The sequence below is a fragment of the Anomaloglossus baeobatrachus genome, chromosome 9, assembly GCF_048569485.1.
Source record: "Anomaloglossus baeobatrachus isolate aAnoBae1 chromosome 9, aAnoBae1.hap1, whole genome shotgun sequence".
NCBI lineage: Eukaryota > Metazoa > Chordata > Amphibia > Anura > Aromobatidae > Anomaloglossus > Anomaloglossus baeobatrachus.
The window spans coordinates 196986861-197275218 of record NC_134361.1 but is presented as its reverse complement, the minus strand read 5'-3'; the positions used below and the strand labels follow the sequence as shown (position 1 = coordinate 197275218).

Sequence of the window (288358 nt, the reverse complement as noted above, 5' to 3'; positions counted from 1 at the left end):
AGGAACAATGGGTCATCCTCAAACAGTGCTCCAATTCATATGAGCCGGTATAAGCCTTCTGCTCTATATAGTCCTCACTTTTTTTTTTGCTAGTAGAAAACAGCTGCTGCCTTACATTTGGAGTCAGCAGAAACACAGTGAAAGGTTGTAAAATATATGGCCATACCACACTATGAACTGTGCCACATGGTTGGTGTGTACTTAAAATGTGATCATCAGTGTGGAAAGTAAAATTTGCCTTTATGTTATTACATATTTGTTAATGATAAACAGAGAATTTGAGAAAATATATGACATTGTTTATGCATTTTTACAGCATTTAAGAAAAATCCCCAGCCATGCAAAAAGCATCTGCCTTCTTAAACGGAGGCCAAATTCCGAGTATCATTGTCTAAGTACGGTCAGGATGCATGGATTGGACATGGATCTTCTGACTTGAACAAGACAGTCTTATATATTTTTGTCAGAAGACACGCGGACAATTTGGGTATGGTCCGTTCTACCCTTATTTCTCTGAAAAAAAAAAAGACACACACACACAAACACACACACACACACACACACACACACTGCGCATACATACCTGCCTGTCTCTTCTTCAGCTTTATACTCCTGCAATTAAGACACCTTTGGTGACAACATAGTCACATGATCTTGGTGTCACTAAGGTCCTTAAAAGGGTGGTTCACCCATATTCTTTATTTTCTAGATCGATATTATATTGAGAAACAATGTTTCTCTCAAATACCTTATGTTGGCAATAGTGCCTGTGAGAGGGGCTATTGCAGACCGCTGTTCCCCATGCCTGACCCCCGGGCTCAGTGACTTCAGGGATCCGGTGACGTCACGTCAAGTTCCTGACACCACGGCCAGCGAGTGATGGGCGTCACAGCCCATCTGCTCCCTCCTCCCTCACAGCAGAGCGCTGCAAGCAGGAGACACACTGAGCTGTGGGCGGTGTTTCAACGCTTGTCACAGCTCAGTGAGTCAGGAAGACTGGGGCCGGCCGCAATGATGAGACATGATCAAGAACTTGACGTGACGTCACCGGATACCCGAGGTCTTGGAGCCAGGGGGTCACGGAGCAGGGAACAGCGGTCTGCAATGGTGCTTCTCGAGGCACTATTGCCAACATAAGGTATTTGAGAGAAACATTGTTTCTCAATATAATATCGATCTAGAAAATAAAAAATATGAGTGAACCACCCCTTTAAGCAGTCTTATATTAGGATAGAATAGAAACGCTAGGGGCCCCAGGAGATTGCCCAATTTGCTCTTCCTTTCCCCTTTTTCCAGTCTTGCATACCAGCCTGTCTCCTATTCAGTTCCTTAAGATTCCTGGAATAAAATGACATTTGGTAACATCATGGTCACATGACTGTGAAGTCACCAAAGGTCCTTAAACAATCTTAACCTCAAAATACAAATGCTGGGGTCCCAAAGAGAGTCAGGGCCCTGAGAAACTGTGCAGTTTGACTCCTGCTAAAGCCCTCCTAAATAATCTTAACCTCGAACTACAAAATCTGGGGTCCCGAAGAGAGTGGGGGCCCTGACGAATTGCACAGGTTGACTCCCCCTAACGCCCTCCGTGACTGTAACTAGGGCTTATTTTTGGAACAGGGGTTATATTTCAAGCATACTCCAAAAATTCTGTAACTGCATGCTAGGGCTGATTTTCAGGGAAACATGGTAGGACCATGATACATGGAAGCTGAATTTGGTGTTAAAGGATAATGGCACACGGTGTCTTTTCCAGGCAGATTCCACCTTAGAATTTTTCACAGATCCATGGACTTGCAATGGCGAGTTAGATTTTATGTCAAAATCAAACATGTCTCAATTTTTAGTATGACAGGCGTTCCACTAAAGAAAAATTAATGTGTGAACAGCCGCTAAAGGGTACTTTACACGCTGCGATATCGGTACCGATATCGCTAGCGAGCGTACCCGCCCCCGTCGGTTGTGCGACACGGGCAAATCACTGCCTGTGGCGCACAACATCGTTAACACCCGTCAAACGGACTTACTTTCCCTGCGAGTGACGTCGCTGTGGCCGGCGAACCGCTTCCTTTTTAAGGGTGCGGTTCGTGCGGCGTCACAACGATGTCACACGGCAGCCATCCAATAGCAGAGGAGGGGCGGAGATGAGCGGCTGGAACATGCCGCCCACTTCCTTCCTTCCTCATTGCCGGTGGACGCAGGTAAGGAGATGTTTGTCGTTCCTGCGGTGTCACACATAGCGATGTGTGCTGCTGCAGGAACGACGAACAACATCGTACCTGCAGCAGCAACGATATTAAGGAAATGAACGACGTGTCAACGAGCAACGATTTTCACATTTTTGCGCTCCTTGATTGTCGCTCATTGGTGTCACACGCTGCGATGTCGCTAACGGCGCCGGATGTGCGTCACTAACGTCGTGACCCCGACGATATATCGTTAGCGATGTCGCAGTGTGTAAAGCACCCTATAGACTTTAATGAGTATGTGATCTGTGAAAACAAGGATAGAACACATTGGCAATAAATGCCAGACGCCGGAATGATACCTTAGGCCGCTTTCACACATCTAATTTTTTTTCTGGCTTGTGTTCTACTTTTGTTTTCATGAATGAAAACAAGTTCTCACTATAGTCTATGAGGTTCTTTGCAGGTTTTTATTTTTGCAGGCAAAAATATCAGCAAACACAATGGTGGAATGTTTGTTTTTGATCTGTGCTGCTGACGCACCCAGAGCTTGTGGGGGACTCGGGCCCGGGCCTTGAATCACGGGGACGTGTCACGGGTCGCCGGTGCTCAGTTCCGTGACCCTGGGGGTCGCTTAAAAAAAAGGGGAAAAAGAAAAGAAAAATAAAATGTTTTTCGTGATGCCACATGCGGTATGCGGCTATGTGGGGAAAGCCGCCACTGCAAAATCTCTCACTGCTGGGGCTGGTGGTATTGAGCAGTTTGGATGTTATGGCCCTTCGCAAGTAGAGCTAAGCCCCAGGGGAGAATGATTGTGGTTGTAGTATCGTGAAAGTTCATGATGCAGAGGTGCAGTAAGAGTTCAGACAACACAGGGGCTGCGGTTTAACTTGTTCTGTGGCGCCCCTGACCCGGTCAGGCACCACTGAGTACTGCACCCATGCTGGGACAGTACTTCCAGGTACTTCCTACTTCCAGGACAGTACTTCCTAAGGGCCAGAATGAGGTGTGTACGCACAGACACATTGCAACCAGATCTCCCACACCTTTAGAGGGGACCCTTGGGCAGTCTCCAGAGGGGTCTGGCCTTCAGTTCTTGTCAAGGGGTGTAGTGGAGGGGCTGGGAACTAAAGTGCAGAGGTTGTCAGGCAAAGAGTGGAGCGAGCCAGTCTGGTAGTGGTGAGCGGCGGTCGCTAGGGAATACGCGCGTGGCCACTAGTCACACACTGCACGGTGTAGTGACAGTTGGCGGGGGAGAACGGTCACCGAGTCAGTCAGTCAGTTAGTGAGTGAGAGTGAAGTGTCCGGGGTGACTAGGCACATACGCGGACAGGTCCCTAGAGCAGACTCCAGTTTAACTATCTGCTAAACCTGCCGGTGAGGGCAACTTCAAGTACCTCACCAACCACACAGAGTCTGAGCCTCAGCAGCAACGCAGGGACCCATAAGGAGACAGAGCTTGAAGCCATCTCACTTGGTGCACGCTGCCGGCAAACGGTCCAAAAAGGGGAGAAAAGGCAGTAGCGACTCCCTGGATAGACCCCACGGTACTTCAAGTCAGGGGTTATCCGAACACAGGAGTGCTAGGAAGGCAAGCTAACCTGTTACCCTCAGACTGGTCCGAAGGAGCCCTGGTTTTTACCTGGTTTATCACAGCATCGCCCGGGTCAGCTCACCATAACAACAAAGTGAGTAAAAAGCAGTTGAAAGACTTTTAGACTCTGCCTGAGTTATTCTGGGACCCGTGATTCAGCACACCTGAGCCCCTGGGGCCTGCCTCACTCACGGAAGGCCACACCATCTGACTGGAGACTCCATCAGCCACAGACGCTCATAAAATTTGCAGTGGCGGTCATCCATATCCCTAACCGCAAGCCGTGAGTGGCGTCACGACATATACAAAACTAACAGTACCTGTTGCCATATTGAAGAAACCCTGTGGCGTCCCTGAAGAGGCTCAGCATCCCTGGGGCGACACAGTTCTTTACTCACTGGTTCTGTGAAGCTGCAACCCGGCTGGTGCTGGTCTCTACCAATCTGGGCCTCAGGTAATCCAGTATTCCCTTGATCCCAGTGCCGATGTAGTGACCTGGTGAGCTTTACTTCCATGCACCCATCTACAGTTGGTGGGTCCCTGTGGCCTGAAGCGTTCTGGGGTCCCCTCCTGTCGTCACAGTCCTGGCCCATATGGCAGGCAGCTTGAACCTCTCTTGGGTTGGACCTCTGTCCCAGTTCCTGGTTTCCCTCTTTGCTACTGTGCCCCGGACACTAACATTGGTAAGGAACCCTGATGATTCCCCCACCGGGCAGATTTATCAGGTGAGCTTGAAGCATCTTCCTGAACTAGGGCTCTGCACCCTGCCGGTGCCTGGTCCTGTGAGTACTCACACCGTACTCTCCCTGGCGACCGTACTCCTTTAGCCCAACAAGTCACTTCCCACTCTTTGTCTGAACGCCAACTTCTGACTGACTTCAGACTGACCGTCTGTCTGTCAAGATGTCTGTCTCCCGTCAACTGAACTGACTAGCCCCTCCTCCACCCGGGTTTCTGACTAGCGGATTGGATAAGTCCCGACTAATAGGTAGCCATCTATCAGATCCGTCTCTAGCCTTTTATCCAATCTGGGAAAAGGGCATGGATGTGTGTGTTTGAATGGTATTTACCGACACTGGTCTTCCAGGAACCCGGGGTTAGCACCGCACCTGTTACTGGATGCAGTACCCTGTGGCACCTGACGCCTCAGGGGCGCCACACTATACATCATTTCATCAAGTATGGGAACCTTGTAAATTTTATTTTCTTTTTAACTTTTGTTCATGAGAGAAAAGCGGATACCAAACTCTTGGTAAAAACGGACACATGCAACAGATGAAAAATACTGATGAAAATCAATCCACTGCAAAATAAAAAAAAACAGACGTGGGAAACAAGGTCCAGTAAAAAAAAGTAAAAAGTAGAAACTGTGAGCAGCATAGATTTAAGTCAGTTGATTAAAATTGATATGTTAGTGCGCAGCAGAATTTCTAGCAGTAATTTGACCCCTTCATCACTGCATGTTGACACAGAATATATAGCGGAGAGCAAATGCAAGCATGTCAGAAATCTCATGTATGTAGTAAATAGAAGAGGCACCACACAAGCCACATCTCATTAAAATAGCGACATGTGAATGGGCTCTTACATAACATAGTGCGTAGCACCAAACCAGGGTACTGTTACATGCAACTTTATGAGTCCAACACAGGAGATGAAGGAGTTAATATCATTATATTCATAGGGATTATCAGATTAGAAGGTTCTCACAACAATAGGATAGTCATAGGTTATGGTCAAGGCGGTACGTGGTGGTAATTGCTCAATTTCCTACAGCAAGAACAAAGAACTGAGGAGTTACACAGTTCCCATTAAAATCAATAGGCTCTACATTAAACCATAGGCATCCTGGATCCTAGGGCATGTGATATAGCATGTAATCTGTGCACTCTTGCTCACACTATCTGTAATATGTGAAATGGGAGACAGATCTCTGGTAGATCTAATGTAGCGCCCCTGAAGCCATCAGGGTGCTACAAGGTTCTGAATCCCCACAAGGATGAAGGCCAACCCCCTATGTCCCCGGGAGACCAGTGCCAGTAACACCATAAAACCCAGGTAATCCCAGTTTTTCCCCAACAATCCCCCATACAATGGTACTTAGCTAGGGTCGGACCAATGGATGGCCGCCTAGAAGTGGAGCCAATCCAGTCCACTAGTTGACCGGGTGGGAGGGGCAGACTGAGGAGAATAGTCAGTGAGTTGACAGCAGTAGAGGAGTGAAGGTGGAAGTGAAGCAACGTCCTGAACGGTAACCTGGTACCCAGGAGAGTAGTTGCCGGTGGAGTACAGTAGAGTACTCCCAGAACTACACACCGACGGGGTACATGACCCTAGGACAGGAAAGAGCTTCAAGCCGACCTGTTAACACCTGCACAAGGAGGGGACCATCAAGGACCTCGCTAAGCCTAAGAATCCGAAGACTCAGTAGCAAAGGAAGAACTGGGGACAGGACCAGAGACTCCAACCCCACAGGGTTCACGCTACCGTCAGGCGGATAGAAGTGGACAAACCACCGGACGGGGACCCCCAGTTGCTTTACACCATGGTGACCCATTTACCAGAGACAGGTGCAGGGGAAGAAGGTACCAGATTACTGAACTGGCACTGGAACAAAGGGGACCCGAAGGTGAAACCACCCGGCCTCGAGTAACCTGTTACCACCTACCAGCAGTGAGTAAACAACAGTTGCACTATACCTCTGTGTGGACTACCTTCTTCCGACACCCGTCACAACACCCATCCTCTGGGGCCCGGCCCTGCTTGCGGAGGGCCTACCATCCAAGCTGCAATTACCAACAGCCCCAGTAGTGACATTCTGCAGCGGCGGCTCCATATATATATAGCTGCAACACCGCAAGTGGCGTCACGTATGAACACTAATCTAAATCCCCTGTAAATACACCTCATTACAAAAAGGGCCCAGGGCACGGAACCGGGCAATGGCCACCACCATGATATTCCCAAGAGAAACACTGCCCGGGACCGAGTACCCCATATCCCTGGGCACGACAACCCTTTTTTCTGGCGTCACGAACAGGATTGAACTGGACTCGGTCAAATTGGGTGACGTGTGCCTTAAAAACTGTGCTTTATTGACTGAACTTTATTTTTTGAAAAACTGCCGCCATTATGCTGTGAAAAATAACTGCTCCATAGCAGACCAAAAATGCGCAAAAAGAAAGACCTGCCCCCTGGGAGTATCCGGAATGTAAAACGAAACCGGAAGCAGGGAGTCCGGAGGCCCTGTACCCGAATGTCCCCAGGGCTATATCCAGCAACATGTCTGTTCCAGGGGATCGTGCCAGTGCACCAGGTCAACCAGGGACCTGGATCGCAGAGAGGCTATAGGCGGGGGTCCAGCGGCTATGCTGGACTCTGTGAACGGAACACCTGCAACGAGTCGAGGAGTGGAAGGTGGAGATGATGGAAGTGGTGGCAGCCATGTGGGCTCAAGAAAGTGGAGCGTCGCTTGACCAGGCTGCACCCACCCAGCTACCGGGATCCGTCCTCGACCAGGCCACATCACCGCCAGAGCCAGCGAGACCAAAAGCGGTCACATCCCCTTCTCCGCTGGAGAAGGGCAAAGTGGCACCAGCTTCTCCTGCCAGACCAGAAGTGGTCGCATCACCTTCTCCACTGGAGAAGGAAAAAGCACCCTCTAATCCAGTGACGGCAGCCCAGGCGATGATGCGCGGAGGAGGCCGTCGCCAGAGCTGACAACTGTCCCCAGGTACTGTACCCAGCCGCTGTAGGGAACCCGGCAGCGAGCTACCCTGAACCAGGTAGCGGGAAATCAGCGATCATCACCTAGGAGCGGGCCTGTATTTAGGAGTCTCTAAGTGCTGATCCTAGGAGGCCAAGTGAACCAGATGGCCCCTATCCAGCACCCTGGTAGCCGTTACCTGCTATGCTACCAATTTGTTTGTTTTGTTGTTTGAACTGTTCCTGATCTGAAAGTTTAAAATGTTGATTTAAACTGCTTAAAAAATGGACAGTTGCTGAAAAATTGAAAAAAATTACCAGTTATGATTTGATATATAAAAATGGTCCCCATGCTGCAAAACTGGCAGCAGCCAAAAACTCTTAACCTGTACAAAGTTGCACCAGTTGTGCATCATCAGAGTACCACCAGTGGACGCTGTTAAGCACTGCCACCAAAAAGAGGCCGGGTGCAGGAAAGGTCCGGGACAGAGATGGTCCAGACCTGGTCACTAACGGAACCGGTGACCTGCCTCCTTAGAAGGTTCTGGGACCAGGATCTTTGGGTGGTGGGTGCATCAAGGGGTACTCCAGTTATTGAAACATTAAGTGATGAACCTCCCCTGCGTGGGAAGACCTGTTATATTTATCTGTTGAAAATAAATGTGTAACCAGTTTCACTTGCAGCCCGAGGATGCGCTGGAATTAACCAAGAGGGAATGTAGCGCTCCTGAAGCCATCAGGGTGCTACAAGGTTCTGCATCCCCACAAGGATGCAGGGCCTACCCACTAGGTCCCCAGGAGACCAGTGCCAGTAACACCAAAAACCCAGGTAATCCCAGTTTTTCCCCAACAATCCCCCATACAATGGTACTTAGCTAGGGTCGGACAAATGGATGGCCGCCTAGATGTGGAGTCAATCCAGTTCACTAGTTGACCAGGTGGGAGGGGCAGACTGAGGAGAGTAGTCAGTGAGTTGACAGCAGTAGAGGAGTGAAGGTGGAAGTGAAGCAACGTCCTGAATGGTAATCTGGTATCCAGGAGAGTAGTTGCCGGTGGAGTACAGTGGAGTACTCCCGGAACTACGCACCAACGGGGTACAGGACCCTAGGACAGGAAAGAGCTTCAAGCCGACCTGTTAACACCTGCACAAGGAGGGGACCATCAAGGACCTCGCTGACCCTAAGAATCCAAAGACTAAAGACCAGTTGCACTATACCTCTGTGTGGACTACCTTCTTCCGACGCACGTCACAAAACCCATCCTCTGGGGCCCGGCCCTGCTTGCGTAGGGCCTACCATCCAGGCTGCAATTACCACCAGAATGAATGGTGTCATTCAAAAGTACAAATCGACCTGCAAACAACAAGCCCTGATATGGCTATATTGATGGAAAAAATAAAAAAGTTATGGGTCTTGGAAACAAGGGAGGAAAAAGCTAAAATCAAAAACCGCCAAGTGGTTAATCTTACCCTTTGCAGTTATTTCAGTCCCTGCATGATTTTTTTTGGGGGGTGTACATGTGTGTGGGGGGCTTGTGGGTGCAATTTCTGTTTTTATATCCCCTAGACAAAGACTAAAGTGGTGGCATGCATCCGTGGCCGGCCGCTTTCTCAGGATCAGTGGGGGTCCAGGAGTTCAGTCTCCAAGTAATCAGTGAATTATCACTTATCCTGTAGACAGGTGATAACTCGCAAATTGGGAACCCTTTAATATATGATGCTCTGAAAAAAAGGTTTCTTAATTATGAAACTTCTTGGACGCTTGTACATGCCACCTCCCAAATTTAAAGCCATGCAATGCTGAAATGGTAGGACCCCTCACCGATATAACTTTTTCATGTAAAGTTTTGGCAGGAGTCCCAGTTTTTCTTTTGTTCTAAACTGGAGAACTCCTCTCACACATTTTACATTGTGAATAAATCTAACTTTTTATATAACTCTTTTTATTTGCTTAGTTTCAACTGTTTAAGGTTTCTAGGTAGATTGTATTAATAATGTTCATGCTGTAACCAACACTGAGTCTTATAATAATGGCCGATAAAGTGGAACATCGTCGTTAGGGCTCGGTTCCACTTGCGTTTTGCACAGACGAGTGCAATCCGATAAAACATCGGATTACACTCACACCAGTACAAAACTAGGGGGCAGTGTCCATCTGTGATTGATTTCTCAAGCCATATCGGCATGAGAAATCAATCGCAGCACGCTACGTTTGGCAGCGAGTCTCGGCTCACACACACCCATACAAGTCTATGGGTGCGTGTGAAACATCACACTGCACTTGCAATGTCACCCGACCGCAGTGCGATATATGCAGAGACAGGCCGCAGAGGAGATGGGGAGAAAGTGCTCCCTCCCTATTTTCTGCAGCTGTGCTCCGATGCAAGATCGGAGAGCACAATGCCACGTCACGGCGAACCTCTGAGTGGGTCCCTAATCTATGCCTATACAGTGCAGCACCGCGCGCCAACCACCACAGCAGTGACAATGCACCAGCAGGGCAGGCGACCTGGTGCCTCACAACACACTATCGGATCACAGTCGCATGACCCTCGGCTGACGCACACAGCAGAGGGTCATTAGAATATCGCTCTGATGCTATTCCATCGGAAGCTATACGCAAGTGGAACCGAGGCCTTAATTAACTAACTCGCCCTTTATGCAGCCCATGATAGGGCCAAGTCAAGATTTGTATGGCCCCTTGTGTGACAGAGACAAAGTCGGAACTTATCTGCCCTATTTCCCTCAACCCAATCATTGACTCACCTCCTCTATGCTCTATTCTTGACTGTCATCAATAAATTAAACTTTGACTTGTACATTCTTATGTAATGGTCCGTCAGAATCCCATTTTTCAGGGATTCAAATAGAACACCTGGTGTAGGGATCAAAAACACTAAATAAATGACCACTTGAGGTGAAGCCTGTGAGACCCCAACACATTGGGTCAAAAAATTCCCCTGCAACAGATAGAAGATGTAAAGGTGTCGATGGATTTAGCTTCCAAAGACCTGCTTGCCTATATATGCGGTTTGAGAAGGTTGATCCTACTGACTGAACGCCTCCCACTCCGGGTCCTACTTGCTGAGAGTGCAGATCAATGCCCCATTTTCCCAAAAATGATATATACTATTACTTTATGTTCTGTGTAAATCAAACGCAATTAATCATGATGTGATAATATTTTTGGTCACATTTTTGGATTTACTGTGATAAGAGACTATAGTGGACAAGGCTACGAAATAAAAGAATGTAAAAAAAGTATAATGCCAGCTTCGGGCTTGTCTCATAGCACACTTGTGCCTTAACCATGTGGTCGCTCCACTTTTGGAAGACAAGTCGCTTGATGAATGTTCACTTCTAGCAGCTAGAGTATCCCTGACTCAGAAGTTAATTTGTCAAACCGTGTGACACATGGGTAATGAGTAAAACATGAGTTGCTTTCCATTAACCCGTGAGCCCCAGCTGTGAAATAGTTAAATCTCAAGGTCCGTAACTCAATTTAGTGAAGAAGAAGAAGAAAAAAAATGTCTTGGAGTCGGTAATGAACTTAGATCTGTCACTGAGATACTTACACGATATTAAATATCTCCTGATTATGAGGTACTAATCCTCAATTTGGAATCGAGAAGAAGCCTCCAAGTGAAGACATTAAATAACCACTTAATTATCTTGAGGGGGGTCTATTCCTGTAAATAATACGTTCTGGCAAGCCATACTGTTGTAAACATGAGCCGGAGTAAGATTTTTTTTTTACATTTATTTATAAGTGTTCGTAAATCACGTATAAATATTAATTGATGGGTTCAATTACTTTCAAAGGGGATTGAGCTGAAAACAAAGTGTATACATTTTTTTGGAATCGTGATGATATTTATTACACGATCTATTACAACCTACTTTTTTACCCTCTACGTATAGTTAGTTAAATATAGTAGAAATGATTCAAATTGATCATTTTAAGGCTTTATTCACAATGCAAAAGTAGAATTTGTCCATAAAGGAGAAATGACAGCTACACCAGATCCGCTTTCAGACAGAGTTTGACGCATCCCGATGGACCCTATCGACTTATAATAGGGTGTTTCAGGTTTCCATTGGAGTAACAGTATTTTTACCAGCAAGAATATCAGTTACAGTCCAAAATACCAGAACCTCTGAGAGAACATAAAAATGTCAGACTGGAGTCTATTTCATTTTAAGAACACAAAAAAAATTGTGAACCCAACATAGTTGGGAACTTGAATCTTGTCTAGAAAAATGTAAAGAAGTGGCTTTATTGGGATAAGACTCAATGAGTATTCTTTTATATATTTAACTAGCTGTAGCACCCGGCGTTGCCCGGGATAGTAACTGTCTCTCTGTTTCTCTCCCAGTCTCTCTCTGTCTCCCCCTCTGTCTGTGTCTGTCTGTCCATCTCTCTATCTCTTTGTCTGTCTCTTTCCCTGTGTCTGTCTCTCTCTGTCTCTTTCCCTGTGTCTGTCTCTCTCTGTCTCTTGTCTCTGTCTTTTTCCTTGTGTCTGTCTCTTTCCCTGTCTATCTGTCTCTTTTCCTGTCTGTTTATTTCCCTGTCTCTTTGTCTGTCTGGTTCTGTCTGTCTCTTTGTCTGTCTGTGTCTGTCTCTGCCTGTCTCTTTGTCTGTCTTTGTCTGTCTCTTTCCCTGGCTGCATTGTGACATGCCAACATTCCATTTAAGGGCATTGCTACACATTATTCTGAAGTTATGGCTGCATTGTGGCTCCTAATTCCATTGACTTTAACGGAGGCAGGTTTTTTGGTGAATAACTGTAAAGCGCAAGGTTAAAATTTCCCCTCAAAACATAGTCTATTACATTCCCCGAGTCAAATGGAGCATCTGTGCAAGATTTCATGATTGTATATGTGACTGTGCAAATTCCTTTAGCGGACTTACACACATACACACATACACTCAGCTTTATATACTAGAGTAGTCTTTTCCAATGTCTGCTGTGAAGCTCTCCGGCTGTCAGAAAAGAACAGCATATTCTACCCAAATGGTGCTGCTACGGCCAATCATCCAGGGCACCTACTCATTGTTCCCGACCCCATATACACTGGAGATCAAAATTAGAGAACAATGTATGATCACTTGCTTTTTTTTTCCAGAAAGAATGTAATCTACATTGATCAACAGTTGAAGGTTTTTTTTGTAAGGGGTACACCATGCCTCTAGAACATTATTTTACAAAAGATCCAAAGTTTATCAAGATAAAACCTTTGTTTTGCCCAAAACATGATGATCATAATTAAAGAACAGCAATGACTGTAGCACAGAGAAAGATTATAACTAAATGTTCTGAAGGTAACAACAGTCACCAATCAGTAGGAATTGTACAGGACTTTGTTTTAGAACATCTGCAGCCACAGGACATCACTAGTCTCTTACACTGCTCTGGTGTGATTTTGGTCCACTCTTCTTCCAGTCTCTTCCACAGTTCTTTGACTGTTGTGGGTTTCATGGCCATAACTTTGTCACCAAGGATATTCCAGAGGTTTTGTATTGGGTTTAGATCAGGACTCTGGGTTGGCCATTTCATTGTTTCAATGTTTTCTGTTTCAAGGAACTGCTTTACCCATTTTGCTGTCCTGCATGAAAATTGCTGGCTAATTGAATAATGAATGCAAGGAAGGAACCACGTGTTGTTGAAGAAGGTTCTGATACACACTTGCATTCACTCCTGCTGCAGAAAATATTTGCCAAACTATGACACTTCCTCCACCACCTTTCACTGACTTCTTAACACACTTTGGGTTCAGTCTTTCCCCAGTTTGTCGACGAACATAATGTTTTCCATCAGACCCAAATAAATTTAACTTGCTTTCATCACTAATAGGAACTGTGAAGCACTTCTCCTCTGTCCACACAACATGTTCCTCACCGAAGGTGAGTCTAGCCTTTTGATTCTGTTAATGAGAGGTTTTGTCCATGCAGAGTTGGCTTTCAGTTCAAATGCCCTTACACGTTGTGACACTGTATGATGAGACAGATCCTTCCCCTGTTTCAGTGCTGAACAAATCCAGCTGCAGTGTTGAAACGATTACCCATGAAGTTTCACCGCATTATCCTTCTCCTCTCTTGCATTTGTCTTTGGAGGGTGACCATCCTTCTTGGGGGACTTGAAAGAGTTTGTGATGTTGTAAAGATGCAATATTCTCTGATATATAGACTTGGATTGACCAACTTCTATTGCTATGGCTGATAGGGTCACCCCTTTAGCCTTCATCTGGACAATGTGCTGCTGCTTTGGAACAGTACACCATTTTTGCAAAGTCAGTGCAAACTAGAAAGTCAGGCTGCCAGTTAAATAGGGTTTGGCAGATAATGAACGAAATTAGCACCAGATGCCAGATTAACACCAATAACTTGCAGGTATCTAATAGTGTTCTCTAATTTTCATCAGTGTTCCTTTTCATTTATCTCATTTACATTTTTATTATGTGATTTAGAATAAATTCAATTTATGAAATAAGTGGAAAATACGGCTAGTTTACTTATGTTAGGATATAAGCACATAAGACTACACAATGACCTTAACATTTAGGAAATTGTGTGTTGTTCTCTCATTTTGATCTATAGTGCAGCCAGTCATTAGTGCTCTTAAAGATGTTGTCCACTACTTTTACATTGATGGCATATCCTTAGATCATCAATGTCTGATTGGCCGGCCACTATCAAAAGACAGAGTAGCTCTGGAACTGAGCATTTCTGGCCACCTACTGCCGGCAGCGGCACCGAGAACAGCTGATCGGCGGGGTGCGGGGTCTCCGACCCTGATTGATCTGATATTGATGACTTATCCGAAGACGAGGCCATGAAAGTATAAGTAGAATTAAGTAAAATTAAATCACTTAGCGACTCAATGTATAGACCTTTACATGGTGCCAGTTAAAAACAGTAGGCATCTACACTATGCACTTAATAGATGACAGAGATTTCTGGAGTGTGCTAATGTAGTTGTTATTAATCCCTAACAGATATCACTGATATACACTTTTAACATTAACAGGAACCTGTCAGGTACAATATGCACCCAGAACCATGAGCAGTTCTGGGGTCATATCACTAATCCCTACCTAATCGTCCCTGTATAAACTAGCATAGATAAAGGGATCTTTAGAAAAAGTATTTGTAAAGATCTTTTGTTATGCTAATGAGCGCGGGGACTAGTCCCAAGGACGTTATATCCCCCGACTAGTCCGTCCTCTTAACATGTTAGCACGTCCACAGGGGTGTACTAACATGCTATTCAATTCAGCATAACCAGCGGTGACGCGCATACCTGTGTTCGCGGTGACCGCGCTTCTGAATGCTGGGCACTTCCAGTCATGCGCAGTATGAAGCCGGGTGTACTATGTGTCCCGGCTTTAGAGAGGTCCACTGTGCATTTGTTCCCAGAGAAGGGTTGTCAGGAGCTGCCACCACATATGACTGCACGATAAGGTGAAAGCCAGGGGCTAGGTTTCCCAAGTGCAGTCTATATAATCTGTCCGATCCTGAGAGATAAGCTCTCAAGGAATACAAACATAGAGAGTTTGACTAATGGTCACATAAGGCCATTTTTGTCCCGTGTGGCTGCTGGTTTCTTCTTTGTCAAAAGGGAGGATGGTGGACTGCATCTGTGCCTGGATTTACGTGAGCTTAACCATATTACGGTTCGGTACCGGTATCCTATGTTACTCATTCCGCACCTATTCACTGTGATTAACGGTGCAAAATGGTTCTCCAAACTCAATCTCAAGGGGGCCAATAATTTGATTCTGGTCCGGCAGGAGTGGAAGATGGCATTCAACACGATAGAGGGTCACTTAGAAAATCTGGTGATGCTGTGAGGCTTGACCAATGCACCTGTGGTTTTTCAACCCTTTGTCAATGATGTATTTGATCACCTGTTGGGGAAATTTCTTATCATTTACTTGGATGACATTCGTATGTATTTACAGGATTTTGGGTCACAATTGAAACATATGAAAAAGGTTTTACAAATTTTCAGAGTGAACAAGTTGTATGCTAAATTAGAAAAGTGTGTATTCGCCATTCTGGATCTTCCGTTCTTGGGTTATATAATTTCCGCCTCAGGTTTTAGGATGGATCCCTATAAGTTACAGGCTGTAATAAAATGGGACTGTCCTGAGAACCTTAAAGCGCTGCAATGTTTTTTGTATTTTCCAAAAATGAAATAAAGGACACACTTTTCTAAATGGTCTCAGCGTGCATTATACGTGTTTAATTGGCTAAATAAAAAATTATTTGCGTCATCACCTGTATTAATACAACCTGATGTGTCTTTACCCTTCATGGTGGAAGTTGATGTATCAGAGGTGGTGGTTGGAGCTGTATCACCTCAAGGTTTGTCTGTTGGTAAACTGCATCCATGGGCCTTCTTTTCCAAGAAGTTATTTCTGTCCAAATACAATTATGACACTGGTAATATGGAACTAATCGTTATCAAATTAGTATTTGAGTAGTAGCGACACTTTTTGGAGGGAGCTATTCATCCTGTTACTGTTATTACTGAACATAAAAATCTGTACCTTGAGTCGGCTAAACATCTTACACTGAGACAAGCTCGGTGGTCATTATTTTTCAATAGGTTTAACTTTTTTGTAATGATTTGTCCAGGGTCTAAAAAGCCTAAGGTTCATGCATTGTCCAAAAATTTTTCAGGTGGTAGAACCTTGTTAGGAACCTGTGATCATTCTGCAGAAGGGAGTGATGGTGTCAGCACTCAGTACTGAGGTTGAAACTGAGATTGCAGAGGCCCAGGATGAGGCACTGTCTGGGGGTCTTAGCTAGCAAGTTTTTTTTCCCTGTATCTTTGCCTTAGGGTTCTAGGGGAACATCGTGATTCCAGCCTGGCTGATCATCCTGGAGTGAACGGACTTTGGATCTCGAAGGCTAGTTTCACACATCCAGCATTTTGCCAGATTGCTGGATCTGGCACACTCCAGTACAGTGTAATACAGGACAATGGCATCGCGGCAACCTCCGGTCACATGCTGTCATATGACCGGAGCTTTTGACCGGAGCTTGCCACGATGCCATTGTACAGTAGTAACACTGTACTTGAGTGTGTCGGATCCAGCAATCCGGCGAAATGCCGGATGTGTGAAACTAGCCTAATTGTGTCGTTTCTGGGGGCTAAAATCCAGAGGGATGTAGTGTTCTATGTGTCTGGATGTGCCAGCCGTGCACACTCAAAACCATTACAGTCTTCTCTGTCAGCTTTTCTGCAGCAATTGAGGGTCCCTAGCAAACCTTGGACAGACATTTTTGTGGACATTATTACAGATCTACCTCCCTCTGCTGGTAATACAGTCAGTTTTGTGGTGGATAGGTTTTTCAAAATGACACATTTTATTGCATTAGCATCATCACCCAATGCTAAAACCTTAGCTTAGGTATTTATACGTGAAATCGTCAGACTCTATGGAGTTCCATCTGATATTGTTTCTGACAGAGATAATCAATTTATTGACAATTTTTGGAGGGCTTTATGCTCTCGCTTATGGATTAAACTGTCTCACTCTTCGGCATTCCATCCTCAGTCTAATGGACAAATCGAGAGCATGAATCAGAACTTGGAGCAGTATTTGTACTGATTTGTCTCAGATAATCAGGAGGAGTATTCCTTGTTCCTTCTTCTTGCAGAGTTTGCTATTTGTAATCACCCCCAAAAATCCTCTGGTGTATCCCCTTTCTTTTGTGTCTATGATTATCATCCCCAGTTCTGTACTTTTTTTAAGGGGCACTCTTTCACGGTACCTCAGGAGGACCAATTGAGCTCAGTAATATCGTCTACATGGGAAAAGGTTCAGCAGCAATTGCATAACATGGGCTCTAAGTATAAGCGTGTGGCTGACTGTAGATGTGTGCCTGGTATGGACCTGTGTGTGGGTGATATGGTGTGGTTGTCCACTAAAAACATGAAGCTTAAAGTACCATCACTAAAGTTAGGATTAGGTTCATCGGTCCATTCAAAATTACTGCCGTCATCATTCCGTTGGCTTTCCATTTGGCCTTACAAGCTTCATACAAAATCTATAATGTGTTCCACAAATCTCTATTAAAGAAGTTTGTTGGTTCAGGAGCTCCTCTTCCCACCGCTCTACCTTCAGTCTTAGTTGACAGATCACTGGAGTTCCAGGTATCAAGAATTATAGATTCTCAGGTCGTTCATCATTCTTTACAGTACCTGTTTCACTAGCAGTGTTATGGTCCTGGGAAGAGTATTTGGGTAGCAGCCTATGATATCCATGTGCAGCATCTGGTTAGGGCACTTCATTCATTCAGAGAGACCTGGTCCTGAGAGTCCAGAGGCCCCTTGAAGAGGCTGGAGTACCGTCACACAGTGTTTAACTCTAAACTTGCTGCATGTCATGGCGACATCAGACGCTGTTCAGACTACAGACTTTGACGCTCCTCACTATGCCTTCTCTGGTGCTTCTGAGTTGCACAGGCAATCTCGGGCATCAATCAACTGTGTGCTTATTAATAATTGGACTAGCAATAGTTAATTTTTGCTAGCCTGCTGGTTACCTTTTGGATTAGATATTGCAGGAGACCAATCAGTTGCTCCCCGTATTTTTATGATGGAGGAATTTGTCTTTCAATGCCGACTATCTCTTATTGCTAAACCAGTCCATGTGCTGTTGTAATCCAGTAACTGGTGATTTACTATGTGTTTCTTGGTGTGCTGTGGAATTTCTCCTATGTCTGGTTATTTCCTCCCTGCTCTTTGTTTTCCTCCAATTTATTAGATCAGGGCTGGTCAGGAGCAGGGTCATGCAGGTGGCTCAGACATCCTCACCATCAGAGATAAGTGAGATATGGAATAGCCAGGGCCCCCTTATTTTGAGGGCTAGTTTAGGAGCCCCGGTTCCCACAATCCCCGTGACACAGTTTAAAAGAAACATAACATACAAATATTTGCAAAATATAAAAGAAAGTTACCGTGTATTATTTATGCAACTTAAGAAAAGTAATATAATTCATTTTACAATTTAAAGTTAAGTTTGCTTCAATGTGTATGACTACTTTAGTTTTAATATAGGAAAAGGAAAGAATAAATGCAGTAAGAAAGTGTGAGACATTCCTATACATAAAGTAGAGGATGTTCTTTCTGATTCAAATCGGTAGGAATCAGACATTTTACTAAATAATAATGCACATAAAATTAGTTCTCATTTGTATCTCGATATCTGAGTAGTTATATAATATGTTACTGGGTTGTGCGATTTCAGATAGTTATCTACTTTGGAGAAGCAGGTGTAGAGTATCCAGACATCCTACTGCATTATGTTGGTTATTTTTACTTCTGATGCACTGACAATTTGGGCTTGCTAAACACTTAAGGAAATCTGAAGACACTTCCTTCTTGAAGAGAGCTGAGTAGGCATGTGGGATGCCCTATAAAAGCAGGCGATGGTCCTCTGTTGGCCACATTTGTGTTGGTGGTGAGTACTCTGCCTGGTAACTTTTTTAATAAGATGCGAAGTTTGAGAGTTAAATAATCCAGTTAATGAAAATAATAGCATTGGAGGTGAAAAAAATTAAAATTGGGTAACAATAATAGCCCAATATGGTACATTCCTAAATTCTAGGAATGTACCATAGATACAGGATCATTTATCAGATCATCTCCAATCCATACCTAGTTCTTTAATATAAATTATTTGCCTGTTGCTTTTTTTTTAATTAGTGATTTATTGCCAATATTTTTCTTCCTTCCTGCAGAGGGGGATCACCAGATTTTTTCCACCCTCTTCGACAACAAAAGGTGAGTCTTTATCTTTTCCTGTTGTAAAGCATTTCTATATCATTAGACCAATGTATGTTCAATTTCTACGTGAATCTAAAGCTCTGTTCACATGTGAGTTGCAGGCTCTGACAGGAGCATCAGTCACAGATTTCCTCACATTAAGGCCGCTTTACACGCAACAACGTATCTAACGATATGTCGTCGGGGTCACGGAATTCGTGGCGCACATCCGGCATCGTTAGCGATGTTGTTGCGTGTGACACCTACGAACGAGTGCTAATGATCAGAAATACTCACCTAATCGTTGACACGTCATTCATTTTCAAAAGATCGTTGCTCGTTCTGGACACAGGTTGTTCGTCGTTCCTGAGGCAGCACACATCGCTACATGTGACACCCCGGGAACGACGAACAACACCGTACCTGTGTCCTCCGGCAACGAGGTGGGCGTGACGTTAATGCGGCTGCTCTCCGCCCCTCCGCTTCTATTTGTGGACCGCTGTGTGACATCGCTGTGACGCTGCACGAACCTCCCTCTTAAAAAAGAGGTTGTTCGCCGGCCATAGCGACGTCGGTAGGAAGGTAAGAACGTGTGATGCTTCCTAGCAATATTGTTCGCCATGGGCAGCAATTTGCCCGTGACACACAAACAATGGGGGCGAGTGCGATCGCTAACGACATCGCTAGAGATGTCGCTGCGTGTAAAGCAGCCTTTAGATACCTATGCAGAATACAATCAGTAAATGGTGTCCATCAGGTGTCATTGGTATTGTGAGAAGTCAACGCAGATGTAAACAGAGCCATCGTCTTTCATGAGTCTACAATATAGCTATCTATTTGTTGCACCCTGAGTTGGCGCTTTTACCGAGACCATTTTGGTGTAGATAGGATGTTTTGATCGCCTCTTATTTCATTTTATTGTAGTGTTGCTTCATCCCTCAAAAATGTAATTCTGGCATTTCTATTTTTTCTCATTATGCCGTTTACGGATCAGATTTATTTACTTTATATTTTGATAGATCAGACTTTTACAAATGCAACAATACCCAATATGTGTTGTTGTTTTTTATTTATAGTAGGAGAAAAGGGGTGATTTGAACTTTTTTTATATAGTTTTTAAAATACATACTTTTTAATTTTCTACTATTTTTACTAGTCCTAGGGGACTTGAAAATGTGATCATCTGATCGCTAATACTATACAAAGCAATACCACGGTATTACTGTGAATATAAAAAATTACGGTCTCCTATGAACGCCAGCTAAAGACTGGTTTTCACAAGAGTACTGGCATGACTAGTATAGGGATCTTCATAGCAATCCATTGGTGCCTCAGCATCGTGTCACAGGCGTGCTGATAGGCATATATAATGTCACAGATTGAGAGCAGCATTGAACAGATTAACAACTGCACGTAGCTGTTCGAGGCAAATGATAGCTGAATAACACAGCCATCATCTGCCAACAAGGATACAGGCTTGGCTTGTGTGCCTGCATCAAAGTCAGGGAGCCGGCATATCAAGTACACGTAGGTCCTATGTTGGTAAAGGGTTAAAGTCCATTTTTCCCTTTAGTATAGGCAAATATGTAATATTTTGCCTATCAAATACTGTAAAGTAGTCATACTTAAGCCACATTTTTCACGTATTGTCTATGCTCTTCTAAAAGAGAAACAAAGGGTTTTTTTTAACATTATTTTCCTTTAGACATATCAATACAGAGTGTAGATTTATATTCACACTCTCTAATATATCTGCCAGTATAAATGCAGTAAAATGCAAGCACTCCAGCTTCATCCAAGTGTTTTATTCCTCAGGAATGCAACATCGATCAATCTTCGATAGAGATCTTTGCGGCTGAAAATTTTACATGCCTAATGATTAATACACTTCAGATGAAACTGGAGTGTTGCGATATTTTATTCCACTTGATTTTCAGTGTCTCTGGACTGGGATACTTTGCTGCCTATCAAAAAAATGCACAATTCCAACTGGTTTGGAAGTGGAAATGGGCTCCCTAACCTTTGGGGTCCCTGTGCAACTGCACAGGTTGCATCAATGACATGTTCACTCCACTATGTGTAAAGAAAAAAAAAGAAAAATTAGATTTATCTTTAAGTATGGTGTAAGTACGTAGTTTGACTTGAATCATATAAACTATCTCTTACAGAAACCAGCCATCATGGGTGACGGTGAGATGGCCTGCTTTGGCGATGCCGCCCAGTTTCTCCGTAAGTCAGATAAGGAGAGACTGGAGGCTCAAAACAAGCCTTTTGATGCCAAGAACACCTGCTTTGTAGACGATCAAAAGGAACTCTATGTGAAAGGTTTGATCACTGCTCGGGAAGAAGGAAAAATCACTGTGAAGACTGACGATGGGAGGGTAAATATTATAATATCACTAATAAATTAACAGCTGTATCCTGCACATTCTAGAACATCACTAAACATATTGTCCTTTTTCCAGACTGTAACTGTAAAAGATGCTCAAGTTTACCCTCAGAATCCTCCAAAGTATGACAAAATTGAAGACATGGCCATGATGACTCATCTGAATGAGGCTTCTGTGCTTTATAACCTCAAAGAGCGTTATGCAGCCTGGATGATCTACGTAAGTCTGAAAGATCTGATTTGTCAAACCTAGGAAACCATCAGAAAATGATTACTCTTGAAGTTACAATATATTTTCTAAAACATAATATTTGTTAAGATAGTGAAAATCTTTCATCTGTGCAGCATAACTCCCAGGAGAGTCTGGTCTCTTTCTATCGATAAGGCCAATTGGGATAAGCTCTAAGCAATCATTATTTGTTGGCTTTAAATGGCCTATCTTTCCCCAAGATGACCAATTTCCAAATATATATATATATATATATATATATATATATATATATCTTATCATCCCTAACTGGGTGCTAAAATAACTGTATTTTGGGTCCTTTATCTGTAGACTTTAACAAGACATCTTCTATATGACAGATGTTCAGTCCTAGTTTATATAATTGGTACATAAGGTGTAAAATGTTTTTCCCAAAGTGCTTGAGTGCTTACATTTATTACAGACCTACTCTGGGCTTTTCTGCGTCACTGTCAATCCCTACAAGTGGCTGCCAGTGTACGACCCTAAGGTGGTAGCCGGCTACAGAGGCAAGAAGCGTATGGAAGCCCCACCACACATCTTCTCCATCTCTGATAACGCCTATCAGTTCATGTTAACAGGTGCAGAACATTTACATATTAAAAAATAGTTCCATATTTAATTTGAAAATATATGTGACCTGTTACGTTCATTTTCACAGATCGTGAAAACCAGTCTGTCCTGATTACGTAAGTAAAGTCAACTACACAATTTTCACATATGCAATGTTACTGACTTCTAAATATTCATGATGTATTTGATCTCCTCTTTATCACCAGTGGAGAATCTGGTGCCGGAAAGACTGTAAACACCAAGCGTGTCATCCAGTACTTTGCAACAATTGCAGCTATTGGAGACTCTGGAAAGAAGAAGGAACCCGCCAACCAAATGAAGGTAAATACTAAATTAAAAGAATCTTAGCTCACACTACAAAAAGAAAGGTATTAAAGTTCAGGGTCTATACTTAACACTGCGTGTCCAGGGTTATGTTTTTTTGTTAAAAACGTCTGTGTTCGAGTTTGGGTGCTGCTCATATGCTAACCACTCGATTAAACATCGGTGCTCGGCCCAATGAGAGCCACTTGCAGTTTCTGAATGGCTCTCATTGGGGGTAAAAACAACATTTTCAGATACGGTGTATAAAATAAAAAAACAACCATCCCATCGCCGAAAATGCTCTTTTTATGGCTACCTGTATGTAGGCGGAGAGCTTCCATTATACCCATTACTCGAGCTGAGCCCATTTGTTTGGGTCACCATAGATTTATATGGGGTTCAGGATCTGGGAAAAAGTTCAGGTCAAGTCTGGTTCCCGAACCAAATAAAGGTAAATGCTAAATTGAAGGAATCTTAACTCACACTAGAAAAAAAAGATAGTTTTGATTTATAACAAAACAAGTAATGTAACACTCAGAAAATTGCAGTTTCTACATTATCTACTAAATGATTTATATTAGATGAACAGTTGAACACAAATATATCCTAATCTAAAATGTGTAGTTACCTGTACATTGAGATGAAGACACTAAGTCATTGTATTATGTTTTCTAGGGAACTTTGGAGGATCAAATTATCCAGGCTAACCCTCTGCTGGAAGCCTTCGGTAATGCCAAGACCGTGAGAAATGATAACTCCTCTCGTTTTGTAAGTATTATAAGTCCATGTTCACACACACAAAACTTGTCCTTTCTAAAAAAAATTCATAATCTGTAAACTCTGACCTATGTCTCGTTTAGGGTAAATTTATCAGAATCCATTTCGGAACCACAGGAAAACTGTCTTCTGCTGATATTGAAACATGTAAGAATTACATTGTATATGTTTCTCTTACTTATTGTCAATTATGACATATATTTAAATTAACCTTTTTTTATATAAAATTACAGATCTGCTGGAAAAGTCCAGAGTAACATTCCAGCTTTCTGCTGAAAGAAGCTACCACATCTTCTACCAGATCTTGACAAACTTTAAACCAGAAATCGTTGGTAAGTTTAGAGTCTGGAAGAGACTTGAAATCGGATGTACTTTAAATATATGACTGTGCAAAGAGTAGATCTCAGATGTATTCGATGCACACAACACTAACAATATAAATTGAAAATGGTGGTATTCCCAAATTCAAAATAATAAAAAAAAAGTTGTGCCTTGATTGAGCCATATGATTACAGCAATGTTTCAATTACTCTTGGAACCTCTTTCAAGTAATGTATATACATATATTGCACCTTGGTCACAAATTGGATTATTTTTTTCTGTTTAGAAGCGCTTCTAGTCACCACCAACCCATACGACTACCCTTGGATCAGCCAGGGTGAAATAACTGTGAAGAGTATTAATGATGAAGAGGAATTGATAGCCACAGATGTAAGTGTGTGGTTTATTTATTTATATATTATAATTGTCAAATCTGATGTATGTCAGTGACTGACGTTTATGTACTATGATTATCTGACAGACTGCTATTGACATCCTGGGATTCACACCAGAAGAGAAGATTGGCATCTACAAAATGACTGGTGCAGTCATGCACAATGGTAACATGAAATTCAAGCAAAAGCAGAGAGAGGAACAGGCTGAGCCAGACGGCACAGAAGGTTAACACTTGTATTAATTATGTACTATGATAACTGAATTGTTCCATTATCATCCACGTACAATAACATGGTGCTATACCTTCTAATGCAGTTGCTGACAAAGTCGGTTATTTGATGGGCTTGAACTCTGCTGACTTGCTTAAGGCTTTGTGCTACCCAAGAGTAAAAGTCGGTAATGAATTTGTCACCAAGGGACAGACTGTGCAACAGGTACATTAAAATTAACATTGTAATAAATAATTGTACCAGTTTAATAAACCACTTCAGGTAAACACTGATGTACTTCCCACTTTAGGTGTACAATGCCGTTGGTGCCCTCAGCAAGTCAGTCTTTGAGAAACTCTTCTTGTGGATGGTCACTCGTATCAACCAACAGTTGGACACAAAGCAGCCCAGACAATTCTTCATTGGTGTGCTGGATATTGCTGGATTTGAAATATTTGATGTAAGTTATCAACCTGTTCAAGTCTGACAAGTCTCCTGACCCAGCTGTATTGTATTTTCTCACGTCTATTTAATAACTTACAGTTCAACACCTTGGAACAGCTTTGCATCAACTTCACCAATGAGAAGCTGCAGCAGTTCTTCAACCACCACATGTTCGTCCTGGAACAGGAGGAATACAAGAAGGAAGGTATCGACTGGGAGTTCATTGATTTCGGTATGGACTTGGCAGCCTGTATTGAGCTTATTGAGAAGGTAAACTCACATAAATGAGCTCTATAAGTCTATAGTTAATATCTATATATTACTCAAAAACTCAATAACATTTACTGTGTGATTTCAGCCCATGGGTATCTTCTCCATCCTTGAAGAGGAGTGCATGTTCCCCAAGGCTACTGACACATCCTTCAAGAACAAGCTGTATGAACAGCATCTTGGCAAGTGCAAGAACTTTGAGAAGCCCAAGCCAGGCAAAGGCAAGGCTGAAGCTCACTTCTCTCTGGTGCATTATGCTGGTACTGTGGATTACAACATCTCTGGCTGGCTCGATAAGAATAAGGATCCACTGAACGAGTCTGTTATCCAGCTCTACCAGAAGTCTTCTGTCAAACTGTTGTCCTTCTTGTATTCTAGCATGGCTAATCCTGAGGGTAAGTGATTCATTCCTGCCGATTATTGTGATTATAAAATTAAAAAATGTTATGATGCATCTAAAAATGATTATTCATATTTTGCTGTTCTTTTACATAGCTGAATCTGGTGGCAAAGGTGGAAAGAAGAAGAAGGGATCTTCCTTCCAGACTGTGTCTGCTCTTTTCAGAGTCAGTATAACTTATTACACATACAATAATAAATATAAACTATACATAATTTCATTTGTTGATTTACTTTAATATAGGATGTTCATCAGCCTTCTCAATTAATTGAAATATATTATTTGGTATTTGCTTTAGGAAAACTTGAACAAACTGATGACCAACTTGAAAAGCACTCATCCTCACTTTGTGCGTTGTTTGATTCCCAATGAGACAAAGACTCCAGGTATTGATTTATATATTTCTACTCAATTGTTTTAACAGAGAACATTAAAACTGAACAAACACCATTATTTATCACTGACACAATCAAATTACTTTTATACTTACAGGTATCATGGATAACCACTTGATCATCCACCAATTGAGATGTAACGGTGTATTGGAAGGTATCAGAATTTGCAGAAAGGGATTCCCAAGCAGAATCCTCTATGCTGACTTCAAGCAACGGTAACTTTATTTTCTTAGGTCAAAACAGCTTTGTACAAATCTGTTCTAATTAATTCTACTATTTAGGTTACCTTACATTGTAGCTCTGTCATAGAAAATGAAAATAATAAAAAAAAGAAACATTTAGAATAGTGTCAATTAAAACTACTGAGACTGTTAAGACTGACCTGTTTTTTCCATTACTCTTGTTTGCTAGTTACAAGGTGCTGAACGCCAGTGCAATTCCCGACGGGCAGTTTATTGACAGCAAAAAGGCAGCTGAGAAACTCTTGGGCTCAATTGATGTTGATCACACTCAGTACAAATTTGGGCACACTAAGGTATATTGATTGTAGATATCAGATATCTTGGCTAACATGGACTGTTCATATCCTTGAACTTATGCTTTAACTTTTTATTAATACCTGAAGGTGTTCTTCAAAGCTGGTCTCTTGGGTACCCTTGAAGAGATGAGAGATGAAAAGTTGGCACAACTGATTACTCGTACTCAGGCTCTTTGCAGAGCCTTCTTGATGAGAGTTGAGTTTAAGAAGATGATGGAGAGAAGGTATTTTTATTTAACTATATTAGAATATTACTGAATGATAAAAGTGATGTAATTTGCTTGAAAAACCTAACACTAAATTAATTTCTTAAAACAGGGAGGCTATATTTGTCATCCAGTACAATATTAGATCCTTCATGAATGTCAAACATTGGCCATGGATGAAGCTCTACTTCAAGATCAAGCCTCTTCTGCAGAGCGCTGAGACAGAAAAAGAGATGGCAAACATGAAGGATGAGTTTGAAAAGACAAAAGATGCTTTGGCCAAGTCAGAAGCTAAGAGGAAGGAGCTAGAAGAAAAATTGGTTGTCATTGTCCAAGAAAAGAATGACCTTCTTCTCCAAGTCCAATCAGTAAATACACTTGCATATATTAATATATCGTTATATTAGGTAACTGAATATTACATACTAAGCTAATATGCATTTTAATTTCTTTAGGAAGGTGAGACTCTGGCTGATTCTGAGGAAAGATGTGAAGGCCTCATCAAGAATAAGATCCAGTTGGAGTCCAAGCTGAAGGAACTGAATGAAAGACTTGAAGATGAAGAAGAATCCAATGCTGAGCTGACCGCTAAGAAACGGAAATTAGAGGATGAATGCTCTGAGCTGAAGAAAGATATTGATGACTTGGAACTTACCCTGGCTAAAGTTGAAAAAGAAAAGCATGCCACAGAAAACAAGGTACAGTCAACAATGAGAACATACTTGTTTTCCAATGAACTCCTCAGTATGTTTTCAAGCTCATGAGTGTTCTTCAATTATAGGTTAAAAATCTTACTGAAGAATTGGCAACTCTTGATGAAAATATCTCCAAAGTCTCCAAGGAAAAGAAGGCTCTCCAGGAAGCTCATCAACAAACACTTGATGACCTCCAGGCTGAGGAAGACAAAGTCAGTTCTTTGACGAAAGCCAAGACAAAGCTGGAACAGCAAGTCGACGATGTACGTGTTTGTAAAATATTTAATTTGTATCATTTCAAAGTTTGGATGAATCCCATTTAATAAAAGAAATCTTACATTTTATTTATGTAGCTGGAAGGTTCCCTTGAACAAGAGAAGAAACTCCGTCTTGACCTGGAGAGAGCTAAGAGGAAGCTTGAAGGTGACCTCAAACTGTCTCAGGAAACAGTTATGGATCTTGAAAATGATAAACAACAAACCGAGGAGAAACTTAAGAAGTGGGTATTCACTAATCTGTTTTACACAAAAATCTTGATCCAAAACTGGTAGTCACACGGGACAATTATTTCTACTTCATAGGAAAGAGTTTGAAATTACCCAGCTGCAAAGCAAGATAGAAGATGAACAGTCCCTGGGATTACAACTGCAGAAGAAGATCAAAGAACTGCAGGTAAAGCCCTGGAAGACAAGATTATGTAATAGATCAAAGTTTTTATTACATATAATAACCAAATACTGATTTCTAGGCCCGTATTGAAGAACTTGAAGAAGAAATTGAAGCTGAACGCGCAGCTCGTGCCAAGATTGAGAAGCAGAGAGCTGATCTTTCTAGAGAACTTGAAGAGATCAGTGAAAGACTTGAAGAAGCTGGAGGTGCAACATCTGCCCAGATTGAGTTGAACAAGAAGCGTGAAGCAGAGTTCCAGAAACTGAGACGTGACCTGGAAGAAGCAACTCTTCAGCATGAAGCAACAGCTTCAGCCCTGCGCAAAAAGCATGCTGACAGTGTCGCTGAGCTTGGTGAACAGATTGATAACCTGCAACGTGTCAAGCAGAAGCTGGAGAAAGAAAAGAGTGAACTGAAGATGGAAGTTGATGATCTTGCCAGCAATCTGGAAAGCATCTCTAAAGCTAAGGTAATTACAGGACCCAAATTTTTTTTATAAGTCTTCTTAAGTTGTTAATAAAAACCTTACTAAGATTTATTTTTGTAGTCCAATCTTGAAAAGATCAACCGTGTAGTTGAGGACCAACTCAGTGAAGTGAAGTCTAAGGATGATGAACATCAACGTGTGATCAATGACCTTTCAGCTCAAAGAGCTCGTTCCCAGACAGAGAATGGTAAATGAACACACTAGAATTAACATAATCTATTTTTCAGAAACAGCAGTCTGTGAATATATTATTTTCATAGCCACCAGTGTATGATATCTGAAAACTAAAAAGAATGAAGACATAGTAATACCAAGTATAAACTATAAAAAATCTTCACTATTTCCCCTCCAGAATTGCACTATTATCTATGTAAGGTAAATATTTTAAAAGTGGAACATCGACTGTTTTCTTAATTATAGGTGAGCTGTCTCGTCAAGTTGAGGAGAAGGAAGCTCTGATTTCTCAGCTCTCCAGAGGAAAGCAGGGATTCACCCAGCAGGTGGAGGAACTCAAGAGACAACTAGAGGAAGAATCAAAGGTAAACAGTTAGAGCTGATTGCTTAACCTTTGCTAGTAAAATGTTTAGATTATTATTTAAATGTTTAACAAGCAAAATGTATGTGTATATTGTAGGCTAAGAACGCCCTGGCCCATGCTCTTCAATCTTCCCGCCACGATAACGACTTGCTTCGTGAGCAATATGAAGAGGAACAAGAAGCCAAGGCTGAACTCCAGCGCTCTTTGTCCAAAGCTAACGGTGAAGTTGCCCAGTGGAGGACCAAATATGAAACTGACGCTATTCAGCGCACAGAGGAACTGGAAGATGCCAAGTAGGTTTAAAGACCAAGCAATTATTACTCACATTACCTGTACCATTCAAACAAGAAAAGAATTTTTATTATATATCTTTTCAATGTAATTTCAGGAAGAAGCTGGCTCAACGCTTGCAGGATGCTGAGGAGCAGGTAGAGGCTGTGAACTCCAAGTGTGCCTCATTGGAAAAGACCAAGCAGAGGCTGCAATCTGAAGTAGAAGACCTTATGGTTGATGTAGAGAGAGCAAACGGTGCAGCAGCTGCTCTTGACAAGAAGCAGAGGAACTTTGACAAGGTACATTTCCAACATAGTACTGGGTTACTATAATTCTGATTATGCATATTCAATATAATTTAATGGTTTACTGTATTTTAATGTAATTTTTATTCATTTGTAAAGGTCCTGGTTGAATGGAAACAGAAGTATGAAGAGGGACAGGCTGAGCTAGAGGCTGCTCAAAAAGAAGCCCGCAGCTTAAGCACTGAAATCTTCAAGATGAAGAATGCTTATGAAGAGGCCCTGGAACAAGTTGAGACCTTGAAACGCGAAAACAAGAACTTACAACGTATGTTTATTAGATAACAATTTACCCTGTACTCGTTATACTTAATAGTTTATAAGTCAGGGTTAGTGTTGCCAGGATGTTCCAAAAAGATTTGGCTATAGTTTATTAAACCTTCACATACTTATATTGTATATTAATCCAAATATTATATTTTCTAATTTTCAATTTTTTTAACTTCCTTATTTTAGAGGAGATCTCAGATCTGACTGAACAGATTGGTGACACTGGAAAATCTATCAATGAGTTAGAAAAGGCCAAGAAGCAAACTGAGCAAGAAAAGGGTGACCTGCAGGCTGCTCTGGAGGAAGCTGAAGTATGTTTCTATAACTTTTACGTATTCTTAAAACTAATTATTCTACCTGCTTAAATTAATCTTCAAAGCTAATTGTATAACCTAAGTGTGAATGCCCAGTTCTGACTACTTTTTTTTTATAAAGATCCTTGAAACACTTATCACCAATTCCAATCTCCTGGCATATGACAGTATCGCTTGAAAAATATCATATGTTCGCCTGTAAAAGCTTTGACACAGATGAGAAATATTTGCTGGTGAAATATATAGTTTGGAAGATCTATGGTTACTAGAGTGGTACATCATTATAAAAAATGATGAAAACTCTTTTTTTAGATTATGTCGCTTTTAAATGTGTAATTTTTAGGGCATATTATTTTTGCTTTGATAAGTTGTTAGAAGGACTGGTTGACTTTGGAAATACATTTGTATATTATATACAATTAAAATCTATTTACATCTAAATATTTCATCATTTACCTCTACAGGGATCATTGGAACATGAAGAAGCCAAGATCCTGCGTGTTCAGCTTGAGCTCAACCAAATTAAATCAGAGGTAGACAGGAAGATTGCTGAGAAGGATGAGGAAATTGAGCAGCTGAAGAGAAACAGCCAAAGAGCTATTGACACCATGCAGAGCACACTGGACTCTGAAATTAGAAGCAGAAATGATGCTCTCAGACTGAAGAAGAAGATGGAAGGAGACTTGAATGAACTTGAGATCCAACTCAGCCATGCCAACCGCCAGGCTGCAGAGGCACAGAAACAACTCAGAAATGTGCAAGGACAACTGAAGGTACACTTAATAATAATAATAATAATAATAATAATCTTTATTTCTATAGCGCCAACATATTCCGCACACTTAACAAACATCTATATCATTATTTATAACCTCTCTACCATATAACCTCTATATTTTCCTAATTTGTTATATGATCAAATGAAAGAGTGACACAATAGGTACACATTTCATAGATATTTTTTCACTTTTCCAACAGGATGCTCAATTGCACCTGGATGATGCCATCAGAGGACAGGAGGATCTGAAGGAACAGGTTGCCGTCATTGAACGTAGAAACAATTTGCAACAGGCAGAAATTGAGGAGTCTAGGGCTGCTCTGGAACAGACTGAGAGATCTCGCAAGATTGCAGAACAGGAACTTTTGGATTCTAGCGAACGTCTTCAGCTCCTGCACTCTCAGGTAAGGTCTTCTGCTGAGATGAAATAACACATAAAATCTAAAAATAAATCAGGTACAATATTTAAATGATATTTTCTCAATTAGAACACCAGCCTGATTAACAGCAAGAAGAAGCTTGAAGCCGAAATCAGTCAGCTCCAGAATGAAGTAGAGGAGACTGTTCAGGAAGCAAGAAACGCTGAAGAGAAAGCTAAGAAAGCCATCACTGATGTAAGTCTACTTCTTAATGCTATGATTGTATATTTGTGTTTGCTGGACTCTAGATTCATTGCTGCGTTATTGTTCTTAAGGCTGCTCTTATGGCAGAGGAGCTGAAGAAGGAACAGGACACTAGCGCTCACTTGGAAAGAATGAAGAAGAACCTGGAACAGACAGTGAAGGATCTGCAGCACCGTCTGGATGAAGCTGAACAACTGGCACTTAAGGGTGGCAAGAAGCAGCTCCAGAAACTGGAATCCAGAGTAAGCACATTGTTTTTTAAAGCATTAAGAATAATTCTAAGTGAACTGCAAAATTGATTTGTTTTGTATCATTATCATCCATAGGTCCGTGAGCTGGAAAATGAGGTGGAAAATGAACAAAAACGCGGAGTTGAAGCCATCAAAGGTGTCCGCAAATATGAGAGAAGAGTGAAGGAACTGACCTACCAGGTAAAAAAAGAAACAAAACACAATGATATGAAAAACCCAGTACCCCATGTAACAAATTTATGACTGATAGTTTTACTAAATAAACCTAAATCATAGTTACAATTGTAATAATTAACATCCTTTTTGCAGACTGAGGAAGACCGTAAGAACCTCCTGAGACTCCAGGATCTGGTTGATAAACTGCAACTGAAGGTCAAGGCCTACAAGAGACAGTCTGAGGAATCTGTAAGTAAAATGTAGCAGATATGACATTTTTTTAATGTTATTTTCTGACAAATAAAAACAGAATTCGATCACTGATTATTACGCGCTGCCGTTTCCAGGAGGAACAAGCCAATGCCCACCTGAGCCGCTTCAGGAAGGTCCAGCATGAGCTTGAAGAGGCTGAGGAGAGAGCTGACATTGCTGAGTCCCAAGTGAACAAGATGAGGGCCAAGAGCCGTGACATTGGTGGAAAGGTAATATATTAACATATTTTGATTAATGTGATTTTTTTTTTTTAAAAAGCTATTTTGATTTTAATATTTTGTTCTCTTATTTTACTTGCAGAAGGAAAGCGAAGAGTAAAGAGTGCAATGACTGAAGATTGAGAAAATCTCCAAATCGGAACTTCTCAGTCTCTGATTTTGTCTTTTATTTGTCTCGTCAATAAATTTCATATGTGAGCCTTTTAAAATTGTGTTACATTGCATTTGTACAGCCAACGATTCACACGTTTAACCCCATGACAAACTGAAGTTTTGTATCCCTAAAACTGGTTGAATAATTAATTCAACATTCTTCAAATATATATTATCGGGCCACGTTCACCGAGCCACAGTTGTGACAAGAAAGAGAATTCTTATCTATTAAATAAGTACAAAGCTGTATGTTATTTGTACCAATTGATAGTTCTATCACTGAGAGGGAGCTTATAAAGGGGTTGTCCACCTTTGTTTTTTTTTTACTTCAATGCATATATTTAGGGCTATGAATCATTTTTGGATTCCAATCAATTAATTTAATCATGCAACCATTGTCATTAGTGAAAAATATTTAATTGAAACTATTTCTGATCCAACTTCGCAGAGCTTCTCATTAAGGAATACACTGTCCAGCTATATCATACATACAATAGTGTGTTTACATTGGGATGGTACCAGTCATAATAAAGTTAAACCCGTGATAACATTTTAAAGTAACAAAATCTAGTTGAAATTACATATCTTTTTGTCCTTGAATTTTTTGCACAAGTTCGAGCTCAAGATTTGCTATTCCAAAGTAACTTAAACTGTCGGTTTTCATCACAATATTACTTAGTGTTTAAATCAGGTATAAGTGTAAAATGTATTATTTATTAAATGTTGGCAATATATATATATATATATATATATATATATTTCATACCACGCTCTTTATTGAAGAGAAACGGCCCCAGAAATCTTGCAATTTTAACACTGGTCTTTTGAGCTTTTTAGGCTCATACTTGCTGTCCGTAAAGAAAAGTTTTAAGTAAGCTACAATATCATTAATGGCAGGATTACAATGACTGATAAGTAGATATGAGCGGACCCGAGGAAGTTCGGGTTCTGCAGGTTCAGCCGGACTTTAGCTAAAGTTCTGTTCTGGACCTGAACTTGACCTCAACTTCATTGGAAGTCACTGGTTGGGCAGTTCAGGTCAGTGCCCACATTAAGCCAGCCATGAACAGATCACTTTCGGAAGAGGGAGGTGGGGTTTGTTTTATTTTTTTTTCCAGCGCACACTAGATCCACTAACACTGATTTTACCCCCAGTGCGAGCCATTTAAAAACTGCAAGCGGCTCGCACTGGGCCAAGCACCGAGTGTACCCAAGCAAAGCGAGGTAGTTTGCATACGTAAAGTGCCCAAACTCAGATTTTTTTTGTAAAGTCTGTGTTAGGTACAAACATTGCACTTTAAAGTTCGGGGTTTGCTCATCTCTACTGATAACACTTTTAAATATGGCTGATAACACAGGACAACTATTACAAAAAACAATGTAACAGCTCCCCTTTTACACAATGACCTTCACACACATTCATTAGACAGTCCAATTAGACAGTCTGTGACCATATGTTTTGTATTGGACCAATACAAAACATATGGTCACAGGGTCTGAAAATCATAGCTAATGTACATCTGTTGTTTCCTGAAACAGGAGGACGTTGTAGTGTAATAAAGCCCCAGTGACCAGTGTGAAAATTGCAAGTTTTGTATTTTTTTAAAAAGAAAATGCAGATTCTGATATTGAAAAATAAAATATTGCAAAAAGTATTTTAAAAATTACATTTGAGTAAAAAAACTGATTTGATCAATAGGTAAATTTCTGATGATAGCTTCCCTTTAAGCCTACCATACACATTACATAGCTGTCAATTGTGTGCTCTAGTGATCTTTATGAGAGAGCAGCTGCCAGACTTCTCTGGCGGTGGCTTATCTCACTGAGAACAGGAGGATAGCCAGTCCTAAATCATATATAGGAGGCACTCATACACATTAAACTGTCGGCCAAGCCCATCAATGTTGGCAGGTTCAGCCAACATCAGTCTAATGTGTATGGGGGCTTTAAGGACAGTCAGGTATGAAAATCTCATGACCTTCTCTCAATCTATCCAAAAATAAATCCATCTGATCTCCATTTCTAGGCTGTTTCCTCTACTTAACCCTTGCTTATCTCCATATCAGATCACATGTAACATGAAATCATATCATGCAAAATCTGGCAACATTTAAAAAATGCAGTAACATTTATTAACCGTTCAGTATATAAATATATATATATACACTTGTTATCATCCTCACCTATTGTACCATCACCCATTCCCTGTAGACTGTGAGCCCTCGCGGGCAGGGTCCTCTCTCCTCCTATACCAGTCTGTCTTGTACTGTTAATGATTGTTGTACGTATACCCTCTTTCACTTGTAAAGCGCCATGGAATAAATGGCGCTATAATAATAAATAATAATAATAATAATAATCCTCATGATTGCTCTGGTAGGTTGGGAGCCATATAAAACGTAGCCGGAATGACATAAAATCCCAACTTTTTCTAGGTATTGGAGTATTAAAAATGAAATATTCCTCTGTATGTGCTAAAAATATACACTACATATAGTATTAGTTGGAGGCTATTGCACCAACCTCCCATCTTCCATTGCATGAACTATATAATATGATGTGTATTTCCAACAAAGCAATCATTAGTCCTAATGGTAAATTTGTGCCTGATGGTCTTGTACCTACTATTAGATTTGGCCCTGTTCCATTTATATCCTTTAAAGGAAGGGAAACTTTCTGGAAACCGGACACCTAAAGTAAACTTTTAAAACTCTTAACACAGCTGATTGGATAGCAACACCATGCCATAGAATTAAACCTAACCAGAAGGTAGTTTGCATGGAGTTTACATATTCTCCTTATGTATTACAATGTTCAAATACTTAGATTAATTTTTCTTTTCATTTGACATAAATTATGGACATGAAGTTTTGAGCCAACTGGAGAAAGTAAACCCTTGCACACCCAGACACCTTAACATTCATGCAGTCTGCTAGGAATCAGATTTCAGTTTTTGACTCCTCTTAACTTGTCATGTACTTTCCTCATTTCCTCATAGCCTCCCTGGCTTTAGGGAAAAAGGGGAGATTCCAGCTCACCACATGGAGATATGAGGTAGACGGTGCGCGGAGGTAGGCAAATCCACTTCAGCATAGAGGAAAAAATCCAGCATCCATGTCAGTATGGAGTAAAACTTCGTCTTTATTGCAAAACTTCTTCAAAATTCCATAAAATCAATGCTCAAGAAAGACGCGTTTCGAGCGCAGGAGCGGTCTTAATCATCTGCTAACATCATATACATCGGGAGTTTAAAATGAGGAACTGACGGATATACAGCATGACAAGACACATCCGAACAAGATAATTAGCATAATGACATTTGAATACATGGCATGCAAAGGGTTAATGAGGGGTTAAGAAATGCCAAAGGGAACCAAAAAAAACAAAAACAAAACAAAACTTTACCTAATAGATATTATTTAGCTCTAGTATTCAATAAGAAAATCCATTTTGCTTCCTTCATACGAAGGTCTAATACGATCACCCCCTCTTTTGGAGGCAAAAACCTCCTCAATTGCACTGACCCTAAAGGAGTCAGTGCAACCATTATGGACTTATATGAAATGTTGGGATGCGCCAGACGGACTCCTGGTGCAAATACCGCCAATGTCATAGATGTGCTCAGAGATCCTCCGTCTTAGGCTGCTTTCACACTACGTTTTTTTAACATCCGTCATGAACTTTTTGTTAACGCAAAAGCGGATCCAGTGCAAATGCGTTTTCATTTCAATGCATTTGCAATGGACTCGCGTCAACATGCGTTCACCTGCGTTTGTGTGCGTTATAGTGAGGATCCAGCGAGTTGCAGTTTTTTAACATTTTTCAAAAACGCTACTTGTAGCGTTTTTCAGCTGCATCCAAATACTGAAAATTGCTGGATCCTGACTATACTTGTCACGCTCCCCGGGTCCCCTGCCTTGCTTCCCGGCTCCCCTGCCTCGCTCCCCGGCTCACCTGCCACGCTCCCGGCTTCCCTGCCTCGCTCCCCGGCTCCTCTGTCAGGCGTCCCCCGCTCCACAGCCTCCAGCCCCCATCACCTGCGGTCCCCAGGCGGCTCGGTCCCCGCTCCCGGCGCCCGTCGGCAGCTCTGCTCCAGGCCGGCTCCCCTGCCTCCTGTTCACCGCTCCCTGCCCTGGCATCTGGCACCCGGGCCTCGCGCATGCGCATTAGGGCGCGCGCGCGGTCATTGACCCTTTCTTAAAGGGCCAGTGTCCTCCAACAGGATATTGAAGGATCAGGTACTGGGTATATAGGGGGATCCTTTCCAAGTGGGCGGGACCTGTTCTTCGTGTTTTCTAAGCTAGGAGTCAGGTCTCCTTGTGTCTGTGATATACTCACCTATCTCTCTCGTAGAGCCGCTCCTGCCTCGCCAACCGGTCCTGACGATACCCGAACCCCGAACGGTGACGGCCTGCCATCCCGTCAGTTCCTGCCATCTCCGATCCCTGTGGTGACCCGTCTTCTCGCTCCATTGGTTCCGGACTCTGCCTGACGACATCTCGGCCTCCGAACCTGAGCTCCGTCACCCGGACTACCATCAGAGACCCCGTGGTCCCAGGGACTTCTTTACTCCACTCCTCTAAACGGACTATCCTGCTAGTGCTCCGGCTACTGGGCACCTTGCCCTCGGTGAGGTGTTCAGTCCAGTGGATCCACCTCCTGGGTCTGCCCGTCCACCTGGCTCTAACAGTAAGAACAGGCCATGGATCCCGCCGAAGCACTAGCGGCCTTGCAGCAGGAACTCACACGCCAGCACGAGACCCAGACCCGCATGCTGAACTTCATGTCTTCTGTGGATACCCGCCTGAACACGCTACAAGCGACGGCCACATCCTTGGCATCTCAGGTTTCCACTGTACAATCCACGGCCACAGCTCCCGTGGCAGCCTCCTCGGATGCTTCCAGACTTCGTTTGGCCTCACCACCCCGGTACACCGGAGATCCCAAGACCTGCAGGGGATTCCTAAACCAGTGCTCCCTTCATTTCAAGCTGCTTCCGCACTTGTTTGCCTCCGACCAAGCCAAGGTGGCGTTTGTGATGTCCCATCTAGAGGGTGAGGCACTGGCCTGGATGAACCCCTTGTGGGAAAAGGAGGACCCTGTGACTACCAACATCCAGGACTTCCTGCAGGCATTCAGAAACACCTTTGACGAACCTGGACGTGCCGCTGCATCCGCCTCATCACTCCTCAGTAGAGATGAGCGAACCGGTCGCGGTTCGGCTCGAGGTTGGTTCGCCGAACGGACCTCCCGTTCGAGTTCGGTTCGTCGAACGTTGGACGAACCGAACTCGAACTGCATAGGAAACAATGGCAGGCAATCACAAACACAGAAAAACACCTAGAAAACACCCTCAAAGGTGTCCTAAAGGTGACAAACAACTCAAACACATTGGAAAGTGACAAGGACATATACTCATGCGAAAACAAAACAGCTGGACAAGGAAAAAGAGGAGGACACACAGATATAGGCATGGCACGCCCTTCTAAAATCATGTAAAACACCGCAAGGTGACTCCAAGCGGAGTCTCCATTTTTTCCAAAAATTGGGCCACACACACACCCACCCCTTCAGTGGCAGCAGTTGTGCCCCAGTTGTACACTTCACAGCTACATTTGCATCAAGCACATTCAAAAATACGCCATTCTTATCCGTCCCCAGGATGACACCGGGGTAGGTAGCAAAGTCTTTGCTGATCCCAGCTCTGTTCATCTTGGCTTCTTTTAAAAACACATCAAGCAAGGGTTACTCCAAGCGGAGTCTCCCTTTTTTTCCAAAAATTGGGCCACACAGACACCCACCCCATCAGTGGCAGCACTTGGGCCCTAGTTGCAAACAGGATGTTTTGATTTGCATCAAGCACATTCAAAAATACGCCATTCTTATCCGTCCCCAGGATGACACCGGGGTAGGTAGCAAAGTATTTCCTGATCCCAGCTCTGTTCATCTTGGCTTCTTTTAAAAACACATCAAGCAAGGGTTACTCCAAGCGGAGTCTCCCTTTTTTCCAAAAATTGGGCCACACAGACACCCACCCCATCAGTGGCAGCACTTGGGCACTAGTTGCAAACAGGATGTTTTGATTTGCATCAAGCACATTCAAAAATACGCCATTCTTATCCGTCCCCAGGATGACACCGGGGTAGGTAGCAAAGTCTTTGCTGATCCCAGCTCTGTTCATCTTGGCTTCTTTTAAAAACACATCAAGCAAGGGTTACTCCAAGCGGAGTCTCCCTTTTTTTCCAAAAATTGGGCCACACAGACACCCACCCCATCAGTGGCAGCACTTGGGCCCTAGTTGCAAACAGGATGTTTTGATTTGCATCAAGCACATTCAAAAATACGCCATTCTTATCCGTCCCCAGGATGACACCGGGGTAGGTAGCAAAGTCTTTGCTGATCCCAGCTCTGTTCATCTTGGCTTCTTTTAAAAACACATCAAGCAAGGGTTACTCCAAGCGGAGTCTCCCTTTTTTTCCAAAAATTGGGCCACACAGACACCCACCCCATCAGTGGCAGCACTTGGGCCCTAGTTGCAAACAGGATGTTTTGATTTGCATCAAGCACATTCAAAAATACGCCATTCTTATCCGTCCCCAGGATGACACCGGGGTAGGTAGCAAAGTATTTCCTGATCCCAGCTCTGTTCATCTTGGCTTCTTTTAAAAACACATCAAGCAAGGGTTACTCCAAGCGGAGTCTCCCTTTTTTCCAAAAATTGGGCCACACAGACACCCACCCCATCAGTGGCAGCACTTGGGCCCTAGTTGCAAACAGGATGTTTTGATTTGCATCAAGCACATTCAAAAATACGCCATTCTTATCCGTCCCCAGGATGACACCGGGGTAGGTAGCAAAGTCTTTGCTGATCCCAGCTCTGTTCATCTTGGCTTCTTTTAAAAACACATCAAGCAAGGGTTACTCCAAGCGGAGTCTCCCTTTTTTTCCAAAAATTGGGCCACACAGACACCCACCCCATCAGTGGCAGCACTTGGGCCCTAGTTGCAAACAGGATGTTTTGATTTGCATCAAGCACATTCAAAAATACGCCATTCTTATCCGTCCCCAGGATGACACCGGGGTAGGTAGCAAAGTCTTTGCTGATCCCAGCTCTGTTCATCTTGGCTTCTTTTAAAAACACATCAAGCAAGGGTTACTCCAAGCGGAGTCTCCCTTTTTTTCCAAAAATTGGGCCACACAGACACCCACCCCATCAGTGGCAGCACTTGGGCCCTAGTTGCAAACAGGATGTTTTGATTTGCATCAAGCACATTCAAAAATACGCCATTCTTATCCGTCCCCAGGATGACACCGGGGTAGGTAGCAAAGTATTTCCTGATCCCAGCTCTGTTCATCTTGGCTTCTTTTAAAAACACATCAAGCAAGGGTTACTCCAAGCGGAGTCTCCCTTTTTTCCAAAAATTGGGCCACACAGACACCCACCCCATCAGTGGCAGCACTTGGGCCCTAGTTGCAAACAGGATGTTTTGATTTGCATCAAGCACATTCAAAAATACGCCATTCTTATCCGTCCCCAGGATGACACCGGGGTAGGTAGCAAAGTCTTTGCTGATCCCAGCTCTGTTCATCTTGGCTTCTTTTAAAAACACATCAAGCAAGGGTTACTCCAAGCGGAGTCTCCCTTTTTTTCCAAAAATTGGGCCACACAGACACCCACCCCATCAGTGGCAGCACTTGGGCCCTAGTTGCAAACAGGATGTTTTGATTTGCATCAAGCACATTCAAAAATACGCCATTCTTATCCGTCCCCAGGATGACACCGGGGTAGGTAGCAAAGTCTTTGCTGATCCCAGCTCTGTTCATCTTGGCTTCTTTTAAAAACACATCAAGCAAGGGTTACTCCAAGCGGAGTCTCCCTTTTTTTCCAAAAATTGGGCCACACAGACACCCACCCCATCAGTGGCAGCACTTGGGCCCTAGTTGCAAACAGGATGTTTTGATTTGCATCAAGCACATTCAAAAATACGCCATTCTTATCCGTCCCCAGGATGACACCGGGGTAGGTAGCAAAGTATTTCCTGATCCCAGCTCTGTTCATCTTGGCTTCTTTTAAAAACACATCAAGCAAGGGTTACTCCAAGCGGAGTCTCCCTTTTTTCCAAAAATTGGGCCACACAGACACCCACCCCATCAGTGGCAGCACTTGGGCCCTAGTTGCAAACAGGATGTTTTGATTTGCATCAAGCACATTCAAAAATACGCCATTCTTATCCGTCCCCAGGATGACACCGGGGTAGGTAGCAAAGTCTTTGCTGATCCCAGCTCTGTTCATCTTGGCTTCTTTTAAAAACACATCAAGCAAGGGTTACTCCAAGCGGAGTCTCCCTTTTTTTCCAAAAATTGGGCCACACAGACACCCACCCCATCAGTGGCAGCACTTGGGCCCTAGTTGCAAACAGGATGTTTTGATTTGCATCAAGCACATTCAAAAATACGCCATTCTTATCCGTCCCCAGGATGACACCGGGGTAGGTAGCAAAGTATTTCCTGATCCCAGCTCTGTTCATCTTGGCTTCTTTTAAAAACACATCAAGCAAGGGTTACTCCAAGCGGAGTCTCCCTTTTTTCCAAAAATTGGGCCACACAGACACCCACCCCATCAGTGGCAGCACTTGGGCCCTAGTTGCAAACAGGATGTTTTGATTTGCATCAAGCACATTCAAAAATACGCCATTCTTATCCGTCCCCAGGATGACACCGGGGTAGGTAGCAAAGTATTTCCTGATCACAGCTCTGTTCATCTTGGCTTCTTTTAAAAACACATCAAGCAAGGGTTACTCCAAGCGGAGTCTCCCTTTTTTCCAAAAATTGGGCCACACAGACACCCACCCCATCAGTGGCAGCACTTGGGCCCTAGTTGCAAACAGGATGTTTTGATTTGCATCAAGCACATTCAAAAATACGCCATTCTTATCCGTCCCCAGGATGACACCGGGGTAGGTAGCAAAGTCTTTCCTGATCCCAGCTCTGTTCATCTTGGCTTCTTTTAAAAACACATCAAGCAAGGGTTACTCCAAGCGGAGTCTCCCTTTTTTTCCAAAAATTGGGCAACACAGACACCCACCCCATCAGTGGCAGCACTTGGGCCCTAGTTGCAAACAGGATGTTTTGATTTGCATCAAGCACATTCAAAAATACGCCATTCTTATCCGTCCCCAGGATGACACCGGGGTAGGTAGCAAAGTATTTCCTGATCCCAGCTCTGTTCATCTTGGCTTCTTTTAAAAACACATCAAGCAAGGGTTACTCCAAGCGGAGTCTCCCTTTTTTTCCAAAAATTGGGCCACACAGACACCCACCCCATCAGTGGCAGCACTTGGGCCCTAGTTGCAAACAGGATGTTTTGATTTGCATCAAGCACATTCAAAAATACGCCATTCTTATCCGTCCCCAGGATGACACCGGGGTAGGTAGCAAAGTCTTTGCTGATCCCAGCTCTGTTCATCTTGGCTTCTTTTAAAAACACATCAAGCAAGGGTTACTCCAAGCGGAGTCTCCCTTTTTTTCCAAAAATTGGGCCACACAGACACCCACCCCATCAGTGGCAGCACTTGGGCCCTAGTTGCAAACAGGATGTTTTGATTTGCATCAAGCACATTCAAAAATACGCCATTCTTATCCGTCCCCAGGATGACACCGGGGTAGGTAGCAAAGTCTTTGCTGATCCCAGCTCTGTTCATCTTGGCTTCTTTTAAAAACACATCAAGCAAGGGTTACTCCAAGCGGAGTCTCCCTTTTTTTCCAAAAATTGGGCCACACAGACACCCACCCCATCAGTGGCAGCACTTGGGCCCTAGTTGCAAACAGGATGTTTTGATTTGCATCAAGCACATTCAAAAATACGCCATTCTTATCCGTCCCCAGGATGACACCGGGGTAGGTAGCAAAGTATTTCCTGATCCCAGCTCTGTTCATCTTGGCTTCTTTTAAAAACACATCAAGCAAGGGTTACTCCAAGCGGAGTCTCCCTTTTTTCCAAAAATTGGGCCACACAGACACCCACCCCATCAGTGGCAGCACTTGGGCCCTAGTTGCAAACAGGATGTTTTGATTTGCATCAAGCACATTCAAAAATACGCCATTCTTATCCGTCCCCAGGATGACACCGGGGTAGGTAGCAAAGTCTTTGCTGATCCCAGCTCTGTTCATCTTGGCTTCTTTTAAAAACACATCAAGCAAGGGTTACTCCAAGCGGAGTCTCCCTTTTTTTCCAAAAATTGGGCCACACAGACACCCACCCCATCAGTGGCAGCACTTGGGCCCTAGTTGCAAACAGGATGTTTTGATTTGCATCAAGCACATTCAAAAATACGCCATTCTTATCCGTCCCCAGGATGACACCGGGGTAGGTAGCAAAGTATTTCCTGATCCCAGCTCTGTTCATCTTGGCTTCTTTTAAAAACACATCAAGCAAGGGTTACTCCAAGCGGAGTCTCCCTTTTTTCCAAAAATTGGGCCACACAGACACCCACCCCATCAGTGGCAGCACTTGGGCCCTAGTTGCAAACAGGATGTTTTGATTTGCATCAAGCACATTCAAAAATACGCCATTCTTATCCGTCCCCAGGATGACACCGGGGTAGGTAGCAAAGTCTTTGCTGATCCCAGCTCTGTTCATCTTGGCTTCTTTTAAAAACACATCAAGCAAGGGTTACTCCAAGCGGAGTCTCCCTTTTTTTCCAAAAATTGGGCCACACAGACACCCACCCCATCAGTGGCAGCACTTGGGCCCTAGTTGCAAACAGGATGTTTTGATTTGCATCAAGCACATTCAAAAATACGCCATTCTTATCCGTCCCCAGGATGACACCGGGGTAGGTAGCAAAGTCTTTCCTGATCCCAGCTCTGTTCATCTTGGCTTCTTTTAAAAACACATCAAGCAAGGGTTACTCCAAGCGGAGTCTCCCTTTTTTTCCAAAAATTGGGCCACACAGACACCCACCCCATCAGTGGCAGCACTTGGGCCCTAGTTGTACACTTCACAGCTACATTTGCATCAATCACATTCAAAAATACCCCATAATTAACCGTCCCCAGGATGACACCGGGGTAGGTAGCAAAGTCTTTGCTGACCCATGACTTGTTCATCTTGGCTTCTTTTAAAAACAATGTAAGCAAGGGTTACTCCAAGCGGAGTCTCCCTTTTTTCCAAAAATTGGGCCACACAGACACCCACCCCATCAGTGGCAGCACTTGGGCCCTAGTTGCAACAGGATGTTTTGATTTGCATCAAGCACATTCCAAATCCACAAGCATTTACTCTCCCCAGGATGACACAGGGGTTGTAAATTCCTTCTGGATCCATGACTTGTTCATTTTGATGAACGTCAGTCTGTCCACATTGTCACTGGACAGACGCGTGCGCTTATCTGTCAGCACACACCCAGCAGCACTGAATACACGTTCAGAGACAACGCTGGCAGCTGGACACGACAAAATCTCCAAGGCGTAACTGGAGAGCTCTGGCCATTTTTCTATGTTTGAAGCCCAAAAGGAGCAAGGCTCCAGTTGCACAGTCATGGCATCGATGTTCATTTGGAGATACTCCTGTATCATCCTCTCCAGCCGTTGAGTATGTGTCAGACTTGTTGTCTCTGGTGGCCTTGCAAAAGAGGGTCTAAAAAAATTATGAAAAGATTCCATAAAATTGCTGTTACCGGCACCAGATACGGTCCTACTGGTACGGGTAGACTGGTGAAGATGACGAGACCGTCCCATGTTTGTCAAGTTACAACTGGGAGATTCCCTCCCTGCACCTGCACGGTTGTTTGGTGGAAAAGCCGAGCTAAGATCGAGTAACAGCTTCTGCTGATACTCCTGCATACGTGCGTCCCTTTCTATGGCTGGAATTATGTCACAAAATTTGGACTTGTACCGGGGATCTAATAGTGTGGCAATCCAGTAGTCATCATCACTTCTAATTTTGACAATACGACTGTCATGTTGGAGGTAGTGCAACAAAAAGGCACTCATGTGTCTTGCGCAGCCATGCGGACCAAGTCCACGCTGTGTTTGTGGCATAGAGGTGCTACCCGTTCTTTCTTCCTCTGACATCTCCCCCCAACCTCTTTCAACTGAAATTTGACCAAGGTCTCCCTCATCCGCTGAGTCTTCCATGTCCATGGACAGTTCGTCCTCCATTTCTTCATGTTCTCCTGCACCTTGCTCAACATTTCGCCTGCTACTATGCGCCCTTGTCGATCCCTGTTCCCCATGGTCCCATGCCTGCTGCGTTGGTGATGATGAACGTCTGGACCTTGGTGATGTTGTTGTCCCTTGCACATATGAATCCTCCTGTAGTTCCTCCCCTTCATGTTGTCCCACCCCCTGACTCCGAATAGTGTTTAGCGTGTGCTCCAGCATGTAAATGACTGGAATCGTCATGCTGATAATGGCATTGTCAGAGCTAAACATATTCGTCGCCATGTCGAAACTGTGCAGAAGGGTGCATAGGTCCTTGATCTGAGACCACTCCATCAGGGTGATCTGCCCCACCTCTGCATCTCGTTGGCCCAGGCTATACGTCATGACGTATTGCACCAGGGCTCTGCGGTGCTGCCACAGTCGCTGTAACATGTGGAGAGTTGAATTCCAGCGTGTCGCCACATCGCATTTCAGGCGATGAACCGGCAGGCCGAAAGACTTCTGTAGCGATGCAAGTCGCTCAGCTGCGGCGCTTGAACGCCGGAAGTGAGCAGACAGTTTTCGTGCCCTGTTCAGAAGGCCATCTAGGCCGGGATAGTGTGTTAAAAATTGCTGCACGACAAGGTTCAACACGTGAGCCATACAAGGTACATGTGTCACCTTGCCCAGGCGAAGGGCCGCACCCAGGTTTGCAGCATTGTCGCACACGGCCTTACCAGGCTGCAGGTTGAGTGGAGACAACCATTTATTAAACTCGGACCGCAGAGCTGACCACAACTCCTCAGCTGTGTGACTCTTATTACCAAGACATGTCAAGCTAAAGACCGCCTGATGCCGTTGCGCTCGGCTGCCAGCATAGTAATGAGGCGTGCGTGATTCCTTCTGCGCAGTGAGAACGCTGGTGGCCTGACCAGGCAGGCTTGGGGCGGAGGTGGAGGACCCAGATGAGGTGGAGGATGCAGAAGCTGTGGCGGAACTTGGACAGACAGAGGATTGACACACAAGTCGTGGGGACGGCAAGACTTGTGCAGCAGACCCTTCACCATCTATCACCATAGTTACCCAGTGCCCAGTCAGCGACATGTAACGTCCCTGTCCATGCTTACTGGTCCAAGTATCGGTGGTGAAATGCACCCGTTCACACACAGAGTTTCTCAAGGAAGCGGTGATGTTGTGTGCGACATGCTGGTGTAGCGCGGGCACACCTTTCTTAGAGAAGTAGTGGCGACTAGGCATCTGGTACTGGGGCACAGCGACAGACATAAGGTCTCTAAAATCCTGTGTGTCCACTAGGCGGAAAGGCAGCATTTCGGTAGCCAACAGCTTACAGAGGGATAGAGTCAACCTCTTAGCTTTGTCATGGGTCGGAGGAAGTGGCCTTTTATTTGACCACATCTGAGGGACAGAGATCTGGCTGCTGTGTGTAGACGGTGTTGAGTAGGGTGTCCCTGGAAAAATGCAGGTTTGTGAGGAAAGTGCAGGCGGAGACATGATGTTGCCTTCATCCAACGTTGGTGCTATCGATGTCTGAGAGAGCTGTACACACTCACTTGTTTCCCCTTCCAAACCAACTGACGACCTTACAAGCAAACTGCCTGTTGCGGTTACAGTGGTGGAAGTTTTGCGTGGAAAAACAGGTGTGACAGCTGTCCCCACAGTCCTAGAAGATGAAGAGCGCGCGGATGCACTGGAAGGGGCGGGCGGTGGATGGTTCGCTCCGCTAGCCGGCATTGCAGCACGGTGAGCTTCCCACCGGGACTTATGATATTTATTCATGTGACGATTCATGGAAGAAGTTGTCAAACTGCTGAGGTTTTGACCTCTACTAACAGAATCATGACAAATGTTACATATCACATGAGTTGGGCGATCTTTTTCGATGTGAAAAAAGGCCCAGGCTAGGCAAGGCTTAGAGGCCATGCGACCTGTTGATCCACCCCGAATAATGCTCATAGGCAGAGTGGTGGCTGAGGATGCAGTTGTAGACGTGCTACCAGTGCTCCGACTCTGTCCAGGAAGGCGCAAGGTAACTTCGTCGTCGGTTGCATCCTCCTCCACCGCCTCTGTTGACCTCCTCGAGTGCCTGACTGGGGGTTGACAGTAGGTGGGATCTAGAACGTCATCATCAATTGTTGTGTTCGCACTCCCCTCCCCCTCAGACCGAGCCTCTTCTTGCCCTGACCGAATATTTAAGTTGTCATCCCAATCGGGTATCTGCGTCTCATCTTCATCAGTATGTTCCTCATTGTCTATAACCACAGGTGTTACAGTTTGTGACAAAGGGTCAACATTATGCTCAGAAACTTGGTCCTCACGGCCTGAATCTGAGTCACAAAGGTTCTGGGCATCACTGCAGACCATTTCCTGTTCTGTACTCACTGTAGCTTGGGAGCAGACCTCTGATTCCCAGGCTATAGTGTGACTGAACAGCTCTGCAGACTCAGCCATCTCAGTTCCACCATACTGTGAAGGGCTGATGGAGACTTCAGAGCTGGGAGAAATCAAGTGTGATTGGGATGACAACTCAGAGGAATGGTGTTTTTTGGATGCGGTACTTGAAGTGGCTGAGAGGGCACTTGTTGGACCACTTGAGATCCATTCAAGCATTTTCCTTTTTTGCCCATCATCTACCTTTGTTCCTCTTGTTCGTGTCCGTAAAAAAGGGAGCACATCGGATTGTCCACAATAAGTAGTAGACATCTTACTTTTGCTAGTAGATGGTCTATCTTCAGCAGATGATAATGGAGCTTTGGCACCTTCCCCACTGACAAAACCTTTTTTGCCTTTTCCACCACGCCTCTTCCCCTTTCCACCAGCATCTGTCATTTTGCCACTCATGTTGATTGCGACAAGATTGTGGACTGAAAATGTGGTAGTAAAAATTGAGAGGTGGTGAAGATTGCAGTGGTGGTCTAGCTTTATTAACAGCAGAATAATAAAGAATAAATATCCCTGACAATGTAACTTAGTTATAATTAGTTGGAGTGTGCAACGCAGGCAGACGTGCTGCAAATGTCTTGGCACTAGTGGGACTATAGCAAAGTCCAATAGCCACGTATAGGATGCCACTAGGTACACTGAGTGTGTGCTAGTATAATGGCTTAGTTATAATTAGTTGGAGTGTGCAACGCAGGCAGACGTGCTGCAAATGTCTTGGCACTAGTGGGACTATAGCAAAGTCCAATAGCCACGTATAGGATGCCACTAGGTACACTGAGTGTGTGCTAGTATAATGGCTTAGTTATAATTAGTTGGAGTGTGCAACGCAGGCAGACGTGCTGCAAATGTCTTGGCACTAGTGGGACTATAGCAAAGTCCAATAGCCACGTATAGGATGCCACTAGGTACACTGAGTGTGTGCTAGTATAATGGCTTAGTTATAATTAGTTGGAGTGTGCAACGCAGGCAGACGTGCTGCAAATGTCTTGGCACTAGTGGGACTATAGCAAAGTCCAATAGCCACGTATAGGATGCCACTAGGTACACTGAGTGTGTGCTAGTATAATGGCTTAGTTATAATTAGTTGGAGTGTGCAACGCAGGCAGACGTGCTGCAAATGTCTTGGCACTAGTGGGACTATAGCAAAGTCCAATAGCCACGTATAGGATGCCACTAGGTACACTGAGTGTGTGCTAGTATAATGGCTTAGTTATAATTAGTTGGAGTGTGCAACGCAGGCAGACGTGCTGCAAATGTCTTGGCACTAGTGGGACTATAGCAAAGTCCAATAGCCACGTATAGGATGCCACTAGGTACACTGAGTGTGTGCTAGTATAATGGCTTAGTTATAATTAGTTGGAGTGTGCAACGCAGGCAGACGTGCTGCAAATGTCTTGGCACTAGTGGGACTATAGCAAAGTCCAATAGCCACGTATAGGATGCCACTAGGTACACTGAGTGTGTGCTAGTATAATGGCTTAGTTATAATTAGTTGGAGTGTGCAACGCAGGCAGACGTGCTGCAAATGTCTTGGCACTAGTGGGACTATAGCAAAGTCCAATAGCCACGTATAGGATGCCACTAGGTACACTGAGTGTGTGCTAGTATAATGGCTTAGTTATAATTAGTTGGAGTGTGCAACGCAGGCAGACGTGCTGCAAATGTCTTGGCACTAAAGGGACTATAGCAAAGTCCAATAGCCACGTATAGGATGCCACTAGGTACACTGAGTGTGTGCTAGTATAATGGCTTAGTTATAATTAGTTGGAGTGTGCAACGCAGGCAGACGTGCTGCAAATGTCTTGGCACTAGTGGGACTATAGCAAAGTCCAATAGCCACGTATAGGATGCCACTAGGTACACTGAGTGTGTGCTAGTATAATGGCTTAGTTATAATTAGTTGGAGTGTGCAACGCAGGCAGACGTGCTGCAAATGTCTTGGCACTAGTGGGACTATAGCAAAGTCCAATAGCCACGTATAGGATGCCACTAGGTACACTGAGTGTGTGCTAGTATAATGGCTTAGTTATAATTAGTTGGAGTGTGCAACGCAGGCAGACGTGCTGCAAATGTCTTGGCACTAGTGGGACTATAGCAAAGTCCAATAGCCACGTATAGGATGCCACTAGGTACACTGAGTGTGTGCTAGTATAATGGCTTAGTTATAATTAGTTGGAGTGTGCAACGCAGGCAGACGTGCTGCAAATGTCTTGGCACTAGTGGGACTATAGCAAAGTCCAATAGCCACGTATAGGATGCCACTAGGTACACTGAGTGTGTGCTAGTATAATGGCTTAGTTATAATTAGTTGGAGTGTGCAACGCAGGCAGACGTGCTGCAAATGTCTTGGCACTAGTGGGACTATAGCAAAGTCCAATAGCCACGTATAGGATGCCACTAGGTACACTGAGTGTGTGCTAGTATAATGGCTTAGTTATAATTAGTTGGAGTGTGCAACGCAGGCAGACGTGCTGCAAATGTCTTGGCACTAGTGGGACTATAGCAAAGTCCAATAGCCACGTATAGGATGCCACTAGGTACACTGAGTGTGTGCTAGTATAATGGCTTAGTTATAATTAGTTGGAGTGTGCAACGCAGGCAGACGTGCTGCAAATGTCTTGGCACTAGTGGGACTATAGCAAAGTCCAATAGCCACGTATAGGATGCCACTAGGTACACTGAGTGTGTGCTAGTATAATGGCTTAGTTATAATTAGTTGGAGTGTGCAACGCAGGCAGACGTGCTGCAAATGTCTTGGCACTAGTGGGACTATAGCAAAGTCCAATAGCCACGTATAGGATGCCACTAGGTACACTGAGTGTGTGCTAGTATAATGGCTTAGTTATAATTAGTTGGAGTGTGCAACGCAGGCAGACGTGCTGCAAATGTCTTGGCACTAGTGGGACTATAGCAAAGTCCAATAGCCACGTATAGGATGCCACTAGGTACACTGAGTGTGTGCTAGTATAATGGCTTAGTTATAATTAGTTGGAGTGTGCAACGCAGGCAGACGTGCTGCAAATGTCTTGGCACTAGTGGGACTATAGCAAAGTCCAATAGCCACGTATAGGATGCCACTAGGTACACTGAGTGTGTGCTAGTATAATGGCTTAGTTATAATTAGTTGGAGTGTGCAACGCAGGCAGACGTGCTGCAAATGTCTTGGCACTAGTGGGACTATAGCAAAGTCCAATAGCCACGTATAGGATGCCACTAGGTACACTGAGTGTGTGCTAGTATAATGGCTTAGTTATAATTAGTTGGAGTGTGCAACGCAGGCAGACGTGCTGCAAATGTCTTGGCACTAGTGGGACTATAGCAAAGTCCAATAGCCACGTATAGGATGCCACTAGGTACACTGAGTGTGTGCTAGTATAATGGCTTAGTTATAATTAGTTGGAGTGTGCAACGCAGGCAGACGTGCTGCAAATGTCTTGGCACTAGTGGGACTATAGCAAAGTCCAATAGCCACGTATAGGATGCCACTAGGTACACTGAGTGTGTGCTAGTATAATGGCTTAGTTATAATTAGTTGGAGTGTGCAACGCAGGCAGACGTGCTGCAAATGTCTTGGCACTAGTGGGACTATAGCAAAGTCCAATAGCCATGTATAGGATGCCACTAGGTACACTGAGTGTGTGCTATTATAATGGCTTAGTTATAATTAGTTGGAGTGTGCAACGCAGGCAGACGTGCTGCAAATGTCTTGGCACTAGTGGGACTATAGCAAAGTCCAATAGCCACGTATAGGATGCCACTAGGTACACTGAGTGTGTGCTAGTATAATGGCTTAGTTATAATTAGTTGGAGTGTGCAACGCAGGCAGACGTGCTGCAAATGTCTTGGCACTAGTGGGACTATAGCAAAGTCCAATAGCCACGTATAGGATGCCACTAGGTACACTGAGTGTGTGCTAGTATAATGGCTTAGTTATAATTAGTTGGAGTGTGCAACGCAGGCAGACGTGCTGCAAATGTCTTGGCACTAGTGGGACTATAGCAAAGTCCAATAGCCACGTATAGGATGCCACTAGGTACACTGAGTGTGTGCTAGTATAATGGCTTAGTTATAATTAGTTGGAGTGTGCAACGCAGGCAGACGTGCTGCAAATGTCTTGGCACTAGTGGGACTATAGCAAAGTCCAATAGCCACGTATAGGATGCCACTAGGTACACTGAGTGTGTGCTAGTATAATGGCTTAGTTATAATTAGTTGGAGTGTGCAACGCAGGCAGACGTGCTGCAAATGTCTTGGCACTAGTGGGACTATAGCAAAGTCCAATAGCCACGTATAGGATGCCACTAGGTACACTGAGTGTGTGCTAGTATAATGGCTTAGTTATAATTAGTTGGAGTGTGCAACGCAGGCAGACGTGCTGCAAATGTCTTGGCACTAGTGGGACTATAGCAAAGTCCAATAGCCACGTATAGGATGCCACTAGGTACACTGAGTGTGTGCTAGTATAATGGCTTAGTTATAATTAGTTGGAGTGTGCAACGCAGGCAGACGTGCTGCAAATGTCTTGGCACTAGTGGGACTATAGCAAAGTCCAATAGCCACGTATAGGATGCCACTAGGTACACTGAGTGTGTGCTATTATAATGGCTTAGTTATAATTAGTTGGAGTGTGCAACGCAGGCAGACGTGCTGCAAATGTCTTGGCACTAGTGGGACTATAGCAAAGTCCAATAGCCACGTATAGGATGCCACTAGGTACACTGAGTGTGTGCTAGTATAATGGCTTAGTTATAATTAGTTGGAGTGTGCAACGCAGGCAGACGTGCTGCAAATGTCTTGGCACTAGTGGGACTATAGCAAAGTCCAATAGCCACGTATAGGATGCCACTAGGTACACTGAGTGTGTGCTAGTATAATGGCTTAGTTATAATTAGTTGGAGTGTGCAACGCAGGCAGACGTGCTGCAAATGTCTTGGCACTAGTGGGACTATAGCAAAGTCCAATAGCCACGTATAGGATGCCACTAGGTACACTGAGTGTGTGCTAGTATAATGGCTTAGTTATAATTAGTTGGAGTGTGCAACGCAGGCAGACGTGCTGCAAATGTCTTGGCACTAGTGGGACTATAGCAAAGTCCAATAGCCACGTATAGGATGCCACTAGGTACACTGAGTGTGTGCTAGTATAATGGCTTAGTTATAATTAGTTGGAGTGTGCAACGCAGGCAGACGTGCTGCAAATGTCTTGGCACTAGTGGGACTATAGCAAAGTCCAATAGCCACGTATAGGATGCCACTAGGTACACTGAGTGTGTGCTAGTATAATGGCTTAGTTATAATTAGTTGGAGTGTGCAACGCAGGCAGACGTGCTGCAAATGTCTTGGCACTAGTGGGACTATAGCAAAGTCCAATAGCCACGTATAGGATGCCACTAGGTACACTGAGTGTGTGCTAGTATAATGGCTTAGTTATAATTAGTTGGAGTGTGCAACGCAGGCAGACGTGCTGCAAATGTCTTGGCACTAGTGGGACTATAGCAAAGTCCAATAGCCACGTATAGGATGCCACTAGGTACACTGAGTGTGTGCTAGTATAATGGCTTAGTTATAATTAGTTGGAGTGTGCAACGCAGGCAGACGTGCTGCAAATGTCTTGGCACTAGTGGGACTATAGCAAAGTCCAATAGCCACGTATAGGATGCCACTAGGTACACTGAGTGTGTGCTAGTATAATGGCTTAGTTATAATTAGTTGGAGTGTGCAACGCAGGCAGACGTGCTGCAAATGTCTTGGCACTAGTGGGACTATAGCAAAGTCCAATAGCCACGTATAGGATGCCACTAGGTACACTGAGTGTGTGCTAGTATAATGGCTTAGTTATAATTAGTTGGAGTGTGCAACGCAGGCAGACGTGCTGCAAATGTCTTGGCACTAGTGGGACTATAGCAAAGTCCAATAGCCACGTATAGGATGCCACTAGGTACACTGAGTGTGTGCTAGTATAATGGCTTAGTTATAATTAGTTGGAGTGTGCAACGCAGGCAGACGTGCTGCAAATGTCTTGGCACTAGTGGGACTATAGCAAAGTCCAATAGCCACGTATAGGATGCCACTAGGTACACTGAGTGTGTGCTAGTATAATGGCTTAGTTATAATTAGTTGGAGTGTGCAACGCAGGCAGACGTGCTGCAAATGTCTTGGCACTAGTGGGACTATAGCAAAGTCCAATAGCCACGTATAGGATGCCACTAGGTACACTGAGTGTGTGCTAGTATAATGGCTTAGTTATAATTAGTTGGAGTGTGCAACGCAGGCAGATGCGCTCTGCAAATGTCTTGGCACTAGTGGGACTATAGCAAAGTCCAATAGCCACGTATAGGATGCCACTAGGTACACTGAGTGTTTGCTAGTAAAATTGCTTAGTTTAAAAAACTTGGAGTGTGCAATGCAGGCAGATGTGCTCTGCTAATGTCTTTGCACTAGTGGGACTATAGCAAAGTCCAATAGCCACGTATAGGATGCCACTAGGTACACTGAGTGTGTGCTAGTATAATGGCTTAGTTATAATTCGTTGGAGTGTGCAACGCAGGCAGATGCGCTCTGCAAATGTCTTGGCACTAGTGGGACTATAGCAAAGTCCAATAGCCACGTATAGGATGCCACTAGGTACACTGAGTGTTTGCTAGTAAAATTGCTTAGTTTAAAAAAGTTGTAGTGTGCAATGCAGGCAGACGTGCTCTGCAAATGTCTTTGCACTAGTGGGACTATAGCAAAGTCCAATAGCCACGTATAGGATGCCACTAGGTACACTGAATGTTTGCTAGTATAATGGCTTACTTAGAATGAGTTGGAGTGTGCAGAGGACAAGAGGGTACAGTGCCAGGATTGTGGTGCTCTGGGTAGAGGAATGGAAGCCTGCCTTTCTATTCCCTCCTAATGGTGAAATGCAGGGAGGAAATCCCTGACCTGGGCTACACAGACGCTGTTGCTGTTTGCAGGACCTGTCACCTATGGCTCTCTGACCCTGCCGCTTTGAGCCCTTAAAAGGACTGCTATAAAGTGCTCTCCCTAAGCTGTCTAACGCTGTGTATGCAGCGCATACAGCTGTATCGGCTATAGGACTCAGGAAGACGGAGCTGCGACACTGATGTCTGACACCAAAGACGCAGAAGGCAGATAATGGCGTTCGTGAAGAAAATGTCCGGTTTTATAATGCAGGGACATGTGACATGCAGATCCTATCACACATGCCGTCAGGGCCGGATTAAGGTTGGTGGGGGCCCCTGGGCAGAAAATCTGGTGGGGGCCCCATAACGTTAACATTTTTAGCCATAACAGTAGAGCGCGAACCGTAGCATTTAGAAATAAATCCACTGAGCATGGATTTTATCCTGTTCTGCCACATTCACATTTACACTTATAAATAGAAAGTTACTCACATTTTTTTTTATTGATCCCAATGTTAAGACAGCCAAGTAATAGTAAAAATACAGAAAGGGAAAGTTCTCACTGGCAGCCATGGTTGCTAAAAATACTAATGTGCTCTCTATTGTATTATCTCTAGAGTAGTACATAGCAGCTGAGGTCTGTACACGGTATGCCATACACAGTATCAGAGGTGGATCTAGGTTTTCCTGTCCATGGAGTAGGAGGTCAGTTTGGCGCCCCCTTCTATACACGGCTTATGCGGTTTGAGTAGTTGTCAGGTGACCGCTCATACACTATTTTCACACTTGCAACGTGCCGATGAGCTGCTCTTCCTAATTCTCTCAATGTTCAGTGAAATACTACAGCCCATAAAGAGAAGCAGGAAGAGAAGCTAATTGTGACTCAAAGTATTAAAATGACCTGCAAGTGGTCATGTGACCACTTCTGGAATTAGCAAGCAGAGCTAAATCCTTACATTGAGTATATTACAGGTTGTTGGATTGGGCATGCTACGGGGCTTACTTTTATTATTAAAGGGGTTGTCCAGGTCGACAAGGAAAATTTGTTGTTATCCTATATGACTGCAGACTTCTGAATTCTCACAGCTTGCGGACTGCACACTGTCATGATTTTCCCGTGCCATGAGCAAGTAGTCATGGGACTGCAAGTATGCGATTTGCTTACTTCCGGCCACATTCAAATTAGACGTCTGCAGCCTCACTCAATAGTTACATGCCCTCAAGCTCTCACTGCTGGCATCGGAGAGTCCTGATAGTGTGCAGTGTGCACACTGAGGATTCAGAAGTCTGCAGTCACATAGAAACTTTCATCACAAACCTGGACAACCCCTTTAATGCTACTAACATAATGTAGAAACCCTTGCGGTCATGTAATTTTACAAATTATGGCTTGCTACATGTGTACAGGATCAGAATCAGTAAAATGTACATAAATACACTGTGTGTAGAATTATTAGACAAATGAGTATTTTGATCACATGATACTATTTATACATGTCGTCCTACTCCAAGCTGTATAGGCTGAGAGCCAACTACCAATTAAGTAAATCCGGTGATGTGCATTTCTGTAATGAGGAGGGGTGCGGTGTAATGACATCAACACCCTGTATAAGGTGTGCTTAATTATTAGGCAACTTCCTTTCCTTTGGCAGAATGGGTCAGAAGAGAGATGTGACGGGATCTGAAAAGTTCATATTGTGAGCTGTCTTGCAGAGGGATGCAGCAGTCTTGAAATTGTCAAACTTTTGAAGCGTGATCACCGAACAATCAAGCATTTCATGGCAAATAGCCAACAGGGTCGCAAGAAGCGTTTTGGGCAAAAAAGGCGCAAAATAACTGCCCATGAATTGAGGAAAATCAAGCGTGAAGCTGCCAAGATGCCATTTGCCACCAGTTTGGCCATATTTCAGAGCTGCAACGTTACTGGAGTATCAAAAAGCACAAGGTGTGCCATACTCAGGGACAGGCCAAGGTAAGGAAGGCTGAAAAACCACCACCTCTGAACAAGAAACATAAGATAAAACCTCAAGACTGGGCCAAGAAATATCTTAAGACTGATTTTTCAAAGGTTTTATGGACTGATGAAATGAGAGTGACTCTTGATGGGCCAGATGGATGGGCCAGAGGCTGGATCAGTAAAGGGCAGAGAGCTCCACTCCGACTCAGACGCCAGCAAGGTGGAGGTGGGGTACTGGTATGGGCTGGGATCATCAAAGATCAACTTGTGGGACCTTTTCGCGTTGAGGATGGAGTGAAGCTCAACTCCCAGACCTACTGCCAGTTTCTGGAAGACAACTTCTTCAAGCAGTGATACAGGAAGAAATCGGTATCGTTCAAGAAAAACATGATTTTCATGCAGGACAATGTTCCATCACATGCATCCAACTACTCCACAGCGTGGCTGGCCAGTAAAGGTCTAAAAGATGAAAAAATAATGACATGGCCCCCTTGTTCACCTGATCTGAACCCCATAGAGAACCTGTGGTCCCTCATAAAATGTGAGATCTACAGGGAGGGAAAACAGTCCACCTCTGGGAACAGTGTCTGGGAGGCTGTGGTGGCTGCTGCACGCAATGTTGATCGTAAACAGATCAAGCAATGACAGAATCTATGGATGGTCGGCTGCTGAGTGTCATCAGAAAGAAAGGGGGCGATATTGGTCACTAATTTTTTTGGGTTTTGTTTTTGCATGTCAGAAATGTTTATTTCTAAATGTTGTGCAGTTATATTGGATTACCTGGTGAAAATAAACAAGTGAGATGGGAATAGATTTGCTTTTTATTAAGTTGCCTAATAATTCTGCACAGTAATAGTTACCTGCACAAACAGATCCTCCTAAGATAGCCAAATCTAAAAAACCCCACTCCAACTGCCAAAAATATTAAGATTTGATATTTATGAGTCTTTTGGGCTAATTGAGAACATTGCTGTTGATCAATAATAAAAAAAAAATTCTCTAAAATACAACTTGCCTAATAATTCTGCACACAGTGTACAGCACCAGAACCAAAAGCAATACCAAAATACATCACTAGCACCCTCATCACTAAACGAATATATCACCAGAACCACCAATACATGACTACAGTACCAAATTTACTACAACAATATATTGTAATGTCACATCCCCATATACATTGGTATCACATGAATTAACAACTCCCAGTATGTCCTTAACAATTGTAAGAAAATGCTGGGAGTTGTTATCAGTATTTATCAGAATTTGGACCATAGAGGAACCACAGTCCTGATGAGAAGCATTGAGTATCAGGCCCCTTTCACACGTCAGTGATTCTGGTACGTTTGTGCTTTTTTTTAAACGTACCAGAATCACTGACATACGCAGACCCATTATAATGAATGGGTCTGCTCACGCGTCTGTGGTTTTTCACTGCACGTGTCTCCGTGCGGCGTACCCGCGTGTGCGTGATTGCTGCACGGAGACATGTCCATTTTTTTCTGGCATCACTGATGTCCCACGGATTACGCAGTGGTGTGGTCCGTGAAACACATGCCAGAAAAAAACGTGCATTTAAAATAAAAAACATTTTTACTCACCCGGCGTCCAGCGATGTCCTCTGCAGCCCGTCCTCCCTGCTGCTTCTGAGCCGGCTGATTACTGTCACGCATATTCATTATGCGCGACACAGCCGACCCGGAAGCAGCTGCTGCGGGGGTCACCGCCGGCCGGATGCTGCACCGCGGTAGGATTCAGCACCACGGAGAGCGGGAGCGGGCGCAGGTGAGTTGATTTCTAAGTGCAATCACGGGCCACGGAGAACGGAGCCCGGATTGCACTTATACAACCCCCGTGTGCCATGAATCACAGCACACGCAGGGACATGTGCGTGTTTTACACGCCAGTGAAAAACGTCAGTGTTTTTCACTGACGTGTGAAACGGGCCTCACACACATACAGTTACATCTGGGTACCTTGTAGGTGACATCTTCCCTGATCGGAGTCATCTTATTCTTTCTTCTCCATCTTGTCCAGACGTCATGATGACTTTTCACATCTACAGCTCCCCTCTGCAGACCTCCCGGGTCTTCTGCAGCACATCTCGACATTATGCCCTTAAAATAAATAGCAGAATGATTATAATGCTCCTAAATATAAATATATGACCTACACTGTGTGTCTGAATAAATAATTGCCCTTCACTGTGCTCCCTGCACAAAATGACCCACACAATGTCATTCTTATGGTACATGGCCTATTCGTTCAGTTCTGGGCCCCCTCTTCACACAGGCCTCTACATTGTGTACCCACTATACCTCCAAATGTCTATACTGTGCCCCCTCCTCACACTCCTCCTCCTGAGCTGTGCCCTCACAATGTCCCCCATGCAAGCCCCTCTCTATACTGCCCTCACCCTCAGTACCAAAATCACTATACTGCACCTCAGTCTCACATTCCCCCTCCTCAGCATACTGTGCCCTCACACTGGCCACCATACTACCCCTTCTCTATAATGTCTACCTCCTTCACTATACAGTCAATATACCGCACCTCAGTCTCACATTCCCCCTCCTCAGCATACTGTGCCCTCACACTGGCCACCATGCTGCCCCTTCTCTATACTGCCTACCTCCTTCACTATACAGTCACTATACTGTACCACCAGCTCACATTCCCCCTCCTCAGGATACTGTGCCCTCCATACTGTGCCCTCACACTGGCCACCATGCCGCCCCTTCTCTATACTGCCTACCTCCTTCACTATACAGTCACTATACTGTACCACCAGCTCACATTCCCCCTCCTCAGGATACTGTGCCCTCCATACTGTGCCCTCACACTGGCCACCATGCTGCCCCTTCTCTATACTGCCTACCTCCTTCACTATACAGTCACTATACCGCACCTCAGTCTCACATTCCCCCTCCTCAGCATACTGTGCCCTCCATACTGTGCCCTCACACTGGCCACCATGCTGCCCCTTCTCTATACTGCCTACCTCCTTCACTATACAGTCACTATACTGTACCACCAGCTCACATTCCCCCTCCTCAGGATACTGTGCCCTCCATACTGTGCCCTCACACTGGCCACCATGCTGCCCCTTCTCTATACTGCCTACCTCCTTCACTATACAGTCACTATACTGTACCACCAGCTCACATTCCCCCTCCTCAGGATACTGTGCCCTCCATACTGTGCCCTCACACTGGCCACCATGCCGCCCCTTCTCTATACTGCCTACCTCCTTCACTATACAGTCACTATACTGTACCACCAGCTCACATTCCCCCTCCTCAGGATACTGTGCCCTCCATACTGTGCCCTCACACTGGCCACCATGCTGCCCCTTCTCTATACTGCCTACCTCCTTCACTATACAGTCACTATACTGTACCACCAGCTCACATTCCCCCTCCTCAGGATACTGTGCCCTCCATACTGTGTCCTCACACTGGCCACCATACTGCCCCTTCTCTATACTGCCTACCTCCTTCACTATACAGTCACTATACTGTACCACCAGCTCACATTCCCCCTCCTCAGCATACTGTGCCTCCATACTGTGCCCTCACACTGGCCACCATGCTGCCCCTTCTCTATACTGCCTACCTCCTTCACTATACAGTCACTATACTGTACCACCAGCTCACATTCCCCCTCCTCAGGATACTGTGCCCTCCATACTGTGCCCTCACACTGGCCACCATGCCGCCCCTTCTCTATACTGCCTACCTCCTTCACTATACAGTCACTATACTGTACCACCAGCTCACATTCCCCCTCCTCAGGATACTGTGCCCTCCATACTGTGCCCTCACACTGGCCACCATGCTGCCCCTTCTCTATACTGCCTACCTCCTTCACTATACAGTCACTATACCGCACCTCAGTCTGACATTCCCCCTCCTCAGCATACTGTGCCCTCCATACTGTGCCCTCACACTGGCCACCATGCTGCCCCTTCTCTATACTGCCTACCTCCTTCACTATACAGTCACTATACTGTACCACCAGCTCACATTCCCCCTCCTCAGGATACTGTGCCCTCCATACTGTGCCCTCACACTGGCCACCATGCTGCCCCTTCTCTATACTGCCTACCTCCTTCACTATACAGTCACTATACTGTACCACCAGCTCACATTCCCCCTCCTCAGGATACTGTGCCCTCCATACTGTGCCCTCACACTGGCCACCATGCCGCCCCTTCTCTATACTGCCTACCTCCTTCACTATACAGTCACTATACTGTACCACCAGCTCACATTCCCCCTCCTCAGGATACTGTGCCCTCCATACTGTGCCCTCACACTGGCCACCATGCTGCCCCTTCTCTATACTGCCTACCTCCTTCACTATACAGTCACTATACTGTACCACCAGCTCACATTCCCCCTCCTCAGGATACTGTGCCCTCCATACTGTGCCCTCACACTGGCCACCATGCTGCCCCTTCTCTATACTGCCTACCTCCTTCACTATACAGTCACTATACTGTACCACCAGCTCACATTCCCCCTCCTCAGCATACTGTGCCCTCCATACTGTGACCTCACACTGCCCACCATGCTGCCCCTTCTCTATACTGTCTACCTCCTTCACTATACAGTCACTATACTGTACCACCAGCTCACATTCCCCCTCCTCAGGATACTGTGCCCTCCATACTGTGTCCTCACACTGGCCACCATACTGCCCCTTCTCTATACTGCCTACCTCCTTCACTATGCAGTCACTATACTGTACCACCAGCTCACATTCCCCCTCCTCAGCATAATGTGCCCTCACACTGGCCACCATGCTGCCCCTTCACTATACTTCTTATCCCCACCCCCCCCCCCACTACCCAGTCTCTATACTATGTCCCTCACACTTTTTTCCACCAATACTCTCCACTTACAATTTTCTCCCACCATACTGCTGCCTCACACTTTTTAATGGTGCCCCCCTGATTGCTGTGCAGGGGAACATATGCCGCATGCCCCCCAAAGGTACGCCCCTGTACGGTGTACAGGAGAATACATGACTGTTACACAATATACTGTGATACAGACATCAGAGGTTATACAATATACACATTATTATATACCATCTGATGTGTATCACACTACTCTCTCTGTACGCTGGATGTAGTATACCATGTGCACAGATATACAATCCCCTGCACTGATCACACCTGGGCCTACAGGATGTAACATATTCTATATGTAATATGGGCCATATAGTGTAATGTGTGCTGCAGGCTCAGATGTGATCAGTGCAGGATTCTGTGTAGTGATGTCTGTGCTGGAGATCAGTGAGTTATTGCAGGGGAGGGATGAGGCCGATCACCCGGCACTGACAGCCCGACCTGATCTGCAGCAGGTCACACTCCGGCGACCGGCAATAACTCACACTGATCCCGAGCAGAGTGGCCGCTGACACTATGGAATCCCGTCGGAGTTATCAGCGGCGTCCTGCTCCCTCCTCACTGCAGCCTCCTGCCCGGCCGGCACCATGATTAATGACCTCATACTTACCGGGATCCACTGAGACCTCCGGTCCTCCCACAAGCTCCTCTACGGCAGGAAGAAACAGCAGCGCGGTGACGTCATCCTGGCAGACGCAGCCCACACAGCGTGCAGTGGGCGTGTCTGCAGTACAGTGATGGCCGGGATTGAAATACCTTAAAGGTACAGTGCAGTCTTGAACCACTGCAACATTAATAAAATGGCGGACACACAGATGGTGGTGGGGGCCCCCTCAGAGGCTCTTGTGGTGGGGGCCCCTGGGCTGAAGCCCCGTCTGCCCCGCCTATAATCCGGCCCTGCATGCCGTTGCTTCTCTGGCTCAAAGTCCACTTAGGTGTGTGTGTGTCTGTGATTGGCTGACATGCTGGCCCGCCCCACAAGACGCGCGCGCTTAGGGAAGGAAGACAAGAAAAAAAAAAAAAAAATGGCGATCGCCATTATAGAAACAGCAGTGATCTGAAGGCGCTGTTCACGCACACTATACACTGAAATGTGATAATAGTTTGATTCACAGAGTGACTTACACTATTACAGCAGAAACCAAGCTAGGATTTAGCTGTTTTTTGGCTGCTAGAACCGTTCTCGAACGTTTGTAGAACTATCGAGCTTTTGCAAAAAGCTCGAGTTCTAGTTCGATCTAGAACATGCCCCAAAATCACTCGAGCCGCGAACTGGAGAACCACGAACCACGAACCGCGCTCAACTCTACTCCTCAGGCTACGTCAGGGGACTACGACGGTAGGGCAGTATGCCATCCGCTTCCGCACTTTGGCCTCAGAATTGGGGTGGAACAATGAAGCCCTCACCGCCGCCTTCTGGGAACGACTCTCCAGCCGTATTAAGGACGAGCTGGCAGGCCGCGATGTTCCTTCCACCCTGGATGCCCTGATCGCACTAGCCACCCGCGTGGACCTCAGATTCCAGGAACGATCCAAAGAGGTGTCCCGTGAGAGACGTCCGATACGGCATTCCTCTCCTCCGCAGAAGCCCACCGTACTTCAGTCAGCGTCGTCTGGTGTCTCTGTCCACGAGCCCATGCAGATTGACCGTTTGCGGCAGTCCGAACAACGCCGAGCAGAACGGCTCGCCAAGGGCCTCTGCTTCTACTGCGGAGAGGGCACACACCTTCTACGCTCCTGTCCAGAGAGGCTGGGAAACTCCAAAGCCTAGGGCTGGTAGGAGAGGCCACCCTAGGTGCTGGGACTCTCTCAGACCCGGTTACATGGACTGTTCAAGTGACAACGGGAGAGACGCGGTTCACGGCCGAGGCGTACCTCGATTCCGGGGCAGCAGGCAATTTCATCCAGCAGGCCACGGTGGACAAGTACCAGGTGCCTGTTACTCCACTCGACAAACCCCTCGTAATTGCCTCTGTAGATGGGAGACCCCTCTCTGACACCATCTCGTGGATCACCAAGCCGGTGGAACTACATATCGGTGCCCTGCACACCGAGAACATCGCTCTCTACGTCATCCCACACATGTCCCATCAAATCCTGCTAGGACTCCCCTGGTTACGGACACATGAACCGTCAGTCAGCTGGGGAACTGGTGAAATCACCCGATGGGGCTCCTCTTGCCACGAGAATTGTCTGAAGACTATAAAGCCCATCCGACGACCTCCGGTTCCGGAGTCCCTACCGGGACTGCCCTCGGCCTATTGGTCCTTCGCGGACGTCTTTGATAAAAAGGAATCAGAGGTACTTCCGCCACATCGTCCTTATGACTGTGCCATCGACCTACTCCCGGGAACTACACCACCTCGAGGACGGATATATCCGCTGTCTCCTGCTGAAACAAGGGCCATGTCTGCCTACATCACGGAGAACCTGGCAAGGGGATTCATTCGGAGGTCCTCCTCTCCTGTGGGAGCAGGCTTCTTCTTCGTTAAGAAGAAAGAGGGCGATCTACGCCCATGCATTGACTACCGGGGATTGAACCAAATCACCGTGAAAAATAAATACCCCCTGCCGCTCATCCCCGAATTGTTTGATCGGCTTAGAGGAGCTCGTGTGTTTACCAAGTTGGATCTTCGGGGTGCCTACAACCTGGTCCGCATCCGCTCTGGGGACGAATGGAAGACCGCATTCAATACTCGCGATGGGCACTATGAATACTGTGTGATGCCCTTCGGCCTCTGTAACGCACCAGCAGTGTTTCAGGAATTGGTGAACGACGTGTTCCGGGACCTTCTCTACGTCTGTGTGGTGGTGTATCTTGACGATATCCTGGTCTTCTCTCCGGACCTCCAGACCCACAGAGAGAACGTGCAGCTGGTACTACAAAGACTGAGAGAGAATCGCCTGTACGCCAAGTACGAGAAGTGTGTATTCGAGCAGTCTTCTCTTCCCTTCTTGGGTTACGTAATCTCCGATACCGGTCTGCAGATGGACCCGGAGAAGGTCTCTTCCATTCTCAACTGGCCCCCTCCTTCTGGACTGAAGGCAATCCAACGCTTTCTGGGATTCGCAAACTATTATCGTCAGTTCATCCCTCACTTCTCTGCTCTGACTGCACCTCTCTCCGCCTTGACCAAGAAGGGGGCTAATCCAAAGGACTGGTCACCTGCGGCCGACGCCGCGTTTGGCTCCCTGAAACAGGCATTTGCTTCTTCCCCTGTGCTCCACCGTCCTGAGTTAAACCGACAGTTTACCTTGGAGGTGGATGCCTCCTCCTCGGGAGCCGGAGCAGTGCTCATGCAGAAGTCCTCCTCTGGGAAGATGGTTACTTGCGGTTTCTTCTCCAAGAGCTTCTCAGCGCCTGAACGCAACGACACCATCGGTGACCGAGAGCTATTGGCAGTCAAACTGGCTCTGGAGGAATGGCGCTACCTTCTGGAGGGAGCAGTGTACCCCGTGATCATTTACACGGACCACAAGAACCTGGAATACCTGCGGTCTGCTCAGCGACTGAACCCACGGCAGGCCAGGTGGTCCTTGTTCTTTGCCAGGTTCGATTTTCAGCTCCATTTTCGACCCGCGGACAAGAATGTACGAGCAGATGCTTTGTCCAGGTCATTCATGCCCATGGAGCAGGAGGAGGAGACATCCCAGCCCATCATCTGTCCTAGTAAGATCATTCCGGTGGCTCCTGTCACCCTGGCCCAGATACCGCCTGGGAAGACCTATGTCTCTGAGACTGACAGGCAAAAAGTGTTGCACTGGGGCCATGCCTCGAAAATAGCCGGCCATGCTGGTCAGAAGAAAACATGGAGTACAATTGTACGTCACTACTGGTGGCCATCCCTTCGCACGGACGTCGCTTCTTTTGTCTCAGCATGCTCCTCTTGTGCCAGGAACAAGACGCCCAAACACCTGCCATATGGTCGTCTTCTGCCTCTGCTTATACCCTCCGTTCCGTGGCAACACATTGCGATGGACTTTATTACGGACTTGCCCCTGTCCTCCGGACACACAGTCATATGGGTCGTGGTGGATTGGTTCTCCAAAATGGCTTATTTTGTCCCTAAGGCTGGACTGCCCTCTGCCCAGGAACTCGCTGACGCTTACATACAGCACATCTTCCGGTTGCATGGCTTTCCATCACACATTGTGTCCGACAGAGGAACTCAGTTTACCTCCCGCTTCTGGAGGGCTCTCTGCAAACATCTGGGAGTGACTCTGGACTTTTCTTCAGCCTACCATCCTCAGTCGAACGGCCAAGTGGAACGAGTCAATCAGATCTTGACCTCCTTCTTACGTCACTACGTTAACGCCCATCACGACGACTGGTCCACGCTTCTTCCTTGGGCTGAATTCTCCCATAACCACCACGTCAGTGAGTCCTCCTCCAGCTCTCCCTTCCATGTCATTTACGGTCTTCAGCCTTCCGTCCCATTACCTGTATCCTCTTCCTCGGATGTCCCTGCTGCTGATGCTGTAGTCCGTGACTTTTCTACAATTTGGGACTCCGTCAAGACGTCCCTTGGACGTGCTTCCCTGCGGATGAAGAGACACGCAGACAAGAGGCGTCTGGATCCCCCGTGTTTTTCTCCAGGAGATCTGGTCTGGCTTGCTTCCAAGTACGTCCGATTGAAGCTACCATCATACAAGCTGGGTCCTCGCTACATTGGGCCGTTTAAAGTCCTCAGCAAAATAAATGAGGTCTCCTACAAGCTGCAGCTCCCGGCCACGATGAGGATACCAAACTCCTTCCACGTCTCCCTGCTCAAGCCGGTTGTCCTTGGTCCCTTCTCCGCTGCTGCCAGTTCTGCTCCTCCTCCTATTGCTGATGATGACATCTATGCGGTAAGGGATATCGTGGCCATGAAAACCGTACGAGGCCGACAGTTCTTCCTGGTGGACTGGGCAGGGTATGGTCCTGAGGATAGGTCCTGGGAACCCCGGAAGAATGTGGGTACTCCTCTGATACGTGCCTTCCTGTCCCGGTTGCGGGGAGGGGGGCGTGGGGGGGATACTGTCACACTCCCCGGGTCCCCTGCCTTGCTTCCCGGCTCCCCTGCCTCGCTCCCCGGCTCACCTGCCACGCTCCCCAGCTTCCCTGCCTCGCTCCCCGGCTCCTCTGTCAGGCGTCCCCCGCTCCACAGCCTCCAGCCCCCATCACCTGCGGTCCCCAGGCGGCTCGGTCCCCGCTCCCGGCGCCCGTCGGCAGCTCTGCTCCAGGCCGGCTCCCCTGCCTCCTGTTCACCGCTCCCTGCCCTGGCATCTGGCACCCGGGCCTCGCGCATGCGCATTATGGCGCGCGCGCGGTCATTGACCCTTTCTTAAAGGGCCAGTGTCCTCCAACAGGATATTGAAGGATCAGGTACTGGGTATATAGGGGGATCCTTTCCAAGTGGGCGGGGCCTGTTCTTCGTGTTTTCTAAGCTAGGAGTCAGGTCTCCTTGTGTCTGTGATATACTCACCTATCTCTCTCGTAGAGCCGCTCCTGCCTCGCCAACCGGTCCTGACGATACCCGAACCCCGAACGGTGACGGCCTGCCATCCCGTCAGTTCCTGCCATCTCCGATCCCTGTGGTGACCCGTCTTCTCGCTCCATTGGTTCCGGACTCTGCCTGACGACATCTCGGCCTCCGAACCTGAGCTCCGTCACCCGGACTACCATCAGAGACCCCGTGGTCCCAGGGACTTCTTTACTCCACTCCTCTAAACGGACTGTCCTGCTAGTGCTCCGGCTACCGGGCACCTTGCCCTCGGTGAGGTGTTCAGCCCAGTGGATCCACCTCCTGGGTCTGCCCGTCCACCTGGCCCTAACAATACTGCACGCAAACGCATGTGAACGCTGGCATGCTGATAGACAGGATCCTGCTTGCTCTACTGAGCATGCACAGAAACCAGCCTGGCGTGATCAGTCCCTCTCTCCCCCTCCCTCTTTGTCTCTCTCCACCTCCCTCTCTCCCCTCCCTCTCCTCTCTCTCCCCCGCCTGATAGCTGCAGACACTCGTAACCAAGATAAATATCGGGTAACCAAGGAAAGCGCTTCTCTTAGTTACCCGATGTTTACGTTGGTTACGTGTGCAGGGAGCCCGGCTCCTAGCATCTGCAGACGCTCGTAACAAAGATAAATATCGGGTATCCAAGCAAGTTACCCGATGTTTACCTTGGTTACGAGCCGGCTCTCAATCTATCACGGTCAGTTCCACTGACTCCCGATCACATGACTTCAATGCCCGCCCATAAACTTAAAGTGACAGGATCCTGCAAAATAACACATGCGTTTGCATGCGTTTTTTTGCTGTAAAAGCAGGATCCGCTTTTGCAGCAAAAAAACGTTCATGACGCATGTTAAAAAAACTTAGTGTGAAAGCAGCCTTAGAGGGCGAATCGTAGAACCCACATACTGCACCTGGCTCCCTGGCTTTAGTAGTCTCTCTATCTAGTTTCTATAGAAGACATCTTTGAGTAGGTCAAACTCTATCGACTACTTCAGACTTGAAGAAGCTTCCAATAAGACTTCCCTGGATACTTTGCAACAATCATTATCTAAGCTTATATTTTTTTCTTTATTTTATACATGAGCCTTATATTACAAAACTCTCATTAAAATCAATAAAAATGTTTTACATATGAAACATTACTCTATGTTTTTAATAAATAGGGAAATCGAAGGATAACAAATACAGGTTTATCATCCATTTTCCTACACTCTTGAATGCCTATTTGGTCTATTAGCACAGCAATAAAAAAAAGTTAAATATCAAGGCAAAGAAAATGCACATCAAGCCTTATCTACCATAATTCAGCTTCACTATGTATGGAACTGTAGTAATGCTCCAATTATAGTGAGTGTGATTTTTACTTGGCCTTTATTTGCATGGGATTTTTTGTTGTCCTCTTTGTAAAAAAAAAAACTGGTTGAAAGAGGGAATTATAAATACAGTATATTAAAAAAAATTGCATAAACCTACTATCAAAATTCTGCCCATCAAAAACTTGACAGCACGAATTTCTTTCTAGGTGTTGTAAATGATGGCACTTTGTAATCAGATTCTGAGGTTCAGTAGTCTAAATTTGACTCAGTGAGTTTCAGACAAGGTTAATATAAGTACATTGACCCAAACTGATTAAAAAAAAAATCTGAAGGTCATATTTTACAATTCTGTCTTAAATTTAGACAGTGAAAACTAAAGCTGCATTTACGCTGGAAGATCGTGAACAAGCATTTTTGAGAAGGCTCATTTCACGATAATCCTTCAGTGTAAACAGCATGCTAGTCAACCGTGAAAAAGTAGAAATAGAGATAGTCCAGCTCACCACATACTTTGGCACTTAATCCTCTAACGCCATGGAAGCGCGAGATCCCGCTGCTGTTGTCAGCATGTATATCAGTAAGTGAAGGAAAGAACGAGCTTCCAGGAAATTTTCAATAAAATCCGCTTCTTTATCGGATTCTTTAAAATCGTACAAAATAGTGGATTTCACAAGAAAAAGACAGGAGTCACAAGACGCGCTTCACCAAGTCTAAGATCAATTCTTGATTGAAATGTGTCTGGTGTCCAGTGCTGGTTGTGACTTCTGTCTTTTTCTTGTGAGATCCACTATTTTGTATGATTTTAAAGGGGTGGTTCACCCGTATTTTTTATTGTCTAGATCGATATTATATTGAGAAACAATGTTTCTCTCAAATACCTTGTGTTGTCAATAGTGCCTGTGAGAGGCGCTATTGCAGACCGCTGCTCCCCGTCCAGTGACGTACCCGTCCAATGCTGCCTCGTCACATCCGTGCAGCCGGCTGCATTCTGAGCCCATCTGCTCCCTGCTCCTCCTCCCTCCTCCCTCACAGCACGTCTCTTGCTTGCAGCGTTCTGCGAGGAGGGAGGAGGGAGGGGGAGCAGGAGATGCGCCGTGCTAGGAGGGAGGAGGAGGGGGGAGCAAATGGGCTGTGACAGCAGTGAAACACCGCTCACAGCTCAGAGTCTGGAAGACTGTAGCCGGCTGCACGGATGTGACGAGGCAGCATTGGACGGGTACATCACTGGACGGGGAGCAGCGGTCTGCAATAGCGCCTCTCACAGGCACTATTGACAACACAAGGTATTTGAGAGAAACATTGTTTCTCAATATAATATCGATCTAGACAATAAAAATATGGGTGAACCACCCCTTTAAAGCAACCAATAAAGAAGCGGATTTTATTAAAATATTCCTGGAAGTTGGTTACTTTCCTTCACTTGCTCAACCGTGAATAAGCCAAATGCTCAGTCATCAAGTGAACAGTGCAAAAGATCATCAATCTCGGCGGCGCATCGTCTTGTGTAACCAAGACTGTCACAGCCAAAAACAGATGCCGTAATGTACAACAGATTGGCTGTTTTGCATCATTGTTCTGCAGTCTACCTATGTGACCAGGCTACTAAACAACCGCCGTTTGTTAAGTGTTTACTGATCAGTGGTTGTTTAGTGCCACCGAACAGTCCTTGTAGTCCTTAGACTACACTGTCTTAAAATACACCAAATTTATCATATTGTGCCATGCTATATGATACATCTAGAGAATATTTAGATTGTTAGGTCTAAATTAAAGTTTCATAAAGGTTGGCTTACTTTCTGCCAGAAATGTTACCCATATGTTCTCTACAATTTTTGGCAAACGGTGTTGTGTTAAGTCACAACTCCTTTCAGATAAACCACCCATTTTCTTCCTTTTTGGACGAGTCACAGAAAATGTCTAAAACACATGATAAAAATAATATCCATGAATTAGTTGATTCTTGTGCACTTGATCATTAAAGGGAAACTGTCACCAGATTTGGCGACTATAAGCTGCGAAAAACACTAGTGGGCTCTTGTATACAGCATTCTAACATGCTGTATATAAGAGCCCATGCTGCCGTGTAGAACGTAAAAATCACTTTACAATACTCACCTAGGGGGGCGGTGCCAGTATTGAGGTCATGTGTAGGCGCACTTTGATCTGCCCTGAGCAGAGCAGATCAAAGTATTGTAGTACGCATGCGCGGGACCTCAATGCCGGCTAGTGTGGATGACATCGGACGCGTCATGCACCCAGGCTTCAGAAGAAGCAGGACAAAGATGACCGAAAGAGGATGCACCTGTACCGGAGACACCCATCCGACCAGTGTGCACCTCATCGTCCCCTAGGTGAGTATTATACAGTGATTTTTACATTTTACATAGCGGCCTGGGCTCTTATATACAGCATGTTAGAATGCTGTATATAGGAGCCCACTGGTGGTTGCCGCAGCATATAATCGTCAAATCTGGTGACAGGTTCCCTTTAAGGCCACTTTGAGTACTTGGTGAGTTTTTTTTTATCTCAGAATTCATAAGCCAAAACTAGAGGTGGAACAATTAGAGGAAAAGTGTAATAGAAACATGTAAAGGAAAACATGGATTTTTCACAGTTAAATTTACTCAATAAAACAAAACAGCAGATGTCTACATATTGTCTACTCTGATATAAGCCACAATAAAGGATCTGAGGGAACCAGAGATCTTTGAAACAAGTATGGACGAGACACCAGAAAATATAATTAAGAGTAGAGTTGAGTGATGTTCGAGGCTTGAGGTTCGCCAATTTCATGTTTGAGTGATTTTGGGGAGTGTTCGAGATCGAGCTCGAACTCGAGCTTTTTACTAAAAACTCGACAGTTCGAGTTAAGTTCAAGAACGGTTCGATTAACCAACATGTGGCTTTTCACAGTAAGGCTATGTGCACACGTTGCTATCTGCATGCGTCCTGCATCCCCAGCACAATCCCTCTCTCTTTCCTACTCACCGATCACGGGCGTCTCGCTGCACGGCTGTCAGAAATCTGCAGCGTCTTTTCCTCTTTAGAAAATGGCTGCCACTTCATTATTCAATCAGGTATTCCGTGCTTTCCCCGCCCACCGGCGCCCGTGATTGGTTGCAGTCAGACACGCCCCCACAATGAGTGACAGCTGTCTCACTGCAACCAATCACAGCCGCCGGCGGGCGGGACTATATCGTGCAGTAAAATAAATAAATAATAATAATAATAAAAAAAAAAATGCGGTTGCCCCCATATTTAATGCTAGCCAGGATAAAGCCACACAGCTGGAGGCTGGTATTGTCAGGATGGGGAGTGCCATGGTATGGGAAGTCCTCCAGCCTAACAATATCACCCAGCAGCCGCCCAGAATTGCTGCATCCATTAGATGCGACAGTCCTGAGACTCCACCCAGCTCATCCCGAATTGCCCTGGTGCGGTGGCAATAGGGGTAAGAATGAGTTTAATCATGCCAGGCGTCTCCCCGAGATACCTTCCATGATTAAACTGAAAGTGAAAGTAAAGAAACACACAGCGAAAAATCCTTTATTCGGAATAAAAGACAAAAAAACACCCTGTTTCACCATTTTATTACAATCTCCAAATACCCCTCCAGGTCCGACGTAAACCACACGACTGTCAGCTCTGCTACAGAACACGAGTGCTCTGTATCAGCTCACGTAGCAATGAAGTGAATCACATGGTCGGCAGAGACTTCAGCAATGCAGACTTCAAGATTACTAAATCTGCCTATCTTTATCAATAAAGGCAGTAGCTCAGTGGATAGAGCGCTCGCCTAAGAAGCATAACTTTAAGAGTTCTAGTCCCGGTCAAGAACTTCATTTTTTTTATTTTTAATTTTAAATTATAATATTATATATTTATAATTATAATTTAATTTAATTATGCACTGAGGGGAGGAGCCGGACATCAGCTGTGAGCCGCGGGACACACCTCTAAAATCGGAGCAGTTCACAGAATGAGGCTGCATTGCTCTCTCTCCTCTCTCTCCCTCTCTCTTTCTCTCTCTCTCTTTCTGTCTCTCTTTTTCTCTCTCTCTCTCTCATTCTCTCTCTTTTTCTCTGTCTCTTTTTCTCAGTCTTTCTTTTTCTCTTTTTCCTCTCTCTCCCCTCTCTCTCTTCTCTCCTCTCTCTCTCTCCCTCGCTCTCTCTCTTTTTCTCTCTCTCTCTTTCTCTGTCTCTCTCGCTCTCTCTTTTTCTCTCTCTCTTTCTTTCTCTCTTCCTGTCTCTCTCTTTTTCTCTCTCTCTCTTTCTCTCAGTCTCTCTTTTTCCCTCTCTCCTCTCTCTCTTCTCTCTCTTCTCTCTCTCTCGCTCTCTCTCTTTCTCTCTCTCTTTGTCTCTCTCGCTCTCTCTTTTTCTCTCTCTCTTTCTTTCTCTCTTCCTGTCTCTCTCTTTTTCTCTCAGTCTCTCTTTTTCCCTCTCTCTCCTCTCTCTCTTCTCTCCTCTTCTCTCTCCTCTCTCTTTTTCTCTCCTCTCTCTTCTATCTTTCTCTCTCCCATTCTCTTCTCTCTCCTCTCTTTCTTCTGTCTCTCTCCTCTCTCTCTTGTCTCTATCTTTTCTCTATCTTCTCTCTCTCACTCTTTCTCAGACCTGGCGATGATCAGCTGATGCGGTCACCTGACGGAATCAGCTGACACTATAAGTCAAGCGGTGTGGCCAGCTTTTTACCGCCCGGCCGGCTAAACTATTAGCTGATGCTATCAGACAGGAGTCTGCACTGAAGTGTGTAGTTTTTTTTTTTTGCACTGATGCATCAGCTGATTGTATAAAAGCCGTTTATTCAATCAGCTGCTGTGTCATGTGATTCAGGCCCTTGAACCTGACACATCATCTGATCGCTTTGCCTTCCAGCAAACCGATCAGATGATATTGGATCCAGATTAGACGTCGTGGGACCCTTGACCCAGGATTACTGTGGAGGGGGGTTCTTTATTTCAATAAAGATGGAGTCACTAATTGTGTTGTGTTTTATTTCTAATAAAAATATTTTTCTGTGTGTTGTGTTTTTTTTTATCTGTACTAGAAATTCATGGTGGCCATGTCTAATATTGGTGTGACACCATGAATTTCGGGCTTAGGGCCAGTTGATAATATACAGCTAGCCCTAACCCCATTATTACCCAGTGAGCCACCCGTCACGAGGACAGCTGGAAGAGTTGGATACAGCGCCAGAAGATGGCGCTTCTATGAAAGCGCCATTTTCTGGGGCGGCTGCGGACTGCAATTCGCAGCATGGGTGCCCAGAAAGCTTGGGCACCCTGAGGTGCGGATTCCAATCCCCAGCTGCCTAGTTGTACCTGGCTGGACACAAAAATTGGGCGAAACCCATGTCATTTTTTTTAAAAAATATTTCATGAAATTCATGAAATAATTTAAAAAAAAGGGCAGTCCTATATTTTTGGTTCCCAGCCGGGTACAAATAGGCAGCTGGGGGTTGGGGGCAGCCCGTAGCTGCCTGCTGTACCTGGCTAGCATACAAAAACATGGCAAAGCCCACATAATTTTTTGGGGTGGCAAAAAACTCCTGCATACAGTCTTGGATGGAGTATGCTGAACCTTGTAGTTCTGTAGCTGCTGTCTGTCTGTATGGAGGAGAGCAGACAGCAGCTGCAGAACGACAAGGCTCAGCATGATCCATTCATTAGTGTATGCAGGAGAGCAGACAGCAGCTGCAGAACTACAAGGCTCAGCATACTCCATCCAGGACTGTATGCAGGAGTTTTTCACCCACCAAAAAAATGATGTGGGCTTCGCCATATTTTTGTATGCTAGCCAGGTACAGCAGGCAGGTACGGCTGCCCCCAACCCCCAGCTGCCTATTTGTACCCGGCTGGGAACTAAGAAAATAGAGAAGCCCTTTTTTAATTATTTCATGAATTTCATGAAATAATTAAAAAAAAAAATCGACATGAGCTTTGCTCCATTTTTGTGTCCAGCCAGGTACAACTAGGCAGCTGGGGATTGGAATCCTCAGCACAGGTTGGCCTGAGCTTTCTGGGCCCCTATGCTGCGAATTGCAGTCCGCAGCTGCCTCAGAAAATGGCGCTTTCATAGAAGCGCCATCATCTGGCGCTGTATCCAACTCTTCCAGCTGCCCTGAAGCTGGGTGGCTCGCTGGGTAATAATGAGTTAATACTAGCTTTGTTTTACTAGCTAGTATTACGTCAGAGATTCTTAATGTCAGGCAAGTTTGACCCGGCCATTAAGAATCTCCAATAAAGGGTTAAAAAAAAAGACACCACACAGAGAAAAAATACTTTAATTGAAATAAATACAGACACACTTAGAGACTCCATGTTTATTACTCCCTCACATCCCTCCACGATCCATGGTCTTCTGTCTTCTTTCTCCTTCAACCCATGCAGCTCTGCTACATCAGCCAGCACTGCTTGGGAGGAAGAACGCTGCTGCTTCCCGTGCAGTCTATATCACTCAGTGAGTGATCAGCAGCTGCGTGCTGTAAGCGGTGACGTCACCGCTGACAGGCACGTTGCTATAGCAACGATGATCTTCGTTATTAACCGGCTGTGGCAGCCGGTGAATAACGGAACGGGGAAGCAGAACGGGGAGCCGACCATGTGCAAGAGCATATCGCCGGTACACGGGGATGCACAAACGAGCACCGCGTACCGGAGAGATGTACTGACAGGACCTAGCAATGACGTCTAGCCATGTGACCAGTCTGTAGCCAGTGAGATAATAGACACGTGACTGGTCACATGGCTATTTTGACGTCACAATAGGTCCTATATGCTGGTGCTGATTACCGGGAGGACGCAGCGATTATCGGAAGGAAAAGCGCTGGGAGACAGAGTGCAGGACGAGTCGCGGGGACCTGTACGTGTTATGTTTATTAACTGAATGTGTACATTTATAATGTGTTTTTATGTGTTTGTGTTTGCCTCCCATTGGTTTCAATGGGGTTCGCGAGGAACGGTTCGTCGAGCCGAACTCGAACGCCGCCTCCGTTCGACGAACCGAACCGAACTCGAGCCTTTAGAGGATGGCTCATCTCTAATTAAGAGTTTGTTATTTTTAACACTTAAGAGATAACGGATGTTGAGAGTGATTTTTCCTAAATTCTGAAAACCTGTTTTTGCTTCTTTTATCTATTTTGTATATTTATATCTTTGTTTAATTCACAGCAATGAACGAGGAATATGCAGTTTATAAATAATAATAAATAATAATACTCTTCAGCCCCATGTACATAGAGTGGTAGCATACTCCACAAAATTATTAAAATGCCTTGCACGAAATTAGTCAACTTGTTTTTCAGCAGCTGAACTCAAGCATTGCATGTCAGCCAAAGAGATTTGTAGCCACAGCAGGGGCCTTTGACTGGTAGGGAACTCTAGAACAGTTTAGCCCAGTGTCAGTCTCTACTTCCTTTGTTTTGGGTTGCACACAGTGTAATGATAACAAGTTTCAAAATCTCAAGTGGAAAAAAAATCAAGGAATGTGACATTAATAAGATACTGTATTTTTCGGACAATAAGACGCACCGGACAATAAGACGCACCGGACCATAGGACGCACCCTGGTTTTAGAGGAGGAAAATAAAATTTTAAGCAAAAAGTGTGGTCATGACACATTGTTATGGGGCGAGGATTTGCTGCTGACACTGTTATGGGGGTAATGTTCCCAAATTCTCTAACTAAGGTACCCCATCCTGGTAATGATCCTCCTGCCTTGTATATGATCCCCATCATTGTATATATGTACCCCATCCTGATATAGCCCCCATCCTGGTAAATCCCCCCATCCTGATAAATACCCTCATCCTGCTATATACCCCCATCCTGCAATATACCCCCATTCATCCTGATAAATACCCTCATCCTGATAAATATCCCCATCCTGCTATATAGCCCCATCCTGCTATATACCCACATCCATCCTGATATATACCCCCATCCTGATAAATACCCCCATCTTGTTATATACCCCCATCTTGCTATATAGCTCCATCCTGCTATATACCCCCACCCATCCTGATATATAACCCCATCCTGATAAATACCTCCATCCTGCTATATAGCCCCATCCTGCTATATAGCCCTATCCTGGTATACGGCCCGCGTCCTGTGGTACACAAAAAAATAAACGTTTATACTCACCTTTCCTCACTCCAGCAGCATTGCTCGTCTTCCTGTCAGTGCCAGCAGCAGCGCTGCTGACCTGTGTGGAGCTGTCACCGTTCCCTGCAGCATCGCTCGTCCTCATGTCTGCCTGTCAGCTGACCTGTGTGGAGAGCGGTGCGCACAGGGATAACATCATTGCTGTGCTCACCGCTCTCTACACAGATCATCGGCTGGCAGACAGGAGGACATCACAATGCTGCAAGGAACGGTGAGTATACCGTACTTATTCACTGCCCCCATGCTAATGATAATGCGCAGGGGGCAGTGAATATAGCCACACATGATCACTCCAGGCTGTAGTTGCCAGGGTCGATCACGCGGGTCGGCTGTTTAGTATGCACGCACCCCCCGCCCATTATCCCATCCACCTGTCAGCACCGGCTTCAGCGCTGAGAGATGATGGGTGGGAGGATACATGCATATGAAATGAGCGGGCCCACGTGATCACGGCAGGTGCTGCTACAGCCTGCGTGTGCCCGATGACCCACTCCACCGCAGCACCCTCATTCCCCGCAGCCCTACATTCAGACTATAAGATGCACCCCCCACTTTTCCCCAACATTTGGGGGAAAAAAGTGCGTCTTATAGTCCAATAAATACGGTATTTATTCAGACTCTAATCTTTGGAGTGTTCTTTTGCTCTTTATAAAAGTGTGAAAAAAAGAGAACCTTCAGTTTTAGACAGACTCCCTTCAAACATCAAAAAATGGCACATGCTTTGTACTCCTTGTTTAGTGTCATTTGCAACATTATGGGAATCTGTATGTTTAGTAACTATAGCTGAACGGATACTAACAGTAAAGTTTGGTTCTAATAATAATAATAATCTTTATTTTTATAACATATTTCACAGCACTTTACAGAGTGAATATTGCTGTCCCCATTGGGGCTCACAATCTAAATTCCCTATCAGTTTGTCTTTGGAGTGTGGGAGGAAACCGTAAAAGCTGGAGGAAACTCACACAAATACGGTGGGTGAGAACATACAAGCTCCTTGCAGATGTTATCTTTGGTGGGATTTGAGCCCAGGACCCCAGCGGCTGCAAGACTGCAGTGCTAACCACTGAGCCACCGTGCAGTTCAGATGTCCTTTTCAGATAGACATTTCTATCTATTTTTTAAGGCTATCTCTAGTACAAACTTCTGTCTTTTTCTTGGGAATGGAAAGTATAATTTGCAATTTTAACAAAACATAACTTCAGTACTAGGGGGAATGTTTCACCAGAAAATGATTGATGGTTATGACCATGATTAAGGCCAAGGCCAAAACGAGTCAGTTTCTGTCCCCCCTTATGTTTTGATGTCCTTATTTCTGACCAACTAGCAATTTTAATGAAGTAAATCAATGTGAAGTTTTACAATATACATCTATTTGGCCCGGTCCTTCTAGCGCTGGATTTTGTTTGTTCTTTATGTATGCTTACCACTCATACGAGCATCGATGTGCTTAAGTATGCTCAGTGATCGGCCCAGTGTGAGCCGCTTGAAGTGTTTGAACGACTCACACAGGGAGTAACAACATGGTGATCGCATGTAGTGTGCAACCCAAAAAAAAAATAAAAAGTCTTGTCCACTTTGCCCCCAGAAGTGTTTTGCTTATGGCTGGCTGTATGTGGTTGGAGACCCGAATGGACAATCAATGACTTCCATTGGGGTTCGGGTTAAGTCCAAACCCGTGGAGGTTTGGTTTAGCTGCACTCGCCGAACAGAACTTCCATGAGTTCACTCATCTCTAGTCACCAGAAACTTAGCTCCTTCAAGTAGCTGTCAATTCTCAAGGGCTAATTTTATAGCTAAAAGCTCATGGTCACCGATAGAATTAATCTGTTGTGCTAGAAAAAAAAACTTATTGAAGTATAAGCAGGGATGATTTTTGGCTCTAGGGGAAATTTGGGAGAGAACTGCTCCTACAACAAAAGCAAAGACATCCAGTTCAGGGAAAAATGGTCTGTTGACATCACGATGGTTTAAGACGGGAGCAGTAGAAAAACAAGCTTTAAGTTCTTGGAAGGCCTGAATAGCAAAATGTGATGAGTTCTGGAAATTACCACCTTTCTGAGTCGGGATTATAAACGGAGTAACTACTTTAGAGTAGTTTTTAATGAAAGTGCGGTAAAAATTTGCAAAGCCGAGGATGCTTTGAAGGGCCTTGAGACCAATGGTTTGTAACTACTCTCAAATAATGGAAACCTTTTCTGTATCCACACGTAGACCTCCACATTAAATAATTTATCCCAGATATGGCAATTCATGATGCTCAAAGAAATATTTCTTCAACTTGGCATAAAGGTTGCTTGTGTTACAGTCTCTTCAGAATGAAATGGACAAGAAGACGATGAGAATCTAAATCTCAGGAGAAGTTTAGGATGTCATCCATATTGACTAGGATTTCCCAGTACAAAACTAGACTACAAAAAATAACGGAGGATCCCTCTCCTTCTGCCAACCAACTAGACTTTTCACTTCCAATAGTCGCTGAAAGAGCATTACATGACAGCTATTTAGATGAATGACTCTTAATGTAAGAAATAGACAACTATTCTCCACCAGAACAGGACCCATTCTTACATTTGGGCTTAAATTAGTGAGTTCCTAGTAGGAGACCCCCTTGCATATTTATCCTATTAGAGCAAAGAGACAGATCATTTTTTCTTTGACTCAATTACTTTCAAATGCAGAATATCTCTAATTCTTTCAAGAAATTGCTATTTTTCTAACAACTTTTTCCAATTATTTATAGAATACCTACATAATGTGTAGTACCAATATACTCAAATGGCACACCTAAAAATATAGAAAGCACAACTTATATAACACAAAATGTCTGACCAAATACAATTTAATTCAATGTTAGTTAAACTAAGTGATTATAAATATATTCGTACCAATGTTGTGTTGTTGTATCAGTCAAGTTTGGGATTACAGCATTCTGTATTTTGCTTGAAACTATATGTGAAACATATAATGTATATGCTGGAGAAGGGAACAGTTGCACGGCATCCAGACCTCCTGTTACATTATGTGGGTTATTTTTACTTATGATGGACTGACTATTTGGGCTTGTTGCACAGTTAAGGAAATCTGAAGACACTTCCTTTTCTGCAGAAAGCTGAGTAGGCAGTGGGCTGGTCTATATAAGCAGGCTAGAAGGACCTCCGTTGGTCACATCAGAGTTGGTGGTAAGTGCTGTGCCCTATGTCTGTTGTATTTGTGTTGGGATGTTTTGGATATGTGAAATGGGAAAAAATCATCTAACTGTCTCTGTAAAAGCCAATTATGAAAAATATAGAATTAAGGGATTTTTATAATTTAGGCAATCACTTTCATATTCAACAAGATCCTCATAGAAATAATGCTAGATTACAGAAAATTATCTACATTTACTTTAACTGTGAAATACTAATATACTTTTATTATTAACATTATATTTTTGTATGCTTTAATATTTTTCCATAGTATGATATTTATATTAAATCTTTGCTTTTTTTCCCTTTATAGGGGGGGTTCACCAAAGTTTCTCCATCGTGTGTCAATAAAAGGTGAGTCCTTGCGCTATATATAAATATGTCAGTCATTGTTCGTCAGACTATGTTCACATGTCAAGTAGTTATTTCCATTTATTAATCTCTTCTGGGATGACAAAAATGGGGAAAAAAAACAAAGTACTGGATCCATTCATTTGAATGGGAGAAGAAATTTTCTACAATATCTTCTTTTTGATAGGAATACAGCTGCGCTCCATTTTTCAACTGGATCAAAAAATGTAGTCTGTCCAGTCAAAAAATTGGATAGCAGCTGGATCCATTTTTAAAACAATGATGTCTATGGAAAAAGGATTGTAATGAATGGTTATCAGTAGGGATGATCGAATACCAAAATATTCGCCTTCGCAAATATCCGACGACTAGGTCGCCGCTATGCGAATATTCGTTGCGTAACGTAAGTCTATGGGAAACCCAAATAATTGTTATTTGGGTTTCCCATAGACTTAAATTGAGTATCGAATATTCGCAAATAGTCGAATAGCGGCGACCTATTCGGCGAATATTCGCGAAGTCGGATATTTGTGGTATTCAATCATCCCTAGTTATCAGTCATGATATTTGTAAACTGATCTATTTTTTAACACACTGCACATGCCCATAATATTAGAGGGGATCTAAGACACATCTAGTAAAAATGAACTCGTAGCAAAAGGAACAAAAACGGATGTAAAACAGAAGCCAAAATGTGCATGTTTTTGCTCCTTTTGTACTTGATCCAATCTTTTCTTTAATACTGGATCAGTTTCAAACAAATGACAACTGGACATGTGAACAGAGCCTAAGTCAATAGACAAATGTGTACCTCCAGTCATCCAGAAAAAAAGAAATATAGTGCAGGAGCTTCCAGAATAATTACTTTTCTTACCCATTTTGCTTTTAATTGCACCATAGTTCAAGTTGTCTCTATGGTTTCTGTCTCACTGTACAGTCACATTACATTCTACAACAATAAAGACGGAAACTTAAAATACTGCATGGCCCTCGGTGGGTCTATAGTGCTTAAAAGCAAAATCACAAGTAAAAGTGACATCTAAAAATTAAAATTGTGTGGGCTCCAGCATTATAATTTTTTTTCTGTAAACTATAGGTATATAAGTTTCTCCATAAAAGTTTTGTTCATTCAACTACTTGTGAATCAAGTAGTGTCAAAGTCGTAAGTGAAATTCACAACTAATTTAGTGAGAACCTAAAAAACAGCACTAAAAAATATGTGAAGTACGTAGATACAACCATATAATATCTAGTAATACGATTTAATCTCTAGGGAACTTAGAGTACCACCCCAACATTTTGTTGTTTTATTTTTTTATCACCGCTGGAGTGATATTTTTAATCTAAGGTCCCAGCGTCTTCTCTTCTATTCACCTTCCATCGACTTCACTTTTTTCGGCACAGCTCTGGTCCTGTGGCACCATCTTGTGACAGTAACTTGTGACTGGCCCAAAAGTCACAGGTTACATCACAAGTGCCTAATGCAAGTCTATGAGAGCCAGAACAAGGCTCTCATAGACTTTCTATTGATTTGTGACTTCCAGCCACTCCAGGAAACACTGGAGCTGCCGGTAGGTCACAAAGACTGATGCAAGTATCAGCGATAGAAGGTGAAGATGCTGGGGAAAACTTAGATTAGATGCACCACTTCATGCTTACAATAAAAGAAAACGCTGAAGTGGTGCTTTAAAGCACACACAGTGATTAATCCTAAAATTATAACTTTTTAACAATGACTAAAACCGCATCTAGTTATAGCAGAATTGGCCCAATCTGTGATTTGGATTTTACACTGCATATCCGAAGCAATATACAGTAGAAGACAAGTGGCTGGGATTTTGCAAAATATCATCCACGCATAGCAGCAAAAATTAGCAGAAAATATTATAAGCATGATATGTAAATCTACTGCATGCTCATATTTCTGTTCTGAATTTTTTCCGTAAAAAGTCCAAATAAAATACATATGTGATTTCCTGTGGATTTCTTTTAGATTTGTCACAGGTTGTCCACTATCTCTGGAACCAGTGTTTAATTCTTCTATTAATTTAAAGACCTATTAAGAATGACTTAATAATCTTTGACTATATTCATAATATCTTCAAAAAATCCTTACTTTAAACTACTAAAAAACCTGATTAAAATAAAAATTATCAATAATTATACAATTAGCATTTTTGTGCAAATCATTTATTTGAAAAGCAGAGAAGGAACTTTTTTAATATTATTTTTACGACAAAAGTGACTTAATTAACCTGATACATGCTATTGACAGTAGATCCAACCAAAATCATAGGCATCAGTAGACAATCAAAGGCATATAAGCACCAGGAGGAAACATGTAGAATTTCCTTGTTATGAAGGAAAATAAGTTAATGCCAGATATGTATTTCTGATAAGAGCATATGTTTATGAGAAGACCAAGAGAATACGAAGCTGACAGCTGTCATATGTGTGCTCCGTTTAGCAAAGCAGCTGAGAAAATTCAGTTAACAAACACTTCTTTTTGTTTTTGTAAAATCACTGTACCTGAAAATCTAAACTATATTATAGTTTGCCAAAATGGCACATCAAATTGCTGATCTAAGCACAATGCCCCGCCCCACACTGATAAAATCCAACAAGACAGTATAGATACCTCCCTCAGGTAAAAACGTTGTGACCACAAAAATCCATTTCATACTCTAAATGCTCCTAAATGAGTTAAAAGTTCACTAACAGACAAAAGTACAATGTTTTGTCATTTACTTTTATCAAATAGTGTAGTTTGCAAACATTCATGGTAGTGGGATACAAATAAATAGCGTTAATTAATCACTGCTTTGTAATTTTGGATTATATTTTAAATATAAGTGAATTTATAATATAGAAAAAAAAATTAAAAAAGTATTTTCTTGCAGAAACCAGCAACCATGGGTGACGGTGAGATGGCCTGCTTTGGCGATGCCGCCCAGTTTCTCCGTAAGTCAGATAAGGAGAGACTGGAGGCTCAAAACAAACCTTTTGATGCCAAGAACACCTGCTTTGTAGACGATCAAAAGGAACTCTATGTGAAAGGTTTGGTCACTGCTCGGGAAGAAGGAAAAATCACCGTGAAGACTGACGATGGAAGGGTAATTATTATAATATATATCCCTAATAAACTAAATGCCGTATGCTGCACATGCTAGAACATCACTAAACCTATTGTCTTCTTTCCAGAATGTAACTGTAAAAGAAGCTCAAGTTTACCCTCAGAATCCTCCAAAGTATGACAAAATTGAAGACATGGCCATGATGACTCATCTGAATGAGGCTTCTGTGCTTTATAACCTCAAAGAGCGTTATGCAGCCTGGATGATCTACGTAAGTCTGAAAGATTTGATTTGTCAAACCTAGGAAACCATCAGAAAACGATTACTCTTGAAGTTACAATATATTTTCTAAAACATAATATTTAATATCAAAATGTTAAGATAGTGAAAATCTTTCATCTCTATATCATAACTCCCAGGAGAGCGTGTAGATTCTGGGTTCTTACTATCGATAAGGCCAATTGGGATAAACACTAAGCAATCATTATTTGTTGGCTTTAAATGGCCTATCTTTACTTAAAATTACGCAAATCCTTTTAGTTAATATATATAACTTATATTACTAATCTGGGTGTTAATAATTGTATTTTGGGCCTTTTATGTATAAACTTTAAACAGGACGTCTTTTATATGATAGATATTTAGTCCTAGTTAATACACTTGGTACATATGGTGTAAAATATTGTTGTGCTTAAGTGCTTACATTTATTACAGACCTACTCTGGGCTTTTCTGCGTCACTGTCAATCCCTACAAGTGGCTGCCAGTGTACGACCCTAAGGTGGTAGCCGGCTACAGAGGCAAGAAGCGTATGGAAGCCCCACCACACATCTTCTCCATCTCTGATAATGCCTATCAGTACATGTTAACAGGTGAAGAGCATTTACACATTACAGAATAGTTCCAAGTTTCATTTGATATATATATATATATGACCTGTTACCTTCATTTTGACAGATCGTGAAAATCAGTCTGTCCTGATTACGTAAGTAATGTCAAATACGAATTTTTCATATATGCAATGTAACTGACGTCTACATATTCATGATGTATTTGATTTCCTCTTTATCACCAGTGGAGAATCTGGTGCTGGAAAGACTGTAAACACCAAGCGTGTCATCCAGTACTTTGCAACAATTGCAGCTATTGGAGATTCTGGAAAGAAGAAGGAACCCGCCAACCAAATGAAGGTAAATACTAAATTAAAAGAATCTTAGCTCACAATACAAAAAGAAAGGTATTTTTAGTTTATGAATAGGGATGAGCGAAACCAAACTGTAAAGTTCAGGGTCTGTACCAAACACTGGGTGTGCAAAGTTTGTTAAAAAAAAAGGTCTGTGTTCGAGTTTGGGTGCTGTTCATATGCTAACCACTCGATTGAACATCGGTGCTCGGCCCAATGAGAGCCACTTGCAGTTTCTGGATGGTTCTCATTGGGGTAAAACCAACATTTTCACATACTGTGTATAAAAGAAAAAAAACAACCATCCCTTCCCAAAAAAATGCTCTTTTTATGGCTACCTGTATGTAAGCGGAGAGCTTCAATTATACTTGTTTCTTGAGCCGAGCCCATTTGTTTTGATCACCATTGATTTACATGGGGTTCACGGTCTGGGAACAAGTTCAGGTCAAGTCTGGGTCCCGAAATGAACTTTTAACTAAAGTCTGGCTGAACCCGAACATCCACGGGTATGCTCATCTCTATTTATAAAAAGAACAATAATGTAACACTTGGAAAAATTCAGTTTCTACATTGAGCACTACTAAATTATTTATTTTAGATGAACACAAATATATCCTAATCTAAAATGTGTTCTTACCTCTATATTGAGATGAAGAAACTAAGTCATTGTATTATGCCTTTTAGGGAACTTTGGAGGATCAAATTATCCAGGCTAACCCTCTGCTGGAAGCCTTTGGTAATGCCAAGACCGTGAGAAATGATAACTCCTCTCGTTTTGTAAGTATTATAAGTCCAAGTTCACAAACATAAAACTTGTACTTTCTCAAAATTTTTCATAATCTGTAAACTCTGATCTATGTCTTATTTAGGGTAAATTTATCAGAATCCATTTCGGAACCACAGGAAAACTGTCTTCTGCTGATATTGAAACATGTAAGTATTACATTGCGTTTCTCTTATTGTCATTTATGACATATATTTAAATGAACCTTTTTTATATAAAATTACAGATCTGCTGGAAAAGTCCAGAGTAACATTCCAGCTTTCTGCTGAAAGAAGCTACCACATCTTCTACCAGATCTTGACAAACTTTAAACCAGAAATCGTTGGTAAGTTTAGAGTCTGGAAGAGACTTGAAATCGGATGTACTTTAAATATATGACTGTGCAATGAGTAGATCTCAGATGTATTCCATGCACACAACACTAACAATATAAATTGAAAATGGTGGTATTCCCAAATTCAAAATAATAAAAAAAAGTTGTGCCTTGATTGAGCCATATGATTACAGCAATGTTTCAATTACTCTTGGAACCTCTTTCAAGTAATGTATATACATATATTGCACCTTGGTCACAAATTGGATTATTTTTTTCTGTTTAGAAGCGCTTCTGGTCACCACCAACCCATACGACTACCCTTGGATCAGCCAGGGTGAAATAACTGTGAAGAGTATTAATGATGAAGAGGAATTGATAGCCACAGATGTAAGTGTGTGGTTTATTTATTTATATATTATAATTGTCAAATCTGATGTATGTCAGTGACTGACGTTTATGTACTATGATTATCTGACAGACTGCTATTGATATCCTGGGATTCACACCAGAAGAGAAGATTGGTATCTACAAAATGACTGGTGCAGTCATGCACAATGGTAACATGAAATTCAAGCAAAAGCAGAGAGAGGAACAGGCTGAGCCAGACGGCACAGAAGGTTAACACTTGTATTAATTATGTACTATGATAACTGAATTGTTCCATTATCATCCACGTACAATAACATGGTGCTATACCTTCTAATGCAGTTGCTGACAAAGTCGGTTATTTGATGGGCTTGAACTCTGCTGACTTGCTTAAGGCTTTGTGCTACCCAAGAGTAAAAGTCGGCAATGAATTTGTCACCAAGGGACAGACTGTGCAACAGGTACATTACAATTAACATTGTAATAAATAATTGTACCAGTTTAATAAACCACTTCAGGTAAACACTGATGTACTTCCCACTTTAGGTGTACAATGCCGTTGGTGCCCTCAGCAAGTCAGTCTTTGAGAAACTCTTCTTGTGGATGGTCACTCGTATCAACCAACAGTTGGACACAAAGCAGCCCAGACAATTCTTCATTGGTGTGCTGGATATTGCTGGATTTGAAATATTTGATGTAAGTTATCAACCTGTTCAAGTCTGACAAGTCTCCTGACCCAGCTGTATTGTATTTTCTAACGTCTATTTAACAACTTACAGTTCAACACCTTGGAACAGCTTTGCATCAACTTCACCAATGAGAAGCTGCAGCAGTTCTTCAACCACCACATGTTCGTCCTGGAACAGGAGGAATACAAGAAGGAAGGTATCGACTGGGAGTTCATTGATTTCGGTATGGACTTGGCAGCCTGTATTGAGCTTATTGAGAAGGTAAACTCACATAAATGGGCTATATAAGTCTATAGTTAATATCTATATATTACTCAAAAACTCAATAACATTTACTGTGTGATTTCAGCCCATGGGTATCTTCTCCATCCTTGAAGAGGAGTGCATGTTCCCCAAGGCTACTGACACATCCTTCAAGAACAAGCTGTATGAACAGCATCTTGGCAAGTGCAAGAACTTTGAGAAGCCCAAGCCAGGCAAAGGCAAGGCTGAAGCTCACTTCTCTCTGGTGCATTATGCTGGTACTGTGGATTACAACATCTCTGGCTGGCTCGATAAGAATAAGGATCCACTGAACGAGTCTGTTATCCAGCTCTACCAGAAGTCTTCTGTCAAACTGTTGGCCTTCTTGTATTCTAGCATGGCTAATCCTGAGGGTAAGTGATTCATTCCTGCCGATTATTGTGATTATACATTTAAAAAAATTTCATGATGCATCTAAAAATTATTATTAATATTTTGCTGTTCTTTTACATAGCTGAATCTGGTGGCAAAGGTGGAAAGAAGAAGAAGGGATCTTCCTTCCAGACTGTGTCTGCTCTTTTCAGAGTCAGTATAACTTATTGTATATACAATAATAAATATAAACTATATATAATTTCATGTGTAGATTTACTTTAATATAGGATGTTCATCAGCCTTCTCAATTCATTGAAATATATTATTTGGTATTTGCTTTAGGAAAACTTGAACAAACTGATGACCAACTTGAAAAGCACTCATCCTCACTTTGTGCGTTGTTTGATTCCTAATGAGACTAAAACTCCAGGTATTGATTTATATATTTGTACTCAATTGTTTTAACAGAGCACATTAAAACTGAACAAACACCATTATTTATCACTGACACAATCAAATTACTGTTATAATTTCAGGTATCATGGATAACCACTTGATCATCCACCAGTTGAGATGTAACGGTGTATTGGAAGGTATCAGAATTTGCAGAAAGGGATTCCCAAGCAGAATCCTCTATGCTGACTTCAAGCAACGGTAACTTTATTTCCATACATCAAAATAGCTTTGTACAAATCTGTTCTAACTACTTCTACCATTTAGTTTACCTTACCTTAGCTCTGTCATAGAAAATTGTGATAACACATCACACTTATAAGTTAAAAAAATATTGCTAATTAAAACTACTGAAACTGTTAAGATTGACCTGTTTTATTTTTCATTACTCTTGTTTGCTAGTTACAAGGTGCTGAACGCCAGTGCAATTCCCGACGGGCAATTTATTGACAGCAAAAAGGCAGCTGAGAAACTCTTGGGCTCAATTGATGTTGATCACACTCAATACAAATTTGGGCACACTAAGGTACATTGATTGTAGATATCAGATATCTTGGGTAAAATGAACTGTTTATATCCTTGAAATTATGTCTTTAACTTTTTATTAATACCTGAAGGTGTTCTTCAAAGCTGGTCTGCTGGGTACCCTTGAAGAGATGAGAGATGAAAAGTTGGCACAACTGATTACTCGTACTCAGGCTCTTTGCAGAGGTTTCTTGATGAGAGTTGAGTTTAAGAAGATGATGGAGAGAAGGTATTTTTATTTAAATATAGTTGGAATATTACTCAATGATAAATGCAATGTAATTTGTTTGAAAAACCTAACACTAAATCAATTTCGTAAAACAGGGAGGCTATATTTGTTATCCAGTACAATATTAGATCCTTCATGAATGTCAAACATTGGCCATGGATGAAACTCTACTTCAAGATCAAGCCTCTTCTGCAGAGCGCTGAGACAGAAAAAGAGATGGCAAACATGAAGGATGAGTTTGAAAAGACAAAAGATGCTTTGGCCAAGTCAGAAGCTAAGAGGAAGGAGCTAGAAGAAAAATTGGTTGTCATTGTCCAAGAAAAGAATGACCTTCTTCTCCAAGTCCAATCAGTAAATACACTTGCATATATTAATATATCGTTATATTAGGTAACTGAATATTACATACTAAGCTAATATGCATTTTAATTTCTGTAGGAAGGTGAGACTCTGGCTGATTCTGAGGAAAGATGTGAAGGCCTCATCAAGAATAAGATCCAGTTGGAGTCCAAGCTGAAGGAACTGAATGAAAGACTTGAAGATGAAGAAGAATCCAATGCTGAGTTGACCGCTAAGAAACGGAAATTAGAGGATGAATGCTCTGAGCTGAAGAAAGACATTGATGACTTGGAACTTACCCTGGCTAAAGTTGAAAAAGAAAAGCATGCCACAGAAAACAAGGTACAGTCAAGAACGAGAACATACTTGTTTTCCAATTAACTCAATATGTTTTTAAACTCATGAGTATTCTTCAATTATAGGTTAAAAATCTTACAGAAGAATTGGCAACTCTTGATGAAAATATCTCCAAAGTCTCCAAGGAAAAGAAGGCTCTCCAGGAAGCTCACCAGCAAACACTTGATGACCTCCAGGCTGAGGAAGACAAAGTCAGTTCTTTGACGAAAGCCAAGACAAAGCTGGAACAGCAAGTTGACGATGTAAGTATTTGAATAACATTTCATTTGTATAATTTCACAGTTTGGATGAATCGCATTTTATAAAAAAAATCTTACATTTTATTTATGTAGCTGGAAGGTTCCCTTGAACAAGAGAAGAAACTCCGTCTTGACCTGGAGAGAGCTAAGAGGAAGCTTGAAGGTGACCTCAAACTGTCTCAGGAAACAGTTATGGATCTTGAAAATGATAAACAACAAACTGAGGAGAAACTTAAGAAGTGGGTATTTACTAATCTGTTTTACATAAAAATCTTGATCCAAAACTGGTAGTCACTCGGGACATTATTTCTACTTCATAGGAAAGAGTTTGAAATTACCCAGCTGCAAAGCAAGATAGAGGATGAACAGTCCCTGGGATTACAACTGCAGAAGAAGATCAAAGAACTTCAGGTAAAATCCTGGAAGACAAGATTATGTGATACATCAAAGTTTTTATTGCCTATAATAACCAAATACTGATCTCTAGGCCCGTATTGAAGAACTTGAAGAAGAAATTGAAGCTGAGCGCGCAGCTCGTGCCAAGATTGAGAAGCAGAGAGCTGATCTTTCTAGAGAACTTGAAGAGATCAGTGAAAGACTTGAAGAAGCTGGAGGTGCAACATCCGCCCAGATTGAGTTGAACAAGAAGCGTGAAGCTGAGTTCCAGAAACTGAGACGTGATCTTGAAGAAGCCACTCTTCAGCATGAAGCAACAGCTTCTGCCCTGCGCAAAAAGCATGCTGACAGTGTTGCTGAACTTGGTGAACAAATTGATAACCTGCAACGAGTGAAGCAGAAACTAGAGAAAGAAAAGAGTGAACTGAAGATGGAAGTTGATGATCTTGCCAGCAATATGGAGAGTATCTCTAAAGCTAAGGTGATTTAATGAGCCACATATTTTCTATAATTCTATTTAAGTTGTGAATATAAGCCTTACCAAGATTTATTTTTGTAGGCCAATCTTGAAAAGATCAACCGTGTAGTTGAGGACCAACTCAGTGAAGTAAAGTCTAAGGATGATGAGCATCAACGTGTGATCAATGACCTTTCAGCTCAAAGAGCTCGTTCCCAGACAGAGAATGGTAAATTAACACACTAGCATCAACATAATCTATTTTTCAGAAACAGCAGTCTGTGAATATATTATTTTCATAGCCACCAGTGTATGATATCTGAAAACTAAAAAGAATGAAGAAATAGTAAAACCAAGTATAAACTATAACAAATCTTCACTATTTCCCCTCCAGAATTGCACTTTTATCTAGAGTTCATCCCTATGTAAGGTAAATATTTTAAAAGTGGAACATCTGCTATTTTCTTAATTATAGGTGAGCTGTCTCGTCAAGTTGAGGAGAAAGAAGCTCTGATTTCTCAGCTCTCCAGAGGAAAGCAGGGATTCACCCAGCAGGTGGAGGAACTCAAGAGACAACTAGAGGAAGAATCAAAGGTATACAGTTAGAGCCCTATACATAATATTTGCAACTAAAACGTTGAGATGGTTATTTTGATGCTTTAACTAGCAAAATGTATTTGTATATTGTAGGCTAAGAACGCCTTGGCCCATGCTCTTCAATCTTCCCGTCACGATAATGATTTGCTTCGTGAGCAATATGAAGAGGAACAAGAAGCCAAGGCTGAACTTCAGCGCTCTTTGTCCAAAGCTAACGGTGAAGTTGCCCAGTGGAGGACCAAATATGAAACTGACGCCATTCAGCGCACAGAGGAACTGGAAGATGCCAAGTAGGTTTAAAGACCAAGCAATTATTACTCACATTACCTGTACCATTCAAACAAGAAAACAATTTTTATTATATATCTTTTCAATGTAATTTCAGGAAGAAGCTGGCCCAGCGCTTGCAGGATGCTGAGGAGCAGGTAGAGGCTGTGAACTCCAAGTGTGCCTCATTGGAAAAGACCAAGCAGAGGCTACAATCTGAAGTAGAAGACCTTATGGTTGATGTGGAAAGAGCAAACGGTGCAGCAGCTGCTCTTGACAAGAAGCAGAGGAACTTTGATAAGGTACATTTCCCCCCTTAGCACAGAGGTATTACAATTCTGCTGGTTAATATTCTGCATAATAACTGGAATATTCTATGTTAATGACATCTCTTTTTATTTCTAAAGGTCCTGGTTGAATGGAAACAGAAGTATGAAGAGGGACAGGCTGAGCTAGAGGCTGCTCAAAAAGAAGCTCGCAGCTTAAGCACTGAAATCTTTAAGATGAAGAATGCTTATGAAGAGGCCCTGGAACAAGTTGAGACCTTGAAACGCGAAAACAAGAACTTACAACGTATGTTTATTAGATAACAATTTACCCTGTACTCGTTATACTTAATAGTTTATAAGTCAGGGTTAGTGTTGCCAGGATGTTCCAAAAAGATTTGGCTATAGTTTATTAAATCTTCACATACTTATATTGTATATTAATACAAATATTATATTTTTTAATTTTCAATTTTTTTTAACTTCCTTATTTTAGAGGAGATCTCAGATCTGACTGAACAGATTGGTGACACTGGAAAATCTATCAATGAGTTAGAAAAGGCCAAGAAGCAAACTGAGCAAGAAAAGGGTGACCTGCAGGCTGCTCTGGAGGAAGCTGAAGTATGTTGCTATAACATATACATATTCTTAAAATAAATGATTCTAGCTGTTTGAATTAGTTAATCATGTAATATAATTATATAATGAAAGTGTGCACTTTCAGTGCTATTTATTTTGTAAGAATCATGGTAACACTCATCCCTGATTCCAATATCCTGGCATACAACAATTACTTTTCACAGATTACATATGTTTTCATGGGTAAGTTTTGGGGAATATTATTTTATCTTTCATCAGTTGTCAGAAGAACCAGTTAACTTTGGAAATTAATTTGTATAGTAAATAGAATTAAAACGCATTTACATCTAAATATTTTTTCATTTACCTCTACAGGGATCATTGGAACATGAAGAAGCCAAGATCCTGCGTGTTCAGCTTGAGCTCAACCAAATTAAATCAGAGGTAGACAGGAAGATTGCTGAGAAGGATGAGGAAATTGAGCAGCTGAAGAGAAACAGCCAAAGAGCTATTGACACCATGCAGAGTACACTGGACTCTGAAATTAGAAGCAGAAATGATGCTCTCAGACTGAAGAAGAAGATGGAAGGAGACTTGAATGAACTTGAGATCCAACTCAGCCATGCCAACCGACAGGCTGCAGAGGCACAGAAACAACTCAGAAATGTGCAAGGACAACTGAAGGTACATCAATATGTAAAGAGAAAAAGACCGGGGCACCACTCCGCACCATACGCAAATGTCAAGTCCATACGGCCATATGAATCAGAACAGCTCTGGAGTGCACATGAAAAAAGACGATGCAAAATCCAATTGTAAAGAGAATGGCACTCACCAGATTTTTGCTGTATAAAATCGTGTTTATTCGGGTTTGGAGGTTACATGTGCAGGGCAGGTGGGTGGGGAGGGAGAGCTATACACGTCCGACGACGGCCGTTTCGCACTTGCAAAGTGCCAGCTGAAGCACTTTGCAAGTGCGAAACGGCCGTCGTCGGACGTGTATAGCTCTCCTTCCCCACCCACCTGCCCTGCACATGTAACCTCCAAACCCGAATAAACACGATTTTATACAGCAAAAATCTGGTGAGTGCCATTCTCTTTACAATTGGACAACTGAAGGTACAGTTAACAAACATCTATATCATTATTTATAACCCTAATACCATATAACTTCTTTATATTTTTCCTAATTTGTTATACACTCTACAAAATGAAAGAGTGATATAATAGTTAAACATTTCATTCATATTTTTGCACTTTTTCAACAGGATGCTCAATTGCACCTGGATGATGCTATCAGAGGACAGGAGGATCTGAAGGAACAGGTTGCAGTCATTGAACGTAGAAACAATTTGCAACAGGCAGAAATTGAAGAGTCTAGGGCTGCTCTGGAACAGACTGAGAGATCTCGCAAGATTGCAGAACAGGAACTTCTGGATTCTAGTGAACGTCTTCAACTCCTGCACTCTCAGGTAAGGTCTTCAGCTGAGCTGTAAGAGGATATAAAACCTTCAAACACACCATGTGCAATATTAAAATATTAAAATTATATTCTCTCTATCAGAATACCAGCCTGATCAACAGCAAAAAGAAGCTTGAAGCAGACATTGGTCATCTCCAGAATGAAGTAGAGGAGACTGTTCAGGAAGCAAGAAACGCTGAAGAGAAAGCTAAGAAAGCCATCACTGATGTAAGTCTTCTTCAAAATGCCTCCAATAAATTTCTGTTTTCTTAGATTCCTATATTTATTAATGCTTTATCGTTCTCAAGGCTGCTTTGATGGCAGAAGAGTTGAAGAAGGAACAGGACACTAGCGCTCACTTGGAAAGAATGAAGAAGAACCTGGAACAGACAGTGAAGGATCTGCAGCACCGTCTGGATGAAGCTGAACAACTGGCACTGAAGGGAGGCAAGAAGCAGCTCCAGAAACTGGAATCAAGAGTATGCATCATTTTACATAATAATGTCAATACAATTAAGAAAAAAATGATTATAAGTTTATGATAATGATTTTCACAGGTGCGTGAACTGGAAAATGAGCTGGAAAATGAGCAGAAACGTGGAGTTGAAGCCATCAAAGGAGTTCGTAAATACGAGAGGAAAGTGAAGGAACTGACCTACCAGGTAAATAATAAAAATGAAGCATAAATAGATTCTAAATTATTTCTGATAAATCATTTTACTTTAGAAATCTGAATTCTAAAATGTAAATAATTTCATTGTTTTTGAAGACTGAAGAAGACAGAAAGAACAGCCTCAGACTTCAGGATCTGGTCGATAAACTGCAACTGAAGGTTAAGGCATACAAGAGACAAGCTGAGGAATCTGTAAGTAAAACATTTTTTTCCTTTACCAGAGTTAAAATTTATATTCTATATAATAAACTTTTCTCTTACCACTGTGTTCTTCTACTAAAGGAGGAACAATCCAATGCTCACCTGAGCCGCTTCAGGAAGGTCCAACATGAGCTTGAAGAGGCTGAGGAGAGAGCTGACATTGCTGAGTCCCAAGTGAACAAGCTGAGGGCCAAGAGCCGTGACGTTGGTGGAAAGGTACATTCTCTTTTCTATTAACTCACATAAAAAAGGTGTACTTTCATGAACTGCGTAAAATTAACATAATGTTATTTTCTTTTTACTTGCAGAAGGAAAGCGAAGAGTAAAAAGCGTGAATGATTGAGGACTGATGAAATCTCAAAATGGGAACTTCTCAGTTTTGATCAACCTCCCTCCCTGCCCACTTTATTTATCCCCTAAATAAATTTCATATTTGAGCTTTCGAAAATTGTGTCATGTTGTGTATCAAGACATTTGTGTTTTTCTTCTTAAATTTAAGGAATAAATTGTTAATATATTGTTCAATGATAATAGGCATCTTGGATGCATACTGAACAAATGATCAACTAACTCTGAAAAAAGAAAAGAAAAAGATAACCAACGATATAAAATATATTCATAAATAAGAAATTGCAGCACAGTCTAAGGTGTCTATGGGGTCTAAGGTACGCTGTCAAGAAATAGTGAAAATTATGGGTAATTTGAGAATCATAATTCATGGACACTTCTTTAAAAAAAAAAAATACCCCCAAATGAACATGTTATGCTTCATGCAGGATGTACTACATATCTCAGACTGTCAAAAAGCAGTAAAACATCAAATCAAGTAGATTTTCTTTTCATTCTCACAAACTTTACAGTAAAACATTTAACATTTGTTTTTTTCCTCCCTTTCTTCCCAGAGCCATAACTATTTTCTTTCTGTCCATATATACATATGAGAGCCCTTTTGTCATATGTACATTTTGTCATAAAAATGACCTCACAATATGATTCACCTAGTCAGTACAATTACAATGACACCAACCATGTTCAGTTTTTTTAAATTATTTTAGTGATGAAAAAAAAATCAAACATTTGCAAAAAATAATTCTGTGGGTTGTGTCATCATTTTCCAAGACCCAAAATGATTTCATTTTTCAGTCGATGGAGCCATGTGATGGCTTATTTTTGTGGGGCGCTTTTATTGATACCATTTTGGTATAGATATGACATTTTTATCCTTTGTTACAGCATTTTTTATGGTATTGTAGAGACCAAAAGTAATTAAATTTGGTGTTCTTAAATTATTTTTGTTTACCGATTATGTTAACTTTTTTTATATTTTGATAGATAGGACTTTTCTGAATGCGGCGATACCACATGTGTACTTCTTTTAATTATCATTATTTTTAATTGGTCAAAAAAGGGATGATTTGAACTTATGGGTTTTTTGTTATTGTTTTTAAATTTTTCTTATTAGTCCCCTTACTGGACTTGAAGCAGAAATATAGTAAAAACAAATACAATACTAACTACCTGTCAATCCTCTACTCAAATACATTATACAGTCATGGCCAAAAGTGCTGGCACCCTTGAAATTGTTTAAAAAAAATGAAGTATTTTTCCAAGAAAATTATTGCAATTACACGTTTAGTTCCTTTGTGTGTATTGGAACAACAACAACAAAAAAAAAGCCAGAGGAAAAAATAGGCAAATTGGACAAAATTTAACACAAACCCTCCCAATGTGGGCCGGACAAAATTGTTGACACCATTCCAAAATTGCGGGTAAACAACTTTAAACTCACCTGCGGAAATTAGGTGTGGGCAATATGAAAATCACATCTGAAACCAGATAAAAAGAGAAGCTGACTTAATGTTTGCATTATGTGCCTCTGTGTGCCACACTAGGCATGGCGAAAAGAAAGAGAACTGTCTGAGGACTTGAGAGTTAAAATTGTTGAAAAATATCAACAATCTCAAGGTTACACGTTCATCCCCAGAGATTTTGATGTTCCTTTGTCCACAGTGCACGAAGACGTTTAAACCCATGGTATTATAGCTCCCTGGACATGGATGACAGAAAAATTTAGGAAGGATTGCAACATAGGATAGTCTGAATGATGGATAAACAGCTTCAATCAAGCTCCAAAGAAATTCAAACTGTCCAGCAGTTTCAGGGTGCATCAGTGTCAACGTGATCTGTCGACATTTGAGTGAAATTAAACGCTATGCCAGGAGACTCAGAAAGACCCAACTGCTGACACAGTTTACAAATATGTGTGGAACTAAGACAAAATCCTTCTGGGAATTCTGGGAAAGAGTCTTGAGGACAGATGAAACCAACATAGAAGAATGATGTGCATTACCAAAAAGCTCTGTTTACCAAAAACAAAATGAGGCCTACAAAATAAAGAACACAGTACCTACAGTATCATGGAGGTTCAAAGATGTTTTGGGGTTGTTTTGTTGCCTCTGCCATTGGGTGCCTTGATTGTGTGCAAAGAGTAGATGAAGATCAACTGCCCGTAGGTCTTCATAAACAAAAAATAAACCAGAGATGTACAAAAAACTTTGACACTCTTGTGAACAAAAGAAAAAGTCTTGATGCAATTAAATTTTATTGAAGTATAGACGCAAAATAAGATTCCAACATTTTGGCTTTTGGACAAGCCTTTATCAAGGAATTGGAGTCTAATGAGAGAAAAATGCAACAAGGTTTATATATGCCTATATGTGATGATATGAGAGTACATGAAACTTTGTCAAGGTCAAACATGAGGATCAGCATTTTTTCAGAAGTATTGTATGGGAACAACCGTCACTGATGAGGCTAAATGAAATGTAGGTTGTGTCCCTGTTTGTCATATACTGGCACTGTTTTAGACAGCCTAGTGAAATATGAAATCAGTTAAGTGCCCTGGCAATGTGCCAAATGTCAGGAGGGAAATGCTAAAGACAGAGCCTAAGGCAGGATACACAGGGTGGGCAGCGGGGTGACGGGAAATAAAACCGCCTAATCACTTATACCGCATGGTGTACGGCGTAAAAAAAGAAGCCAATTCTTCAACTGCTATTGAATTGTTCATTGTGCCTTTCAATGATTGCAGTACGGCGTGGTTCACATTTATCCTGCGCTCTTTGCTGAGTGCTTACACCTGGGATTATGTGTAAATCTCAGAAAAATATTACTCAAAGTTCCCAGTGGAAAATTCATAATGAGGATGAGGGAGTCACTTTGAACTCTCGTTTGACCTGTGGTCTTGCAGTGTCCATCTTTTTACACACCTTTTTAGGCATGCTTAAAAGTGCAGTCATCAATAGTTATGTTCAACTTTGAAAAAGAAAGACATCGCTAAATAGAGGCCAAATGAAGTCCAGAGTAACTTTGCTGCCTCATTACAGTGAATAGATCCATAAAGGGTTTCATCTAAGTCATGTCTGATGCCCCAGGGCAGTGGGATACTTGGTCCCAGGCATGTGGTGAACAGGGGAATCGTGGTCGCGGCCGATGCCCGATTCCGTGACCCCGGGAGTCGATCCGAAAAAGGGTGAAAAAGTGGAAAAATAAAAGTAAAACAAATAAGAGTTTTTGACTACGCCACTTGCAGATTGCGACTATTTTGTAGGAGCCGCCATTGAGTGATCTTCCTGGGGCGGGTAGTATAATGCAGCTCAGGTATTCTGGCCCTCCACAAGTTGGGCTAGCCCCCTGAAGAGGATGATGGTGGTAGTAGTGTGCAGTGTGAGCTGATGATGCACCAATGTAGAAAGGATTCAAGCCACACAGGAATTGCAGTTTAAACTGGTTTTTACTCACTGTTCTGGTACTGCCACCCGGGTGGTGCTGGTTTTCAGGTGTCCCCTCACCCTTTGTTCCCAGTGCCAGTTAGTGACCTGGTGACCTTGTCCTCCGTGCACACTTTGGCTTTTGGTGGGTCCCCATGGCCTAAAGCTTCCTGGGATCCACTCCGTTTCACAGTCTTTACCCTCATAGCAGGCAGCCTGGACAATTTAATGGGCTGCACTCCTGTCCCTGTTCCCAGGTCCCCTCCTTGATGCTTTGCTCCAAACACTCAGGTTCGTGAGGGACCCTGATGATCCCCTCACCTGGCAGATTTAACAGGTAGCTTGAAGCATACTCCAATTCAAGGGTTTTGCACCCCGCCTGTGCTGGATGCTGTGAGTCCTGGTCCCGCACTCCTCTGGCAACCCTGGCTTCCTTAATCACTGGTTCCTTACTCCACAGCAACTCTCCTCTATTTTAGCACCAGTTCTTTCTTCAGGTTTTACTCCTTTCCCTTCACTTTCCCGTCGTCCTGCCTCCTAACTGACGTCCTCCTCGCTCCTAACTGACTTCAATTCCCGCTCTCTGTTTAATTCCAGCTTCTCCCCATCCCGGGTTTCTAGCTTACCAATTGGATGAGCCCCCTTCCAATAGACGGCTTCCATAAGGCACGTCTCTAAGCTGTCTCCAGGCAGGTAAAAGGGGTTGTGTGTTGTGTTGTCACTGGCACTGGTATTCCACGGTTTGGGTTGTCCACAGGTTACATATTTTGTGGCACCTGATACCTCAGGGGTGCTACACACATATTTCGGAGATGTAGATGGAAACTCTAATGTAAGTGCTCAGCCTTGAGCACAAGCTAAATGTGAACTGATCCAAAATGTTTTCTACCTAAATTACTACCAAATAGCATTCAACTCAACCCACAAACCCCGACTCAGGTCCGTCATTTGTTAATGGAAATATTGGGGCCTTCCACGTTACTGGCAGCACAAAGGTTTTGTAAAAGAGCTATGGCTCCTCCCTCAAAAAAGAAGTCCAGCAAAATCCCACAGAGTCCCACAGTATGCCTAAACCACAGTTAACTTGCACATGTTTGGTATTGTTGTAGTGAGTAGAGCTCGCTTAATTTAAGAGGAGAGTGTCTCCATAAGCATAAGCTGGGCACAATGTATGGGCACTACAATGTGCTGGCCATTACATGGGCTTATTTGCAATTTTTACTTCTGCAACATTTATTGCGTTTGAGTCTATAGATGTTTTCCAGAGACAAAATTGTCCCTACACTTGTAAATGAACTCCCAGCAGGTATCTGCTGTTCTGGCACTGAGTGGCTCTGTAAATGGAGTCCGCAATCTATTCTAGTTAAATCTGTGCTCCACAAATTAAATGGTGCTCCTTTCCCGAGCCCTGCCATGTGGCCAAACAGTACTGTTACATGTTTGCTCTTGCCCCGTTTAGGAGAAATTAAGTAACACATTATGAGGCCTTTTTTTACCTATTCCCCTTGTGAAAATAGAAAATCTGGGGTTAAAACAACATTTTAGAGGTAGAAATCTAATTATTTTTTATTCATCGCCTAATAGTATAACATTTTGTGACACACCTGTAGTGTCAATATTCTCACTACACCCCTTGATGAATTCTTTGAGTGCAGTTTGTAAAATAGGGTCACTTGTGGAAGACATCTGCTGTTTTGGCACCTCAAGGGCTCTGCCAATGTGACATGGCACCCCCAAACCATTCCAACTAAATCTGAACTGAAATATGGCGTTCTATCCTTTCTTCAATTTGTACTGTGCCTCAAAATAAGTTTTCGACCACATATGGGGTATTGGCCTACTTAGATGAAATTGCACAACAAATTGTACAGTCCATTATCTCCCAGTACTGTAGGGAAAATGAAAAATGTAGGGTTAAAGCAACATTTTTGTGGTTACATTTTTTTAAAATTCTCTCGGCTCAACATTATAAAATTCTGTGAAGCACCTGGGGATTCAATGTGCTCACTGCAACCCTAGATGGGTTTAGTTTCCAAAATGGAGTCACTTGTGTGGGGGGGGGTTTCCAATAGGCACATTTGGAGCTCTCCGCTAACGATTCCAGCCAATCTTCCCATTCAAAAATTCAAATTGAGCTCCTCCCCTTCCCACCGTTCGCTCGCACAGTAGTTTTCCATCACTTATGGGGTATCAGTGTACTCAGAATAAATTGCACAACAATTTGTAAGGTCCATTTTTTCCTGTTACCCTTGTGAAAATGAAAGATTTGGGGTTAAAGCAACATTTTTGTGTTAAAAATGTATTTTTCAAGAGGTGTAGTTTCCAAATTTGGGTCACTTTGAGGGGGCTTTCAACTGTTTAGGCACATCAGTGGCTCTCCAAACGCAGCATGACTTGTGCTAACAATTCCAGCAAATTTTAAATTTAAAAAGTCAAATGGCGCTCCTTCCCTTCCGAGCCCTGTCGTGCGCCCAAAGAGTATTTCTCCACCCCATATGGAGTATTGGCGTACTCAGGAGCAATTGCACAACTTGTATGGTGCATTTTGTCCTGTTACCCTTGTAAAAATGCAAAATTTTGGACTAAAGTAACATTTTTGTGGGAAAAAAAGTTTTCATTTTTTTCCTTCCACATTGTTTTAGTTTCTGTGAAGCACTGCAAGAGTTAATAAACTTCTTGGATTTTGATTTAATCAGTTTGAGGGGTGCAGTTTATAGAATGGTTTCACGTTTGGGTATTTTATGTCACCTAGGCCTCTCAAAGTCACTTCAAATGTAATATGGTCCCTAAAAAATGGTTTGGTAAATTTTGTTGGAAAAATGACAAACTGCTGATAAACTTTGAACCCTTCTAACTTCCTAACAAAAAAAATTATGTTTCAACATTTGTGCTGATGTAAAGTAGACATTTGGGAAATGTTATTTATTAACTATTTTGTGTGACATAACTTCTTATTTAACATTCGTCAGGCTAAATAATTTAACAACGTTAACAGCGACCCCTTGTCTCGGAACGGGGTGGAGATATTTTATTGAAATTTGGCCAATATATTCTGGACCAAAACTGCAGAGACGTCACGAAATTTCAGCCCTCTATGGCTTTTGGAAAAAAAAATGTATTGCAATTTTAAAACGGAATAGTTACAATTGTACCTATTCAGCCGGACAAAGGTTAAGGGCATGAAAGTATGAAAATTGCAAAACTTTCCACATTTTTGCCAAATTTCCGATATTTTCACAAATAAGCGCAAAACATATTGTCCTAAATTTACCGCTATTGTGAAGTACAATGTCATGAAAATCAGTCTCAGAGTCACTAGGAGTTATTACACCATAAAGTGACAGTGGTCAGAATTGAAAAAATTGACCTAGTCATGAAGGTGAAAACAGGCTCGGACGTAAAGATGTTAAAGCTAAACACATTACAGTTAAACCCCTATTAATTGATAGTCGCTCTTTAAGAAGCCACAAATAAAGGGAATTTTGTTTACTTACCGTAAATTCCTTTTCTTCTAGCTCCTATTGGGAGACCCAGACAATTGGGGTGTATAGCTTCTGCCTCTGGAGGCCACACAAAGTATTACACTTTAAAAAGTGTAACCCCTTCCCTCTGCCTATACACCCTCCCGTGGATCACGGGCTCCTCAGTTTTGGTGCAAAAGCAGGAAGGAGAAAACTTATAAATTGGTCTAGGGTAAATTCAATCCGAAGGATGTTCGGAGAACTGAAGACCATGAACCAAAAGAACAATTCAACATGAACAACATGTGTACACAAAAGAACAACAGCCCGAAGGGCACAGGGGCGGGTGCTGGGTCTCCCAATAGGAGCTAGAAGAAAAGGAATTTACGGTAAGTAAACAAAATTCCCTTTTTCTTTAACGCTCCATTGGGAGACCCAGACAATTGGGACGTCCAAGAGCAGTCCCTGGGTGGGTAAAAGAATACCTCGATAAAAAGAGCCGAAAACGGCCCCCTCTTACAGGTGGGCAACCGCCGCCTGAAGGACTCGCCTACCTAGACTGGCGTCTGCCGAAGCATAGGTATGCACTTGATAGTGTTTCGTGAAAGTGTGCAGACTAGACCACGTAGCTGCCTGACACACCTGCTGAGCCGTAGCCCGGTGCCGCAATGCCCAGGACGCACCCACGGCTCTGGTAGAATGGGCTTTCAACCCTGAAGGGAGCGGAAGCCCAGAAGAACGGTAGGCCTCGAGAATCGGTTCCTTGATCCACCGAGCCAAGGTTGACTTGGAAGCCTGAGAGCCCTTACGCTGGCCAGCGACAAGGACAAAGAGCGCATCTGAACGGCGCAGGGGCGCCGTGCGAGACACGTAGAACCGGAGTGCTCTCACTAGATCCAAAGAGTGCAAATCCTTTTCACACTGGTGAATTGGATTAGGGCAAAAGGAAGGCAAGGAGATATCCTGATTTAGATGAAAAGGGGATACCACCTTAGGGAGAAATTCCGGGACAGGACGCAGAACCACCTTATCCTGGTGAAAAACCAGGAAGGGGGCTTTGCATGACAGCGCTGCGAGCTCAGACACTCTCCGAAGTGATGTGACTGCCACTAGGAAGGCCACCTTCTGCGAAAGACGTGAGAGAGAGACATCCCGCAGCGGCTCGAAAGGTGGTTTTTGAAGAGCCGTCAGAACCCTGTTAAGATCCCAGGGTTCCAGCGGACGTTTGTAAGGTGGGACCATGTGGCAAACCCCCTGCAGGAACGTGCGGACCTGCGGAAGCCTGGCTAGACGTTTTTGAAAAAACACGGAGAGCGCCGATACTTGGCCCTTGAGAGAGCCGAGGGGCAAACCCTTGTCCATTCCAGATTGAAGGAATGAAAGAAAAGTGGGTAAGGCAAACGGCCATGGAGGAAAACCGTTATTAGCGCACCAGGATAGGAAGATTTGCCAAGACCTGTAATAGATCTTGGCGGACGTTGGCTTCCTGGCCTGTCTCATGGTGGCAATGACATCCTGAGATAACCCTGAAGACGCTAGGAGCCAGGACTCAATGGCCACACAGTCAGGTTGAGGGCCACAGAATTCAGATGGAAAAACGGGCCTTGTGACAGCAAGTCTGGGCGGTCTGGAAGCGCCCACGGTTGACCCACCGTGAGGTGCCACAGATCCGGATACCACGACCGCCTCGGCCAGTCTGGAGCGACGAGAATGGCGCGACGGCAGTCGGACCTGATCTTGCGTAGTACTCTGGGCAGCATCGCCAGAGGGGGAAACACATAAGGCAGTCGAAACTGCGACCAATCCTGGACTAACGCGTCCGCCGCCAGAGCTCTGTGATCCTGAGACCGTGCCATGAAGGCACCTTGTTGTTGTGCCGTGACGCCATGAGATCAACGTCCGGCGTTCCCCAGCGGCGACAGATCTCTCGAAACACGTCTGGGTGCAGAGACCATTCCCCCGCGTCCATGCCCTGACGACTGAGAAAATCTGCTTCCCAGTTTTCTACGCCCGGGATGTGAACTGCGGAGATGGTGGAGCCTGTGGCTTCCACCCACTGCAGAATCCGTCGGACTTCCTGGAAGGCTTGACGACTGCGAGTGCCGCCTTGGTGGTTGATGTAGGCGACGGCAGTGGCGTTGTCCGACTGGATACGGATCTGCCTGCCCTCCAGCCACCGTTGGAAAGCCAATAGGGCTAGATATACTGCCCTTATCTCCAGGATATTGATCTGAAGGGATGATTCTATTGGAGTCCAGGTTCCCTGAGCCCTGTGGTGGAGAAAAACCGCTCCCCAACCTGACAGGCTCGCGTCTGTGGTGACCACAGCCCAGGTTGGGGGTAGGAAGGATTTTCCCCGCGACAGAGAAGTGGGTAGGAGCCACCACTGAAGTGATGTTTTGGTTGCAAGGGAAAGAGAGACGTTCTTGTCGAGGGAAGCCGCACTCTTGTCCCATTTGCGGAGAATGTCCCATTGGAGTGGCCGAAGATGGAATTGCGCGAACGGGACTGCCTCTATAGCTGCCACCATCTTCCCCAGGAAGTGCATGAGGCGCCTTAAGGGGTGTGACTGACTCCGAAGAAGTGATTGCACCCCTGCCTGCAGAGAAAGCTGTTTGTCGCTCGGTAGCTTGACTAACGCTTGCTGGGTATGAAACTCCATCCCAAGGTAAGTCAGTGATTGGGTCGGTGTCAACTTGGATTTCGGGAAGTTGATGATCCACCCGAACTGCTGGAGAGTCGCCAGAGCGACGGTTAGACTTTGTTGACACGCCACCCAAGAAGGGGCCCTGACTAGGAGATCGTCCAAGTAGGGGATCACCGAGTGGCCTTGAGAGTGCAGGACCGCCACGACGGATGCCATGACTTTGGTGAAAACCCATGGGGCTGTCGCCAGGCCGAAAGGCAATGCCACGAACTGAAGGTGTTCGTCCCCGATGACGAAACGCAGGAAACGTTGATGTTCGGGTGCGATCGGTACATGGAGATAAGCATCCTTGATGTCGATCGATGCTAGGAAGTCTCCTTGTGACATCGAGGCGATGACCGAGCGGAGAGATTCCATCCGAAACCGTCTGGTTCTCACATGTCTGTTGAGTAGCTTGAGGTCCAGAACGGGACGGAATGACCCGTCCTTTTTTGGCACCACGAACAAGTTGGAGTAAAATCCGCGACCACGTTCCTGAAGGGGAACGGGAATCACAACTCCTTCCATCTTCAGAGCGTCCACTGCCTGAAAAAGTGCGTCGGCCTGAGCGGGGGGCGGAGAGGTTCTGAAGAAATGAGCCGCAGGACGAGAGCTGAACTCTATCCTGTAACCATGAGACAGAATGTCTCTCACCCATCGGTCTTGAACATGTGGCCACCAGGCGTCGCCAAAGCGGGAGAGCCTGCCACCGACCGAGGATGCGGCTAGGGGAGGCCGAGAGTCATGAGGAGGCCGTCTTGGAGGCAGTGCCTCCTGCGGCCTTTTGGGGGCGTGACTTGGACCACCACGCATAGGAGTTCCTCTGGCCTTTCTCCGGCCTGTTGGACGAAGAAGAATGGGGCTTGGCGGAGGGACGAAAGGACCGAAACCTCGATTGGATTTTTCTCTGCTGAGGTCTCTTAGGTTTGGACTGGGGCAAGGAGGAGTCCTTTCCCTTGGATTCCTTAATAATCAATGTGACGACATGGACTCTCATGGGTTAAAGTTTCTTAAAATCCAGCCAGACAGCACGATAGATTGTCTATAGACGGGGGAGAAGTCCCTCATTGTTTTTACAAGACTCTTGTTGACTCAATGTAATTGTGTTGGCCACTGAAAGCCAGACGTATTGTTCTCCAGACATTTCCAGTAACCATTGTATTGTAGTTGTGTATTGATAATGTAATTACCTTAGTAGCTATTGTCTAGTCGGTTACTTGCCGACTCCATGTAGATATACTGAGTCTTTCTATGCACATCATTTAAATGAACATTATCCATGCAGCTTGAAATTCATCCAATGGGAGAAGCAATCTTGTCCAACCAATCGATGAGGACGCAGTGTATCCTAAGGGAAGGTTATGGCTATAAAAGGGACTTCTTTAAGCCACCAGGGTTGTTGAAGGTTGATGGATGCTAATGGATCCAGTCTAAGCTCTTTGGAGCTGACTAGAGGATCAGGATATCTTATGGCTTCAATCTAGGGGCTTCCGGTTCCGGCTGGAGACCATATCCACAGCCTAGGGATTTCGACCCCGGCTGCCAGGATTGTAACATTATACCAGGACTACCTAAGGAGGACACTCAGGTTGGGACAGTTCAGTCACCTGTTACAGACTTTGCAGACCTCACACAGCTTCCTAAATCTGGCGTTATTCCAGTCCCGGTGGGTGCCCGCCAAAAGCGGGGTGCTGCTGGATTGGAGTGAGTAGCCCTGGAACCTATGAGGCATGGACATTCTAAATCCCTGGTGAGCCAGCAGAAGGGTGAGACTCTGTTGCCTGTTACATTTGTGTGTTTTGCTGGTTATGTGTTATGTGCCGTTAATTGTTTGGGGATCCAATAAAGTCTAATTATTGTGCTTCCCTCACCCTGTGTTGTCTGAGTAGTGTTACGCCCACGGTTAAGGAGGCCGGCATTCAGTTGGGATGAGCCCTGAGCCACGCTGTCTTTCTAAAGGCGGCGGGTTTTAGTGGACGAGAGCACCCACTGAGCCCCGTGTCTCCACAATTGGTGGCAGCAGTGGGATACTACTCAGCCTGGTTTACCCAGGGGAGCTGCAGCGGACTGGTGTTCGTGGACACCGTCCAGGGCTCAACAACCAGGGAGGCACATAAGCATACCCAGCAGGCCATAGGGGAGGCATTCAGGTTTCGGACGCTGTCATGTCCAACCCCACCAGCTCAGCCATGGGACAAGGACAAGAGAGGAGTTACGACCGCTGCAGTAAATGGATGCTACAGGATCTGTGCCAGAGGCGAAAGATTATCTACTGGAACGCTGAGACTCGGTCGGACTTGATCCGGAAATTAGTCCGTTGGGATGCCCAGAATGATGCAGAGGACGATGAGGATCCCGCCGATATTGACCCAGAGGATTTACACTATGTGCCACATCATGGATCTAGTGACAATCGGGAATCAACTTTGTCCAAAATGGCCCAAGCCACAGCGTTGTTGGATGCACTGGGGCCTAGATCCTCAAGAGAAGAGAGGGCTTATGTTCTGGAATATGTTTATGGGATTCCAGCTGCAGTACTGCTAACACCAGCCGGTCGAGAAGGATGGTCCCGCTACCCAGCAGAAGCTGCGCCAAAACAAAGGACTACAAACAGGGCCTGTGACTCGCCCAATCTATGGCGCTGTTATACATGTGGGCGCAATGGACATATAGATAAAGATTGTCTCCAAAACCGAGGCCGAATGCTTGGAGCCCATCTGCCACTCCAACCAGTCAACATATGCCGAGATGAACCAACGAGACCTGAGGAATGCTACTCCCAAGAAACACCAATAGCTGAGGAAGTGGTTTATCCAGTCCACACCCTACAGCAGGCCGGACACCGTAAACCAGCCAACCTCCATCCCCACATCCAGACGGTCAAGGTCGGTGATATACAGGCTCAGGGACTTCGAGATATTGGCTCTTCCATCACTCTGGTAAGCCCAGTTATTGTTTCCCCAGAAGACCCTTTACCAGATTCCCAATTATCCATCTCCATGGCTGAGGGCCAGCACTCAGACGTCCCTCTGGCATGTGTGCAGTTGGACCTAAGGACCGACCAGGGAGAGGTCGAGGTGGAGCTTGAGGACAGCCTCCCCACACCTGGTATTTTGGGGACCAACCAGGAAGTGATCGATGTGGGGATTGTGAACAGCCTCCCCATACCTGTCATTGTGGAGACTGACCAGAGCAAGGCTGATGTGGAGCTTATGGACACCGTCCCCACACCAGTTATTTCGGGAAAGGACCAGGGAGAGGTTGATATGAGACTTGTGAACAGCCTCCCCACACCTGTCATTGTGGAGACTGACCAGAGCAAGGCTAATGTGGAGCTTATGGACACCGTCCCCACACCAGTTATTTCGGGAAAGGACCAGGGAGAGGTTGATGTGAGACTTGTGAACAGCCTCCCCACACCTGTCATTGTGGAGACTAATCAGAGCAAGGCTGATGTGGAGCTTATGGACACCGTCCCCACACCAGTTACTTTGGGGTCTGACCAGGAAGAGGTCCATATCGAGTTTATGGACAGCCTCCCCACACCTGTTGTTTCGGGGTCTAGCCAGGAGGAAGTTGAAGTGGGGTTCACAGATGGCCCCACCAAGCCTGTTGTTTCGGATACCACTCAAAGGGCAGTGAAAGTGGGGCTTGTGAATTCCATGCTCACACCAGTCATTTTGGAGAATGACCTAGGACAAGGACTATGCAGTCAGTTTGAAGCAGCCATCACCCACCTCCAAGCCAAGCAGGACCTTGATGTGGATCTTTCTAACATCTTTTCCAGGGATGGTTTGCATTCCCGGTCTCCATCATCCACTTCTGAGCCAAGAACCGTGAGTAAGCCTAACCACACTGTGGCTATTGACTGGGGGAGGATTGATAGTGGGAGATTTGTGCAGGCCCAACTCATGGACCCCACCTTAGTGCTTGTCCACAATATGGCTGCTCAACTTGGGGGAGGTAATCAGGGGGAGGTGTATAGATGCAAGCCAAAGTTGCTGACCTCACCATTAAAAAGGACAATGCCGTCAAGAGGAGAAGGATGATCGGAAGCCTATCATGTCTGGCTAATATTAAGAAGGGGGAGGAATGTGACGACATGGACTCTCATGGGTTAAAGTTTCTTAAAATCCAGCCAGACAGCACGATAGATTGTCTATAGACGGGGGAGAAGTCCCTCATTGTTTTTACAAGACTCTTGTTGACTCAATGTAATTGTGTTGGCCACTGAAAGCCAGACGTATTGTTCTCCAGACATTTCCAGTAACCATTGTATTGTAGTTGTGTATTGATAATGTAATTACCTTAGTAGCTATTGTCTAGTCGGTTACTTGCCGACTCCATGTAGATATACTGAGTCTTTCTATGCACATCATTTAAATGAACATTATCCATGCAGCTTGAAATTCATCCAATGGGAGAAGCAATCTTGTCCAACCAATCGATGAGGACGCAGTGTATCCTAAGGGAAGGTTATGGCTATAAAAGGGACTTCTTTAAGCCACCAGGGTTGTTGAAGGTTGATGGATGCTAATGGATCCAGTCTAAGCTCTTTGGAGCTGACTAGAGGATCAGGATATCTTATGGCTTCAATCTAGGGGCTTCCGGTTCCGGCTGGAGACCATATCCACAGCCTAGGGATTTCGACCCCGGCTGCCAGGATTGTAACATCATACCAGGACTACCTAAGGAGGACACTCAGGTTGGGACAGTTCAGTCACCTGTTACAGACTTTGCAGACCTCACACAGCTTCCTAAATCTGGCATTATTCCAGTCCCGGTGGGTGCCCACCAAAAGCGGGGTGCTGCTGGATTGGAGTGAGTAGCCCTGGAACCTATGAGGCATGGACATTCTAAATCCCTGGTGAGCCAGCGGAAGGGTGAGACTCTGTTGCCTGTTACATTTGTGTGTTTTGCTGGTTATGTGTTATGTGCCGTTAATTGTTTGGGGATCCAATAAAGTCTAATTATTGTGGTTCCCTCACCCTGTGTTGTCTGAGTAGTGTTACGCCCACGGTTAAGGAGGCCGGCGTTCAGTTGGGATGAGCCCTGAGCCACGCTGTCTTTCTAAAGGCGGCGGGTTTTAGTGGACGAGAGCACCCACTGAGCCCCGTGTCTCCACAATCTCATCCAATCGTTCGCCAAACAAACGGTCGCCAGAAAAGGGCAAACCGGTTAAGAACCTCTTGGAAGCCGAGTCTGCTTTCCATTCGCGCAGCCACATGGCCCTGCGGACTGCCACGGAGTTAGCAGAGGCTACCGCCGTACGGCTAGTGGAGTCCAGGACGGCGTTCATGGCGTAGGACGAAAAGGCTGACGCCTGAGAGGTCAAAGACGAAACATGCGGAGCAGAATTCCGTGTGACAGCATTAATCTCAGTCAGACAAGCCGAGATTGCTTGGAGAGCCCACACGGCTGCAAAGGCCGGGGCGAAAGACGCGCCCGTGGCCTCATAGATGGACTTCACCAGGAGCTCTATCTGTCTGTCAGTGGCATCCTTCAGGGATGAGCCATCTGCAACAGACACAACGGACCTAGCAGCCAATCTGGAGAATGGAGGATCCACCTTGGGACAGCGAGCCCAACCCTTAACGACTTCAGATGGAAAGGGGTAACGCGTGTCAGTGTGACGTTTAGCAAAGCACTTGTCCGGGACCGCTCTGGGCTTCTGGACAGCATCCCTGAAGTTAGAGTGATCAAAAAACGTATTGCGCGTACGTTTGGGGAACCGAAACTGGTGTTTCTCCTGCTGAGACGCCGACTCCTCTACAGGAGGAGGCGGGGGTGAGAGATCCAACACCTGGTTGATGGACGAGATAAGATCATTTACTAAGGTGTCCCCCTCAGGTGTATCAAGGTTAAGGGCGAAGTCAGGGTCAGAGCCCTGAGCTCCCACGTCCGCCTCGTCTTCCAGAGAGTCCTCAAGCTGGGATCCCGAGCAGCGTGAGGAAGTCGGGGAAGAGTCCCAGCGAGACCGCTTAGCCGGTCTGGGACTCCGGTCCGGGCAGGAGTCCTCCGCCTGAGACCTAGGGGCTAACCTGGGAGCGCGCTGCGGCGCGGACCGAGAGGGGCCTGGAGGAGACGAGCTAACAGGGGCCGGGGCCTGTGGAAGGTCCGGTCTGGACTGCAATGCCTCAAGGAGTTTAGAAGACCATTTGTCCATAGACAGTGCAATGGATTGAGAAAGTGAATGAGAGAGTTTCTCAGCAAAAGAGGCCAACACCGGTGACTCTGTCCCTGCAGCCTGCTCAGGGGGAGCAGGGGGGTCTACATGAGCCGAGGGGCCCACCAGTGCCCGAGGCTCCGGCTGAGCAAGCGAGGCAGGAGTCGAGCATTGCTCACAGTGAGGGTAGGTGGAACCCGCAGGTAACATAGCCCCACAAGAGGTACAGGCCGCGAAAAAAAACCTGTGCCTTAGTAGCTTTGCTCCTTGTGGACGACATGCTGTTGTCTCCTAGGAGAGTGACCACTGAGGGTATATGGGAAAAGGGTATACAGCCTGACCGAACAGATATATATATCTATTATATATATATGTATCTATTCCGGCACCCTAGGGGGACCAGCACCGGGTGACCGGTGTGGCTTACCGACCGCTAACGAGCGGAGTGTGTCCTCCAGATTCCCTGCCGTGGATCCCCCGGAGCTGCAGAGCTGTTCACTGAGAAGCATCCACCGGCAGAATGCCAGAAAATGGCCGCCGGAGCTCTCAGTGGAGGAGTGGGGCCGAGGGCGGCGCCAGCAAAGAGCGGGAATCTGGGGTCCCCACAGTGGTCAGTGAGGGGGGAGGAAGACATGCAGGATGTTCCAGCCCTCACATCCGACGTCATGTCGGTAATCCCGCCCTTACCCCTGACAGGCAGGACTGGGGGCGGGATTTTCGCGACTAGGCCGCGGTGAAGCCGGGGACTAAATTTGAGGCCGCGCCCGACAAGCAGGCACGGTCGGCGCGAAAGTCCACCGGCCTCCTCAATTTCACAACTACCGCGGCTTCCGGGAAGAAGGTGCCCTCCCTGCACAGTCCCCTATGGGGACACAGAGTACCTTTAAGTTGCAGGGCCCGGTCCCTGAGGTTGAAGAGGCTCCGGTCCGGCAGGTTCCACCAGGGGCTGCGGATGGAGCACGGTCCCAGCAAATGGATGACCGCTCAGGATCCCACTTCTCCCAGAGCCGCATAAGGGATGGTGAAGGAGACAGCATGTGGCTCCAGCCTCTGTACCCGCAATGGGTACCTCAACCTTAACAACACCGCCGACATAGTGGGGTGAGAAGGGAACATGCCGGGGGCCCCGTGGGGGTCCTCTTTTCTTCCAACCGACATAACTAAGTATGAGAATGCATGAGTGGATGTGTGCCTCCTTCCACACAAAGCATAAAACTGAGGAGCCCGTGATCCACGGGAGGGTGTATAGGCAGAGGGGAGGGGTTACACTTTTTAAAGTGTAATACTTTGTGTGGCCTCCAGAGGCAGAAGCTATACACCCCAATTGTCTGGGTCTCCCAATAGAGCGCCAAAGAAAGCATTATTTTGTCTTCTATTCCATGAATCAGCTTTAGAATAAGAATCTATTTTTTTTTATATATATATATATATATATATATATATATATATATATATATATTAGCTGTAGTACCCGGGCGTTGTCCGGGATAGTATAACTGTCTCTCTGTCTCGCTTCAAGTTTCTGTCTGTCTCTATCAGTTCAGTCTCTCTATCTGTCTCTCTCTATCTCTTTTTGTCTGTCTGTCTCTCTCTGTCTGTCTCGTTCCGGGTCTGTCTCTTTCCCCATATGTATCTTTCCCCATCTGTCTCTTTCTCCGTCTGTCTCGTCCCAGGTCTGTCTCTTTCCCCATCTGTCTCTTTCTCCGTCTGTCTCGTCCCAGGTCTGTCTCTTTCCCCATCTGTCTCTTTCCATGTCTGTCTCGTTTCAGGTCTGTCTCGTTCCAGGTCTGCCTCTTTTTCCCATCTGTCTCGTTCCCTGTCGGTCTCATTCCAGGTCTGTCTATTTTCCCGTCTGTCTCTTTCCAGGTCTATCTCTTTCCAAGTCTGACTCTTTCCCCATTTGTCTCTTTCCCCGTCTGTCTCTGTCTCTTTACTTGTTTCTGTCTCTTTCCCTGTCAGTCTCTTTCCTTGTCTGACTGTCTCTTTCCCTGTCTGCCTGTATCTTTCCCTGTTGGTCTGCCTCTGTCTCTTTGACTGTGTCTGTCTCTCTCTATCTCTTTAAGTCTCTATCCGTCTCCCCACCGACATTTTATTACCTCACACATAAGCTTCTTATACTAACAATGTCCTTTGTTCCTATAACAACCACTCACAGCTCCTATTAACAACCTAATGGCTTGCAGCTCCATTGACTTTAATGGAGGCAGGATTTTTGGAGAGTAACTGTAAAGCATGAGGTTAAATGTTTCCGTCCAAACTTAAGGGTGCTTTACATGCTGCGACATCGCTACCGATATATCGTCGGGGTCACGTCGTTAGTGACGCACATCCGGTTCCGGTAGCGACATCGCAGAGTGGGACACCAATGAGCGACGATCAACGATTGACACGTCGCTCATTTCCTTAATAGCGCTGCTGCCACACGTAAGATGTTGTTCATCGCTCCTGTGCCACCACACATCGCTATGTGTGGCACCGCAGGAACGACAAACATCTCCTTACCTGCGTCCACCGGCATTGCGAAAAGGAGGTGGGCGGGATGTTACGTCCCGCTCATCTTCGCCCCTCCACTTCTAGTGTGCGGCTGCTTAGTGACGCCGCAGTGACGTCGCTATGACGCTGAACGCACCTCCCCCTTGAGGGAGGGATTGTTCAGTAGTCACAGGGACATCACTGAACAGGTATATGCGTGTGACGCTACCGTAGCGATGTTCGCTACAGCAGCGATCAACACATGTCGCACTTACGACTGGGGCGGGTGCTATCGCGCACATCGCTAGCAATTGCTAGCGATGTCGCAGCGTGTAAAGCACCCTATAGTCTATGATGTTCCCTGAGTCACATGGAGTGTCTGTGCAAAATTTCGTGATTGTGAATGCGACGGTGCGGATACCTTTAGCGGACATACATACATACACACATACATATATATACACACATACAGTCAGCTTTATATATTATACTAGCTGTACTACCCGGCTTTGCCCGGGTTAATAACTGTTGTTAACAAAATAGAATGTATTAACAAAAATGTATTCTGCAAACAAAAACCAAAAAACAAATAGATAGAAATGTAATTATTAAAAGGCATAAACTAAGGTAATAGAAGCATTTCACAACATATATTTCAACACCACAGATATTCCACACAGATTTAACTAAAATGGCCAAGTATTGTGCTCCGTCTGTCTCTTTCCAGGTCTGTCTCTTTCCCCGTCTGCCTGTCTCTGTCTGTCTCTATCTCTGTTTCTTTCCCCGTCTGTGTCTTTCTAGGTCTGTCTCTTTCCCCGTCTGTCTCCCTGTCTCTTTGTCTGTGTCTTTTCCTGTCTGTCTCTTTCCCTGTCTGCCTGTCTCTGTCTGTCTCTATTTCTCTTTCTCTGTCCCCGTCTGTCTCTATCAAGGTCTGTGTCTTTCACCATCTATCTTTGTCTGTCTCTCTGGCTGTCTCCTCCTTCCCTGTCTGCCTTTCTGTCCCTGTCTGCATGTCTGTCTGTCTCTTTCCCCATCTGTCTCTTTCCAGGTCAGTCTCTTTCCATGTGAGTTTCTTTCCAGGTCAGTCTCTTTCCAGGTCTGTCTCTTTCCAGGTCTGTCTCTTTCCAAGTCTGTCTCTGTCTGTCTCTTTCACCGTTTGTCTGTCTGTCTCTATCTCTCTGTCTCTTTCCCTGTCTGTCTCTATCTGTCTGTCTCTCTCTATCTGTATCCCCACCGACATCTTATTACCTCACATATAAGCTTCATATACTATGAATGTCTTTTGTTCCTATAGCAACCAATCACAACTCCTACTAATAACCTGTAGTTCCAGGCTCCATTTACTTTAATGGAGGCATGTTTTTTGGAGAGTAACTGTAAAGCGCGGGGTTAAATTTTCCTGTCAAAACATAGTCTATGACGTTCCCTGGGTCACATGAGGCGTCTGTGCAAAATTTTGTGATTGTAAATGCGATGGTTCGGATACACTTTTCGTTTCACTTTTTCCCCATTATGTAGATAGGGGCAAAATTGATTGGTAAATTGGAACGCGTGGGGTTAAAATTTCACCTCACAACATAGCTTATGACGCTCTCGGGGTCCAGATGTGTGAGTGTGCAAAATTTTGCGGATGTAGCTGCGACGGTGCAGATGCCAATCCCGGACATACACACATACATACATACATACACACATTCAGCTTTTTATATATATATATATATATATATATATATATATATATATATATATATACATAGTTAATTCTTCCATATAGAGAAAAAATGCAACACATCAGAAAAAATGGCTGCACAGTAGTACAGTAGTCTATCTGGTTTTCCAGTTTCAGCAATATAGTTCTCTGACTTCGCTCTTTTTCTGAGCTTACTGGGCTGAGCTCTTTATTTTCATCAAGCAGGTGATAGTAATAAGCAACAAGCCTATTACTCAACTCTCAGGAATCCTGCTAACTCAATTCTGGTGCTTTAGCACTCTATGTCTTGTCACAAATGTCAGCCTGAAGTAATTTTAATTTCTCTTTTGACATTTTAATGTGTGTTAAATTTGGTAGAGGTTACTGCAAAGACAATCATGAGCAGCGTTTTCCGTCCTGGAACCAAAGTTTTAAATGGGCACTGGGCCCATGTATGGTGAATTAAGTGTAGAAGATGCACCCAATAAGGATAGTAAGCTGTGCTCAGCCTCATCAAAGATATTTACAGTTTACAAAACAGTCCATAAATCTCATAAAGAACATACAGTTGACCCATATCAAAAGTGTTTGAAATAGCAGTAGGTGATTAGCAGAGCAAATTTTTGAAAGCTTAGCTAGAGGATGGATAATCATAAACCAAGCTATTAACCCCTTCAGCCCCCGGGCACTTTCCGTTTTTGCGTTTTTGTTTTTTGCTCCCCTTCTTCCGAGAGGCGTAACTTTTTTATTTTTCCATCAACCTTGCCATATGAGGGCTTGTTTTTTGCGGGACGACTTGTACTTTTAAATGAAACCATAAGTTTTACCATATAGTGTACTGGAAAACGGCAAAAAAATTCCAAGTGCGGAAAAATTGCAAAAAAAGTGGGATTGTACAATAGTTTTTGGGATATTTTATTCACCGTGTTCACTATATGGTAAAACTGATGTGTGGGTGTGATGCCTCAGGTCGGTGCGAGTTTATAGACACCAAACATGTATAGGTTTACTTGTATCTAAGGGGTTAAAAAAAATTCACAAGCTTGTCCGAAAAACGTGGCGCACGTTTTGCGCCATTTTCCAAAACCCGTAGCGTTCTCATTTTTCAGGATCTGAGGCTCAGTGATGGCTTATTTTTTGCGTCTCGACCTGACGTTCTTAACGGTACCATTTTTGCGCAGATGCTACGTTTTGATCGCCTGTTATTGCATTTTGCGCAAAATTTGCGGCGACCAAAAAACGTAATTTTGGCGTTTGGAATTTTTTTGCCGCTACGCCGTTTACTGATCAGATTCATTGATTTTATATTTTGATAGATCGGGCATTTCTGAACGTGGCAATACCAAATATGTGTGTATTTTTTATTTTTTTAACCCTTTAATTTTCAATGGGGTGAAAGAGGGGTGATTTGAACTTTTAGGTTTTTTTATTTTTTTTTTATTTTTTAAAACTTTTTTTTTTACTTTTTTTTTTTATTTTACTAGTCCCCCTAGGGGGCTATTGCGATCAGCAATCCGATCGCTCTGCACTATCTGCAGATCTCAGCTACAGAGCTGAGAACTGCAGATTTGCTGCTTCACTTTCAATGCCGGCTGTATTCCGGCATTGAGAGGAAGTGACTCATGTTAGCCACAGGCGTCATCACATGACCCTGTGCTACCATGGCAACCGCCGAAAGTCACGTGATCATGTCACGTGACTTCCGGCGGGGGCGGGGTAAGTCACTGTCATGGCGGCGCCCATATACATATGCCATATGCCAAAGTCTTGGCAGCGAAATGTAAGGGGTTAATGGCCGCGGGTGGAAGCGATTCCACCCGCGGCTAGCAGGCACACATATCAGCTGTTGATAACAGCTGATATGTGCGCGTCTCGCCGCCGCCGACCGGCGGCAGGGGGCGGGGCTTACCGGCACACGATCCATGACGTATCTAGTACGTCATGGGTCGTTAAGGGGTTAATAACCACTAGATTGTCATTGTACGATACCACCATATAGTAATTTAATACCATACCAGAGCTTGAGTAAAAAATGCCCCATACCATGACTGAATAATAATTAGTATTAGATCACTGAGAGGATGAATACCAACATCCCCTATAGTGGGATGAAGATTTTACTAAAATTCTGCCTGGTAGCCTAGGTTAGTGAAGGTGTTATAACCAGCTTTTGTAGTGGTATAGGATTTACATGACGCTAAAGCTAATTTACTTGGTAGTGAAGGAGCTATTCCCATATAGTATATATGCAAGGGAAGAAGTAAATACTCACCTCCTTGGTGGTCTACGGTAGTAATAAGGCTAATGCCATTTCTCTTGTTGGTAAAGTGGAAGCGGTAATGTCTACTTCTCTGGTGGTAGTTAGGGCGTAAATGCCACCTTTTTGGTGGGCATTGGCAGTGTAGGAGTCAAAAGTTCTCCAATCTTAGACACTTCAGGTTTAGAAATCAGAAATGTACGACCACTCCACCACTGAGATCTGCACGTCTCCTGAATGGTCATTTTGGTGGGACAGGAATCCTAATTTAAAGAAATGGAAGTATGTGTGAAGCTCTTTTCAATCACTTTTCTGGGAGTTCCCAAATCAGCTAAGTACCTCGATTCTAGTTCATCATTAGCTATAAACGTCTACGGTGGGAGTATACCTTTAATTGTCACTTCTCTGGTGGCCTGGCATTAATATCCAATTCAAAGGTGATTTAAGGTAGAGGAAGATATAATATTACTTTCCCTGTTGTTCCAACATAGAAAGGTGTTATTGCCAGCTTTCACGGTCATTTCTGGTAGTGGAAGATTTCATGCTAGCTATCTGAGTGCTAACTACGGTGGTGGACAGGTTTATATATTAATAGTTTCTCCTCTGGGGCTCCATCATGGTCTTATATGTCCTATGACATTTGATGGTGTATGGATTTGTTGAACATGCACGACTTTGCATTGGTGCTGTTAGATAAAAAGCTGTGGATAAAAAGGGCAACAGAGTCTTACCCAAATAACATATAAGAGGTAATAAGAGCTAAGTGCTCACCTTGTTGGGTTGTGTGACACACAACCAGTTTTAAAAATGTAATCCAGCTGCTGCAGAGTCCACAAACTCAAAGGCAACAGAATAATCAGGAACCAAAATTAAATTTGGAATACATGTGTTGCTGTAAAATAACAAAGGTCCAAAGTACTGAGTGATAAAATATAAGTGATCTTTATTTCAATGTGTTTTGAAGAGTATCTTCACTAGATGAGAAAACCCGTGGAAGTTCGGTTCAGCGGGTGCAGCCGAACCATACCTCCATGGGTTCAGGCTTGGCCCGAATCCAAATGGTAATCACGATTGGCAGCTCGTATCTTTTCCCACATACAGCCAGCCATAAACAGAACACTTCCGGGGGAGAGTGGACGGGGGTTTTTGCATTTTTTTTTCTTTGTACATTACATCTGATCATGCTATTGTTATCCCCAACGCGAGCCAATCAAACACTGCAAGCAGCTCGTACTGGGCTGAGCACTGAGCGTACCTGAGCACAGCAATGCTCGCATGAGTGGTCAGCATAAGTAAAGCATCCGAACTCGAAAGCTGTTTTTTTTTTTTTTTTTAAATAACTGATCATCGGGTTCGCTCATCTCTAATCCTCACTTCTTCTTCAGGAAATTCACAGAGCATAATGCCACACAATTCTCTCCTAAATGGTATTATCAGCTAGAAAATATATATCATATCCACAAGAAAAGTCATAAATGTTTGATAGATATGCTTACCTTTTGGGAAAATAAAATCATTTAACAAGATTATCCAGTGGATAATTTTCAAAAACACCCACCAATTGAATACCCCTTTTAGTGCTATTGTTACATGAAATCTGCTTCTGCAGCTGTATATACAGTGTTTGAAAACACACATAATGAGAGGTCACATAATAGAATTATTTCAGAAAAAAAATAAAAGTACCTGAGTGGCAAATGTAAAGCAATCAATAGCTACCCTAACTTTTCTGTCTTTGATTTGCAGAAGAGCTGGTGTAATGTATCAGTACCAAGGTTACTAGTAACACTACTCAATAGAACTCCCAACACATAATTAGATTGCATTAAGTTCTTTTTTTAAATTTGAGTTTTCTTTCATTAAGGTCTTCCTATTCCTTGACTCAGTGAAAAACAATCTCCACTTTAGTGATAGATTGTAGATTGCAAATGTTATCTTCAACATCCAAGCAGTCCAAGTCTTCCAAATTAGATGGGTTATTTTTACATTTGATGAAGAGACAATATTGGGTCCTGGTGCATGATTAAGGCAATATCAAGGTCTACCACATTAGTAGGTAGTGCAGAGTTTGCAAAAGATGCTATATATAAGCTTACTCAATCAACTTTATCCATCTCTTTTTCTCTCTGGTCTTGGTAAGCATTGTTTGCTCATGTTGCATGTGAAGTAGTATGAATGCTCAATTATCTTTTTATTTCAAATGTCTGTAACAAGAATTTTACAAAGGCTTATAATGCAAGAAAGTAGACAGAAAACAGTGAGAATTAATTGTCTGGAGTTACCTCCGGAAGCATATATTACTGCATTCAGAACCTTCCTAAAGACTACAAAGGGGGAATTGATATATAGTTTACTTAACCTAGAAAAAAAAATGTTTTCAATGGAATACCTTTTATGCAATATAATTATCTTTCAACTCAATACATTTAATGCATTGGTCAAACATTAATTCTAATCTTTTAGAAAAAAAACATAGTGTTCTGTAAATTACAACTCCACAGAATCAATTACTATCTGGTTTGACGTAAATTTTTGACCTTCCAATGATTTTTTTTTATTTTTGGAAACAGATAATTATCAGATGGAGACAAATCAGTAGAATATGGTAGATGATCGACAATTTCACAGCTAATGTCATTCAGTTTTTGCAGAGAAGTACGAGATTTGTGGGTGGGAGCAAAAAAAAAAATAAAAAACCTTTCCAATCTTCCCCTGACATGATTAAAATTTCTGAATCATAATTTCAAAATGACATAAACCTTTCCGCTAAGATGTGGCACCATCACTTGTCAAAGTTAATACTTGTTTGCTTACCAATAGGATTCATTTTTGATTACTAAAAATATTCAAGGCAAACAATTTATCAATTCAGAGGACGAAATACGTGGGGCACTCACTGGTATGAAACACTTCTTTATTTTTATCATACCATACTAAAAGCTGCAGTAGCCGTGTGTGGGGAGTACGGGAAATGCGGGCCCCTGGATGGCCATTTCGCGCCTCACAACACTTTGACGGGTCCTGGTGTTAACACTGGTCCAGCACTTGGCTTGTTCCAGCTCGGCGCCCGTTGAATTGGTCTGATGAGAGCAGCTTTAGATTCCTTGGTGCCATTTCACACTACTTACTATTATTTTTTTGCAACAATTGATCAATACCTCCTAGTAGTTATTATGCCCCTAGGGGTTTGCAAGTTCCATATATATATACATACATATATATATATATATATATATATATATATATACACACACACACACACATACACTCTGTATGTTATATACACTCACATATTTCTATGTAATTACTAGTCCAGATCAGCCATATTTGTAACTCCATTGGATGGTAATAGATTTCATCTTCGAGCAGATTTACTTCTACTAGCCAGGATTGGACAATTTCAGAATAGTGAGGCAAACTTTCCAATTCTCCCGATATGTTGGCATCCTATCCTAGCTGATATTTTACGTCTATGGCTTGGATGTCCCTTTAGAGATACTGATCTGCTATTTCCTTTCCTTTTTAGATAACTCCCTTCCAAGGCTGTGCTAAAAGGTAAGTGGTAACGTGAAAATCATTGACAGAAAGTTTACGAGAATATTGGAATATTTATTAATCCACTTGTGCTATCATTCAATAATTACATATAAAAGTGATACAAAACATAATGGGTTAACTAAAAAAATCAACGTATTAAAATATGTAGACTCAAAATATATATATTATACAGTTGGATCTTTCTTTTTAGGAAATTCTATAAGTTTACATGTGTAATACATTTTATAAGTTCTAAGTTTTATAAGAAATAACTTTTATAAGTTCTATAAGTTTACATGTGAAATAATCCCTTTTCTGTACTGGGGTTAGAGTAGGCAGTAACATACCAAACAATATGTTTTGAAGACTGGTAAAAAGACTATATGTACTATATAAATACGTTTTAGGTAATGTTGCTACCATTTTTTTTACATCATAAATGAATTTACCTACACTATATTTTTTCAGAATTCAGCAAACATGGGTGACAGTGAAATGGCAGTCTTTGGCGATGCCGCCCAGTTTCTCCGCAAGAGTGACAAGGAGAGATTGGAAGCCCAAACCAGGCCTTTTGATGCCAAGAACACCTGCTTCATAGATGACCAGAAAGAACTCTATGTGAAAGCCTTAGTCACCGCTAGGACAGATGGAAAAGTCACTGTCAAAACCACAGATGATAAGGTAATGAGGACCATAAATTGAATTAATGAGAGGATAAGTAAAAGAAAAAAATTTAAGTAGTTCTTTTTTTTCTTCTATTCAAGACTTTAACTGTAAACGAAGATCAGGTTTATCCTCAAAATCCACCAAAGTTTGATAAAATTGAAGACATGGCCATGATGACTCACCTGAATGAGGCATCTGTGCTGTATAACCTCAAAGAGCGTTATTCAGCTTGGATGATCTACGTAAGTCTGCACACTTAACATAAATGTGACAATGATTAATTTGTAATCAAATGAAAAATTTTGTTGCCTCCATTTTTCTAATGCAATTTTTTGCATATACTACAGACCTACTCTGGGCTTTTCTGTGTCACTGTCAACCCCTACAAGTGGCTGCCGGTATACGACCCAAAGGTGGTTGCCGGCTACAGGGGCAAAAAGCGTGTGGAAGCCCCACCACACATCTTCTCCATCTCTGATAATGCCTATCAGTTCATGTTAACAGGTAGTAATGTCTTCTTTTAAGAAAAATCTTGATCGCCATTGATTGTGAGCTATGTAACATTGATTTGCTGTAAATGTTTATTTTTACAGATCGTGAAAATCAGTCAGTCCTGATTACGTAAGTTAAACACCTTGTTCTGATTTAATAGTTATATATTTTAATATTTCCTACTTTTACAGTACTATAATAATACCCCCTGATTAAAGTGTAAGCAAAATCTATATACTTTATAGCCATTGAATATCCATTGAAGTTTCTACTGGGGTGGAAAAGTACAAAGGTATTATTGTTCTTAGTCTTTTTGCTTAGTTCAGTGATAATTCGGCTTTAAGTAATTACACAATTTAATTTTAATTTACCATTTATTTTACAGTTACACTTCATGCAAAGATATTTGTATTGATACACTGAGGCAGGTTTTTTCATTAATGTTGAAGATGACTTCAGTGTCAAAATACATTAATTCAGATGACCGTTCCGACTGTCCTGGTCAGTTCCTGTTTTTTTGAGGACCTACTGCCAGGAAAATCTTTTAAATGTCTTTTGTGTAGGATCAGAAGGCACATAGAAGAACTTCCGTGTGCATCTGATCCTACAAAAAACACATTGGATGCCGTATGTCCGTTCCTTTATATGGAACATGTCCTATTCTGTTCCGTAATAACGGACCATGACTCAATACAAGTCAATAGGTCCGCAAAATCCCTGGGACCCACACGGAAGCACTTCCGTGTGACTTCCGTCGGGTGCCCCTGCAGTCTGTGTCCCACTCCCGCACCGCAGCTGCCCGCACTGCAGTGTCAGCAGCTGCCTGCACTACAGTGTATCAGCATCTGCTCGCACTGTAGTGTCAGCATCTGCCCGCATGATGAGCGTTGCCGTCAGGAGGTTAGTAAAGTTCATTACCTGCAGTGATGAATTCCTGTACTTGTGACGTCAGCGCTTGTCACTGACTTCTATGCCTGCCGCGTTCTCAGATCACTTCTCGCAGGCGACCCAGACTGTGACTAGCAGTGACATCACGGGTCGCTCGCGAGAGGTGATCTGTTACGTCCGGGTCGTGGAAACACTGGACCGTACACCGGATTCCCTTGGTGAGGCAGCCAGGCCGGTCACCCCGCCAGAGGGTCTTGATGCACGGCAGCCGAAGCACTACTGGTAGCAAGACAGTCCGTAGGAAGCGGGAAAGTAGCTGTCGCTGAGAACGCGGAGTTCCAGAAGGCAGTCCGGGTGACGAGGCTCAGGGTCCGAGGCTGGGTTGAAGGGTCAGACGGAATCCGGAACCTGCTGAGCGAGGGGACGGGTCACCAAACGGAGCCAGGGACTGGAGACTGGCGGAGCTGCAGAGGTGGTGGAAGTTCCGCCGAAGTCACCGTCAGTAGGACTGGAACAGACGTGGTCAGGACCGGCTGGCGTGGCAGGACAGGCTCTGCGAGACAGACAGGGGTTAATACTGGACACAGCAATACGGGGACCTGAACTCCTAGCTTACTAAACACGTAGAACAGGCCCCGCCCACCAGGAAAGAGAATCCTAATATACTCTGTACCTGTCTATGCAATTTCCTGTTTCTAGGTGCTGGCCCTTTAAGAGAGGGTCAATGACCGCGCGCCCTAATGCGCATGCGCGAGGCCCGTGTGCCAGAAGCCAGTCCAGGGAGCGGTGCAGAGGAAGCAGGAGTGCCCGGGTGAGTGTCCCATGTCGCAGAGGGGCGCCGGGAGCGGGAAGCAGGACACATGGGGGGCGCAGATGAGGAAGAAGAGGCCGGGACCGGGGTGGTGAGCAGGGAACGCCGCCGGGAACCGGGAGGCGGACCACGGGGACCGGAGAGCGGGGCACGGGGACCGGGAAGCGTGACCGTATCCCCTCCCCCACGCCCCCTCCCCGCAACCGGGACAGAAAGGCACGAATCAGAGGGGTGCCAACATTCTCCCGGGGCTCCCAGGACCTATCCTCGGGACCATAATCCGCCCAGTCCACCAGGAAGTATTGCCGACCTCGCACGGTCTTCATGGCCACAATATCCCTTACCGCATAGATGTCATCGTCAGCGATGGGAGGAGGAGCAGTACCGGCACCAGCGGAGAAGGGACCAAGGACAACAGGCTTGAGCAAGGAGACATGGAAGGAGTTGGGTATCCGCATCGTGGCCGGAAGCTGCAGCTTGTAGGAGACAGCATTAATCTTGCTGATGACTTTAAACGGCCCGATGTAACGAGGACCCAACTTGTACGATGGCAACTTCAATCGGACATATCTGGATGCAAGCCAGACCAGATCACCTGGGGAGAAACACGGGGGATCCAGGCGCCTTTTGTCCGCATGTCTCTTCATCCGCAAAGAAGCACGCTCTAGGGAAGTCTTGACAGAGCTCCATATAGCTGAGAAGTCCCGAACCAGAGCATCTGCCGCGGGGACATCGGAAGCCGAGGACACGGGCAACGGGAAAGAAGGCTGAAGTCCGTAAACGACCTGGAAGGGAGAGTTGGAGGTGGACTCGCTGATGTGTTGGTTGTGGGAGACTTCAGCCCAAGGAAGAAGCGTGGACCAATCGTCGTGATGGATGTTGACGTAATGTTGCAGGAAGGAAGTCAGGATCTGATTGACCCATTCCACTTGGCCATTCGACTGAGGGTGGTAGGCCGAAGAAAAGTCCAAGGATACTCCCAGATGTTTGCAGAGAGCCCTCCAGAAGCGCGAGGTAAACTGAGTTCCTCTGTCGGACACAATGTGTGCAGGAAAGCCATGCAATCGGAATATGTGTTGTATGAAGGAGTCAGCTAGCTCCTGGGCAGAGGGCAGCCCGGCCATGGGAACGAAGTGAGCCATCTTTGAGAAACGGTCCACCACAACCCATATGACCGTGTGTCCAGAGGACAAGGGTAAGTCTGTAATGAAGTCCATTGCAATATGTTGCCACGGAACGGAAGGAATGGGCAGGGGCAGAAGACGTCCATATGGTAGGTGCTTGGGTGTCTTGTTCCGGGCACAGGATGGACAGGCTGAGATGAAGGTTGCGACGTCTTTACGGAGGGACGGCCACCAATAGTGACGGACAATCATGCTCCAAGTCTTCTTCTGACCAGCATGGCCGGCGATCTTCGAGGCATGACCCCGGTGCAGGACTCTCTGTCTCTCAGTATCTGAGACATAGGTTTTCCCTGGGGGTATCTGAGTCAGAGCGACAGGAGCCACCGGAATAATTTTACTGGGGCTGATGATGGGCTGGAACGTCTCCTCCTCCAGCTCCACGGGCACGAAGGACCTAGACAAGGCGTCTGCCCGCACGTTCTTATCCGCGGGCCGAAAATGGAGTTGGAAATCAAATCGAGCAAAAAACAAGGACTGGCGGGCTTGTCGCGGGTTCAGTCTTTGGGCTGAACGTAGGTACTCCAGATTCTTGTGGTCTGTGTAGATGATCACGGGGTATACTGCTCCCTCCAAGAGGTAGCGCCATTCCTCCAAGGCCAGCTTGACGGCCAGTAACTCCCGATCACCGATGGTGTAGTTGCGTTCGGGTGCCGAGAAGCTCTTGGAGAAGAATCCGCACATGACCATCTTCCCGGTGGAGGATCTCTGCATCAACACTGCCCCGGCCCCTGAGGAGGAGGCATCCACCTCCAAGGTGAACTGTCGGTTCAATTCAGGGCGATGGAGAACCGGGGAAGAAGCAAACGCCTGTTTCAAAGAGCAGAACGCGGCATCGGCCGCCGGTGGCCAGTCCTTAGGATTAGCTCCCTTCTTAGTCAAGGCAGAGAGAGGCGCAGTCAGGGCAGAGAAGTGCGGGATGAATTGACGATAATAGTTTGCAAAGCCGAGAAAGCGTTGGATGGCCTTCAGTCCGGAAGGAGGAGGCCAGTTGAGGATGGAAGACACTTTTTCTGGGTCCATCTGCAGGCCAGTGTCCGAGATTACATAACCCAGGAAGGGAAGAGACGACTTTTCAAAGACGCACTTCTCGTACTTGGCGTACAGACGGTTCTCTCTAAGCCTTTGGAGTACTAGCTGCACGTTCTCTCTGTGGGTCTGTAGGTCTGGAGAGAAGACCAGGATGTCGTCCAGATACACCACGACACAGACATAGAGGAGGTCTCTGAACACGTCGTTCACCAATTCTTGGAAGACTGCCGGAGCATTACACAGACCAAAGGGCATGACACAATACTCGTAGTGCCCATCCCGAGTGTTGAATGCAGTCTTCCATTCGTCTCCAGAGCGAATGCGAACCAGGTTATAGGCCCCACGGAGGTCCAACTTGGTGAATACACGAGCTCCTCGGAGCCGATCGAAGAGTTCGGGGATGAGTGGCAGAGGGTATTTGTTTTTTACAGTGATCTGGTTTAATCCTCGGTAGTCAATGCAAGGGCGCAGATCACCTTCCTTCTTCTTGACAAAAAAAACCCCTGCTCCGGCAGGGGACGAGGACCTCCGAATGAACCCCTTTGCCAGGATCTCGGTGATATAGGCAGACATGTCCCGTGTTTCAGCAGGGGACAAGGGGTATATCCTACCTCTAGGAGGCGTAGTTCCCGGCAGTAAGTCGATGGCACAGTCGTAGGGACGATGAGGGGGTAGTACCTCTGACTCCTTTTTATCAAACACGTCCGTGAAGGACCAGTAAGCAGAAGGCAGTCCTGGTAGAGACTCTGGAACCGGAGGTCGTCGGATGGGCTGTATGGATTTCAGGCATCTCTCGTGACACGAGGAGCCCCATCGGGTAATTTCACCTGTACTCCAGCTGACCGACGGTTCGTGTGCCCGTAACCATGGGAGTCCAAGAAGGATCTGATGAGACATGCGTGGGAGGACGTAGAAGGTAATATTTTCAGTGTGCAGGGCACCGATCCGTAATTCCACAGGCTTGGTGATCATCGAGACGGTGTCAGAGAGGGGTCTCCCATCTACAGAGGCGATCACCAGCGGTTTCTCTAGTGGGAGGACAGGCACCTGGTACTTATCCACCGTGGCCTGCTGGATGAAGTTGCCTGCTGCTCCGGAATCGAGATATGCCTCTGCCGTGAACCGGGTCTCTTCTGTTGTCACTTGAACAGTCCATGTGACGGAGTCTGAGAGAGTCCCAGCACCTAGGGTGGCCTCTCCTACCAAGCCTAGGCTTTGGAGTTTCCCGGCTTCTCGGGACATTAACGTAGCAGGTGTGTGCCATCTCCGCAGTAGAAGCAGAGACCCTTTGCTAGTCGTTCTGCTCTGCGTTGCTCAGACTGCCTCAGGCGGTCAATCTGCATGGGCTTGTAGGTAGAAGCGCCAGGTGACGCCGACTGGGGAGCGATGGGCTTCAGTGGTGGGGAGGAGTGCCGTATCGGACGCCTCTCGCGGGACACCTCTTTGGATCGTTCCTGGAAGCGAAGATCCACTCGGGTCGCTAGAGCGATCAAGGCATCCAGGGTGGAAGGCACGTCACGACCAGCCAGCTCATCTTTAATACGGCCCGAGAGTCCCTCCCAGAAGGCGGCGGTTAGGGCCTCATTGTTCCACCCCAATTCTGAGGCCAAGGTGCGGAAGCGGATAGCATATTGGCCCACCGTCAAAGTCCCCTGACGTAGCCTGAGGAGCGATGAGGCGGAAGCGGAGGCGCGTCCGGGCTCGTCAAAGGTAATACGAAAAGCCTGCAGGAATTCCTGGATGTTGGTGGTTACCGGATCCTCCTTCTCCCATAAAGGGTTTATCCAGGCCAGTGCTTCTCCCTCCAGATGGGACATCACAAACGCCACCTTGGCTTGGTCGGAGGCAAACAGGTGCGGAAGCAGCTTAAAGTCGAGGGAGCACTGATTCAAGAATCCTCTGCAGGTCTTAGGATCTCCGGCATATCGGGGTGGAGAGGCCAAGCGGAGTTTAGAAGATTCCGAGGAAGCCGCCACGGGAACAGCGGCCGTGGACTGTGCTGTAGAAGCCTGAGATGCCAGGGACGTGGCTGTTGCTTGCAGCGTGTTCAGGCGGGTATCCACCGAGGACATGAAGGCCAGCATGCGGGACTGGGTCTCGCGCTGTCGTCCGAGTTCCTGCTGCAAGTTGCCCAGCTGGGCCGCTAGTGCTTCGGCGGGATCCATGGCCTGTTCTAGCTGTTACATCCGGGTGGTGGAAACACTGGACCGTACACCGGGTTCCCTTGGTGAGGCAGCCAGGCCGGTCACCCCGCCAGAGGGTCTTGATGCACGGTAGCCGAAGCACTACTGGTAGCAAGACAGTCCGTAGGAAGCGGGAAAGTAGCTGTCGCTGAGAACACGGAGTTCCAGAAGGCAGTCCGGGTGACGAGGCTCAGGGTCCGAGGCTGGGTTGAAGGGTCAGACGGAATCCGGAACCTGCTGAGCGAGGGGACGGGTCACCAAACGGAGCCAGGGACTGGAGACTGACGGAGCTGCAGAGGTGGTGGAAGTTCCGCCGAAGTCATTGTCAGTAGGACTGGAACAGACGTGGTCAGGACCGGCTGGCGTGGCAGGACAGGCTCTGCGAGACAGACAGGGGTTAATACTGGACACAGCAATACGGGGACCTGAACTCCTAGCTTACTAAACACGTAGAACAGGCCCCGCCCACCAGGAAAGAGAATCCTAATATACCCTGTACCTGTCTATGCAATTTCCTGTTTCTAGGTGCTGGCCCTTTAAGAGAGGGTCAATGACCGCGTGCGCGCCCTAATGCGCATGCGCGAGGCCCGTGTGCCAGAAGCCAGTCCAGGGAGCGGTGCAGAGGAAGCAGGAGTGCCCGGGTGAGTGTCCCATGTCGCAGAGGGGCGCCGGGAGCGGGAAGCAGGACACATGGGGGGCGCAGATGAGGAAGAAGAGGCCGGGACTGGGGTGGTGAGCAGTAGAGATAAGCGAACCGGTCGCGGTTCAGCTCGAGGTCGGTTCGCCGAACGGGGGTCCCGTTCGAGTTCGGCTCGTCGAACGTTCGACGAACCAAACTCGAACCTATAGGCTATAATGGGAGGCAATCACAAACACATAAAAATGCATGATAAATGTACACAAACAGTTAATAAACATTGCCATAACACTTACCGGTCCCCGCGATCCCTCCTGCACTCTGTCTCCTGCCGCTATTCCATCCGATGATCGCTGAATCCTCCCGGTGACCGGCACTGCAAGCAGTGATGCAGGACCTATCGTGACGTCAAAATAGCCATGTGACCAGTCACGCGGCTATTATCTCATTGGCTACAGACTGGTCACATGACTATGACGCGTCATGTAGGACCTGTGAGTGCATCTCTCCGGTACACGGTGCACATTTGTGTATCGCCGTGTACCGGCGACATGCTCTAGCACACGGTCGACTCCCCGTTCCGTTAGGGACCGGCTGACACAGCCGGTCATTAACGGAGATCACTGTTGCCATAGCAACGCAGTTAGCGGTGACGTCACCGCTAACCGCGGCTCCGAGAGCACCGTTGCTATGGTAACGCGTCTGTCAGCGTTACCGCTGACAGCCAGCAGCACTGATCACTCACGGAGTGAAGGCTGCACGCTGCTTCTCGTACAGCTTTCACGGAGTGAAGGCTCCACGGGAAGCAGCGTCTTCCCCCATGCAGCAGTGATGTAGCAGAGCTGCATTTGTTGAACGAGAAAGACAGAAGAGCAGGATCGTGGAGGGCTGACAGGGGGTAATAAAGATGGAGTCTCTAATGTGTCTGTGTATTTATTTCTATTAAAGTATTTTTTCTCTGTGTGGTGTCTTTTTTTTAACCCTTTATTGGAGATTCTTAATGGCCGGGTCAAACGTGCCTGACATTAAGAATCTCTGGCTTAATACTGGCTAGTAAAACAAAGCCAGTATTAACTCATGATTACCCAACAAGCCTCCCGGCTCCAGGGCTGTTGGAAGAGTTGGATACAGCGCCAGATGATGGCGCTTCTATGAGAGCGCCATTTTCTGGGACGGCTGCGGACTGAAATTCACAGCAGAGGCGCCCAGAAACCTCGGGCTAACCTGTGCTGCGGATTCCAATCCCCAGCTGCCTAGTTGTACCCGGCTGGACACAAAAATGGGGCGAAGCCCACGTCATTTGTTTTTTAATTATTTCATGAAATAAGTGAAATAATTAAAAAAAAAAAGGGCTTCCCTATATTTTTGGTTCCCAGCCGGGTACAAATAGGCAACTGGGGGTTGGAGGCAGCCCGTGGCTGCCTGCTGTAACTGGCTAGCATACAAAAATATGGCGAAGCCCACGTCATTTTTTTGGTGGGCAAAAAACTTCTGCATACAGTCCTGGATGGAGTATGCTGAGCCTTGTAGTTCTGCAGCTGCTGTCTGCTCTTCTCCATACAGACACACAGCAGCTGCAGAACTACAAGGCTCAGCATACTCAGCATACTCCATCCAGGACTGTATGCAGAAGTTTTTTGCTGAAAAAATTATGTGGGCTTCGCCATATTTTTGTATGCTAGCCAGGTACAGCAGGCAGGTACGGCTGCCCCCAACCCCCAGTTGCCTATTTGTACCCGGCTGGGAACCAAAAATAAAGGGAAACCCTTTTTTTATTATTTCATGAATTTCATGAAATAATTAGAAAACAAATGACGTAGGCTTCGCTCCATTTTTGTGTCCAGCCAGGTACATCTAGGCAGCTGGGGATTGGAATACGCAGCACAGGTTGGCCTGAGCTTTCTGGGCCCCACTGCTGCGAATTGCAGTCTGCAGCCGCCTCAGAAAATGGCACTTTCATAGAAGCGCCATCTTCTGGCGCTGTATCCAACTCTTCCAGCACCTGCCTGCTATACCTGGCTAGCATACAAAAATATGGCGAAGCTCACGTCCTTTTTTTGTAGTTTTTTGGCCAAAAAATTAAAAAATGCTTCCCTGGATTTTCCATTGCCAGTGAAGGTAACACCAAGCAGTGGGGGTTAGCAGCCAGTAGCTGCTTGGATTACCCTTAGCTAGCAATACAAAAAATGCAGCGGGAGCCCATATATATATTTTTTAATTATTTATTTAAATAACTAAAAACAAAATGGGCTTCCCTGTATTTTGATTGCTGGACATCACAGTGCTGTAAAAATAAATCTTTAAAAAAAATGACATAGCGCTCCGCGGTATTTTTGATTCTCAGCGCAGATAAAGCAGACAGCTATGGGTTGCCACCCCCATCTGCCTGTCGTTACCTTGGTTGGCAATCAAAATACAGGGAAGCCCATTAATTTTTTCTATTTAAAAAAGTTAAAAAAAAATGACGTTGGGTCCCCCCATTTTTGATAGCCAGCTAGGGTAAAGCAGACGTCTGTAGCCTGAAAACCACAGCTGGCAGCTTTATCGTGGTTGGGGATCCAATGTGGAGGTCCCCCCAGGCTCTTTTTTTATAATTATTTTATAAATATTAATAATTACACAAAAAAAGTAGGGTCTCCTCCAAATTGGATCACCAGCCAAGGTAAAGCGGACAGCTGTGGTCAGGTATTCTCAGGGTGGGAAGGTCCATAGTTATTGGGCCTTCACAGCCTAAAAATAGCAGGCCGCAGGCACCCCAGACGTGGCGCATCCACTAGATGCGCCAATCCTGGTGCTTCACCCCAGCTCATCCCGTGCCCTGGTGCAGTGGCAAACGGGGTAATAAATCGGGTTGATACTAGCTGTAAAGTCACCTGAGATCAAGCCCAGCAGTTTGTGATGTCATGGCGTCTATTAGATACCCAACATCATAAACTGTCAGTACTAACAAAAACAAAAAATCGACAAAAGAAATTTATTTGAAAAAACAGTCCCCAAAACATTTCCTCTTTCACCAATTTATTGTAAGAAAAAAAATAAAGGGGTCCCACGACGACTCTGGACCGTCTAGAATATGGGGGGGGGACACTCAGGGAACGTATCCCCCATTTTCTAGGAGTGCGGACCCTTCATGTGAGGAGTGTGGGTGCAATGAATCTGCACTCACTCTCCCTGGGTCCACAGCAGCAGAGTCCATGTCGTAATGGTTGCTACCAAAGCTGCAATGCCCTGCTCATGAGGTAAGGGCATGCCTAATCAGGAGAACTACTGTAGAGGAAGCTCTGCTCACTGGTATATAGGTGCTCAGAGGTAATAATAGATAAAATTAGTGAGTAACCTCGGCACTCTAAATCTCCCAGACTAAGTCAGTAAGCCACAACAGATAGTAATGCAAAATCACTCTTTATTGGTCCGTATTAAGAAAAAAATGTTTTTCATAAGCATATATGTTTTTGTCCAAAACAAGTTACAAATGACGTTTCGGCCTGAGCCTTCGTCAGATTGGACTTATCTGCATGTAATCATGAAAAATGACAATAATCAGTATCACATAAGAGTGAGAGAACAATAACATAAACTCGAACAATGTAGAGGTACAATTGGGATGCAGCAAAAAAATTGCAACACAGCAAGAAATGAAACACATGATACAAATGTCATAATACAGTACAAGGACAATATAGTAATGACAAATATGGGGTCAGAGTAGGCTTAGACAGCTCTGGTACGAAAGAGATGTCAATCATAAAGTAACATGTGCAGTAGGTGTAGAGCTACACTATGCATGGCAGAGCTAATGGGTAGACCGACCATAGAAAAAGAACGGAGAAAAAGTGTAGAAAAAGTGTAGAAAAAGTGTAGAAAAAGTGTAGAAAAAGTGTAGAAAAAGTGTAGAAAAAGTGTAGAAAAAATGTAGAAAAAATGTAGAAAAAGTGGAGAAAAAGTGGAGAAAAAGTGGAGAAAAAATGGAGAAAAAGTGGAGAAAAAAATGGAGAAAAAGTGGAGAAAAAGTAGAGAAAAAATGGAGAAAAAGTGGAGAAGTGGAGAAAAAGTGGAGAAGAAGTGGAGAAGTGTTTGTTCATGCCAGATGGGAGATAAATAATTTTTTACCGGAGCTGTCATTTACTGTAACGTGATCATCGGTGTACGGTGTATACCTGTGATCATGTGAGCGGGGACCGGAAAAACCGTCCTGAATCATGATCTCCAGGGTCTCAGCTAGCCCTGAAACCCCGGAGATTTTCTGACGCTGGGGGGCGTTATTCACTTATTTCTGCCTGCTGTTTATAAGCGGCAGATCAGAATAAGGCTACATTAACACGACCGATCCATTTTTGTGGTCTGCAAAAAACAGTCCGTTTTTTTTCACGGGTGCATCCGTGAGGCATCCGTTTCCGTTCCGTAGACGGTCCGTATGTCATCTGTTTGTCATCCGTGTGCCTTCCGTTTTTTTTGTGTACTGCAAAAAAACTGAATGAGGGTAAATGCATAAATTTACCCAGGATCCATAGCTTCATCCTACATGAGGCGGTCACATGTTCACTCCAGTGCCATTTTCTACTGCTTTTCACAGCGTAGAGCGCTCTGGTGATTTTCTTGTGCTTGTGCACTTCATATCAGTCTTTTCTGTCATTATAATGGCAGAAAGACACATAATGTCCCACTCTCCTGCATTTTGTAATTTTGCACCCTTTGGTGCCTTTCATGTGGCACTAAGGGGTGCTTAGCTTTGTATTTAGCCAAAAAAAATTAAAAAAAAAATGTCGTAGGGTTCCCCCTAGTTTTGTAGCCAGCTAGGGTAAAGCAGACGGCTGCAGCCTGCAGACCACACCTGGCAACCTCACCTTGGCTGGTAATCCAAAACTGAGGGCACCCCACGCTATTTTAAATTAAATAATTTTTAAAAAAAACCACGTAGGGGTCCCCCCAAAATTGGATCACCAGCCAAGGTAAAGCAGACAGCTGGGGTCTGATATTCTCAGACTAGGGAGGTCCATGGTTATTGGACTCTCCCCAGCCTAAAAATAGCAGGCCGCAGCCGCCCCAGAAGTGGCGCATCCATTAGATGTGCCAATCCTGGTGCTTCGCCCCAGCTCATCCCGCGCCCTGGTGCGGTGGCAAACGGGGTAATATATGGGGTTAATACCAGATGTGTAATGTCACCTGGCATCAAGCCCTGGGGTTGGTGAGGTCAGGCGTCTATCAGATACCCGACATCACCAACCCAGTCAGTAATAAAAAAAAAATAGACGACAAACACATTTTTATTTGAAAAAACACTCCCCAATACATTCCCTCTTTAACCAATTTATTAGAAAGAAAAACAAATCCAGGTCTGGTGTAATCCAAGGGGTTGCCATGACGATCCACACTGTCCCAGTCAATGAAGAGCAGGATGTTCCCCATTGGCTGGGAGAGCAGTGCAGTGACCTGAGCTAACATCAATGGGTCAGCCCAGGTCACTGCAGGGCATGACAAGTGCTGCTGTCAGCGAGGTACATTACCTGCGCTGATCTCCAGCACACTGACAGCACCTGTCACTGAGTTCAATGACCGGCGCCTTCACACCAAGTATCGCGAGAGGCCCGTGACGTCACCGCTAGTCAGTCTCGGGTTGGAAGCGAGAGAAGGTGATGTGACAAGCGGCGGCCATGGAGGACAGTGACAGCGCTGAGGTCGGGATGGCGGGACTTCATCACCGCAGGTAAGCCGAGCGGGACCATGTGTGTGTGTGTTTGTGTGTGTACGTGTGTACATGCCGTGGGCAGGAGGGGGCGGAGTGAGCTGAGCGGGGAAGTGTCGGCTTCCTGCACGTAACTAGGATAAACATCGGGTTACTAACCAAAGCGCTTTGGTTGGATACCCGATGTTTATCTTGGTTACCAGCTTGTGGCAGGCTGCCAGCGATGGCTCCTGCACACTGTAGCTGTAAAAAGTCCTGCTTTATCTTTATATACCTGCTTTGTCCGTATATTGGATAAAATCTGGGGGGAAAAAATCATTGTAAAATAATGGTAACTAAACCACCACTGCAGTGTTTTGGTTTTTTTCCCCAGTGCTGTACTGGTGCTTTAATTCTAAGCTCCCTGTCCCATTATATACTCACTCTCTTGCATTTTCCCCCTTTTTCGACAGCGCTCCAGTTGCACGGTTCTGACTTTCGGTCAGTAACTTCTGACTGACCGGAAGTCAGAAGTTACGTCACAGGCTCCCAATCCAACTCTTTGAGAGACAGAACGAGTCTCTCATAGACATGTATTGCGTTGTGACCTCCTCTCACTCCATGAAACGCTGGAGCTCCAGGGAGGTCACAAATTGCCAGAAACCGACTGGAGTGGCAGTGATAGAAGCTAAAGCCACCAGAAAATGAGTATAAGTCAGGGGGAACTTAGATTCAAAGCACAGCTCCAGCGGTGCATTAAAACAAAAAAAAAATGCTGGAGTGGTGCTTAACTTTAACAAGCTTGTCTAATTACAGAAAGCAGAATTATCACTGAAATGAGGGTAAAAAGGCTGGTAATAATATTACCTTTCTGCACTTCCACTCTGTTAGGATAAAAGAAGCATAAAATATGTATTCCAGTACAATGTATTCCAAGAATATGTTCTTTTCATCTGGTCCAATATTGAAAAATACTAAGATAAGGTTCATATTCATACATAAAGACTGGTAACCGAAAACTATATACCAGCAAAATTTTGCTCCAGAAGCTCTTTATCTTCCTAGCCCTGTCTTGTGCTCAAGGAAAGGTCCACCACTCTATAAAGGGTAATGCATATCTTAGACAAAGTGGGTAATGAATCACAGGGGTTCATTTTTCCTTATTGACCAGAGTCCACAGGTCCTGCTAGCTAGAGTGTGCAGTCTAAATAAGCAATGACGGTATATTACACTACATAGAATGGTGGAGTCATTAAATTGAAATTAGAAGGTCTAAATTGTAACTATTCAGACAATGGTCAGGTAAAATGCCTGATCTAAAATAATTTTTCCCTCCCAATATGTATGAGAAAACATGTATTCCTATTGTCCAAAAATTAGGAGACACACATCTAGATTTTTTGCCATTTATTTACAGACTAACGCCGGTTTATTGTATCGTTTTCAGTGTATTATACTTTAGCTTTTTATTTCTAATTTGTTTTATCTCTATTTTTAACCCCAGTGGAGAATCTGGTGCTGGAAAGACTGTGAACACCAAGCGAGTCATCCAATATTTTGCAACAATTGCAGCTATTGGTGATTCTGGAAAGAAAAAGGAACTTGCCAACAGCATGCAGGTAATTTTATTCTTCTCTAATCATTCTTTTGTAAAAGAACTTGTGTGCTTTGAGTCATTTTCTTACAGTAGGATGCATTTTCTCTTGAGATTTAGCTCATGAACAGATGTCCTGACATTTTACTTTAGAATTTACTGGTATAATCAAGAATTCATTTTTACATCACTGATGGCAACTGTCCTAGCCCAGATGCCGCAAAAAAAACCAAAAACCACAAACCATATTTCTATCACTATGTTTTACAAATGGTAAAAGGTTTAAATGTAGTAATAGAATTAGTGATTAACAAGCATGCGTGGCACTGCTCGTTACTCAAGTGAGCATCGGGGTGCTCGCGCAGCTCGGCCAAGTATCGCGGGTGCTCGGTTGTGTCATCCGTGAAACAATTACGACAATGCACAGACGTGCTTCACTGTATGATGTGGGCAGTTTCTGAATGGCTCTCACTGAGGTTAAAGCAACATTGTTGGATGCAGTGTGTCAACAACAAAAAAAATCCGCCCTCCCTTCCCCCTCGAAATGCTGTTTATGGTTTGCTCTATGTGAGTGGAGAGACAAACTGCCCAATCATTGACTTTCTATAATGCACGTTATTCGAGTTGAGCACTTTTAGAGCGTCTGAGCTGCTCAACTCAAAGAACAAGCATCTGAGCATTTTAGTGTTTGCCCATCTCTAAATTGAATGTTTTTCGTTCTCGAAACATGATACTTGTCATTTAAAGGGCACCTATCAGCAGCAGCACCTGTATGCCCTTATATACACAATTATAAAATGGAGTATAATTGTCCCCAAGATGATTTGCATAACATAAAACAGACCTTTTATTATACTTACCTATGGGGCGGTCTAGTCCTATGGGCGTCCCTGTTCTTGATCCGGCGCCTCCTTTGTTCTTGCTTGGTATGGATGACGCGTCCTATGTCATCCACATAGTGTCTTTCATTGCACTCTTGTGCACTTTTCTCTACCTTGCCGAGGGAAGAGCAAAGTATTGTAGTGCACATGAGTGGGGAAAGGCGAAAAAGCGCCAGCGTATACACATTACAATACTTTGCTCTGCCCTTAGCAGGGCAGAGAAAAGTGCACAGGAATGAGATAAAGGACACTGTGTGGATGACGTAGGATGTGACATCCACACAAAGCAGTGAAAAAGAATGGCGCCAGATCAAGACCTGCGACACCTATCAGACCGAACTGGTTGAATAGGTTAGTATAATAAAAGTTTTTTTTTATGTAATGCATATACACCTTGGGAAATATAAACAGCATTCTAGAATTCTGTATATAAGGCTATACAAGTGGTGGCCATACTTTACATTAAGAAATCCTAATGACAGGTGCCCTTTAAACTAAAAAATGTAATTTCCATCTCAGTCATCCACAAACATCGTTCCAGTAGCCTTTTGTCTTGCACAAGTGATCTTTAGCAAAATGCAGATGTGCAGCAATGTTATTTTTGGAGAGTAGCGACTTTCTCCTTGTAATCCTACCATGTACACCATTGTTGTTCAGTGTCTTGCTGATTGTGGTCTCATGAATATTAACAGTAGCTAATGTGAAAGAAGCCTTTAGTTACTTAAGAGGTTTTCTTGGGTTCCTTTGTGACCTCGCAGACTACTATATGCGTTGCTCATGCAGTGATCTTTGTTGGTCATCAACTACTCCTGGGTAGGGTCATAACGGTCTTGAATTTCTTCATACAAAATGTGTCTGACTGAATGTATTGCAAATATAAAAATGGCTATTTTTTGAGTCTATACATTATGTTAAACTATAACATATTGATTAATCAGACAGACAAAGTGTACATGGTTACAAAATCTTGTATATACTTAAGGGTTTCTGTGTGTTTGTCTTGAATATACAGACAGACAATATACCATTGTAACAGAAACCTTATGATTTACTTACATCAAATATCTGATGGTTTTGTGTGTTTGCTATCCATTGAAATAGAAACTCTGATTTATTTAGTTCAACAATCTGATGTTTTATGTGTTTGCTATATACACAGACAGACAATATATCCATTTACCTAGCTCAAATACCCGATGTGTATTCTTGGGAGATTTGAATGTCTGTGGGTTTATTACCCCATTGTCTGATGTGTGGTGTATCTCTGATTCATCTATGCCCAATGACTGGCCATGAAAGGGAATGGATCAATAAGACTACAACACATTAACTTTAAGGCTTGTAATATTATTCAAGCCTCTATAAGATCAGATGAAATATAGCACAGACAGAAGCTTGTGTTTGCTGCACCGTGAGACGTCCGGGCAGTGATGTCCAGGAGTCCTTTGTCTATGTCATGCTTCTCTGACTGTAGCTCCAGACAGATGATGTCCAAAACTCCTTGGTGATTGTAAGTATTTAACTGAACTTAACCTTTGTATGTTGATTATACAAAAGTGTACGCAATATCATACTTTTCCTTTAAGTTTGTATTTCATATTAACCCTTATAATAAAATTACTTATTTGCCTTCTTTAAAGCTGTATCTGAACCTTAGTGCTAAAAATATTAGCAAAACACTGAGGAATGTTAGGAGTTTAAACTCTTTAGAGATGCTTTTGCAATCTTTTCCAGCCTGATAAGCATCAGCAATTCTTCTTCTGATAGCCTCAGAAATCTCCAATGTTTGTTCCATGATACACTTCCACAAACGTGTTGAGAAGATCAGACTTCAATAGATCCCTGTTCTTTAAATAAAACACCCTGACCACTCATACCTGATTGTCAGTCCATTGATTGAAAACACCAGATTCTAATTTCAGCTTCTAATATCTGATAACTCGAAAAATTTTACATGTTTTTGCCAGTCATAGACATGCAATATTGGCTAATTTTCCTAATTTAAAAAATTACAAAATCTAGTATTTTATACTCATATGTTTCATTTGATTCTCATTTATTTGTGCTTAGGATTTGTGTGAAAATCTGATATAGTTTTATGCCAAATTTATACAGGGATACTGAAAATTTGAAATAATTCACAAACTGTAAAGTACGACTGCATGATCTGTTTAAATGTTAGTTACTATACTGCATACTAACCTTTCAGACTCTGTGAGGTTGAGGATATGTAACTGAGGTTGTAGCATTTACTTATAAAGAAAATGCCTTCTTTGCATTCTCTGAGACCATGCTCCAGAAGCTTATGACAATTAAGACAGCTATGTAACTAAGAAGGTACATTGAGTGCCGATGTCAAGCTTAAGATTCCAGGATGTGGATTTATGAGGCTCATGTTAAGAACAGATCTTGACACTATGCTATACAAACTATTCCTGCTTCTGAAACCAGAGTAGAAAAAACAATAAAAAGGAAACACGAGTAAATAGGTAAATGAGAACAGAATCAGTCTTGAAGAAGTTGCCCTATTCTTATACTATGCTTTCTACTCGCTTCTATTAACATTTTTCTGCTGTATTTTGACTAAAAAAAATGTAGATAATAACAAGATTATTTGTAGCTTACAACAAGCAGTATATATACACTTACAAACACTAGGAACGATTATCGACCTGGCTATGCAGGCTGTCAATCATCGGATGTACATGTAAACTGTAACTGTTCACATATTGGTAAAGCGATTTTTAAGTTGGCTTGAAAATCCAAATTCCTGGCAGCACATTGTACTATGTAACCCGAATATTTGCTGCTGAGAACAATGATATTTTATTAAAATGAGCAATCGTATAAATGAACATTCTGTGTACATAGAAATAAAGTCTGCCTGTTTAAACAGACTATTTAACAACCACTAACTTTTAAGTAGGCAATCAACAATCTTCTAACTGTCGATCCTGGCAAGTGTAAACGCAGACTAAAACAATTTACCATATCAGACAAAACTTTTATTCTCCGAAGTATGATGATGGCAAATACGGTAACTTCACCTCATCCTACCTTGGCTGGGTCCTTACAGCTAAGAACAAAGGTCCAGATAAGATCAATTACACTGGTCAACAAAAAAAATTATTTTTTTCTGTATCCGGTTTGAAAATGGGTGGTTTTAACTAATTTTGGGGTGCTGATTTCAGTGGAAAACTTAGATTCTTTCTATCACGTTACAATAAATACACAGCAGCTTAAGAAAGACTATAACAAACTATTAGGCCTACTTAAAAACTACACTATCAATGTCATAAAGTCGTAATGATGACTCAACGTCATAATAATAGCAATAGCACTTAAATTATACACTTTCAGCTTAATTGCTATCAAAATCCAAATTCTAATGTCATGTTGTTTGGGCAAAAAGGGCTTTCCTTTTGTATGTAGTCTCATCTGTCTCCCTACACAACATCCAGCAGTAGTCGCCCAACATTGCAGGATTCCAGCGTTCTTGGTAGCAATTCTCCATGGTAAGAATGTCCTGGTGAATACGCTCACCTTGTTCGTCACTAATAGAACCCAAGTTTTCTGGAAAAAAGTCAAGGTGCGAATTTAAAAAATGAATTTTCAATGACATTCTACAACCCATTTCTTTGTAGTTTTTTAAAAAATCATTGACAATGGAAATATAGTCATCATCGTTAATGTTACCCAAAAAGCCATCATCAATTGCTTTGAAGGAGGACCGAGCAGATGACTCATGCTTCTTGAGTTTTGACGCGAACGTTTCATCTTTTAGCAATTTCCTGATTTGAGGTCCAATGAATATACCTTCCTTTAACTTAGCTGCGCTCAATTTTGGAAACATAGCAACCAAATGATTGAAAGCCTGGCCCTCTTTATCAAGAGCATTTACAAAGTTCTTGATCAACCCCAGCTCTATATGTAGAAACCAGTGGGATATACTTGACATTTTCTTTTCTAGGAATGTACAATTTCCTCACAGGCCATTCCTTGACTGTGTAGTGGTTTTTGGTGTCTTTTGGTGTCTCGGCTGTCCCACAGACACAAAAAGCAGCAGAATTTAGTAAAACCATCATGTAAACCTAAAAGCAGAGCAATAACTTTTAAATCACAGCAAATCTGCCATTCATGATCTTTATATTTCACAATTTTGTTTTTTGTAAACTTTCCACACACAAAGCACAAGTTATCAGGATGTTTTACGCAACAATAACATTGAGCACTTGCCATTTTGCTATTTCGCTGTAATTAAATAAGACAAATATTTTAAGAGGGTATCACCAATGCTAAGAAATACAACAGAACTCTATGATTGCACATTTATATACCGTTCAGACATTTCACTCATTCCCAAGCTTTACATATCATTGCGCAATACTATTTCATTGAGCAATACCATGGAAGCCCGTTAAATCACATTATGCAATATCAATCATATAGGACGCCTGCCCTCTGGTGACTGTTTATAGCTTTTTACACTGGATATTACAGCAAAATGAATACTATCACATCCTTAGTCGGTGATTCAATTATTTCAAACAAAAAAACAATAGAGGGATTGCGGTGACAAAGCAAGTACACAAAATACATTTCAAAAATCTGCAATATCCACAATATCCAAAATAGAATCTTACGTGATATACCATTTTTGATGATATATTTGGAATCTGGAGGCAAAAATCCATATGACTTGGTATATTACAAACCAAATGCAATTTTATTGTTGACCAGTGTTACTTGCTTACACTCAGAAATGTTGCTAGAAGCTGGTGTCTGTCTCTGTATATTTGCAGCAGGTCATAACAGCCAAAGGTGCACTACTAAGTATTAAAGATGCTTGTCATGCAATGAATGAATAATTGTGAGATAGCAATAGTCATTAAAAGTGCCATTTTAGGTAGAATTTAGGTAAACTATGTGTTGTATTAGTTGTGCTAAGCTACTTAAATTATTCTTGTTTGGTTTATGGCAAACAACAGAAAAAAAATTGTACATTTTGCTAATAAACCTAATTTGCAATGGGGGTTGAATCATTTTGATTACAACTGTATGTGTAATCAATTGATTACAACCTAATGTCGAGAACGTGTAAAAAGGTTTCAAAGAACAGAAAAGAAAGAACACCCTTGTTATTTGCTACCTCTAATAATGCGGCCTATGAGTTTACTAGTTTTGTCTTAAGTGTTTATTAACCAAATACTCCTATTTTAGGGTACTCTGGAGGATCAAATCATTCAGGCTAACCCTTTGCTGGAAGCCTTCGGCAATGCCAAGACGCTGAGAAATGATAATTCATCTCGTTTTGTAAGTATTGGGATCCGACAAGAATAATTTTATATTTTCACTTGTAAAGAGATATAGCCACGTTTTACTTTTTTTACCTTTTGTTTTTAGGGTAAATTCATCAGAATTCACTTTGGTAGCAGTGGAAGACTTTCTTCTGCTGATATTGAAACATGTAAGAATAATCGTGAAAAAAATACAATACTTTAGACAGTTACATGTGCTTAGAGTCAGCAGTTTTACATATATGTTATATTTTCCCACATGCTGGAAAAAAATGTACACATAAAAGTATTTTCCATCATAAACCTTTTTCACTCAAATAGGCATGTTGAACACGGATATAAGCTTGAGGCACAAAATCCCATGGTTACTTTGTAATCAATGTGTTTATTTCTGCCAATGCCTTGTCCATAATGACGGAATACCCTTCTGTGTTTGTTTGGTCTTACTTTAGAGTTTTCCTTAGTCTTGATTAGAGAAGATCGAATCTGATGTACCAAACACAGAGTTAACAAAAATTCAGAGTTCGGATTCGAAGCTTGGGTGCTTTATGTATGAATACCACTCGTGCGAGCATTGCTGTCCTTGGGTATGCTCGGTGCTCAACCCAGTGTGAGCCACTTGCAGTGTTTAAATGGCGCACACTGGGGGTAACAAAAACATGATCAGATGTAGTGTGCACCAATAAAAAAAATGTAAAAACCCGGCTTGCCCTGGAAGTGATCTGATTATGGCTGGCTGCATGTAGGCGTAGACCCAAACTGCCGAATTAGTAACTTCCATTGGGGTTCAGGTCAAGTCCGGGTCCCAAACCGAACTTTATATAAAGTCCGACTAAACCCGCCGAATCGAACTTCCATGGGTCTGCTCATCTCTAGCCTTGAGGGGTGTTTTCTGAACATTTAATTGACTGTGATCTCGAATGAACGTTCTGCATCCTCCTCTGCCACAAATTCTTGGCACTGATTTACTGCACATTCTTGACTATTTATTGACTTGATATGTTTGGGAGCTGATGTGCAGTAATAAGCATTGAGACACTTAGTGACTACAGCCAAGATAAACATTAGTAGCATGTGCAATTTGCAGTAGAGAGCAATTGAAGAAAGAAAAGTGAAGCGTACACTCAGCCACCTAGGACCAGAAGCAGAACAGAATACTGGATATTCGAGAACTTCCAGAAGAGTAGACTTAGGCTCCTCCTATGCTTCAAGTATCGATTAAATTAAATGTTTTTAAATGAAGAAATTCACATTGTAGTTGTGTTTATTTATTCAAAAGCACATTTTGGTTATAGGAAAACTCCATGCAACTCTTTGTGTTTCTCATACTTTTTCTATATGTAACTACAGATCTGCTAGAAAAGTCCAGAGTAACATTCCAGCTTCCAGCTGAAAGAAGCTACCATATCTTTTACCAGATCCTGACAAACAAGAAACCAGAAATTGTTGGTAATTTACCCATTGATATTATAAAACATAAATGCACTGTAGAGCACCCAACTCCCCATGCTACCATATAGTGCCTCCATGAGGAACTTTATTTGGGACATATAGATAGGAATAAATTCATTAATTCTGCTTCCCTCTTCACCGTGCCAGAAAGGTGTTCTGCAGATTACAGAACTATAATTTATTGCATCCTTTCTTTACCAGTTCCAAAACAATATTGTTGTTTGTATTTGTTTCGCCTTGAGCATGTTTTCATTCTTGATTTTGTTGTTTTAGAGATCCTTCTTCTCACAACCAACCCCTATGACTACCCTTGGATCAGCCAGGGCGAAATAGTTGTGAAGAGTATTAATGATGATGACGAGCTTATAGCTACTGATGTAAGTAACAGCTTTATTGTGATACACAAATGCCTAAATAACAAAGATGTTGGTTACTTATATTGTTTATTTCTTTATAGACTGCGATTGATATTCTTGGGTTCAACTCAGATGAGAAGATTGGTATCTACAAGATGACTGGTGCTGTAATGCACCATGGTAATATGAAGTTCAAGCAGAAGCAGCGGGAAGAGCAGGCTGAGCCAGACGGCAATGAGGGTTGGTGTTTCTGATCCTTGAGTTAGATAAACATGAACACTTTTCGTAGCAGCAAAGAATAATATTTTGCTTCTGTTCTACATCTAGTTGCTGACAAAATAGGTTATTTAATTGGTCTCAACTCTGCCGACTTGCTGAAAGCCTTGTGCTACCCAAGAGTAAAAGTGGGTAATGAGTTTGTCACCAAGGGACAAACAGTGCCACAGGTATCTAAGCTGAACAGCAAAACACACCCGATAAGTTACTATAGATTACTTAAATTGATGTTTTCCACTTCAGGTCTACAACTCGGTGGGTGCCCTCAGCAAGTCTGTGTTTGAAAAACTCTTCTTATGGATGGTCACTCGTATCAACCAACAGCTGGACACCAAGCAGCCCAGACAATTCTTCATTGGTGTGCTGGATATAGCTGGATTTGAAATCTTTGATGTAAGCAGTTAATCTGTTTTGTTTTTACAAGTCGCCTTGGTCAACCACCTGGTATTTTCTCATCTACTTTCTATCAATTTCAGTTCAACAGCTTGGAACAGCTCTGTATTAACTTCACTAATGAGAAGCTGCAGCAGTTCTTCAACCATCACATGTTCGTCTTGGAACAGGAAGAATACAAGAAAGAAGGTATCGACTGGGAGTTCATTGACTTCGGTATGGACTTGGCTGCCTGTATTGAGCTCATTGAGAAGGTAAGTTTGCATCAATAGACTATCCGTCTATAGACAATATCTACAGGTTTCTCGGGAACTTAAAAACATTTTCTTACCTATTTTTAAGCCAATGGGTATTTTCTCCATCCTTGAAGAGGAGTGCATGTTCCCCAAGGCCACCGACACATCCTTCAAGAACAAGTTATATGAGCAGCATCTAGGAAAGTGCAAGAACTTTGAGAAGCCCAAACCCACCAAAGGAAAGGCTGAAGCTCACTTCTCTCTGGTGCATTATGCTGGTACTGTGGATTACAACATCTCTGGTTGGCTCGATAAGAATAAGGATCCACTGAATGAATCTGTTATCCAGCTCTACCAGAAGTCTTCTGTCAAACTGCTGTCCTTCTTGTATTCCAACTACAATAGTACTGAAGGTATGTGGTCTGTCTTTGTCCTTGACATTTTACAAGTTTACATGGTTGAAGTAGTGTTGTAACCTGCCATCTTTATCATAGCTGATGCTGGCGGTAGTGGCAAAGGAGGAAAGAAGAAGAAGGGATCCTCTTTCCAGACTGTGTCTGCTCTTTTCAGGGTTAGTATTCATACGCACTAATAACACTATGTAACATGATTTTTGTTTCCAGGGAATAAATGTCATTTCTCAATTGGTTATATCAAAAAACATGGAAAAAATGTATTAGCCTGCAAAAACTTTGATTTTGCAGTCAGGACAGAGAAAAGTTGAAATTGGAATACTGTCTTAACCCCTTAACGAACCATGACGTACTGGGTACGTCATGGATCGTGTGCCGGTAAGCCCCGCCCCCTGCCGCCGGCAGGCGGCGGCGATCGGCGCACATATCAGCTGTTATCAACAGCTGACATGTGTGCCTGCTAGCCGCGGGTGGAATCGCTTCCACCCGCGGCCATTAACCCCTTACATTTCGCTGCCAAAATCTTGGCAGCGATATGTATATGGGCGCCGCCATGACAGTGACTTACCCCGCCCCCACCGGAAGTCACGTGACATGATCACGTGACTTTCGGCGGTTGCCATGGTAGCACAGGGTCATGTGATGACGCCTGTAGCTAACATGACTCCCTTCCTCTCAATGCCGGAATACAGCCGGCATTGAAAGTGAAGCAGCAAATCTGCAGTTCTCAGCTCTGTAGCTGAGATCTGCAGATAGTGCAGAGCGATCGGATTGCTGATCGCAATAGCCCCCTAGGGGGACTAGTAAAATAAAAAAAAAAAAAGTAAAAAAAAAAGTTTTAAAAAATTTAAAAAAAATAAAAAAACCTAAAAGTTCAAATCACCCCCCTTTCACCCCATTGAAAATTAAAGGGTTAAAATACACACATATTTGGTATCGCCACGTTCAGAAATGCCTGATCTATCAAAATATAAAATCAATAAATCTGATCAGTAAACGGCGTAGCGGCAAAAAAATTCCAAATGCCAAAATTACGTTTTTTGGTCGTCGTAAATTTTGCGCAAAATGCAATAACAGGCGATCAAAACGTAGCATCTGCGCAAAAATGGTACCGTTAAAAACGTCAGATCGAGACGCAAAAAATAAGCCATCACTGAGCCTCAGATCCTGAAAAATGAGAACACTACGGGTTTTGGAACATGGCGCAAAACGTGCGCCACGTTTTTGGACAAGCTTGTGAATTTTTTTAACCCCTTAGATACAAGTAAACCTATACATGTTTGGTGTCTACAAACTCGCACCGACCTGAGGCATCACATAGATACCTCAGTTTTACTATATAGTGAACACAGTGAATAAAATATCCCAAAAACTATTGTACGATCACACTTTTTTTGCAATTTTTACGCACTTGGAATTTTTTTGCCGTTTTCCAGTACATTATATGGTAAATCTTATGGTTTCATTTAAAAGTACAACTCGTAAAACTCGTAAAAGTACAACTCGTCCCGCAAAAAACAAGCCCTCATATGGCAAGATTGATGGAAAAATAAAAAAGTTACGGCTCTCGGAAGAAGGGGAGCAAAAAACAAAAACGCAAAAACGGAAAGTGCCCGGGGGCTGAAGGGGTTAAAGGAAAATTACAAATGTTTGGGTTTAAGTTCATAATAAAAACAAAATACAATATATTTCAAACCATTAGCATATTCTAATCAAAATCTCACAAGTTCATGAAAAGGAACTTAGAAATGTTTACTTTTGCAAGATTTGCAAGGGTATGTCAGATCACTTTCACGCATTAATCCCCAAATGAAGTCCCCCATCATGTTTTCATTGTAGTTTCAGAAAAGTCAACTAACTGAATTTGCTCACTTTTTTTCGGGGACCTTATAAACTTGTAGAAATCTTGTGTGTTCACACCTGGACATAGTGCTGGACTCAAAATGTCTGTACTCCTTGACGACAGATTAAAGGATATTTATTCTTTTTAATTTGCAAATACAATGGAGATCAAAATTAAAGAACAATGTATGATCACTTGCTTTTTTTCAGAAATAAAGTCATCTAAATTTAACATTGACAGTTTTTTGTAAGGGGTGCAATATGCCACTAGAACAGTGTTTTACAAAAGGACCAAAGTTTATCAACAAAGAACCAAGACTCTGGGCTAGCCATTTCATTGTTTCAATGTTTTCTAATTCAAGGAACTGCTTTACCTGTTTTGCTGGGGACGTGGTGCTGCATGAAAATTGCTGGCTGATTGAGTGATGAACGCAAGTAAGGAACCACGTGTTGTTGAACAAGGTTCTGATACACACTTGCATTCACTCTGCCATGAAGCTGTAGGAGAGGTCCAATTCCTGCTGCAGAAAACATTCCCCAAACCATGACATGTCCTCCACCACCTTTCACTGACTTCTTAACACTCTTTGGGTTCAGTCTTTCCCCGGTTTGTCGACGAACATAATGTTCCCCATCAGACCCAAATAAATTAACCTTGCTTTCATCAGTAACATGAACTGTGGAACTCTTCTCCTCTGTCCACACAACATACTCTTCACCAAAAGTGAGTGTAGCCTTTTTATTCTTTCTGCTAATTAGAGGTTTGATCATTGCAGAGTGGGATCTCAGTACAAATGCTCTTAAACATATTGACACTGTATAATGAGACAGATCCTTACCCTGTCCAGTGCCGAACTGGCGAGCAATTCCAGCTGCAGTGTTGAAACGATTACCCATAGTGAGTCTCCTCATTATCCTGTCTTCTCCTGCATATGTCTTTCGAGGGCAACCAGCCTTCTTGGGGGACTTGAAAGAATTTGTGATGTTGTAAAGATGCAATATTCTCGAAATCACAGACTTGAAACGACCAACTTCTCTTGCTATGGCTGATTGGGACATCCCTTTGGCCTTCGTCTGGACAAATTGCTGCCAGAGGGTTTCAGTCACTTTGGAACAGCCCACCATTTTTGCAAAGTCAGTGCAAAATGGACAGTTAGGATGCCAGTTACATAGGGTTTGTCAGATAATTAATTAAATTAGCACCAGGTGCCAGATTAACATCAATAACTTACAGGAATCTGAAAGTGTTCTCTAATTTTGATCAGTGTTCTTTTTCATTTATCTCATTTACATTTTTATTATGTGCTTTTGAAAAGATTCAATTTATAAAATAAGCTTAAAATACTGCCAGTTTACTTATGTTATAATCACATAGGACGACACAATGACCTTAAGATTTAGGAAATTATGCGTTGTGCTCTAATTTTGATCTCCATTGTATATATTTTTTGGTTGCTAAAGGAAAACCTGAGCAAGCTCATGACCAATCTGAGAAGCACACATCCTCACTTTGTACGATGTCTAATTCCCAATGAGACCAAGACTCCAGGTAAATTTGTATTTCCTTAGCATTGAAGATTGAATATATGTATATTCTCTGTTAAAGCTATGTCTTTCTAACTAGGTATCATGGACAATCACTTGATAATCCACCAGCTGAGATGTAACGGTGTCCTGGAAGGTATTAGAATTTGCAGGAAAGGATTTCCGAACAGAATACTCTATGCTGACTTTAAGCAGCGGTAATTACATATTAAAAAACATTTAAGTTCAATATTAAGTAACAAGTCATATTTCCAGAAGACAGTTTGGTCAGAGAACTACCAAGCTTGACATAGTGGCAGTCATACGGTGACGATTATAATGGCAGTGTTGGGTTGGGCAAAACACACAGTAGAGAAATTGGTGTTAATAAACTTTGATGTTAAAAAAAAGTTTGCAAAATTATTTTCAGCACCTAGCTTTAATTGTATAAGTTTGTTATTGAAGTACAGTGGAACCTTGGATTACGAGCATAATTGGTTCCAGGAGTGTGCTCTTAAACCAAGTTACTCTTATATCAAAGCGAATTTTCCCATAGGAAATAATTGAAACGCAGATAATTCGTTCCACAACCAAAAATTTGTTACTGTATTTATACAAACATATTACAGTAATACAATATAATGTACTGTATTCATATAAAATTATTACAGTACACTAATACAAAATACTATGCAGTACAGTAAAAGCATATAATACAGAGTAAACTGTACTTTAGCTTACAATAGAATTGTTGTTGTGCGGGAGGTACAATACAATCAATGTGCTGTACTGGTTATCAATAAGAAAGTACAATACTGTATCTACAAATGCAAATTGATAGATATGCTATATAGTATATACTGTACTGTATTTTTTATTATTATTATTATTTATAGAGCACCATTGATTCCATGGTGCTGTACTGTACAATGGTATATTGTGTACAGTATACAGTACATATGCACAGAAATTTACCTTCAGAGCTGGTCAAAGCATAGTGAAAGGACAGAACCGAAAGTGTGCATGGTGAGTACTTGCTCTTATTGCAAAGCATTGCTCTTAAACCAAGTTACAGATTTTTAGAAAGCTTTGTTTGTCTTGCAAAACGCTCTCAAACCAAGTTACTCTTAATCCAAGGTTCCACTGCATCTCTCAATTAAGATGCTTAAAGATTTTTGTGGAAGGCTTGGAATTTTTCTAAGTGTCTTCAGGAGGAACAGATGAAAGATGAATTAGGGACTAGCTTTTCTAGGTCTAAAAACTTACGATACAGCCTGTTTAGAGAGGCTTGCAATAAAATGACATAAAGATAAATAACAAGCAATATTCTTTACATTTAGTAAATTATGATCTGACATAATGGAAATTATTCTCAGAGGATAAATTAACTAAGAAAATGAAAAAATAAATTCATGGCTCCTTTTTTGTGAGGTAGAACACTACAGGCTCTCAAAAGGGAAAGGGAAATACTGAGCTATGAAAAAAATAAAAATGGGATATCCTGTGTATAGGTTGTGTCTGAAACGAGACTATCGTTTAAAGGGGTTATCCAGCTTATTTTGACTTTTTTTTTATTATTTCCCTATTGGGCTACATTAGGGCAGGTAAGCAGATAGTGAGCACTTACCTGCCCTGATGTCAGCCCCTCTCCCCCGACTCAGAGTGGTCATGTGACCGCTCCTGCCACGGTTTTGCTGCTTCTGGTCATTTCATGTCAACATGGGCAGGACCATGTTGACATGCAAATCTGGAACAGCATGTTGCCACCCTGCTGGGCGGCTACAGTGCGTGAGTCCCCGCCCCCTTCCCTGCACCCTCCCACACATTCCCCCGCACTCTCCCCGCCCACGGTGTCACCGCCAGCACCGCGGGCCCCCTGCTCAGGATAGCAGGAGTGCCCTGCAGTCTGTGTCCCGCTCCAGCCCCGCGGCTGCCTTCATTGCAGTGTGTGTCTGCCCGCATGCAGATTCTCACCCTGCAGTGCTGGCAGCCGCGGGGATGACGAGCGCTGCTGCCAGGAGGCAGATGAGATCATTACCTGCTGTGACGATCTCCTCTTCACTCCTGTCAGCGCGGTCACTGCCTTCTATGCCCGCTGCGTTCTCACGTCACTAGCGGTGACTTCACGGGCTATACTGCTGAGAACGCGGCGAGCATAGAAGACAGTGACAGCGCTGACAGGAGTGAAGAGGAGATCGTCACAGCAGGTAATGATCTCATATAACCTCCTGGCAGCAGCGCTCGTCATCCCCTGCAGTGACCTGGGCTATTGATGTTAGCTCAGGTCACTGCATTGCTCTCCCAGCCAATGGGGAACATTCTGTTCTTCATTGACTGGGACATTGACTATGGTATGGATAGTCATGTGTCCCCCTTATTGGATTACGCCGGACCTGGATTTGATTGTTCTTTTCAATAAATTGGTGAAAGAGCGAATGTTTTGGGGAGTGTTTTTTCAAATAAAACGTTTTTTGTTGTCTATTTATTTTTATTACTGACTGGGTTGGTGATGTCGGGTATCTGATAGACGCCATGACATCACTAACCTCAGGGCTTGATGCCAGGTGACATTACACATCTGGCATCAACCCCATATATTACCCCGTTTGCCACCGTACCAGGGCAATGGGATGAGTTGGGGAAAAGCGCCAGGATTGGCACATCTAATGGATGCGCCACTTCTGGGGCGGCTGCGGCCTGCTATTTTTAGGCTGGGGAGTGTCCAATAAAAATGGACCTCCCTAGTCTGAGAATACCAGACCACAGCTGTCCGCTTTACCTCGGCTGTTGATCCAATTTGGGGGGGACCCCACGTTTTTTGGTTTAAATTATTTATTTAATTTAAAATAACAGCGTGGGGTTCCCTCTGTTTTGGTTTATCAGCAAAGGTGAAGCTGCCAGCTGTGGTCTGCAGGCTGCAGCCGTCTGCTTTACCCTAGCTGGCTACAAAAGATAGGGGGACCCCACGTCGTTTGTTTTTTTTTAATTATTTATTTATTTTTTTGGCTAAATACAAGACTAAGCACCTTTTAGTGCCACATGAAAGTCACTAAAGGGTGCCAGCTTAGAATATGCCGGGGGGTAGGACATTATATAGGTCTTTCTCATCTATCTATTCATCTATCCATTATCTATCTGTCTGTCTGTCTATCTATCCCTCTATTTATTCATTCATTCATCCCTCTATCTCTGTCTCTATATCTATCTATTCATTTCTATATCTACTCATCTATTTATCTTTCTTGCTGCTTCTGTTTTTTACAGTCCGCAAAAAAAACGGAAGGCACACGGATGACACACGGATGCATCCGTGAAAAAATTGACCTTTTTTGCGGACCGCAAAAACGGAACGGTCATGTGAATGTAGCCCACATGTGTTCCCTATGGGGTTAGGGGTCGGTACAGAACGATGGTGAGGGGGAGGCGGTACAGAGCGCTGTGTGTGTGTGTGTGTGGGTGGAGGGTTGCAGAGCCTGATGTGGTGTGGGGCGTGGAGCTCGATGTGTGTGTGTGTGTGTGTGGGTGGAGGGTTGCAGAGCCTGATGTGGTGTGGGGCGCAGAGCCCTGTGCGTGTGTGTGTGGTGTGTGTGGGTGGAGGGTTGCAGAGCCTGATGTGCTGTGGGGCGCAGAGCCCGATGTGTGTGTGCGTGTTTGTGGGTGGAGGGTTGCAGAGCCTGATGTGGTGTGGGGCGCAGAGCCCTGTGTGTGTGTGTGTATGTGCAGAGCCCGATGTGGGGCTGTTTTTTCCATTGCTAGAGTGATAACAGGTCAGGTGCTGGGGCAGAATACTGACAGGGAATGTGTGGGGCAGAGGGCGGGCAGGGGGCAGCAGAGGGCGGGGCTGGACACTGAGGTCGGGCAGGGGGCAGGGCTGGACACTGAGGTCGGGCAGGGGGCGGAGCTGGACACTGAGGCTGGGCGGTGCCAGCTCTGACTGGGAGGTTTAGCTCAGGAAGTTATCATGTTTGCTTGTGCTGAATGTAAACAAAGAGCTGCAGAGAATAAAAGGGATAATTCAAGAGGAACAAAAGTTAGAAAAGAAAAAATAACAATGTAGGGGTGTTTTATATGACAATACAGCACAGATTAACTCAAAAATTTTTGGTAAGCTAATGTCGGACAACTCCTTTAAGGAAAAATAAAAACGGAGCAAGTTTACATTTGGAAGCACTTCAGAATTTAATCACATTTCTTTCTTCTCTTAGTTACAAAGTGCTAAATGCAAGTGCAATTCCTGAAGGGCAGTTTATCGACAGTAAGAAGGCGGCTGAGAAACTCTTGGGTTCAATTGATATTGATCACACACAATACAAATTTGGACACACTAAGGTATATAAAGAGTACCTATTTGTCTTCCTGTTTTATTCAAGAATCTTCTCTGGCCTTAAAAATTCATCTTTTGTGTCTTTAGGTGTTTTTTAAAGCTGGTCTCCTGGGTGTACTGGAAGAGATGAGAGATGAAAAGTTGTCACAACTGATCACTCATACTCAAGCTCTTTGTAGGGGTTTCTTAATGAGAGATGAGTATAAGAAATTGATTGATAGAAGGTAACATTCATTTTACTGAATACATTTATGCACAGAAATTAACTTTACCCTTTTTAAAAATACATTAAATTTCTCCTGAAGGGAATCCGTGTTTGTAATCCAGTACAATCTCCGATCCTTCATGAATGTCAAACACTGGCCATGGATGAAACTGTATTTCAAGATTAAGCCACTTCTTAGAAGTGCTGCGTCGGAAAAAGAAATGGCAACTATGAAGGAAGATTTTGAGAAGGCAAAAGAATCTCTGGCTAAGTCAGAAATTAAGAGGAAAGAATTAGAAGAGAAATTGGTTGCCCTCGTGTCAGAAAAAAATGATTTGCTTCTCCAAGTGCAGACGGTAGGAGCTTTAGTAAATATCTTTACTCCTTTGTGATCAGTAACGAAAATGGCTAACCATTATACCTGAAAATCTGCAGGAATCTGAGACCTTAGCTGATGCTGAGGAAAGATGTGACGGGCTCATCAAAAGCAAGATCCAACTGGAATCTAAAATTAAGGAGCTTAGTGAGAGACTTGAAGATGAAGAAGAAAGTAATGCCGAGTTGACAGCCAAAAAGAGAAAGTTGGAAGATGAATGCTCTGAACTGAAGAAAGATATTGATGACTTAGAACTTACTCTGGCTAAAGTAGAAAAGGAAAAACATGCCACAGAAAACAAGGTAGAGTGAACACCTTTTAGCTGCATGACAGACTATTACGTTATGGACCGGGTTTGGATATATGGAGAGGTGCTCAGGATTAGAAGGCTGTTCCAAGGAACTAGTCTGATTGCTGTATGTGGAGTCTAAAGGATTTTATCCCCTAATATCAAATTATTAGCATCTTCTCCATGAATATTTTTTCTTCCTTTGGATGAACGTTAGGCTACAATTTGAAATGGATGGACTTAAATATACCCTCAACCTCAAAGACAATAAAACTATGAGCTGAAGCAGCTAGCACCTGCTTTCTATCAGCAATTCAGAGTTGGCTTTGATTGCTACTGTCAATCTCTGACATTCCAACACCCATTTCCCTTGCATGATAAGATTGCGGGACACCTTGTCATGGCCTTCAACACCACACTCTTCCAACTCCAGTGAAAACTTACAACAGTCTTGGCTTCATAGGAGATCGTGATTTTTTTTAATACACTGCAACACTGAAATATTTCAGTATATAGTTCAATTAATCTAAGGTTTAAGTCCCGTAGGCAAACCGAAAATTAAAGTGAAATGTATTAAAAATAAGTTCCAAAAAATGTATTAAAAATATAAATAAATAAATTATGGAAACACTCCTCTTTTCCCTTATCTAAAAATAAGAAGATTAATAAAAATATTCAATATTATTGCGTATTAAATATTGGGCAAAAAATTATTAAAATACTCAGCAATGTAACCAGAAATGTCAACGCTTTAAAACAAAAACAATAAAACAATAAAACAATAAAAGTGCTGTTTTTGTATTACCATATATCCTCACAAAAATGCAATAAAACCTGATCAAAACATCAATGTGTATGCCAAAATGGTAGCAATAAAAACTACAGTCTAGAATGTAAAAAAGCAAACAAGCGCTTATACAGCTACGTCAATGAAAATATAGAGAATTTGATCTTGGAATTTGGAGACACAATCCAATGTGTGTCTGTTTTTTTCTAATTCAATGTTTTATTGATTTTAGACAAAAAAATGCGATAACAATAAAAGGCGTGACTATCTGTTACAAAAGAAAGATCATATTTAAGGGTATGAACAGGCAGGTAACAACACAACCGAGTGACCAAAAGAAAAGAGGAAAGGGAAAAAAAGGCAGAAACGAGAAAATAACTTGAGTAGACTAGATATATCAGGGTGGCAAGGAATAAGAAAGGACCACAACGAGCTAAGCAGTACCAAAAGCAGATATTAAGAAGACAGGTAGAATGTTTCCTCTTCGGGGGAAGACCTACTCTAGGGTTTAACCCTAGAACGCATACCTGAGGCCTCGCCTGCTAGGTTACTTGTTTTCTATGGTAGATTTCTATGGTTGCGCGTTCTAGGGTTAATGCATGGCAAGAAACTTTGTCCTGACACAAAGACCTCCCAGTGAAACCATTTGTTGTTTGATTTTTTTACATTCACAATTTTTAAGTCACTAAAATAATAAAAACTATGGCTTCATCAATGGAAAAATAAAGTATTTGGTCTTGGAAATTGGTGACACAATCCAATGTGTTATTTGTTTACATTCACAAGTTTTAAGTCACTAAAATATTAAAAACTATAGAAGTTTGGTTTTGCTTTAATACTATTGACCTGGAGAATAATTTTGTGATCAACGGCTTTAAAATATTGCCCCCCAAATGGATGGATTGTGTTTTTTTTCCCTATTTTACTTAATTAGAATTTTTTCTACATTTTTCAGTATATTATGGGGCAAAATGAATGGTGTCATTCAAAACTACAACTAGTCCTTTAAACAAGTAATCATAATATGGTTTTGTTTGCGGAAGTATAAAAAGTTATGGCTCTAGACTAAAAATGGCTCAGAATCTTATAAATGAAAAAACGTTACCTTACCAATCCTCCACTGCGCTATTTCTGACACTTTTTGGTCCCACGCTGGACTACCTGATCATGTTTCGTCAAGCCACCTAACTGTTGCAACCAATTACCGGTTGGCTGAAGAAGTCAATGTGCTGGCTGGATGGTTGTAAATCCCTGCAATGAGTGATTGTTTGCAGAATTTAGGTAGCTAGATGGCACATGATCAGTTAGAAAAAAAATGTATAGAGAACAGCATAAAAATGGGAAAATAGAACCTTTATCAACGAGGATTGGTAAGGAGAGTATGATTTTTCTTTTAGAATTATTCTCATTTGTTTTAAGATTTTTATTTTTATGGTTGGAGAATACTTTTAAGATAATCTTTCTTCATAGGTTAAAAACCTCACTGAAGAATTGGCCACTGTAGATGAAAATGTATCGAAAATCACTAAGGAAAAGAAGGCTCTTCAAGAAGCTCATCAACAAACTCTTGATGACCTGCAGGCTGAGGAAGACAAAGTCAGTACTTTGACAAAAGCTAAGACAAAATTAGAGCAGCAAGTAGATGATGTACGTATGTATAAAATAATAGTATGTTCGGATTATTTTACTTACGTTAAGAATCTACCTATAAAGTAATTACATTTAATTTTTTAATCTTCCAGTTAGAAGGTTCACTGGAGCAAGAGAAGAAACTTCGTCTTGATCTAGAAAGGACCAAGAGAAAGCTTGAGGGTGATCTTAAACTTTCTCAAGAAACAGTCATGGATTTTGAAAATGATAAGCAACAAATCGAGGAGAAGTTGAAAAAGTTTGTATTTTCTTTTTTTTTCTTTGCACAAATTTTTTTTAATTGTTTATATAAAAAATATAACTTTTCCTACACAGAAAAGACTTTGAAACTTCCCAACTCCAAGGAAAGATTGAGGATGAGCAGTCCCTGGGCTTACAACTGCAAAAGAAAATTAAGGAACTGCAGGTAGATCTCCATCAAACTATAAGGCTCTGTGCCCACGTGTGCGTATTGCATGCAGTTACGCTGCGTTCTGCACCACAGCGTAACTGCAGGCGTCCTGCGTCCCCAGCACAATCTATGAAGATTGTGCATAATCCATGCGCATGTTGCGTTTTAGAAAGCAGCGTTTTGCATGCTGCCAAATCGCTGTGTTCTAAAAAGCAACATGTCACTTATTCCGTGTGCTTTGGATGCAGGTCCTGCTCTGTCTATGGTGGGGGCCGCATCCAGAGCGCATGAAATCGGCTTTTCATTACGCAGTGTTTCTGCAGTGATTTGAAGTGCACATGTGCTGTTCAAATCGCTGCAGAAATTTCTGCAGGGACACAACGCAACGTGGGCACATAGCCTAATAGTCTTTAAAATCACTTTTCTCTTTTGACTGATAATTAGAGATGACAGAATTGGACTTGTAGAACCCCAGTAGCCAGGTCGGCACCTGTGGTCATCGGATGGGCCCCCTGCAAACGGTCTCTTATCTGTTACAAATGAATGACATCATGTCAGGCCTACTAATCAGAATAAGCATTGAGGATCCAAGATGGTAGAAGGTTTGCAGGGCTCCCATCTAGAGATAAAGGAGTAGTGGCTAGGGACCTGGTGTTCATTCACTAATCTCTAATAACTAACCACTGTTGTGTAGGCTCGCATTGAAGAACTTGAAGAAGAAATTGAGTCTGAAAGAGCAGCTCGAGCTAAAGTTGAAAAGCAAAGAGCTGAGCTCTCTAGAGAACTGGAGGAAATCAGTGAAAGACTTGAAGAGGCTGGAGGTGCAACATCTGCCCAGGTTGAGTTGAATAAGAAGCGTGAAGTTGAGTTCCAGAAGCTGAGACATGATCTGGAAGAAGCCACCCTTCAACATGAAGCTACAGCTGCGAATTTACGTAAAAAACATGCTGATAGCGTAACTGAACTTGGGGAACAACTTGATAACCTACAGCGTGTGAAACAAAAACTAGAGAAAGAAAAGAGTGAACTGAAAATGGAAGTTGATGATCTTTCCAGCAACCTGGAGAGCGTCTCTAAAAATAAGGTAATTCAATTCTGTGTGTTTCTTCAATTATGATACTACTAGCCACCGCTGCATTCATTTTTTTTTTTTTTTCAAAGGCCAACCTTGAAAAAATTAACCGTGTAGTAGAAGATCAGCTCAGTGAAATGAAGTCCAAGGGAGAAGAGCACATGCGCTCGATTAATGACCTCTCTGTGCTAAGATCTCGTTTTCAGTCTGAGAACGGTAAACTAATAGAATATAGTAATTTTCTTTAATCTTGACTCAATAAATTTCAAGATTCTGTCGCTGGTGCCAGTAGTTCCACTTTGAGTTTGGGTTAGACACAGGAGAGTTTCCTGTTTGATTATGTGATCAATGATGTGTGTTAAAGCATCACTCCCAACAAAACTTTTATTCCATAAATTATATGTGTAGTGAAGATGCATTAAAATATTTACCGATCAACCGTGCTCCCTGGTTTCCAGCGCAACTCCAGTTTTCTTCTGACTCATGTGACTTCAAATTGGACTTAAAATAAGGGTATATGTGTGAACCAGAAGTCACACATAAGTCTATAGCGCTCAGAACAAATCTGATGCTTAAAGGGAATCTGTCACCAATTTGTTAGTTATTAAAGGTGAAATTAGCTATACCTGTATGCTTCGGGGATGAGGGGTTGTTTGGCAAAAATCATCTTTTATATCTTCTATCTTCCAGGCTATAGGACGTGTTGTTCGGAAGATAAGCCTGACTCTGGTCTTCATTATACAGGATCCTTCCTCCCCCTTTCTTCAGAGTCCCTCTGACATCAGTAGCGCGGCTGGAAATCCTGCGCCTGCGCATTCTGCCTGCTGTCTCTTGCCTGCGAAACAGCAGTGACTTCTCAGTTCCTGCGCACATCAAAATTGAAGCCTGTGCCCACAGAAGGGTTGAACAGTGCAGGGAGGGACATGCATAATATGCAGGCGCAAGATTTTCGGACGCGCACCAGACATCACAGGGACACCAGGGAAGAGAAGGGGAGGAGGAATCCTATATAATGAAGACTGGAGGCAGGCTTATCTTCCAGACAGCACACACCCCATAGCCCAGAAGGTAAAAGATATAAAAGATTTTTACCAAAGACCCCTCATCCAGGAGGCATACAGGTATGGCTAATTTCACCTTTATGCCACCTGTATGCAGATATTAATAACTAAAAAATGCAAAAGGGTGACAGATTCCCTTTAATAGGCTTAAATGATAAAAGTGAGTTCTGGTCCACATATAAACGCATGTGTGATCTGTTGAAATGGAAATATTTAAATGCTCCTACATTACACTACACATACTCAGAAAGATTTATGGAATAAAAGTATTTTTGGGAGTGGTTCTCGAAGTTGGCTGCGTCTTCATGTCTGCGGATTGATTGTGGCTGAGAAACGTTCCCCTATGTCAAGCCCAAACTGGAAGTGGCGCTGGTATCTTGAGATCTAGGCTCATTTGTTAATATAAGCAGTAAAGTTGTACATCTTTATATTTTTTAAACAAAAACTTTTATTGGTTTCAATTCAACATGTAGAAACAATGTGAGAAGTGCACTTCTTGTCATGTAAAAAATCACTTACAATTCTTCGTACATCTTTATATTTTAAAACTATCTAAAGGTTTTTTTAAGTGGACAACTCTGAAAAATCTTGTCATTTCTATTTGAGCATAGTGTAAAATTTAAGTCTTGAAAAATTCTAGTTGTCTCTCCAGTAAAGGAGACAAACTCTAGCACAGCGCCACCTATTGGAAGTAGCGATCCTAAAAGTCACAAGTGGATTTTCGACAATCCTTTGCAATATGACTCAGGATATATAAGCCAGATCAGAATCCCAATTTGCAGACACGGTGTTTCGGGGTGCTTGCCCCTCGTCAGTGCAAAGTATGGGGGTGTCTGATCTGGCTCATGAGAAAGCTATGTGGGGACCACGGGGGAACACTATTCTCCTTAAGGAGACTTTGCAAGCCAGTCTGGCTGCCAGGTAAGGGGACTTATAGCTGCAATGCCCCTCTGGGAAATATTCAAATTGTCTCTCCAGTAAAGGAGACAAACTCTAGCACAGCGCCACCTATTGGAAGTAGCGATCCTAAAAGTCACAAGTGGATTTTCGACAATCCTTTGCAATATGACTCAGGATATATAAGCCAGATCAGAATCCCAATTTGCAGACACGGTGTTTTGGGGTGCTTGCCCCTCGTCAGTGCAAAGTATGGGGGTGTCTGATCTGGCTCATGAGAAAGCTATGTGGGGACCACGGGGGAACACTATTCTCCTTAAGGAGACTTTGCAAGCCAGTCTGGCTGCCAGGTAAGGGGACTTATAGCTGCAATGCCCCTCTGGGAAATATTCAAATTGTCTCTCCAGTAAAGGAGACAAACTCTAGCACAGCGCCACCTATTGGAAGTAGCGATCCTAAAAGTCACAAGTGGATTTTCGACAATCCTTTGCAATATGACTCAGGATATATAAGCCAGATCAGAATCCCAATTTGCAGACACGGTGTTTCGGGGTGCTTGCCCCTCGTCAGTGCAAAGTATGGGGGTGTCTGATCTGGCTCATGAGAAAGCTATGTGGGGACCACGGGGGAACACTATTCTCCTTAAGGAGACTTTGCAAGCCAGTCTGGCTGCCAGGTAAGGGGACTTATAGCTGCAATGCCCCTCTGGGAAATATTCAAATTGTCTCTCCAGTAAAGGAGACAAACTCTAGCACAGCGCCACCTATTGGAAGTAGCGATCCTAAAAGTCACAAGTGGATTTTCGACAATCCTTTGCAATATGACTCAGGATATATAAGCCAGATCAGAATCCCAATTTGCAGACACGGTGTTTCGGGGTGCTTGCCCCTCGTCAGTGCAAAGTATGGGGGTGTCTGATCTGGCTCATGAGAAAGCTATGTGGGGACCACGGGGGAACACTATTCTCCTTAAGGAGACTTTGCAAGCCAGTCTGGCTGCCAGGTAAGGGGACTTATAGCTGCAATGCCCCTCTGGGAAATATTCAAATTGTCTCTCCAGTAAAGGAGACAAACTCTAGCACAGCGCCACCTATTGGAAGTAGCGATCCTAAAAGTCACAAGTGGATTTTCGACAATCCTTTGCAATATGACTCAGGATATATAAGCCAGATCAGAATCCCAATTTGCAGACACGGTGTTTCGGGGTGCTTGCCCCTCGTCAGTGCAAAGTATGGGGGTGTCTGATCTGGCTCATGAGAAAGCTATGTGGGGACCACGGGGGAACACTATTCTCCTTAAGGAGACTTTGCAAGCCAGTCTGGCTGCCAGGTAAGGGGACTTATAGCTGCAATGCCCCTCTGGGAAATATTCAAATTGTCTCTCCAGTAAAGGAGACAAACTCTAGCACAGCGCCACCTATTGGAAGTAGCGATCCTAAAAGTCACAAGTGGATTTTCGACAATCCTTTGCAATATGACTCAGGATATATAAGCCAGATCAGAATCCCAATTTGCAGACACGGTGTTTCGGGGTGCTTGCCCCTCGTCAGTGCAAAGTATGGGGGTGTCTGATCTGGCTCATGAGAAAGCTATGTGGGGACCACGGGGGAACACTATTCTCCTTAAGGAGACTTTGCAAGCCAGTCTGGCTGCCAGGTAAGGGGACTTATAGCTGCAATGCCCCTCTGGGAAATATTCAAATTGTCTCTCCAGTAAAGGAGACAAACTCTAGCACAGCGCCACCTATTGGAAGTAGCGATCCTAAAAGTCACAAGTGGATTTTCGACAATCCTTTGCAATATGACTCAGGATATATAAGCCAGATCAGAATCCCAATTTGCAGACACGGTGTTTCGGGGTGCTTGCCCCTCGTCAGTGCAAAGTATAGGGGTGTCTGATCTGGCTCATGAGAAAGCTATGTGGGGACCACGGGGGAACACTATTCTCCTTAAGGAGACTTTGCAAGCCAGTCTGGCTGCCAGGTAAGGGGACTTATAGCTGCAATGCCCCTCTGGGAAATATTCAAATTGTCTCTCCAGTAAAGGAGACAAACTCTAGCACAGCGCCACCTATTGGAAGTAGCGATCCTAAAAGTCACAAGTGGATTTTCGACAATCCTTTGCAATATGACTCAGGATATATAAGCCAGATCAGAATCCCAATTTGCAGACATGGTGTTTCGGGGTGCTTGCCCCTCGTCAGTGCAAAGTATGGGGGTGTCTGATCTGGCTCATGAGAAAGCTATGTGGGGACCACGGGGGAACACTATTCTCCTTAAGGAGACTTTGCAAGCCAGTCTGGCTGCCAGGTAAGGGGACTTATAGCTGCAATGCCCCTCTGGGAAATATTCAAATTGTCTCTCCAGTAAAGGAGACAAACTCTAGCACAGCGCCACCTATTGGAAGTAGCGATCCTAAAAGTCACAAGTGGATTTTCGACAATCCTTTGCAATATGACTCAGGATATATAAGCCAGATCAGAATCCCAATTTGCAGACACGGTGTTTCGGGGTGCTTGCCCCTCGTCAGTGCAAAGTATGGGGGTGTCTGATCTGGCTCATGAGAAAGCTATGTGGGGACCACGGGGGAACACTATTCTCCTTAAGGAGACTTTGCAAGCCAGTCTGGCTGCCAGGTAAGGGGACTTATAGCTGCAATGCCCCTCTGGGAAATATTCAAATTGTCTCTCCAGTAAAGGAGACAAACTCTAGCACAGCGCCACCTATTGGAAGTAGCGATCCTAAAAGTCACAAGTGGATTTTCGACAATCCTTTGCAATATGACTCAGGATATATAAGCCAGATCAGAATCCCAATTTGCAGACACGGTGTTTCGGGGTGCTTGCCCCTCGTCAGTGCAAAGTATGGGGGTGTCTGATCTGGCTCATGAGAAAGCTATGTGGGGACCACGGGGGAACACTATTCTCCTTAAGGAGACTTTGCAAGCCAGTCTGGCTGCCAGGTAAGGGGACTTATAGCTGCAATGCCCCTCTGGGAAATATTCAAATTGTCTCTCCAGTAAAGGAGACAAACTCTAGCACAGCGCCACCTATTGGAAGTAGCGATCCTAAAAGTCACAAGTGGATTTTCGACAATCCTTTGCAATATGACTCAGGATATATAAGCCAGATCAGAATCCCAATTTGCAGACACGGTGTTTCGGGGTGCTTGCCCCTCGTCAGTGCAAAGTATGGGGGTGTCTGATCTGGCTCATGAGAAAGCTATGTGGGGACCACGGGGGAACACTATTCTCCTTAAGGAGACTTTGCAAGCCAGTCTGGCTGCCAGGTAAGGGGACTTATAGCTGCAATGCCCCTCTGGGAAATATTCAAATTGTCTCTCCAGTAAAGGAGACAAACTCTAGCACAGCGCCACCTATTGGAAGTAGCGATCCTAAAAGTCACAAGTGGATTTTCGACAATCCTTTGCAATATGACTCAGGATATATAAGCCAGATCAGAATCCCAATTTGCAGACACGGTGTTTCGGGGTGCTTGCCCCTCGTCAGTGCAAAGTATGGGGGTGTCTGATCTGGCTCATGAGAAAGCTATGTGGGGACCACGGGGGAACACTATTCTCCTTAAGGAGACTTTGCAAGCCAGTCTGGCTGCCAGGTAAGGGGACTTATAGCTGCAATGCCCCTCTGGGAAATATTCAAATTGTCTCTCCAGTAAAGGAGACAAACTCTAGCACAGCGCCACCTATTGGAAGTAGCGATCCTAAAAGTCACAAGTGGATTTTCGACAATCCTTTGCAATATGACTCAGGATATATAAGCCAGATCAGAATCCCAATTTGCAGACACGGTGTTTCGGGGTGCTTGCCCCTCGTCAGTGCAAAGTATGGGGGTGTCTGATCTGGCTCATGAGAAAGCTATGTGGGGACCACGGGGGAACACTATTCTCCTTAAGGAGACTTTGCAAGCCAGTCTGGCTGCCAGGTAAGGGGACTTATAGCTGCAATGCCCCTCTGGGAAATATTCAAATTGTCTCTCCAGTAAAGGAGACAAACTCTAGCACAGCGCCACCTATTGGAAGTAGCGATCCTAAAAGTCACAAGTGGATTTTCGACAATCCTTTGCAATATGACTCAGGATATATAAGCCAGATCAGAATCCCAATTTGCAGACACGGTGTTTCGGGGTGCTTGCCCCTCGTCAGTGCAAAGTATGGGGGTGTCTGATCTGGCTCATGAGAAAGCTATGTGGGGACCACGGGGGAACACTATTCTCCTTAAGGAGACTTTGCAAGCCAGTCTGGCTGCCAGGTAAGGGGACTTATAGCTGCAATGCCCCTCTGGGAAATATTCAAATTGTCTCTCCAGTAAAGGAGACAAACTCTAGCACAGCGCCACCTATTGGAAGTAGCGATCCTAAAAGTCACAAGTGGATTTTCGACAATCCTTTGCAATATGACTCAGGATATATAAGCCAGATCAGAATCCCAATTTGCAGACACGGTGTTTCGGGGTGCTTGCCCCTCGTCAGTGCAAAGTATGGGGGTGTCTGATCTGGCTCATGAGAAAGCTATGTGGGGACCACGGGGGAACACTATTCTCCTTAAGGAGACTTTGCAAGCCAGTCTGGCTGCCAGGTAAGGGGACTTATAGCTGCAATGCCCCTCTGGGAAATATTCAAATTGTCTCTCCAGTAAAGGAGACAAACTCTAGCACAGCGCCACCTATTGGAAGTAGCGATCCTAAAAGTCACAAGTGGATTTTCGACAATCCTTTGCAATATGACTCAGGATATATAAGCCAGATCAGAATCCCAATTTGCAGACACGGTGTTTCGGGGTGCTTGCCCCTCGTCAGTGCAAAGTATGGGGGTGTCTGATCTGGCTCATGAGAAAGCTATGTGGGGACCACGGGGGAACACTATTCTCCTTAAGGAGACTTTGCAAGCCAGTCTGGCTGCCAGGTAAGGGGACTTATAGCTGCAATGCCCCTCTGGGAAATATTCAAATTGTCTCTCCAGTAAAGGAGACAAACTCTAGCACAGCGCCACCTATTGGAAGTAGCGATCCTAAAAGTCACAAGTGGATTTTCGACAATCCTTTGCAATATGACTCAGGATATATAAGCCAGATCAGAATCCCAATTTGCAGACACGGTGTTTCGGGGTGCTTGCCCCTCGTCAGTGCAAAGTATGGGGGTGTCTGATCTGGCTCATGAGAAAGCTATGTGGGGACCACGGGGGAACACTATTCTCCTTAAGGAGACTTTGCAAGCCAGTCTGGCTGCCAGGTAAGGGGACTTATAGCTGCAATGCCCCTCTGGGAAATATTCAAATTGTCTCTCCAGTAAAGGAGACAAACTCTAGCACAGCGCCACCTATTGGAAGTAGCGATCCTAAAAGTCACAAGTGGATTTTCGACAATCCTTTGCAATATGACTCAGGATATATAAGCCAGATCAGAATCCCAATTTGCAGACACGGTGTTTCGGGGTGCTTGCCCCTCGTCAGTGCAAAGTATGGGGGTGTCTGATCTGGCTCATGAGAAAGCTATGTGGGGACCACGGGGGAACACTATTCTCCTTAAGGAGACTTTGCAAGCCAGTCTGGCTGCCAGGTAAGGGGACTTATAGCTGCAATGCCCCTCTGGGAAATATTCAAATTGTCTCTCCAGTAAAGGAGACAAACTCTAGCACAGCGCCACCTATTGGAAGTAGCGATCCTAAAAGTCACAAGTGGATTTTCGACAATCCTTTGCAATATGACTCAGGATATATAAGCCAGATCAGAATCCCAATTTGCAGACACGGTGTTTCGGGGTGCTTGCCCCTCGTCAGTGCAAAGTATGGGGGTGTCTGATCTGGCTCATGAGAAAGCTATGTGGGGACCACGGGGGAACACTATTCTCCTTAAGGAGACTTTGCAAGCCAGTCTGGCTGCCAGGTAAGGGGACTTATAGCTGCAATGCCCCTCTGGGAAATATTCAAATTGTCTCTCCAGTAAAGGAGACAAACTCTAGCACAGCGCCACCTATTGGAAGTAGCGATCCTAAAAGTCACAAGTGGATTTTCGACAATCCTTTGCAATATGACTCAGGATATATAAGCCAGATCAGAATCCCAATTTGCAGACACGGTGTTTCGGGGTGCTTGCCCCTCGTCAGTGCAAAGTATGGGGGTGTCTGATCTGGCTCATGAGAAAGCTATGTGGGGACCACGGGGGAACACTATTCTCCTTAAGGAGACTTTGCAAGCCAGTCTGGCTGCCAGGTAAGGGGACTTATAGCTGCAATGCCCCTCTGGGAAATATTCAAATTGTCTCTCCAGTAAAGGAGACAAACTCTAGCACAGCGCCACCTATTGGAAGTAGCGATCCTAAAAGTCACAAGTGGATTTTCGACAATCCTTTGCAATATGACTCAGGATATATAAGCCAGATCAGAATCCCAATTTGCAGACACGGTGTTTCGGGGTGCTTGCCCCTCGTCAGTGCAAAGTATGGGGGTGTCTGATCTGGCTCATGAGAAAGCTATGTGGGGACCACGGGGGAACACTATTCTCCTTAAGGAGACTTTGCAAGCCAGTCTGGCTGCCAGGTAAGGGGACTTATAGCTGCAATGCCCCTCTGGGAAATATTCAAATTGTCTCTCCAGTAAAGGAGACAAACTCTAGCACAGCGCCACCTATTGGAAGTAGCGATCCTAAAAGTCACAAGTGGATTTTCGACAATCCTTTGCAATATGACTCAGGATATATAAGCCAGATCAGAATCCCAATTTGCAGACACGGTGTTTCGGGGTGCTTGCCCCTCGTCAGTGCAAAGTATGGGGGTGTCTGATCTGGCTCATGAGAAAGCTATGTGGGGACCACGGGGGAACACTATTCTCCTTAAGGAGACTTTGCAAGCCAGTCTGGCTGCCAGGTAAGGGGACTTATAGCTGCAATGCCCCTCTGGGAAATATTCAAATTGTCTCTCCAGTAAAGGAGACAAACTCTAGCACAGCGCCACCTATTGGAAGTAGCGATCCTAAAAGTCACAAGTGGATTTTCGACAATCCTTTGCAATATGACTCAGGATATATAAGCCAGATCAGAATCCCAATTTGCAGACACGGTGTTTCGGGGTGCTTGCCCCTCGTCAGTGCAAAGTATGGGGGTGTCTGATCTGGCTCATGAGAAAGCTATGTGGGGACCACGGGGGAACACTATTCTCCTTAAGGAGACTTTGCAAGCCAGTCTGGCTGCCAGGTAAGGGGACTTATAGCTGCAATGCCCCTCTGGGAAATATTCAAATTGTCTCTCCAGTAAAGGAGACAAACTCTAGCACAGCGCCACCTATTGGAAGTAGCGATCCTAAAAGTCACAAGTGGATTTTCGACAATCCTTTGCAATATGACTCAGGATATATAAGCCAGATCAGAATCCCAATTTGCAGACACGGTGTTTCGGGGTGCTTGCCCCTCGTCAGTGCAAAGTATGGGGGTGTCTGATCTGGCTCATGAGAAAGCTATGTGGGGACCACGGGGGAACACTATTCTCCTTAAGGAGACTTTGCAAGCCAGTCTGGCTGCCAGGTAAGGGGACTTATAGCTGCAATGCCCCTCTGGGAAATATTCAAATTGTCTCTCCAGTAAAGGAGACAAACTCTAGCACAGCGCCACCTATTGGAAGTAGCGATCCTAAAAGTCACAAGTGGATTTTCGACAATCCTTTGCAATATGACTCAGGATATATAAGCCAGATCAGAATCCCAATTTGCAGACACGGTGTTTCGGGGTGCTTGCCCCTCGTCAGTGCAAAGTATGGGGGTGTCTGATCTGGCTCATGAGAAAGCTATGTGGGGACCACGGGGGAACACTATTCTCCTTAAGGAGACTTTGCAAGCCAGTCTGGCTGCCAGGTAAGGGGACTTATAGCTGCAATGCCCCTCTGGGAAATATTCAAATTGTCTCTCCAGTAAAGGAGACAAACTCTAGCACAGCGCCACCTATTGGAAGTAGCGATCCTAAAAGTCACAAGTGGATTTTCGACAATCCTTTGCAATATGACTCAGGATATATAAGCCAGATCAGAATCCCAATTTGCAGACACGGTGTTTCGGGGTGCTTGCCCCTCGTCAGTGCAAAGTATGGGGGTGTCTGATCTGGCTCATGAGAAAGCTATGTGGGGACCACGGGGGAACACTATTCTCCTTAAGGAGACTTTGCAAGCCAGTCTGGCTGCCAGGTAAGGGGACTTATAGCTGCAATGCCCCTCTGGGAAATATTCAAATTGTCTCTCCAGTAAAGGAGACAAACTCTAGCACAGCTAGAAAAATTCTAGATAATCAAACAGGGTTATTTAGGTGAAGTAGACATATTGTCAGCAAATTAATGGATTCCTACTGGGTTTTTTTCTACATTTACTCAAAAATATTTTTTTTATTTGGCATTTAGTTGTTCACTTGTATTTATTATATTTTAGGTGAGCTTACTCGTCAACTTGAGGAAAAAGAAGCTCTAATTTCTCAGCTCTCAAGAGGAAAGCAGGGCTTCACCCAGCAGGTGGAGGAGCTCAGAAGACAACTAGAAGAAGAATCAAAAGTAATAACTTAGTGGTGATCAGACCAAATGTGGTCAAAGTGCAAAGCTCAATAAATGTTTACAATATTTTATGTTTATTTAAAGGCCAAAAATGCCCTAGCCCATGCCCTTCAATCTGCACACCATGACAATGAGCTGCTCCGTGAGCAATATGAGGAGGAGCAAGAATCCAAGGCTGAACTCCGTCGTGCTTTGTCCAAAGCTAATGGTGAAGTAACTCAGTGGAGGACCAAATATGAAACTGATGCCATTCAACGCACAGAGGAACTGGAAGAAGCCAAGTAAGTTATTTAAACTTAGCAATCACAAATATATATACAGTAATATGAAAATGTTTGGGCACCCCTATTAATGTTTACCTTTTTTCTTAATAACAATTTGGGTTTTTACAACAGCTATTTCAGTTTCATATATCTAATAACTGATGGTCTCAATAATATTTCTGGATTGAAATGAGGTTTATTGTACTAACAGAAAATGTGCAATCCGCATTTAAACAAAACTTGACCAGTGCAAAAGTATGGGCACCCTTATCAATTCCTTGATTTGAACACTCCTAATTACTTTTTACTGACTTACTAAAGCACTAAATTGGTTTTGTAACCTAATTGAGCTTTGAACTTCATAGGCAGGTGTATCCAATCATGAGAAAAGGTATTTAAGGTGGCCACTTGCAAGTTGTTCTCCTATTTGAATCTCCTATGTAGAGTGGCATCATGGGCTCCTCAAAACAACTCTCAAATGATCTGAAAACAAAGATTATTCAACATAGTTGTTCAGGGGAAAGATACAAAAAATTGTCTCAGAGATTTAAACTGTCAGTTTCCACTGTGAGGAACATAGTAAAGAAATGGAAGAACACAGGTACAGTTCTTGTTAAGCCCTGAAGTGGCAGGCCAAGAAAAATATCAGAAAGGCAGAGAAGAAGAATGGTGAGAACAGTCAAGGACAATCCACAGACCACCTCCAAAAACCTGCAGCTTCATCTTGCTGCAAATGGTGTCACTGTGCATCGGTCAACAATACAGCGCAAGCTGCACAAGGAGAAGCTGTATGGGAGAGTGATGCGAAGGAAGCCGTTTCTGCAAGCACGCCAAAAACAGTCGCCTGAGGTATGCAAAAGCACATTTGGACAAGCTAGTTACATTTTGGAAGAAGGTCCTGTGGACTGATGAAACAAAGATTGAGTTGTTTGGTCATACAAAAAGGCGTTATGCATGGAGGCAAAAAAACACGGCATTCCAAGAAAAGCACTTGCTACCCACAGTAAAATTTGGTGGAGGTTCCATCATGCTTTGGGGCTGTGTGGCCAATGCCGGCACCGGGAATCTTGTTAAAGTTGAAGGTCGCATGGATTCAACTCAGTATCAACAGATTCTTGACAATAATGTGCAAGAATCAGTGACGAAGTTCAAGTTACGCAGAGGATGGATATTTCAGCAAGACAATGATCCATAACACCGCTCCAAATCTACTCAGGCATTCATGCAGAGGAACAATTAGAATGTTCTGGAATGGCCATCCCAGTCCCCAGACCTGAATATCATTGAAAATCTGTGGGATGATTTGAAGCATGCTGTCCATGCTCGGCGACCATCAAACTTAACTGAACTGGAATTGTTTTGTAAACAGGAATGGTCAAATATACCTTCATCCAGGATCCAAGAACTCATTAAAAGCTACAGGAAGCGACTAGAGGCTGTTATTTTTGCAAAAGGAGGATCTACAAAATATTAATGTCACTTTTATGTTGAGGTGCCAATACTTTTGCACTGGTCAAATTTTGATTAAATGCGGATTGCACATTTTCTGTTAGTACAATAAACCTCATTTCAATCCAGAAATATTACTCAGTCCATCAGTTATTAGATTTATGAAACTGAAATAGCTGTTGCAAAAACCCAAATTGTTATAAAGAAAAAAGTTTAACATTAATAGGGGTGCCCAAACTTTTTTATATGACTGTATTTATTAAACAAATTTGATACTAATTAATTTTCTTAATGCATTTATAGAAAGAAATTGGCTCAGCGTTTGCAAGAAGCTGAAGAGCAGGTAGAAGCTGTAAACTCTAAATGTGCTTCATTGGAGAAGACCAAACAAAGGCTGCATGCAGAAGTCGAAGACCTAATGGTTGATATGGAAAGGGCGAACAGTACATCAGCAGCTCTTGATAAGAAACAGAGAAACTTTGATAAGGTAACTTTTTAATTAACTATGTAGTACTGTAACAAACCTAAAGCTGGGTTTACACGCTGCAACATCGCAAAGGACATCGCTGTAACGTCACCGGTTTGGTGACGCAATAGCGATCTCCATAAGTCTCTGCTAAGTCTCTGGTGAGCGTTCAACCCGGCAAACCTGGCCAACAACTTACCAGCGATCCGGACCTGCAGAGCGACCTAGCTGGTTGTTGGGGACGTTGATAAGCAGCCTTTTGAAAGGGAAGTTGCTAACAAAGTCGCTGAAAAGGATTCACACACTGAAACTTCATGCTGCACAGCGGGAAACAAAGGACCTAGGAATGGTCCTGAACGACTTGTAGTGATCAGCAACTTCCAGCAACTTCACAGCAGGGGCCAGGTCGCTGATAGGTTTCACACACTGCAACATCGCAAACAACATCGCTATTGCGTCACAAAACCGGTGACGTTACAGCGATGTCGTTTGAGATGTTGCAGTGTGTAAACCCAGCTTAACACCCCGTGTGTATCAAATGACTGGGACAAACTTAAGCAAACAACCAAGGCTCCTACTGAATGACAGCAACCAAAAATCTTGAAAACGATAAATATTTCAGTAGATTTTTGGCGTCAAACATTTTGTCCTCAATCATTTAGACAATCAAAAAGAAACACATTTTAATTAACATACACCACTAAGGCGGGCTTTACACGTTGCAACATCGCTACCGATATATCGTCGGGGTCACGTTGTTAATGACGCACATCCGCCGCCAGTAGCGACATCGCAATGTGTAAATCCTAGGTGCGACGATGAACGAGCACAAAAGCGTAAAAATCGCTGATCTGTGTCACGTCGTTCATTTCCATAATGTCGTTACTCCTGCAGATACGATGTTGTTTGTCGTTCCTGCAGCACCACACATCGCTGTGTGTGAAACCGCAGGAATGACAAACATCTCCTTACCTGCGTCCACCGGCAATGCGGAAGGGAGAAGGTGGGCGGGATGTTATATCCCGCTCATCTCCGCCCCTCGCTTCTATTGGCCGGCTGCTTAGTGACGTCGCGGTGACATCGCTGTGATGCCAAACGCACCCCCCCCTTGAAGGGAGGGATTGTTCGGCGGTCACAGCGACGTCGCCGACCAGGTATGTGCGTGTGAAGCTGCTGTAGCGATAATGTTCGCTACGGCAGCAAGCACCAGATATCGCATGTACGACGGGGGCGGGTGCTATTGCGCTCGACATCGCTAGCAATTGCTAGCGATGTCGCAACGTGAAAAGCCCGCCTAATACTCCAATTTTCAGATAGAGTCATGGGTTATGTTATGGCGCCTATTTGTTTTTACTGATCCCACGTGTTTCACTATTAATGTCACCTTCTGACTAGATCGCTTTAGATGCCAAAGGTTAAGTGATGAACAAGGGGGTGCCGGAAATACTTGAATATAGATTAAGCATGCCCAGTTCATACATAATTGGTTTGTTTAATGCATGTTATTATTATTTATTATTATAGTGCCATTTATTCCATGGTGCTTTACATGTGAAGAGTATACATAAAAAACAAGTACAATAATCCTGAACAATACAAAACAGACTGGTACAGGAGGAGAGAGGACCCTGCCCGCGAGGGGCTCACAGTCTACAGGGGATGGGTGAGGATACAGTAGGTGTTCTGAAGAATACCTTCAATGCGACTGCATTTATCAGCATGGTACTTTGAGGTTTAGTGTGCAGATTTGCAGGAGAACTGGCGTTTCTGCAGCTGGCTGAGATGCTAATACTCTGCGTTCTCAAGAAAGTAGGCAAATAAAATAAGAAACTGGTAAAGATGGGAAGTACACCATTTAAAAACCTTGGTACGCACTGGAGGACACAAAATAATAATAAAAAAAAGTTATCTGGGGACACAATGGGATCAAAGAGTTATCTAAATGACTGTGAATTGGAAAAAGCTTTAGTTCACAAAGTAAAAGTCCATATGTAGAACTGTAGATATATATATATATATATATATATATATATTTATATTATCTTTATGTTAAATTATTTCTTCATTTATAGGTTCTTGTAGAATGGAAACAAAAGTATGAAGAGGGTCAGGCTGAACTGGAGGATTCTCAAAAAGAAGCTCGCACCTTAAGTACGGAGATCTTTAAGATGAAGAATGCTTATGAAGAAGCACTGGAACAAACTGAGACCTTGAGACGAGAAAATAAGAACTTACAACGTATGTTTATAGCTCAAAGTCCAAAATTGTTAACTGAATCATGCATTTCCATTACTTACATTCTTAAAGATGTATCTATAAATCTACTAAATGCCAGCTAGATAAGGACATACAGATGCTCCCTTTGGTGTCCATGCTAATTTTCTTCATTCCTAAAGAGAGGAAAAAACCTTTGTCACAGGGTCCTTCTTCCATATCACACAATCAACAGAGCGAGAGATGGGTGAACAATCTAAAGATCCTTTATTCCGTGCAAACCAGAAGGTCCATAAAATAATCCACCACACAGATGGTAAAGTAGTCCAGGAACACGGATACAGTCCAGTAAGCAAAAAATGTCCAGGTCTCTCTGGGGAGCCTCAGCTTCTCCCACAGAGGATAAATCTTTCTGCTTCTCTCTTCTCCTCACTGAATAATTCCAGAGGTAAACAGAGAGGTTGGGTGGATTTCAGGCCCCCCTACCCCAGACGTAGGGACAAAAGCCTGGCAGGGGGTGATTGACCTGGAAACAGGACAATGTACACACAAGGCAAGCAAATGGTAACTGAACTGAGCTAATTAACCTGCAGATAAGACAAGGAATACACAGAATGAATGGAGCAAGACTCCTAGAATACGAACCTACACAAAATGATACACAACGCACAATATCACACCATCACAACCTTCATTCTCATTAAAAGTCTGGTCAATTGTGATTTTAATGTACCTTCACTTACAGTAGAGTTGTCTGTTTACTTTCTATGCAAAACATCAACTCTCTTATTTTTCAGAGGAAATCTCAGATCTGACAGAGCAGATTGGTGACACTGGAAAATCAATCAATGAACTAGAAAAGGCTAGAAAGCAGATTGAACAGGAAAGGAATGAGCTACAGGCTGCTCTGGAAGAAGCTGAGGTCTGAGACTTTGAATTTACCTGCTATGTGATAACATATTTTATTCCTGAAGTTAAGATTTTTCTAAAGCTAAGGGTTAGAGATGAGCAAAAGCAAGGTTCGGTGTTCGGACTATTATGAAAAAATTGAGTTCAGGTTTGGATGCTGTATTTATGCAAACCACTTGTGCGAGCATTGCTGTGCTCAGGTACGCTCGGTGACGAGCCCAGTGCAAGCTGCTTGCAGTGATTGAACAGCGCGCACTGGGGGCAACAACTGCATGATTGGAAGTAGTGTGCACCCGCCCAAAATGGAAAAACCCTGCCCACTCACCCCCAGAAGTGATCAGTTTATGGCTGATTGCAGGTAAATGGAGACCCGAACTGCCCAATTATTGACTTCCATTGGTGTTCAGTTCAAGTTCGGGGCCCAAACCAAGCTTACTTTAAAGTTCAGCTGACCCTGTTGAATCAAACTTCAAGCTCATCTCTACTGAGGGTTATTGCCAACACTGAAAGTTATCCATAGGATAAGTCATAACTTTTCTGATAAGTGGGAGGCCAACCTATGTACTCCGCTATCTCTGCCAAATGATTGGAGCGATGGCATACATGCATGCCTGGCCCTGGTATTATTCAGTGGGCATTTCACAGCACTGTTCTCAGGATTGTAGGGGAGTAAGTGGTAGTATGGATAGATGACAGCTTTTAATGTTAAAAATAAACCTTAAATGCCAATTTTCATTTGCTATATATGACTTCAAAGCTCCAGACTTATCTGTTTTTGTTCATGCTTTCCATTTTGTCTTTCCGCTGTCAAGTTTAAAGCATAGCTGTCATTTCTTCAGGTCACGAGTTTTCTCTTATGCAGACTCCATCTTTAAGTTTCAGTTCTCTCTGAACTATCAGGTAGATACTAGCTGCTGCAATATCTCTCATACACAAAGCAGAGAAAATCCTGCTCGCCTATTGGAGCAGCATGAATGAAATTACAGTGTACAGCAGTGTAGCACCACATCTGTTTCTCTCCAGCAGCTTTTCCTTCTCATCCCCTCTCCATAAACTTCAATGGACAGTATGTAACCTAATATCACAATTTTTTAAAGTAATTGATCAGTTAAATGAAGAGTCCACCACGTCCTTCTCTGCTCACTTCTGCATTGAAGAGTGTGCGGGGCAGTTGGCGTCCCATCTATTGATTCTTGACAGTACGCATTTGCAATCAGCAGGTATCGTGCACATGTTTCATTCGTTCTGCAGATCACGCAGTTACACTGGTCATAAATGGTCATAGAATGGAAATGCTAGAAGCCTGTACTATGCCTTGAAAGGATACAGAGATGGTGGATTTAGTGAAATTTATGCTGTCTATTTTTTTTCAATTACATGTTCAAAGGGTTCACTGGAACACGAAGAATCGAAAATCTTGCGTGTCCACCTTGAGCTCAACCAGCTGAAGTCAGAAATAGAGAGGAAGACTGCAGAGAAGGATGAAGAAATTGACCAGTTGAAGAAAAACAGTCAAAGAGCTATCGACACTATGCAGGGCACTTTGGACTCTGAAATCAGAAGTAGAAATGAAGCTCTGAGACTTAAGAAGAAGATGGAAGGAGACCTCAATGAAATGGAGATCCAACTCAGCCATTCTAATCGACAGTCTGCAGAGGCACAGAAGCAACTAAAAATTGTCCAAGGACAACTGAAGGTCATGTATTGTGTAACTGCTATCCAAATAAATTTGTACTTTACCAATTTCTATCTAGCAATTTAATGTTATTTTTTTTCCCCAACAGGATAGTCAGCTACTATTTGATGACACCTTGAGAGGACATGAAGATTTGAAAGAACAACTTTCTGTGATTGAACGTAGAAATAATTTGCAACAGGATGAAATTCAAGAGTCCAGGGCCGCTCTAGAACAGACCGAGAAATCACGTAAATTGGCAGAACAGGAACTTCAAGACGCCAGTGAACGTCTTCAGCTTCTTCACTCGCAGGTGTGATGATCACTGAAAGTGTCTGTTTACAGCCAAAAATGAATTGTGTGAACGATCAGTCAAATTATGTAAATCATGAAAAATATTAGATAACACCCTATCTTCTTTAGAACACCAGTCTTATTAATACCAAAAAGAAGCTTGAAGGTGACATCGGTCAGCTCCAGAATGAAATTGAAGAAGCAGTTCAGGAAGCTAGAAATGCCGACGACAAAGCTAAGAAGGCCATCACAGATGTAACTCTTCTATTTTATTGAATCACTAAGCACCAAATTTATTTGCTGATTGACCAGATATGTTCTTCATTGATTTGTTTCAAGGCTGCTCTCATGGCGGAGGAGCTGAAGAAGGAGCAGGACACTAGTGCTCACCTGGAAAGAATGAAGAAGAACTTGGAGCAGACAGTGAAGGATCTGCAGCACCGTCTGGATGAAGCTGAACAGCTGGCATTGAAGGGTGGCAAGAAGCAGCTCCAGAAACTGGAATCTAGGGTGAGCACATTGAATACAGCAATAGGCATAATATTGATTTCATGGTCATGAAAGTTAAAGGAGTTGTCTGACATTAGCTTACCAAACATGTTTGAGTTTATCTGTGCTGTATTGTCATATAAATCACCCCTACATTGTTAGTTTTTGTTTTCTAACTTTTGTTCCTTTTGAATTATCCCTTTATTCTCTGCAGCTCCTTGTTTACATTCAGCTCCAGCAAACATGATAACTTCCTGTGCCAAACCTCCCAGTCAGAGCTGGCACCGCCCGCCCTCAGTGTCCAGGCTCGCCCCCTGCACACAGATTCCCTGTCAGTATTCTGTCCCAGCACCTGACCTGTTATCACTCTAGCATTGGAAATAACAGCCCCACATCGGGCTCTGCGCCCCCCACACACATTGGGCTCTGCGCCCCCCACACACATCGGGCTCTGCACCCCGCACACACATCGGGCTCTGCACCCCTCACACACATCGGGCTCTGCAACCAGCCCCCCCCCACACACACACACACAAACGGCGCTCTGTACCGACCCCCCACCACCACCACCATCGTTCTGTACCGACCCCTACCCCCATAGGGAACACATGTAGGCTACATTCACATGACCATTCCGTTTTTGCGGTCCGCAAAAAAAGGTCCGTTTTTTCACGGATGCATCCGTGTGCCTTCCGTTTTTTTGCAGACCGCAAAAAAACAGAAGCAACAAGAAAGATAAATAGATGAGTAGATATAGAGATGGATAGATAGATATAGAGACAGAGAGAAAAGCTGCCTGGAGAGGCAGCTTTTCTCTTTTACCAAATAATCCATTTATACCACACCATGAGCCTTTTGTGTAATCAGATGAAGGTCAGTTGACCGAAATGTCACTGAATTGATTATTATTTCTACACAAATTGCTTAACTAAATAAAGAAGTGACTTTATTTCAACCATTTTTGAGTGCTGGATTTTTGATATTTTGACACCTACCAACGATCTTGTTAACGACCTAGATGAGAACTTAATGTGTGACACGTAGGCGTGTAGTTGCGTCACCTTTTCCGTGCCCCCTGCTGCATCGTTACTAAAGTCGTTCGGCAAATGACTATGTAACATCTCACCAATGATCTCACTAATGACATAACGATCCGGAAAATGTGACGTGTTAACGATCTCGTTATGTGTGACTGGACCTTCAGAGTTAGGTCAGTTTCACACATTTGAGATTTAAGGGACCAAAATGGGCAGATCGAATGTGCGTCCTTACCAAAACTCAACAACATCATAAGACATATATGAAGTTCTTGAATTTCGGTTAGGAGACCCGTCGGCCAGTCCTGATACTATAGTCCATACTTGGACCGTGAATGTGGGCCGTGTGAAACCAGTCTAACACTTGTATTTCCAGGTCCGTGAACTTGTAAATGAGTTGGAGAATGAACAGAAACGAGGTATTGAGGCTTTGAAAGGTGTTCGAAAACATGAGATGAGAGTTAAGGAATTAACCTACCAGGTAAAGCACTTTTTTTCATGTCAGATATTTCATCCACATTAATTGATTAACCTATAATCTACCAGAACATGGCTTATACCCATTTCTATACTTCACCTAGACTGAGGAGGACAGGAAGAATAATCTGAGACTACAAGACCTGGTCGACAAGTTGCAGTTAAAAGTTAAAGGCTATAAGAGACAGGTTGAAGAATCTGTAAGTTGAAATCGCTGTAAATATATTAGGTTTTGTAAAAGGAGGTTGAGTCACTGAATTCAATAGACAAAAGGAAGACAATACTACGGTAATTAACATATGCAAAATTACTCCTTTCTGCTGTGATTGTAGGGCTTTCGGGTAGGCCTCTACTATACTGTGATCTTCACATTACAGGGTTGTTGGTTTTTTTTTTAAACTAAGTTATCCCCAGCAGTCCAAAGGTTTGGGACCCTCAAAATGGGGTTCTGCATCGCTATCTTTAACAGAACAAAGTGCACATGCTCAGCTTCATCATTAATAGCACTGCCAGAATAGACAATGAATGAAGCTAAGGTTGAGCATGCGCACCACGCTTCAATCAAGATGGTGAAATACCGCTCCATTCTTGGGGTTCCCGAGCCACAATCTTGCAATTCATAGTTGTCCCAAGAGTTGTATTACCAGAGATTTTTAGAGAAATTCAGCAGTCCCACACTATCCCTACTACACTACTAGTTCATATTCATTCTCTTAATTCATCAAACTGCTTTTTTGTATGTACCTTATACTATAGTCTAGGGATTAGTCCCCCTAATGGCAAAATTCTTTTTTAAGACATGTTCACATGTTTAGGGTATGCTGTGAATGCACTGCAAATTGCCAGCTGTTTACAGTACCATACAAATACAACAGATATTCAAAGCCGCAACATGCTCATTTTTGTGCAAATTTTCGCGCCATGAAATTCTTTGTATTGGATCAGGGTGAAGTGTGCAGTTTTTGTTGCAAATTTGTCATTTTCCACAATGTGTGGACAAAGCCTAAGAGGTAACTGGAACTATTTATTTGTTTCTTGCTTAGGAAGAACAGGCAAATGCCCTCCTAAGTCGTTTTAGGAAGGCTCAACACGAGCTTGAAGAGTCGGAAGAAAGAGCCGACATTGCTGAGTCCCAACTGAATAAGCTGAGGGCCAAAAGCCGTGATGTTGGTGGAAAGGTAATGTAGTGGCAAACTCTTTGCTCAGAATCAAATCCAGGGCCCCAACGCTGCATGGCAAAAATTAATATTATTTATTATTATAGTGCCATTTATTCCATCGTGCTTTACATATAAAACAAGTACAACAATCATGAACATTACAAAAAACAGACTGGTACAGGAGGAAAGGGGACCCTGCCCGCAAGGGCTCACAGTCTACAGGGAATGGGTGAGGGTAAAATAAGTGAGGACAGAGCTGGTTGCACAGTGGTATACTGGTCTGAGGGTTATTGTAGGTTGTACACTTGTCGGAAGAGGTGGGTCTTCAAATTCCTTTTGAAGCTTTCAACAGTAGGCAAGTCTGATATGCTGGGGTAGAGCATTTCAGAGTATGGGGGAAGCGCGGGAGAAATCTTGCATGTGATTGCGGGAGGAGATAAGAGAGGAGTAGAGAAGGAGATCTTGTGAGGATCTGAGGTTGCGTGGAGGTAGGTACCGGGAGACTAGGTCACATATATAAGGAGGAGACAGGTTGTGGATGGTGGTTGTATGTCATGGTTAGTGTTTTGAACTGGAGTCTTTGGGCAATGGGAAGCCAGTGAAGGGATTGGCAGAGAGGAGAGGTCGGGGAGTAGCGAGGGGACAGGAGGATTAATCGGGCCGCAGAGTTTAGGATAGATTGAAGGGGTGCAAGAGTGTTGGAAGGGAGGCCAGAAAGCAGGAGGTTGCAGTAGACGAGGCGGGAGATGATGAGGGCATGCACCAATGTTTTTGCTGATTCTTGGTTAAGAAAAAAATGCTGTTTTTATAGCCTGTGTAACTTTTTTTTTCTTTACAGAAAGAGAGCAAAGAGTGAACACCTCTATATAAGGAATCTATCACTAATGCTATGTGTTCTCCACCATTATCCATGTGAAAATAAAATAGTATTACAATTCTTTTTTTTGTCTTATGTTGAAATTTTAATAAGTGCATGTCTATGGGTGTCTTTTCCTTTTCATGTGGCTCAATAACTTATTTACAAGACTTGTAAGAAAGTTCAGGCATTGAATTATAGGGGAGCTATCAAGCCAGACATGCCACTCGAAGCAAGGATTACCAAGCTACAACTTGCCTACTTTGGACACATCATACAAAGAGAGCAATCCGTGGAGAAGGACATCAAGGTTGGAACAATAGAAGAAACGATGGGAAGAGGAAGACCAGCAACCCGATGGCTTGATACTATCAAGAAAACGGCAGAAAAGACACTGATGGTCCTATCTAGGCTTGCGCAAGATCGCACTTCCTATAGAGTGTTCATCCATCAAGTCACTATGGCTCGAACTGAATGAAGGCTGTTAAATAATGTATAACATCCTATAGGTGGCACTGGTGAGGCAGCTTTTATTTATACATTTCCCTTTATCTCAGCTTTAACGGAATAGTGAAGGCTGCAGCATTCATAAGATATAACAATACCTGGAATCATCGCGCCAACATCACAGGAGCAGCGACGATCCAGGAGATTAATACATATATATATTTTTACTAGCTGTAGTACCCGGGCGTTGCCCGGGATAGTAACTGTCACTCTTTCTCTCTCCCAGTCTCTGTCTGTGTGTCGCTGTCTGTCTGTCTCTTTCCTTGTCTGTCTGTGTCTATGTCTCTGTCTGACTATTTCTATCTGTCTGTATTTGTATCAGTCTATCGGTCTACATCTCTGTGTATGTCTGTCTCTATCTCTGTGTCTGTCTCTATCTCTGTGTCTGTCTCTTTCCCCGTCTGTCTTGGTCTGTCTCTTTCCAGATCTGTCTCTTTGCCCGGCTGACTCTTTCCAGGACTGTCTCTTTCTCCGGCTGTCTCTTTCCCCGGCTGTCTCTTCCAGTCTCTGTCTGTGTGTCGCTGTCTGTCTCTTTCTATCTGTCTGTATTTGTATCAGTCTATCGGTCTACATCTCTGTGTCTGTCTGTCTCTATCTCTGTCTCTATGTGTGTGTCTGTCTGTCTCTTTCCCCGTCTGTCTCTTTTCCGTCTGTCTTGGTCTGTCTCTTTCCAGGTCTGTCTCTCTGCCCTGCTGACTCTTTCCAGGACTGTCTCTTTCCCCAGCTGTCTCTTTCCACGTCTGTCTCTTTGGCCGTCTGTCTCTTTCCAGGGCTCTCTCTTTCCAGGGCTGTCTCTTTCCCCGTCTGTCTCTTTGCCCGTCTGTCTCTTTGCCCGTCTGTCTCTTTCCAGGGCTGTCTTTTTCCCCGTCTGTCTGTCTCTTTCCCCATCTGTCTCTGTCTGTCTTTTTCTGTCTCTCTATCCATCTCTCCACCGACATCATATAACCTCACGCATAAGCTTCAACTAACAGTTTATTTTGTTCCTATAGCAACCACTGACAGTTGCTATTAATAACCTATAGCTCCCACCTCCATTCAGTGTAATGGCGGCAGGATTTTAGAGACTAACTGTAAAGCGCGGGGTTACATTTTTTCTGTCAAAACATAGTCTACGACGCTCCCTCGGTCACATGAGGTGTCTGTGCAAAATTTCGTGATTGTAAATGCGACGGTGCGGATTCCTTTAGAGGACATACATACATACACACATACATACATACACTCAGCTTTATATATTAGACTAGAAGGTGGCCCGATTCTACGCATCGGGTATTCTAGAATTTACGTATTGTGTAGTTCATGTATGATTTTTGTTATATATATATATATATATATATATATATATAGAGAGATGTTGTTGTCTGTAGTTACCAAGTGTTTGTGTAGGCGCTGTACATGTTCTGGGTGTTGTCTGGGTGTGACGGGGGGTGAGAGCGGTGTTGTATGTGTGTTGCGTGTGTTGCGTTGTTTGTGGAGCGCTGTGTGTCTGTAGCGTTGTGTGTGTGTTGCGCGGTTTGTGTGTGTGTGGTGTGTTTTGGGGGGAGGTATGTTTTGTGCAATGTGTGTGTTGTGCGGTATGTGCGTATATTTGTGTGTGCCGCGGTGTTTGTGTGTTGGGTGTTGTGTGTGTGCAGCGTTGTCTGTGTGTGTGGGTGTCTGTGTAGGGCAGTTGTTTGTGGTTCCCAGTGTGTGTGTGTGTGTGTGTGGTGTGTTGTGCAGTGCGCGCGCGTGTGTGTGTGTGTGTGTGTGTGCATCAGCCTCTCTTCTCTCAGCCTACCTCTCCCAGCCTCCCTCCTCCCAGCCTCCCTCAGCATCAGCCTCCCTCTCCCAGCCTCCCCAGCATCAGCCTCCGCCAGCATCAGCCTCTCTCCTTCCAGCCTCCTCCAGCATCAGCCTCCCTCTCCCAGCCTTCCCCAGGATCAGCCTCTCTCCTCCCAGCCTCCGTCCTCCCAGCCTTCCCCAGCATCAGCTTTCCCCTCCCAGCCTCCCTCAGCATCAGCCTTCCCCAGCATCAGCCTCTCTCCTCCCAGCCTCAGCCTCTCTCCTTCCAGCCTCCCCCAGCATCAGCCTCTCTCCTTCCAGCTTCCCTCAGCATCAGCCTCCCCTTCCCAGCCTTCCCCAGGATCAGCCTCTCTCCTCCCAGCCTCCTTCCTCCCAGCCTCCTTCCTCCCAGCCTCCCTCAGCATCAGCCTTCTGCTCCCAGTCTCCCCCAGCATCAGCCTCCCCATGCATCAGCCTCCACCAGCATCAGCCTCTCTCCTTCCAGCCTCTCTCCTTCCAGCCTCCCCCAGCATCAGCCTCCCCTTCCCAGCCTTCCCCAGGATCAGCCTCTCTCCTCCCAGCCTCCTTCCTCCCAGCCTCCCTCAGCATCAGCCTTCCACTCCCAGTCTCCCCAAGCATCAGCCTCCACCAGCATCAGCCTCTCTCCTTCCAGCCTCCCCCAGCATCAGCCTCTCTCCTTCCAGCCTCCCTCAGCATCAGCCTCCCGTTCCCAGCCTTCCCCAGGATCAGCCTCTCTCCTCCCAGCCTCCCTCAGCATCAGCCTTCCCCTCCCAGTCTCCCCCAGCATCAGCCTCCCCAAGCATCAGCCTCCACCAGCATTAGCCTCTCTCCTTCCAGCCTCCCCCAGCATCAGCCTCCCCAAGCATCAGCCTCCACCAGCATCAGCCTCCCTCGTCCCAGCCTCCCCCTCCCAGCCTCCCCCAGCATCAGCCTCTCTCCTCCCAGCCTTCCCCATGATCAGCCTCTCTGCTCCCAGCCTCCTCCAGCACGCCGTGCTCCTCTGCCGACACTCACACACCCGATCGCATCCACTCACACACACCCGATCGCATCAACTCACACACACCCGATCGCATCCACTCACACACACCCGATCGCATCCACTCACACACACCCGATCGCATACACTCACACACACAGACACTGACGATATCGCACATACGCGCTTATACTCACAACATCCGGGGATATCACATGCTTCTGGCCATGTGATCCTCCGGCAGGTCCTGGAAGATCACAACAGCACAGTATCGAGGCCGAGAAGCAAGCGACATCCCAGGATGTTGTGAGTATGTGGATGCGATGTGATGTGTGTGTGTGAGTGAGTGTGATCTGATTTGTGTGTGTGTATGTGTGTGCTGTTATCTGTGTGCTGTTATGTGTGTGCTGTTATGTGTGTGCTGTTATGTGTGTGCTGTTATGTGTGTGCTGTTATGTGTGTGCTGTTATGTGTGTGCTGTTATGTGTGTGCTGTTATGTGTGTGCTGTTATGTGTGTGCTGTTATGTGTGTGCTGTTATGTGTCTGTATTTTCCGCCGCTGCAGGACCTTGATGTGTGGATGCGATGTGATGTGTGTGTGATGTGTGTGTGAGAGTGAGTGTGAGCCGGTGTACACTGGTAACTATGATACACATCGGGTAACTAAGGGACCTTAGTTACCCGATGTGTATAATGGTTACCAGCTTTCACGGCCTCCGTGAAGATCCCAGCATCGCAAGGTTATGTCTGGCGCTGCTGGGATCCTGACGGAGCCGGTGTAGAAGCAAGAGATATCCCAGCATGTTGTGATGTGTGAGGTGTGTGTGAGAGTGAGTGTGAGAGTGAGTGTGATCTGATGTGTGTGTGTGTACTCACCTGGGAATCGGAGCTTCGTGTCAGTTGGGCCAGAGCGAGCGTGCATTGCGTGAGGGGGGCGGGGCCTGCAGAGAGCCGGGGCGAGAGGCCAATCCGTGTGGGGGGGCGGGGCCATGGCGAGCCCAGCGGCCAATCAGCTTTGTGTCACCGTAAGGACACAATTTCGGAGCATGACAGACAGACAGATAGACAGACAGACAAACAGACAGAATAAGGCAATTATATATATAGATTTATGTGGGTACACTTACCAGTTTAATCAGTTAAGACCATTATATTTATTCCAGTAATTTATCAGGCACATTTTTAGACAATATCGACATTAGCACCTTTTCTTTTACTTCATATAGGGGGCAGTGGGCCTTATAACTGTATGAAGAGGGTTTTGGTTTCATTATACTGTTTGTAGGGGGCCTTTGGAGGTCCTCACCGTACATAAGGAGCTGGAAGAGCCATCATTTTGTATAAAGTGGGGATATTATACTGTGTTTAGGGGGATATGGGGACATCATACTGTATATAGGAACCTGTGGGGGACATTCATACTGTATATAGGGGTTGTTTGGATCTGATACTGTATATAGAATAGGGGTCTGTGGGGCCATCATACTGTATGTAGGTGACTGTAGGCCCATTTTACTGCATATAGGTGGTTGTGAGATCATACTGTATTTAGAGAGCCATCATCCTGTGTATATGAGAGCTGTGAGGCCATCATTCTTTCTAGGGGAGCTGTGAGGGCCATCATACTGTGTAGATGGGCTGTGTAGATCTCATCTCATATTCTATATAGGGAAAACATGGAGCATATAGAGAGCTGTGCTGACATTATACTGGATATATAAAAGTGTGGACTCCATATTGTATAGAGAATAGAGATGGCAATATATATATATATATATATATATATATATATATATATATATATATATATATATATATATATATATATATATGGGAGTATTGGGTTATCATACTGTATATAGGAAGCTGTGGGGGCCACACTATAAAATGGGCTGTAGGGTCAGTATACTGTATCTAGGGAGCTGTGAGTGCATCATACTGTATATAGGACACTGTGGAGTTAATATACTGTATATAGGAAGCTGTGGGGTCAGTATACTGTATATAGGAAGCTTGGGGTCAGTATACTGTATATAGGGGCTGTGGGGTTAGTAAACTGTATATAGGAAGCTGTGGGGTCAGTATACTGCATACAGGGAGCTATGGGGTCAGTATACTGTATATAGGAGGCCGTGAGGGTCGGTATACTGTATATAGGCAGCTGTGAGGACATCATACGGTATATAGGGGACTGTGAGGGTCAGTATACTGTATCTAGGGAGATGTGAGGGAATCATACTGTATATAGGGGGCTGTGGAGTCAGTATACTGTATATAGTAGTGATGTGTCGGTCGCAAACGATCCGACACAAAGATCCAGCTCCCTGCTGTGACTGACAGGAGGCGGCACAACAGTGAGACCCACTAAATTCTCTAAACAGCTCTCACTGGGCGTAAGTCCAGTGTTCAGTGGATGAAACCACATCCACCTGAACTAAACCCCGCCCCTGCAACAATTTAATTGGCCCATTGTGAGTGGGCGTGGTTTAGCCGAGGGTGGGCGGGGTTTCAGCAGCATTAAAGGGAACCTGTCATCAGAAATTTGGCTTTCAACCTAAATGTTTCCCCCTCTGCAGCTCCTGGGCTGCATTCTAGTAAGGTTCCTATACTTTTTGTGCCCCCTTTTAAACCAAAATAAATACTTTATAAAACTGTACCTTTCGGTTTGAAAATCTTGTAAATCGTCCATGGGGGCGGGCCGTGTGGCGTCCGTTGCTGTCCCTTACGCCGTCCCCCGTGCTCCAAATCATCCCTCAGGACGCCGCCCACTGCGCCCGAGGTCCCGTGCACGCCAGGACACCTGGTGACGTGGTCGCACGCACGAGAGTATGGGAGGCGCTGTGATGGCATCGCAAGTGTGCGCCCATACTCTCGTGGGCGCGCTCTCCCCTCTGTACGTCACTCAGATCCTCTCCGCTTCTCCTGTAGTGGCCTGCTCCGCCCCTCCCATCTATTTCCTGCTGCAGGGTACGATGGGAAGGAGGTGACGTCAGGCCGGCGCAGAACGCTGGAGGCAGTGGGGAAAGGGCGGGCACGAGAGTATGGGCGGGCACTTGCGATGCAATCACAGCGCTGCCCATACTCTCATGCCTGCGACCACGTCACTAGGTGTCCTGGCGTGCACGGGACCTCGGGCGCAGTGGGCGGCGTCCTGAGGGATGATTTGGAGCATGTGGGACGGCGTAAAATACAGCAACGGACGCCACACGGCCCGCCCCCATGGACGATTTACAAGATTTTCAAACCGAAAGGTACAGTTTTATAAAGTATTTATTTTGGTTTAAAAGGGGGCACAAAAAGTATAGAAACCTTACTAGAATGCAGCCCAGGAGCTGCAGAGGGGGAAACATTTAGGTTGAAAGCCAAATTTCTGATGACAGGTTCCCTTTAATATAATCTTAATTATGTGTTCACATAGGGATCCATGAACGATCTTAAAGAGCCGGTTCTTTTTGGTGAGTAGAGCCATGGGATCTGGATAACCAAAAAGAGCCGGACTGTCCATCACTAGTATATAGGGGGCTATGGGGTCAGTATACTGTATATAAGGAGCTGTGGGGTCAGTATACTGTATATAAGGAGCTGTGGGGTCAGTATACTGTATATAGGAAGCTATGGGGTTAGTATACTGTATATAGGGGGCTGTGGGGTTAAATATACCATATATAGGGGGCTGTGGGTGGGGTCAGTATACTGTATATAGGAAGCTGTGGGGTCAGTATACTGAATATAGGGAACTTTGGGTTCAGTATACTGTATATAGGGGTCTGTGGGGTCAGTATACTATATGAAGCTATGGGGCAGTATACTGTATATAGGGGGCTGTGGGGTAAATATACTGTATATAGGGGGCTGTGGGGTTAATATACTGTATATAGGGGGCTGTGGGGTCAGTATACTGTATATAAGGAGCTGTGGGGTCAGTATACTGTATATAGGAAGCTATGGGGTTAGTATACTGTATATAGGGGGCTGTGGGGTTAAATATACCATATATAGGGGGCTGTGGGGTCAGTATACTGTATATAGGAAGCTGTGGGGTCAGTATACTGAATATAGGGAACTTTGGGGTCAGTATACTGTATATAGGGGTCTGTGGGGTCAGTATACTGTATATAGGGGTCTGTGGGGTCAGTATACTATATGAAGCTATGGGGCAGTATACTGTATATAGGGGGCTGTGGGGTTAATATACTGTATATAGGGGGCTGTGGGGTCAGTATACTGTATATATGAAGCTATGGGGTCAGTATACTGTATATAGGGGGCTGTGGGGTAAATATACTCTATATAAGGGGCTGTGGGGTCAATATACTGTATATAGGGGACTGAGTGGTCACAGTACACTAGGTATCACGATACCATTTACTTATATGTCATAATGACGCCGGATTTATAAAAGTGACCCGGACTCCAGTTTAGCCTGAGACCCCTGATCTATGAAGAGTATCCAGTAGTGGACAATCCCTTTAAGGATCAGCGCCACAAGCCCAGCAGGTGTAAACTATCGCCATAACCCCAGCAGAGGCTTTGTGAGGGCTGAAAGTCTTGAAAGATGGTGCCAATGGTCAAAATATCCAAGTTCGGTATCGTTGAAACCGCCCTGACCAGGAGAATTATAATTTCTAGTAACTTATTACCATACAATGAACACTGTGAAACCTAAACCCCCAAAACAATGGCGGGATGGTGTTTTTTTCACTATTTTACCTCACTTGTACATTTTTTCCTGTTTTTCAGGTCATTATATGGTAATGTGACACACATTACATAGAGAACTACAACTATCCCTCACATTATAACACTTTTGTGGTGATTTTCCTGTCAGAAATGTGTCGGGAATACGGTTTCGTGTTATGGAGTTGCTATTGGTGATTTCCCGCCTGATTCCCTGTACACACTCACCAGAGGTGACCTACGACCGGCACAACGCACACCAGTGCCCACGTAGCACTGACTGCACAGACGAGCCGGTAGAAAACACAACCACAACCCCCTATATTAAAAGAGCCAATCAGCGCTCGACATTCTATATGGGCGTGCACAATAAAGAGATTGACAAAGCGGGCGACCAATCAGAAGTCACTTCAGCGTGAATACAGGGCGGGAGAAGCTTTTCAAAACCAAACGGAGTTCGGTCGTTCCCCTGATGACTGAGGTACCGGAAACAGGCGGAGAGAAAGAGCAGGCAGCGGTCCGCACATCCCTGAGCTCTGCACACAAACCGACGGCTCCCCTGTCCGTCTAATGGCCGTGTAAAAACACACGACACGGAGGCTCATAAAGAAGTAAGTCCTATGACCACCGCGGGCGGGCGTTTTTTTTTTTTTTTTTTATTGTTGATTTGCTTTCTTGTGTTTTGTTTATCGCGCCCTCCCGTTCGGTTATTGTTTGCAGGAGGAGTCAGTAGTTTCTCCTTGCCCGGAGCTTGCAGCATCACGTGACCCGAGTCCAGCATCTGCTGCCTGGCCCTGTGTGGTGGAACTACTGCTCCCAGCAAATCTCTGAGGGGTGGGAGTTATCTGTATACACTGCTCTTGACCTTGGTTACCTGCTGCAGTGACAGTAATGACTCCTGCACTTCAAGAAGGGGGAACTGTCATGAAGAGGTGCCCACAAAGTGTTAAATGGGTTGACTACTTTTTTTTTTTTTTTTTTTCTTGTTTTAAAATCACTTTTACATTAAAAATTTTGCTTTTTATAACCTCTACGTTGCACTCACTGCAGAATGAGTCAACTGGGAATCCATCAGGGAGCTCTTTGATATAATTTACTCCCCTACACCCATTTTTTTTTTTTTTTTTTTCTTCTACTGTAGACTAGACGATGCTGAAGTTGGTTTCTTATTCATCAGTTTCTTCGGCAATTTAGTTTTTTCAGTTTTTTTATGCATTTATCAACAAAAATAACACACCACAATAATAAAATACAATGCACTGATGTGCCCTAATATAAATACACTCAAAACCAGCTGCGAAAATTATAAAACTGGCAAAAAAAATGGGCATCAAAGTGGGCACCAAAGTATGTTAGTGAAAGGGTAAAATGGCTTTGGGCCACTGATCTAACACCACAATTGCATATCTAGTGATGCCCCTAATCAAACTCAAGTGACACCAGCCTGACCTAAAGGGGTTTTGGGCATCAGAACTGGCATCAAATTGGGCAAATGGCCAGATTTTACAGATTTGAATAAGTAACTGGTGTTTTTGAGGGGTTAAATGGCTTTGGGCCACTGATCTCAAACCACATTTACATACCTGGAGATGTCACACATCAAATTCAGATCCCTCCAGCCTGGCCCAAACAGATTCTGGGCATCAGAACTGGCATCAAAGTGGGCAAAACCCACTTTTCACAGATTTGAATAAGTAACTGGTGTTTTTGAGGGGTTAAATGGCTTTGGGCCACTGATCTCACACCACATTTACATACCTGGAGATGTCACACATCAAATTCAGATCACTCCAGCCTGGCCCAAACAGGTTCTGGGTATCAGAACTGGCATCAAAAAGGGCAAAACCCTAGTTTTAACAGATTTGAATAAGTAACTGGTGTTTTTGAATGGTTAAATGGCTTCGGGCCACTGATCTCACACTACATTTGCATACCTAGTGATGCCACACATCAAATTCAGATCACTGAATGGCCAGAACCTGTTTGGGCCAGGCTGGAGTGATCTGAATTTGATGTGTGGCATCACTAGGTATTTAAATGTGGTGTGAGATCAGTGGCCCAAATCTATTTAACCCCTCAAAAACATCATTACTTTTTCAAATCTGTAAAATATGGCCATTTGCCCAGTTTGATGCCAGTTCTGATGCCCAGAACCCCTTTGGGCCAGGCTGGAGTGTTGTTAATTTGATGTGAGACATTACTAGGTATGTAAATGTGGTGTTAGATTAGTGGCGCAAAGCCATTTAACCCCTCAAAAACACTGGTTACTTATTCAAATCTGTGAAAACTGGAGTTTTGCCCACTTTGATGCCAGTTCTGATGCCCAGAACCCCTTTAGGTCAGGCTAGTGTCACTTGAGTTTGATTAGGGGCATCACTAGATATGCAATTGTGGTATTAGATCAGTGTCCCAAAGCCATTTTACCCTTTCACTAACATACTTTGGTGCCCACTTTGATGCCCATTTTTTTTTGCCAGTTTTATAATTTTCGCAGCTGGTTTTGAGTGTATTTATATTAGGGCACATCAGTGCATTGTATTTTATTATTGTGATGTGTTATTTTTGTTGATAAATGCATAAAAAACTGAAAAAACTAAATTGCCGAATAAGAAACTGGACGAATAAGAAACCAACTTCAGCATCGTGTAGACTAGTAATTGCGGGATCATGGCTGGTGACTGGTATTAGACTGTTCAATATCTATCTGATGTCTGTTCTGGACTAGTCATGGAGTGAGCCAGATGACCCATACACCTAGGTGTCTATGGCTGTGTTCACGTGTAATGTAAAGAACCAGGCTCTGAAGGGTGGATGGGGAGGAAAACAACTCTCTGGATTGGACAGACCCCCAGCGATCAGGAAGTTATCCCTTAAAGGGAACCTGTCACTAGAATTTTCGCTATGAAACTAAGAGACTCCCCTTTTGCAGTTCATTGGCTGCATTCTAGTAAGGTTCATCTTGCTACTGGCCCTCCTTTCAGACCTAAATAACAACTTTATAAAATATTACCTTTTGCTATGTTAATGAGGTTTGCTGGCCACGAGGGCGGGCTGTATTGCGTCCGTTATTCCCCCTCCTGCCGCTGTTCGCCGTCCCCCAGTGTTGTTTGACATAGATGAGGCCGCCGCCCTCATGTTACGCAGTGCTCCTGAAGTCTCTCGCATGTCCAGTGGTACTATCGCGGGACTGAGCACTGTTCAAATCGCGAGCGCCGGTGATCTTATTGCGCAGGTGCGAGACTATGGGCAGGTACTTGGATGACGCTGGTGATGACATTGTCATCACCAGCGTCATCCAAGTAGTCGTGCATGCGCAATAACATCACCGGCGCTCGCAATTTGAACAGTGCTCAGTCCTGCGATAGAGCCCCTGTGTATGTGCGAGATTATGGGCGGCTACTTGGATGACGGTGGTGATGACAATGTCATCTAAGTACCAGTCCAGAATCTCGCGCATGCGCAATAACCTCACCGGCGCTCGCAATTTGAACAGTGCTCAGTCCCGCGATAGTGCCACTGCGCATGCGCCAGACTTCAGGAGCACTGTGTAACATGATGGCGGTGGCCTCATCTATGTCAATCAACACTGGAGGACAGCGAACAGCGGCAGGAGGGGGAATAACGGACGCAATACAGCCCGCCCCCGTGGCCAGCAAAGCTCATTCGCATACCAAAAGGTAATATTTTATAAAGTTATTTACGTCTGAAAGGGGGGCCAGTAGCAAGATGAACCTTTATAGAAGGCAGCCCAGGAGCTGCAGAAGGGGAGTCTTTTAGTTTAATAGTGAAAATTCTGGTGACAGGTTCCCTTTAACCTTCGGATTAAATTGTTGCAGGAATAGTGAGGCGGTGTTCAGAGATTTTCTGTACCTTCTGGTAGACAAAAGCGCCAAAAAAAATGCATTTTTCTTAAAGGGAACCTGTCAGGTCCCATATTGGCTCTAACCTACAAGCAGGGTGATGTGTGTCCTAGAAACTCCTTCCTCTCCATCCCTGTGTTGTAATATTGTGTAAAATGTATGTATGTATGTATGTATGTATGTGTGTGTGTTTTCTAACTTACATGGTCTGTATGTAAATGAGCAGAGGGACTAGTCCCTTGGGCGTCGCTTCGCTCCGTCTAGTTTGCCCTTTTTCTGTGGTATCACGCCCCTGTGGGTGTGATACTATGGATTTACATAGGCTCCTGGAATCCTGCACGTGTTCGCTTCTCATTCGCGCAGCCTTCTTAGCCTGGTGTTTGCTTGGCGGCGTTAGACGTGCTCTGCGCAGGAGTCTTCTGATCATGCGCGGTGTGCTTGTGAAGCCGACAAGTGTACACCCGCCTAAGAAGGCACTGCGGCTGGCTTATTTACAGGGTTTTTCCTAAATCAGGAAACTCCTAGGGTTTGTGCACACCACATCATTTTTTTTTTTTTGGTATATTCTGCAAAAAAACCCCAAACTGTGCTTTATTCACCCTCCCCGGGTCCTTTGCTGCTTCTGTTATTGTCTGCAACGCTAATAAAGGAGCTCAACTGCTTTGCCTCAGTTGACTGCATGTATTATGTATATGCCTCACACATGGATGGATGCACTGCAGCTGAAACGGGAGCACCTCCTAATACGAGTGCCCAGCTTTTTGGTTTGCTCAATGTCTTCCATTCCCTCCTTTTGTTCACTGAAGGCTTACATCTGTGTTATGAGCAGCTTGTAGGGTCTTCATCTGTAATGCACCATTATTAGGAGAAAATGCCATCTGTTAGATTCTCTTCTCGATGCATCAGCAGGATTACTGTAGGTATTCACAGCACTGGGGGTGTAGCTGTGGCCTTGGCCCCATCAGCGGGCCGTCTGCAGACTGTGGTTATGGGGAAGTTCACGATGGCTTCCTGTGTGACTGACTGGTGGCGTGTAAAGAGCACAAGTCGAGCTTCACCACAAGCTGTGTGATTCGAGAAATGGGGTGATTTTTTTTTTTTTTTTTGTTGAGGTTGTGACGAGAAATTTGGATGTTTCCCCCTCTACATACCTGCTGTTAGAGCAGACCAGAGCAGGGCCGGATCCTGGTGTTTGGAGGCACAGAGGCACATACTGACCCTTGCCCTATTGCACGTGGAAGGGGGTCTCTATTACAAATCAGGATTTACTGCAAAACCAGTATTAAAGGCATTTTTTTCCACTACTTGGACAATCCCTTCTCATCATTCCCCTCAAAAATAACAAAGCCTATACTCTCCTCCAGTGCCGTCGTACTTCAAGCGATGTTATGTATGTATGTATGTATGTATATATATATTACACACATGTATACACATACATACACAATGAAAGATTTGAGGATTATAGGCGGTAGGAGTTTATGGGGCCGCCTTCTTGGAGAGGTGGTCATATAGGCACTGTTGGACATCCACTTAGGCTACTTTCACACATCCGGATTTTTGCTCTGCGGCACAATACGGCGTTCTGCATAAAAACCGCAACCGGCTTTTGTAACGCCGGTTGCGTTTTTTTTTGCATAGACTTACATTAGTGCCGTATTGTGCCGCAGGGGCTTGCGTTCGGTCCGGTTTTTGCCGCATGCGGCAGATTTAGCCGATGCCGCGGCCGGATCGAACGTTCCCTGCAACGTTTTTTGCTCCGGCAAAAAACACCGCATCGCACCGCATCCGGCCGCTGCGGCGCATTCTTCAATGCATACCTATGGAGGCCGGATGCGGCGCGATGCGGAAAAAACCGCATCCGCTCGCCGCATGCGGTTTTTCCACTGCGCATGCTCAGTAGCATGCCGCAACTGGAAAAAACCAGACGGGCTGCATGTAAAAACTTATGCAAAGGATGCGGTGTTTTCGCCGCATCCGTTGCATAGTTTTCACAGCCGGATTGAGCCGCAGGGCTCAAACCGGATGTGTGAAAGTAGCCTTACATGTGACGCCCCTGTGGTAACCAGGTGTCACAAAACAGGGTAACGTCACTGCAACAGCTCGGGTCCTGCTTAACTGTGCCAGTCACACGCGCGCACGAGACTCCCATAGATCCAGGTGACAGGGCTTGGCACTCTGAGCTAATAGGCAGCCAACTGAGGGGGGACAGATCAGACCTGGGGAAGGAGCGGGTGGCCTGGGAGGTGTGGGTAGACAGCGGAATAGTCAGTTTACAAAATGAGTGAAGTTGGAGGAAGTTAAGTGAAGTAAGTGAAAGTGAACAGTCATAAGAAAGGTGTCAAGACAGACAGACAAAAGAATGCTGAGACAGAGTCGTAGAAAGACACCGCAAGGACCTGAGAACAGCCACTCAGGGGAGAAAGTAGCTGGAGAGTGAGAGAGCAAGCTCCAAGGACATGGGGATCCTGTGGGGTGGACATCCAGGGCTCACAGTACTTTGCACACACGGGGTGCAGAACCCAGAACAGACCAGGACTTCAAGCCATCTGTTAACTCTGCCAAGCGGGTGGGTTTCCAAGACTCCTCTGCCACCACTGTTGTCCGAGGCATCAACAGCAAAGGGAGGACTGGGACATATTCCCTTAAATAGTTCAAGCTGCCTGCGGTAGGACCCAGACACCAGGACCTCCAGGTGCTCCACGCCAGGGAGGGGACACACGCACACGCATGCACGCACCAGTGGGCGAGTGGCACCAGGTTGGTGGAGACAGGACTCTGGCACACCAGCACGTCCCTAGCGTGCGAACCCAGCTGTAAGTAAAGTGACCAAACTGCACTTCCCTGTCTGGACTGACTTATTGCTGCGCGCCTCCACATTAACCCTTACCTACCCCTGGGGAAAAGCCCTACTCACGGAGGGCTCCACCATCCATGCTGCCCCCATCCATCACCCCCAGGGAAGACCGGCAGTGGCGGCCCTATCATCCCTGGCCGCGCACCTAAAGTGGCGTAGTCGGACTTTTTTTTATTTTTTTTTTCTTTTTGAATTTAAAAACTGTTCGACGGTGCCCCCGTATCCGGGACCCCTCAAGCCACGGATCGCCCAGATCCGAGCAGCTCGGCTGCCCCGAGGCGCGATATATGCCCTCAGAATAGTGGGGACATGCTTGTAGTTGCACATGAAGCTGGCCTTAGCTGTCATCAAGAAAACATCTTTGTTGGAAACCTTTCATTGCTCCGCATGTTCGTTCCTTGGGGATATTTCCATCTTGTGTTGCAAGCACGTGCTATAACTGAGTAGGGGGTCCATCTCTGAAGACCCCTTTCTTCGGCGCTCTATTGGGAGACCCAGACGATTGGGTGTATAGCACTGCCTCCGGAGGCCACACAAAGCAATTACACTAAAAAGTGTAAGGCCCCTCCCCTTCTGGCTATACACCCCCAGTGGGATCACTGGCTCACCAGTTTTCTGCTTTGTGCGAAGGAGGTCAGACATCCACGCATAGCTCCACTGTTTAGTCAGCAGTAGCTGCTGACTATATCGGATGGAAGAAAAGAGGGCCCATACTAGGGCCCCCAGCATGCTCCCTTCTTACCCCACTTGTGGTTTGTAAGGTTGAGGTACCCATTGCGGGTACGGAGGCTGGAGCCCACATGCTGTTTTCCTTCCCCATCCCCCTGGGGGGCTCTGAGGAAGTGGGATCTTACCGGCCACCAAGCCCTGAGGCCGGGCTCCATCCACAGACCCATAGAACCTGCTGGATGTGGAGCGGGAGTGCCGTTCAGGGACAAGGCCCTGCAACTTTCAGGTACTGTGTCCCCGTATGGCAGGCCACGCACACCCCAGGCTTGCTGGGTGTGCTAGTGCGCCGGGGACTGTAGCGCTGTGCGCTGGGCTTATAGTCCCCGCAGATTACTGGGGGACTTTATGTGTGTGGATCGCCGCGCCGACCGCCCCTGGAGCGGCGGCGCAGCTGCGACTTGTAGTGCGCCGGGGACGCGCCGACCGCGCTTTTACGGCGGCGGCGCTTCTAACTTTAGTCCCCGGCTTTCTGCGGCCTAGCTCCGCTTCGTTAACGCCCCCCACCCTGTCAATCAGGGTAGGGGAGAGACGTTGTTCAATCGGCAGCGCCGAGGGCTGGAGCACGATTTACATGCTCCAGCCCTCTCACTGAGCACAGTAGGATACAGGCTTCGCGCTTTTTCTCTGTGCACGCCCTAGGCCCGCCCCCAGGCTTGCAGCTCCCCAGGACGCCGGCAGCCATTATACACATGCAGTCTGGCTGGAGAACGGACGCAGGCTCTGAGGGACCCAGGCTAAGGGTTTTCTGGCGACCACACACCCGCGCTAAGCGGGCGGTAAGCAGCACATACGTGCGGCCCCACTAGTGCCACAGTGTTATATTTGTTTACTGCACTGTAAGGTCGCTTCTTGGCTGTACACCCTATATTGCTTTGAGGAGACAACAGCATGTCATCCGCAAAACGCAAGGGTGCCAAGGCACGGGCTGTATACGCTGCTTGTACAGCATGTGGGGCTAATCTACCAGCAGGCTCCAACGACTCTCATTGTGTGCAATGTTCAGTCCCAGTGGCACTTCGTCAGCCAGAGCCTATTGTGGTGGTAGCCCAGGCAGAGACGCCTGTGAACCCTACCCCGGTGACGGGGACAGAATTTGCAGTCTTTGCTGATAAAATGTCTGTGACTATGACAAAAATCCTGGAGACCTTGCAGTCCAGGACAGTTGCTCAGACCATGGACACCGCTGTGTCTATGTTCCCCGGCCCCCCTCAGCTGGAATTAATCCGTAATTCAAGGGGGTCCCAGGCATCACAGGCTGAGGGCTCTGACTCGGATGACAGTCCCAGTCCGCCTAAGCGAGCTCGCTGGGAGAGACCCTCCACGTCATCACGCGGATCAGGGTCTCAGCGAGAAGGGTCTCTATATGATGGCTCAGAGGTGGGTGATCAGGAGTCTTGTCCTGACGCCGCACTCAATTTGGATACGCCAGATGGTGACGCCATGGTAAATGACCTTATAGCGGCCATCAATAGGCTGTTGGATATTTCTCCCCCAGCCCCTTCTGCAGAGGAGGCAGCTGCACAGCAGGAGAAATTCCATTTCCTGTATCCCAAGCGTAAATTGAGTACTTTTCTGGACTACTCTGACTTCAGAGAATCCATCCAGAAACACAATACTTATCCGGACAAGCGTTTTTCTAAACGCCTTAAGGATACACGTTATCCTTTTCCCCCTGACGTGGTCAAACGCTGGACCCAGTGTCCAAAGGTGGACCCTCCAATATCCAGGCTTGCAGCTAGATCCATAGTTGCAGTGGAGGATGGGGCTTCACTTAAAGATGCCAATGACAGACAGATGGACCTTTGGTTGAAATCTGTCTATGAAGCTATCGGCGCGTCGTTTGCTCCAGCATTCGCGGCCGTGTGGGCGCTCCAAGCTATTTCAGCTGGTCTGGCACAGGTGGACTCTCTCATACGTCCAGCTGTGCCGCAAGTGGCGTCCCTAACTACGCAAATGTCTGCGTTTGCGACCTACGCTATCAATGCGGTACTGGACTCTACGAGCCGTACCTCAATGGCATCCGCCAACTCTGTAGTTTTGCGCAGAGCCTTGTGGTTAAAGGAATGGAAAGCAGATTCTGCTTCTAAAAAATGTTTAACCAGCTTGCCATTATCTGGAGACAGACTGTTTGGTGAGCAATTGGCGGAAATCATAAAACAGTCCAAAGGTAAGGACTCCTCCTTACCCCAGCCCAGATCAAGCAAACCTCCACAGAGGAAGTGGCAGTCAAAGTTTCGGTCCTTTCGAGGCTCGGGCAAGCCCCAATTCTCCTCGTCCAAAGGGACTCAGAAAGAGCAAAGGAGCTCTGATTCCTGGCGGGCTCACTCACGCCCCAAGAAAGCAACCGGAGGTACCGCTTCCAAGGCGGCTGCCTCATGACTTTTGGCCGCCTCCCTCCGCATCCTCGGTCGGTGGCAGGCTCTCCCGTTTTTGCGACATTTGGCTGCCACAGGTCAAAGACCGGTGGGTAACAGACATTTTGTCTCACGGGTACAGGATAGAGTTCAGTTCTCATCCTCCGCCTCGGTTCTTCAGAACTTCCCCACATCCCGACCGAGCAGATGCCCTTCTGCAGGCGGTGAATTCTCTAAGAGCAGAAGGAGTGGTGGTCCCTGTTCCTCTTCAGGAACGAGGTCAAGGTTTTTACTCCAATCTCTTTGTGGTGCCAAAAAAGGACGGCTCATTCCGTCCTGTTCTGGACCTAAAACTGCTCAACAAGCATGTGAACGCCAGGCGGTTCCGGATGGAATCCCTCCGCTCAGTCATTGCCTCAATGTCTCAAGGAGATTTCCTAGCATCAATAGACATCAAGGATGCTTATCTCCACGTGCCGATTGCTACAGAGCACCAACGCTTTCTCCGCTTCGTGATAGGAGACGACCATCTTCAGTTCGTAGCTCTGCCATTTGGTCTGGCGACAGCCCCACGGGTGTTCACCAAGATCATGGCGGCAGTGGTAGCAGTCTTGCACTCTCAGGGACACTCTGTGATCCCTTACTTGGACGATCTACTGGTCAAGGCACCCTCTCAAGAGGCATGCCAACTCAGCTTGACTGTTGCACTGGAGACTCTCCAGACGTTCGGGTGGATCATCAACTTCTCAAAGTCAAATCTGTCACCGACCCAATCACTAACGTATCTTGGCATGGAGTTTCATACTCTCTCAGCGATAGTGAAGCTTCCGCTGGACAAGCAGCGGTCTCTACAGACTGGGGTGCAGGCTCTCCTTCAAAGTAAGTCGCACTCCTTAAGACGCCTCATGCACTTCCTCGGGAAGATGGTGGCGGCAATGGAGGCGGTTCCGTTTGCGCAGTTTCATCTGCGCCCACTTCAATGGGACATTCTCCGCCAATGGGACGGGAAGTCAAAATCCCTGGACAGGAAAGTCTCCCTTTCCCAGACGGCCAAGGACTCTCTGCAGTGGTGGCTTCTTCCCACCTCATTGTCACAGGGAAGATCCTTCCTACCACCGTCTTGGGCGGTGGTCACGACAGACGCGAGTCTGTCAGGGTGGGGAGCAGTTTTTCTCCACCACAGGGCTCAGGGTACGTGGACTCAGCAGGAGTCCACCCTTCAGATCAATGTTCTGGAAATCAGAGCAGTGTATCTTGCCCTACTAGCCTTCCAGCAGTGGCTGGAAGGGAGGCAGATCCGAATTCAGTCGGACAACTCCACAGCGGTGGCATACATCAACCACCAAGGGGGGACACGCAGTCGGCAAGCCTTCCAGGAAGTCCGGCGGATTCTGATGTGGGTGGAAGCCACGGCCTCCACCATATCCGCAGTTCACATCCCCGGCGTAGAAAACTGGGAAGCAGACTTCCTCAGTCGCCAGGGCATGGACGCAGGGGAATGGTACCTTCACCCAGACGTGTTTCAGGAAATCTGTCGCCGATGGGGAAGGCCGGACGTCGACCTCATGGCGTCCCGGCACAACAACAAGGTCCCAACCTTCATGGCACGGTCTCGCGATCAAAGAGCGCTGGCGGCAGACGCCCTAGTGCAAGATTGGTCGCAGTTCCGGCTCCCTTATGTGTTTCCACCTCTGGCACTCTTGCCCAGAGTGCTACGCAAGATCAGATCCGATTGCAGCCGCGTCATACTCGTCGCCCCAGACTGGCCGAGGAGGGCGTGGTATCCGGATCTGTGGCAGCTCACGGTCGGCCAACCGTGGGCACTACCAGACCGACCAGACTTACTGTCCCAAGGGCCGTTTTTTCCATCGGAATTCTGCGGCCCTGAACCTGACTGTGTGGCCATTGAGTCCTGGATCCTAGCGTCTTCAGGATTATTCCAAGGGGTCGTGGCCACCATGAGACAGGCTAGGAAGCCCACGTCCGCTAAGATCTACCACAGAACGTGGAGGATATTCTTATCCTGGTGCTCTGCTCAGGGAGTGTCTCCCTGGCCATTTGCATTGCCTACCTTTCTTTCTTTCCTGCAATCTGGGTTAGAAAAAGGTTTGTCGCTCGGCTCCCTTAAAGGTCAGGTCTCGGCGCTATCCGTCTTTTTTCAGAGGCGTTTGGCACGCCTTCCTAAGGTGCGCACGTTCCTACAGGGGGTTTGCCATATCGTACCCCCGTACAAGCGGCCGTTAGATCCATGGGATCTGAACAGGGTACTAGTTGCCCTCCAGAAGCCGCCCTTCGAGCCTCTGAGGGAGGTTTCACTTTCTAGACTATCACAGAAAGTGGTTTTTCTGGTAGCGATCACATCTCTTCGGAGAGTGTCTGAGCTGGCAGCGCTATCATCCAAGGCTCCCTTCCTGGTCTTCCACCAGGACAAGGTAGTGCTGCGCCCCATTCAGGAGTTTCTCCCGAAGGTGGTATCCTCTTTTCATCTTAATCAGGATATCTCTTTGCCTTCGTTTTGTCCTCATGCAGTTCATCGGTATGAGAAGGATTTACATTTGTTAGATCTGGTGAGAGCACTCAGAATCTACATTTCCCGCACGGCGCCCTTGCGCCGTTCGGATGCACTCTTTGTCCTTGTCGCTGGTAAGCGCAAAGGGTCGCAGGCTTCTAAGGCCACCCTGGCTCGATGGATCAAAGAACCAATTCTTGAAGCCTACCGTTCTGCTGGGCTTCCGGTTCCATCAGGGCTATAGGCCCATTCTACCAGAGCCGTGGGTGCGTCCTGGGCATTACGACACCAGGCTACGGCTCAACAGGTGTGCCAGGCAGCTACCTGGTCGAGTCTGCACACTTTCACCAAACATTATCAGGTGCATACCTATGCTTCGGCGGACGCCAGCCTAGGTAGAAGAGTCCTGCAGGCGGCAGTTGCCTCCCCGTAGGGGAGGGCTGTCTTGCAGCTCTAACATGAGGTATTTCTTTACCCACCCAGGGACAGCTTTTGGACGTCCCAATCGTCTGGGTCTCCCAATAGAGCGCCGAAGAAGGGAATTTTGTTACTTACTGTAAATTCCTTTTCTTCTAGCTCTTATTGGGAGACCCAGCACCCGCCCTGTTGTCCTTCGGGATTTTTGGTTTGTTTGCGGGTACACATGTTGTTCATGTTGAACGGTTTTCAGTTCTCCGGTGTTACTCGGAGTGAATTTGTTTAAACCAGTTATTGGCTTTCCTCCTTCTTGCTTTTGCACTAAAACTGGTGAGCCAGTGATCCCACTGGGGGTGTATAGCCAGAAGGGGAGGGGCCTTACACTTTTTAGTGTAATTGCTTTGTGTGGCCTCCGGAGGCAGTGCTATACACCCAATCGTCTGGGTCTCCCAATAGAGCGCCGAAGAAGAAGGGAATTTTGTTACTTACCGTAAATTCCTTTTCTTCTAGCTCTTATTGGGAGACCCAGCAGAAAACTAATCGTCTGGGTCTCCCAATAAGAGCTAGAAGAAAAGGAATTTACGGTAAGTAACAAAATTCCCTTCTTTCCTTGGATCATAAAAAAAGAGGCGATAGTGCTGATTTAGGCCAGGGCTACCCGATGAACGATGTGTCGTATGACACTGAAATCCCAGTAGGACATTGACACATTGGATGCATGGATTTCCTACGGTGTCGCTTTGCAACGTCCGTCAGCCACAAATGTTTTTGGATCGTCCAATTCTAGCTGCGATCAATACACTTGTGTTATTTACAGTAAAATCACAGATCCAAAATAGTAGCACACGTGTTTGTTGCCCAATTGTTTGAGAATTGCTGTTGCGCGTTTTTTCTGCACTACGTCCATAGGGCTCCATACACATAACGGAGGCCAAAAGTCTTGTAAACATTGCGGATCCATCGTTAGAACTTGTGACGGGGATCTTCTTGGCACATAACTAGGTCATGGGATTACTGTTCTGCAGAGATTTGTTTAACTTAACTTTTTTTTTTTTTTTTTCCCCTCCTCAGCAGGATTACTTGGCAGGGAACGCGATTCGCTTTCTCCTCCCTCCACTGTTCAGTTTCTCTCTCCTAGAAAGTAATGCCGTCTGCGCGTCTAACGGGCCGTCCGTGTCTCCTGCAGGTTGATCTGCAGGTTCTCCTTGTCTGGAAAGTAGCACAATGAACAGAGAAGACGTCGCCGTGCTGCGGGCCGAGCTGGATCGAGTGTCAGCCGAGCTGCAGGAGACCACGGAGGAGAAATTCCAGGCGGCTCAGTACGGCTTGGTCGTGTTGGAGGAGAATGCGGAGTTAAAGCAGAAGTATTGTGACCTAGAATCTGAATGCGATGCTCTGAAGCTGGAGATAAAGCAGATGAAGGAGGTACGTGAGGGCCGGGGCGCCGGCATATAGGACCCAAAAAATATTATGTGCTATAGATGCAAATTTGAGCACGGACACGCGTGCACATTGACCTGATAGAGTTCAGTGCAGTAATAATATTTATTAATTTATATAGCGCTATTAATTCCACAGCGCTTTACATACATTGGCAACACTGTCCCCATTGGGGCTCACAATCTAAGGTCCCTATCAGTATGTTTTTGGATTGTGGGAGGAAACCCACGCAAACACAGGGAGAACATGCAAACTCCTTGCAGATGTCCTTGGTGGGATTTGAACCCAGGACCCCAGCGCTGCAAGGCTGCAGTGCTAACCACTGAGCCACCACAAGACTGCAGTGCTAACCACTGAGCCACCGTGCTGCCCGAGTCTGTGATTGCTCGCTATGGAGAGGCGCCTTCCTTCCCTGACTTCCTGAACCTTCACCTTTCTTAGAACGATGGGGTCACAGACACTTTCTTTAATCTGCACAACAGCGCAGACTCGCAGCGTGGAGATTATACCCGCTCGAGGAAAGTCTGCTCCTTTAAGCTCTTTAAATGCTTTGTGTGATAATGCCTTTACCACTTATGCATTAATCACCTCGCCTGTGTATGATTCCTGGGGGTCCGACAGCTGGGACCTCAGCCGATCATGAGAATAGGGGTCCCTGTGAACTTAGGGGTGGCCCACCACTATACCACGCAACGCTGGCGGACAAAAATGGAAAATGGCCCCTGAGCAAAAAAACAAACCGTAAATGGTCTCTTTGCAGCCCAATATCTCATCAAAATGCAAAATTCCACCAACTTTGGAGGTAGGAATGGGCCCCCCTATCTCTTGGGCCTTTTTGCAGTTGCACCAAAGATATGTTTGTCCCTGCCACGCACACTACCAGCCCCATAACCCCTGCAAATGAATGTAACTGTTGTCACACATGCTCTGCTAATTCAATAATGCACCAATTTGGGATCTCCAAAACTGGTTTATCACCTACTATTCAGATGGGTAATGAATCATGTTTATGGGATTAGCCTCTTAAAGGGAATCTGTCACCAGGGTTTGCCACCTAATCTTAGAGCAGCAAAACGTAGGGGAAGAGACCCTGATTGCAGTGATGTCACTTACTGGATTGCTTAGTGTAGTTTTGATTTAAAATCACTGTTTAATCAGCAGTGGATTATCATTACAGGACTACTTGGTGAGCTGCCAGGTAGTCCAGGATAGAGAATCCAAAAAAATTCTAAGGCACCGAGAAGCTCCTCTCAGTTTATAAATCTTTTTGTCCCAGCATACAAAAGGTAAGTGCAAAAATAAAAGTTTCAGCCGACAAAAGGCCTGGACCCTGATTCCAGCCATGTCACTTACTGGGCTGCTTAGTGTAGTTTTGATAAAATCACTGTTTAATCAGCAGTGGAATATCATTACAGGACTACTTGGCATGTTGCAGGTAGTCCAGCATATTCATGAGCTCTGTATAACTGCTAGATCTGCAGCAGAGAAAGCATTCATTTTATCAAAATGACAGCAAACAGCTCAGTAGTATTATTCACTTATATAGCGCTATTAATTCCATAAATCAGCAACACTGTCCTCATTGGGGCTCACAATCTAAATTCCCTCTCAGTAAGTGACCGCTCACTGGAATTAGGGTCTCTGTTTCTACATTATACTGATCTCAGATGGGTGAGCAAAAACCTGGTGCCAGATTCCCTTTAAGGGGAACCTGTCAGGTCCCATATGCGCTTTACCTTTACAAGCGTGGTGATGTGTGGCCTAAAACCCCCTTCCTACCCATCCCTGTGCTGTAATGCTGTGTAAAATTAATTAGTATTACAACACAGGGTTGGGTAGGAAGGGGTTTTTAGGCCACTCATCACCCTGCTTTTAGGTTGGAATGTATATGGGACCCGACAGGTTACCTTTTAATGATTGGGCAGAGCGCTGCTGAAGCGCTCAGCCCAATCATAAGCAGAAAAGTGAAGTCACTCCGCCCTTGCTATGTATCTATATTAATTTCTATGGATCAGTGTTTAGCTTTCTGCTACAGATCATGGAGTCTGTGGAAAGTGGGTGGGGGATGAGACATAAGGAGCGGTCAGTGCTATGGTGGGGATCAGACTAGTGGTCTTTGGTCATAAATCCACTTTTAAAAAAAGGATAAGGCTTAGAAAATGCCAGCAGATGAAACTCTGAATTTGTCAGTTAAAGGGGGGGACCACTAGTGATGAGCGATGTGTTCGGTGCTCGTAATGCGCATTAGTGCTCGGAACTCGTTTACAGTGTATAAGCAAAGTCAATGGGGAACGCGAGTATCCCCATTAACTTCCATTATACTTTGTAAACGAGGACTGGGCATCAAAATGGACCGAACGATTTGGTCATCGCTAATGGTCGCTAACTTTAAAAAAAAATATGTAGGGGGGGGGGGGACCCAAAAAAGATATTCTCAGACACCCTATGCAATTGTAGCACTGTAGAAGCTGTCAGTTATGCCGGTGGCGGCCTAGTAAATAATAATATATCCCTTTTTATGAGGTTTGGGATTGAATGCCTTGTGAATTCGGAGTTTTATTGCAGCGATCCCTTTTAGGTTTTTTAGGCAATTAGTGCTTGTAAATGTTCGGTGACTTGTACCTTGTTTGTTTAGGAACTGCTGACTCTTTTACAAGTTTATGAAAGAACTGACTGTAAATTTAAAGGGGTTTTCCCACAAAAAAAAAAGTTTATTTTAATCAATAGATCGGGAAATAATGATGATTCCCACAATTGGATGTGTTAAATTAAATTAAATAAATCTTCCAGCCCAGGAAATGTGGTAAGGTCAGACACAGCCATTACACAGTACACAGTAGGGACACTTTTATATAAGATTTATCTCAGCACAGGAACATTTTTTTTTAATTACATCAAATTGTCAAACTTATTAATATCCTAAGATCTATTGATTTAAAATAAACTTTTGTTTCATGAGAAACCCCCTTTAAGTAGCCTAAGTGTTGGCTTGTAGGGCTGCTCAGTGTATAGGGAAACTTACCTGTTCTATGTATATTTTTCAGGCGCTAGCAGAAGCCCACAGCATCCAGAAGAGGACAGCCGCCGACGGGGAAAGCAGAGAAGAAAGTCTGCTAAAGGAGACGGCCTCCAGGGAAGCGAAGCTGACGGGAAAGATAGACGAGCTGCAGAGTGACGTCCGGCAGATGAAAGCCTTCATTACCAATACTTCTGCGGAAAATGAGCGGCTCGGCCTCGTCATACAGAGCCTTAAGAAGGTACACTGCAAAAAGAGGACAAACTAAAGGAGCTCTGATTGTAAACTGGTCTAGTGGCTGAGCTGCAATACCACACACAGCCTGTGGTCAGGTGCGGCGCTGTGTTCAGTTAAACCTATTGTGCCCCCTTTCTTCTACACATCTAATAACTTATTTTCAATTGCACGACTCCTTTAACTGCTAGTACTGCGGATTGTGTGTAGATCTCGCATCACGCTGTAAAGATTGGTATTCTTGGTGCCACCCAGAGACCTCTTGGCTGTGCCTAGCACGATCTGCTTTCTCTTCTGGAAGCACAAGATGCTCATTGTTCTGTAGACACTGGGCAGACTTTGTTCCGACTCATATTTGTGCGTATAGTGAGTAAGTGATTGCAGCGAAAAGTCATTATTTTACTTTTTTTTTTTTTTTTTTTTTTTTTCTCATGGGAGCCCTTTTGTTTAGTGATTGGCGGGGCAACAACTCCAGTAAACCCTTTCCTAATGCCTAATGTCACCTGGCTTGCCTGTATGTCAGATATTTTAGAAAGTGCCTTATTTTTAATTGTGCCACATTTGCTGGAAATCTGCTGCAATTCCAATATGTATGTGTAATATATATTTTTTAATTAATAATATATATATATTTAATATTTTATATTTCTTATAAGAATTTATTTTATTTTATTCCTAGGTTGTTAATCAGCACATTTTAGGCTGTGCGCATGTTGCAGGTTTGGTGCAGAAATATATGTTTTTTTTTTTTTTGTTTTTTTTCTCCACCCCCACCATTTTAATAAGTTAATGGGTGGAAGGCCAAAAAAAATTGCAGGAAAAAAGCGCCAACAACTGACATGCCACGGATTATTTTTTTGCACCAAATCTGCAAGGAAAAAAAATGAGCAATCTGTGCATGACATTCTCATTGACTTTGCTGGCATAAGGATAGGCATGCAGAATTGGGCCACAAACTGCACCACATCTGCATCAAAGAATGCACAAGGCCTTAAGGTCCAGTCACACATAACGAGATCGTTACTACGTCACAGTTTCCGGATCGTTGTTAAATCGTTGATGAGATGTCAGTCATTTTCCCAACGACTCTAGTAACGATGCAGTGACCTATATAACGATCTCGTTGGTGGTTGGGACCCTGTCACACAGCAGCTATGGAACGATTCCGACCTCGAATAAGGGCGTAGTGTTTGACGCTGTAAGCCACGTAGGTGTGCATATGCGTCGCCTTTTCCACACCCCTCAGCTCCGATTGGTGGCCAATACTGCGTTCTGATTAGGCGGCCGGCCTAGAAGGCAACTTTGTATCGCTTCATGCTTTGTCCCTTTTTGAGCCTTGCTTTAAGGATAGAACCTGTGACTCCACCCAGATTCATTCGTACTTTGTTCCCGGTTGCTTGCTTGCTTTTTGGATCGAAGCTGCATCTGCACCCGGATTCATCCCTCCTTCGTTCTATCCTCAAAGCAAAGCTCCAAAAGGAACAAAGCATGAAGCAATACCCAATCATAACGCAGTACTGTTCTCGGCGCCAACCAATCGGTGCAGAGGGGGCACAGAAAAGGTGACGCAACTACACGCCTACGTGTCACACTATATAAGTTCTCATCTAGGTTGTTAACGAGATCGTTGGTAGGTGTCAAACATATAGATCCATCCTGCCCAGCAGGACTCCAACAAGCCAAAAATGGCCCAGGACCTTCAGCAACGACCAACCACAGCAGGGGGCGGATCGTTGGTACGTGTCAAACATAACGAGATCGCTGGTGAAGTCGTTGTTTCGTCACAAACTGTGAAGTAGCAATGATGTCGTTAGCAATCTCGTTCTGTGTGAAGTGGCCTTTAGACGTGTGCTTTACGCCAGCACCCCCATAGATTAGATCAACAATACAAATCTGATGTGCCAACGCTGAGAAATCAAGCTTTGAAATCGCATACAAACTAGTTAAGTGCATTGAGGGATGTTTGACCTGGCCTTAATGCTCTTCCATGTTAGTTTACATATAGGAAAACTCACGGACCTCCTATAGGTGTGCTATCTAAGCAAAGGTCATTGTGACGGGAGGGGGAGGAGGTGAGCTGTGACATCAGATTTTGTAAAATGGTGAATCCTGTGTTTAAATGAGGCTTTGTAAAATTTGCAAGACTTCAATATTTTCTTTTTTTTTTTCTAATCACCAATTCCCTTATTAAAAGGTAATTGCAACAATATAAAAGTGTGTGTGTGTGTGTGTGTGTGTGTGTGTGTGTGTTTTTTCCCACCAGTGTCATCCCATAATCAATAATGTACTGGGCTTTCCCAGCAGACAGTCCTCCATATTTGTGGAGCAGGATCTATACATGGCTGTATTTAATCTCATGTCTGGCCCTTTCTTGGCTATTCTGGGTTTGTTTGCTAAGAGTCTGTAATGATTGAATTGCCGGGGTAACGTAATTTAAAGGCTGTCACAAAAAGTAATTTTATAGACTCAATATTTTAATTTATGCAGAGCAAATATATTCTGCAGCACGTTACAATGCGGGGAATACAAGTAAAAGCAGACGTTATATTAGAGGTATACATAGAGGACTCTCCAATGTGCACTGCTGTAAAGTTATACAGTGCAACAAACCCACCAAGGACACAATCTGCAAGGCGTTTGTATATTCTCCCCGTGTTTGCGTGGGTTTCCTCCGAGTACTCCGATTTCCTCCCACACCCCAAAGACATACAGATAGGGACTCTAGATTGTGAGCCCCAATGGGGACAGTGTTGCCAATGTATGTAAAGTGCTATGGACTTAATAGCGCTATATAAATGAAGAATAAAATTATTTATTATAATATATATAATTTTTTACTAAATGGTATGATTAACATCTAGTGTGTGTGCTTTTGCTCTACATCTATAGGAAAGCCAGGACACTGAGAAGGAGAAAGGGCAATTGCGTGAGGAAATCAAACAGTGCAAAATTAGGGAAATGCGACACTTCCAAGACTTCTCTGAGCTGGAAGAAGAGAACATCTCTCTGTTGAAACAAGTATCTGTGTTAAAGGAAAACCAGGTATTTATTTGTATTTATTATTTATTTTATTTTTTAATACAAAAAAAGACTACAAATTAGAGTTCAGTGAGTAACTATTCGTACTCTCTATATTGATAACGAGTAATGTCTAAAACTCACGTATTCGTTCCGTAGCATTTGCAATGCAAGTTAATGGGGAAAAACTTGCAATGTAACAAGTAACCTGAATGCCGTACTATTCGTGTGAGTAGCGACTAGTGCGGAATTCCGGTTACTTGTTACATTGTGAGTATTCCCCATTGACTTGCATTGCACACGCTATTCAGAACAATTACGTGAGTATTAGACATTACTTGTTGTGAGTATAGTGCGTACGAATGGCGAGGTACTTGCTCAACACTACTACAAATATATAAGGGGGTTTGCACATTTTCATAATTAGTGTTTTCTATTACTATGCAAGTTAACTTTAACGTTCCTCGTGTGGTGAAGGCAAAAAAACCTTGCTCCTCTTGGATCAATGTGATGTTCCCTGCCAGATTTTGATGCCAGGAGATTAGGAGAAACGATAATCAGGGATGTACTGTATGTATGTTATATGGGCAAAGTCACTATATGATAGAGTAACGAATTCTGTGTTTGCAAGTCCTGGTTTTTGGCCAAGGGAATAAAAACCTAATTATGAGTGAGGGGTAGGGGCTTTTATGGTCAGCGTGTTGAGCGCAATGCGTAAAACATAATGGCTTCTGTGAAAAGGAGAAATGAGAACTCTCATTTAAATGGTGGTAGCTCTCATGGCTCCTACTTTTTAAAAGTTTTTTGTTTGTTTTTAATTCTAATAAGTATTTTAAAATTGAATAAATCATCAGTAAACGGATGCCTAGGTACCTGATATGTCTTAAATTGTGTTCTCCAAAATCACCGTTTGTATCCGATGGATGTGTTATTGCTGGCAACTGCTCACAATCCCCCTATCATTTGCCCTTTGTCTCCAACCTCACCTGATTCCCCTTGCAGAAGCAAGTTCATCAAGAAAAGGAAGGAAGGAAAGAGTGTTTGCTGATAATTTTGGACACTTCCTACCCATGGGACACTTGGTTGCTTATTTGTTTGCAAGGCCGTGGGGGGGGTTTACTTTACTTGGGCATGGTTCAATTAGGATGGCAAACGCCCAGCACCCATATAACTATATATACTGAAGTGGAATACCCATTTGAAAAGTTGACCTCTCTATTAATGGGTAATACTATTTGACGCAATATGCAGCTCCACTAGAAGGTGGAGTTGTGTGTCAGTCAGTCATCCGCCATCCTTCAGTCAGTCATCCGCCATCCTTCAGTCAGTCATCCGCCATCCTTCAGTCAGTCATCCGCCATCCTTCAGTCAGTCATCCGCCATCCTTCAGTCAGTCATCCGCCATCCTTCAGTCAGTCATCCGCCATCCTTCAGTCAGTCATCCGCCATCCTTCAGTCAGTCATCCGCCATCCTTCAGTCAGTCATCCGCCATCCTTCAGTCAGTCATCCGCCATCCTTCAGTCAGTCATCCGCCATCCTTCAGTCAGTCATCCGCCATCCTTCAGTCAGTCATCCGCCATCCTTCAGTCAGTCATCCGCCATCCTTCAGTCAGTCATCCGCCATCCTTCAGTCAGTCATCCGCCATCCTTCAGTCAGTCATCCGCCATCCTTCAGTCAGTCATCCGCCATCCTTCAGTCAGTCATCCGCCATCCTTCAGTCAGTCATCCGCCATCCTTCAGTCAGTCATCCGCCATCCTTCAGTCAGTCATCCGCCATCCTTCAGTCAGTCATCCCTCCACCATCTGGGATCTGTATCATGTAGTAACCTATGTTTCTTTGTCGCTCCATTGGGAGACCCAGACAATTGGGTGTATAGGCTATGCCTCCGGAGGCCGCACAAAGTATTACACTTAAAAATGTTAAGCCCCTCCCCTTCTGCCTATACACCCCCCGTGCTCCCACGGGCTCCTCGGTTTTTTGCTTTGTGCGAAGGGGTCAGACACGCACGCACAGCTCCACAGATTGGTCAGCAGCAGCTGCTGACCATGTCGGATGGAAGAAAAGTGGGCCCATATAGAGCCCCCAGCATGCTCCCTTCTCACCCCACTCTTGTCGGTGGTGTTGTAAGGTTGAGGTATCCATTGCGGGTACGGAGGCTGGAGCCCACATGCTGTTTTTCCTTCCCCATCCCCCTTAGGGCTCTGGTGGAAGTGGGATCCTATCGGTCTCCAGGCACTGAGACCGCGCTTCATCCACAACTCCTGTGGAGCCTGCTGGATAGGAGCCGGGTATCGTTCAGGGACATGGCCCTGCTACTTGGAGGTACTCTGTATCCCTGTGGGGACAGCGCACAGCAACACTCCAGCTTTGCTGGGTGTGCTAGTGCACCGGGGACCACGGCGCTGACCGGGTTAATATGTGCCATTACACACTCAGCGTTGCTGAGTGTGTTTATGTATAGGGACTGCCGCACTGACCGCCGCGGCCATGGAAACACTGCGGCGCGGCTGGGACTTGTAGTGCGCCGGGGACTTTCACGCCGGCCGCGCTTTTACGGCGGCCGCGTTTATTACTAGAGTCCCCGGCTTTTTGCGGCCTAGTTTCCTTTCCTCCCGCCCACAGCCCTGACAGGCAGGGGAAGGGCGGGACGCTGCACAGAACGAGCAGCACTGAGGGCTGGAGCATGCTTTGCATACTCCACCCCCCTCACTGTGCACAGTGCGGGCACCAGTTCCCGCACTTTCTGGGTCACGCCCACGGCTCCCTCCTCTCCTCAGGACGCCGGCAGCCATTCCTGTCAGCTCCTCGGACGCAGCAGAGGGGGACAAAGTCTGGGAGACCCAGGCAGGGACTCTGGTGGCCTCACAACCGCTTTAGGCGGGTGGTAAGCAGCACCTGTGGTGCTAGCCCCATTGTGCAGTAGTGTAACATTATATGTTTATGGTATATATGTTTTACACTGTATGGTGCACAGTTGATTTCTGGCTATATACCCTATTGTGTTACTCAGGGAAGATAATAGCATGGCACCCACGAAAGGCAGGGGTGCCAAAACACAGGCTTATTATGTTGCCTGCGCCGCATGTACGGCCCCGCTACCGGCAGGTTCCACTGACCCTCATTGTGTGCACTGTTCGGCCCCTGTGGCACTTACTCAGCCGGAGCCTCTGCTAAGAGGGGCCCAGGGGGAGCCACCTGCTAACACTGTTCAGGTGACGGGGACGGAGTTTGCAAAACTCTCTGAGACTATGGCTAAGATACTAGAAGCCTTGCAGTCCAGGCCGGTATCTCAGCACAGGGACTCTGTTGAATCTTTGTTCCCTGGCCCACCTCAGCTGGACCAACAATGTCCTCCCGGGGTATCTCATGGGTCCCAGGCTGAGGGTTCTGACACAGACCCCAGCCCCAGACCGACTAAGCGAGCTCGCTTAGATTTTCCCTCGACATCATATTGTGCAGGGTCTCAGAGGGGGGAATCTCTGGTTGATGATGCGGAGGTAGCTGATCAGGATTCTGATCCTGAGGCCGCTCTCAATCTTGATACTCCGGACGGGGACGCCATAGTGAACGACCTTATTGCGTCCATCAATCGTATGTTGGATATTTCTCCCTCAGCTCCTCCGGTGGAGGAGTCAGCTTCTCAGCAGGAGAAATTCCGTTTCAGGTTTCCCAAGCGTACACCGAGTATGTTTCTGGACCACTCTGATTTCAGAGAGGCAGTCCAGAATCACCATGCTTGTCCAGATAAGCGTTTTTCTAAGCGCCTTAAGGATACACGTTCTCCTTTTCCCCCTGACGTGGTCAAAAGTTGGGCTCAGTGTCCCAAAGTGGATCCTCCAATCTCCAGACTGGCAGCTAGATCCATACTTGCAGTGGAAGATGGGGCTTCACTCAAAGATGCCACTGACAGGCAGATGGAGCTCTGGTTGAAATCCATCTATGAAGCTATCGGCGCTTCTTTTGCCCCAGCGTTCGCAGCCGTATGGGCGCTACAAGCTATCTCAGCAGGTCAAGCGCAAATTGACGCAGCCACACGCACGTCCGCGCCACAGGTGGCGTCCATAACCACTCAGACGTCGGCATTTGCGTCTTACGCTATTAATGCTGTCCTGGACTCTGCGAGCCGTACGGCGGTTGCAGCCGCCAATTCGGTGGTACTACGCAGGGCCTTGTGGCTACGGGAATGGAAGGCAGATTCTGTTTCCAAAAAGCGCTTAACCAGTTTGCCAATTTCTGGCGACCGATTGTTTGGCGAGCGTTTGGATGAAATCATCAAACAATCCAAGGGAAAGGATACATCCTTACCCCAGCCCAAACCGAACATACCCCAACAGAGGAAGGGGCAGTCGAGGTTTCGGTCCTTTCGGGGCGCGGGCAGGTCCCAATTCTCCTCGTCCAAAAGGCCTCAGAAAGATCAAAGGAACTCTGACGCATGGCGGTCTAAGTCACGTCCTAAAAAGGCCACCAGAGGTGCCGCTACCAAAGCGGCTTCCTCATGACTTTCGGCCTCCTCACTCCGCATCTTCGGTCGGTGGCAGGCTCTCCCGCTTTTGCGACGCCTGGCTGCCACGGGTAAAAGACCGTTGGGTGAGAGACATTCTGTCTCACGGTTACAAGATAGAGTTCACCTCTCGTCCCCCGACTCGATTCTTCAGGTCATCCCCGCCTCCCGAGCGAGCCGAGGCTCTTCTGCAGGCGCTGGGCACTCTGAAGGCAGAAGGAGTGGTGGTCCCTGTTCCTCTTCAGCAACAGGGCCACGGTTTTTACTCCAACTTGTTTGTGGTCCCAAAGAAGGACGGGTCTTTCCGTCCTGTCCTGGACCTGAAACTTCTCAACAAACACGTAACGACCAGGCGGTTCCGGATGGAATCCCTCCGCTCCGTCATCGCCTCAATGTCCCAAGGAGATGTCCTTGCATCGATCGATATCAAGGATGCATATCTCCACGTACCGATTGCTCCAGAGCACCAGCGCTTCTTGCGCTTTGCCATAGAAAACGAACACCTGCAGTTCGTGGCACTGCCGTTCGGCCTGGCAACAGCCCCACGGGTTTTCACCAAGGTTATGGCTACTGTAGTAGCGGTCCTCCACTCTCAGGGTCACTCGGTGATCCCTTACTTGGACGATCTCCTGATCAAGGCACCCTCTCAAGAGGCATGCCAACACAGCCTCGACGCTACCCTGGAGACTCTCCAGAGTTTCGGGTGGATCATCAATTTTCCAAAGTCAAATCTGACACCGGCCCAATCGCTCACATACCTTGGCATGGAGTTTCATACCCTCTCAGCGATAGTGAAGCTTCCGCTGATCAAGCAGCGGTCACTACAGACAGGGGTACAATCTCTCCTTCAAGGCCAGTCACACCCCTTGAGGCGCCTCATGCACTTCCTGGGGAAGATGGTGGCAGCAATGGAGGCAGTTCCTTTCGCGCAGTTTCACCTGCGTCCTCTTCAATGGGACATCCTACGCAAATGGGACAGGAAGCCGACGTCCCTCGACAGGAACGTCTCCCTCTCTCAGGCGACCAAAGCTTCCCTTTGGTGGTGGCTTCTTCCCACTTCATTATCGAAGGGGAAATCCTTCCTACCCCCATCCTGGGAGGTGGTCACGACGGACGCCAGTCTGTCAGGGTGGGGAGCGGTTTTTCTCCACCACAGGGCTCAGGGTACGTGGACCCAGCAAGAGTCCTCACTTCAGATCAATGTTCTGGACATACGGGCAGTGTATCTTGCCCTGAAAGCGTTCCAGCAGTGGCTGGAAGGCAAGCAGATCAGAATTCAGTCGGACAATTCCACAGCGGTGGCATACATCAACCACCAAGGCGGCACACGCAGTCGGCAAGCCTTCCAGGAAGTCCGGCGGATTTTGATGTGGGTGGAAGCCACGGCCTCCACCATCTCTGCAGTTCACATTCCAGGCGTGGAAAACTGGGAAGCAGATTATCTCAGTCGCCAGGGCATGGACGCAGGGGAATGGTCCCTTCACCCGGACGTGTTTCAGGAGATCGGTTGCCGCTGGGGGGTGCCGGACGTCGACCTCATGGCGTCCCGGCACAACAACAAGGTACCGACGTTCATGGCACGGTCTCAAGATCCCAGAGCTCTGGCGGCAGACGCCTTAGTTCAGGATTGGTCGCAGTTTCAGCTCCCTTATGTGTTTCCTCCGCTGGCACTGTTGCCCAGAGTGTTACGCAAGATCAGGGCCGACTGCCGCCGCGTCATCCTCGTCGCTCCAGACTGGCCGAGGCGGTCGTGGTACCCGGATCTGTGGCATCTCACGGTCGGCCAACCGTGGGCACTACCAGACCGACCAGACTTGCTATCTCAAGGGCCGTTTTTCCATCTGAATTCTGCGGCCCTCAACCTGACTGTGTGGCCATTGAGTTCTGGATCCTAGCGTCTTCAGGGTTATCTCAAGACGTCATTGCCACTATGAGACAGGCTAGGAAACCAACGTCCGCCAAGATCTACCACAGGACGTGGAAAATTTTCCTGTCGTGGTGCTCTGCTCAGGGTTTTTCTCCCTGGCCTTTTGCCTTGCCCACTTTTCTGTCCTTCCTTCAATCTGGACTGGAAAAGGGTTTGTCGCTCGGCTCCCTTAAGGGACAAGTCTCAGCGCTCTGTGTTTTTCCAGAAGCGCCTAGCCAGACTTCCACAGGTACGCACGTTCCTGCAGGGGGTTTGTCACATCGTTCCTCCTTACAAGCGGCCGTTAGAACCCTGGGATCTGAACAGGGTGCTGCTGGTTCTTCAGAAACCACCATTCGAGCCAATGAGAGATATTTCTCTCTCACGCCTTTCGCAGAAAGTGGTTTTTCTAGTAGCAGTCACTTCACTTCGGAGAGTGTCTGAGCTAGCAGCGCTGTCATGCAAAGCCCCTTTCCTGGTTTTTCACCAGGACAAGGTGGTTCTGCGTCCGGTTCCGGAATTTCTCCCTAAGGTGGTATCCCCCTTTCATCTCAATCAGGATATCTCCTTACCCTCTTTTTGTCCTCATCCAGTTCACCAATGTGAAAAGGATTTGCACTTGTTAGATCTGGTGAGAGCACTCAGACTCTACATTTCTCGTACGGCGCCCCTGCGCCGCTCGCATGCACTCTTTGTCCTTGTCGCTGGCCAGCGTAAAGGGTCACAGGCTTCCAAATCAACCTTGGCTCGGTGGATCAAGGAGCCAATTCTCGAAGCCTACCGTTCGGCTGGGCTTCCGGTTCCCTCAGGGCTGAAGGCCCATTCTACCAGAGCCGTGGGCGCGTCCTGGGCTTTGAGGCACCAGGCTACGGCTCAGCAGGTGTGTCAGGCGGCTACCTGGTCGAGCCTGCACACTTTCACGAAACACTATCAGGTGCATACCTATGCTTCGGCGGATGCCAGCCTAGGTAGACGAGTCCTTCAGGCGGCGGTTGCCCACCTGTAGGAAGAGGCCGTTTTACGGCTCTCTTACGAGGTATTATTTTACCCACCCAGGGACTGCTTTTGGACGTCCCAATTGTCTGGGTCTCCCAATGGAGCGACAAAGAAGAAGGGAATTTTGTTTACTTACCGTAAATTCCTTTTCTTCTAGCTCCAATTGGGAGACCCAGCGCCCGCCCCTGTTTTTTTTGTGTACACATGTTGTTCATGTTGAATGGTTTCAGTTCTCCGATATTCCTTCGGATTGAAGTTACTTTAAACCAGTTTATAATTCTTTTTCCTCCTTCTTGCTTTTGCACCAAAACTGAGGAGCCCGTGGGAGCACGGGGGGTGTATAGGCAGAAGGGGAGGGGCTTAACACTTTTGAGTGTAATACTTTGTGCGGCCTCCGGAGGCATAGCCTATACACCCAATTGTCTGGGTCTCCCAATTGGAGCTAGAAGAAAAGGAATTTACGGTAAGTAAACAAAATTCCCTTCTTTCTTCTCAGGTGGATTATGAAGCCATAAAACATGAACTGAGGAGAAAAGATGAAGAAATAGACATTTTGAATGGTCAGCACGAGGAGCTGGTGCGTCTGAAGGACATCGCTGAGCATCAGCTTGAGGAGGCCTTGGAGTCTCTAAAAAGTGAAAGGGAACAAAAGAACGACCTCCGGCGAGAGCTCTCCAGTTACCTCAGCTATGACTCCATAGGAAACCTCCAGACGAACTTTGAGGACCACATTGAAGAGGAGTTTGACAGCGGATACAACTCCGGAGGCCTAAACAAGTCAAATGGAGAAATTCTGATGTCCACGCCTCGCAACAGCGACATCTTCCATCCCGGCCCCAAACTGGCATCCGACCTCTTCACCGAGCTCAGCCTGACGGAAATCCAGAAACTCAAGCAGCAAATATTGCAGGTATTTCTCCTTCTCTCCTCCATTGCCAAATGCACCGTACGTTGTGTTTATAAGCGGATAATGGCTTCCTAGACCTCGCAGTAATGGATATTTACTTGTGTGCTAGACTTAATCCTGGTTTTTATAAGGTTTTTTTTGCAATAAAACATTTTTTGTAAGTGCAGATTTTGATCTTGTGGACGACTCTTGATTAGGACGGATGAACGTTCTGCCTCTGGCAGAGAAGATGGTCACAAGTTAGTCATAAGGGCTCCGCATACTTCAGGGCATCCTGTAACGCACCCTCCTCCGTCTCTTAATGTCAGGGCGGGTTTAAGAGGCTATAAAAGTCACATTATGCACATGACTAAACTGTACAATCAGTAAGGGCTGCTGGCTTTTCACAGATGGTTTCAGCAAAGGGCCTCACACATTATACAGAAGTCAGCAACTTCCTCATCTTTTACTTGTGGTGCCCATGTACAAGGGGCGATATCTGGGTAAAGAAGGAGCAGGCATGTTGCATGTCAATCCTCCTAGAAGATGAACTACTGTCCGTTGTGTCCGGCACATGCCTTATTTCCTATGCCCCCACTGAAAATGCATGCCACGAGTGAGCATATGGTTTTGGGGTGGGTAATGACACCTCTTACTAAGCTAATGCTTGGCAGCTTGAGGGACAGTTGAACAGGTGATGTTACACTTGCCTTGGCAATCCTAAAAGCCCCCATCTAATAGTAAATTTGTAATCCCCCACCCCCTTTCTACTTTCTTCTCTTCTTCCCCCCCCCCCCCCCCCCCTTTTTTTTTTTTTTTTTCCTTCCAGCAATCGGGCCCCTACATTGGCAGTCCCACTCCTATAATGACCATAGGAAGGGTCCACACATACATGCTTATTCGGCTGCTACCTTGTTTCTCCGATAAGACAGGGTTTTACATTAATTTTTTTTTTTTTATCTGAAAAATAGGCTAGCCCTTATTTTTGGGGCATGTTGTGTGGGTTTTTTCCCCTCCCCCATGAAGAACAATCGTGCGTGTGTGTCCCCATATACAGTGGTTGGACAAAATATTTGAAATACCTGGAAATATCAACAAAAGTTAGTTTACTATGGTATAGGTCCACCTTTTGCTGTGATTACAGCCTCAATTCTCCGAGGTATGGATTTATACATGGTGCGAGTTTTTTTTTTTTTTCCAAAGGAATTTTAGCCCATTCTAATGAATGACGATGGTGGCGGAAATCAACATCTTACTTGACTCTAAAATGGACCATAAATGCTGAATAATGTTGAGGTCTGGGGATTGTGGGGCCAGATGAGATGCTCAACTTCATTAGACTGTTTCTCGTGCCATGCTGTAACGATTCTAGCTGTATGAATTGGTGCATTATCATCCTGAAAGATGGCGTTCCCCCTCCGGGGACAGTGCTTGAACCATGGGATGCACTTTATTGCCCAAAATGCCTAAATATCGGCTGTTAATTCTTCCATGAAGGGATATCATTGGCCCTGCGGATCTCCACGAAATAGCACCCCCAGATCACAGAACCTCTGCCATGTTTTACGGTTGGGAGAAGGCACTCTGGATGGAAGGCTTCTTTCGGCTGTCTCCAGACGTACGCTCGGCCAGAGGTCGGTAATAGGGTAAACGATTCATCTGAGACATCACGTTTCCACTGCTCGAGGGACCAATTCTGGAGGTTTTTACACCACTCTAAACGCTTGGACACCTTTTGTCATTGAGAGCAGCGGTTTTCTTTGTCGCTCCATTGGGAGACCCAGACAATTGGTGTATAGCTATTGCCTCTGGAGGCCACACAAAGTATTACACTTAAAAGTGTAAGGCCCCTCCCCTTCTGGCTATACACCCCCAGTGGGATCACTGGCTCACCAGTTTTGTGCTTTGTGCGAAGGAGGCAACACATCCACGCATAGCTCCACTTTTTAGTCAGCAGCAGCTGCTGACTATGTCGGATGGAAGAAAAGAGGACACATATAGTGTCCCCAGCATGCTCCCTTCTCACCCCACTGTATGTCGGAGGTGTTTGTAAGGTTGAGGTACCCATTGCGGGTACGGCGGCAGGAGCCCACATGCTGATTCCTTCCCCATCCCTTTTTACAGGGCTTTGGGTGAAGTGGGATTTACCGGTCTCCAGGCACTGAGACCGTGCTCCATCTACAGCCCCTGGAGAAGATGCTGGATGGAGCGGAGTACATCAGGGACATGGCCCTGCTTCCTCAAGGTACTCTGTGTCCCCGTGCATTTGGCGCTCACACCGCAGCATGCTGGGTGTTGTAGTGCGCCGGGGGACATCAGCGCTGCGGCGCCTGTGCCATGGCCTCATTCAGCTTCGCTGAAGCAGGCTCACTTATGGGAATTGGTCGCGCCGGCCGCTGGGACTGCGGCGCGGCTGGCACTTGTAGTGCGCCGGGGACTTCAGCGCGGCCTGCGCTTTTACGGCGGCCGCGCTGATAACTAGAGTCCCCGGCTTTTGCGGCCTGCTTCCGTTCGTTCCCGCCCCCAGACCTGCCAGTCAGGAGAGGGGCGGGACGCTGGCCACTTCTATGAATCGGTCGCGCCGGCCGCTGGAACTGCGGCGCGGCTGGCACTTGTGGTGCGCCGGGGACTTCAGCGCGGCCCGCGCTTTTACGGCGGCCGCGCTGTTAACTCGAGTCCCCGGCTTCTGGGCCTAGTCTCCCTTCGTTACCGCCCACAGCCCTGACAGTCAGGGTAGGGGCGTGACGCTGCATAGAGCAGAGCTGAGAGCTGGAGTATGTTTTGCATACTCCACCCCTCTCACTGTGTGCACTGTGAATCCGGATTCCCGCACTTTCTCAGGCACGCCCACGGCTTCCTTCTCTACAAGGACACCGGCAGCCATTAGTGTCAGTTTCTGTACGATACAGAGACAAGTGTGGAAGACCCTGGCATTCTGATAGTCACACAATCGCTGTAACAGGCGTTAAGCAGCACCTGTGGTGCTAACCCCACTAGTGCAGAAGTGCACTTATAGATATGCTTGTACTATATACATTGCACTGTTTGGTCGCACGTTGTATATACCCTCCTGGATTATGCGGAGGAGTTATCAGCATATTCTCTGTGTAAAACAAAGGTGCAGAACCACATGTTTTTCTATACAGCTGGTACAGCATGTACGGCTATACGGCCGGCAGGTACATAGACTCCCATTGTATGCACTAATGGCCAGGGGATGAGGACGGTGTCTGCAGTATTTACTGACAGTTTTTCTGAGACTATGGCTATGATACTAGAAGCCTAGCAGTCCGGACATGTCTCTCACAATATGGGCACTGTTGAATCATTGATCCATGGCCCCCCTCAGTGTGAATAACTAACAGCTCCGGGAATGTCACACGCATCCCAGAGTCACGGCTCTGCACGGACGTCAGTCCCAGACAGCCTAAGTGGGCTCGCTATGAGCGGCCTCGGTTTCATCAGGGTCCTAACAGAAGGACTCGCTGTGTAATGAGGCGGAAGTAGCGGCTCAGGATTCTGATCCTGAGACCGCTCTCAATCTGGATACACCTGATTGTGACGCCATAGTAAATAATCTTATAGCGTCCATCTATAGAATGTGGGTTATTTCTCACAGCTCCTCCAGTGGAGGAGTCAGCTTCACGTATTTTTCTGGACCACTCTGCCTTCAGAAAGGCAGTCCAGGAACACCACGCTTATCCAGATATGCGCTTCTCCAAACGGCTTAGGATACACGTTATCCCTGTCCCCTGACTTGGTCAAGGACTGGACCCAATGTCCCGAGCGGCATCCTCCAATCTCCAGGCTTGTAGCTAGATCCATAGTTGCAGTGGGAGATGGAACTGCAAACGCAAAGATGCCACTGACAGACAGATGGATCTCTGGTCGAAAGCCATCTATGAGGCTGTCGGCGCACCGTTGGCTCCGGCATTCTCTCCCTTGGGGCACTCCAAGCTATTTCAGCTTGTCTTACACAGATTGACACGGTTACACGTACATCTGTGCCGCAGGTGGCATCCTTAACCTCTCAAATGTCTGCATTTGTTTCTTACGCGATTCAGGTTGTCCTGGACTCTGCGAACCGTGCGGCGGTAGCCTCCGCTACTCCGTGTTTTTAAGCAGAGCCTGGTCTGCTCGTTAAGTGAATGGAAGGCAGATTCTGCTTCCAAAAAAGGTTGCCTAACCAGTTGCCTTTTTCTGCTGACCGACTGTTTGGTGAGCGTTGCAAACAGTCCAGGGGTAAGGATTCATCCTTTCCTCAGCCCGGACACAACAAACCCCAACAGAGCAAGAGGCAGTCGGGGTTTTCGGCCTTTTCGAGGCTCGGGCAGGTCCCATTTTTCCTCGTCCAATGTGGACTCAAAAGGATCAGGGGAGCTAAGATTCTTAGCGGGCTCAGTCTCGCCCAAAAAAGCGACAGTCTGAAAACCCGCTTCCAAGGCGGCTTCCTCATGACTTGCGGCCTCGGTCGGTAGCAGGCTCTCCCGCCTTGGCGATATTTAGCTGCCATAGGTCAATGACCATTGAGTGTGAGACATTCTGTCTCACGGGTACAGGATAGAGCTCACTTCTCGTCCTCCAACTCGATTCTTCAGAATTTCTCCACCTCCCGGCCGGGCCGCTGCTCTTCTGCAAACAGGGTGCACTCTATAGGCAGAAAGAGTGATGACCCCCGTTCCTCTTCAGGAACAAGGTCACGGTTTTTACCCCAAATTCTTTGCGGTACCTATAACAACGGGCCGTTCCGTCCCGTTCTGGATCTAAAAATGCTCAGCAAGCTCGTGGACACCAGGCGGTTCCGGATGGAATCCCTCCGCCATGTCATCGCCTCAAGGTCCCAAGGATATTTCCTAGCATCATTAGGCATCAAGGATGCTTATCCACACGTGCCGATTGATCCAGAGCACTAGCGTTTCTACGCTTCGTTATAGGAGACGAACACCCTCTGTTCGTAGCTCTACCTTCCGGCTAGCGACAGTCCAACTGGTCTTCGCCAAGGTCAGGGCAGCAGTAGTCACAGTCCTGCACTCTCAGGGTCACTCTGTGGTCCCGTATTTAGACGATCTACTTGTCAAGGCACTCGCTTAGGAAACATGCCAACACTGCCCGAACGTTGCGCTGGAGACTCTCTAGAGTTTTGGGTGGATCATCAACTTTTTAAAGTCAGATCCGACCCCGACCCTATCGATAACATATCTAGGCATAGAGTTTCTTACTCTCTCAGCGATAGTGAAGCTGCCGCTAGACAAACAGCATTCACTACGGGCTGCAAGCTCTTCTTTAAGAACCAGTCGCACACATTGAGACGCCTCATGCACTTCCTACGTAAGATGGTAGCAATGGAGGCAGTTCCTTTCGCGCAGTTTTACTGCGTCCACTACAATGGGACATTCTCCGCCAATGGGACGAGGAGTCGACGTCCCTCAACAGAGTCGTCGTTCTTTCTCAGGCGGCCAAGGAATCTCTACGGTGGTGGCTTCTTCTCACCTCTTGGTCAAGTAGAAGGTCCTTCCTATCCCCGTCCTGGGCGATAGTTACGACAGACGCGAGTCTATCAGGGTGGGGAGCAGTTTTTCTCCACTACAGCGCTCAGGGTACGTGGACTCAGCAAGAGTCCACTCTTCAGATCAATGTTCTTGAACACAGAGCAGTGTATCTTGCCCTACAATCCTTCCAACAGCGGCTGGAAAGCAAGCATATCCGACTTCAGTCGGACAGCTCCACAGCGGTGGCATACATCAACCACCAAGGAAGAACGCGCAACCGGCAAGCCTTCCAGGAAGTCCGGCAGGTTCTGATGTGGGTGGAAGACACGGCATCCACCATATCCACAATTCACATCCCAAGTGTGGAAACTAGGAAGCTGACTTCCTAAGTCGCTGAGGTGTGGCCGAAAGAGTATGGTCTCCTCACCCGGACGGGTTTCAGGAGATCTGGCGCCGCTGACAGAGGCCGGACGTCGATCTAATGGCGTCACGGCACAACAACAATGTGCCAGCTTCATGGCACGGTTTCACAATCATCGAGCTCTGGCGGCAAACGCCTTAGTTCAGCATTGGTCGCAGTTCCAGCTACCTTAGGTGCCACCTCTGGCATTGTTGCCCAGAGTACTGCGCTAGATCAAGACCGACTGCGGCCGCGCCATCCTCGTCGCTACAAATTGGCCGAGGATGTTGTGGTACTCGGTTCTGTGGTGCCTCACGGTAGGCTAACCGGGGGCACTACCAGACCAATCAGACTGGCTGTCTCAAGGGCCATTCTTCCATTTGAATTCTACGGCCCTCAACCGGATGGTGTGGCATTGAGTCCTGGAACCTAGTGTCGTCAGGATTACCTCAGGACGTGGTTGCCACCATGAGACAGGCTAGCATACCAACGTCCGCCAAGATTGACCACAGGACGTGGAAGATGTTCTTATCTCGGTGCTCGGCGCAGGGTGTTTCTCCCTGGCCGGTTGCATCGTCTATGTTTCCTTCCTTCCTGCAATCTAGGTAGGAAAATGGGTTGTCGCTCAGTTCCCTTTAGGGACAAGTCTCAGCGCTATCTGTATTTTTTCAGAAACGACGACTTCCTCAGGTACGCACGTTCCTACGGGGAGTTTGTCTTCTCAGCACTCCGTACAAGCGGCCGTTAGAGCCCTGAGATCTGAACAAGGTTCTAATTGCTCTCCAGATGCCGCCTTTCGAGCCTTTGAAGGATGTCTCCCTTCCCCTTTTTCACGGGAAGTGGCCTTCTAGTAACGGTCTCGTCTCTTAGGAGAGTTTCCGAGCTAGCAACGCTCTCATACAAACTCCCTTCCTGGTCCTTCACCAGGACAGGGTAGTTCTGCGTCCGGTTCCGGAATTTCTCCCTAAGGTGGTATCCCATTTTCATATCAATCAGGATATCACCTCACCTTCTTTGTGTCCTCGTCCAGTCCATCAATTTCAGAAAGATTTGCATCTGTTGGTTCTGGTGAGAGCACTCAGGTTCTACTTCCCGCATGGCGCTCCTGCGCCACCCGGATGCACTCTTTGTCCTTGTCGCTGGTCGGCGTAAACAGTCGCAAGCTTCCAGATCCACCCTTGCTCGGGGGCTCGAGGAACCAATTCTTGAAACCTACAGTTCTACTGGGCTTCTGGTTCTCTCAAGGCCGAAGGCCCATTCTACCAGAGCCGTGGGTGCATCCTGGGCATTACGGCACCAGGCTACGGCTCAGCAGGTGTGTCAGGCACCCACCTGGTCGAGTCTACTTACTTTTACCAAGCATTATCAGATGCATACCTACGCTTCGGCAGACGCCAGCCTAGGTAGATAAGTCATTCAGGCGGCGGTTGGCCACCTGTAGGAGAGGGCCGTTTGACGGCCCTATCATGAGGTATTCTTTTACCCACCCAGGGATTGCTTTTGGACATCCCAATTGTCTGGGTCTCCCAATGGAGCGACAAAGAAGAAGGGAATTTTGTTTACTTACCGTAAATTCCTTTTCTTCTAGCTCCAATTGGGAGACCCAGCACCCGCCCTGTTTTCTCGGGGTTTTTTCTGTTTTTTCAGGTACACATGTTGTTCATGTGGTATGGTTCAGTTCTCCGATGTTTCCTCGGATTGAATTGGTCTTTAAACCAGTTATTGGCTTTCCTCCTTCTTGCTTTGGCACTAAAACTGGTGAGCCAGTGATCCCACTGGGGGTGTATAGCCAGAAGGGGAGGGGCCTTACACTTTTAAGTGTAATACTTTGTGTGGCCTCCAGAGGCAATAGCTATACACCAATTGTCTGGGTCTCCCAATTGGAGCTAGAAGAAAAGGAATTTACGGTAAGTAAACAAAATTCCCTTCTTCTAGTTGCAGCTCTTCCGTGGAATCCAGATTTGTGCAGCTCCCCACCAACAGTTTTCGTGGAAACTGGGTTCTGTAGATGTTCATGGAGCTCAGCAGTGATTTTCGGAGCCGTGGTCTTGCGACGCTCTCACAATTCGCCTTTAGAGTCCGACATTCTCTCTGTCAACTTCGACTTTCGGCCGGACCCGTGCTTTGCTGCGGACGTTTTTCCTTCTTTCAAACGCAGTCATTACTTTGGAGACAGAACCTCTTGACACGCCAAGCCTTCGGGCACTTTCTGTTACACTAGCGCCTGCCATACAAGCACCAACAATTTGGCCTCTTTGAAAATCTCAGTCTGCCATTGGTATCAGGTTCTCACCAATGTTCCTTCAATTCTGCAAAACAAACAGTTAATTTACATACGCATATCACATAACACAAATAGTCAACTACAAAACATTAACATGTCACGGTTTGCATGTTTATAACATGTTCAAAGATTATAGATTATGATGCCAAAACGTTAGGTGTTTCCATTATTTTGTCCAACCCCTGTATCTATCCTATCTAGCTATCTATAATATCCTTCAATATAAATCTCGTCTATCCATCCCTCGATCTACAGTGCTGTGCAAATTAATTGTGACACAGCAAAAAAAAACACATTTTTGAATATTTAATGTTATAATGCACTGTTGCATACCATTTTTAATAAGAAATATGTCCTCCTTTATCAGATATGAGATTTTCAATGCGTTTTGGCATTGATTCTACCAAGTTGTTGCATAAATTCTTCATCATGGAGCCACACCTGTATGGCGCTGTTTATCATGCGTTCTTTGGTTGTACAGTCCGTTTTGCCAAGACGTCTCTTCACAATGCTGCACAAATTTTCTATAGGATTTAAGTCCGGTGAATCGCCGGCCAGTCCAGGACTTTTATTTTCTTCCATGAATTTCTTCACACACTTGGAATTGTGGCATGGAGCCAAAGCTTGTTGGAATGTCCCTTTAAATTTACCCATGAATGGCACAATAAAACGTTTTAAAATGTCTATGTATTTGGATGAATTGATCACACCATCAACAGGAAATAAGCTCCCTGTACCATCAGCTGTAAGAAGAAAAAAAAAAAAAAGCCCCAAAACCTCTGTTTTTGAGGGTGTTTTACAGTTTGATCAGCTCGCAATGGTTCATTTTTGCTTTTTGTAACAATACGTGCTCTGTACCCTTGAACAAAAACATGAGTTTAATCCCTGAAAATTACCTTTTTTCCATGGGCTAGTTGTCCAAGATTTTGTGTGTGTGTGTGTTTTATATATTTTATATTGTTATATATTTTATATTATGTTATATATTTTATTATATATATATATATATTAATATTATATATATATTAATATTATATATATATATATTATATTAATATATATATATATATATATATATATATAATATTAATATATATAAATAAATTAAATATATAAAAAAAAAATTTTTTATTTTTTTTTGCCTATGCGAATCGTTTTGCCTTCATTGGAGATGTCAGAAATTGTTTCTTTACTGGCTTCATTGCCCTCTGACCAACTTCCAGACCCCTGCACCATACAGTCGAATCACTAATATCAATACCTGCATCTTTGGAGGTCTTTACTTGTTTTTCTTGCATTCATGTTACGTTTTCTGATAAGTGTTTTATCCATTCTTGGTTTCGTTTTCCTTTTTTCTTCCACATTTCCCTTTTTTGTTTTGGAGAAAACAATCCAGTTTCATTGTGAGAATTATTCTTGAAATGGTAGATTTTCCATTACCAACGGTGGAAGCGATTTTTCTCTGTCAGACCTGTATGTTCATTAAGAGTAATAATTCTAGACCTCTTCCGTGGAGAAACATCCATTTTTACAGGCACGAATCACACTGAGAAAAACTACACTAAACCACTCTTCACAGAAACAAGCTCTCAACTGAAGCTAGCTGTTATTTCTTTGTCGCTCCATTGGGAGACCCAGACAATTGGGTGTATAGCTTCTGCCTCCGGAGGCCACACAAAGTATTACACTTTAAAAGTGTAACCCCTCCCCTCTGCCTATACACCCTCCCGTGCATCACGGGCTCCTCAGTTTTATGCTTTGTGTGGAAGGAGGCACACATCCACTCATGCATTCTCATATTAGTTATATCGGTTGGAAGAAAAGAGGGCCCCCACGGGGCCCCCGGCATGCTCCCTTCTCGCCCCACTACGTCGGCGGTGCTGTTAAGGTTGAGGTACCCATTTCGGTTACAAAGGCTGGAGCCTCACTCCGTTTTTCCTTCACCATCCCTTAGCGGCTCTGGGAGAAGTGGGATCCTGACCGGTCATCCATTCACTGGGACCGTGCTCCCTCCGCAGCCCCTGTGGGAATCTGCCGGACAGGAGTCTATTCATCCTCAGGGACCAGGCCCTGCATCTCTAAGGTACTCTGTGTCCCCATGGGGACTGTGCATGGAGCGCCTTCTTCCCGGACGCTGCAGCAGCTGCTGACTTGTGAAGACCGGCGGACTTCCGCGCCGACCGCGCCTGCTTGTCGGCCGCGGTCTTAAATTTAGTCCCCGGCTTCATCGCGGCCTAGTAGCAAAAATCCCGCCCCCGGGCCTGCCTGTAAGGGCGGGACTGCCGACCTGACGTCGGATGTGAGGGCCGGAGCATCCTGTACGTTTCCTCCCCCCTCACTGATCACTGTGGGGACCCCAGATTCCCGCACTTTTTCTAGCACCGCCCACGGCTCCACTCCTCCCCTGAGAGCTCCGGCAGCCATTTTTTTGGCATTCTGCCGGTGGAGGATTATCAGGTAAGAGCTCTGCAGCTCTGGGAGACCTAAGGCAGGGAATCTGGAGGACACACACTCCGCTTTTTAGCGGTCGGTAAGCCATACCGGTCACCCGGTGCTGGTCCCCCATAGGGTGCTGGAATAGATACGTATTCTATATATATATATTTCTGTTCGGTCGGGCTGTATACACTTTCCCATATACCCTCAGTGATCACTCTCCTAGAAGACAACAGCATGTCGTCCACAAGGAGCAAAGGTGCTAAGGCACAGGGTTTTTTTGCGACCTGTACCTCTTGTGGGGCTATGTTACCTGCGGGTTCCACCTACCCTCACTGTGAGCAATGCTCGGCCCCTGTTTCGCTTGCTCAGCCGGAGCCTCGGTCACTAGTGGGCCCCTCGGCTCAGGTAGACCACCCCCCCCCCCCCTGCTCCCCCTGTCCAGGCGGCAGGGACAGAGTTTGCTGCTTTTGCTGAGAAACTCTGAGTCACTTTCACAATCCATGGCTCAGTCTATGGACAAGTGGTCTGCCAAGCTGCTAGAAGCTTTGCAGTCCAGACCGGTCCTTACACAGGCCCCGGTCCCTGTTGGATCGTCGCCTCCAGGCCCCTCTCGGTCCGCGCCGCAGCGCGCTCCCAGGGTGGGGCCTAGGTCTCACGTGGAGGATTCCTGCCCGGACCACAGTCCCAGACCGGCTAAGCGGGCTCGCTGGGAATCTTCCCCGACTTCTTCACGCTGCTCGGGTTCCCAGCTTGAGGACTCTCTGGAGGACGAGGCGGACGTCGCAGCTCAGGGCTCTGAACCTGACGTTGCCATCAATCTTGATACACCTGAAGGGGACGCCTTTAGTAAATGATCTTATCTCGTCCATCAACCAGGTGTTGGATCTATCTCCCCCGCCTCCACCTGTAGAGGAGTCGGCGTCTCAGCAGGAGAAACACCAGTTTCGGTTCCCCAAACGTACACGAAGTGCGTTTTTCGATCACTCTAACTTCAGAGATGCTGTCCAGAAGCCCAGAGCGGTTCCAGACAAGCGCTTTACTTAAGTGCCTTACTGCCAGACGTTACCCCTTCCCCTCTGACGTAGTTAAGGGTTGGGCTCAATGTCCCAAGGTGGATCCTCCAGTCTCTAGATTGGCGGCTAGATCTGTGGTATCGGTTGCAGATGGTTCATCGCTAAAAGATGTCACTGACAGGCAGAGCTCCTGGTGAAATCCATCTATGAAGCCACGGGCGCGTCTTTTGCCCCGGCCTTTGCAGCCGTGTGGGCACTCCAAGCTATCTCAGCTTGTCTGGCTGAGATTAATGCGGTCACACGTAATTCTGCTCCGCAGGTTGCGTCTTTGACTTCTCAAGCGTCAGCTTTTTCTTCCTACGCCATGAACGCAGTTCTAGACTCTGCTAGCCGTACAGCGGTGGCATCCGCTAATTCTGTGGCAGTCCGCAGGGCCATGTGGCTGCGCGAATGGAAGGCAGACTCTGCCTCCAAGAGGTTCTTAACCGGTTTGCCGTTTTCTGGCGACCGATTGGCGAACGATTGGATGAGATTATTAAGGAATCCAAGGGAAAGGACTCCTCCTTACCCCAGTCCAAACCTAAGAGACCTCAGCAACGGAAAATTCAATCGAGGTTTCGGTCCTTTCGTCCCTCTGCCAAGTCCCAATCCTCTTCGTCCAGCAGGCCGGAGAAAGGCCAGAGGAACTCCTATGCATGGCGGTCTAAGTCACACCCCCAAAAAGCCGCCGGAGGCACTGCCTCCAAGGCGGCCTCCTCATGACTCTCGGCATCCCCGAACCGCATCCTCGGTCGGTGGCAGGCTCTCCCGCTTTTGCGACGCCTAGTGGCCACATGTTCAAGACCGATGGGTGAGAGACATTCTGTCTCACGGTTACAGGATAGAGTTCAGCTCTCGTCCTCCGACTCGTTTCTTCAGAACCTCTCCGGCCCCCGCTCGCGCCGACGCACTTTTTCAGGCAGTGGATGCTCTGAAGACAGAAGGAGTTGTGATCCCTGTTCCCCTTCAGGAACGTGGTCGCGGCTTTTACTCCAACTTGTTCGTGGTGCCAAAGGACGGATCATTCCGTCCCGTTCTGGACCTCAAACTGCTCAACAGACACGTGAGCACCAGACGGTTTCGGATGGAATCTCTCCGCTCGGTCATCGCCTCGATGTCACAAGGAGACTTCCTAGCATCGATCGACATCAAGGATGCTTATCTCAATGTGCCGATCGCACCCGAACATCAACGCTTCTTGCGTTTCGCCATCGGGGACGAACACCTTCAGTTCGTGGCATTGCCTTTCGGCCTGGCGACAGCCCCACGGGTGTTCACCAAGGTCATGGCATCCGTTGTGGCGGTCCTACACTCTCAGGGCCACTCGGTGATTCCCTACTTAGACGATCCCCTAGTCAGGGCACCTTCTCGGGTGGCGTGTCAACACAGCCTTACCGTCGCTCTGGCGACTCTCCAGCAGTTCGGGTGGATAATAAACTTCCCAAAATCCAAGTTGACACCGACCCAATCACTGACTTACCTCGGGATGGAGTTTCATACACAGTCAGCGGTAGTCAAGCTACCGCTGGACAAACAGCTTTCTCTGCAGGCAGGGGTGCAATCTCTTCTTCGGGGTCAGTCACACCCCTTGAGGCGCCTCATGCACTTCCTGGGGAAGATGGTGGCAGCGATGGAGGCAGTGCCGTTCGCACAATTCCATCTGTGGCCACTCCAATGGGACATTCTCCGCAAATGGGAAAGGAGGTCGACTTCCCTCGACAGGAACGTCTCTTTCCCTTGCAACCAAGACGTCTCTTCAGTGGTGGCTCCTCCCCAATTCTCTATCGCAAGGAAAATCCTTCCTACCCCCAACCTGGGCTGTGGTCACCACGGACGCGAGCCTGTCAGGGTGGGGAGCGGTTTTCCTCCACCACAGGGCTCAGGGAACCTGGACTCCGGTAGAGTCTTCCCTTCAGATCAATGTTCTGGAGATAAGGGCAGTGTATCTAGCCCTATTGGCTTTCCATCGGTGGCTGGAGGGCAGACAGATCCGTATAGTCGGACAACGCCACTGCCGTCGCATACATCAACCACCAGGGCGGCACGCGCAGTCGTCATGCCTTCCAGGAAGTCAGGCGGATTCTGCAGTGGGTGGAAGCCACAGCCTCCACGATCTCCGCAGTTCACATCCCGGGCGTAGAAAACTGGGAAGCAGATTTTCTCAGTCGTCAGGGCATGGACGCGGGGGAATGGTCTCTTCACCCAGACGTGTTTCGAGAGATCTGTCGCCGCTGGGGAACGCCGGACGTCGATCTCATGGCGTCACGACACAACAACAAAGTCCCGGCATTCATGGCCCGGTCTCAAGATCACAGAGCTCTGGCGGCGGACGCATTAGTTCAGGATTGGTCGCAGTTTCGACTGCCTTATGTGTTTCCTCCTCTGGCGATGCTGCCCAGAGTGTTACCCAAGATCAGGTCCGACTGTCGTCGCGCCATTCTCGTCGCTCCAGATTGGCCGAGGCGATCGTGGTACCCGGATCTGTGGCATCTCACGGTGGGTCAACCGTGCGCGCTTCCAGACCGCCCAGACTTGCTGTCACAAGGCCCGTTTTTCCATCTGAATTCTGTGGCCCTCAACCTGACTGTGTGGCCATTGAGTCCTGGCTCCTAGCGTCTTCAGGATTATCTCAGGATGTCATTGCCACTATGAGACAGGCCAGAAAGCCAACGTCCGCCAAGATCTATTACAGATCTTGGCGGATCTTCTTATCCTGGTGCTCTGATAATGGTTTTTCTCCCTGGCCGTTTGCCTTACCCACTTTTCTTTCATTCCTTCAATCCGGAATGGACAAGGGTTTGTCACTCTGCTCTCTCAAGGGACAAGTATCGGCGCTATCCGTATTTTTTCAAAAGCGCCTGGCCAGGCTTCTGCAGGTCCGCACGTTCCTGCAGGGAGTTTGCCACATAGTCCCACCTTACAAGCATCCGCTGGAACCCTGGGATCTTAACAGGGTGCTAACGGCTCTTCAGAAACCACCTTTCGAGACGCTGCGGGATGTCTCTTTATCACGTCTTTCGCAGAAGGTGGCATTTCTAGTGGCAGTTACATCACTCCGAAGAGTGTCGGAGCTTGCAGCGCTGTCATGCAAAACCCCCTTCCTGGTTTTTCACCAGGATAAGGTGGTTCTGCGTCCTGTCCCGAAATTTCTCCCTAAGGTGGTATCTCCTTTTCATCTCAATCAGGATATCTCCTTACCTTCATTTTGCCCTAATCCAATTCACCAATGTGAAATGGATTTGCACTCATTAGATCTAGTGAGGGCACTCCGGTTCTACGTGTCTCGCACGGCGCCCCTGCGCCGTTCAGATGCGCTCTTTGTCCTTGTCGCTGGCCAGCGTAAGGGTTCGCAGGCTTCCAAGTCAACCTCGGCTCGGTGGATCAAGGAACCGATTCTTGAAGCCTACCGTTCTTCTGGGCTTCCGCTTCCTTCGGGGCTGAAAGCCCATTCTACCAGAGCCGTGGGTGCGTCCTGGGCATTGCGGCACCGGGCTACGGCTCAGCAGGTGTGTCAGGCAGCTACCTGGTCTAGTCTGCACACTTTCACGAAACACTATCAAGTGCATACCTATGCTTCGGCAGACGCCAGTCTAGGTAGGCGAGTCCTTCAGGCGGCGGTTGCCCACCTGTAAGAGGGGGCCGTTTCGGCTCTTTTTATTGAGGTATTCTTTTACCCACCCAGGGACTGCTTTTGGACGTCCCAATTGTCTGGGTCTCCCAATGGAGCGACAAAGAAGGGAATTTTGTTTACTTACCGTAAATTCCTTTTCTTCTAGATCCTATTGGGAGACCCAGCACCCGCCCCTGTTCCCTTCGGGCTGGTTGTTCTTTTGTGTACACATGTTGTTCATGTTGAATTGTTCTTTTGGTTCATGGTCTTCAGTTCTCCGAATATCCTTTGGATTGAATTTAACTTAGACCAATTTATAAGTTTCCTCCTTCCTGCTTTTGCACCAAAACTGAGGAGCCCGTGATGCACGGGGGGTGTATAGCAGAGGGGAGGGGTTTACACTTTTAAGTGTAATACTTTGTGTGGCCTCCGGAGGCAGAAGCTATACACCCAATTGTCTGGGTCTCCCAATTGGAGCTAGAAGAAAAGGAATTTACGGTAAGTAAACAAAATTCCCTTCTTTCTGACTAAAACCAGTCAAACCACATTGTTACTCAAGGTTGTACACTCATCTGTTCAAAGCAGTTAAGACTGGTTTGAATCACTGACTGGTAACCAACTTACGATTTTACTTTTTAAAAAAAATGCTTTGTCCCAATTAATTTGCACAGCATTGTATGTATTATCTATCTTATATGCATGCACTATACACATACATGCATGAATTCCAGCCTGTCTACTCTTTTTAGCTTCACATTCCTGCAATGACCATTGGTCACATGATATGATATCACAAAGGTCCCAAAGCAGTGTTATCAAGATATAAACCCTGGGGGCCCTGTGAAATGTCCGTTTGCTCCCCTTTCCCCCTAAGGCTTTTATGCAAGACTGGCATATCTCCTGTTCAGTGCCTTTAGGCTGCGTGCCCACAATCATTGTTTGCAGCGTTTTGGATGTAGTGTGTTTTCGCTGCGTCCAAAACACTGCGTTGTACTGTAAAAGTATAGTGGATGGGATTTCTAGAAATCCCATGCCCACTATACTTTTTTTTTTTTTTTTTTTTACGCAGCAGACACTGACCTGCGGTGTAGTTGACCAAGCCGCAGCATGTCAATTTTTTGCTGCGGATTCACATGTGTCCTCTATAGGGAGAAGACAAGCGAGAGACCGCAGCGCACTGAACACTGATCATGGGTACGAGCAGCTGTGGTCTCCTGTGGAGGAGACTCTCGGCCCCACAGGTAAGGACCCGCTGCTTATAGGACGCAGGGAGTCCTGATTGTGGGCACATACCCTTAGGGGTACTTTGCACACTACGACATCGCAGGTGCGATGTCCGTGGGGTCAAATCGAAAGTGACGCACATCCGGCGTCGCTGTCGACATCTGAGTGTGTACATTGTTTTTGATACGATTAACGAGCGCAAAAGCGTCAATCGTATCGGTGTAGCGTCGGTCATTTCCATAATTTGAGAAGGACCGATGTTACGATGTTGTTCCTCGTTCCTGCGGCAGCACACATCGCTGTGTATGAAGCCGCAGGAGCGAGGAACATCTCCTTACCTGCGTACCGGCTGCAATGAGGAAGGACTGAGGTGGGCGGGATGTTTATGTTCCGCTCATCTCCGCCCCTCCGCTTCTATTGGCCGCCTGCCGTGTGACGCCGCACGACTATCCCCCTTAGGAAGGAGACGGGTCGCCGGCCAGAGCGACGTCGCAGGGCAGGTATGTGCATGTGAAGCTGCCGTAGCGATAATTTTCGCTACGGCAACTATCACAAGATATCGCAGCTGCGACTGGGGCGGGGACTATCGCGCTCGGCATCGCTACCATCGGCTTGCGATGTCGTAGTGTGCAAAGTACCCCTTAGACTTCTGCAATTAAGAGAAATGTGATTACATGGCTATGAAGTCATCAAAGTTCCTTAACCATCTGACCATCTTAACCTCAGAATACATCTGCTGGGGTCCCTAAGGGTGGGGCCCTGGTAAATTGCGAAGTTTGACTCCCCACTAACAGTCTGTGACTGTAACTAGGGCTTATTTTTGGAGTAGAGCTTATGTTTCAAGCGCACTACAAAATCCTGTAAGATGTTGGGGCTTAATTTCAGGGTAGGTCTTATTTTTTGGGGAAACGTGGTATGTATGTATGTATGTATGTACCACCAAAATATTCATTCGTCAGGTGAAGTGTTTTTAAGCCTCCTTAGAAGTAACCATTCTTGGCAAGACTAATGCTGCTGACAACAGGACTAATGGCTACAAATACTGATGTAAAAAAACCCACAATGTGTGCGCATTTACTTTCTGGTTAGCCAGTCCAAACCGACCACTAACCAATCACCAAACATGTAACCAGTCAGTGATTTGTTAAATGCCGCAAGTTGTGCAGTGTAAATGCACCTTAAGGCTATGTGCCCATGCTGCGTACAACTTGCCGCGATTTTTTTTCGCAGAAATTCCATGGATTTTTCAAAAATCCACAGTACAGCGAGTCCCCAGTTATTTCGGAACTGTAGGAGACAGTTTGTTCTGAGCTTTCTGACAAGTCTCTTACCTCACCCCAGAGCTGGATTCTGATCTCCTCAGCTCTGCTGTATGTTTTTGGCTATGCTTCTGTCTGGATACTAATTAAGGAAAACAGCAGGAATCCATCCCCGTGTGCGGTGTATGTGAGACATCCCAGCAGATTGTTTCCTCTCCCCAGCTCAGAGTAGAATGCAAATTGGAGAGAGAGCGCCTTCAGTGGAGGAAAATGCCGTCCCTTAGGCTGGTTTCAGACGTCCGTGTTTTAGGTACATGTGACATCAGTTTTTAAAACAGATGTCACGTGTACCCATGTTGTTTGCTGTTACTCACATGGCCGTGTTTTCACATGGACCGTGAGACCTCTCATGACCCCGCACACACGTAGGCATGTCCGTATTTTCTCCGGCAGCACGGGTGTTGCACGGATCGCACACTGATGTGATCCGTGTGACACGTACCGGAGAAAACACATTTTTTTTAATAAAAATTTTTTTCTATATTTACCTCTCCCCAGCGGTGCTATTTCCGGCTCTGCTGCCTCCCGCTCCTGACCCCCGCTCATTATACTCACTGAATATTCGGTGCCCTGTAGAGCTAGAAGTGCAAGAAGCTCGAGGGCTTCAGTGCCGGGGACCATATCGCTGGGTGAATATACAGCTGGCTGTCTGTCCATCGGGGACTCCTCACAGTTCCCAATGAACTCTGTACCCGTGAAGCTGTGTAGCGCGGGGTCTTCAGATTTCATTGTGAACTCCGATGACCTCCTGGATGTCACTGTGCTTGCAGAATACTCACCTGTCCTTGCGGTGCTGTCATCAGCAGTGCTGTACCCAGCGCTGTCACCGTGATGCTCCGACTTCAAGGTCCTGAGTGCAGTGAATAATCTGACTATAATGAGCGGGGGTCAGGAGCGGGAGGCAGCAGAGCCATAGACGGCAGGTAAATATGGAAAATCTTTTTTTATTTCACAGATCTGTGTTTTCTCTGGTACCTGTTACACATTTGCAAACACGGATGTCACACGTGTGACCATTACCATGCACGTGTGACTAGTACCTGATTAAACACGAACGTCTGAAACCGGTCTTATTCTGAAAAGTTCATAAACGATTAAGTCCTGTTTACATGGACTGATTGGTAACAACCATTCTTACGAATGCTCGTTTGACAATCGTATCATATGGCGACGAATGAGCAAAAGTATCAATTGAGTGGCCAGATCTGTCATGCAGGGGGTGAAATCATTGCTATCGGCAGCACGTTGCCCCGCGTCATCATGCGGTGTTGGGACAGAGCGGTCGTGTGCTTGTTTAAGGGCAGAAATCTGTCCTGTAAACAAAAAGGCTTGAGGTGTGTGTGTGTGTGTGTGTGTGTGTGTGTGTGTGTGTGTGTGTGTGTGTGTGTGTGTGTGTGTGTGTGTGTGTGTGTGTGTGTGTGTGTGTGTGTGTGTGTGTGTGTGTGTGTGCGCGTGCGTGCCACATCTGGGTATCACATTGGCACATGCATTGCTGGAAAAAATGAGCTGCTGCCCTTTTTAGATTGAGGAGGGTCTAACCGCGGGTGACAGGAGTATCACTGCCTGTTTTTCTTTCCTGTAGGAAATGCTATTTCATCATATGACCCACAACTGTTGAGCAACTTTCACATGGCTGTATATGGGGGGGGGGAGGGGAATGCAACTGCCAAATCCCTATATACACGTAACAAATATGTTTTTGGAATATAGAAATCACAGAAGCCCCCCAACACGACGACGATGGGATGGAGGAGCGTTTTCTGTCTCGGCATTGTCTTATTGCTATCGGTGTTTGCAGAGATGTCATAGTTCACCTTAGGGTACCTTCACACTTTAGCGAAGCAGCAGCGATCCGACCTGGTCAGAATCGCTGCTGCGTCGCTACATGGTCGCTGGTGAGCTGTCAAACAGGCAGATCTCACCAGCGACCAGTGACCAGCCCCCAGCCAGCAGCGACGTGCAAGCGACGCTGTGCTTGCATGGAGCCGGCGTCTGGAAGCTGCGGACACTGGTAACTAAGGTAAACATCGGGTATGGTTACCCGATGTTTACCTTAGTTACCAGCGCACACCGCTTAGCTTAGCGTGTGCAGGGAGCAGGAGCTGGCACTGGCAGCGTGAGAGCTGCGGAGGCTGATAACGAAGGTAAATATCGGGTAACCACCTTGTTTACCTTGGTTACAGCTTACCGCAGGCTGTCAGACGCCGGCTCCTGCTCCCTGCACATTCAGGATTGTTGCTCTCTCGCTGTCACACACAGCGATGTGTGCTTATCAGCGGGAGAGCAACAATAAAAAAACGAACCAGCACTGTGTGTAACGAGCAGCGATCTCACAGCAGGGGCCAGATCGCTGCTCAGTGTCACACACAGCGAGATCGCTAATGAGGTCACAAAAACCGTGACTCAGCAGCGATCTCGCTGTGTGTGACGCACCCCTTAGAGCTCAATTATCTCAATGTAAATATTAGTCGTCTCAGTTTTTGCTTTTCAAGTAAGGAGCAATGGAAGCAATGATGGCGGCGTGTAGATAACCTCCTCCGGGAGACGTGATTAATGTGAGGTGTGAAATATACATATACAATGAATGTATAATACAATGTGTATATGCATGTGTAATATATACATGCAAAATACAAATATATATATATATATATATATTTGTATTTTGTGTGTATATATTACACATAACTATGTGTACCGCTCGACTGCAGCCGAGCCGCTCGGATCCGGGCTCGTTGGTGGGTGGCTCAAGCGCCTCCGGACCCGGGGTCACTTCGCTCTGAAAGGATGCTGGCGCTACGTAGGGGGGTGGTAGGTAGGTGTACGGCCAGAGCTGTGTTTGAGTTCATGACGCCACCCACGGGATGCAGTGAAGGTGTAGACACCACCGCTGCAGTTACGGGGCACCCGGTGGAGATGGTTATGCAGCAAGATGTTAACCCCTCCGTGGGCAGGGATGATGGCCCCAGGACCCGTTGGGGAGAAGTAGTTGGCGGTGCGCAGCCGGATGGCACTGTTGTACTCACTGTTATTGACACACACAAAGTCTCTGGTAAACAAAGTTGATGGTAGTTGGTGCCTGCAGCTGGCTGTCTGGTCCCCCATCCGGTTTGGTGGTCTTTGCCCTTCTCCTGCACTGTGTAGTGTATGTGTAGACTGTCTGCGCTTCAGCGACGGGAGTCCGCTCCCCGGCTGTAGGTATGTCTGGAAAGCCCGTTTGCCCACATACGCTGGCCTGTGGGATCTCTCTGCCTGTGCGGTGGCTTTCTATCCCCCTCGGTGGGCTGTTGTCTTCAGTCAGGACAGTCCAGACCGCAATCAGTAAATTTTTAACTCTGGCCAGTGGCTTCTGGAACTTGTTTCAGGGTCTGAGTACCCCCGTGTGCTCCGGTTTCCAGTCGGTTCACGGGTCTGTACCAGAGGGCCACTACACTGTCCCGGTCCACCGAGCCGTCTTCTCGGCTCCTGTAGGCCACCGTCTGCCTCCTAGCCAAGGTGTGCGGGCTACGACCTTCACACCTGTCATTCTCCTCCACTCCTAACTCCAAACTGATCTGTGCTGTGTTTCCTGCCTCAGGCCCTCTGAACTCCTTGGTGGGTGTGGCCAACCGCCTGGCTCCACCCCCTGGTGTGTCCATTAAGCTCTGCAGGAGGTGACTAGGTTTTATGTGGTTGGCTGATGTTACCTAGTGTTTAACTAGTGTGGGACTGGTGTTGTGCGGGGCGCTATCTGTGACTACCTGGCTAGTCCAGGGCGTCACATATATTTCACACCTCACTGTGTGTGTGTGTGTGTGTGTGTGTGTGTGTGTTTATTAATAATAATATTGTTGTTGTTGTTGTTTATTGTTCAGCACAAAAAGCCAATGCTGCCATATGTACTGATAAGACAGATGTAATCTGTTCTGATAACTAGAGGGGACTTGGCCCAAAGTGAAGATAATCTCCTCTTCCTCTTCCTCTCCCCCCATCCCCCCATTCTCCCAATGACACTTGGTGCAAAGTCAGTCCTCAGACTTCCTACAGTTTACACAGTGGATTAAACAGTAGTCTGAGGGTCCCATTACACCTGGCAGGGATCGCTGGAATGTCACTACATGGTCACTGTTGGGCTATCAATCAGGCAGATCTCCACAGCCACCAGCGACCCGTGTAACGACTGCTCCCTGCATACTCAGAACTGGCGCTCGTTGGTCTCCCGGCGTCAAACACCCAATGCGTGCTGCACAGCGGAGCCAAACGAGCAAAAAATGGTCCTGATCGTTGTCACGAGCAGCAACCTCGCAGCAGGGGCCCTCTCGCTGCAGCTTGTCACACACGGCGATATTGCCGGCGAGGTCGCTGATGCATCACAAAACCTGTGACGTTTCAGCGATCTCGCTATCAAGCTCTGTGTGTGACGGGGGCTTTAGTGCAAAGTCAGTCCTCAGACTTCCTACAGTTTACACAGTGGATTAAACTGCAGTCTAAAGCTGGGTTCACACATAGCGACCGCGACAACGATGTCGCATCACCATTTTCTGTGACGCAACAGCAACCTTGTAAGTTGCTGTTAGGATCGCTGCTTAGCTGTCAAACACAGCGACGCAGCAGCGATCATAACGACATGCGTCGCTGTGCTACATGTGCAGAGAGCCACGCACACTGCTTAGCGCTGGCTCCCTGCACTCCTAGCTACAGTACACATCGGGTTAATTACCCGATGTGTACTGCAGCTACATGTGCAGAGAGCAGGGAGGCGGCACTGGCAGCGAGGGCGGACGCTGGTAACGAAGGTAAATATCGGGTAACCAGGGAAAGGTCTTCCTTTGGTTACCCGATGTTTATTCTGGTTACAGCTTACCGCAGCTGCCAGACGCCGGCTCCTGCTCCCTGCTCGCTTCATTTTGTCGCTCTCTCGCTGTCACACACAGCGATCTGTGCTTCAGTGGGAGAGCGACGACCAAAAAATGAAGCTGGACATTCAGCAACGACCGGCGACCTCACAGCAGGGGCCAGCTCGTTGCTGGATGTCACACACCGCGACAGCGACGGGACGTCGCTGCAACGTCACAGAAAATGGTGACGTAGCAGCGATGTCATTGTCGTCGTCGCTGTGTGTGACACCACCCTAAGGTGATATTTTAAGCTGGTGTCACACATAACGACGACGACGACGTCGCTGCTACGTCACCATTTTCTGTGACGTTGCAGCGACGTCGCTGTCGCTGTGTGTGACATCCAGCAACGACCTGGCCCCTGCTGTGAGGTCGCCGGTCGTTGCTGAATGTCCAGCTTCATTTTTTGGTCGTCACTCTCCCGCTGTGACACACACATCGCTGTGTGTGACAGCGAGAGAGCGACGAAATGAAGCGATCAGGAGCCGCCACTGGCAGCTGCGGTAAGCTGTAACCAGCGTAAACATCGGGTAACCAAGGGAAGACCTTTCCCTGGTTACCCGATGTTTACGCTGGTTACCAGCCTCCGCTCTTGCTGCCAGCGCCGGCTCCTGCTCTGTGACATGTGGCTGCAGTATGCATCGGGTAATTAACCCGATGCATACTGTAGCAAGGAGAGCAAGGAGCCAGCGCTAAGCAGTGCGCGCGGCTCCCTGCTCTCTGCACTGTGACATGTAGCTGCAGCACACATCGGGTTAATTAACCCGATGTGTGCTGCAGGAGAGCAAGGAGCCAGCACTAAGCGCGGCTCCCTGCTCTCTGAACTGTGACATGTAGCTGCAGCACACATCGGGTTAATTAACCCGATGTGTGCTGCAGGAGAGCAAGGAGCCAGCGCTAAGCGCGGCTCCCTGCTCTCTGAACATGTAGCACAGCGACCTTATGATCGCTGCTTCTGCTGTGTTTGACAGCTAAGCAGCGATCATAACAGCGACTTACAAGGTCGCTGTTACGTCACCGAAAATGGTGACGTAACAGCGACGTCGTTGTCGCTGTCGTTTAGTGTGACACCAGCTTTAGTCGAGACCAAAAAAAAAGATAAAGGGATTATCTTGATTATCTTCACAAACTGGAGGTGGAGAAAGGATGTCTGGGGAAACAACGATCAGGCCTGTTGAGTTTCTACATGCCTAATCCTATTGACTAGTTAAACCTTTCTCCCTCTGCCCAAATCTACGCTATGACTATAGAGAAACTTAGGTTTTTGCCCCTGTTCAAGAAGAAAAAAAGCCTTAATTTTTCAGACTTTAATCAACTATTTCTATGGAGGGTAAAGGGATGGTGGGAAACCAACTTTTGGGCCTCCACTGAATTTTTCAATGGTTTGTAGTGTTGGCGGTATAGATTGGAGTGTTTCTTGACGTAGTGGCACTTGGATGTCCAGGTGTATTAATGTTTGGCGTAGTTGTACCTCCATCCTTAATGCCCTCTTTGCTGTCCTGCAGGTTGATCGGGAGAAGTCCAACATGGAGATTAACATGCAAGAAATCAGGAGGAACCTGGACGAGATGAGCAAGGACCTATGTAGCGAGCAGCAAAGAAACGCCGAGCTGGTTGAAGAAATGAAAACTCTCCAGAAAAGCGCCAACCCCAAACACCAGCTGGATAACGGAGATAATAGTACCATATGTACCTGTGGACAAGAAGGAGCGGAAATGTTAAAACTTGAGCGAGAGCTGAAAGAAGTCGTGCAAAGATACGAGATGTGCGAGAAGAGGTACCGAGAAGAGAAACAAGAGTGGGAGACCGGCAAGCGGGTGTTGGCCGAGGAGCTCCACACCTCTGTGAGATTGGAGAGCGATGATCGAGGACTCATGTCTGTTCTTCAGGAGGAGCTGAGGGCGGCGAGGAGATCTTACTGCGACTTTCAAAGCAAGCTGACCCTGGCTCAGGACGAGCTGCTGTCCTTCATCGAAGAGCTGGCCCACCTCTACAACCACGTCTGTATGCGCAATAACCTGACGCCCAACCGCGTCATGCTCGATTACTTCCGGGATGGGAAAGGGGCCAAGTTCCATTTTAGAAAGCGCAAATCTTCAGACTTTTTCGGTAAACTTCTGGTGAGCCCCGACTTGGAGAGGAGCACAGACCTTCATAGTGGCGAGCGCTCGCCTCTAAGTAGCCCCGACTCCTCCGTAGGCTCAGATTTTGGTGACTCCGCTAGAGAACCTCTCAGCATCACTCACCTCGTTGCCATCGTTAAAGACCAGATCAAGCATCTCCAGGGCGCCCTGGCCGTGTCTTGGCACCACACCTCGCTCGAAACCATAACCTCTGAAATGGACAAGGAGAAGGAAGTGTTGGTGGAAGAAATCATGAAACTAAAAGCTTTGCTGAGCACTAAGCGTGAACAGATAGCCACCCTGAGGACTGTTCTGAAGGCTAATAAGCAGGTACATTTTGTATTACTCAGGGCTCCCGGTTTTATACTATTTACATTTTAGTCTGCCCTTTATCTGTCGTCCCATTATTTGTGTTGTGTGTATTTTTTTTATACTATTTGCTAATTTAATAAATTAAGCTAGTTCCTTTTTTTTATAACGTTGTGTATTTTTTGATTCTCACCTGATCCTCCTTTAGGTGTGTTTTTGAGTGTGGATGGAGCCTGATTTGATGTGCTTTTGTAGCCTTTTTGTATATTCACATGTGCTTTTTATACATCTAAATGGCTTGTGATCAGATATTCTCAAGCCTTAGCCTGGAGTCACACTTGCGAGAGACTCGTGCGAGTCTCCCATCTCATCACCCGGCATGGCCTACCGCCCTCTGGAGAGCAGCGTCTCAGCTGCATAGAAATACATGCAGCCGACCCGTTCCTGTTAGAGTGTGTGGTCATGCCGGGTGATGCGATGTGAGACTCTCGCAAGTGTGACTCCGGCCTTATTCTGATGCGTAGGAGAATTTTCTCCCAAGAATCTGCCTCATGTGAATATATCTCATAGGTTTTTGCTAATCAGTTTCCGTGCAGATCGGTTTATCATATTTATCTGAATATATTTGTCACAGGAATCCACACACATTAAAGGGAACTTGACAGCGAACTATGAGCAACATATATCTGCTGTCAAAATCCCTTTTAAAGGTGTTAAGAGTTTGGAACAGGGACGCGCAAATATTGGAAACCAGGTAGCCAATGTGCCTGCTATTCTTATTCCAGCAATTTGAAGGATTTCCCCCCCTCCCCCTTTATTGTCTATATGTGATTTAATGGAGAAACTGGAATACAGAAAATTTTCAAATGAATTGTGCTACACATTTTCTATTAATTCCCATACATTTGAATTGGTACAAAGGAAAATGTGTAGCACGTTGATTTGTGACAGGTATACCCATTTAGGGATTACTGATTTGAGATGGGGGCTCTCTATCCCGGGGGCTCTCTATCCCGGGGGCTCTCTATCCCGGGGGCTCTCTATCCCGGGGGCTCTCTATCCCGGGGGCTCTCTATCCCGGGGGCTCTCTATCCCGGGGGCTCTCTATCCCGGGGGCTCTCTATCCCGGGGGCTCTCTATCCCGGGGGCTCTCTATCCCGGGGGCTCTCTATCCCGGGGGCTCTCTATCCGGACGAAGCCACACGGGGACTACTGAGAATCCTCCCATGACACTCTGCTCACGCTGGCAGCACAGCAGGAGCTGAGTATCATTGTGACTGAGGTCCAATCATGCGATCGGACCACAGCTGTGGAGGGGGGAGCCGACACTGAGGGGGAGTGAGCTAGCGCTGAGGGAGGGCCGGCGCTGGGGAGGGAGAGATTTTCTCTCCTCCGTTGCCAGCTATTACCATTCTTGCTCTGCACTCGCATTACACCGGTGTACCGCGAGTGCAGTGCGTTGGGTTTTTTTTTTTTTGTTTTGTTTTTGCCTCCTCTCGACCCATAGACTTGAATGGGTGCGAGAGAAACAAGGATCGGATTGCACCTGCAGCATGCTGGGCCTTTTTTATCGGTCCTATTAGGGCTGAGAAAATAATAGCTCATGGGTGCTGACACACAGGCTAATATTGGTCGGAGTGGAATGTGATGTTTTATCGCACTCCACTCGCTCTGATTTTCATGCCATGAGGTTAGGCCTTAGCTCAGCTGTGCATTGTACAGTCTCCGCCTGCAGGACCTGATGACATCTGATCGGTGGGGTCCCGGGTGTTGAATCCTCACTGATGACCTATCCTAATAGAGCATCATCAATATCCGAGTCCTGAACCCTTTTATCCAAGGTTGTCCTCATCAAAGCTTCACATTAAGATCTAATTATATTCAGATAAATTTGGTTTACTTCTTTGTAATATCTGCTTATAAGATACAACCAGTTGGTAGGTGACCGGGAGCCTTTATGGAATAAGATAAGCAATGTCATATCTTCAGTAGTAATAATGATTTAAAAATGTAATCACAAAGATGCCATAAATTTCCAGCAAACATATGATGGGTATTTAGAGGATATTAACAGCTTTATTACATTTTTAAAGCATTATTAATTTCTTTGTGTGTGTGTGTGTACACGTAGGATTGAGTCACCAAATTTTTTCATTTTACCCATACACATGATGGGTGCTTATAAAAGGGAACCTGTCACGTGTTGAATTATAAACTAAACCTAGCGCCTTTAATGAGCACCTGTGCTGCACTCTATAAAGGTGCATGTTATCCCCCAACTCGCCCTGTAAACCCCACAAATACGTTTGAAAATCTCTCGGCTTAAGGCTGTGCCCACGGGACTTTGTACCCGCGGATTTTACCGCCGAAAACCTGTGGATTTATCTGGATTTTCTAGATAAATCTGCATGTTTTGGCAAGTAGACACTCCCCATGTTATCCTATAGGACATTGAGTGTCTGTGTCCATGCTACGGTATGTGCGGCTGCGCATGTCCCGCAGCCAGACATAACTGCATGTCAATTATTCCTGTGGAAATACCTGCGGAATTCCCGGCCCTCCACTATGGAGATAGAGGCCTGGACTTCTGGAGGCAAGTTCGTGAATGTCCGCAGGTTTACCGAGCTATTTCGCTGGAATCCCGCAGCTATGTATAGCTGCAGATTCCGGAGAGCTGCTGCGGGAAACCTGCGGATATATCCTCAGGTGCGAGCTCCCGTGGACACATAGCCTTATGGTAATCCTTGGTGCGGCTCCTGTCCCTCCTGTGCTTTTCTCTGCTGATCATGGATGCCACCTGCGTCACCCACGTACCCAGGCTAAATCTTGCGCTTGCGCATACATTGCTGAATTGTGCAGGCACACTTCAATCTGCCCTATTACAGGCAGAGCCGAATACATAAATGCACATGCGCAAACCAGCGTAGTCTCTGCGCAGGCGCGAGATTTTGCAAGGTCAATGTGGATGACCTCTACTGCATCAGCCACATACCTAGGCTGAATCTCTCGCACCTGCGCATCTATGTATTCTGCAGTAGGACAGAGTGAAGTATGCCAGCCCAAGCCAGCAGTGTCTCTGCGCAGGTGTGAGACTTTGGCGTCGTGGATGGTGCAGTAAGCGTCATCACCGTCAATAATTGTCAGAGGACCGGGATCGGCGCAGAAAGGAGGGACATAAGCCACAACCAAGGATGCCCATTGGAGCGGACCCAAGGATTACCATACAGCGCTTGACATTTTCAAAAGGTATTTGTGGGGTGTAAAGAACAAGTCGGGGGGGGGATCACATGCACCCTTCATAGAATTCTCTGCTTAATGTGCTAGTTTTAGTTTATAACTCAAAAAAATTGTTGACTAGTTCCCTTTTTAAGGCCGGTTTTACACATCCGGCTTTTCGCCGTTTTGCCGGATTCGGCGCACGCCAGTACAATGTATACAGTACAATGGCAGCACAAGCGCCGATCACATGCTGTCATGTGACCGGAGCATGTGACCCGGAAGTTGCTGCGCTGCCACTGTACTGTATAGACTGTACCGGCGTGCGCCGAATCCGTCAAACCGGCGACAAGCTGGATGTGTGAAACTAGTCAAAGAATCCCTTTTTTAAGTTAAGTCGAAGTGGGCGTTAGTGATTTCACTGGAGGCGTGTACTTCCTTTCTGACTCTGACCAATCATAAGCAGTCAGGAGCACACTGGGGAAAGAACACGCCCCTACAATGGTATTGACAGGATTGTGGCTAAATCCCAGTGCTAGAAGGAACTATGGGCGTGACTGGCTTGGTTAGTGGGCGTGGTGATGTTTTCTGCCGTCCACTATAATCTTCTGCCCCCCCTTTAAAATCCCCAACTAGGTCTTACCCCTAGACACCCGCTTCTATTATAATCCACTCCATGCCCACGTGGACTTAGAAAAATGTTGCTTCCTGGTATCAGCTATGTTGGCGGAGGCCCCGCCCATTCTGGATCACATGGGCTTGATGTCAACAGAGGGTTCTCTGCAGCGAGGGGACCAGACTGTCAATGGTAACATCTAAATCCCAGTGGACAGAAAGGTGCTGGAACACAGCAGACCTGAGGTTGATTGAAAGCTTTCAGTTCTCAGGGGGGGGAAGGGTGAATTCCATAAAAGCTAAGGCAGCTGTTATGCTAATTGTGAACATGACCTTAGGCTGCATTCAAAGATCTGTGTTTATTGGTCCATGTATAAATAATTTCTGGACTGGCCGAGGGTCTCCTGACCAAACTCGACAAGCTTATTGGGCACAGTCATATTAGAGACCAAAGAAACCTAAAAGTACTAGATCCAATCAGTTCTGCTCCTCTACTAGAAGCGCTTAGTTGTTCGGGAAGATGGGGGTCCTACCACCTTATAAAGTTTGATTCCAGACCTGATCGTCCAGCCTACTTATGGCCAAGTGTAAAGCCATCTGTTTCATCAGCTCACAAGTCTACAAGATGTACATAGCTTGGACCACAATGGGCAACTTTCTCCTCGACTGTCAACCGAAAACCTGAAGATTTGGATCATTCGAACGCCGACTGCACAAGAAGTAACGTTCCCCCTCTTTCTAGATGTTTAGTATTGGCTGATCTTTGCGTCTCACTGTATATTGTGTCATCTAATGTGACGTTGACTTTTCATTTTTTAGACAGCCGAGGTGGCAATGTCAAACCTGAAGAGCAAGTATGAGAACGAGAAGGCGCTCGTATCTGAGATGATGCTGAAGCTCAGACAGGAGTTGAAGGCCCTGAAGGAGGACGCTGCTACTTTTTCATCCATGCGCTCAGTGTTTGCCAGCAGGTATTGTATATTTAAGGAGTTGCTTTGCAAATTTTGGAAAACTTGTAGAAAATATACATTTATGGGGTGTAAGCCAGCAGGGTTAATTACTGGTCAGTCTGACACTAATATAGGGGAACGTGTTGTGAATACATTTGGATTAGGTTCTAGTTTGGGGCTCCCTCTTGTGGTCAGTGCTGGTAGTGAAGCTTGCTTGCTGAATAGAAACCAGGCAGCTGGAGATGATTGGCAATCTGGTTCTTCTGACTGGGCCTATATAACTGAGTAGTGGTCTCTTGTTCCTGGCCGGTGCTCAATGTTGTCTCCTGTGTGCTAAGGACATTCTGAAGCCAGCCCTTCCTTCTGTGTCTACCAGAACTCCTTTCAGATAAGTTGGTCCTTGTCCCTCTGCTGATGGTTTCCACCTTTTTTGTTGTTTTTCTGCTTGGGTACTAAGGCTTCCCTGCTGGAAATGTCTGGGTACCTTGTGCCATATTCTATGTATTTTGTTTTGTCATGCTTGGTACTGATTTCAGTCCCTCCACTATGTGTTTGGATCCCAGTAACACACAGAGTACTGATATAGTGGGGGAGAGTCTGTGTGGGCTCAGTATTTTTCCATATCAGGCGTGTTGGTTCTTTTTCTAGGGTATTGGACGGCTTCAGACAGTGCTCTTATCTGTCCTTTCCTATTTGCATAGTTTGGGCCTCATCTTTGCTGAATCTGTTCTCTACCTGTGTATTGTGTTTTCCTACTTCACTGTCATCCTTATATATGGGGGCTATCTATATCTTTGGGGACTGCTCCGCGGCAGATTAGCCTTTCCTGTATTTCTCTCTGTAGGAATAATTAGTTCTCCGGCTGTGTTGAGTCGACCAGGTCACCGTAGGCTCGTCCCACAGCTACTTCTAGTTGTGTGTTAGTGGTAGGTCTGCAGTTCGTGGAGATTCCAACCACTCTGGTACAATCTGGATTCCTAGTTTTGGTCTCTTTTTCTGATCCTCCTCGGTCACTGAATCATAACAGTAGTGGATGTATACAGATCACCACCCAAGGGGGTAGGAGGGAATGGTATTACGGTAGTAGCCCAAAGGAGTGTGTCCGTCCCACAGAGACTTGGTCATAGGAGAAAAGCCTGACCATGAGAAAATTGCATGCCTAATGTATGGTATGCAGCTATGTATTTTATCAGAGTGGGGGACCAAGCATTATGTCCCCAGTAGTGAGAACTGCAGGACCATAGTATGACACCAAACTGTTTTCCCTCTGTCCGCTAACTGTAATAGCGGCTTCCTATAACCACCGCGATTAGCTGATAAGATCGTTTTGTGTTTTGGTTTTTTTTTATATTTTTTAAGATGTGACCAGTATGTCAACCAGTTAGAAGACATGCAGCGCCAGCTTGTGGTGGCCGAGGACGAAAAGAAGACCTTGAATGCCTTGCTGCGGATGGCTATCCAACAAAAATTGGCTCTGACCGAACGACTTGAGGTCCGGGAAGCGTCTCAAGAGGCCTCCAAATCGAGTCGAACAAAATCGACGACAAAGACGAAAACTCGATCTTCGAAATCAAAAGTAAACTGGTACGTAACGCCATCCAAAACAATGTCTGACACATCCCTGTGTGCTCGTCCGACATATATCCCTGTGCTCGTCCCCATCTATTGCCTTCAGTTTACTGTCCTGGATGACATCTTCTGTTCCCCTAATGTTACACTGTGTTTTTCCCACAGAAAGAATAAATGCTTCCATTCCTAGATACCCCAACACCCGAGACCACCAGCCACAAATACATTCCCACCTTGAAAGGATGGTTTAAGAAGTCACGCACAAGAATGCACCCAGATCGGAGCACGTCATTCCTCAATGACCCTTAACCAACTTCTACATTCGTCCTCTGAAGATATCGGGGTTTTTGCTTGGTTTTTTTTTTTTTTTTTTTTTTAAAAAAAACTTGAGCTTTTATCACTTAAAAATATGTATATAAAGTTTATTCTGAAAAGTGCCTTAACTGTTAAATGTCAACTAACTTATTTTAACGTCGTAGCAAAAAAAAAGGTTTCACTTTCACTTTACATATATTATAAAATATGTCAATTTTTTTTTTTTATAAACTATACCCGTAAAAATAATGTACATTTAACCAATACTAAATCGGCTCAATTATCCATCCACGATTTCTCAGAATACCAACTATTATGAACTGTTTTTTAACAGGCATAGTTTAAAAAAAGTGATATATATATATATATATATATATATATATATATATATATATATATATATATATATATATATATATATATATATATATATATATATATATATATATATATATATATATATATATATATATATATATATATATATATATATATATATAATTTACGCACACTTCTTTTTTTTTTTTTTTTTTTTTTTAAAACTATACCTGTTAAAACAGTTCATAAAAAAAATTGTGGATGGATAATTGAGCTGATTTAGTATTGGTTAAATGTACATTTTTTTTATTTTTATTGCGGGGTTTTTTTTGTTTAAACAATACTCCTAAAATCTAAATCTCTTTACTAGTTATTACCATGTTTTACATGTGACGGAGCCTGGGGATTGGGGGGGGGGGGGCTAAACATTGAAAAAAGCACAACCCCCTTTTAAGATTTCATGACTGTCTTGTAAGAATAAAATCTATAACCCCCCGTAATCGACTATATTTTCTGGAGGAACGCCGCAGCAAGTGTCCAGTATAAAACTTTACACCCTGTCTGGTGTGTAATGCACAGGCATAATTTGGCTTCCAGAGGGAATTTATATATTGTTTTTTGTTGGGTTTTTTGTTTTTTTTAAAGTGTGTTCTCAGTTTCCATAATCAGGGAATTGCATTTCTAGCAATTTCCTATTATATTTACTAAGTGTGTAGTCAGAGATGACTCCACTCAGTTGTGAGAGGTATAGCTGCCCCCGCCGAGGCTTTTATAAGAAGTCTGCTTGTAAAGCGCATCATTCCAACAAGTCAGGTCATCACCAATAAAACCTCATTCATTATTTTAAGGGAAGCTGTCGCCAGGTTTTCCCCTTTGAGCTGCGGCCACCACCACTGAGCTCTTATATACACCTTTCCAGAATACTGTATATAAGAGCCCAGGCCGCTCTATAGAATGTGTAAAAAAGACCTTTATTGTACAGACGTGGGGGGTGATGGGTGTCACTTAGGAGTATAGCGAGTACGAATAGTTAAGGTACCGTCACACTAAGCAACATCGCTGCTGAGGCACAACTTGCCAGCGATGTTGCTGTGTGTGACATCCAGCAACAACCCGGCCCCTGCTGTGAGGTCGTTGGTTGTTGCTGAATGTCCTGGACCATTTTTTAGTTGTTGCTCTCCCGCTGTGAAGTGCACATCGCTGTGGGTGACAGCGACAGAGCAACAACTGAATGTGCAGGCAGCAGGAGCCGGCTTCTGCGGACACTGGTAACCAATGTAAATATCGGGTAACCAAGAAGTTCTTTCCTTGGTTACCCGATATTTACCTTCGTTACCAGCGTCCGCCGCTCTAAGCTGTCAGTGCCGGCTCCTGCTCCCTGCACACGTAGCAGAGTACACATCGGGTAATTAACCCGATGTGTACTATGGCTAGGTGTGCAGGGAGCCAGCGCTAAGCGGTGTGCACTGGTAACCAAGGTAAATATCGGGTTGGTTACCCGATATTTACCTTAGTTACCAAGCGCAGCATGCTTCCACGTGTAGCGATGCTCCAGCGATCCCTGCCAGGTCAGGTTGCTGGTGGGATCGCTGGAATGTCGCTTAGTGTGACCTCTCACCAGCGACGACCTAGCAACTTACCAGCGATCCCTATCAGGTTGTATCGTTGTTGGGATCGCTGGTAAGTTGTTCAGAGTGTATCTAAAGGCCCAGTCACACTAAACACTAACGAGTACTGTCTAAGGCCGGTTTGACACATCCGGCTTTTCGCTGGTTTGCCGGATCCGGCGCTCTCCCATACAGTGACTACAGTACAGTGACTGCGCAACAAGCGCTGGTCACATGCTGTCATGTGACCGGCACATATGACCCGGAAGTTACAGCGCTGTCGCTGTAGTGTATTGTCTGTACGGGAGAGCGCCGGATCCGGCAAACCGGCGAAAAGCCAGATGTGTGAAACCGGCCTAATACTAGTGTAATCGTTCCGAATAGCGGGTGCAATGCAAGTCAATGGGGAAAATTTGCAAAGTAACGAGTAACCCGAATGCTGTACTACTCGTGGGAGAGAATTGTGTGGAATTCGGATTGCTCGTTACATTGTGAGTATTGTCCGTTGACTTGCATTGCACACGCTATTCGGAATGACTATGCGAGTATTGGGGTATGTGCCCATGGGACAATGTACGAGTTTCTCGCAGTAGAGTAATGCGAGAAACTTTCATTGGAATCGGACACGTTAGTCAATGATTCAGCTCGCATTTGCGATTTTTATTTTACTTTTTTTATTTTTTTCCTCAGTCCAAATCGGACTGAGAAAAAAAAATCGCAGCATGCTGCTTTTTTTGCGAGTTTTGTCGAACCATTTTTCTCAATGATTCCCTATGGAAGCGGATTAAAAGTAGGATCACACACTCGCACCAGCGTTCACATTTGTGAGTGTGGCAGGAACTATGCTCATTAAATATTCAACAGATGAATGTGACATCACATTCCCAAAGGTAAATTAACTGACACATGTGTAATCACTTTTATCTAGTTAAGATGTTGTAGGAAACCTGCAACACACGTGTCGCAAACGCAAGCAAAATCATTAATTTATTCAGAAATAGCATCGCACTTGCATTGCACTCGCACCTAACGTGAACTAAAATCAGCCGAGTTTTTTTTCAGTCCAGTCGGACTGATTTTACTCGCATAGATGTGTTTCCAGCCTTACACTTGGTGTTTTGGTGAATTGGAAACGCCAGATCCTTATCTTTCCCCAACGTCATCTGTTGAGGGGACCCTCATACACTGACTGTAGGACAGTCCTGATAATCTAATTGGATTCAGCCCATGTTATTTTAATGTATATGGAGGGCCATAGGGGGACTAAAGCGGGCTTTACACGCTGCGATCTCGCTAGCGATCATACCCGCCCCCGTTAGTTGTGCAACACGGGCAAATCACTGCCCGTGCCACACAACCTAGCTTACCCCCGTCACACGTACTTACCTACCCTGCGACGTCGCTCTGGCTGGCAAACCACCTCCTTTCTAAGGGGAGGTTTATGCGGCATCACAGTGACGTCACAGGCCAGGCGGCTAATAGAAGTGGAGGGGCGGAGATGAACTGGACGTAAACATCCCGCCTACCTTCTTTCCTTCCGCATTGCCGGCGGCCGCAGGTAAGGAGATGTTCCTCGCTCCTGTGGTGTCACACACAGCGATGTGTGCTGCCTCAGGAACGAGGAACAACATCGCTAATAAGCAGAAAACGATTTTTTGTTTCAGGACGACCTCTCTGCGGCAAACTATTTTGACCGCTTTTGCGATCGTTTAAGGTCGCTCATAAGTGTCACACACTGCAATTCTTGGTAATGACGCCGGATGTGTGTCACAAACAACGTGACTCCAACGATAATTCATTAACGATATCGTAGCGTGTAAAGCCCACTTAAGACTTTAAACTTTTCTTTGTCGCTCCATTGGGAGTCCCAGACAATTGGGTGTATAGCTTCTGCCTCCGGAGGCCACACAAAGTATTACACTTTAAAAAGTGTAACCCCTCCCCTTCTGCCTATACACCCCCCGTGCCTCACGGGCTCCTCAGTTTTTATGCTTTGTGCGAAGGAGGCTGACATCCACGCATAGCTCCACATCTTAGTCAGCAGCAGCTGCTGACTATGTCGGATGGAAGAAAAGAGGGCCCATAACAGGGCCCCCAGCATGCTCCCTTCTCACCCCACTCTGGTCGGCGGTGTTGTTAAGGTTGAGGTACCCATTGCAGGTACATAGGCAGGAGCCACATGCTGTTTTCCTTCCCCATCCCTTAAGGGCTCTGGGTGAAGTGGGATCCTAATCGGTCTCCAGGCACGGGGACCGTGCTCCCTCCGCAGCCCCTGGGGAATCTGCTGGACAGGAGCCGGGTATCGTCAGGGACAAGGCCCTGCTACTGTGAGGTACTCTGTGTCCCCTTGGGGGACCGCGCATGAGCGCTTGTGCCATACACACTGCAGCACTGCTGGGTGTGTTAGTGTGCCGGGGACTACCGCGCCGACCGCGCTTATTTGCCGGCCGCGCTTATAACTTTAGTCCCCGGCTTTTGCGGCCTAGTATCGCATATTCCCGCCCCCAGGCCTGCCAGTCAGGGGAAGGGCGGGACGCTGCACAGGACGTCAGCGCTGAGGGCTGGAGCATACTTTGTATCCTCCTCCCCCCTCACTCAGCACAGTGGGGCACCAGATTCCCGCATTTTCTAGGGCACGCCCACGGCCCCCTCCTCCCCACAGAACGCCGGCAGCCATTCCTGTCAGCACTTCTGACGCTGGAGAGGAGAGACAACACGGCTCTGGGAGGCCCATGCAGGGATTCTGGTGATCACACAACCGCTTTGAGCGGTCGGTAAGCAGCACCTGAGGTGCTGGCCCCACTGAGTGCCGAAGTGTACATATATATATGCTTATATGCTATACATTTACACTGTATGGTCGCACTGTTGATTTTTGGCTATATACCTGTCACAAACCACCGGGGGGGTCACTCAGAAATCCCCCGCGCTGGCTACCAGTACGTCACAATCGGGGGGTAACAAGTGGGGGTCACCCCTCCTTTATACCTCCCGACCGACAGACAGAGCACGTGACGCGCTCTCTAGCGCCCCTCTTATAGTCAGGCCAATTATGGAATTGCCCGACCATAAGCAAGGAGGCCGCTATACTACTTATGCCGATTATTGAAGGGTCCCCGGTGAGAGTAAGGTATATATTCCCCCGACCTCCGCGGGCGGAATATATAAAATCTCCCCGAATCTCACTGGCCTCCCCACAATAATCCTTGGCACAATTCGCTGCCACCAACCGATTTACGGTAACTATTAGCCGAACACACAGACGTGGGATTCAAGATCGAGATAACAGAACAGCCCAAGATTAATTATATAATTTAATCAGCCTAAAGCACACTAGAAACTACAATATATACAATAGGGAATCTACAGAATATACATATGTCGGAGTACAGTTACAGATAAAGCATGGTTTACAAACAGGTATGCAAATTCAATCAGTTACCTTGTGCGTCTGGCCACAGGGGGGCGCTGTAGACCAGGTTTCCAGGAACTCCCACAGATGTTTCTCACACGTGACCCCCAGCGAAAGAACACTGGAAAATGGCCGAAGTAGGGTTATCAACCTGGCCAAATCCAGGTCCCCTCCTACCTTCGTGACCTCACAGGGAGCACTGCTCCACCCCTGGCTTGAGTTATGGACAATATCCCAACATGGAATATGGGCCATAACTTTGCCTGGGAGCGTCGTAGGCGGACGCCAATGCTCTCATTGTGACAGTTATGAATTTAGCTACAGAACGAGGGGACTCATGACCTGTCTGCCAGTTCCCCATTGGCTGATATCACGCCTGGGGCATTTCCCAATGTCCTGCTCCCATAAAAAGGGTGTGCCGGCATCGTCCGCATGCGGAGACACCATTTTTATGGTTGCCATATTTATCGGAAATATGGCTTGCGAGATATGAACCATTTTTTACTGGAGTCGTTCTGTCTAGCTAGTTCCATAGCCTTGCTAATGAGATACAACTCTTGTTACAGGGTGACGGCAGGGAGTCATCCTGTGTCCATTGTTCCCACACCACCTCATCTCCATATCACAGGACATGGCCATGGAGGTGTAAGTGGAACACTGAGAACAAGAAGGGAGGGGGCACTGCCAGGGAGTGATGAGGGATTATGACTGGAGTCATAATTCATCTTCATATCCCGGGATTTGCCTCACAATACCCTCCTGGATTGTACTCAGAGGAGACAACAGCATGTCGGCCGCAAAAAGCAAGGGTGCCAAAGCACAGGCTTACTTTGCAACCTGTACCTCATGTGCGGCTATACTACCGGCAGGTTCCACCGACCCTCATTGTGTGCAATGCTCGGCCCCTGTGGCACTTACTCAGCCGGAGCCTCTGCTACTGGTGGCCCAGGTGGAACCACCTGCTACCACTGTCCAGGTGACAGGGACGGAGTTTGCAGTATTTGCTGACAAACTGTCTGAGAGTATGGATAAATGGTCTGCTAAGATACTAGAAGCCTTACAGTCCAGACCGGTGACTCAGGCCCCGGGCACTGTTGAATCATTGACCCCAGGCCCCCCTCAGTTGGAGCAGCAAAGTGCTCCTGGGGTGACCCATAGGTCCCAGGGTGAGGTCTCTGACACGGACCGCAGTCCCAGGCCGCCTAAGCAGGCTCGCTGGGAAATTCCCTCGACTTCATCACACTGTTCAGGGTCTCAGCAGGAGGACTCTCTGGATGATGAAGCGGAGGTAGCAGATCAGGATTCTGATCCTGAGGCCGCTCTCAACCTAGATACACCTGAAGGTGACGCCATAGTGAATGACCTTATAGCGACCATCAATCAGGTGTTGGATATTTCTCCCCCAGCTCCTCCAATTGAGGAGTCAGCTTCTCAGCAGGAGAAATTCCGTTTCAGGTTTCCCAAGCGTACAATGAGTACGTTTCTGGATCACTCTGACTTCAGAGAGGCAGTCCAGAAACACCGAGCTTGTCCAGATAAGCGTTTTTCCAAGCGCCTTAAGGATACACGTTATCCCTTCCCCCCTGACGTTGTCAAGGGCTGGGCTCAGTGTCCCAAGGTGGATCCTCCAGTCTCCAGACTGGCGGCTAGATCTATAGTTGCAGTGGAAGATGGGGCTTCACTCAAAGATGCCACTGACAGACAGATGGAGCTCTGGTTGAAATCCATCTATGAAGCTATCGGCGCGTCTTTTGCTCCAGCTATCTCAGCTTGTCATGCGCAGATTAATGCAGTCACACGTACGTCTGCTCCGCAAGTGGTGTCCTTAACCTCTCAGGCGTCGGCGTTTGCGTCCTACGCCATTAATGCTGTCCTGGACTCTGCGAGCCGTACGGCGGTAGCATCCGCCAATTCGGTGGCAGTCCACAGGGCCATGTGGCTACGTGAATGGAAGGCAGACTCTGCTTCCAAAAAGTTCTTAACCGGTTTGCCATTTTCTGGCGACCGCCTGTTTGGTGAGCGATTGGATGAAATCATTAAACAATCCAAGGGAAAGGACTCATCCTTACCCCAGTCCAAACCAAACAGACCTCAACAACGGAAGGTACAATCGAGGTTTCGGTCCTTTCGGTCCGCGGGCAGGTCTCAATTCTCCTCGTCCAAAAAGCCTCAGAAGGATCAGAGGAACTCCGATTCATGGCGGTCTAAGTCACGTCCTAAAAAGACCGCCGGAGGAACCGCTCCCAAAGCGGCATCCTCATGACTTTCGGCCTCCTCACACCGCATCCTCGGTCGGTGGCAGGCTTTCCCGCTTTTGCGACGCCTGGCTGCCACAGGTAAAAGACCGTTGGGTGAGAGACATTCTGTCTCACGGTTACAGGATAGAGTTCAGCTCTCGTCCTCCGACTCGATTCTTCAGAACATCTCCGCCCCCCGAGCGAGGCGATGCTCTTCTTCAGGCAGTGTGCACTCTGAAGGCAGAAGGAGTGGTGATCCCTGTTCCTTTTCAGCAACAGGGTCACGGTTTTTACTCCAACTTGTTCGTGGTTATGAAAAAGGATGGATCCTTCCGTCCTGTTCTGGACCTAAAACTGCTCAACAAACACGTAAAAACCAGGCGGTTCCGGATGGAATCGCTCCGCTCCGTCATCGCCTCAATGTCCCAAGGAGATTTCCTAGCATCAATCGACATCAAAGATGCTTATCTCCACGTACCGATTGCACCAGAGCATCAGCGCTTCCTGCGTTTCGCCATAGGGGACGAACACCTTCAGTTCGTGGCACTGCCTTTCGGCCTGGCGACAGCCCCACGGGTCTTCACCAAGGTCATGGCAACAGTAGTAGCAGTTCTGCACTCTCAGGGACACTCGGTGATCCCTTACTTAGACGATCTGCTTGTCAAGGCACCCTCTCAAGTGGCATGCCAACACAGCCTGAATATTGCTCTGGAGACTCTCCAGAGTTTCGGGTGGATCATCAATTTTCCAAAGTCAAATCTGACACCGGCCCAATCACTGACATATCTTGGCATGGAGTTTCATACTCTCTCAGCGATAGTGAAGCTTCTGCTGGACAAACAGCGTTCACTACAGACAGGGGCGCAATCTCTCCTTCAAGGCCAGTCACACCCCTTGAGGCCCCTCATGCACTTCCTAGGGAAGATGGTAGCAGTAATGGAGGCAGTTCCTTTTGCGCAGTTTCATCTGCGTCCACTTCAATGGGACATTCTCCGCAAATGGGACAGGAAGTCGACGTCCCTCGACAGGAACGTCTCCCTTTCTCGGGCAGCCAAGGCTTCCCTTCAGTGGTGGCTTCTTCCCACTTCTCTGTCGAAGGGGAAATCCTTCCTGCCCCCATCCTGGGCTGTGGTCACGACGGACGCGAGCCTGTCAGGGTGGGGAGCGGTCTTTCTCCACCACAGGGCTCAGGGTACTTGGACTCAGCCAGAGTCCTCCCTTCAGATCAATGTTCTGGAGATAAGGGCAGTGTATCTTGCCCGAAAGGCGTTCCAGCCGTGGCTGGAAGGCAAGCAGATCCGAATTCAGTCGGACAACTCCACAGCGGTGGCATACATCAACCACCAAGGCGGAACACGCAGTCGGCAAGCCTCCCTGGAAGTCCGGCGGATTCTGCTATGGGTGGAAGCCACAGCCTCCACCATATCCGCAGTTCACATCCCGGGCGTAGAAAACTGGGAAGCAGACTTTCTCAGTCGCCAGGGCATGGACGCAGGGGAATGGTCCCTTCACCCGGACGTGTTTCAGGAGATCTGTTGCCGCTGGGGGATGCCGGACGTCGACCTAATGGCGTCCCGGCACAACAACAAGGTCCCGACATTCATGGCACGGTCTCAAGATCACAGAGCTCTGGCGGCAGACGCCTTAGTTCAGGATTGGTCGCAGTTTCAACTCCCTTATGTGTTTCCTCATCTGGCACTGTTGCCCAGAGTGTTACGCAAGATCAGGTCCGACTGCTGCCGCGCCATCCTCGTCGCTCCAGACTGGCCGAGGAGGTCGTGGTACCCGGATCTGTGGCTTCTCACGGTGGGCCAACTGTGGGCACTACCAGACCGACCAGACTTGCTGTCTCAAGGGCCGTTTTTCCATCTGAATTCTGCGGCCCTCAACCTGACTGTGTGGCCATTGAGTCCTGGATCCTAGCGTCTTCAGGGTTATCTCAAGAGGTCATTGCCACTATGAGACAGGCTAGGAAACCAACGTCCGCCAAGATCTACCACAGGACGTGGAGGATATTCTTATCTTGGTGCTCTGATCAGGGTTTTTCTCCCTGGCCATTTGCCTTGCCCACTTTTCTTTCCTTCCTTCAATCCGGATTGGAAAAAGGTTTGTCGCTCGGCTCCCTTAAGGGACAAGTCTCAGCGCTCTCTGTGTTTTTTCAGAAGCGCCTAGCCAGACTTCCACAGGTACGCACGTTCCTGCAGGGGGTTTGTCACATAGTCCCTCCTTACAAGCGGCCGTTAGAACCCTGGGATCTGAACAGGGTGCTGATGGCTCTTCAGAAACCACCTTTCGAGCCAATGAAAGATGTTTCTCTCTCACGCCTTTCGCAGAAAGTGGTCTTCCTAGTAGCAGTCACATCACTTCGGAGAGTGTCTGAGCTAGCAGCGCTGTCATGCAAAGCCCCTTTCCTGGTGTTTCACCAGGACAAGGTGGTTCTGCGTCCGGTTCTGGAATTTCTCCCTAAGGTGGTATCCCCCTTTCATCTCAATCAGGATATCTCCTTACCCTCTTTTTGTCCTCATCCAGTTCACCAATGTGAAAGGGATTTGCATTTGTTGGATCTGGTGAGAGCACTCAGACTCTACATTTCTCGTACGGCGCCCCTGCGCCGCTCGGATGCACTCTTTGTCCTTGTCGCTGGCCAGCGTAAAGGGTCACAGGCTTCCAAATCAACCCTGGCTCGGTGGATCAAGGAACCAATTCTCGAAGCTTACCGATCTTCTGGGCTTCCGGTTCCCTCAGGGCTGAGGGCCCATTCTATCAGAGCCGTGGGTGCGTCCTGGGCTTTGCGGCACCAGGCTACGGCTCAGCAGGTGTGTCAGGCAGCTACCTGGTCGAGCCTGCACACTTTCACGAAACACTATCAGGTGCATACCTATGCTTCGGCAGATGCCAGCCTAGGTAGGCGAGTCCTTCAGGCGGCGGTTGCCCACCTGTAGGAAGGGGCCGTTTTACGGCTCTATTACGAGGTTTTACTTTACCCACCCAGGGACTGCTTTTGGACGTCCCAATTGTCTGGGTCTCCCAATGGAGCGACAAAGAAGAAGGGAATTTTGTTTACTTACCGTAAATTCCTTTTCTTCTAGCTCCAATTGGGAGACCCAGCACCCGCCCCTGTTCCCTTCGGGCTGTTGTTCTTTGTGTACACATGTTGTTCATGTTGAATGGTTTCAGTTCTCCGAAATTCCTTCGGATTGAATTTACTTTAAACCAATTTATAACTTTTCCTCCTTCTTGCTTTTGCACCAAAACTGAGGAGCCCGTGATGCACGGGGGGTGTATAGGCAGAAGGGGAGGGGCTTTACACTTTTAAGTGTAATACTTTGTGTGGCCTCCGGAGGCAGAAGCTATACACCCAATTGTCTGGGTCTCCCAATTGGAGCTAGAAGAAAAGGAATTTACGGTAAGTAAACAAAATTCCCTTCTTTCCGCTTGGATTTCTCAAGAAACAGTTACAATGCAGCGCCCTTATGGCCTCGTTAGCAGCAACACTCATTACTCCCATCGAAGACCACCAGATACCACTATTCATCACTTATACTACTGCAATGCAGCACAGAACACCTCCACTGTGCCAAAATAATAGCACAGAACACCTCCCTCGCTGTGCCAAAATAGTGCACAACACCTCCCCTATGGTCCTAAAATAATTGTGTAGCAGAACACCACCTCCCCCGCGGGGCCAAAAGAATGGCGGAGAACACCTCCCCTGTGGGGCCAAAAGAATGGCGAAGAACACCTTCCCCACGGGGCCAAAAGAATGGCGAAGAACACCTCCCCCACGGGGCCAAAAGAATACCACCATGAAGTACAACATGCTTACTTAGTGGTGCTACAGCATGAAATACCAACCCCAGTGCTACCAAATCCTACGGTGCCAAATTAATGCAATGTAAATTACCTACCAGCAGTACTACAAGGCCCAATGAAGCATGATGGCACTAAATGCCAATTATATTGTCGAAAAAGTGTCAGCCAGTCATTATATTTACCTTTTAGGCCTCTTTTGCACAGTCTGCGGTGAAGGTGTGTATGTCCGTGTGTGTATACGGACGGCATGAGCTGGTATACTTACCTGTCTCCGGCGTTGCTATCACTTTGGGTCTGCGCTGAATGCTGTGAATATGCATGAGGCATAATGAGCGGCCCGGAAGTAGCAGCAGAAGCAGAGACAGCAGCGCTGGAGACAGGAAAGTATAAAAATTACTTATTATTTCACGTGTTTTCTCCCACTTCTGGGACCGCGTTGAGTGCAGTGAATATGCATGAGGCATAATAAGCGGGCCCGGAAGTAACAGCAGAGGTAGAGAGTGCAGCGCTGGAGACAGGAAGGTATAAACTTATTTTTATGTCACCTGTGTTTTCTCTGGTACATGGATCACATCCGTGTGCAATCTGTGCTTCTGGAGAAAACCGGACATGTCGCCATGTGGAGCACACAGACACTGTGTGTGCAGGCCCATTTATTTTAACGGGTCTATGTGGATCCATGTCTTTAGTACGTGTGAAAGCGGATGTCACGCGTACCGGAGACACGTGCAAAGATGCCTTACCAATACATTGTGCCCTTTATAGTTAATGCCTAGGGGCTTCACATTTCGGGGGGGTTGCGGACAAATTTGTTTGCTTTAACTCTGCCTCTGTGGGGTCATGCAGATTGGTACAGCTAGTAATTTTTTTTTTTTTCCCTGCATAGTACCAGACAAGGGTTAAAAAAATTATTTTTGAGCCACTTGCTTGTGGACGCAGTACGGGATGAAATATGACTTCATCTGCTCTATGCTATAAAGTAGCAGTAGGTTAGGCGGACGGTAATTGGTCCATTGGACACATCACAAAATGCTAGTTTGTTATACAGATCATTCTTGACAGCACATCGCCCAGTGCAAGTGGGAGCGCTGCCAACAATCGGATGCTTTACGGGAACGTTAACAGTTCGTATTGGGCGGCTAAATGAGCGTTGATCTATTTGTGCATAAATCTGAGCGCCCATTTGCACCCTCAAGGCTATATTAGTGATGATGCATCGTGCTGCAGCCGATCACAGTGGTCAGTAGTCTGATGTCATCTGCATTATTATTACCGCTTAGCCCAGTGATTGGCTGCAGCGGTCAGATGTGGTCACTGCTGCAACAGGAAGTACAATTTTAATGCTTGTGTATTTATGAATCCTCTAAAATCATCAGAGGCTGCATTTTCAATCCTTTTGATTTGACCAAAATATTGTGTTCCACTAAAGTAGATGAATTAGGAAATAGTAACAGCAAAATAGAGGATAGCGCAGGATCACGGAGATTTAGGGAAACGCAGCAAATCCACAAAAGTCTAATATCACTTCCAGCCTCTGTATACCGCCGATGTCAGTATATAGAGCCTTGGTTATATCTCCCTCTAGTGGGCAGATCTGAAATAACAACTTTTATTATAATATGTCTGCCTGGTTCAAAATGAAGAAAAAAAAAACAAACCTAAATATTTCAGGTAGATATAAAAAAAAAATATATATTTTTTTTTTTCTGTCCACTTGGAAAAAAAAACCTAAATATTTAGGGTGGATATAAAATGTATGTGTGTGTATATATATATATGTATATATATATATATGTATATATGTGTATATATGTATATATGTATGTATATATATATATATATATGTATATATATGTATATATGTGTATATATGTATATATGTATGTATATATATATATATGTATATATATATATATATATATGTATATATGTATATATATGTGTATATATATATATATATGTGTATATATATATATATATGTATATATACATATATATATATATACATATACATATACATATACATATACATATACATATACATATATATATATATATATATATATATATATATATATATATGTATATAATTTATTTTTATTTTTTTTTTGCATTTTTAGCACCAGAGCGAGATTATGGTCACTCACTATATTAATGTTCAACAGAAAAAAAAAAAGCTGTAAGGCGTTTTCTAAGTAAAGCCCCTGGCACACAATAGATGGCTGTTTGCTGATGTTTGGCCGGCAGCTGTCTCCCCCGATTCTCCCATATTCGAGAGCTCTCGTTCTGCTGAGAGCGACTGTGTTCTCTATCGTAAAGAATAAAAGAATTGGGAAGTCCAAAATCTGACGAGATCCTTATCCACCGCCCTGACAATCCTGTGTCGGGGTGCCCCCATACACATTAAGCAGTCAGCTAAGCCTGAAGATATCGGGATGGGGGTGGGGGGAGGGGGGGTTGGTCAATGTCAGGTTAATGTTTATGAGACGGCATTCTATGTTTGATAATGGCACTAGGCACCATTAGTTTGGCCAACATTAATCTCGCGTAGTAGGGCCCTTACGTTAGCCTTATAGGCTACACTCCTTCCACAGGAGGAGTAATGGGAAGGGGGACTATGGGCTCCCACCATCTTATCTAACATCACATATCCTTTAAGGGTTCTTTCAAACGTCTGTGCACCATGGTCACAGTCCAGAATGGAGTGTGATGCACGGATTGGCGCCTGAGATCCGTAAAATAAATGAAGCTGTTACGCCTAGATGTATGTCTAGAGATCCGCGGCCAGTCCATGCTCAAACCGTGTTGCATCATGGATGTCTGCATGAGCCCTAAAACTGTGACTTTATCAAAACTACAGCAAGCAGCCCAGTAAGTAGCATCACTTATAATCGTTTATAATTATAGACCAAGCTGTGGACATCTCATGGACCACGGTTCAGTCCATCATCCAAACATGGAAGGAGTATGGCACAACTTCAAACCTACCAAGACATGGCCGCCCACCTAACTTGACATCCCAAAGCAGGCAAGAGGCCCATGGATACTCTGGTGGAGCCGCAAAGGTCACCGCTCAGGGGCGAGAATCTGTAACAACTATTAGTTGTATACTCCACAAATCTGCCCTTTATGGACGAGTGGCAAGAAGAAAGCCATTTTTGACAGCAAGACAGAAGAAGTCCCGTTTGCAAAAAGCCATGTAGGTACAGCATGTGGAAGAAGGTGAGGCCAAAGTAGAACATTTAGCAATAAATACAAAACACTAAGTGTGGCTGAAACGTAACACTGCACATCACTCTGAAAACACCATCCCCACTGTCAGACATGGTGGTGGCCGCATCCTACTGTGGGGAGGCTTTTCTTCAGCAGGGGCAGGGAAGCTGATCAGAGATGACGGGGAAGATGGATGGAGCTAAATACAGGACAATCCTGGAGGAAAACCTGTTTTCTGCAAATGACTTGAGACTGGGGCGTAGGTTCACCTTCCAGCAGGACAATGAGCCTAAACATCCTGCCAGAGCTAAAGTGGGGGGTTTAGATCAGAGCATATTCATGTGTGTGTGAACGGCCCAGACACAAAACAGACTGAAATCCCATTGAGAATCTATAAGACGTGCAAATTGCTGATCACAGACATCTCCATGCAGTCTCACTGAGCGAGAGTGAGTATGCAAGGGAGAAGGGGCAAAAATGTATGTATTCAGGAGTCAAAGGACAAAGCTTTCGGCTTACAGCTGTATGAAGTGTTTGACCATCCTTAAAAGAGTCAGCACTGGACAATTAGCAAACAAGTTTATCTCTCCAGATAAGTGTGTTGGGATGTGGGCCAGGAATTCAGTACGTGACTTTCCAAAACATGTCTAGGTTCTATGTTGTTCTCTATGAGATTGGGATTTTAGATTGTCAGCCCCTCGGGGCACATGTACTGACGTGAAGGTGATCAGAGCCTCTGGGCTGAGGGCGAAGACATCACTTTCCTACTACGTTGTTTCTTTTGTCAGAGCTGGGTGAAGGTGGACGGCTTGTGAGGTCATTTTGCTGACTGCCACCTGTACTTCCGCTCTTCACCTGGTCTCGCACTTACTTAAAGAGGTGGCCACTACATTACCATTGATGGGCTATCCTTAGGATAGGTTATCAATGTCTGATTGGCTGGGGTCCGACACCCCGCACCCCTTCCGATCACCTGCTGTCAGTGCTGGTGGCGGCAGCTAGAAATGCAGTTCCGGAGATGAGCCGTCAACGGATAGCGGCGGCGGCCGGGTACTGCACATCCTAGAAGGTGGATGTGCAGTACCCAGCCATAGCCACTATTAGAAGACTGGGCAGCTCCGGCACTGAGCCTTTCTAGCTGCTTACTGCCGCCGTCGGCACCAAGGGCACATGATTGGGGTATCGGATCACGACCAATCAGACATTGATAACCTATCCTAAGGATAGGCCATCAATGTTAAAGTAGTGGCCAACCTCTTTAACTCAGTATTTGGATTGCCTTCCGGCCCGGATCTTCTGCCGCTGAGTAGGCTTCATGGTGTTATGTAGGGTGCAACACCTTGTGTCCACGACGTTCCTCGCGTCCCATTTTACCAGGTAAGGCAAGAAAATCCAGACCGAAGAACAACATAATTTGTATTTATTTTTCAACCCCTTCCCTTCTTTTATTATGCTTTGAATTCTAAAGAACAATATACATTTTTGGAGGGGTCCAGATTTTACCAAACCAAATTGAATCTGCTGGCTGATTAGAGTAAATCTGCCCAAAACGAATATTGGAAGAATCTTTGATCCCTATTCTTTGGTCACATTCCAAAGTTTTTTAATCAGCCGGTTATTTACTTTCAGGATAGCTACCTATAGGTGTCGCAAGAGAGAAAGTTTTCTTTCTTCCCAAAAAATTATGAACACTGTCAGTGAATGGGAACCAGTGTCCGATGACTGTAAAGGCTGAAATCCGATGAGGACCAAACGCTCCGCACAACGGAAAGGTTGTTGCAATTGTACTCAGTCCTGGTGTTGCTCTGTGCTCCCGACTGATCCACTTCACCAGCACTCATGTATTGTATCAAGTTAATAGGACAAGAGGTCTGCAGTTTGCAGTTGAGGGAATCTCCTTCCTTTTGGTGCTGTAGGGGATAAGGACTCTTTCCTATCGGGCTGTCCTTTGTAGCTTTAATATCAGATGCAGCTCTTTCAGACCACTCCCCTTCGCTATAAAAAGTCACGTGTCTTACAATCTCATCCTAGTTATAGAATCTCATTCTTATGCTGTCCATTTTGTAAGGAGCCTGTCTCTGGAAGAAGCTGAGGAGTCGTGACAATTGCAGCTGTTGTGTTTATCTGCATTGGCGAAGCTTGGAGTGTTTTCCTTTTTATGTCTATTTTTCCTTTGTCTGTCTCCCATCCCTTGTGTTTTATTACTGCAGTAGTGAGACTAGTGCTCTCTCAGGCCTTCTCACTACCAAGGGGGGAGTTCAGGGCAAGCAAGGGCCTAGGCTTGTGACTGCGATGGGGGGAAGGACCCTTATAGGGATGTTAGAAAGTGTATGGTACAAACTGAGGTGAGTGGCACTAGATGTCCCCTCTCTCTATCGCCAGGACCTTCTTTCCATACTCCCCCCTGTTGTCACCCCTGTATGCTCCAGCATGACATTTACCTCTTAAAGGGGCACTCTGATAATTATGACTATATAAGGGTACATTTAGGGGGTATTATTATTGTATAAGGGCAGGGTAACAGCAAGCAGAGAATTGGGGATATTAGAAGGATGAAGAACTTGTGTAGGTGGGGAATAAATGAAGTCAGTTGTCACTTGTCAGATATCATTTGTCAGATGTCAATTGTCACTTGTCAGATATCAGGTGTCACTTGTCAGATATCAGTTGTCATTTGTCAGTTGTCACTTGTCAGATATCAGTTGTCACTGGTCAGATGTCAATTGTCACTTGTCAGATATCAATTGTCACTTGTCACTGGTGAGATGTCAGTTGTCAGATATTAGTTGTCACAGTTGTCACTGGTCAAATGTCACTTGTCAGTTGTCACTTGTCAGATATCAGTTGTCACTTGTCAGATATCAGTTGTCACTGGTCAAATGTCAATTGTCACTTGTCAGATGTCACTTGTCAGTTGTTAGATATCAGTTGTCACTTGTCAGATATCAGTTGTCAGATAACAATTGTCACTGGTCAAATATCAATTGTCACTTGTCAGTTGTCACTGGTCAGATGTCACTTGTCAGATATTAGTTATCACTGGTCAAATGTCAGTTGTGACTTGTCAGATATCAGTTGTCACTGGTTAAATGTCAATTGTCACTTGTCAGTTGTCAGATATCAGTTGTCACTGGTCAGATGTCACTTGTCAGATATTAGCTGTCACAGTTGTCACTGGTCAAATGTCACTTGTCAGTTGTCACTTGTCAGATATCAGTTGTCACTGGTCAAATATCAATTGTCAGTTGTCACTGGTCAGATGTCACTTGTCAGATATTAGTTGTCACTGGTCAAATGTCAGTTGTCAGTTGTCACTTGTCAGATATCAGTTGTCACTGGTCAAATATCAATTGTCAGTTGTCACTGGTCAGATGTCACTTGTCAGATATTAGTTGTCACTGGTCAAATGTCAGTTGTCACTTGTCAGATATCAGTTGTCACTGGTTAAATGTCAGTTGTCAGATGTCACTTGTCAGTTGTCACTGGTCAGATGTCACTTGTCAGATATTAGTTGTCACTGGTCAAATGTCAGTTGTCACTTGTCAGATATCAGTTGTCACTGGTCAAATGTCACTTGTCAGATAGCAGTTGTCAGCTGTCAGTTGTCAGTTGTCACTGGTCAAATGTTACTTGTCAGGTATCAGATATCAATTGTCAAATGTCAGCTGTCGGAGTCAGTTATCAAATGTCAGTTGTCAATTCTCAGGAATCAGAGTCAGTTGTCAGAGTCAGTGATCAGTTGTCAGACACTGTACTGCAGAACTGGTATACACCACTATATGGTCACAGTACGGTGATTATTTCATATTTTTATAGTTTTTTTTCATGCAATAACCATAAAATTATCAAACTATGGATCCCCAGACGGGGAAATTCTAAAAATTCTAGGGTATTAAAGGGAACCTGTTCAACGTTAAATAGTAAATAGGCGCTAGTCCTACCCAAAAAATTATACCTTTTTTGTTTGTAGAGATCTGATGTACCAGTCCTAAGAAGGCTAGTGGAAAAGCCATATGCTAATCAGCCTGGAAGTGCTCTGGGGGCGTGTCAAGAAGTAATGCAAGTGCTTTGATACGCCCCCAGTGCAGTATGAGTCTGATTTGCATATGGCTTGTATGCTAGATTTCTCAAGACTGGAAGGTTGGATCTTTAAATAAAAGAGACCTTTGGCATGAAATATGGAAAGGCAGTTAAATAAGGCAGGGCTGCTTCTATAATTTAATTATTGGGTAATTTTCTCCAATGCTCTAGGCGTTCTTTTGAGGTTTAGTTCACAGGCAAATTTAGTGAAAAATGACGTCTGTAACTAACAGAACGAGGTCAGACTCTCCAGCGGCTCTATTGTCTGGCACGTCTGCATCCTATTGTTCTACCCCTCAGGGGGAGAGGTCCTCTCACGTCCATAGAGAGGGCAGGCTGCGAATCGCTGTACTGGTAAATCCAGTACTGAAATAAGTGTGAAAGGGATACTTTTCCATTCAATACCGATCCTTTCTATACATTACTTATTTTAAAATGGATCTGTCATCAGATTTTTCAATATAAAGAACATAACATTAATAAATAAACTTCTTTGCCCTGATGAGGCTGGAGTACTTACTATGAAAATCCATGTTAGAATGGCTGTTTAATTCTGATATTAAAATAAGTATTATATGAATTAAAGAGTGAGAAAACTGGTGAGTTTGTATGTATTTATTCTCTACCCACCCAGCTTGACTGACAGTTGCAGCTTCTATTGAAAAGTGTGAGTTTTCAGCAGCAACAGGGAGGAAGGACACTGAGGAGAGCTGTAAATCAAATTAGGTGGGAGGATATTCAAGAGGAGGAAGGACAATGAGGAGGCTCAGTCTATCAGGCTTGGCAGGCAAAGATTCAGCATCAGCAGGGAGGAGGGACAGTGTTGAGCTGTCAATCAGGCTAGGTGGGAGGAGATTCAAGAGGAGGAGGGACACAGAGGAGCTGTCAATCAGTCTATGTGGGAGGAGATTCAAGAGGATGATGGACAATGAGGAAGCTCAGTTTATCAGGCTTAGTAGGCAAAGAGTCAGCAGGGAGGAGGGACACTGAGGAGCTGTCAATCAAATTAGGTGAGGGAAGATTCAAGAGGAGGAGAGGCAATGAAGATGCTCGGTCTATCAGGCTAAGCAGGCATAGATTCAGCATCAGCAGGGAGGAAGGACATTGAAGAGCTGTCAATCAGGCCAGATGAGAGGAGATTCAAGAGGTGGAGGGACAATGAGGAGGCTCAGTCTATCTAGTTTGGCAGGCAAAGATTCAGCATCAGCAGGGAGGAGGGATACTGAGGAGCTGTGATTCAGGCTAAGTGAGAGGAGTTTCAAGAGGTGGAGGGACAATGAGGAGGCTTGGTCTGTCAGGCTTAGCAGGGAGGAGGGACACTGAGGAGCTGTGAATCAAACTAGGTGGGAGGAGATTCAAGAGGAGGAGGGACAATGAGGAAGCTGAGTTTAGCAGGCAAAGAGTCAGCATCTGCAGGGAGGAGGGACACTGAGGAGCTGTCAACCAAACTAGGTGGGAGGAGATTCAAAAGGAGGAGGGACAATGAGGAGGCTCGGTCTATTAGGCTATTCAGGCAAAGAGCAAGCATCAGCAGGGAGGAAGGACACTGAGGTGCTGTCAATCAAACTTGGTGGGAGGAGATTCAAAAGGAGGAAGGATAATGAGGAGTTTCAGTCTTTCAGGCTTAGTAGGCAAAGAGTTAGCATCAAAAGGGAGGAGGGACACTCAGGAGCTGTGTAGCAAATTAGGTGGGAGGAGATTCAAGATTAGGAGGGACAATGAAGAGGCTCAGTTATCAGGCAAAGAGTCAGCAACAGCAGGGAGGAGGGACACTGAGGAGCTGTCAATCAAATTAGGTGGCAGCAGATTCAAGAGGAGGAAGAAGAATGAGAAAGATTGGTCTATCAGGCTAGGCAAAGAGCAAGCATCAGCAGGGAGGAGGGACACTGAGGAGCTGTCAATCAAACTAGATGGGTGGTAATGGAGTATAAACTTTCACAAAGGTTTATACAACCACTCTGATGTAGATTTTCATTATCAGTACATCAGCCTCGTCATGTATCAGACTGGCTTGCAAAGTCTCCTTAAGGAGAATAGTGTTCCCACGTGGTCCCCCCACATAGCTTGTCATGAGCCAGATTAGACACCCCATACTTTGCACTGACGAGGGGCAAGCACCCCGAAACACCGTGTCTGCAAATTGGGATTCTGATCTGGCATAAAATCCTAAGTCATATGCAAAGGATTGTTAAAAATCCACTTCTGACTTTTAGGATCGCTACTTCCAATAGGTGCCGCTGCGCTAGAGTTTGTCTCCTTTCCTGGAGAGACGATTTGAATTCAGGTATAAGAGATTAATTCAGTAACAAATGCAGATTGTCTAGTGAAATCCTGTGACAAATCCACTTTAAGCAGCTAAACGATCACAGAAATATTAATAGTTAAAACAAATGTCTATAACAGAAATCTAATTTTTGGGGCCAAAACTATGGAAATCATCATATCCATAAAAAATATTTATGGGTGTGAAAGCAAAAAGTTTTCGGGAAAATTATTATGATGGTATCTAATGAAAATACAATGTAAGTTCAGAAGGAGTCGTACTTATAATACCTTTTTATACACTCCCTAATTTAAGATATTTGTACAGTCTGAACATGTCGGATCAAGTCACAAAAACATGTCATTAATAATAGACGACAATGCTCAGAATCACCAGTGTGTGGTTACAGTTATGAGGGTGGCGTGCTGTAATGCCAAAGTCAGTAATGTCCCCTATGGCACGGGGGGGAGGGGGGGGGCACATATTATATCAGCAGCTCTACTGTTCTGTTGTGTTTGGTGTGGCTCTACAGAAGTAGAAATATGCAAGTGATCTGAAGTATGAGAAATGTACAGCAGAATACACAGTACCTGCTAGAGAGCCCCCCCGTATGGGCGCCAAGAGGAAGGAGTGCCCAAACCCTGACAATGCAGATACAAATGTAGACATTTCTGCTTGGAAATGAACCCCTGTCCATGGCGGATGTGCCCTAGACAGCTGCCTCTGTCTTGTACCCCTTCTCCTGACACTGCTGTCCATCTCCCTCTTCCATGCTGCACCCTTTGGAGTTGCAGATAACTTTTCTTCACTCATGCCCTGTATTCTTAACTAGCTGTAGTACCCGGCATTGCCCGGGATAGTGACTGTCTCTCTCACTCTCCGTCTGTCTCTCTCTCTCCCTCTCTCCCTGTCTCCATCTCTCTGTCTGTCTCTCTCTCTGTCTTTCTCTCTGTCTCTCTCTATCCGTCTCTCTGTCTGTCTTTCTCTCTCTGTCTGTCTCTCTCTTTGTCTTTCTCTCTGTCTCTCTCTATCCGTCTCTCTGTCTGTCTCTGTCTCTCTCCATCTCTCTCTGTCTGTCTCTCTCCCTGTCTGCCTCTCTCTCTATCTCTCTCTCTATCCATTTCTCTCTCTCTGTCGCTCAGTGCACATGTGTTACATCACCACCGGAGTCCGCTCCAGCGACTTCTGATCAGATCGCCAGGCGACGCCGTGTTCCTGCCGTGGATGGTGCTGGTGATGGGAGAGGAGTCGATGCCAGGGCACCAGTGGGCGCAGGCTACGATCATCCACTGGGCTGGGTTATCTTGGGATCTGCAGTACCACTGGCTGACTGTGGGTGGCGTGTGTCTTCCAGCTGAAGTTGCCAGCGTTCAGCTACAGCCAATGGGAAAACACCACACCCTTCTTAGTTCCCCTCCTGTCTGCTGACCTCTGCCAGAGATAGTTCTGATTTCCTGTTCCGCCCTATTCTGTTTTGTGATTTCTGTGTGCTGACTTCTGCGTGTTTTCTGACTACCCTTCTGCCTGCTGTTTTTGTACCTCGCTGCCTGATCCGGATTTGACCTCTGCTACGTTTTCTGATTACGTCCTTGCCTGCCGATTCTGTCCCTGTTCTGCTATTCCTGGTTTGACCCTGCCTGATGACTACTCTCATCGGACTGCAGCCTTCCACAGGTAGTGATCTCCAGGGCCCTGTGTAATTCCAAATCCCTGTATAGGGGTTAAAGGCTTTCAGGGTTCTGGGGGTCCTGCTTGGTGAGTGGCTTCCTTCTAGCCTGTCCATTACATCCCATCTGAGTCTGTTGATCCAGGCAGGCGTTACAACATGAACCATCATCATAATTTGTCATGACTGTGTCATGGCCTGATGTGATCTAGGTGGGATCTAGGATCAGAAGGTCACAGTGTATAGTTGATCGCAGATCCTCTTTAGTGCCCGCTCGTCGTTTACCCTGAGTTGGAGCGTATTTAATTCCATCCGGTACTGAAGGGGTTAAGGTTCCTTTTTTATCCTGCAGTAATCTAACAGGTAGTTGTAATCTCAGCTGCAGCCACTCCCTTCTGCTACAAGTATACGCTCCTCACGCCTCTCTATACCGGCTATAGCTCATACCTATGCTGGCCACTTGGAAGGAGCCTGTCTCTGGAGAAAGCTGAGGTGTTGCTTCAGTAGCAGCTGAGAAGTTCCTGCTGGAGTGTTTTTTGTTGTGTCTTTCCACATCTGTCTGTCTTTCCGTCCTCGTGTCATCTTATTGTAGTGGTGAGACTAGCGTCTCTCTACCTTCACTAGTCAGGGTGAGTTGACGGTCTAAGCACGCGACGGCGTATGGGGGAAGGACCCGTCTAGGGACGTTAGGGAGTGCAGGTACCTGCCTCAGCTGTGTTAGGAGGTGACCCCACTCCTCCTTTCTCTAGTTCCAGGGCCTCCGTTGTATTGTTACCCCGGTGTTCCCTCTTTGTTACGCCGCCCGCCAGATCTATTTGCGGACCCGGTGCGACAGGTGCAGCCACACCGTTTCATCCCTCTTGTCTGGAGATAACAGGCAGCAAAAAAGAAGACAAACATTGTAATGGGGCTCGTCTATGTTCTGGCTAAACAACACTGGTGTCATCAGCGTGACAGAAGCCAGTCACTATTAATAGAGGCGACGCCTGCAAGAAAATAATCCAATAAACCCGTAAGCCATACAAACAAATGGTCAGTCCTTAGCAAGTAATCCAAAAGCAGAAAATGTAGTATGGATGCAGATAGGGAGCATCCTTAGCATGGTCAATAGGTGGGGTCTTCACCATGTTAAGACCCCCATTATCCTTTCATTCTCACCTTATGCAGCATTGGGTATTCCTATATCCATGAAATATACCCAGCTAGGCTATTCAATTGTTTACAGATGCTCACTGTATGTTGTTTTGGCACAGTATGGCAGTATTATTTATGCAATATTAAAGCTTTTTGTTCTTCAACCCAAAACTAATTTCAAAAGCAGATTCCACATGTGGCAAAGAAGCCTCAAAGGCACCAAAGCCCTGGCTCAGCTTCTGTCTCTGCGCCCCCTATAGATAAACACCTGTTTTAAAGGAAATTCCATCACTTGATTTGTGGGGGTGCGACCTCTGGGACCCCCCACTGATCCTGAGAATGAGGGAGGTGCAGAACTTCTCCAATCTTTTCGTGCTGCAGTTGTCCGCACAGTGGGTGGCCGGGGGGCAGACAGCCCACAGGGGGTCCCCAACATGCAGCCTTGGCCGAAATATGGCAGAGTATTATATCTATGGTGGTCAAGTACATGCAAGAAATAGAAGAGAATCACAGAAATCTGCAGAATAGTTATTATATGATATGTTTATATTTGTTTGTTTACACTAAAAACACCAAATATCGTGGGATTACTATTTTTTTTATCTTTTCTTTCTTACAATAAATGAAATGTTTTGATTTTTTGAGAGGATTTTATAACACTTGGCAATGTGATAGCATTAAAACACCATTAACTTACCTTTCAGCCATTAAAGTGTCGTCATTCTGGTGGTCCCTGCCAATTGTTGTTTTCCAATCCTGTTCTCTGTCCCTGCCAATCCTTTTGTATTCTGGTGGTCCCTGTCTATCCTGTCCATGCTGATTCTTTTCTGGAGGTCCCTTCCAATCCTGATCTTGTGGTCTCTGCAGATCCTTTACTTTTCTGAGGGTCCCTGCCGATCCTCTTCTGTTCTGGAGGCCCCTACTAATCCTGTTGTATTTTGCTGATCCCTACCTATCCTGTTGTGTTCTAGTGATCCCTACCTAGCCTGTTGTGTTCTGGTGATCCCTACCTATCCTGTTGTGTTTTGCTGATTCCTACCTATCCTGTTGTGTTCTGGTGATTCCTGCTGATTCTGTTGTATTTTGCTGATCCCTACCTATCCGGTTGTGTTGTAGTGATCCCTACCTATTCTGCTGTGTTCTGGTGATCCCTACCTATCCTGTTGTGATCTGGTGATCCCTACCTATCCTGTTGTGTTTTACTGATCTCTACCTATCTTGTTGTGTTCTGGTGATCCCTACCTATCCTGTTGTGATCTGGTGATCCCTACCTATCCTGTTGTGTTTTACTGATCTCTACCTATCCTGTTGTGTTCTGGTGATCCCTACCTATCCTGTTGTGTTCTGGTGATCTCTACCTATCCTGTTGTGTTTTACTGATCTCTACCTATCCTGTTGTGTTCTGGTGATCTCTACCTATCCTGTTGTGTTTTGCTGATTCCTCCCTATCCTGTTGTGTTCTGGTGATGCCTGCTGATCCTGTTGTGTTCTGGTGATGCCTGCTGATCCTGTTGCGTTCTGGTGATGCCTGCTGATCCTGTTGCGTTCTGGTGATGCCTGCTGATCCTGTTGTGTTCTGATTTGTCTCTACTGATCCTGTTGCGTTCTAGTGGTCTCTGTCAATCCTGTTTTCTTCTGGTGGTCCCTACTGATCCTGTTCTGTTATGGTAGTTCCTGCTGATCCTGTTGTATTTTGGTGGTCCCTACCGATTCTGTTCTGGAAGTCCCTACTGATCCTGTTCTTGTGGTCCATAGTGATCCTGTTGCGTTCTGGTGGTCCCTGCCAATCCTGTTCATGAGTCACATGTTCCCTCTAGCCTCTACTACCGGTATTTCCTCTAATCTGTGGAAGGTTGAACTAGATGGACCTAGGTCTTTTTTCAACCTATGTAACTATATACGTAACAATATACAGTGTGTCCACCCATATCCTGTCCACCGCCATTAACTTGAGAACGGCGGCAGCTATAGGCATAGAAGTGGTGTCTAGGTATAGTAAAGTAGCCATGCACTACGCAATGAAACCACCTATAGCGCCACCTGGTGGAAAACAACGGTTTTAGCATTTTTATCTCGAAAACGGAACGAGATAGAGAAAAAAAGTGAATTACAAAGTAGTAGGGCATCATCAATTCAATACGAATCGACACCTTGCATACAGAAATGCTATGATTGGAACGTGTAAAACTCACAAGGCTGCGGACGTGAAGCGATACCTCATGGAGACCTTCCTACAAGTCATTGGGTATGGTGGCTGTGTGGAGTGGCCTCCGCTCACCTGACCTGACCCCATTGGACTTCTTTCTGTGAGGTGACATCAAACAGCAGGAGTATGCGACCCCTCCACCAACATTGCAGGACCTACGACGCCGATCACAGATGCTTGTGCAAACGTGTCACCTACCATATTGCACAAGGTGCAGCAAGATACAGTATGCTGTGCAGAGTCCAGATGTGCATTGCAGCTGACGGGGGCCACTTTGAGCATCAAAGTTAAATGAGCGCCATATGCGTGACCAGCATTCAATGTTTTGGGGGGGTCATGGGTTTCATATCATAGCATAGCATTTCTGTATGCAAGGTGTCTATTCGTATTGAATTGATGATGCCCTACAACTTTGCAATTCACTTTTTTTTCTCTATCTCGTTCCGTTTTCGAGATAAAAATGCTAACTCCGTTGTTTTCCACCAGGTGGCGCTATAGGTGGTTTCATTGCGTAACGCATGGCTACTTTACTATACCTAGACACTTCTATGCCTATAGCTGCCGCCGTTCTCAAGTTCATGGCGGGGGATAGGATATGGGTGGACACACTGTATGCTCTGGAAATGGTGGGATTAAAGACTACCAGCCTCTGCAGGGCGGTTTATCTGTATTTTGGCTTGTTAACCCCATTATTAGACTGTTTTATCTCTTTCCTTTACAGATCGCTCAGCTCAGAGGGAACGCTGGCTGCAGTCCATCACTGGCCTATGAGACCGCAGAGTTTGGGTCGGCAGACTGGTGGCCAGTCCATGATTGCACCGGTGTGCACGGACTCTTGATTATAGCAATTTTATCACTTAAAGGGGTAGTCCACATTTGGGGACATTTTGGGGTAAATGCATGTAGTTGTGACTAAAAATCATTTTTGCAATTGGGTTTCATTAAATATTTTGAACCATTCACTTTCTGTAAATCAAATGTAAAGAAGGGCCCAATGGGCTCTATGACCAAATGGCCAGATAAATATGAAGCCAGCCCTCTGTCACCATCGTTGTCATCGACGTTATCACTGCAGGCCAGTGGATATTTATAGGGTTAATTATTGCTAATATATTATGTAATCACGTGTTACCATATGGCCACCAACAAAAGTCTCCAGGCTCACAATCTAGTTGATGGAAAACACTGCGTTAACGGTTTCCCCCATAAATGGTAGCGCCCACATTCCCTGCAGTGTTGTATGCGCGGGTCCCTACACCTCTACGCTGAATTTAGGGGGGACGCTGTTTTGTACATGTGGTGAGCTGCAGCCACACCCAGCCCTAAACAACAGAACGCTCTAAACCACGCCCATCCCAAGCAGTTCGTTTTTCTATTGGGGCATGCATCAGACTCCGCCTCCGACTGCCAACTCTAAGCCAATAGAAGAGGCGGGGAGGTGTGGCCTCTGGGGCTTGTTGTGGCGCTCGGTGTGAACGTGTGTCAGTGTCCCGGAGCTGCTGGGAGATGGCGGCTGTGATGCAGCGGCTGCTGCGCGGCTCCTCCTGGAGGTCGGCTTCGGTTTCGTACAGCTCCAGCACGGACGGGGCCTCCGCTCCTCCCGCGGCCCCTGCCGGCTCCGCCGCCCAATCCACCCCGTCCCCGGGCTCTGCCGCCCCGGCACAGCCGCATCTGCACCAGCCCAATGCCCCCCCTCTGGGCCGCCGCTTCTCCTCCTCGTCCGTCGCCCCCCATGTCGACACCAAAAGCTTCTTGTGGTCCCGGTACGGGGAGATGAAGAAACTGGTGCAAGGTACAATCTGCAGTCACTTCTATGGGCAGCACTGTATGCTGGGAGTTGTAGTCCACCATGGACTCCTACCTGCAGAGCAAATTGTACCTCTACTGACTGTCTTGTGGGTTGGGCTTATTTCCTTAAAGGGGAGCTCCACCTGTGTGGGCAGATCACTGGGGACTGTGCCCCTCTATAGGGTTTTCCTACAAAAATTTCCTCTAGGGGTATTAACTCCTGGACTGCCGCAGCGTCAAGCGACATTAGAGGGGTCTTGTGCAAAGACCACCATGGATGAGGGATATTGGGCTTTTGCAAAATCATAGGATTTCATTGGAGGGTTTTAATGCTTTTTTTTTTTTTTTTTTTTTTTTTTTTTTTTTTTTTTTTTTTTTTTTTTTACCCCCCCCCCCCCTCCCCTTTGTACTAGTTGAATATGTAGAAGACCCCCTTTGAGGGGACCTGTCATTTACTGCAAGTGTAAGATAGACATGTGTATCCCTGAGATATGGCTATTGCCTGTATATACTTTTCTTATTTGCCAACTGGGTGTGGTCCAACTGTAAGAAAAGTGGAAAAAAAAAACCCCTAAATATGTAAAAGCTTAAAAAAATAGTCTGGGGGGGGGGGGGGGGGAAGGTGGTACAGCAATAATCAGACTCATGTGATGTTTAGAAATTTTTAGTGCAGATACCAAAAGCAATATTTTGTGTGTGTATATGTATATACTGTGTGTATATGTGTGTGTGTGTGTGTGTATATATATATATATATATATATATATATATATATATATATATATATATATATATATATATATATATATATATATATATACATACACACATATATGTATTATATATATATATATATATATATATATATGTATTATATATATATATATATATATGTATTATATATATATATGTATTATATATATATATATATATATATATATATATATGTATGTATTATATATATATATATATATATATATATATATAATACATATATGTGTGTATGTGTGTATATATATATATATATTTATTTTCATTCTCTCTCTCCCATCCGCTAAAGGAATTTGCAAACTCATTTACCATCACAACATTTTGTACAGACTCCTCATGACTCGGGGAACTAGACTGTGTTGATGGGAAGATTTAACCCCGTACTGTAGTTGTTCTCCAGAAAACCTGCATCCATTAAAGTCAATGGAGCTGCGAGCTACAGGTTATTAACAAGAGCTGTAACTGGTTGCTATAGGAATGAAATAAATTGTTAGTATAAGAAGCTTATGTGTGAGGTAATAAGATGCCGATGGGGAGGCGGATAGATAGGCAGACAGGGAAAGAGACAGACACACAGAGAAAGAGGCTGGCACAGACAGTTACGGTACTATCCCAGTCTCTGCCCACTTAGTAAAGACCATAAAACTAGCATAAAATGATCATAATGGATGGTTCTCATCTGAAACACTTAGTTGCTTAGTGTTTTGGTATATACAGTGGAACCTTGGATTACGAGCATAATTGGTTCCAAGAGTTTGCCCTTAAACAAAGTTACTCTTATATCAAAGCGAATTTTCCCATAGGAAATAATTGAAACACAGACAATTCGTTCCACACAGCAAAAATATTTACTGTATTTATATAAAATAATGTCCTGTAGTCATATAAAATGATTACAGTACACTAATGCAAAATACTGTACAGTAAAATACATAAACTAAACTCACTTTAGCTTACCATAACATTGTTGGTGTGCATGATGTACAGTATAAGTAATGTGCTGCACTGGTTGTCAATAAGAAAGTACAATATTTTATCCACAAATGCAAATTGATACATATTATAGTGTACTGTACAATGGTATACAGTATACAATACATATGTACAGAAATTTACACAGTCAGAGCGTGGTGAAAAGATGGAACTGGAAGTGTGCACGGCAAATATTCGCTCTTCTTGCAAGGCATTGCTCTTAAACCAAGTTACAAATTTGTTAAAAGCTTTGCTTGTCTTGCAAAACGCTCTCAAACAAAGTTACTCTTAATCCAAGGTTCCTATGTATGTATGTGGTTTTTTTTTTTTTGTGTGTCCACCATAGGCCTAGAGTCTTTTGCTTTTGTTTACTAACTTTTTATCTGTAAATAAAAATGCCTGTGTTTCTGGCACATCATCTTTTTTCTTTTTATAAAAACTAATACATCTCTACAGCTGCTGTACGAGTTGTGTGTGCAGCTGTCACTTAATAGCGCTTGAGATCAATCAATTGCGCTACAAAAAGTGTCATTGACTCCTAAGATGTGGTGTCCTTGGATGAGATCATAGGAGGGGAGATGCAGGTTGCACCCCTCTTATGCCGACTACTTTTTTTTTTTTTTTTTTTTTATTATACAACCTTTCAGATTCTGCTCTGTAGTGTATTGCGTAGCCAGACTTATTGATGTTGGATCAGTCAGGGACGCCCTCATTGCTGTATTTGGGGCCCCTCTTACGCCGGCCACACAAGTATAAGGCTACTTTCACACATCCGGTTTGAGCAGTGCGGTTCAATCCAGCTGTGACACCTATGCGGCGAAAACACCGCATCCTTTGCATAAGTTTTTACATGCGGCCCGTCCGTTTTTTTCCGGTTGCGGCACGCTACTGAGCATGCGCAGTGGAAGAGACCGCATGCGGCGGCCGGATGCGTTTTTTCCGCATTGCGCCGCATCCGGCGTCCATAGACATGCATTGAAAATTGCGCCACGATACGTTTTTTTTTTTTTGCCGGAGCATCGGCTAAATCTGCCGCATATGGCAAAAAACGGACCGAACGCAAGCCCATACGGCACTAATGTAAGTCTATGAAAAAAAAAAAACACAACCGGCGGCAAAAAAAAAACCAAACGGTTGCGGTTTTTCTGCAGAGCGCCGTATTGTGCCGCAGAGCAAAAACCAGATGTGTTAAAGTAGCCTAATCTCAAATGTGGGAGATGACTCGTTCATTGAATCCTAAACTTGAACTGGCCATATTATGTCCCTCGCTGACATCCTGAGCCTCATCATGTCTGCAGTGATGCGCACACATGGTCTTTGGATAGATTTATGACTTGGTGGTTTTCCTTGGAAAGTGGCCAACCAAGCGCTTCTCTGCTGCCGGCGAGTGCCACTGCTGGGAAAGTCTCCATCAGCGTCTGCGCTGGTGACTAGGGATAAGAGGAGCCATAGTGGATCAGGTTCTGCTGTAATTTTCGTTTAAGTCTGGGATCTGAACTTGACCCTTGACTCCATATAAGTCAATGGGGTCCTTAAGTTCTGTACTTTAAAATGGTTGTAGTAATTTATACAAACGAGAGAGAATAAGATTTATCTTTCGAAGTTCAGGTTCGAACCTCAGACACTGTCTGGTACAAACCATGACCTTTTGACTTTCAGGTTCACTCATCCCTACTGGTGAGCTGTGATGAAGTCTATAGCGCCAAGTCTCCCTTGGTGCACTGCACCTTCACCCTCATGTGGAAGTCTATAGCGCTCAGTCCCCCTTGGTGCACTGCAACTTCACCCTCATGTGGAAGTCTATAGCGCTCAGTCCCCCTTGGTGCACTTGCACCTTCAGCCTCCCTTGGAGGAGTCACTGTGCCCTCGGCCTCCCGTGGAGGTGATGGATTGCACGTCATGTTGACAGTTCCGAACATTCTAAAAGGACCTATCCTGCTGTCCATCACACTGATCTGCCGCACCTTTCCCCACTAATGGTCAACAGTCAGTCCGCTCTTCAGGCTCCTCCACCTCCCGACGCTTTGTGTCTGAAGCCTTTGTCCCGGCTTCTTTGTGTTGTGATGTGGTTTGGGTGGGAATGTTTTATGTGAACTCCAACCATGTTATATTAGGAGGCTGCAGTTATGGTTCTGCAGCAATTGGCGATGGATTGTGTTTGTTTTTTTGTGTTTTGATAGCTTGCTATTCAGTTAACAAAGCTCCTTGACTTGATGCTTCTATTTCGTGGCAGTAATGAATGCCCCTGTGCCCACTGAGCGGAGTCACTAATCCCATTCACCAGACACGTTCTGGCAGGGGATGCTGCGGCTACGCTGCTCACGGCACGTACCAGGAGGGACCATCTGTATTCAGGTCTGGAGGAGAAAATCTGTGACTGACTCACTCTGCACCCCTGGGTGTCCTGACTATTCCCCTAATTATGGATTTATAGCCGACTGTGATCTGTGCTGCATAAGTGTCTTTATAAAGGAGTGATGCATTGATTGTTACAGAAGGGCAATGTTAGTGCTACAAGTGTAACAAGGCGATTTAAATGTGACCACTTGATTCCATCGTACTGCAAGTCTCAGCGTGCCTTAGAGCCTTCTTGCTGGAATAGTTGGAAATGCCATCTTTGATGTTATGCATGATTTACCCTTTTGTATTATAAATTTAAAAAATTATATATTTTTTTTCCATTTGTAATGTGTGTGTGTGTGTGTGTGTGTGTGTGTGTGTGTGTGTGTGTGTGTGTATATATATATATAATATGTATATGTATATATGTTATATTTTATTCTTTTTTATTTTTTTTATATGTAAATATATTAAATTTCTATATATTTTTAAAATATTACAATTATAATATGCATTAATATATAAAAAAAATATGTTCATATTATATAGTTTTGCATTATATATGAAAATATATATTTTGTAATTAATGTATAAAATATATATTTTGATATTATATAGAAGTTAAATAATTTTAATAAAAAACTTGTATGAAAATAAATTATATATTATAAAATATTAAAAATATAATCTATATAGAAATGTAATCGTTTTAATGTATACAAATATATATATATATATAATACGTATATGTAATACATATTATAATTGTCATATTTTAAAAATATATAGAAATTTACTATATCTACATATAAAAATATAACAAAATTATATATATATATATATATATATATATATATATAATTTTGTTATATTTTTATATGTAGATATAGTAAATTTCTATATATTTTTAAAATATGACAATTATAATATGCATTAATATATAAAAAAATATTTATTTTCATATTATATAGTTTTGCATTATATATGAAAATATATATTGTAATTCATTAATGTATAAAATATATATTTTGATATTATATAGAAGTTAAATATAAAAAACTTGTATGAAAATAAATTATATAAATATAAATTAAAAATATAATCTATATAGAAATGTAATCGTTTTAATGTATACAAATATATATATATAGATTTGTATACATTAAAACGATTACATTTCTATATAGATTATATTTTTAATATTTTATATTAATATATAATTTATTTTCATACAAGTTTTTTATTAAAATTATATAACTTCTATATAATATCAAAATATATATTTTATACATTAATGAATTACAAAATATATATTTTCATATATAATGCAAAACTATATAATATGAAAATAAATATTTTTATATATTAATGCATATTATAATTGTAATATTTTAAAAATATATAGAAATTTACTATATCTACATATAAAAATATAACAAAATTATATATATATATATATATATATATATATATATATATATAATTTCTTTTTTTTTTTTTTAAAACGTTTCTATACTTTCCAGAGAATTTCGCCTTTTATTTTAAAGGTAATGCTTTTGGCCTATAACAAAGGGACGTTGCACTTGAGGGTAATGATACAGCACAGACTAAGGGCTTGTGCACACGTTGTACACTGCAGCGTAAATGCATGCGTCCTGCGTCCCCAGCACAATCTATGAATGTGCATAATCCGTGCGCACGATGGTTTTTTTTTTTTTTTTAACGCAGCGATTTGAGTGTCACAATCACTGCGTTTAAAAATGCAGCATGTCAATTCTTTCCTGCGCTTTGGATGCAGCTCCCACTCTGCCTATGGGAGAGGCAACATCCTGAGCAGGGCTGTGGAGTCGATAAGCCAAACCTGTGACTTGACTCCTCAATTTCCCTTGCACCGACTCCGACATATATTGCTTATATTGAAGTGAAAATTTATTGTAGTACAATGTGAACATCAGACATCTTTATCGTTTTTATGATAAAATAATCAAGATATTTAGAACATGAAATATGTTTATTGGAATACAACTTTAGAACACAAACTAATTGTAATCTATATTACAGAGGGTATTACATATTTACAGATATATATCACTATGTAAGTGGCAAAAAACAGTTTTCAACCAAAATATGCTAAATAACATTTGTGCAGTCTATGAATTTGTTGTAAGAAATAGAATTGCCTCCATCAGATCCTCCTTCGCAGATGACCTCAAATCTGACCTAATAATTTTAAGGCTAGAGAACAACCTCTCTACAGTAACTTGGGTTGGAGGCAAAGCCGTAACCACATGGGCAACATCTCTAAGGCTATGTTCGCACGTTGCGTTTTTTCCCGCGTTTCCGCAGCGTTTTTAGCGGCAGCGTTTTTGCGCTAAAACGCATGCGTTTTTGTTTTCCAGCAAAGTCTATGGGAAAAGATGAAATCCTGTCTGCACTTTCTGCAGCGTTTTTTTAACATTGGAGTCAATGAGAAATAGCAAAATGCAACCAAAAGCACAATTCCTGCGTTTTTCATGCTTTTTACCTGCTTTTCCACTGCGTTTTTGGCAAAAAATTAAAGGGTTCTAATGTTCCTTTACTTACACACACACACACACACACACACACACACACACACACCGAAACTTTAAATGTTATAAAATAATAAATTTCACCAATTTTTCAGTTAACATGTGGATAACTGCTATAATTTCATTATAATTGTTGATTTTTACATATAGTTATATTAAAAGTGAATATAATTTTCTTTGTCGCTCCATTGGGAGACCCAGACAATTGGGTGTATAGCTTCTGCCTCCGGAGGCCACACAAAGTATTACACTTTAAAAAGTGTAACCCCTCCCCTCTGCCTATACACCCTCCCGAGCATCACGGGCTCCTCAGTTTTTATGCTTTGTGTTGAAGGAGGCACACATTCACTCAAGCTCCACATTTTAGTCAGCAGCAGCTGCTGATTATATCGGATGGAAGAAAAGAGGGCCCCAGGGCCCCCGGCATGCTCCCTTCTCACCCCACTAAGTCGGCGGTGCTGTTTAAGGTTGAGGTACCCATTGCGGGTACAAAGGCTGGAGCCACATGCCGTTTTCCTTCCCCATCCCTTAGAGGCTCTGGGAGAAGTGGGATCCTAACCGGTCATCCAGGCACTGGGACCGGGCTCCCTCCGCAGCCCCTGTGGGATTCTGACGGACAGGAGACTGAGTATCATCAGGGACAGGCCCTGCATCATAAAGGTACTCTGTGTCCCCTTGGGGACGGTGCATGGAGCACTTGGTCTCAGACGCTGCAGCGGCTGCTGTTTTTGTGTCACGATCGGGACTACCGCGCCTGCTTGCCGGCCGCGGTATTAAATTTAGTCCCCAGCTTTTGCGGCCTAGTGCATTAAACTCCTGCCCCCGGGCCTGCCAGTCAGGGGTAAGGGCGGGATGGTCGGCCTGACGCCGACTATGAGGGCTGGAGCATACTTTAGTGTCCTCCTCCCCCCTCACTCATCATTCTGGGGCACCAGATTCCCGCACTTTAGTGATCACGCCCACGGCTCCCTCCTCCCCTTAGAACGCCGGCAGCCATGTTTTAATCACATTCTGCCGGTGGAGGACTTCTGGCTGCAGCTCTGGGAGACCCAAGGCAGGGGATTTGGTGGACACACCGCTCTGGGCGGTCGGTAAGCCACACCGGTCACACGGTGCTGGTTCCCCTAGGGTGCCGAACTGTGTGTATATATGTATGTATGTATGTATGTGTGTGTATATGTATATTTACATTTTCTAGGTTCGGCCGCATTGTTTTGCTTTTGGCTATATACCCTCAGTGATTACTCTCCTAGGAGAGAACAGCATGTCGGTCACAAGGAGCAAGGGTGCCAAGACACAGGGTTATTTTGCAACCTGTACCTCTTGTGCGGCTATGCTACCTGCAGGTTCCACCTACCCTCACTGTGAGCAATGCTCGGGCCCTGTGGCACTCGCTCAGCCGGAGCCTCGGGCACTGGTGGGACCCTCGGCCCAGGTAGAACCGCCGGCCTCCCCTGTCCAGGCGGCAGGGACAGAGTTTGCAGTTTTAGCTGAAAAGCTCTGAGTCACTTTCACAATCCATGGCTCAGTCTATGGACAAATGGTCTGCTAAGATACTAGAAGCCTTACAGTCCAGACCGGCCCTTACACAGGCCCCGGGCACTGCGGGGTCATCGTCCCCAGGCCCCTCTCGGTCTGCGCCGCAGCATGCTCCTGGGGTGGGCCCTAGATATCACGTGGAGGACTCCGGCACGGACCGCAGTCCCAGACCGGCTAAGCAGGCTCGCTGGGAATCTTCCCCGACTTCATCACGCTGTTCGGGGTCTCAGCTTGAGGACTCTCTGGAGGATGAGGCAGAGGTCGCAGCCCAGGGCTCTGACCCTGACGTTGCTCTCAATCTTCATACACCTGAAGGGGACGCCATAGTAAATGACCTTATAGCGTCAATCAACCAGGTGCTAGATCTATCTCCCCCGCCTCTACCTGTGGAGGAGTCGGCTTCACAGCAGGAGAAACACCAGTTTAGGTGTCCCAAACGTACACGTAGTGCTTTTTTCGATCACTCTAACTTCAGAGATGCTGTCCAGAAGCACAGAGCTTTTCCGGACAAGCGCTTTTCTAAGCGCCTTAATGACACACGTTACCCCTTCCCCTCTGACGTAGTCAAGGGTTGGGCTCAATGTCCCAAGGTGGATCCTCCAGTCTCTAGACTGGCGGCTAGATCCGTAGTAGCAGTGGCTGACGGTTCATCGCTCAAGGATGCCACTGACAGGCAGAGCTCCTAATGAAATCCATTTTTGAAGCCACAGGCGCGTCTTTCGCCCCGGCCTTTGCAGCAGTGTGGGCACTCCAAGCTATCTCAGCTTGTCTGTCTGAGATTAATGCGGTCACACGTACCTCTGCTCCGCAAGTAGCGTCTTTGACTTCTCAGGCGTCGGCGTTTTCGTCCTACGCCATGAACGCCGTCCTGGACTCTGCTAGCCGTACAGCGGTAGCATCCGCCAATTCGGTGGCAGTCCGCAGGGCCATGTGGCTGCGCGAATGGAAGGCAGACGCTGCTTCCAAGAAGTTCTTGACCGGTTTGCCTTTTTCTGGCGACCGATTGTTTGGCGAGCAATTGGATGAAATTATTAAGCAATCTAAGGGAAAGGACAAGCCAAGAAGACCTCAGCAACGGAAAATTCAGGCGAGGTTTCGGTCCTTTCGGCCCTCAGCCAGATCCCAATCATCCTCGTCCAACAGGCCACAGAAGAGCCAGAGGAACTCTTCTGCATGGCGGTCTAAGTCACGTCCTCCAAAGACCGCCGGAGGCACCGTCTCCAAGGCGGCCTTCTCATGACTTTCGGCCTCCACAAACCGCATCCTCGGTCGGTGGCAGGCTCTCCCGCTTTGGCGACGCCTGGTGGCCACATGTCCAAGACCGATGGGTGAGAGACATTCTGTCTCACGATTACAGGATAGAGTTCTGCTCTCGTCCTCCGACTCGTTTCTTCAGAACATCTCCGCCCCCCGAGCGAGCCGATGCACTTGCTCAGGCGGTGGACACTCTGAAGACAGGAGTTGTGATCCCCGTTCCCCTTCAGGAACGGGGTCGCGGTTTTTACTCCAACCTGTTCGTGGTGCCAAAAAAGGACGGATCATTCCGTCCCGTTTTGGACCTCAAATTGCTCAACAGACATTTGAAAACCAGACGGTTTCGCATGGAATCCCTCCGCTCTGTCATCGCCTCGATGTCACAAGGAGACTTCCTAGCATCAATCGACATCAGGGATGCCTATCTCCATGTGCCGATCGCACCAGAGCATCAACGCTTCCTGCGTTTCGCCATTGGGGACGAACACCTTCAGTTTGTGGCACTGCCTTTCGGCCTGGCGACAGCCCCACGGGTCTTCACCAAGGTCATGGCATCCGTTGTGGCAGTCCTGCACTCTCAGGGCCACTCGGTGATCCCTTACTTAGACGATCTCCTGGTCAAGGCACCCTCCCGGGTGGCATGTCAATACAGCCTGGCCGTTGCTCTGGAGACTCTCTCCAGAGGTTCGGGTGGATCATCAATTTCTCAAAGTCAAAATTGACTCCGGCCCAATCACTGACTTACCTCGGGATGGAGTTTCATACTCTCTCAGCGATAGTCAAGCTTCCGCTGGACAAACAGCGTTCGCTGCAAGCTGTGGTGCACTCTCTCCTTCGGGCCCAGTCACACCCCTTGAGGCGCCTCATGCACTTCCTGGGGAAGATGGTGGCAGCGATGGAGGCAGTCCCCTTTGCGCAGTTTCATCTGCGTCCACTCCAATGGGACATTCTCCGCAAATGGTACAGGAGGCCGACGTCCCTAGACAGGAACGTCTCCCTTTCTCTGGCAGCCAAAACCTCTCTTCAGTGGTGGCTTCTTCCCACTTCTCTGTCGAAGGGAAAATCCTTCCTGCCCCCATCCTGGGCTGTGGTCACGACGGACGCGAGCCTGTCAGGGTGGGGAGCGGTTTTTCTCCACCACAGGGCTCAGGGAACCTGGACTCCGACAGAGTCCTCCCTTCAGATCAATGTTCTGGAGATAAGGGCAGTGTATCTAGCCCTAAAGGCGTTCCAGCCGTGGCTGGAGGGCAGGCAGATCCGCATACAGTCGGACAACGCCACGGCGGTCGCGTACACCAACCACCAGGGCGGCACGCGCAGCCGCCAAGCCTTCCAAGAAGTTCGGCGGATTCTGCTGTGGGCGGAGGCAACAGCCTCCACCATCTCCGCAGTTCACATCCCGGGCGTAGAAAACTGGGAAGCAGACTTTCTCAGTCGCCAGGGCATGGACGCAGGGGAATGGTCTCTTCACCCGGACGTGTTTCAAGAGATCTGTTGCCGCTGGGGGACGCCGGACGTCGACCTCATGGCGTCTCGGCACAACAACAAAGTCCCGGCATTCATGGCACGGTCTCAAGATCACAGAGCTCTGGCGGCGGATGCATTAGTTCAGGATTGGTCGCAGTTTCGACTGCCTTATGTATTTCCTCCTCTGGCAATGCTGCCCAGAGTGTTACGCAAGATCAAGTCCGACTGCTGCCGCGCCATCCTCGTTGCTCCAGACTGGCCGAGGAGGTCGTGGTACCCGGATCTGTGGCATCTCACGGTGGGTCAACCGTGGGCACTCCCAGACCGACCAGACTTGCTGTCTCAAGGGCCGTTTTTCCATCTGAATTCTGCGGCCCTCAACCTGACTGTGTGGCCATTGAGTCCTGGCTCCTAGCGTCCTCAGGGTTATCTCAGGATGTCATTGCCACTATGAGACAGGCCAGGAAACCAACGTCCGCCAAGATCTATCATAGGACTTGGAGGATCTTCTTATCCTGGTGCTCTGATCAGGGTTTTACCCCCTGGCCGTTTGCCTTACCCACTTTTCTGTCTTTCCTTCAATCCGGAATGGACAAGGGGTTGTCTCTCGGCTCTCTCAAGGGACAAGTATCTGCGCTATCCGTATTTTTTCAAAAGCGTCTAGCCAGGCTTCCGCAAGTCCGCACGTTCCTGCAGGGAGTTTGCCACATAGTCCCACCTTACAAGAGGCCGCTGGAACCATGGGATCTTAACAGAGTGCTAAAGGCTCTTCAGAAACCACCTTTCGAGCCACTGCGGGATGTCTCCCTTTCACGTCTTTCACAGAAGGTGGTCTTTCTAGTGGCAGTCACATCGCTCCGTAGAGTGTCGGAGTTGGCAGCGCTGTCATGCAAAGCCCCCTTCCTGGTTTTTCACCAGGATAAGGTGGTTCTGCGTCCGGTCCCGGAATTTCTCCCTAAGGTGGTATCCCCTTTTCATCTCAATCAGGATATCTCCTTACCTTCTTTTTGTCCTCATCCAGTTCACCAATGTGAAAAGGAGTTGCATTTGTTAGATCTAGTGAGAGCACTCCGGCTCTACATTTCTCGCACGGCGCCCCTGCGCCGTTCTGATGCGCTCTTTGTCCTTGTCGCTGGCCAGCGTAAGGGGTCGCAGGCTTCCAAGTCAACCTTGGCTCGGTGGATCAAGGAACCGATTCTTGAAGCCTACCGTTCTTCTGGGCTTCCGATTCCTGCAGGGCTGAAAGCCCATTCTACAGAGCCGTGGGTGCATCCTGGGCATTGCGGCACCAGGCTTCGGCTCAGCAGGTGTGTCAGGCGGCTACCTGGTCGAGTCTGCACACTTTCACGAAACACTATCAGGTGCATACCTATGCTTCGGCAGATGCCAGCCTAGGTAGGCGAGTCCTTCAGGCGGCGGTTGCCCACCTGTAAGAGGGAGCCGTTGTCGGCTCTTTTTATTGGGGTATTCTTTTACCCACCCAGGGACTGCTTTTGGACGTCCCAATTGTCTGGGTCTCCCAATGGAGCGACAAAGAAGGGAATTTTGTTTACTTACCGTAAATTCCTTTTCTTCTAGCTCCTATTGGGAGACCCAGCACCCGCCCCTGTGCCCTTCGGGCTGTTGTTCTTTGTGTACACATGTTGTTCATGTTGAATTGTTCTTTGGTTCATGGTTTCAGTTCTCCGAACATCCTTCGGATTGAATTTTACCTTAGACCAATTTATAAGTTTCCTCCTTCCTGCTTTTGCACCAAAACTGAGGAGCCCGTGATGCACGGGAGGGTGTATAGGCAGAGGGGAGGGGTTACACTTTTTAAAGTGTAATACTTTGTGTGGCCTCCGGAGGCAGAAGCTATATACCCAATTGTCTGGGTCTCCCAATAGGAGCTAGAAGAAAAGGAATTTACGGTAAGTAAACAAAATTCCCTTTTTTTTTTTCATTCTTTTTGACTATTCCAACTTTTATTTCAGTGTCTTGATCAACAAAACGCATCTGCAGAAACGCAGGTGAAAAAGCAGGTAAAAAGCGCTAAAAACGCAGTAAATACGCATGCGTTTTTAGCGCTAAAAATGGTCAAAAGCCATTTGGTCAAAAACCAAGGGCAGGAAAACGTGCAGAATAAACTGCAGGTACTACGACGCAACGTGCGGACATAGCCTTACAATTCCCGGGTATAAAGGAATTTCTTCATGCACAGTCAGTTTTGATGAACAGTTGAATTTTTCTATTTCTTTGAGAGCAAGTGAAACATTTTGCTGAAATCTGGTAAATCGCTGCTATAGGAGACAGAGTGAAATACTTTTCCTTGTGGCAACGCTTTACCTGCTCCATGTCATCCAAATACTTGTCAAAGTTAAACTCCTCATCTAATGAGGTAGAAGACACGGCAGCAGTAGCACTGTCAGGACCCAAGTCCTCTTACGCCTGGCAGTCCTGTAGCCACTCATTCTAACTGCTACCTCACTCAAATCTTCTTTTTCTTTAGTAAGCTGTTGAACATCAAGCAGTATACGATGACTTGCGTCCACATAAACAGCTGCCAGAAGAATTTTATTTTCCAATAGCTGTGTCTCTATCTCTCCGTTTCATTAAAGCAGAAATGCCATCTGCGATTAAACCTCCCCTTTGGGACAGGCAAAATGGCAAGTTCTTCCACTCCCTTATGAAAATGCCAGGAGTTAAATTCTCAGCTTGTAATTTTTTTAGTCACGGTAAATGGGTGATTAAGCAATTCCTTCAACTCAGCCACCTGTGTCCATTGACCTTCATTTAGGGTTACCTGAGGGTTTGCCTTATCTATAAAACTGTTTTAGTTCAAGCAATCAC

General features: G+C 45.4%; 5 protein-coding genes across 6 annotated transcripts in view; all 5 read left to right on the top strand.

The window, feature by feature from the left end:
* Nucleotides 1–19241: 19241 nt before the first annotated feature.
* LOC142251414 (myosin-4-like) lies at nt 19242–32787 on the top strand. The gene is made up of 40 exons (XM_075324190.1): nt 19242–19281; nt 21432–21644; nt 21729–21872; nt 22324–22480; nt 22561–22588; nt 22679–22793; nt 23451–23543; nt 23636–23699; nt 23786–23884; nt 24160–24263; nt 24355–24493; nt 24585–24703; nt 24789–24938; nt 25022–25192; nt 25281–25587; nt 25688–25758; nt 25891–25978; nt 26085–26202; nt 26399–26522; nt 26613–26749; nt 26844–27099; nt 27187–27429; nt 27513–27689; nt 27780–27925; nt 28008–28098; nt 28175–28564; nt 28643–28769; nt 29003–29121; nt 29217–29413; nt 29509–29692; nt 29798–29963; nt 30152–30276; nt 30744–31052; nt 31258–31461; nt 31546–31671; nt 31752–31922; nt 32007–32111; nt 32241–32336; nt 32435–32569; nt 32661–32787. Exons 2-40 carry the CDS (start codon nt 21444–21446, stop codon nt 32676–32678), a joined length of 5814 nt encoding a protein of 1937 aa, XP_075180305.1. The 5' UTR covers nt 19242–19281; nt 21432–21443; the 3' UTR covers nt 32679–32787.
* A 46796-nt stretch (nt 32788–79583) lies between these two features.
* On the top strand, nt 79584–94123 carry LOC142251413 (myosin-4-like). The gene is made up of 40 exons (XM_075324189.1): nt 79584–79625; nt 82523–82735; nt 82824–82967; nt 83411–83567; nt 83653–83680; nt 83771–83885; nt 84563–84655; nt 84748–84811; nt 84889–84987; nt 85262–85365; nt 85457–85595; nt 85687–85805; nt 85891–86040; nt 86124–86294; nt 86383–86689; nt 86791–86861; nt 86994–87081; nt 87188–87305; nt 87507–87630; nt 87722–87858; nt 87954–88209; nt 88297–88539; nt 88620–88796; nt 88887–89032; nt 89114–89204; nt 89281–89670; nt 89749–89875; nt 90122–90240; nt 90337–90533; nt 90629–90812; nt 90918–91083; nt 91273–91397; nt 91731–92039; nt 92624–92827; nt 92920–93045; nt 93126–93296; nt 93375–93479; nt 93587–93682; nt 93773–93907; nt 94000–94123. Exons 2-40 carry the CDS (start codon nt 82535–82537, stop codon nt 94015–94017), a joined length of 5814 nt encoding a protein of 1937 aa, XP_075180304.1. The 5' UTR covers nt 79584–79625; nt 82523–82534; the 3' UTR covers nt 94018–94123.
* Nucleotides 94124–119718: 25595 nt separating this feature from the next.
* Nucleotides 119719–178499, top strand: LOC142251412 (myosin-4-like). Its single transcript, XM_075324188.1, has 40 exons — nt 119719–119748; nt 120199–120411; nt 120495–120638; nt 120744–120900; nt 120990–121017; nt 134787–134901; nt 140978–141070; nt 141161–141224; nt 142405–142503; nt 142780–142883; nt 142964–143102; nt 143190–143308; nt 143382–143531; nt 143615–143785; nt 143874–144180; nt 144262–144338; nt 147484–147571; nt 147647–147764; nt 151752–151875; nt 151958–152094; nt 152176–152431; nt 152511–152753; nt 154998–155174; nt 155270–155415; nt 155493–155583; nt 156263–156652; nt 156730–156856; nt 167010–167128; nt 167213–167409; nt 169144–169327; nt 171379–171544; nt 172318–172442; nt 173817–174125; nt 174214–174417; nt 174528–174653; nt 174738–174908; nt 176301–176405; nt 176506–176601; nt 177445–177579; nt 178400–178499. The coding sequence occupies exons 2-40, from the start codon at nt 120211–120213 to the stop codon at nt 178415–178417; spliced, it is 5820 nt and encodes a 1939-aa protein (XP_075180303.1). The 5' UTR covers nt 119719–119748; nt 120199–120210; the 3' UTR covers nt 178418–178499.
* Nucleotides 178500–186825: 8326 nt separating this feature from the next.
* On the top strand, nt 186826–246931 carry LOC142251411 (protein bicaudal D homolog 2-like). Of its 2 annotated transcripts, XM_075324185.1 has the most exons (9): nt 186826–186973; nt 200275–200513; nt 203573–203785; nt 206668–206820; nt 214699–215112; nt 239288–240235; nt 244865–245016; nt 246355–246579; nt 246730–246931. In XM_075324185.1, coding segments are annotated over exons 2-9 (2307 nt in total). In that variant the 5' UTR covers nt 186826–186973; nt 200275–200312; the 3' UTR covers nt 246731–246931. The 2 variants fall into 2 exon arrangements, with proteins under 2 accessions (XP_075180300.1, XP_075180301.1); XM_075324186.1 differs by lacking the exon at nt 186826–186973 and having other exon boundaries at nt 200207–200513.
* A 27367-nt stretch (nt 246932–274298) lies between these two features.
* The window catches only part of LOC142251410 (5'-nucleotidase domain-containing protein 2-like), a 55769-nt gene continuing 41709 nt past the window's right edge, over nt 274299–288358 (top strand). The window contains exon 1 of the mRNA XM_075324184.1: nt 274299–274620. Within this exon, the coding sequence (XP_075180299.1) occupies nt 274335–274620 (286 nt within the window). The 5' untranslated portion in view covers nt 274299–274334. The remainder of the gene's footprint in view (nt 274621–288358) is intronic.

Bases quoted from the DNA above. Each gene is read 5' to 3' on its own strand.
- LOC142251413 (XM_075324189.1), top strand. From the start codon at position 82,535: ATGGGTGACGGTGAGATGGCCTGCTTTGGCGATGCCGCCCAGTTTCTC. The intron at 86,690-86,790 runs GTAAGTGATTCA...TCTTTTACATAG, and splicing joins TAGCATGGCTAATCCTGAGG to CTGAATCTGGTGGCAAAGGT. The intron at 93,480-93,586 runs GTAAATAATAAA...TTGTTTTTGAAG, and splicing joins TGAAGGAACTGACCTACCAG to ACTGAAGAAGACAGAAAGAA.
- LOC142251414 (XM_075324190.1), top strand. From the start codon at position 21,444: ATGGGTGACGGTGAGATGGCCTGCTTTGGCGATGCCGCCCAGTTTCTC. The intron at 27,100-27,186 runs GTAAATACACTT...TAATTTCTTTAG, and splicing joins TTCTTCTCCAAGTCCAATCA to GAAGGTGAGACTCTGGCTGA. The intron at 28,099-28,174 runs GTAAAGCCCTGG...ACTGATTTCTAG, and splicing joins AGAAGATCAAAGAACTGCAG to GCCCGTATTGAAGAACTTGA.
- LOC142251412 (XM_075324188.1), top strand. From the start codon at position 120,211: ATGGGTGACAGTGAAATGGCAGTCTTTGGCGATGCCGCCCAGTTTCTC. The intron at 143,786-143,873 runs GTAAGTTTGCAT...CCTATTTTTAAG, and splicing joins GTATTGAGCTCATTGAGAAG to CCAATGGGTATTTTCTCCAT. The intron at 155,416-155,492 runs GTTTGTATTTTC...TTTCCTACACAG, and splicing joins ATCGAGGAGAAGTTGAAAAA to AAAAGACTTTGAAACTTCCC.
- LOC142251411 (XM_075324185.1), top strand. From the start codon at position 200,313: ATGAACAGAGAAGACGTCGCCGTGCTGCGGGCCGAGCTGGATCGAGTG. The intron at 215,113-239,287 runs GTATTTCTCCTT...GCTGTCCTGCAG, and splicing joins TCAAGCAGCAAATATTGCAG to GTTGATCGGGAGAAGTCCAA. The intron at 245,017-246,354 runs GTATTGTATATT...ATATTTTTTAAG, and splicing joins CGCTCAGTGTTTGCCAGCAG to ATGTGACCAGTATGTCAACC.